This window comes from Anabas testudineus, chromosome 7 (assembly GCF_900324465.2).
Source record: "Anabas testudineus chromosome 7, fAnaTes1.2, whole genome shotgun sequence".
In the NCBI taxonomy this organism is placed as follows: Eukaryota; Metazoa; Chordata; class Actinopteri; order Anabantiformes; family Anabantidae; genus Anabas; species Anabas testudineus.
This window is the reverse complement of record NC_046616.1, coordinates 7,078,385-7,345,839: the sequence shown is the minus strand read 5'-3', so window position 1 is coordinate 7,345,839 and position 267,455 is coordinate 7,078,385. Positions and strand designations below refer to the sequence as shown.

At 39.5% G+C, this 267,455-nt stretch overlaps 12 protein-coding genes across 20 annotated transcripts; 8 read left to right on the top strand and 4 right to left on the bottom strand.

Moving 5' to 3' along the window:
• Positions 1-56,878: 56,878 nt before the first annotated feature.
• On the bottom strand, positions 56,879-60,220 carry LOC113166839 (transmembrane protein 26). The gene is made up of 3 exons (XM_026367016.1): positions 60,027-60,220; positions 58,195-58,339; positions 56,879-57,607 (listed from the first exon to the last, which is right to left on the bottom strand). Exons 1-3 carry the CDS (start codon positions 60,218-60,220, stop codon positions 56,879-56,881), a joined length of 1,068 nt encoding a protein of 355 aa, XP_026222801.1.
• Positions 60,221-63,052: 2,832 nt separating this feature from the next.
• On the bottom strand, positions 63,053-79,376 carry gabrd (gamma-aminobutyric acid type A receptor subunit delta). Its single transcript, XM_026368357.1, has 9 exons — positions 79,025-79,376; positions 70,494-70,609; positions 68,692-68,759; positions 67,799-68,019; positions 66,642-66,724; positions 66,378-66,515; positions 65,809-65,964; positions 64,719-64,930; positions 63,053-64,211 (listed from the first exon to the last, which is right to left on the bottom strand). Exons 1-9 carry the CDS (start codon positions 79,090-79,092, stop codon positions 63,891-63,893), a joined length of 1,383 nt encoding a protein of 460 aa, XP_026224142.1. The 5' UTR covers positions 79,093-79,376; the 3' UTR covers positions 63,053-63,890.
• Positions 79,377-81,379: 2,003 nt separating this feature from the next.
• cfap74 (cilia and flagella associated protein 74) lies at positions 81,380-120,530 on the top strand. Its single transcript, XM_026367008.1, has 39 exons — positions 81,380-81,498; positions 81,738-81,836; positions 81,994-82,069; positions 82,352-82,504; positions 83,222-83,320; positions 83,428-83,532; positions 83,732-83,905; positions 84,313-84,423; positions 84,773-84,875; positions 85,431-85,588; positions 85,786-85,999; positions 86,094-86,246; positions 88,030-88,188; positions 88,392-88,510; positions 94,181-94,247; positions 94,573-94,662; positions 94,897-95,082; positions 95,299-95,416; positions 96,692-96,807; positions 98,403-98,525; positions 98,670-98,791; positions 102,349-102,477; positions 108,134-108,221; positions 110,113-110,286; positions 111,086-111,219; positions 111,391-111,667; positions 112,707-112,841; positions 113,045-113,178; positions 113,602-113,736; positions 114,460-114,563; positions 114,686-114,741; positions 116,514-116,633; positions 116,743-116,898; positions 117,064-117,202; positions 118,233-118,387; positions 118,557-118,689; positions 119,081-119,217; positions 119,617-119,751; positions 120,269-120,530. The coding sequence occupies exons 2-39, from the start codon at positions 81,743-81,745 to the stop codon at positions 120,371-120,373; spliced, it is 4,986 nt and encodes a 1,661-aa protein (XP_026222793.1). The 5' UTR covers positions 81,380-81,498; positions 81,738-81,742; the 3' UTR covers positions 120,374-120,530.
• A 4,991-nt stretch (positions 120,531-125,521) lies between these two features.
• On the top strand, positions 125,522-153,718 carry LOC113167305 (guanine nucleotide-binding protein G(I)/G(S)/G(T) subunit beta-1). Its single transcript, XM_026367807.2, has 11 exons — positions 125,522-125,910; positions 142,233-142,339; positions 142,997-143,035; positions 143,395-143,501; positions 146,189-146,252; positions 146,797-146,959; positions 148,226-148,292; positions 149,793-149,994; positions 150,321-150,537; positions 150,976-151,091; positions 151,511-153,718. Exons 2-10 carry the CDS (start codon positions 142,283-142,285, stop codon positions 151,080-151,082), a joined length of 1,023 nt encoding a protein of 340 aa, XP_026223592.1. The 5' UTR covers positions 125,522-125,910; positions 142,233-142,282; the 3' UTR covers positions 151,083-151,091; positions 151,511-153,718.
• Positions 153,719-156,204: 2,486 nt separating this feature from the next.
• nadka (NAD kinase a) lies at positions 156,205-171,134 on the top strand. 2 transcript variants are annotated; one of them, XM_026367739.1, is made up of 12 exons: positions 156,205-156,353; positions 156,963-157,139; positions 159,266-159,349; positions 165,249-165,378; positions 165,775-165,883; positions 165,979-166,064; positions 166,156-166,258; positions 166,388-166,530; positions 167,151-167,250; positions 167,908-168,065; positions 168,261-168,343; positions 168,799-171,134. In XM_026367739.1, the coding sequence occupies exons 2-12, from the start codon at positions 156,988-156,990 to the stop codon at positions 168,944-168,946; spliced, it is 1,296 nt and encodes a 431-aa protein (XP_026223524.1). In that variant the 5' UTR covers positions 156,205-156,353; positions 156,963-156,987; the 3' UTR covers positions 168,947-171,134. The 2 variants fall into 2 exon arrangements, with proteins under 2 accessions (XP_026223524.1, XP_026223525.1); XM_026367740.1 differs by lacking the exons at positions 156,205-156,353; positions 156,963-157,139; positions 159,266-159,349 and adding an exon at positions 159,379-162,557.
• Positions 171,135-171,429: 295 nt separating this feature from the next.
• Positions 171,430-178,903, bottom strand: LOC113167776. 4 transcript variants are annotated; one of them, XR_003299304.1, is made up of 9 exons: positions 178,752-178,903; positions 176,434-176,530; positions 176,039-176,213; positions 174,926-175,071; positions 173,476-173,652; positions 173,122-173,182; positions 172,910-172,996; positions 172,167-172,314; positions 171,430-171,909 (listed from the first exon to the last, which is right to left on the bottom strand). XR_003299304.1 is itself a non-coding variant. In XM_026368625.1 (9 exons), the coding sequence occupies exons 1-9, from the start codon at positions 178,763-178,765 to the stop codon at positions 171,890-171,892; spliced, it is 981 nt and encodes a 326-aa protein (XP_026224410.1). In that variant the 5' UTR covers positions 178,766-178,903; the 3' UTR covers positions 171,430-171,889. The 4 variants fall into 4 exon arrangements, 3 of the variants coding, with proteins under 3 accessions (XP_026224410.1, XP_026224409.1, XP_026224411.1); XM_026368625.1 differs by having other exon boundaries at positions 173,122-173,238; XM_026368624.1 differs by having other exon boundaries at positions 172,240-172,314; positions 173,122-173,238.
• A 2,255-nt stretch (positions 178,904-181,158) lies between these two features.
• Positions 181,159-189,155, top strand: LOC113167801 (solute carrier family 35 member E2A). Of its 4 annotated transcripts, none has more exons than XM_026368669.1 (9): positions 181,159-181,500; positions 183,164-183,461; positions 184,025-184,160; positions 184,293-184,420; positions 184,912-185,032; positions 185,105-185,158; positions 185,241-185,313; positions 185,461-185,606; positions 186,867-189,155. In XM_026368669.1, the coding sequence occupies exons 2-9, from the start codon at positions 183,194-183,196 to the stop codon at positions 187,093-187,095; spliced, it is 1,155 nt and encodes a 384-aa protein (XP_026224454.1). In that variant the 5' UTR covers positions 181,159-181,500; positions 183,164-183,193; the 3' UTR covers positions 187,096-189,155. The 4 variants fall into 4 exon arrangements, with proteins under 4 accessions (XP_026224454.1, XP_026224453.1, XP_026224451.1 ...); XM_026368668.1 differs by having other exon boundaries at positions 183,021-183,461; XM_026368666.1 differs by having other exon boundaries at positions 183,017-183,461.
• Positions 189,156-189,727: 572 nt separating this feature from the next.
• On the bottom strand, positions 189,728-192,882 carry LOC113167651 (solute carrier family 25 member 45). The gene is made up of 7 exons (XM_026368439.1): positions 192,802-192,882; positions 192,324-192,379; positions 192,175-192,218; positions 192,019-192,090; positions 191,709-191,897; positions 190,616-190,850; positions 189,728-190,435 (listed from the first exon to the last, which is right to left on the bottom strand). Exons 2-7 carry the CDS (start codon positions 192,358-192,360, stop codon positions 190,158-190,160), a joined length of 855 nt encoding a protein of 284 aa, XP_026224224.1. The 5' UTR covers positions 192,361-192,379; positions 192,802-192,882; the 3' UTR covers positions 189,728-190,157.
• A 590-nt stretch (positions 192,883-193,472) lies between these two features.
• mad2l2 (mitotic arrest deficient 2 like 2) lies at positions 193,473-197,546 on the top strand. Its single transcript, XM_026367050.1, has 8 exons — positions 193,473-193,806; positions 194,159-194,277; positions 194,746-194,817; positions 194,914-195,014; positions 195,129-195,223; positions 196,198-196,271; positions 196,424-196,516; positions 196,624-197,546. The coding sequence occupies exons 1-8, from the start codon at positions 193,767-193,769 to the stop codon at positions 196,660-196,662; spliced, it is 633 nt and encodes a 210-aa protein (XP_026222835.1). The 5' UTR covers positions 193,473-193,766; the 3' UTR covers positions 196,663-197,546.
• Positions 197,547-198,677: 1,131 nt separating this feature from the next.
• Positions 198,678-202,385, top strand: tmem82 (transmembrane protein 82). Its single transcript, XM_026366966.1, has 6 exons — positions 198,678-198,936; positions 199,060-199,129; positions 199,297-199,495; positions 199,687-200,101; positions 200,335-200,522; positions 201,001-202,385. Exons 1-6 carry the CDS (start codon positions 198,843-198,845, stop codon positions 201,076-201,078), a joined length of 1,044 nt encoding a protein of 347 aa, XP_026222751.1. The 5' UTR covers positions 198,678-198,842; the 3' UTR covers positions 201,079-202,385.
• A 1,867-nt stretch (positions 202,386-204,252) lies between these two features.
• On the top strand, positions 204,253-229,325 carry spen (spen family transcriptional repressor). 2 transcript variants are annotated; one of them, XM_026369058.1, is made up of 15 exons: positions 204,253-204,612; positions 207,143-207,463; positions 213,862-214,476; positions 216,530-216,687; positions 216,882-217,082; positions 217,165-217,316; positions 217,423-217,548; positions 217,644-217,757; positions 217,843-217,956; positions 218,062-218,162; positions 218,275-226,060; positions 226,198-226,542; positions 226,653-226,847; positions 226,986-227,144; positions 227,267-229,325. In XM_026369058.1, the coding sequence occupies exons 1-15, from the start codon at positions 204,530-204,532 to the stop codon at positions 227,396-227,398; spliced, it is 10,602 nt and encodes a 3,533-aa protein (XP_026224843.1). In that variant the 5' UTR covers positions 204,253-204,529; the 3' UTR covers positions 227,399-229,325. The 2 variants fall into 2 exon arrangements, with proteins under 2 accessions (XP_026224843.1, XP_026224844.1); XM_026369059.1 differs by lacking the exons at positions 204,253-204,612; positions 207,143-207,463 and adding an exon at positions 207,471-209,323.
• Positions 229,326-244,340: 15,015 nt separating this feature from the next.
• epha2b (eph receptor A2 b) lies at positions 244,341-266,895 on the top strand. Its single transcript, XM_026367965.1, has 17 exons — positions 244,341-244,483; positions 245,096-245,175; positions 246,605-247,253; positions 257,922-258,077; positions 258,344-258,691; positions 258,849-258,979; positions 259,068-259,239; positions 259,325-259,424; positions 260,101-260,156; positions 260,249-260,374; positions 261,069-261,254; positions 261,373-261,434; positions 261,633-261,842; positions 261,963-262,112; positions 262,255-262,448; positions 263,546-263,701; positions 265,074-266,895. Exons 1-17 carry the CDS (start codon positions 244,399-244,401, stop codon positions 265,180-265,182), a joined length of 2,970 nt encoding a protein of 989 aa, XP_026223750.1. The 5' UTR covers positions 244,341-244,398; the 3' UTR covers positions 265,183-266,895.
• Positions 266,896-267,455: the final 560 nt, after the last annotated feature.

Genomic DNA, 267,455 nt, shown 5'->3' with positions numbered 1-267,455 from the left:
GTGTATATTATTATTTTTATCATCTCAAAATCCCTATAATACAGCAACTGAGAAAGAAGAACAAACAAGAATAAGAATATGAGACGGAGCTGACAGCAGGGAATTTATCCTGAAATCAGGAATGAATCACGATTTAGCCCAGTGACAGGGACGTGATTGTGTCATGTTGGAGACCTTAAATGAAATGAAAACAGCTGATGATATGAAAGATTTTGGAAATTATCTCATTCTTCCCTGCCAACTCTCTATGAACCTCTGATGAACTAAAGAATAATTTACATAATTAGTCAACACAGCAGACAGGCCGCGCAGTTCAGTAGATCACTGAGAAATATTTCAATGCACAGCACAAAACTATTTGATACTGACTCCCTTTGAATTCAAATAAGGCACAGTTACAGTAGACACTGAATATTTGCAGGAAGTATTTATATTTTAATTGAAATGTACACCTCTGATTAGTTCAATACAGCAATTCTATAACTTTATAACTTTGGGGGGCTATAAATGACTAAATGAGTAAAGTTAGTTTTTAGTGTCCCCCATAAACATTGTCATTTTGTACACTCAGTGATTTTTCTTCACCTGTTTATTGGCAGGAGATTTCTTTATGGTGCTTTCACACCTAACCTGTTTGTTTTGCTTAAAACAAACCTTGGTGTGTTTTCCCTTTCAGTGCTGTTCTTGTGGGCTGGTGTCAACTCTGTCAATCACACTCAGGTGTAGACTAAACAAACTGACTGACTGTGCAAGACACTACTTCACTTGTGGTGTAAGTATGGTGAAGTATCGGATGGTTTCTGTTCTGGTGCAACATGTTTTTTGACTGAATGAAGAGGTACATCCAAGCCGTGCTGTTAGGTTTAGGCAACAAATGCACGTTTGTAAAGAGAAACTACATAATTCTGTCTAAAAGTAAATAAACACATTGTGTTTGAAGTTACTGTGAACTTTTTCCCCATTAATCCAGTCTGCAATCTTTCCCTAACAATTGCTAAGACTCCCAGAACACAACCATTAAAAAGTTTAATGGCACTTCAGTCAGACAAATTGGTCATCATAGGCTTTACACCATTTTGCTTATTTCCTGAGTGTGTGTCAGAGTATTCACAACTACGCACATCAACATATCCTCATTATGTTAACAGAAAACGTAATCCAGCTGCTGTTACGCTCCCTATAAAATGGATTTGCACCTGCAGTTTAGTTACACATAAACATATTTTTTAAGAGACGGAGGTAGTGCCAGTGTTAGAGTGTTGTTTGTGCTAAAACAGGAAGTGAAAGGGAGTTAAATCCAGCATGAATTCCATAATTCACCAGCTCAGTTTGTCATGGTTCGGGTGGATGTGTGCATCTCAAACATTTGCGTCCACCGCCCTGGTGTCCCCACTGTGCATGTACCTCTACCAAGTAATCCAGCATGTTGCAGCAAGCGAATCGGCACTAACATGACAAATATCAATAAGAGTTTTTCTGAATGCCTTTCTAACAAATTGACCTCTGCTCTGTCAACAGCAAACTACAGTTGCCGTTACAGGATGGCAGTAATATTAGCTCTTTGGTTACTTGTTTGCAACATATATATTATAAGACCAACTCTGCACAAAGGCTGATGATGTTAACTCTAGTATTTAACAAGCTAAAGCAGGTCATAGCACACAATGAATAGTTCAGGGGGCCTGAGACTATTTCCAGAAAAAAAATTGCAGAGCCAGGGCCAGGGAGCACAGCTTGTTTAGAAAGTTTTAAATCTTTGTAGTATATGAGGTAATAAAAAACTTCATTAGCAGGCCTTGCAGGAACAGCCACATAAATTATGTCTTTTCTGTGCATGGACCCATTAAAATATTATTAAATACACCTTTCATAATAGTACTGAATTTAGTGGGTTGGTCTTTCTGGTTGTCAGAACTGAAAATCCAGCCTCATTATTCTAATCTATTCTCTAAATGAGGACAAGCACATCTATTACCACTTGCACATTTCTTGCCGTCTACATGACACAGTACTCAATACATTTTCATTCTCTTTTAAATCTGCAGAATGCTTGACGGGTATGGATCACTCTGTGTATGAGTCAATGGCAGTGTTATTTGGTGATATAAGAGTCAGTCTCCCACTTACTGTATATTGTGCCAGGGCTCAGCATAGAGAAAACACACATTTGATTCAGACAGTGATGTTTCACAACAGAATTAGAAGGCTGTCAGTGGCTGCCAAACTTTTGCAATAAGATATGCAAATGCGCTGATGAGCTGAAGAGAGAGCGGTGGAAATTATCTTGAAATACAACACTCTGAAGCAAAAGAAGTGTGAACTGTCACAGTTTGCTCCAAGAGTCCTTGTTCTCATGTTACTCCCATCATTCAAATTGGCCTTGCTTTCCTGCTACTTTTGTGGTGTCTATTTATTGTTGGCTGTTTAATTATTTTACATATCCACCCTCTAGCTTTATTCACTGTTGATTTAAGGTCTAATTAACAGAATTGCATCACATTTGTTTAATGTTCTGTGTATAAATGATACATTTATGTTCACAAGATTGGTGCAAGATCAAACTAGAGATGTTATCTTATAATTATAACCCCTGTGTCTTGTAATGCATATGTAAATATAAAAATAATACAGATTCTGTATTTTAAAAAAGCACCTGGGGGGGTTTATATTGTGGTGAACAGGGGTCAGCACGGACACTGGGCTGCACAGCAAGTTGCACTGTGTGTTCTGACACTTGTCAATCATGAGAGGCCGTGTCGAATGAAAACATGCTGGGCCAGTTTCTCACACTGACATCCATTCACCTCTACATTAAGACCACCAGGCCCTTTTGAAACTTGTGAGTGATTGGCACAGATCTTCCGTTACATTATCTTGCATCAGGTCAGTTTTCTCTTCTACGTGCTGTTGTTTAAGAGGGGACAGTTGTGAGAGTGAAATGAGAGCAGTGTGAATGAGAAGACAGCAAACTCTGTCAACTCAACTGTGTTGGTGATCGATCTCAGAAGATTACTCAAAGGCACAGCGTATCCCGCTTATTACCCAGAACACAGACTGGGGGGGCTGAGTTAACCTTCAAGAATGAGGGGTTACATTTACATAAACCAGCTAATAAAATAAAAAAAATTGTGACTTCTAGCTTTTTAATGTATAAATCTGTATTCACTGTTTGCTGAGCAGCACCAGGCTGTACATTAGCATGACTCATCTCACAGCTTTGTTTCTATATTTTGTGGCTCTGGGGAAGTTGTTGGAGTCATTCTTACAAATACTGATTGGGCATCCAGTGAGCATTAGGATACTGTTAATATGATGCTGTTTACATCAGTTGTGTGTGGTCTACTTAGAGCCTTCCTGCCTCCTCCAAGGCTATGATAACAGCTCATTTAAAAATTTTCATCACGTGTTTTGTGAAAGGCCGAAAGCTGTGATTAAATTCACTCATTACCATCACTCTATGACTGAGTACCACAGCATTATTTTGCACAGGTCAAGCAGCCTGAGAGCAATATTCATAAGAGAATAATGTCTGTGGTGCGCTCATTAACAGGAGGACAGACATCGCCATTTGCCCACTTTTAGAAATGTAAAGACTTTCTTGAGGGGCACAGGATCAAAAGCATATTAAAAAACACTCTGCCAGTGCCAACCTTTAAAGCACAGGCCAAGATTTTTAAAATAAAAGACAGTCGACGGGCTCAGCAAGGTGCATACAGGACTATGACTTTTTTATGGGCGTTTGTTGATTGCATCTCACTGGGTCACGCTGATGCACATGTTTTGCTTTAATTGGAAATGCTTTCTTCCCTACGCCATGAGATGTACACAGAATACTGAAGTGACATTTCCACATTGTCAGCTTTGGATGTGGGTAAAAATGAAGGAGTAGATTATCATCTACAGCTACAACCTGCTTTAATTGTAAATCTGAGACAAGAATGTCTTTAGGGGATCGATTACCTGGACTACATGATAAAAGAAGAGTGTGTTTATTTCAGTTGATAATTAATGTACACATCAAGTAGAGTGGGGGGGGCAGACAACACTTGGTACCAAGAGGCATGATGTTGTTAAATAAAAAAATGCCTTTGTGGTGTTGCACCTGGTTGACCACTACTTCTCTTGCATCAGTGCTTCAAGCCCGTTGCTGGAAGACACTGCTCTTAATTCCTGCAGAGGCAGTGTGCATGACTAGGATGTAGGTGAGTGGAGCAGGGAAAGGAAGGGTGGGAGGAGCAGGCAGAGTGGTCGTTCATGTAGTAGCATGCAGAGTTATTATGAACTACTAAAATTACTACAAACTGAGAGCCAGGTATTAAAGAAATGCAATTAGTCTCTCTTGTACTTGATTACACATTATTTTGTTGATCCTCTGACCTTTTATTGAGTGACCCCATCTACTTCAAATGCTGCTTTCTCAAGAGAGCCCACAGAGCATCATTGTCTGTCTTAATCCATTAAATTTCTTCTGTCCACCCATTCGTCTTCAGGTGTCATATCAAAGTGTAAATCACTTTCATTTTTACCACAAACACCAGGATCTATTTCACCACTGCTTTGCAGATCTCTGTGCAATACTGATGGCAGTAAATGAGCAAACCTGGCTCACAGATATATCAGCACCGTGACCTTGTGGTCGCCGCAAATCATGGACGTGAACGGTGGACAGACGACCAGATATTGAGGTCACGAGATTTACGTATCATTTGAACCTTGTCCTAGAGGGTAACCCGACCTAACCTGAGCTCACTAAATCCTGCACATCCCCTCACCCTTTTAACTTTATCTCTGAACCGCCCTGCACCACAGCTCTGCCAGTCGCTCTGTAAACGTATCTCTGCTAACATGTGCTCTTAAACATGAGCTGTGTTTATACTTAAACTAATCATTACTCACATTTCATACATATGTTTAATCTGCTCACATGTTAAACTTATTTCCTACATTAATTAATTAATTAATATGCTTAACTTGCTCATATTTTGCCTATTAAGTGATTAATGTACTTGAATCTTTAATTTCAGATACAATCTTTGCTGATTCCCTATGTAGATGGTTTCGGGGCTCGTATTCAACTCATTTCCCCTTCAATCGATATCTCTATTTAACTCTGTCTTGCATTGTCACTTCTCTGTTGACACTGAGGTAAAACCCATCAGCAGGAAACGTACGACCTATTGTGGAGTGAGGTATGTGGCATGAGCTTGATAATCAATCTTCTGTGTGATTGGAGTAAGAGTTGCATTGGTCTCTGGTGGAATTAGTTGCTGCACTCGCTCGTTTGCTGGCAGTATAAACTAGTGTGCTACGGAGCTCAACGTCTTGGAAGAAAAAGTTCAGCCCCACTAGAATAACAGGTTTCTGGTGAGAGCAGGTAAATATTCCCACATGTTGAGGAACTGTTGGTTAGTCAGTCAGCACCAATTTCCCCCTAACGCCTCTAATCTTTGATTGATTTGATGATTACCTATTAAAATATTTTCTCAATCCATAAACGGCTTTTTTGGTCATTTGTCTTTCAAGTGCTGTTGTGCACTTTGGGCCCAAACTAAACAAGGCTTTACTATAAAATCAAGCCTCATTGCATGGTGAATTTCCTGTCTGAGATTTTAGTCTAAATAATATAATTGACTTCCTAGCACTTTTACACATCTGGAATATTCAGATAAGCTTTACCATTCATTTGGAGTTGTGTTCGTTTCAGGATACAGTACAGTAAGTCCAGTCTTCACTTTTCTTTTATTTCTCCTTTTGTATTTACCAGTTCTTGACAGACATATTGTATCTGACTCCTCAGCTGCTTATGATCCACTACGTTAACAATCTAATTACAAAAGGATGAAACATAAAGTTGATTTTTATGGGCGGGTTTCAGTAGAAACAGTGGCCCTCTGTGTCTGGAATCTAAGCTGTGTGGGCCAGAATACCACAATAATGAGATAAAAGATGTTAAAATGCCCTGCAGAGATGAGGGGAACGGCAGAGCTGGGTGTTAATTGCTAGTATAAAAATATTGATCATAGCAGCTTTAAGGCTAATGTTCACTTTAATTACTTCACATGACTGTGTTTAAAATATTTAGATTGACACATCGATCGAGGTGTCACTAAATCTAGTTTATAGTGCCATTTCAGTGCACTCTGTTGTGCAGGTGTCCTTTTGCTATCAGTTGATATTTTCTGATGAGTGCTCATACGCTTTCTTATTATTGTTTCTTCCAGTAGCCTTTAGCTTTGTGCTCAGATGTTTACATGTGCTAGAATCAACAAAAGGCAGCAATTTAATCAGATTTTCTTCAGAACTCTCTCAGTCTGAAGTGTTTTCAGCTTATTTTATTACTATGAAAAGACGACGATGAATTTAGAACGTGAAAGCACTTTTACCATATATTGTCGATATCCTTCACTGACAGAAAAATTGCAGCAGCTCTTTCTGAAGCTATATTTCTGTCTTTGTCTCCTTTGTTCCGGAGTGACTGATGCTGTGTGTAATCTTTGCAGAGAGTCTGGCTGATGAGAACAGTCAGATCTGAAGGAAGATAGCTTGAAAACCTCCACCTAACCTTGTTGGAATATTCATGAGGGTGAAGATAATTCTTTCTGCAATGTAGGCATGTAATATTAATACTCACCTAATGGGCTGAAATAGAGTGAAAGCTAAACAAAACCACTATGTAAAACACCCCTAAGTAGCCTGTGTGTAACAGTTGTATGAGGTTCAGTGTAGAGCAGCTTGTCTGTATGTCTGTGAAGATTGTCAGTCATCCAGGTCATGCTTATCCCAAAATTGCTTCAGTGTTGCTCTAGCCTGTCTTTTTGGACTTTGTGTGTGGTAGTTAACATTAAATTCGGCAGGTGATCCACAGCATTTTACTAGGAAGGACACGCATACACGGGACCAAGCTGGCTGTTCAGTCTGCTGTACCTCCTGAGCCATAGTCGTCATTTACTCAGGTGGTCCAGAAAACATGTCAAATCAGAGCAAGTATCGAGCGTCAGCATCACCTGAATGCCCTTTTAGAACTTGTGTTTCATCTAATGGGACTTTTTGTGGACCAGTGCTCTCATAATTGTACTTCAGCATTTGTCTGTTGTTCCAAGTTTTTAATGCAATGCTTCACTCCCTGTTGAAAACATTTTTCTGTTTTGCTCTCAAAACATATCACATAGCTCGCGCAAGAGTAATTCCACCAACTTATCGATGTTGCCCCTTCTGTCCACATTGATTTTGCCCTGTTTTCACATCACAAAGATAAATTATTTTACTTGTTCAACAATGACAGAAGCAGGGCCTGAGGTGTTTTAATGGACACCTTCATCCGCAGCTTTGTCAATAGTGCACACATTCAGACAACGAGCGCTGTGTACACTCTGTTTCTCCTGCCAGCTGAGCACTGAAAACAGACCAAACAGAAGGTCATGATAATATACCTCAAGTCTTATCCCTCATTTTCTGCTGACTTGATACCCTTTGTTGTTTGCAGCGCCGTCTAAGGCAAGTCGGCTTGTTGACAGGCCCTGAAATTACTTTTGTCAAGTTTGTAGTTGCTTTCTGCTTCTTTAGATGATTTCTCTTTTGTTATCACCCAAAACAGGAATCAGTGAAAGAATGTCTGCAAGCAATTTCACAGGAGCGAGAGGACACCCTGTACATGTGCTAACAACTTCCTCATATTTTAGAGGTGAGGGGGGGGGGAAATCTAATTAGCCAATACAAATCCACAGCAAGTGCACTCGATGTAGAGGAGCTACCTGCTTCTAAGAGAACAAGAGTGATCAAACAAAGACAGCTACAGCACGCTGAAGCCCACATTTCTTGTCTGGTTAATTAGGGAAATGTCTTTTCTGTTCAAATAATCTCAGCTACAGCAAGATCAGTTGACACAGTCATACTGACAGGCGAAAACTTTAGACAGAGATTGTGCTACAACATTAATTGGCGATTGCAAATAGGGGTTTATTTCATCTTTAAGTTCATGGAAATGTTTGTTTATAAAGATTCTGATAACCTTGTTGATGGAGAGAAAGTTAAAAGTTTGTCTGGTCTTTAATTTATTCTTATTGCAGCACCACTGGATAATTAGTTCACAATAGTTTTAGATAAAATGTGCCATTTCACATCTGAGGGCAACAATAAATTTCCACAAGGGTTATTGACCTTTTGATAAAGTGAAATTAAAAGTTGCTGCAGTATTATGTCTTCACATTATCAGCAAATTTTACATTATGATTATTTTTGCTGTATCAGTCATCTGCATATGTGATTTAAAAAAAAAAAAAGGTAACAACCCTACTGTGAGCCAGAGGATGTACAAAGTGATTCAGATGCAAGACCATTTGCAACTGCTGCCTGACTTCTGTAAGTGAGAAAACTGCTAATCCATCTGATGAGTTGATTATATAAATGGAACCAGGATAATATATTGCTAGTACATGAGATTGCAGTGCATTATAAGCTGACAAGAGGTAAGCAACAAGTAATGCCGCAAGGGCACTTCTTCTTTCTGAGTGCGTAAACGATGTTCTTTGCATATTTGCAGCATAAACATCTCTACCAAGCTTATATGGAAACTGCATGGGGCCAAGAACCGGTCCAGTTACATCTGTAATTTCTTATTTAGCAATTTTCTCCAGAGTTTTCATTACTGATGATGTTAATGACATGCACTCATTGAACTTTTTAGGTTTACCTCTCTTCAGAATTGGAATACATTAGTTTGTCTGCACAGCATCTTAACGTCCTTCAACTTTATTCCCTTTCATCTCTTTAAAATATTTAGCGACACAGTGGATAGAAACATGTAGTGACAGAGTCTCTGATAGATCCAGAAGATGATTCTCTATAGGAGCTGATTTAGGGCCTACACTGATGTATGATTTCTCTCCGAGTCGTACTGGTGTTCCGAAAGCCTTCTGTTCAGCTACATCTCTGTGAAGGCCACAATAACCACATTATCTTGCAGGCTGTAGACATTTGCATATCTCTAACAGTATATTCTGTTCTGTAAATGTCTGCACTTAATGGAGCCACCGTGCCTGCATGGTTTGTATGCATATTTTTAATTTTGAAAGGATCTACGCACTACTGACCACTGATTTTCTGTGTTTTCATGGTTTGTTTGCTTTCTGATATTTGATTTAGTTTAAATCAGGAGCCATGTGTGTGCTCTTTTCCTGCATCCTGAAACAGTTATGTTGTGTGTATGCCCATCAAATAGACACCATGAGGTTTACACCAGCAACAAGGGACACATGTTTGAAAACTATGCATTTAATAATGAGCAAATAAACCATTGTGACAGTGGAATACAAATACCCTTATTAGCTGAAGATTATCTTCAAGTAGACAACATTCAAATAGTTTCCCAGACTGTGTTCAAAGTGATGCAACAACAACCACAGGCAAGCTATTAAAACACTGATACACTTTTTAGCTGCTCGGATGCTGCCAGGCGAGGGACACAGGAAATTCATTTTCTTGTTATTGCAAAATTATTCAAATGAGAAAACCATCAATAATAAGATTCCCACAGAGAAATTCCCGGGTAACAGGTCCAATGGGATGTGAGATTTGATAAGAGGCTATGTCCCGCTGGCACGAAATAATAAAAGGATTTTTGGAGCCCAACTGGCTCAGTGTCATACAGTAGACGTCTGAGTTCATGGCACTGTGGATGCAAAGGAGCAAACACTTCTTCCCATGCACATCCATGTTGTTTTAATGATGGTTTTAATGATGACACGGGTCCAATGAGGTGATTCACTAACCTGTGCTAGTTTTTGCCTCACCTCTTCAGGCCACAGTGACAACCCAATTTCCATTAAATATAATCTGGCAGTTTAACACTTGCTATAAAAACCAATGGGGCAGAGACAGGTATTATGCGGGTTTTAATTATCTCACCGATAGCCTTCAACAGCTGCTGTGTGTTTATGTCTCTTCACACTCTGCTCTCTATTCTCCTGAAACCTCCCCCTCCTCAATCTGTTTTCCCTATAGACACCCTGCTGTCATGTAGTGTGGATTTTCTTAATACCATTCCTTCCCATTTTGTTACTTTATCCTGTGGAAAAAAAAATCAACAGAGCCATTATGATCATTATGTTCAGCTAGCGACTGACCTCATTGTATCACATCGTCAGAGCTGCGGGCAGGATTGAAGGGGTGTGCAATACCGGATTGCAGATTCTGTTGTTGCAGTTTTTAATTGGTGTGAAATTACTTTTTTGGTGGAGGCATAAGTATCTGACTTCACTGGGAATAATTGAGTTTGATATGGTTGACAGAAACCCTCATGAAAGTTGTGCACAGTTTGATTGCGGCGTCTGCTTGACACAAACAAAGAAATGTCAGTGGATTCCAGCAGAGGCAACATGAGGAAACAAGGAGGATGTTGCTCAATCAGATGAGCCTAGTGCGTAAGAGGCCAGACTGGACAGCCTGTCAGCGCAGTCAATACTTGATTGCATGTTTGCTTTTCGTGCACAACTGCATGTCTGTCAGCTGGGTGAGAATAGAGAGGGTGCTTTCATACATTTATAAGTCTTGTAGAAGTTGTCAGCTTTCTGCTAGTGATTAATACAAGAGTGAACGGCCATACTGTATACTGACCTTCACTGCACATGTACTGAGATGAACATGAGCCCAATTTGACTTCAGTAGCTGCTTTAGCACACGTCCTCTCATTTTCTCTGGATTATGGGAGGTGCTTGACATACAGTACTGAATCAGCCTGAGCGCTTCTTTGACAGATCACTGTCAGACTGTGTTCTCAGAGAATACAAAATCCCTCCTGCTGGGAGTTTGAAGGTTTAGTGGAAAAATTCACTCAACAGCCATAATAAAAGAGGGGTGAAATGCTTAGGGGAAAGTATACTCAAAGTATAGTGAATCGTGTCTTGAGTAGACGTAAGATGTGTACATCAAAAAAAAAAATTACGGCAAGGTGTTGAGATTTCTGGCTTTCAGTGCTCTGCAAGCTCAGATCTTTGTTGACATTTTTGGAATTTAAAACGTAGCCGTGTAAAATTCTTCTTCAGAGGAAAGAAAAGCCACGGGAAGGATATGTTTCATGCTCAAAATAGTGTGTAAGTGAAGCTCATGTTTTAAATTTAGTTTTAAACTGAGATGGTGTTGTCACATTAGATAGTGAAAGTGCAGTGGTGGATCCTCATTATAGCACAAACATACAGTGGCAAGAAAAAGTATGTAAATGTTTTGGAATTTCATGGTTTTCTGCATTAATTTGTCATAGAATGTCGTCTTACTGAAGGTTATTAACAAATATAATGTGCCTGAAATAATAACACAAAAAGAAATTCTGTTTTATGTTTATTGAGAAACATAAAAAACTTCAGACACTTTGGGACTGTGGCTACTCTACCGAGAAGTGGGCGGCCAGTCAAAATGACCCCAAGAGCACAACAAACACTTATTAATGAGGTAAAGAAACAACTCAGAGTGAGAGCCAAAAGATTTGAAGGCATCATTGGAACTGGCTAAAATCTGTGTTCATGAGTCTACAGTATGTAAAACATTGAACAAGCAGGGTGTCTATGGCAGGACACCACAGAGGAAGTTGCTGCTTACTAAAATTAACATATCTGCACGCCTAAAGTTTGTGAAAGAGCATATTGACCCTGCACAGCAAAATGTTTCGTGGACTGATGAATGTAAGATTGAAGTATTTGCAAAGAACACACAGCACAACATTTGGTCTATAAAGGGCACTGCATATCATCATGAAAACATCATCCCAACTGTAAAGTATGGTGGAGGAAACATCATTATTTGGGCCTGCTTTGCTGCATCAGGGCCTGGCCATCTTTTAGTGATTGGGGGGAAAATGAATTCCCTAGTGTATCAAAAATTCTTAAGGATAATGTGAGAATGTCTGTATGTCAGCTGAAACATCAGCTCTGTAGAAGGTGGGTGACGTAACAGGACATACAGGACATACTTTTTTTTTTCAAAGATCAAAATTTCTTTGTGTTATTTTTTTAGGCACATTATATTTGTTAATACTCGTGAGGTTCACATACTTTTTCTTGCCGCTGTAGATTTTTACTGTCATAAAATTGATGTAGCCTGTGGAGGCGGAAATAGAGTGAGGCATCGAGGGAAGCCACCTGGAGGCTAGTATGAAGAGAAACACTGCTGCACACCAGAAAACAACACGCCGCTAATCAAACACCCAGTCCAGGTGGCCAAATGTAGGTTACATTTACAATCCTGTACTGTCTTTAATGCCTGTAAATAGCACTGGGTATAGTAAGGTGTATATATAACATTGGAGTAAATCTTCATGGGGTTTTTCTTGATGTATTTCTTTCACAATGTTTTTTCTTTTATACTACGGCCTTTCCTATTGAGACATACAACAAAAATTCCAATAGTGTCCCCGCAAGCTGAAATATTAATCACAGCACACACTACCAGTGTTAGAATAAGCAACCAAAGAATAAGCAATATTATTTTAACAATCCCAGGGATTAAGTGTTGTTCTGGGGTTTACAGTTAAAGTGTGAAAAAAAAATTTTTTTAAATTCCAATACTTCAAATCAAAGTCAAATTATATTTCTTAGTTGATGTTTCTTATGCTAATTGGGGCTAAAGACAAGTTTAAAAAAACTTGGGCATGTGACATTAGAAAGATGTGAGTTTTTGTTGAAATCAGCCTATTTGTACATTTTCCTCTTAAACTGTTTTTATTTTTAAAAGCCTCAAGGTAGATATTATGGATTCCCATGGTGTTTTAGGCTTCATTGTCTATATGCCCTATTTTACAGTTTGGTTCTAATGTACTGTGTACAACCATGTCAGCGGTTCTGTAGTGTTCTTTGTGCAGATAGTATTATAAGTGATCTAAACGTGTTGAGGAGGTCAAATAAAACTACTGCTTTAAATGTCATTCTGCACAACAGTAGGACAGACTGATTAGGTAGAACTAATTAGAACATTGTGTATGTGTGTCTGGCCAACAAAACTGTTGAATTGAAGTTAAAAGTACTATACCACTGCTTGATCTACAGTTTGTTTTAGATTTAACTATTAAGCAGGCAAGTGCTATGTCTTTCTGGACACCTTGCACAATTCAATTTTACCTAAAATATCTCCATAAAAAGTCATTAAACATATGAGGCAGTGGGGCTTTAGTTTAATCTGTCCTTTGGGATTATGCTCCCAAGCTTTTACCTCGATGCCCTATGAGCTCTTTTTTAAATGACGGTGTTTAGTGAACTATGTTAAATAGGTTTATAATATTTACACATTTATCATCAACAGGACTGGACTACTAGATAATGTCCTGCTGTAATTTTAATCCAGTGTTGATACCATTGAACCACTAGCTATGGTGCGGAACAGACCTGGCACATATCCATTTAGCAAAGCCTTTTATCTGTGTCCAATCAAAAATAATTGCCTCCTCCTTCCAGATCAAGCCACCTATATAGAGAGAAGAGCCTTAAAACACCCCAGCAGTTGGAAGCACATATCTGAATATGAATATATCAATGTTAAATAGCTTCCAGAGATTAAACACAAAGCACACACACACACATAAACAAAGAGGTCCACCTCCTCACGCCCACTGCTGCATGGATTCCTTTATAAACAACATGAGTCAGTCAGGTTGGCTTTTTATTGCCGCTGTAGCTCTCCACATCCCCGTCCTTGGACCAGACTCAGCCAATCACGCCTGCAGGAGGGAGGAAGACAGAAGCAAGCTGCAGTCATCAACAGCTGACCAGAAATGGGCTGAAGACAGCCTGACCAGGAGCTGTGTTTCTCTCTGGTAATTGGCTCACTTTTAGAACTTAATACATTCAACAGATGTTTGCCTGAGCCCTGAGCCATGGAACAGCCAACTGTGGAGGAATTTGCCCTCTGTGCTGTTGCGTCCTTGTTTTCAGCTGCTCTGGCGTTTGCCTTTCTGCTTGACTTCACTGCAGCATACATTATTGGTTATACATCACAGTCTAATTCAGGTGCATGTAAGTTGGAACAAAATAAACATTTTGGCAACATGCACGCTCAACAAATACTGATTGCTGCCAAAGTGGGGTTCTGGGACCAGAGTCTCCTCTTGCAAAATATTTTTTCTCATAAGGAGTTAATTTAGTGGTAATAATGTAAGTTTGAGTATTCACAGCCAGTAGTACCTTTTGGTTTTACAGTGGAATGATGCAAGTATAATATAGTGTAATATTAGTAAATTGGGTCAACAGGTCTTACTACTTACCTTATTAACCAGTATTAAAGCAACTTTGCACCATCAAATACCCCTGTAATCTTAAAAGGTGACTACGAAACATTTGCAGCATGTGCTTTCTTGGAAAATATCATCTGTTGTCAGCTTGGATTCACATCAGTTACACTGGATTACAATGGCGAAGCCCTGTGGCTGCTAGGAAAAGTGGAAACATTACAGTCCCTAGTCCGTACATTCATGTGTTGTTAAGCATTACATTTACGTTTAGTCATTTGGCAGACACTTGTATCCAAAGAGACTTACAGTACATGTGATGTGTACACACACACACACACACCAAGAACAACTTGGTTGATTCAGTTTCTTGCCTAAAGGAGAAGAACTAGGGATTGAACTGCTTAACCTATGATTAGTGGACAGAGCCACAGCTCCCCATTATTCTTCCTATTGTGTTTCACCAATGAATAGTCAAATATAACAGTGCTGGCAAAGCTTCAGAGCTACACTATAAAGCTATGTAATATAAGTATGTACAAATATATACTAAAATCTTCATCGACATGTGGCTAACATTCAGAAATGCTCGTGGCTGTGAATAATTCTGTTGTTTTTCCTGGGAAGGGAGTCAAAAACATAGCCTACAGATTAACTGTGTAGATGTGGATTAGGCTGCAGGAGTTGTTTGGAGAACTCCTGTGGACATTTTTGACACTGTTGTGCGTCATTGTTATAACACATCTTTCTGACATGAGTCAGATCCAAGCTGATGGCAGGTGCCATCCTCTGCAAAAGAGCAAGCTGAATATGCACAGGCAGCAAAGACTATGTACTTTGAGTGATCTTTTATAAATATTTTAAGACATCCATAAGGACATTTAACATATTTATTGTAAGTGTTCATTATATAATTGCTGTCCAATAGTCCAGTACTATAATTTAAGCATCCTTGAGGATCTTTCTCTATGTGAAATATGGCTGGGTATAAAGTGACAATCTCTAGATACAGGAAGCTGCTGTTAAAAGTGTGACTCTTTCAAAGCACCATAAACACTCTTTTACAAACAAAAGACACCGTTGTTTTGTAGCTTTTTTCAGCATGGCCTTCTCAGCTGTGGGTGGTAATTAATTCTTCATGAACACCACACATTTTTATCAGTGCCATAAAATCCATTACACAGGGCCACACAAATGCAGTTCAGTTATCAACAGTGTTTGCTTATTTCTTGGCTATAATGCGTATTTTAATGACAAGCAATTATTTTGCCCTCCCTGCACAGGGACTCACCTTGATAATCTTTGATTCCTTTGAAGTCCACTTGGTACATTCTCCTTTTATTATCTCCTCGGGGTTCTGCCTAATGTTCTTTCATAACCTTGAAAACGTAGTTTCCATCATATCAGCATATTCCACATCTCCTTATCGCATTATGATGCTTAGGTATGACCATTGCAATTGTGTTCGCTTATAATTGCTTCAAGAACGTTAACCTCTTCTATTAATGGTGACTCCATTTTTACTAGGCAACCCTCCGAGGGTCAGTTTTATTGAATTGTCTCTTTGAATCTCTGTCTGCTCTGAATGAAAATGCATTCAGCTTATTTCATTTATCATAAGCCTATAGTCTCTGGCAGTCTCTGCTTTCCCTCCCATCGCTCATAAAGAATTAAACAAATCATTTTATCCACAGTGGATGGCTATGTTAGCTGCCAAAGGAGTGAACTGCAGTTTTACTCCATTATTTAACACACAATTAAATTTTTTAAATTTGAATGCACAATGTATATACTGGTCAAAAATCGAAGGTAAACTTAATTATCAAAGTATAACACCAAGTGAGTTAAACTTCAGAGATATCAATCTCTTTTAAGTCATAGCCAATGGTCCCTGGCTGCTGTGAGGTACCGCCATGTAATTCTCAAAGTGATTTTCAGACCTTATTCTGGTGCAGTGGGCCCTGGGTTCCTCCTGGTTCAGGAAAGTGCCAATAATTTTGAGTTCAATCATTTTGTTCTAAACAAATTATACAGTGTATCTTAGAAAATATTTTCAACTTTAATAATTTGTTCAGGATCCAGTGTGATTAAATTATTCCCTTCATTTTTTTCAGCTTTGTTAAAACACAACATGACCCTTTTAATGTCTGTATAGGTTGTTTGCTCCAACTCTCTCATATGACCAAAATCACCTTTTGTATTTTGTTGACTTGCACCCCTTCTGATGATTGTTTTCACCTGGGCCCTGCTCTCTCCTTTATAACCACCATCTCATCCCTAGTGTCCAGATTGTCAGCTTCCTCTCTACTTTCCAGCCCTATGACTCGTACCTTGCCCTTTGTGTTTTGACTTCTCTTTGGATCTGGACCTCACCAGCCAGTCACCAATTCACCCAAACCTCCTCCTGGCAAACTAAGGGTATCAACAGTTAGTGATAATGTGATAAGACACGTGTTTTTTTCCTGCTGTTACAAATGGCCTACAACTTTGTATGTCACAGAAGAAGAATGCTTATGTCTAGGGGTCTAACGTTTTGTGACCACAAGAGCTGCACAAATGTGCACACAGTAAATGCCTTGTTTAGTGATTTCAACTAATAATGGTGTGCAGTCAAAAAGCTTTCATTCATTAAATGTTGAAATTGCTGTTTTTGGAGGCAAAGCTAAACTTTTCATATTATTCACTGCATACTGAAACAAAACTCCTTCATGTTTTTGTGTTGGAAATTCATTTCTTCCTCCAATGGAGGCCCCTAAGGCTGTAGCACAAGTGAAATGAAACTGAGAGTGTCCCCTATTCTCCCAATTTAGATGTTGTAGATTTCTGTTCATTATGATGTTATTAAATATGGTAACTGCAGGGGATTTTTCTTGGCTCTGAGGAAGCCATGAATTGAAACTTCAGTGGAAAAATCCAAAAGAGACTTCAGTGCTTAAAGGAAATGTTAACACCTCCATTACACCAGCCAACAACAAGACTTGAGATCTGAGTGCATAGTTCACTTTCTATGCACGGAGGTCACAGTACTAAACAAACATTTTAAACTCATGATTGCACTAAATGAAAAATCATGGGGGTCATGAATGTGTGTTCATAGTTTAGTAGCCATCCATCTAACAGTTATCAATATATTTAGACAGCAAATTTCAGTCTACAAAGTCATAATGTTTTATTGTTTGGGAGGGAATATCTGTTCCAAAATAAGCTAGAAGTGCAGCATGGTTTAGGTTTTGTAGAAACATCCGAGCACAGGGTTCATTACACCCAACAATGTGACAGTGTTGCACTGAACAAATAATATCAACTGACCTGTTTTTAAAATCCTACCAAAGTTAATTATGTCAGGTTTGACCTCCAGATGGACCCAGAAACAACACAGAGGAATTATTATAATCCAACCCTGTCCCGTAAAAAATGCTGCACATTCCTATCCAACTAAACTGCCAAAGGAAATGTTTTGGTAGGAAATCAAATCTGTTGCATGGTTTGTTGCATCAGATTTCATGAATGAATGAATGAATCACTGCAAATAATAATAGAGATTGAGCTATAAAAATGTTGAGGGGGTGAATTGAGTTCATATAATGAGCACGACTGTCACATCGGACACCTGAGGTTGACTCCACTTACTGTGTAAGCTTAACCACCCCACAATATTTATTTAGCATTACATACACTAAATGCTGTAAGTGCCTAAACCCAACTTAAAGACCACCAAACTGGACATTTTATGCATCCAATTTTGGCAGAACTGATAATTTGATGTTATACTGTAGTACAGATCATTTATAAAGGTGATGCGTTGCAGTTTGTCATTTATTGTTAATATATCCTTAATTTGTTAACAGAAAAAAAACTGGTTCCAATTAAATTTCCTCCAAAAGCTTATTTGTCATTGCAGTTCAGTTTACAGATCAGATTTCAAAATGTGTTTCCAATGTTTGTTCCGATGGTAATTACAGGAAATATCATGCATGGCCCAAAACTGAAAATCGTCTAGTAAGTATAAGTTTGCTAATTAAGTTTATTGTGTTTTCTTTAAAGATTATGAATGTGCCAACAAGTGGCTTAATAAAGTAATTGTCATTTTCTGTGGAGTATATATATCCATGTGTGGAAATTGGGCCTCTGGCTTTAAAGTTTCTCTACCTTAGACCAAAATCTTGGTTTAGGAAAACCTTTAAGTCAGCTAGTGGGGCTAAATGAAAGGTCACAATAATTCTGTGGTTGACATGACAATGCATGCCAATTTGTAAGAGTCTGAGCAACAGATGTCATGATGTGAATGTGAGTATTGGACAAATGCACAGACTGACATTCCCATCTGTTGACCCTGACACCGGCTGAGCAAAAAGGATAAAAGGCACCTCCATTAGGACTAAAAAGGGAGAGAGCATATCAGTACTGTGAATGTGTACAGCAAACCCGAAAAAAAGGATCTCTTATTCATGTTGCAGTCTGATCAGTGGGATAAAAGAATCCGGCAGACTATGTGATCTCTTTTATAGCAAATCAATCTTCCCCACTTAGTTCCAGGTTGCATAGAGGTGAAAGTTTCCCAGCTGAATTGTGGCCCGGGATTTATCACAGTACCTCTATAATCTGTACTTAACAATCCATTCCTCACTGTGACCATAATGGCATTAAGATCAGAGAATGACTCTGCAAACCCCTTCACAAGAATGAATCTTTGACATTATTAAAGAGCAGAGCTATTCAGCCATGATTTTGTGGAACTTCTAATGGTATCAAAACTTCTCCTGAGACCGATTTTCATGTTACTTTTAAGGTCTTTGAAATCATTAAGTGATTCATTGTCGAGTTTTAAGTCCTATCTCAAATATTACCCAGGGGCGTGTAATCAGTGTTTCTGAATGTAGTAAAAATGATAAATTTGAAAACTTTCCACATCTGGCTTTAACTTTATCTTTGATTATATCAATCTGTCCAATATTTATTAGTGTTATATTTTATTAGAATTGAAACATTGAAAAGTACAATTATTATTAGTATGATTATGGATGGCAGACATGAAAAGGAATGTGTGTTTTCAAACTGGAAATTAAATCAATCACAATCAGAAACATGTTTTTCTGAGGAATGTAATTGCAACGCAGTTACATTTTCTGTTAACACAATGATATATATATATATATATGTTCACAATTAGTGTACAAGACACGACAAGTTGCAAATACATTGATACTTAAAGTGCCTTTATTTTGCCGTTTTGCGGCTTAAAACACAGGTGCTTGAAGTCTTCAAAATGTGCCTGAACACTGCCACGCTGGAAAAACTGTGTAGATTATAGTGAGCGGCAAGTCTGAACATGTGCATTGTTGTGTTTTCTGCAAAAATATCTGATCTTGCAAAACACAACATCTGTTTTGTTACTCTAACACTATTAAAATTTTTAATGGTTGGGTTTAGGCACTCACAGCATTGGGTTAAGGTCAGGGAAAGATTGTCTACAGGCATAATAAGGACAAAATCAACAGTCACTCAACACACAAACCTATCATCACACAGATGTGTAGAATCAAACTTAGGTCTGCGGCTTGTCAATCCTGCACATTAAATGCCCTCCACCTACTCCAGCCACATTCCTGCAACAAGTTTTTCACTAATAAATGTAGCAAGTCATTCATCCAAAAATATGTTGCATCAAAACATAATGATTACATTCACTACACATATTTAATTGAGTTTGCAGTTTTGTTGCACAGGAATGCCATTATCAGGAGACAGGGTTGAGTTAAATACATAATGTTGATAACAGCAGCTCAGCTGAAAGGAAGGAAACAGCCTTGTGACTCAACTCCACAGTTGGAGGACATGAAAACATAAATTGCAAAACATGCTACTCTGCCAGTACTTGGTTTAATTAATGTTCAACCTTTAGGGGTCAAGTCCAGCAGTCTTGGTTCAAGCTTGTCGTGTTGTTTCTGTGTAGGCGTTTGGTAATGTATTGGTTGTCTGAGGGCCGAGAGACAGGGTCATCTTAAACATATGGTGTAAAAGTTACTAGTTTTATTAAGATCAGTTTTAAGTTGGTGCTCTTGTTACTGAAAGTGTTGGTCAGTAACAAATTATATTATTATTACTATTATATTATTAATAATTAAGCTGAATTAGTCAACCACCAACTGACTGAACTTCTAGTCACAGTGCTAAATAAATACCTATCAATAACTCCATGTTATCTTTAATTAGAAGTCCTTAGCAAGCTACTTAGCATCTGATAAATGTCTATAATTGCTAAAAATAACAGGAGCAACCTGCAAGCCAATGGGAAGACAGACATGATGTGCATAATGATTAGCAAAAGAGCGTTTCTTTTATTTAGTAAGAAAATACAATACTTTTTACTTAAAATGCAGGTAGTGTGAGCTAGAGAGCAAGCATTTAGCGTTACAAAAACATGTTAAAGAGAAAAAACACAGTAGCACATAATGATCATGGTATGGTTATTGCATTTCAATAAAAAAAAAATCACCATGTGAAGTAACAGCTTTTTATCTGCTCATTAAAGGCGCTAAAGGTAAATGTGTCTTACAACAACAGCCAGGTGCCCATATAAACAGAGTTGGAGATTACTAAAGAAGTGGGTGTCTTCTGAAGTTGAGAGTGAAAGAATTACACCAACAAGAGAGACTTGTGTACTAGAAAGGCTACAGTTTTGTAAAACTGTAGATTTGCCCACTATCACTTACAAAAGAAGCATCTCTAGTCCAGTATGGACAACAGGACTGATGACATCAAGTAAAACCTGTTTCAGTGTTGATCTAATCGGCCGACCATTACATAAGACAGGCTTTAGATAACTAATAATAGTCAGTTTGTGGGTGTTCCCTCACTTCAGCTGCTGTTTGCAGCTAATGTCAAAACATATAAAATGTTGTTTTTTTATGGTTTCAGTATTCAGTATTTTTATTCGCATTGCTAAAATAAAACTGCTAATAATGGTGAATGGTGGAAAAAAGCTCAGGTTTCCCATTGAAGCTCTCAGTACTCAGTCATCTAAAAGTTTTTTTGGCCAGAAATCACAGTGGCATGTGTCAGGAAAATATATTTTCATCAAGTAATTATCTTCTTACAAGGAGACAGGGGAGATAGTTTCGTCTACTGGTTCTATCTGGTTCACACATTCACGGACACAAGAGTGAGCGGAGACAACAACTCATGTCAAACTGTTAACCTCACAGACGAGAAGAGCTGGCACCTACGCACACTGAAATCTTATAATTCAGTACATCTTATATGTCATCATGCACTAATTACATAAATCACATTTGACAACAATAATTACCTGTGATCTTAGTGGTGGGTGACGGGGAGGAAAAATCTGAATCAGAATTCTTCTAAGTCTAAGTCGAGCTTCAAGATGAGATGAGTGAGATATGAAGACATCATGCAGTTAATTTAGCTGCTTAAATCTGATCATGCTTACTGGACTAATGTCGTTTACAATAAAGTAAGCTATTGCATTTGTCACATTGTGTTACATATCATTATGGCTGAGATGCTTTCATCACACGTTGCAGTGCACACCACTCTGCCGAATGGTCGGACTTCCAGACTCAGAAACCCAGAATGTCTACTGAATTTCTTGGACTCTTCTTTTCGGCACTTTTTGCCTGTGTCCTTCGGGACATCTTCTTCAGTAATATTGTTGCTCGAGTTTCTTTTAACATTTTCTCTTTTCTCACTTCGACTCCTGACGTACTGGCGTCCATGGCGGCAGAACATCAAACATTAGCATGTGAGCTGTTACCAGATGATAATAGACTCTGTGCCATGTGCGTCAACTTAACCTGTCTTTTCTAGCCACATGATTGGTTCACATACCGGGATTTTGACGTAGCTGTCAAAACATAGATGGAATGACTTCTAACAATGTTATATTGACAATGTCTCGAGCTTATTTGTGTCAGTGTTTCTAAGTCTTTTATTACAATATTACTTCATGTTTATTCACTTTTTATCAATAACATCTAGTAGAAGTAAATTATATATATGCACATTTTAACAGGAGATATCTTAGGATAAAGATAATTATTTGAATGTGCATGTTGACTAAATATTTATGGTCTACCTCAAATAAAAATGGATACACTATCAACCCCACACTCCACTCGTAATGAGAAAAACTCTATACCAAGGGACTCTGTGTAATATCTCTCCAGCTGAGCATTATGTAATGGCAGGTGTTGTTTGAGTAAAGCAGCTGATGTCTGAGTGGCACTGTTTCCCTACAATATTTAGTTAGATTTCACCATCGGTACTTTGCTGAATCCTAATCTGCATCTGGAAGCTTTGGATGGAGGATTGATTGTGTTCATCTGTTGCATTACCAGAAGGAAACTACCGTAATGCACATTATGAAACAATTTCATGCAAAATTAATTATGGCTCCTCACAATTTCACCACAAATTGTTGAATTTTGGTTGAAGGTTGCTATGTACCCTTGTGCTTGATATGCGTGGGTCTTATCCTTTTCAGTGTGTGGGCGGGTGGGAATTAAATGAGGGGAATAAATAATATCACTGCCACTGCTACAACTAAAGCCGGAACAAGAGGAGCTCCAGCAGATGCAAAAAGCCACTCTGCTGGTGCTCTTACTATCCCTCAAGTGACAAGTGACAGAGTCTTCATTTACATGAGCTTTACATATTAATAAAGCTGCTCTGGAGAGGAACATGCGTTCTCCATCAGCGTATTTGGCCTCAACTCAAGGTTTCATCAAACAATTGTTTTTTTTTTCTCTCGCTCACTCCATTCTAAATATTTCTAATCTATTATTGATGAGAAAGAATAGTGGGCAAACTTGAGAAAGTGTGTAAATCTTATCAGCTGTTAAGTGCTGCAGAGATGAAATGGAACAGGAATCGCAAATGAGACACTTCTGTCTGCAGCTAGACATCACACAAAGACAGGGTTTTATCTTGTTTGCAGTGTGCAACCTGTTTCTGCATCATCGGTGTTAACTGAGCTGTGTTGATTTATTGAATTTATTTTGGTTGTTGTTAAACCAAATAGAATGTATTCTATAGAGGTAACTCATCCAACTGAAATAAAAATTGACCTATGGCTCCAGTGGATGTCCAGAGGTCAGTGTAATCAATGTTTCACCTTTCACTATATCTGTGATTTTGTAATTGCATCTGTTACATCTATAAATTCAATATTCAGCTACAGAGACCCTGCTGGTATCATGTCTTTGATCTTTGATTTGAACAGGAGCATTTTGAATATACGGACGAATGCATGATTTGACTGAATAAAAAACTATTCCCTTTCGTATCTCCCTGACCACTTAACAAAGTCAACCACTCCTGTATGAACACAACAAGCTCTCATCAATAAGTGGATGTTGAGACCATTCATTCCAAAATAAGTTTGTTTTACAAGGCCAACCAGCAATAACCCATTAAGTTATGAGTCATTGGGATTGATTGCCCCTACATAGTAATTAATGACTGGTAGACTTTCAATATGCAGGTTCACTGAACATCATTCCACCACTAACAGAAACTTGAAAGAGAAACTTGAAGGATGGCAGAATAAGCTAATTGCTTAGGAAGCTCGCCGCTAACATTTAATTATGAATATTTGATTCAGAAAAGCAGATCAAATCTATGAATAATGGATCAGTCCAGTCCACATTTTAATATACTGTAAACGTCTTTAGTGTCTTTCCCAGAGTCATGTAAGATCAGGATTAGTTTAGGGCAAAGACAGGAAGTAAGCAGCCCACCTGAGTCAAAGGCTAAAACTTCGAAAAAATAATTCTACCCAGTTATAAACGATATATCAGAGCATCCAAGCCCATTAATCCTCTGCATAATTTTTAGCTGTTCATGTTCATGCATGTTTTATTCTTAAAAAAACAATGTGAGTCAACACGAAATAAATCAGAGTTACGTTTGAAATCGCATTCAATTGGTGCAATTATACAAAGCGCTTCATCAGATATTTTTTTACTCTTTGTTTTTATCTTTTTGTGATAATTAAGTGTTTAAAAAATCCACACCATCTGCCTCTGGCTGCAGATTTGTTGTGTGTTTAAATCGTGCTGCTCTGCACCAGCCAGACAACAACATGATTTCCTGTAGTGGCCAATTCTTCATCTGTTGAGCTGTTGGCATAATTTGTCATTTAGCCCTTTTGCACTTTGTAGCACTGCACATTCATGAACCAAAATAGCAGGTGTCCTTTAGAGATGTGTGTGTACCTGATGCTTTGTGCTTGTCATTGTAATTATGCAGTTAAGTCCACAAAGTCAAAAGACCAGACTAGTAGGAGTCACTCTTACTGTAAAAATGTCATTTTCCCCCAGTAACAACTTATAACATTTCCACCCCACACTCCCTGACTGACTAACCCTATCTGCTGTCTGTGATGACACAACATTTAGTGACACAGGATTTTGGGCTAAGCTGCTATCCAGCAGCTATCCGGTGGAACTGAACCACACATTGCACCTCAGACAAGAGAGGAGCAGCAACACATTTTGGCCTCATCTCTATATTTGTTTGTGAAGAAACATTTTGGATCAGAGCCTATACTTAAAATAACTATGTGCATACTGTACCTACATTCTTTAGTCATTGGCAGTACAAAAGGAAGCAGAGGTATGCAAGTGAACAAAATCAAAGGTGTATGACATACTGGTGAAAACAGACCAGCTCCAGAACAATCGATCCTCTGTCTAAAGAGCTGTGAAGTCTGGGAGCTACTTATGCAGAATTTTTAATTATGAACCATATAAAATCTCAGTTCACTGAAAACACAATTCCATATAAATAATACAGAGCACGCACCCTTGTGTCCTCAGTGGTAGCTTTAGCTCTGCTCGCATGTGCTCAGTGTTTCACAGTACACACATAATCACTGTTTGGGCTGTATTTGCTGTGTTTGTGATAGACATCATTACCTATCTCTGCATGGCAGGATGACGTGACTGATCTAAATTAAATCTCTAATTGTAAATTAGACATGATTGATTGATGATTGATTTTAATTTTACATGTACAGCATAGTCCCCTCCAAAAGTAGTGAAATGCAGGACATTGGTGCATTTTTGTGAACGGTCAGTCTCTTTTCATATTTACAAATTTGTTTAGCGTGTTTCTATATTTAGTGCGGTGAGTGAGAGGGATGTCAGGCTCCCAGGACTAAAAATAAACAATATATTTTCACATTTTAACTGCTCAATTACAGTTACACTATTACCAATATCTCACATTTAGTAAAAAAAAAAAAAGTAAAAAGGTCAAATACCTATTTAACAAACAAATATTCAGATAGCCAGATATTTAGGTTCAGCTCTAGTGGGTAACGCAGTTGTCCACAATAATGTATTAATGTATGTATTTCTGATGATAAAAGTGCATTTAGTGAGCTTCAGCAGACGTTTTTGTATTCATGAGATACATCAATGAGACAGCGTTTTTGAGCAATGCGACTTTTGTCAAAGCAACGTGAAGTAGCTATCACATGCCGAAACACAAAGCGCAGAAACTTGTCTTGACTGCGTGTTCTTAGGTCAAACTTTTATCAGTATGAACTTGAATGGTCTCAGAAGTGGAATAAGAAAGCAAAGCAGCTGGGCATTAAAGCTACCGGCAGTGAGAATAAACAGTGCACAGAGTCGGACGTTTACTGCAACAGCCCCTCCAGGCCCACACAGTCTACACAGGAAGGACGGCACTCAAGCAAAAAGCCATTTTATCTGTTAAACACACCCTCTGGATTATTTATCACTGTTGTACACGGCACCCATCTGCTGGAATCTCCGTGTCCTCCCAGCTGCCTGCTCCGCTCAGGTAAATCAAAGTGACTGTTTTGCTGAATGAGGAATGTAAAAGCATTAGGGCAAATTGCAGGAACCAATAGGGCCTGCTGCTTCACCACAATCTGCTGAGAAGCTGTGGGCGTTGTGTATCACTAGAGACGCTTTTGAGGTTGCTTGTCACATATACGGTTTTATATTTAAGTGAGAATTCTCAAGAGAAGCCTGACTAATGGCTCTATATCTATTCACATCCACATGCCTTGTCTCGCTGACCTTTGGTGTTAATGTTGTACGCCATGGCTGCTGGAGCATCATGCATACGTAACAGTGGATATTAAAGCCTCATGGGCAGTTGTTCACTGTGGGGGGGGGGGTCTGAAAGAGGTGTACAAATGGGTCAGTGCATCAGTGTCTTACATTACACTGGCTGCTTAATTAGCAACACATGTACATCCTATTCAATCTAATCCTGCAGCTCAGCCTTGAGTTCTTTATTTACGTTTTATATAATTTCTCAGTTTTTGTTAGAACTGTCATAAAGCTGATAACTCTTCTGTATGTTCATTATTATGGTCATATTCTGGAGTGCATTACATTGAGAGGTGTTTCTAATGTTTTTACCCTCCTGATTTATGTAAACAGCGTAGCTAAAGTATAAGAAACATCTTTTGATTTACACTTCAGTAAGACTCCACCACATCAATATTAGGCCTAGATTATACACCAAAGAAGTGGTTAAAGAAGCAGAACGCTGCAGATAACATGCTATCTTGTGGATCAATACAATATGTGATTGCTGATTATTACATTATCTAGTGAATTTCTCTTTTTTGCAGTCTGTCCACTAATAACCTTAGACTCCATTTTGACATCCTATCAGCAGAGTTGTCATTAGATCTTAAAGAGATTCACTTCTGGCCTCCCTTTGGCTCTCCTTTCATCCTCTCTGTCTGTGTTGAGCAATGCAAACCTTGCTCTGACAGACAGTGTGGCTCTGTCCTATAAACGACCTCTCCTTTGGGATTTTTGTCTTCCTTGCACGGCAGCCGATCTGCCCCTGTAAGAACTTACCGATCCGGGCACGTTAGTGTTTTATATTGTAAAAAGCCAACTGTGATGTTGGCATTCACTCCCCTGTTTGTTTTTAACCAACTGTCCTAGGTAACACAATTGAAAAGTTTAAATATTAACACATGGTGTTTATTTCAGTCATGTCTCCAAGTGTCTGGCCCTAATTTCTTGCTTTATTCTTAGTTGAGGCTAATTTTGTCTAAACAGAAGAAGTAGGTTAATGACTAAGTCATCAATAATTTAGCTGTGAGTTTCTTTTTGCTTGCTTGTCATACCTCTTGAAAAAAACAGCAAAAGATAAAACATAAGCTTTTTTTTGTTACTTACATACAGTGGCAAGTTTTTTTGCATTAATTTGTCATAAAATGTGATCTGATCTTCATTTAAGTCAAGAGTAATAACAAATATAATGTGCCTAAAATAAAAACACAAAAAGAGTTCTGATCTTTTACGTCCTTATTGAGAACAACAAGAAAAAACTCATGGTCATTGTGGAAAAAGTATGTGAACCCTTGGAATGAATTATTGTTCGCCCACTTCTTGGAGAGTAGCTGCTTGCCCAAAGTGTCTCCATTTGTAGATTGTTTGTCTAACTGTAGACCGGTGATCTTCTAAAGTCTTTGACATCACTTTTAACCCTTTTTCAGGTTCATGTAAATCCACATTTCTTGATCTTAGATCCTCTGAAAGCTCCTTTTGGCGAGATTTGGCTCACATAAGCGTATTCTTATTGTGCGAAGCCAACTCAAAAGGTTTGAGCATTGTTTGTCGAAGTATCTCTAGTCCACACCTCCTAACTAATTTCTTCAACTTATGTTAACACCTGACTCCAATTAGCTTTTTTGAGATAATTATTCACATATTTTCACTTGCCACTGTATGTTTAATGGAGCGGCCACATTTAATTTACCTGACTGTTACCTAGCTTCAATTTGATTTTGAGGGTTGGAGTAAATGGAAATAAACAAGATGCATCAAACTGGAACTGTTCCTATTACTTGTCTTTCTGGTTGGTTGTGCTTCACATGCAATACCGTGTACGCAAGAGAGGGAGGGGGTGGGAAGCTTGGACAGGCAGGGGTTTTCATGTCAGTAATTTCACTGTTGTGTCTTTGTTGCATTTCTGCTTTTTTTGGTTTGGTTTTGTTTTGTTTTTGTTTTTTTCATGGCTACCTGTCACATCCACTTAGACTGAGACGAGGTGGGGTGCTTTTTGAACCAAAGTGCCCTTCAGTCTGCTCGGGCAAGTACTCCCTGGGAATAAAACCAAAACCACAGGCTTCCACTCCATGAAACAATTCTCTCTGCCACTCCTCAGAGATCTGCCACTACAATCTATTGAATTTCAAAACAGACTGGCAGGGAGACAAAAGCTCAGGCCCTGATGCAATGTGTTTATTCTGGGTAATGAAAACTAGATTGTGGCGAATTCTTTGGCCATTTAATCAATCCCCTGAGTAATCTTCTATGAAGCTGTCCGCACATTTAGGTTCACTTCACAGGGGTTTAGTCCCAGAAAGGCTCCTGACAGTTGAAGGGAATGAGAGTAGTCACAAGATGCCTTTTGGGCATTTAGGGGCTTTAGGCCTTCTCACGCTGATGGAGAGCACACTTCTTGCATTGGTAAGCTCAAAGTAAAGAGGTAGAGCATTCACACACACAGAGAAATATGCAGGAAAATGTGATGTAATCATCTGCAAAATCCAATTGAACAACGAGATAAATTGGATCTAATGACCTTACATTTCCAGCTCCCTTGAAAGGAGACCTGTTAGCTCAGATATTATGTTGTGACAAAGCATTAGCATGTAGCACAAGGTCATTCCTGTTCTCGACATACTGTACAATTCCCATGCATCTCAGATCAGGCTAATGCACAAGTACGAATGAGACATGGAGTTCTCTAATGAACATGGTGTGCGCCGGCGGGCTGCACCAAATCCGACTAGAGGAGATGATGGGGTGAATCTACACTGTGGTTCTTCTGAGCGCTGCACTGTGTCTCTGACTGCCTAATGAAGCCTTATTAATTCAGATCAGGGTGAATGATTACCTCATCATTCCCATTCTCAAGAGAGCTCTCTCTCCCTCTATGCTCAGTCCAGTAAATTTACAGCAGGGTAATTCAGAAAGTATGCCACATTTGGGCCTGGGGCGTTGAATGGTGCAAGCCGGGCTGGACCTCTAATATGAACTAGTCATACATGTTTTTGGGGGATTCAGCAATTAGGCTGGTTTTAAGTCTGCACAAATGATTGGTATCTGTTTTATCTATTTTTTATCTATTCTCTTTAGGAAAGGCTGTACTCCCACTAGTAGCATATCTCTGACAGTAAACACAGAACACCCTCCCCATCTCTGTGCAGAGACTAGTTGCCTAGCAATGAAGTCTCTGATTTTATGGTCTTCGAGGCTTACATATGCAAGAAAAGGAAAAAATCCATCAGGATTAGATTTAGAGTACTGTAACAGCCAGGCTCTCACTCTGTTTTTACATGCTTATGTGGACAAAATCAGGCCGCTGGTCTTTGGATATATTGACAACAAATAGAACATAGCAAACAAAACCACATGACCAAAGTGGATGCTCAATCCTCAGCCAGTGACACGTGGCTCATTGATCCGGCTTCATGGGTGATAGTGCCCTCACCATCTTTTGAGAGTGTTAATAAAATATTAAACAAAACCTAATCTCCAAGGCCAACACAGGGTGTGTTGATAATCAGATTCAGAGTGATTGAATTCAAAGCTTCAGTGAGAGGAAAAGGAAAGCACAGCTCTGTTTATTATTTCACCACCAGGATTTCATTTCCCACACCATCTCAGTGGATGTTAAAATTTTCATGGTGCTAGTTGTTGGCAATATAATGGCCGCGTATGTGAATAGTTGATTTACATGATTTTCAACTTTTTACAAAGGAAACAATAATCGGAGTCTGCACGGCAGTCCCACACAGTATAAAACTGCAGTATTCATGTGTTTAAAAGCTTAAAATGATGCTTACAATTGCAAATTGTATCTCAGAGGCAATAGCAGGTGCAACAGAGCATCTGTCAGCTTTTGTTCCCAGTGTTTGGTCACTCTCAGAAAATCGTCATATGGATTGCTTTGAGAGGGAAGTTACTGAGAGATACAGACTTCCACACGCACAGCCAAGCATATGCAAGCAAAAAATAAAAAAATGATCCATCCTGGGGTAAAACAGTAGGAAGTAGGTCAATGAGGGCCAAATTTCGAATAGCTTTGTATAATAGGGCTATATAAAACCAGACATTTACCTTCTTCTACTTGTATTACCATGTGGACTGGGAGATCTGGGAACAAATCACTGACCTTGCTAATAGTGGACAACCTCCTGACTGTAATGATTCACCAATCAATATTTCTTTTATTAACAATAAATCAAACAACAGTGTGTAATGTGACATTAGTCATTACAATAACAAACTTACAGGATGATTATTAGCTGATTTTAGCTCTTTCTTTTGCCGTCACAGCTTATAGTGCTCTCATCAATGTTATTTCCAGCAGAAGCAGGTTGATGTTTTCAGTTCTAATAAAATGAATAATCCTAAACACACACTACCTGTTGAAGGTCTGACATTCAGCAGCTAAAGCTAACATTTTTCTCATGAGTTGACAGAGGCCAAAAAGGTCTGAAACTACGGCAGTACTGAATTGAGTGGACATAAACATGACTTCTAAGGCTCATCTTTAACTGTGGGTGTCTACAGATAGTCACCAGCTTGTTCTTGCAGTGATCAAAAATTATTTAGCTTGAAAAATGTGCACGTCCCCAGCAAAACAGTAGTTACAGGGTCTTAAGTATGTCGCAACTGGCCCCTGAGCTAACGAAAAGGGCCCTAAGTGAAGGAAAACTCATTTTTTACCACATATTTGATTTGAAGTGGCCACAGACAACATTACTATTGTAAAACTACTGTAGAGACAATTTCTCTGTCTCTTTAAGCCTTGAAATAGATCACAGATAAAATGTTTGCAGAGTGGGCATTGTAAATGCAGAGGGCATTGTAAATGCAGATTTATTTTTGAGTGCATAAGGTTATTTTTAGATCTAGATTATATTCCTGGAACACAAGATAAATACCATGGGAGTGAGAGAAGTCAAGATCACAAGTCAATAGAGAGTCAAAGTCATGGGAGAGGTTATTTCTCAGGAGCTCAATTTAAGACGTTTAAGAAAAAAATAGATAAAAGCTTAGACTGATGTTAAAAGAAGCTCAGTGAATTCTCCATTCCTCTGGGTGATGATTGAGTAATCCACGTTGGCGCTCAGAGCTCACCAGAGGGCTACCATAAAGTGGCTGTCCTACAAAAAAAAACTACTCAGTGGAAGTTTGGGAGATGCTCATTATCTCCTCGCTCCATCGTCAGAGAGAAACGGACGACAGCAAATGTGGTCAGCTTGTAACACCAAATGAGAACAGCAGTGATGTATTTGAAAATGCACTTTATATGACACATACCAGAAGAGAGCGCCTGCTCTCAGCAAAGAGTGTGCTGATGTTCTCCTGCATTTTTAATTAATTTCATCCTTACAATTCACCCCCGCTGCATCTCCCAGTTGCCAAAGCTCTTTAGCAAGAGAACCACTGGGAGAGATAGTCCACATCACATGGCTCCTGAAAAAGCTGCAATATGACACAGCCCTTTTAACTGGAACCATATATAGTCAGTGGTGTGTGTGTGTGTGTGTGTGTGGATGTGTTTGTAGTATATATGCGTGTGGGCGTCTGTGTGTGTGGGTGTTCTTGTACTTTCTTGTTTTCTCTTTTAGGGGCCACAATGTTTGGATCTTACTTTAAAAAGAAGTAGTGAAAAATTATGTAAAAAATAAAACAAGGCACAAGGTGAAATGAATTTTCCTTCATCAAAACACTGCACAGAGGATATTTAATTTTTACAAGGAATGGGTGGTTTTAAACATAACCGTGACAAAATCCTTGGACAACCATTACCTAGGCTTTTGTGTGTTTTAGCCCATTAACTACAAAATGTGAATATGTTCCATTGCTTCTGACCACTTTCCAAAGCCCTGAAAGGCACAGTGTTTGCTCCGTAGAAAACAGAGCTGTGTTTATTTAATAGTCAAGCGTTAGAAACACACTTGTCTACAGAGCAAACTTAGTACCTCTTTTTGGTGACAGCATATCTGTTTGAGCACAGACTTTTTGGATCATTTGCCAAAAACCTACTATAAGTTTTTAGATTGATTTCTTACCTTCCAGGTAATCCCATGTGAAACCTCAGCACTGCGTACGTTACTCTGTGAATTTGTAGCGCTGCCTCTGCCAACCTTGAGGCAATATCTTTTTTTTTTCTTTTTATCCAATACCAGTCATCTTCAAAGGTGTGTCGATGCAGTTCAGCTGGAATGATAAAATGTTTACCTGTGTCGAAGTAAATGTCCAATATTTTCACAGTTTGGGCTGAGGTTTATCATGATATTACAAAATATTTAACTCCACTTTCAAGTACGTGCTCGATGACCCAACCATTGCCCCAGCCTATGTGTCACAGACACTTGGCCACAAAACATAGTCCAGCATCTGTTTATATTGGGTTTCAAGTTGATTTCAATTCATTTTCAAAACATTTGATCATCTCAAAAGAAGATAAGATGTGATATTACAGACTTCTGAAGATGTTTAAACTCTGGAAAATAGTGAAACATAAAGTTTTAAAGGTTGATATATGCATCACTGTGCAGCTGAATTACAGAGTAACATGCAAAGAGCTGAAATGCAGTGAATGCATCTCACCTCATTTCACACTGTCCATGTCTAATTTGAACAAAAGAGTTAATGGAGAAAGTAACATTAATTATAATAATATAAAATCTTATAACAGTCAGATATTATTATTTTATAGAATTTTTCTGCATTGAGTACATCTAGTTGAATACATTAGGAATATTCTTGTAATACTTGAGTAAAGGATGTGATTACTTCCACCGCCACCGGTTTAATAATAATGACAGTATAATACCATATACAATGAAGCTGTGATATTTTTTTGAGATGGTTATCATACGGTGAAATTCTCATTCTGTTGTAACCCTACCCACAGCTTCGTTGTCTGGAGAAAGAATTGGATGTTCAGTCAACTTTCAGAGTCCATGACCTTCTCACAAAATGTTATAAGACTCTATGTTACAATTACAGTTGGAAAATAGATCGGGTGACGTGGTAATAGTGAGTGAAGGCCTGCATTTCAAATGAAGGTCTTCAGCAGTATCACAATACAAGGTCAACTTTATATTGTGCAAGTGTGTGTGTGTGTGTGTGTGTGCTATGTCATGTTGTGTGAGAGTGAGAGGGCGCGTATCTGTTCTTCACACTGCAGTAGATCCTCAAGTGAAGAAAGAATCTCATTTCCTCTCGGCCAAAAGGCTCGGGGTGAACTGATGCGCAGAGCTCACAGTCCGTGTAAAATTGACCATGAAAGTCGCTCAATTCAGATCAAAGTCAATACAGCCCCTCTTGCCTGTTCAATGGCTTCAGTGCATTAGAGGTTGCAAGAAGGCTTAGACAGTTCGCTCCCCTCTTCCAACTACATCGAGTGACCAGCGAGGCTGAGATGAGAGCTCCTGCGTTAGATAGATGAGGTGATGGATGGCAGACAGATGGCCGCTTGTACATACTTATTCTGTTTATACGATATTGACTGTACAGTTCACGAGCAGACATTTCCATCCATTTGCTGAATTAATATTTCTCACGAAACTCACTGAGATGTGTCACGTCAGGTCTTCCAGGACAGGGTTGCATCAACAGAGCCACATGTTTTCCGCCTTTAAACACAGAAGGATTCAGAGAGGATTCATGGGCAGCACTGTCAGCGTCCTTTACCAAGGATTTGTTTTGATCTTTTTCCTGCTACTCTCCCTAAATAGATTGTTTTTCAGTACCACACTATGTTTTCGCTGTCATTCAAAGCTAACAACACCATCCATTTACTCATTGCATCCACTGGAACCACTGACCTGAAACAGTAGTTTACTTTCTCTGTGCTAGTCTACTCACATTTATTGTCATCTGAACAGCATGGAGTGTTTGTTTAAATGTGCAGAAAGAAAATCAATGATGGAAACTCTGGGATTTTTTAACTGTGAATGTATCAACATGTATTAACATTTGTTGCCACCACATCATTCTTGTTATATCAAACTTATTCACGTTAATTGTCAATATATTATAATTACAAAGAGGCATTTCATTTTTCTATTTTGAGGGTTCCTAACAAAGAACCTAAGATAAACAAAGAGTTTGATACACAAGGCTTTGTCTGATTTAATAAAAAATCCAAGTTTTAAAACTTAATTTGATATAATGCCACCTACAGTGATCATGAATGTCAACTGGCACAACTCCCTATGGTGAAATAAAATGAACGCTTGATGAAGAATGAATAATTTAAAGTGAAAAATATTGATATACAAATCTACAAAGGAGTTCAGCTTTTAATTGAAACACGAGGAGCTGTAGATCCTTTTTTTAGTCATCTGGATTTAAAAAAAAGTTTTATTGCAATGGACTAAAAACCACAAAATATCCCTCTGGGTAATAGAATCACTTTAGAAAATGACATGAAAGCTGTTCAATTCCTGAATGTCTCAAACACTCGGTGAGACTAAAGGGGTGTCATTTGAAAACAGAAAATGGCATGTTGAGCTCAGTATACCGCACCGTGCCAAATCTAAAGTTGTCATAATATATTTGAGAGACTGCTAAGGTCTTTCTGTTTTCTTTATTGAACTGGAACCTCTCCAGGTTTTTGCAGCCAACTGTATTTGCCTTCTTTCCATATGATGAATCGAGACTTCTCCCAACTTTTCTCAAGCAATTAAAACACAGAGCAATATAAAGTATGTGCCCTCAGTTGCCTGAATCATTTTCGTTTGAGGGTAACACTTTAAATAGGAGGAAATATTTAAATTGCATTCAACTTGCTAATTAACTTGAATGTTTAAAATTCCCCTTTATGTTGATAGTGTGTTGATGCAACAAACTATGCCTGACTTCAGGAAACCTTAGAGAATGTTCCACAAAAGCACATCTGCAATGGCTGAGTGGTTTTCATGCAGATTTTCTGTCCATCACACAAACTTTATTTCTGCACCACTGAGTCAATCAGCATTTCGTTTGTTTCCACTGTCCAGAACATTAAACAGAAGGCCAGATTGATTAATGGCATTTCATTTTTCCCAGCATGCAGTGTAAGAAACCCTAGAGTGTTCTGATATATGTCCTCTAATTAGAGCGAGTCGGCTAATGAGCCTCGTTTGGGCTCGGAAAACTAATAAAGGAAATCTAACGCAGAGGTGATGCCCTGTGGCAATTAGATAAGTTACCAGACAAGCAGTATTTTTCCAAGCGCTTCTTGGGGTGCTTCCACGTCAGAGAAACATTGTTAAGTGTCTTTATTACGTGAGATGAATTTGTCCGTTACAGTCCTCAATTTATCAAGATTGATCGAGGGGAAGACAGTATGACTGCCTCATTAGGAGTCTTGTTAAAGAGTAAAACAATGACTAAAATGTGCTCCTTGACTTAAAGTTTTGTTACTTGGCTGAATTTTGATCTAATTACAAATTCTAGGTTGAATTCTATTGTTCAACTCGTTCCTGCATGTAAAGGTAAAATGTAACCTGTATTACACATTGACACTTAATTAGCATAGATTTTATAGTTTTATATTTGTCTCCTTCACTTTTAAGTACACAGATGTCGGAACATACCAGCAATTATACCAACATTAATAGCTAATAGTTGTACTTTAGCATATAAAGATTCACCTCATGTTCCAAATAAATTGTGAGTTTTGTTTCATTATTTAATCTGAAGTTTTTGATACTGGGTTATTTTACCCTAACCTGGGACACTCATCAATTTATTGTTGCTCACCAGTTTCTCTCTGTATCTAAATTGCTGAAAACATGACACAACCGTGCAATTACCTGTGTTGATTTTGATTTCTTACTTATATGGGTTTTCGTAGCCTTTTCCACATAAAACATCTTGACAATACAGATATACTGTAAGTAGTAAAACTCAAGTTGGCTTAACAACAGTAATCTGCTTCAATGTCAGATCCTGATATCGACCTTCCTGGTTCATTGTCACACTGTGTAACAGAGTCACTGTCAGCTTTACCTCACTGTAGCTACTGTTTTATATGTTCACATTATGAAAATGTGGTACATTTTGTACATCACACTGAATTTTTCTTTCTGTCGTTCACCATTTTGAGTGAATTTACCCTTTAACGGTGCACTTAGGGATGCACCAACATTGAAAAATTGAAACATAGCTGCTAAGAGAGATTGCATTCATGAGCTTTTTTGTCTGAAAGGCAAACCTTGAGGACAAACAATGTGTGCTCTTCCACATTCAATGTAGCATAAGTCTGTGAGAATTCTGCTTAATAAACAAACTCCTCTTCATATCTTCTGTTTTTTCTGCTGCAGCTAGATTACACACAGATTTCAAATAAGGCTTGTTATTGCAACATGCAGAGATAGTTCCCAAAAGGTGTTCTCAAGTACAGTTTTTAGGTATTTCCACTTTATTTTGTACTTCTACAGCTCTATATTTCAGAGGGACATTTAGTACTTTCTGTTATAATATATATTTACTTGACAGCTCAGCAGATTGAAGGTTTACATAAAGATACATACAATAATCGTAAGCTCCTGTTATTGTTCGGGAGAAAAGAGGGTGGGGATAAAAGGACAGGAGCAGTTAGAACAGAGAACAAATGACAAACAAAATGTGGATGTGTGGCAGGAAAGCTAAGTTCTGCTGTAGGGGAATTGTTTGCAAGTTATTGTTTTCTCTGTTAAGTGAGTTAGGTGTAAAAAGAGCCTAATGCAAGCAAGCAATGAAAACATGGCCAACAGTGCAACAGTGCATTTACCTGATACAGGTAAATACAGAGCTGGTATAGTGAACCTCAGACAGAATTCATTTTTGTTGTTACTTGTAGTACAAATACTTTGGTATAGGCTGTAAAACGTAAGACAGTAAGGACAGGGTAGGACGCAGCTTAGCATTTTATATTTTAGTATATATGGCCTGAAATCCCTTTTTATGAGCCAAACAATAGGTTAAAACATCATTTAACATGTACTGACCTTCCACAGAAGTGCTCACCCATTCTTTGGCACATTTAATTGTGTATTGTTGGCGATAACACCAGCTCTACACCCTGTACTCCTCCCTAATACTTGGTCGCGCCAGCATTTAGTGGCAATATCAATTAGTTCCAGTTAAATCACCTCAGGTTATCACCATTGCACCCTTTTCAATCTTTTGACAGTGCTGACCTTATAGTGTCAGAGAATCCAAAATGAGGGTAGATGTTGTAGCCAATTAGCTTTGTTGCACTTATCCCACCCTGTTGTGAACCACTCCACAAAAGAGCATTCGTTTGTCAACATTTAAGAAAAAAGAAGCCGTCAGCTTAATAGAAATAGAAGATGAGTGCGTGTAGAAAGATTTTTACTTGTTTAAAGGTACCAGATGAAGCTGGCATGACTAATATAAAGTAACAGGTAACAGTAACATGCATCCGATTCTCAAAAAGTAATAGTAAGGAGTAAGTGTACCGGGCGTTACTTGTCCACCTCTGGGTGTGACACACCTACTGTAAGGCCTTTAAGGATTACAATCAGCACAGACAGGTCTGATGTCTATGAATGTGAACTGATTGCTCCAGGGCTCTGCTGCTCAGCCCATGGCAGCGAGGGACAACATAATCCTCTCAGTGTTGAATGGCTCAGTACATTCCTCTAAATGCGTTTGGATCATAAAAAGTAATGGATACAGTGTACATGCTTCTGTGTTTCTTTCGCTCTAGGGCACAATATGCTAGAGAAACGCTGACTTCTCCCTGTACTTCATCCTCAGAGCAATCACAGTGGTTCCATAATTTCTCCACATCTGTTCCTTGTGCTACAAAACAACATGAAGAAGCTTGGGAGTGGAATCACTGGGGTGTGGAGTTTTAGAGGATATGATAACTCATAGAAGGTTATTATGACACAGGAATGGGGCCTAACATAGCAGGCATCCTCGAGGCAGGCAAATTAACCTATTACTTTGTCCACAAGAATAATTATTTCTCTGATATAGTCAGGGGAAACCCTGATTTCTCTAAATCTACATACAGGTCACTTGAACTGCTGAAGACAATTTGAAATTAAGTGGATTTTAAAGAATAGAGTTTACCAGATGCCTGTAGCTCTAGTTGTCATGATCCTGGCTCCATTCCCTGTTCCTTGCTCTCATTTAGGTCTCCTTCCTGTTCCTCACTGTGTCTTCTGTCTTCAGCGTTACTAGTCTACTTGATTGTTTTCACCTGTGCAACAACAGCACTTCCCTGTTCACCTTATCCTCTGCTAGATTATTAAATTTCATTCTACTCTCCAGCCTTGTTGATTCTGCCTCAAACCATTGTCTGTGGATGACCTGAACCTCCTTGACCTGGAAATCAGATTTAGACCTTGAATTTTTTTTGTTGTTATCTTTCTGGGGGTCATCACGCCTTTGTGTTTTCCCCTTTTGTATCAAGCTCGATGTTTCTTATTTTACTTTGTTACATGCCTTGTGTGCACCAGCTGTCTTGCCACGCGGAACTACAATTCCCAGAAAGCACCACTCCACCCACAGTAACCCCATCTCACTACTCTCATTCACCACATCACAGTTGCCAACTGCCCAAACAGAACATTTCCAGACCACAACGTCATCCCTTATCATTTTTCAACTGTACAATTAAGATCTATTCTTACTCTAATTACTGCGTCTGGCACTTTATTCGGGCCCATCATATTAGTAATCATTACAGTAGTAGATATTTTAAGCTTTTTGGCTACTAGTGGGGAAGAAAACTGTCAAAACAATCTGACAGAAACCAGGGCACAAGCATATCCCGAGGATTTCATGTTATTATGGGTTACATCATCACAATTAATTGTTTGGTACTTCACCTTGCAGGAGAAATAATAGCAACAATATAATTTGTCATAATTATGTTTGCATACAAATCTAAGTTGATCTCCACCACCATCAGCAAACTTAAACCGTTTGGGGTTCTCAAATGTCGTGTAGGATCTTATAAGTAAGCGGTGTCTAATCCTGCATTTACAGCTTCTGATTGGATAAACACACCTGATGCGGATTAAACAGTATTATACAGTAATATTTCTACTATTTCAACACAGTTTTATTAATACTACTATATTTTGTCCATGTGTGTTTAAATCAACTCATTTTTAAAACATGGATTTAATTACATACAGTAAAAGTTGACATATTGGCTCAAGTGCTGCAGCAACTGAATTTGTGAATTTACGACTTGCAATTAAACATGTGGCTATCAGTGCACCTTATGTTCACATCATATCATATCTTATGCTAAGACTTAAGTATTGAATATTTCTAAATACACAACTAATTTACACACACAAACACAACACACGACACAAAATGTGAGTGACTACTCAAATGAGACAATTAATGTAACATTGGATATGGCTCTAAGCTGTCTTAAGAACACATTAATGAATTAACAGTACTGTGCAGCAGATGAAATAAACGGCATGTAATGTGTTCCTGTTTAACTAATAAGGACTCCTGTCATAATTTAATAATGATGGTATTACAGTGATTAAACATTATTACCATTAAAAGTAATCACTAAGGGTCTGATGAATTCCACTGTAATTATCTGTCCGTGATGTAGCCACATCCTGTAGCAGTGTAAACAACTCTCAATATTATAGATCAGCTGTTCCCCAGACACTCATACCACAACATGGCATGTGCGTTTTGTTAAAAGTACACGAATAAAGCAGATTACAATTTCACATCAGTACAAAAAAACCTCCATAAACTGCACTTAGTATTTTTGTTTCGTTGTTGCCAAGCAACGGTGGAAAAGGTGACGATCCCCTGTCACTCACACGGCCAGGTGTTGTTTATTGTGCTGGGTCGGTGTGATTTGGCTACACAAGTATAAAATAGAGGAACGGTTACAAAACCGTCCTCATCCCCCAGAAGGCCAATCTCTGCATTAATAGAACTGGGAAAAGGAAAAACAAAAACAATGAAGTGAATCTGTTTCAGTTCAGGGCGCTCAAGGCACTCAGGCACAAATGCAAGGTGCAGCACAGCCAGGAGCAAACACAGTGTTTATGGCGCTTATGGCAAATATATATGCATCTCTTCTTATTCTCTGTTGTCACCCATCACTTTACATTTCACACCTACTTTGATTACAGGTTTCCACTAAGCTCTGCTGTGTTACAGATGTTCAACAAGTTATCTTGTGTTTCATCTGTAAGAAAAGAAACATTCAAACTTAAGACACTAAAGGCATCTCCCCACTGTCAGTAAATGCAGCTGATCAGGTGTTTCTTATTTACCTTTAGGTTTCTTTCACTTAAAATGCTTATTGGGCGAGAGTATAAGTGCACTTTGCAACCATGCTGATCATTACAGAGGAAGAAAGAGTTGCTATAATCATCATTATCATCATCATCAATAGCAACTCATCCTGTTCCTGCAGCAGATTGTTCTTCAGCAGCACCATCATTTAGAAATTTAAAAAGAAATTAAGCAGCTTCTTGATTTCATGCATATCTTGGCCCCTCTATCACTCATAGCCATGTGGTCCATGCGTCTTTTAGTAGGTCAATTGTTAGGTCTCCCAAACCATATCTATAACAGCTATGCTTTTATAACCATATCTACTGGCTGGATTGATATTAACTGTGAGATAAGTATTTGGTCGCTGGAGATTGCTTGTTGTGAATTCAGTAACCATTTAATTTGATCAGTGCAGGGAGCACAGCATAGCTAAAACCAAATAATATTTCTAATCAAATGCACTAATGAAAGGATCATGTGTATGGGTGGGTCACTCTGACTCTGCAGTTCAGATCGATGGAGCACACATGTCACTTTAAGCTCATTGTTTTGATTGTAATGGCCCATCATGTTATTTTTTTAGTTTGCTCTCACTGCTATTATTAACTCATCTTCAAATAGTTGCCTTGTCTTGAATAAAACAAGCTTATCACCCACAAACTGGCGGAAAAGATGTTGCATTTAGGATGTTCTGTAAGTCAGAACTTATCTTGTAGAAAAGTAATGTATTCCACCGTGTCAGAGCGAGCTCAAAATTATCATGATGAGTGAAGCGACCAAGCTGCTGAAACGGTATTACTACACCGTAGGAGTTGTTTGCTCTCTCAAATTGTCCTCCGTTTTACTCTGTTTTATGCCCAGGTTGTCAGCAGAAAAGTGCTGGAATATACTGTATCTGCTTTAGATCTAGTCAAATGAATAATTAAAATCCAAGCTTCACACGTCAAGAGAGGGTGATGTGTACATCGCTCTGAACAAGGTGCGGAGAAAATGAATAAATACATAAATTGTGTCGGTGTGAGTGTATTTGCACAGCATGCAAGCATGGAAGCCACTGAATTGAAATTGCACGAAAATGAAAGCGAGAGGTAATTTTAACATAAAGCTCGAACTGTCAGAAAAGCTTTTTAACTCTTCAACGCTGAGCCCTGTTTGGGCAGATCATTTGTGAAATGGGAGATTCGGCCTATCTTAACTGAGAGCACCACAAACAAACTCCTGAATTCAGTGGGTTGCTTTGACAGCTTCAAAAATTGCATTTGATTGCGTGTTAAGACCCATATTAGGAGTAATGTCAAAGATGATACACATAAACAGCAGTATATTGAAACATGATTGAATCAGTGACAACAAGGAAATAGTTTTTTTATACAAAACCAGTATCAGAATTCATGGTGTACACCGTATTTTAGTGATTGAATGAGTTCAGTCACTAGTGTTACATTCAGTTTTAAGAAATCTCTATAAAAAAATAATCTGAACATAACATACACAAAAATGAAGACTGAAAAAGAAGATCAAGGTAATGAGTTTCTGTTTCATACAGATCTGTGTGTGTGTGTGTGTGTGTGTGTGTGTGTGTGTGTGTGTGTGTGTGTGTGTGTGTGTGTGTGTGTGTGTGTGTGTGTGTGTGTGTGTGTGTGTGTAAATACACGACCATGTCAGTGTATGTGCATTGATGCGTTCTGTTGCAATCGTTTAGCTCAACAGCAGCTCTGTGTTTACTTCTTTATGGCAACTTTCTCTCTCTAATTGGTTGCAGTTCAACTTTGTTGTAGGAAGCAGTCTGTTCTGTCTGTGTATAGGTCAAACTTTCCTCTGTAACAATAAATTTAAAGATTCATTTTTTCAGCGTGGGATCAAATTGTATCGTGATAACTTTCCCTTTGAGGTTCCGTACACACATAAATCAAACATAATGCAGAATCCAGACAGCAGAGGAAGGACCTATTCTCAATAATCCCATGATCAATAACAACTGCATTTCCTCCAATATTAATATGAAGCTGTAAGAAGACTAAGAGTCTTTTGAGGCTATACTGTGATCTAAATAATAACATCATTATGCTAACTCAGTGACTGTAGCAAGGCTAACATATGCTATTGATATATGAATGTCAATGGTTTTGCAGATGTTGACACATACTGGATAAATATTCAAGGAAAGGACAGAGGATTGACAAAGAGAGAAAGTAATTTAAACTCGAGGACACAACAAAAATGCCGTTATAAACCACTGGTGCTAGAAGATAAGTATGAGTTCATCATTAGGATTTATCCTGTGGGGACCATGGAGATGGACATGGAGATTTATAATTACAGTCTTATAATTGGTAAGACATCACCCAAAAGAAATGTGAAGGGGTTAAAACCTGCTGGTCAGCGATGCCACAGTGTTCCCAGATCCCACATCTCAGTCAAGTAACTGACTTTGTGATAGGGTTGTAAGAAAATATCAATACACTTGAGTTTTGTGATGAGTGCATTGATTCTCAAAATTACTATATAGATTTTTAATTATCACCTTACATGCGAAGATGGTGGCAGACAGAGGTTCATGTTGTGTTGTGTTTAAACCCCTGAGCACTAAACCAGTCTGCATTTTTGTTTAAATATATGTTCTTTATGCTGTGATAAGGTCTTTCTAAAATTAGAATAAAAAAAATCACAATCTATCATTTTGATTTCTGTATTGCAGTGTGTTCTTTTGGGACGCTTTTATCCAAGGCAACTTACAGGGTGCTGTACACGACGAGCAAACAGCCTAAGTCAAGGTAAAAACTGTGCTGTAGGAAGAAATGTTTTCATTTTATAAATTTCATAATAAATCTAAATTATCATTTGAGTTTACTAGCGGTGTTCTATTGATTAAAATAGGAAGTTGCAGTTAAAAATGTAATGTATAATAATATTGTTTTCTTGACGTATAATACTTCCCTCTCAGCAGAACAGAGGATTGCATGCTTCACAGTTTTTTATAATACAACAACAGCTCTCTGTAGATGTATTTAATTCAACCTACTCTTTAACCCACTTTTAAAGAGTTTAGTGCTCAGAACAAAAGAAGGGCAACATGACACCTCATATAAAGGAACTTAACTAAGAAGCTGTTACTTGTGATTTTGATTCTTCTAATTCTACCTTGTTGGAGCAGGCACCTGCTGTACAACAAAGTCAAGGCCAGGGGACTGTCTCTAACAATGTAGTAGGCCTGTCAGTCACTCTGTGCATCTGTGTGGTTCCTAGTACCCAAGGGTCCACCTCCTTCCATTAGGCTGAATAAATGAGGTGCCAATCACGCAGTTGAGGGTTTGACTCCACACAGAGCACAATAAGTGCTTCTGTTTGCTATCTGGCTATGGTGAAATCTTGTTGGAGGCAGGAAAGGGGATTCACTTCACACTTCAAGTATTGTGGGAGCAGCAAACAGAGGCACTCTCGGTTGTTACAGACAGGGATTTAGGTGTCTTTGGTTATTTTCAGGGTGATAGGGCTGCAAAACTGAGTGAGGCACATACAAAAAGAGAAAAAATACTACTAAGAAAATAGCTGCTATATGCACCACACAAAGGATGCAATCTTCTACTATTAAAGGTAAATGTGTCAGATATTCTCTAAAATGTTGTTCAAATCCAACAATGATGTCTGACATACAGTATGTTGGTTGATGAGAAGACTACACACACCAGCAAAAGTATGTCACATACCACAGCAGTATATAATTATATATTATTTGAGTGACATGTCAAAACCCTGCTGGTGTGTGGACCTCCTAAAAAAACAATGTGTGAAAGTTTATTTGACATGTGACATAAGCTACAGATGACGAAAAGCCAGGAAGTCCTTGAACAACAAAAACAGGTAATATCTTTAATTGAGGCTTGGTTAAGTTTAGGAAAATAAACTTGTCATTAGACTAAGACAAGACAGTGGGAGGAGATGAAATGTAAATTGCATTGTGAAGTATCTTTAATAATAGTAATGATAAGACAACCTGATGTCAGACAGCGAGGTCAAACTTAATAGCAAGGCAGACAGTGGGTCGGTGACAGAGGGAACTCATGCAAGGCAGTGGGACATGCTATTGACTAGCTACTAGTCTTCCTGGGTCTTAATTCATGAAAAACCATGCTGAGCTCTTCCCTTCCACAAGTGGCTGAGGCGGCTCCCTGAGCGCACAAGAGCAACAATGATTAATGTGGTTATAAAACCAGTCGGTCGACTTTTAAGTGTTACACTAGATCATCTTCTCAGGGAGCTCCACCGTGTGCGCTGGAGCGACACGATACTGGGAGCTGTGAGAAGTGCATCGGAAACAAATCTATCATCAAACTTTGATGTACTCCCGCTTGACAAGAAAAACTCCTCTGTCACCTGACCCGGCTCTGAATTGCCTCTGAAGTTTTGAGGTAGTATTTGTTGTCCATCATAGACTGAAACTGAACTTCTGCTGACTTCACATTAGAGGTTTAATTGATATTTTAATTTTAAAAGGTCAGTAAGTAAGAATTTTCCCATCCTGTGAAACAAAATGGTCATAATATATTTGTTGTGGGTTGATAGGGTTGTAAATCGCTCACTCCCAATAGCTTAGGGATTATTTTTCTAGGAGCTGAGACCAGTAGCTTTAAAACTCACTTTCCTGGAGCAAGAATGCTAACCTTTAACAACTCATTATGAGCAGTAACCTTTTTGAGGTATGGAGGCTAAAACAGCAAAGAACTCAACAAAGTTAATACATAAGCTGTAAAAACAGATACTTAAAGTAAACAGACTGGTACCACTGGTATTTTTCTTTTTAAAACTCAGTTTGTGCACTCTCCTGTATTTTGATGGGCTATCAACCATCAGCTTCCACCACAGTGACCACATGAGACTCATCTTAAAGCAGTGACAACTGCTGATGTTGTTGCTTTATATTTTTTAGCCTTGATGGTGTAAAGATCCTCTGCACAGGTCTCCGTGGGTTTTCCCTGCAGGAACTTAGAGGAACGTGTCAGGTGGTCTTAGAGACATGACTCACCTGAGTATGAGCCAACCTTGCTCTGTGCGTCTTCCACCCTTTTGTCTTTGTAGTATTTGTTTTAATTTTAGTTTAATCTCTCTTTTACCTAAACAGGAGAAACCATTTCTATTCTTGTGTGGGCTCCTCTTGTTCATCCAGCTTTGAGCCGAGTGCTGATAAAGATGATATTGCATATCCTGTTGATGAGAGCACTGGTTGTTCCTGTCCTCAAAAATTAATGCCTTGTGTCTGCAAAATGCAAATAGGTTTACAAGTTGTAGGGGCAGTAAAATTCTGTAACAATGGAACAAAGCTTTGCAAACGAATTAAAAGAGGTTGGCTACTATCTCCTATATTAACATGATGAGATACTGTATACTGCTCAGCTTACATTAGTATTTATCTAATGTAAAAACAATGTGTCAAACAACAATGTGAAAGATGTCGTTCATTAACCTGCAGAGTATTGTCTTATCTCAGTCTACCACTCTCATTGGCGTCGCCAGTCTTCATAGCAAGGTTTGTGTTCTAAGTCTGATCTTTTGCGCTTCACTCTCAACGCTCTTCCGTTGTTGTTTTTGACTTTGGCAGCACACTACCTGCTCATAAAAAATAACATTCATCCGCTAAAGAGCCAAATATTTCCCTCAGGAGCTGGTAAAAACTGGAAAGAGAGCTAAAAGAAAAGGGAATATTGGACGAATTACGCCAAATGAATGATAACATTTCTCTGGGGACCACTGAATATGTAAATAAACACATTTGAAGTTGATTTGTTGGAAACAGGAAAAATGAGCAGTAAATGAGTAAGAATCTAAGCTGCTTTGACAAGGACTAAACTATGATGGCTGGACGACTGGGACTGAGCAGCTCTATAACAGCACATCTTGTGGGGTTTCCCAGAAAGTGGTTCAAGGAAGGACAACCACACTGCTGACAGGATCATGGTCAGGTCACCCAGGGCTCATCAATCTGCCTGGGGAGCCAACAGTAGCCCATCTGGTACAGAATACCTGAAAGTCATACCAAATGTGTAGCTCTTCAGATCATCTTCACAGAAACCTCACTATATTGGTTTTAAGCTGGTTCTTCTTTAACACGCCTCTGCCTATTCACACAGAGCTACAAAAAGCTGACCTAAAGGTTCTCCAGTATTAACAGCCTGGTGTATACATTTAAATTTAGTCATTTGGCAAGTGCCATCAGAAGAAGTGTTTGAGAGGGAGGAAGTTTCTTTGTTGTTAGTTTTTGAATATTAGGAGAGCGGCTGCTGAGCGAGCAGAGCTGGGCCACCCCAGTATTAGCAGCATGGTAATCTCAGTGTGTATATTTATTGCGTTAAAAACAATGATGAGGGATGAACCATGAAGTGCTTTTACTGGTTTTGCCCATTTAAAGCTTGTCTCAGACTTGAACAGCATTGTCCATTGAGTCCAAGATGATCACTAATTCAATATCCTGCAAGCAACATGTGAGTAATAAACTGTTGAAGGAGAAACAGAGAAGATGTCAAGGACCATTAAAATGTTGTACCCAGTTTATGCACAACCGTATTCGTCTCAAACTTCAGACCCCTTTTCCCCTAACCCCCATAACACGTTTTATTTTACGGCGTCATGGACTATATAGGAAAAAGAGTTCTGCAGAATAATAAAAATATGTCATTATAACTTCCTCATAAAAACCAACACTAATACGTGGTACGAGGATTCAGGCTTTGAAATTGGATCCAGGCAAAAAAGTAGAACAGAGGAAAAGACTTTTTTTTTTTTAATTCCAGAAATTGTCCGCACTGAGATGTTTTCAATAATATGAGATTTCCTGCTAATATCCAGATGTTGCTTCAGGATAGTCATTTCCACAGAGGTCTGGTGTGTTATATCATAATTTGAACGTGTTTACATCCACATATGATGAAGCACATAGATGTTATCGGCTTTTTTTTAAATGAGTCCTCAAGGTCAGTACTTTAACCTCAAAGTCATTGTTTCATTTCACAATCAGTGTGCTGAGCCCAAACAATTACATACTTCATCACTCTCCTAATACTTACAGACTGCACTATAGATATTGAATTTCTTTGTTGTCAGTTGGGTTTCATATTACTCGAGGTTCAGTGGAGTTCCTGATTAGAACAACATTCAATTAAGGAAAATGTTAACTCTAATCCCTGCTCGTTTCTTTTGTCTGCATATCCTCCTGTGTCTGGAAAAAAACTAGAAATGCTGATGATTTAGTGATTGCTTTTTATAGTTGCAATTATATTGATGTGGCTGCCCCTCTTCTCCATCTTCCTCTCTTCCTTCCATCCCTGAGGCGTTAGGTAGGCAAATACAATTATTTGTTCAAAAACAAAGCATCAGCAAAAAAGAAACTATTCTATTTTGGATTAAGCAATCTTTCGGTTCGCTGTGGGGCACATATCACAGCATGTTCTATAAGGAAACAATTTACTTTTTAGGTAAAGCTTAGATGCTGTTTTTTGAATGAATGTGCTGTGCAGATTTATTCCTGGTACAAAACAGCATTGACACTTTCATATACACATGCACTGTGAGCCTCTTTGCTTGTTATCCAATGCCAAATAATCTGTTTGAGCAAAGTCTCTCATTGCTGTACATATTGGATTCATGTGGGTTAGTATTGACAGTGACATATGAGGCCTGCTTTTTTTTTTTTTTTCTTGTGGAGAGCCACAGCCAGAGCAGGGATAGATGGGAGGTGAGCCACATTAATGAGTCTCTACTGTAGCTATACCACTCCCTGTCTCTGTGTTCCTGCTCTCTCTTCCTGCCAAACACACTGGGGGAATGTTGGAGAATCTGCCTTCAAAGGACTTTTTTTAGTACCTGCACATCGGCACATCAAAGTGAGTCCATCAGTTATAATTTAAGTAACACTTATTAATACGCATAAACCAGTTCACAATACTAGAACCATGGGATTTGTGTATAGCTGCATGCGAAGTCATGTTAAAGAAATCTGACTGGGGAGCACAACCCCCTCAAATCCATTAGTTCTTTAAATTGTTTTTGACAAGCTTTGATTTTTTCCCTCGTGTTGTATCCACACCCGACACTTTGTAAGAGTCAGGTGTCGGCCATTATCTTGCGATGGAAAACGAAATCAGGTCGTAGTCCACAGTCCAAATGCACGGGATGCTCTTAAAAAAGTGCTACACTTTGTCAATTCACAGTAAGTGGGTTTCAAGGACAAGTCCAATAATACTTAAGTGGCACATTAAGAATGCTGTGGCTGGATTAATGCGGGCAGATTATGTGGATTTTACGTCACAAAGACTTTTTAGTTCACTTTGGCAGCTTCATTAAACTATACTGCAGGTGTTTTTTACTTCAATATAAGGAGTGAGTGCAGTGAGAGTAGGTCAACATCGTGGGTAATATAATTGATTTTAGTCTAGAGTGGAATAAAAAGATCTCAAAAGTGCTGTTTGTAGACAATTGGACTTGCTTAAAGTTCTTGAAGAAATTCTGTCTCTCATCCAAAAGACTCATGGGAAGTCCCACGCTTCGAACCTCTGTGGAGTCATTAACACATTCACGGTCAGGGTACACTTGACTCGTGTCTAACTACCCTCAACACTTCCCATTCTATAAGCCAAAGAATACTAAATATATACTGTATATTGCTTATTGCTCAGAAAACATTGCAGTTTGATATTAATTACAATATTTGTAACATGCTTTGTCTTTACTTCTTGACCACGCTTCCAGGCGTACCTGTTTTGGAAAAGAGAAGTCTATTACTTTCCCGTGTTTAAGTTTGAGAGATGTGTTTTTGTTTTTTATGCCTGCTGTGTAATATTTCTACTTACTGCCTTAACCATGACTTGTTCTAACAACTGCAAGCAGTAGTTGTGAATTTTTTTTATACAACTACTGTATTTATGTATTGTTTGTTTCTATTTTTATATCCTTTGAAGAGTATCTGACTCCATATATTAATCAAATCCAAAAGATGGAGGCAGTGTTGATAGAAACTAGTTAATCTCCACATGGTCTTGAGCACAATGTACAAACATATACATTACAGCACTAAACACACAGTGCAGCCAGTGTAATGCTCTTATCCATTCTGGGCCGTGCCTGATATGGTTTATCTCACCATCTACAGAATCACAGACACCAGGGGCTCCATGGTGCAATAACAAATATCCTAATGTGTAAAATGTGTTTATTCTCTGAATCAAGTCTCTTCCCCTCGCCACTAACCCACTTCCTGAAATAGATCTGCTCCATTCACTCTCTGAAGTGTTCCAAAGAGAAAAAGAGCTTCTGGCTGCCCGTGTCCTACATAATGTAATTATGTAAACCAAACCAAGAGAAAGAACCCACACAATCTACCACGCAATCAATAGCAGATAATCATTGAGAGAGCTATAAATGCACAGAAATGTATTGAAGTATGCCTCTGAGTGTGGTGATGCTGTTCTTATCCTGAGGATACACGAGTATTGTCTGTGTGAGTGTTCTGTTATTATTGATTAAGGGTGCTGAGAATCCTCTACTGCATCTACTTGGACTGCTGATTGCGTTGTTGAGATCAAAAATGACAACTGCACTTTTCTGTCCATTCTTCAAACCCATTCGGTGTTTCAATCCTCACGAATTGCCCCTTTCAAAGCCTTGCTTTCCATTCAGCAATGGGTCTGTGCCTTAATATTCTCATATGCACACTCTTAAATAGAGACATAGATCACACTCATGTTGTGTGTGTTGCAGAATGAACAATAACATTATCACATAAAGTGATAGAATACTTATTTGAAAATCGGTTTTATGTGGTGAAGCTCTAACTGTGGAAGTTAGAGGAACTGAGAAGAACGGAGCTTAAGAAGATAGAGACATAATAGTGTTTTTGTGCAGAAGAACAGCTTTGCATGTCTTGTCTGTATTGCAGCATGCCTGTAACACAGCTCATTGGTCGAGCCATTAAAAGGAAGTGGCTTTTCTCTTTCACATCTGTGATGCCTCCATTGATTATACTGACTCACTTGGGGACCACTTGTGCCATTACAGAGTGGTTTAATCTGCGAGCGAGTGGGTACCGCACTCATTTACCTTCCCCTTTATTTTATTTTTTTTGTGCTAGGTTACACAGACGCACAAACATGCACACACACCTACAACCCTACACCACAGCCATTAAAGCCACAGCCTCAGCTCATCCTGTCAGGTCAATGTCGACATTGACCTGACAGGTCAATGAAGTGAAAGCATTTTCTCAGTATTGAGCCCTTTTTTTTTATTTATTTGACACATAACATGTTCACAGAACAGATCATGTCCAAGCCTCATCTCATTTGGAGCTGTGCCAACTCCTGTTTGGCACTTTTTTGCAAACTATCAACACTTTTGAATGAGAAAAGGATGCAAATTATAAAGCCTGCAGAATGTTTTCCTTTTCTATAAATTTTATACCAAACACCTCAGAGGTGTTTGGTATAAAATAGTCTCTTGAGCATTCACGCTAGTTTCTCTAATGGCCGCTCGACTTTGGCTTCAGGAAAACTCTGACGTCATTGAAGCTTCAGGGAAAACATGTCAGTTCTCAGTAGATAAGATATTAAAGTCAGTGTTTGATGGTTTGCTAGGAAAAGCAACTTTAACAAAACTTGTTTAGTTTTTCGTCAAATAAAAATCTCATATATTTTATATGAAATGGCCATAATTAGACCTTTGTTATTCAAAACATCCAATCCACCCATAATCACAAAACATGTGCATGTGAGAGCTTTAATGCTTGAAGTCGATTGTGTTTGTAATGTTGTGGGAAAACATTCAAACTATTTGTACTTTTGCCTAATAAATAAAAAATAAATGAAGTAAGACCGATTTTAGTTCCCGTCCTAAAGTCCCAACTTCTCTGGAAAAGTTATTTTTGTATTTTGTTCATCATTTTAAAAAATGTTTAAACTACTACACAGAAAAATAGTAGCGACTGTGAACTTGTTTCTTTTATCTCCCTCTCTGTTATTTTATTGTCAGTCCAACTTACACTATTGCTTTATATCACACACTTTGCATTTGGCTCTCAAAGTATTTTACATGAAGGTACCACTCTTTAAACCAAAAAGGTCTAGTGGGACGCGTTGATAAAATGTAGTGCAAATGAGTCAGGAGTAGCCAGTCCCCTTTAGTAGCGGACAGAATTAGGACACGAACATCACACCGAGGGGATATCACAAGGCATATGGCTCAAACAACACTTGAGCTAAATTCAAAAATGTGTTTGCTCATCGAGTGCACTCAACTGTCCTAATTATGCCGTCCAGTCAAAGAGTCGAGTGTATTTCCTCATTAGAACTGGTGTCCCAACGTGGCCTTGGCCTCTATGACCAGAGGCCATGTTGTGGATTGGAACTGGGTAAAGTGGCAGCTCTCCCAGCTCAGAGGAACTGGGGATGGCAAAGGAAGCGACCAATTAATATTTCAACAATACATCCTCTGTGGCAGGAGATCGACTGACTAAAATGCTAGCTGTCGGAGCAGTTTTCTTCAATACTGCCATGTGGGTAGAAATTCTGAATGCGTCGTTTAAAAAGAGATTTCATATTCATTGCTCACAGAACTTCTGCATAAAATTTGTTACAGAGGCAATTAACACTGGATAAAAATTAAATGAATGTAAATGCTGGATAAAAATTTAATGAATATAAATAAAGCTGAGAGACAAGTGGAAATGATCAGAAACCTGAGAAGCTAATGGTCTGTTTCAACTTTGATTTGTTCTGGAAGTTAAACCAAGCTTATTATTATAACTTAGGCTATAAACACAGGGCAAATACTATTCTAAATAAATAAGCTAGAAAAACAGTCATGGCTGCGTCTTTTTCGTTCAAAGAAATTGTTTCCAAATCCCCACAAAGCTGTTTCTACTCTAGACGACTATATATAAAGTTTAAAGTCACAGTTACAGATTTTTGGGCTTGTTTCTGAAAGTGTAGTTGCTTAGTTGGGCTTTATTTCCACTATAACTATCTAATAAAGTTAAATTGCCCCTTCCATTCAAATTACAACACATCAAAATTGCCCAGTTAATGATGATGGAGTTTCTTTAGCTCGTTCCATATGGGAGTTTCATTCTTGACTAGTCCTCTGTGAAATACTGGAAAAATTAATATAACAAGAGAGAAAACGAGAGAAAGAGACTGATTTGACATCCACTAGAATCGGCGCAAAGACTGTGCGTGTAAAAAGCGTGCACATCATGTAGATTGTGTTCACTCAGCAGCAGTGATGAACATAAAAGAACTGCAGCATCATTCTTGTGTATGAATTACCTTCAGGTCGTTACATGCAGCTTCTCTAAATTCACTGTAATGATAAAATGTGTAGTTACCTACAGACTGTGGAACAATAACAGCAGTCCGTAAAGGTGGGACTGATTTCACCCACCTTATGTAGCATGGATCATTTCTCATCATTCCCAACTTGCAAAAATTGCCGAGTAACTACTGCTGTGAAATAAATGTGGTAAAAGGTAAAAGGTTTCTGCAACCAACCAACTCTCCTGATACGCAACAAGGAGTGTCTGTTCAGTTGCATAAAATCTAAATCCTAATTAGCTAAAAAGAATCTTAAATGAAATCCGTTAAAAATGAAGTGACTCTGGGGACAGGAGCAGCAGGTGAGGACACAAAGCACCTATTTTGTCATTTAGCTGGGTGCACCTGATGGAACAATCACACCAGCTAGGTTTCTTTCAGAAAGGTGTTTTTCCATTTTCTGAGAACGAGTTTCCATTTGCAAGGTGCCCAGATCTACCACCCTGACGCGTATTGATTCGACCCCTACCTTTGGCCTTGTGGTAGCAACCCACAGCACTTACTTTGTGACATAATGTCAATACACAGGTCTAGACCGTATGTGGCTTAAAAACTCCAAAGTAATACATTCGGAGACTGGAAGAAGTTCTAGTCTCTGTGGACCCTAAGCTCTCCTCAGTGTGACACAGTTGGCGTAAAGTAACAGTGCTGTCAAACAAGTAGGTTATCGAATTTGAAAGTTACACCGTGATTTGCCTCAGATTAGGCGTTAATAGCATCTCTACAGCACATCACACAGTTGATTCTATTTCAAACTGGATACTGTGTGAAAACAAGACAACCGTACTGTAGCATCAGTGAAGTAAAGCTCATTATTTTGCCATTCGTGGTGTAACATGAGGCCGTGTGAGCTGGATCCTCAGCCACCTGTCAGACAGTTGTATGGTTCATTTGAAGTTTGCCTTTGTTTTCACTCTTCTCCTCGTGCTGTAACATTTCTGTGGCATGTTGATGGGTTTATCTGTGGGCTCGGAGGCTGATGAGGCGCGCCTCGGCATGTTTGGACTTCCTGATTAGTTGACACAAAATAGAAAAATTGTGGCATGTGATGAAAACGCCCCATGCTGCTGTGGGAAATGCACCTGCTCAGGTCGAGTGAATCCGACTCAGGCTTTATCTCTCTCTGCCTCTCTTTCTCTCTCTCATTTCATTTAAGCTTCTGCAGCCTTCAGCCTTTGCTGGAAATACTGATACTAGATTTACCTGACGTGAAAAAACATAATTAAGTGGTACATGTGTCTAAAATTGACAAGAAATCATTTTCCACAACTATTTTCTTAGTTATTACTGTTGTGTATTATTGAATAGGTGTAGACTGGCATTAGATACTGCATTGTTTGGCATCACACCACATGTTTGAATATATCAAAGTTGCATGTTTGATCCTCTTCATTCTGCTTCTGCAAAATCATTAATACGGAAGGTTACAGGGTACATATGCAATTAAAAGAGGGAGAGGAACCAGGTGAGTAAGAGTCCATGTCTCACTGTGACCTAGTGCCTGCTTGTGGATTATGAAATTATAAAATATAAAAAGATTTTTCCTCATCTACTGTATAGCAGGGTGCGACACCACAGGTCTAAACGTAGATTTTAATGTAATAGCAATAACCAAAATCTGTTCAATCGCCATAGTGTAATTAAAATGTAAGTGCTGTTGGTGGAGTACACGTTGTGTGACTAATACTCTCCCATCACTCCCAACAAATTATATGTTGTGGGTGATCAATCTTTTCACTTTGTCCTCAGAAACATGATCACAGAAGTTTGAAAGATTTATGGTTATTGATAGATTTTCTGCGGGGATAAATGGATGGATCTGATCACATACGCACATGTAGGAGTTTTTAAGGAGCACCTGAATGCATCATCACTTTTGCTTTTTTTTTTTTTTTTTTTTTTTGGATCCATGTGCAGTGAAGTTGCAGGCTTAGAGTTTCCACGCTCTCTTTCTCTCTTTCTATCTATGTAGGGCAGTCCGTGGATCAGCTGACGTTTCCCATCCTCCCACATGCCCACACAATCTTGTTAAAGCATGCAGTTAATCTGAAGAGGAAGGACTCTCTTCACAAGCAAGCGCTTCTTTCATCACTCTATTGTATTGCCCACATCACGTTGTCACACGAATATTGGATTCTCCCAACACTCAGGTGCTTAGGAGAAGCTGCGCCCTCGTGTCGGCTCTGAGTGATGTCATTTGCCTGGGAGTGACTTGGTAAATTGGGCATTATCCAGCTCTCTAGGTGCAAATATGCAGCGTTACGTTGCTAGAAGAATTAACATTTCAATGGGGGCTTTCCCTTATTATTTCACATATTTAAAAGTTGGCTCCACCATCAATTTGGCCCAAAGTGCAGCCACAAAGATGAAACAGAGAAAGTACAGTAGCACTGTGCAGCTTATCCTCTGGCTCTATGCAGCCTACAGTCATTGATTTAGGAAATCTTGCTTATATTCTACACATATTCATATTCAAGCACATACAACAGAGAGAGGAAGACACAGATGCTCTCTTTATCTCTTCTATGGATTATCTTCTGTGTCTCCAGCTTTCTTTCATTGAGAGCTTATTGAAAACATAGAGTCCTAACTCGTTCAGCACTTCAGCTCCTATCATCATCACGCAGGCTCGTTGAAGTTCAGCAATTTGATGGACACAGATACAGGGCAGTGCTAAAAAGGGCTTGAATTGCCAACGCTGTTGCTGCTCTTCTGTCGTTCCACACACTTAACAGACATGGAGTTAAAGGATAATCTAAAAACACAAGACAGCTGCATCCCACCCATCATTTGACAGGAGAGCTATTGTGTGAACTGAGGGGAGGGGGAATTGAGCTTCAGCTATTTGTCCCCACCGTGAAGTGGCTTGAAACCTTGAGACCCTGAGCTTGGGCTCAAACATTTCTCTCTCCTAATAGGCTCTCAAACAGTCTCTCGCTTTTAAGGGCTGTGGAGAAATATCTGAAAAAGCAACTTCCATCTCTCAAAAGAGGGAAAGCGAGAGCAAATCATGTCGAACTCCCACATAATCACGAGTGTGCTTTTTCAGACATAATAAAAATGCACCGAGCTCTCAAGCAGGCTTCTATGGGCTGATTGTGCTCAAGAGGAAAATGAACCTTGACAAATGAAGCAAACCTCTCCAGTCTCCTCCTACTTGTTATACAGCGTGAGGTGTCTCTACATTGACTACATCGGACTATTAATTACATAGCTGCAGCCTGACGGTATATCTGTCTTACAAAGACACAGAAGGCAATAAACAACACAAACTCATGTTCAGCACTGTGCCAGGGTGTTGCTCTGTCTCTCTTTTTGTTTTTCTGTGTTACTGACATTCACGTTTCAGTTAAGTAAACACTGCGCTTGTGCACGCTCTAGTTGACTTGGCAACACTGCCATCTCATGGCGGTCAGAGTAAAAAGTCAGCACTGGGATTTTCTCAAGCATCTTTATTAGAAAATGTTTATTAAGCAAGACATGTGATCAACATTTTAAACTGCCATCATGATTCAGTTGATATATCCTGTTAAAGCCATTATCTTCAGTATGATTTTATTAGAAATGCATTTGCACAACTTAATGAAATCAAATTTACACATGATGTTGCTGATTAAAACATGTTTGTTGAACTGTAAAGCACAAAGCTACATTAATTTGGGTTCAGCTACCTTGCTCAAGAGATTGACAGCTCATGTTAAACTCGTTGAAGTGATTTTCTTCAGCCAAGGAACCTCCTCTGACTGAAACACCACTTTTTTTCTGAAGGTTTTATCAAAGGGAGTTGTATAAATTCACCTCTGATCATTTCAGGGGGGACTTATTCTCTTCTCTTGTGGTCTACTTCTAGTCACTGAACCTCCAGAGAGACAAAACTGTCTCTGAATGAGGCTTAGATGCAAGAGATGGCAGATGGGTTCGACTTTTCTCTTGGTGTGTGAAAGCCATTCCCTCCCCGAGGGCCAAAGTCATGCCTCGCAGCATTTTGAGGCTTTCTATACCTGGACATATCTCTGATCTTCCTCCCTCTCAGTTCCTCTCTCTGTGTCTGTATGACAGCTCTCCTTGCTCCCTGTTTCCTCGTGTTTCTCCTCCTCCTTCACCTCTCCGCCCCTCTGGGTTTGACACCGGAGCACTAGAGCGGCACATCGCTCAAACGCTGACTCTCCTGCCTGCTGCTCACACTGAACCACGTAGATTCGGTAAAGCTCCAACAGGACAATGAGGATGTTCTTGCAGGTGAAGAAAATCATGAGCTGGTTGAGTACTTTCTCTTGAACCATAAGGTAGAGCCTGTAAACCAGAAAAGGGCCGTCTTGGAGTCCAACTGTGAGCAGCAGGCTCCACACTTCACTGGAGCAGCAGGAGGTGAACGAGGGTGGAGTTCCAGGGCAGCAGGAGAGAGCACCCCTGCTCCTCTGAGAAGATTCGCCCTTGGGGGGTCGTGTCTGCGTGAGCACCAGAGGAAACTGCATGAGAGCCCAAGAAAAGAGAGCCAGACCTACGATGACGACCACTCTGTTGGTTTTGACTTCAGGCTCCTTGAAGGTGTCGAAGATGTCCAGGATGTCTGCGCCCAGTCCCACATTGACCATGAGGAGCTGGGACAGCTGGTCACGGGACATGTCCCCCTTGGGCATCAGCCAGCGGCCCAGAACCAACACTATGAGCATAGTCTGCTCGAGGCCAGCAACCCAGTTCTCTGGGTCCAGTTCCACAATGCCCTGGGTGAAGCAAACAGCAACTTCTGGTTACCTTAAAAAATTGTTGTCAAATTACACAAAGAATTTCTCACTGTCAGTGTTACACAACAGAGGAGTCCCTTTATTTTAAAGTTACACAATGTTACACCTGGAAATACGTAATCACTGGTAATCATCTGTACAGCACTGCATCTCCTCTGGTGTCAATACGATTGTGGTGACTTGTGCATCGGCTCCTCATTGTGTCAAGGTTCATTGAGTTTATCTTGACAGCAACACCCTAACAATTCACGACACACCTGAAACACTACGTATTCAAGCTGTAAAAGCTGCCACCCAGCCTCGAGCTCAGCCAAGGGGCAAAAAAGCTCCCAAATCCTACATGAAAGAAACTGCTCTAAAACCATCCCGGAAGGGGAGAGATCTGAGAGTTTTGCAAGCAGGAGCCTATCTGGACCTCATCTCAATGTGTCTATTACACATTTCCTGCAACTAATAGTTTATCCACCCCCCATGCTAGATTTAAATCTTATCTGATATCAGGTGTTCCTTTAATGTGGCTGCATGGAGCGTGAGGCAGGGAGGGCAGTTTGTGGTGGGATGCCTACCGCTGTGATCGGGATGTGAGCCAGCAAATGAAACTCGGGGCCTGAGGAATTGTTGACGGGCAGCTTGGACTGCAGCAGGCTCAGCTCCAGAAACCAAATGGATGGAATGACAGTACTGAGGTAGAGGAAAACCATCGGGGAGAACCTAAAAGAGGACCGCCAAAGGAAAGGGATGAAGGGGGGAAAGGTGGGAGTAGGTTATTTTTAGTGACATGCTTTTCTTTTTTTTATGTTTTTGCTACTCAGTATAGAAGAAAGAGTCCTCCACTTTTTTTTCCAAAAGGAGCATCACATTTCAGACAGCCAATTATTCTCATCATATATGCAAATCCCACTTGACAGTGCAGAGCCTTCTCCATGAGGAGGGAACTTCAAAGTAAGACTCAGCGAGGAAAAAGAGAGGCCTGAAGAAAGCTTGTGTCTGAAGATGTTCGCTGAATATGTTCTGGAAAGGTGCGACTTTTAAATGAGACTTAGCTTGGTGCTGAATACACTAAGTACGTAAATCCTTTTGAGGCTCATATAATAGAGGTTCAAGCTGATTTTTTGTTTACTCAAGCCATTTTTTAAAGGCTCACTGGTCAGAAATTACTCTCCGCACAAGAGGCTTTGAAAGAAGGCTCAGAACATCGGCTCAGTGAAAGACAAAGCAATAACACAGCACAGGATATATTTGTTTTTGATGGACAGTGAAACAGTAAAGGAGCTGCAGAGGATTTAGTGGCAGAGAATATTACAGGCCTCAGACAACCTAAGTCTCACCCACTCTGGGCAGATGGGTTGTAAAGTGTTCCCACTGTTAAAAGTTATTTACTCCCCACACAAACAACAAGTCTCTCAGCTTAAACGATCAGAGGGTGTTTCCAACCTCTGATAAGATTCACTTACTGCAACACCTCAATCCTCCAACCACTCCATTAAAAAGAGAAAAAAGGCTGTTGGACAAGCTCTGGTTACGTGTTACTTTGGCACAGAAACACATTTGTAGTGAAAGCGGAAGGGGAAAGCTTTTCACATTCAATTAAATAAATCAGTTATTGTTTGATATTTAATCATCACTCGTTCTCATGCAGTATTCAGTGCATAATGCCAAAGCACCACTTTAATACAGCTGCTAATTAGCCATGGTCAGAGTGAATGAAAGCATGTTAGTTTGTTGGTCTGTTAGTCCTCCACTTGTCAATTGCCATAATATTTAGTACAGATGTTTATGGCCCAGAGAGGATGAAGATAATCCCATGAGCTTCAGTTGTACTTTGTGTTTAGTGTTAATGTGTGTTAGCATGCTTTACTGAGATGGTGACCATGGTCAACATTATACCTGTTAACATTATTATGTTTGCATTGTCACTGTGCACATACTAGTGTGCAAAGATTAGAATACATGTCAAAGCCCCACTGTCGCCTGATACTGCTTCAGACTTTTAATGGGGTAGAAGTGCTATTTACAACTTTATCATAATCATATTACTACCGCTTTTGTGAAATAGTGGCATTTCAGCCAATTATGACATTTTTCATTCAAGTCAAACAAACCTGGTGTTGGTTTAGCAACACATCAACATAACTGTGTATTTATCACTGTTCAGTTCATAAATAATTGGAATGGACACACATATTATTATTATGTAGTAGTATAATACAGTATGTGTACTGTATTGTGTAATCTGATTCTTACACCATCTTAGAGTCTCTATTGCAGGGTGCTACGGCGTCTTGTGATGTGATGTGGAATAAAAGTCCAATATCAGCTCCAACTATTTAGATGTTAAAACTTTGTATTGTTTTGACCGTGGACGGGTTTTTGCTTGCATGCACGACCTAGACGTTACCATTTCCACTCTGCGTTACGGGTGCACTTGAGAGTGACAGCCATTTCCACTCCAAGCAGAGCCACGCCCGTCAGCAGCAGCCAATAGAGTGGCTCCCCTGTGACAGCCACAACGCGCCACACCGTCACCACCCCGTGGACAGCAAAGAGGAAGCGGCTCAGCAAAGCCAGCAGGATGTTCAGGAGACGGCACATCATGCACCACAAAAAAACAAAAAAACCTGTACAGAGGATATATGTTTAAGATGAATCCTTGTTCTGTGCTATTCTAGGACTCCTATCTGTGTGTAGCATTTGTTTTACCAATGTTTGAGGGTGAATCTCAATTTTAGCCAGTCAATATAAAGTTGTGTCAACACGTTTAAATAAATGACAGAATATTTATAAGCATGAGCTTTGAAATTTATGTTTACAATGTCTCAAAGGTACAGTGCTTGGTGATGTTTTGAAGCTAATAATGTTTTGCTGTTGTATTTTCGCAGTAAACTTTATGTCCAACAGTAAAGACTTTTGCAGAGTAAACAATGGCAAATTGCCAAAGGCCACTTCACTTTAATTGCATTTTGCACTAAATGTAAGAAATACACTCAGTGAATATCAGAGTCAAGACTGTTAAAAATCAAAATGAACCTTTAAAACGAGTAAACATTTCCATAACTGCCTGTATCACAGCACATAAAAGTCCCGGTTTAGCTTTCATTTTCAATAACTGTTGCATGATGTCAGTGTGTAAACAGTGTTAGCTGTCAATTAGTCAGCAGGATAAAAGCTTCTGAGCGTTGGGGGAATTCAAGGCAAGAACTGATTAGTAAGCAAGAGTCAGACAAACTGATCTGCAGTCAATATTTAAAGGACTTCAAGAGGCTTTGTAAGAGTTTGCTTAAATTCTATTTAGACCATGTACTTTCAAAATGGTAATAATATACTTTTGACGGACTGCAGCAAAATGTTAATACAATAAGTCATTATCACATGTTTCTGTCTTCTTATTAAATGTGAGTAAGGCATCAGTAATAGCAAATGTTATTAAGCCATCAAAAAATGCTCTAATTAAAAGGCTATAACTGTTCAATTTAATGCTTTAAAAAGTGCATGGTGTTAGAAATTCGTACTGAAATGTTCTATTTTGCACTGAAAGCTTCAGCCTTTTTTTTCTGCTGACAGAAATAACTTTTCTGACATGAATTCAGCTCAGGTTTCTTTATAACTGTTATCTTCTGTGTCAAAGTGTTGTTTGCTGATATCATGAATGCCAATGTGCCTTGAACAGGATTCATGCAATATGTATGGTGCAGATGCATGCAGTACAAACCTACAGTGTCAGTTGGACTTCTCGTTTGGTTTCTCCAGTATGTTTCCAAAAAAGTTCTGTTGCTGTGCAGTAGATAATGAGAATAACACAACAGCCGCACACGGTGACCTGGTCTGTTTGTGTCTGATTTTGCCTTTTAAATGACCACCTCTGGATGAATAGGCATGTTCGTGTGTGCGTTCAATGGGGAGTGACTACTGAAGTAGTATAGGCGAGCAGTGATGTGTTCCATAAGTGTCTATGTGTGTCTCCGTCCCCTTGGTGCCACTGTAGGAGATAACGCTTCCTGCCCTCTGCGCCCACATCTTCATCACCATCCGTCATGATGTCATCTCTCCTGGCCCAGAACAAAGTTATCTCCCTGGGAGAAGCCGGCCTGCCGCGCTCCCGGTTCGGAGAGCACCCAGCCCTGCCCTGCTCCCACCCATGCTTGCTCTGCCTCTGCACTGCTGGCCCTGATAAGAGCCTCGCTCCTCGCCCTCCGCACACACAAAAAACATGGAGCAACAAGAGGGAAAGGAGATGCTGATGGTCTCCTGAGCAATCACAACAGAGGTGTGTGGGTATGTTACTGCTATTGCATCAGAATAAGGATGATCCACAGATCAATGCTGTCCTAGAATGTTGATCCATCACTGAAGTGAATCAAAGGCGCGTACTGACAAGATGTTTTTATTATTTTGTTAGTGTGTAAATAAATAAAATAATATTAGAACCAAACCAAAACCAAAGCATATAACTGATAAATGCCATAAAGACCAATGGAGTTCTTAGAGATGTGTTTGTCTTTAATATACTATCAATATGAAAGTATGAATTATTGTATCTTCAGATTTTCCAAAGCTGAAGGACTGTACTGTATATGAATTAAATGCTAATGCACACCTAGCTTCCTCTAGTTACCCTCAAATTAAAACTGTGACAGCTGGACATTTATTCCTGTTCTGAGACTTGATGAATACATTTATATAGAAACTAGACAAAAAGGAAAGTTTGAAAATTCCCCAAATTCTCTCATGTCCACGTACAAAGAAGAATAATGTGTCCTCTTTGCACCTTAACCACATCCCATCACACAGAACAATAATTCAGGATTCTGCTAAATGATCCAGTCTTAATGTTGTAGTGAGCCTTTACTTTCTCGATAGTGTCCACATGTGGTTAAGATTTGCCCTTGCCTGATGTTTTGACCCGTACTAAGTTATTCTGTCTTTTCAGCAGGTCTCAGTGAAATCTTATTATGGATAATGGTCCCAAGACAACTGCCATTAAGCAAAAGCATCTTCTCACACACTACATATATCACAGTAGGCTGACTGCTTTGCACTTTACCTTCATGGTGTTGAGAGAATGACACCTTTAAATTTTGGGTGCTTCCTCTGGACAAACTTTGGACAAACATCTTGTTTCAGATGCTTTATGTAATGCAGTAACAGAATTTGATTTTGATAACTTTGAAAGAAATAAGACTTGAGATGTGTGATTCTCACAGAGGCTGAGCTGTGTTTTTAACTAGGAAATAGTGCTTTCTCATTAAATATTTTCATTAAACCAATTTCTTAGGTCAGACAAAGGACAAACATGAGTCTGAAATAAATAATAAAGCACTTTATTTGACCGCTTTCTGCTGGACAGCTCAATTATTCATAATCCCTCAAATTAGAAACTTTTAACATTCACTGCAGTTAATATTTTTGTTTTAGGAGATCATGCATTCATAAAGTTGCATCTGCCAGAAGGAATTTCAGCATTTTTTTAATTGGTTTCACACAGGATTTTGGGTTCAAGTGACCATTTGAAGTCAAGAGACACACACACACACACACACACACACACAGGTAGTGAAGGAAATCCTTTAATGGTGAGGAAACAGACAGAACTGGCAGAGGGAGATAAGACACTCCAGACGGTGCCCTAAACAAAAATGAATTGAAAAAAAAAAATGGGTGGAGGCAGAGAGGGGGTTGCAATGTGGGGATAGAGGGTGAGTGAGTTATCAGCCATGCAGAATAGTAGTACACCGCATCTTGTTATCCTCTTGTTTGGGTGGCGCTTTTGCTTCTTAAGATAACAAGCGGTTCGCTCCAGATTTATGTGGCTTTGAGTTAGTTAAGTTAAGCGATTTGGTTTTGAACATGTGACATTACGGTTAATACTGCAGGTGAACAAGCAGGATGGTTTGGTGCAGTGTCCTGTGCTGAGTTAGTTCCTAACAGGATGACATGGAAGTCTGGATTGTTGGTTAAATTGCATTCACTGAATCTCCAAGAGGCAACACAGTCCATAGTCTTTATACAACACATCTCTGTATTTGTATTTTAAAGATATGAATTCCTTTTTAGACTCATAACTGTTTCATTAATTACCATATTTCCATATTCACAGGTTGTAACACAGTTTTTTTTTTGTTTTGTTGTTGTCGTTGTTTTTCACTGAGGCCTGCAGTATAGTGCAGCTGCAACCAGTCTGCCAGCATTGAAGTGGCACAGCTCCAGCAGTTTCTTATATACAGTCCTGGGTGGCGGCCATTTGCACAGACCTGCTGCCTACTCCTCACATGGTGTATGCCACCCAGTAGATCACGTTCACCACAGCGAAAGTGAAAGGGAACACGGCCCTGGCGTAGATGTCGATGGTGTCAGCATCGATGGGCTTGCAGACGCACTTGGAACAGCATTTCTTCTCCTCGGTCTCCTCCGCCTGCCTGGATCTTCTCCTCCTGGGCTCGGCCTCCTCGGTACAGCCCTCCCCGGGTATTTCGCTGCTGGAGCGCTGACTTCGGCCTTGACGGCTGGAAATCACCACGCCTTGGTTCATGCCAGTAACCGACAGGGAGAACAGAACCATAGCTTGTTTGCCGTTCTTTACTATGGACTGTAGGGAAACACAGAGATAGGAATGGTTTCTTTTTATGTTTAATTATTTTCTATCTTGCGATGTTATGGTGACATGAGCAGATTATTAAAGTCACTGAGGTTTTACTCACATCAACAATGCACCGCCACACACTTCATGTAATAATTAATTTCACTCTCTTCATTTTTTATGTCTCTGTTCTCACTTTTCTTGTGTTGTCAGCATGTAAACGGCTTTTATTCATCTTCAGAAATGTTTAATTTTACCAAAAATATTATCAAGACAGATTTTATCCCCTGAGTACAGCAAAAGAAACTGACAGTACAATGAGAATCACTATTAGTGCCTATAGGGAAATGTTCATTGTCTTACTGAAGGTCAGTGGGATGAATTGTTGTCAACAGCGGAGCTTGAAGCTCGGCTCAGGTCTACGTTTGAAAGGCATGCTCATTACTCACAACACCCCCCTGCAGCCAAGCATTGTTGTCTGCTGATGGGAGTACATGATGGGAATGATTGCCTCACCTCAGAGCTGAGCTTGTTGGCCTTCACCTTGGCCTTCTCTTTGAGTCGATAGTCAGCATTGTAGTGAGCGAAGGCGTACTCAATGAGCGCGGCAAACACAAACACGTAACAGATCCAGAAGTACACGTCCAACGCCTTGATGGCTGATGCTCGTGGCAGGGATGAGCGGGCACTCACCATCAGTGTGGTCATGGTGAGAACGGTTGTGATCCCTGTGGAAAAATACACAGCCGCAAATGGCAGATTAGGGTTTATTAGGTCTTTAGTTATGATAGTGGCACAGTTCATTCACTCAGTGTGACACTTTGATTCAGACTGAAATAGTACTGGGAGGTGCACTAGTTCATCTGGTATGCCAGTTGTAATTTCCCATGCAGCATGAATTTTTTATTACTGCCCTACCTTCGTAGCTGAACCAAAGGCTTGAACAATTCAGGAAGCAAGACAGGGAGCGGCGAGTTTACAGTCAATTCACAAAACAGAAAAACAGAGATAGGGGGATGAAGAAAGATCTTGTGCCCGAGAGAGGAGCTGTGTCTGCAGTTTGGGAGTGTTTTGGTTTGTTTTTTTGTTTTGTTTTTTGGGGGGATCATAGAACAAAATCTTGCAAAGTTTGTCAAGCTGCTGTTGTTGCCACAGTTAACTTCCATTATCGCAGCAAAAAACATGCTGGAATACTACAACTGGGTGACGTTAGTGGAGCTTATGCACTGACATGATTGTGATACAGTATGTTTTACAAGGACAAAAAAAAAAAACATAATCCAAACTTGTGTTTCATACAGTTGAACAGTTCGGCTTGGAGGATAAAATATTGTGCATCAATGTTAAACCTGTTTTTATGTGCAATAGAACATAAATCTTCTGAATACTCTCCGCCATTTATATTCTGTGTACTCCTAACAGTAGCATAAGCCAAAACCTATATAAAGATTCATGCATAAAAACTTTTTGATTTTGATCTGCCTTGGCTGTAGTATCTGAATCTGAATGAACCAATTTTAATAAATAAAAAAACACACACCAGAAAAACATTTGTTATATTGTTAGATCTAAGTTCCTCCCTTAAAACTTTCAAACTCATACCAACCTAGTGTTACACGAGCAGGGACTGCTGATTGGCTAATCCAAAAGGAGACCCAGGACATGGCGACCAGTAATATCGAAGGCATGTATGACTGGATGATGTAGACGCCTCGATTACGTCTCAGCTGGAAGCGAAGACTAAGCCTTGGAAATCTTCCCGCTGTGGAGCAGAAAACAAACAGTGTTTAACTCTTGACTGAAGGAGTTAATTATCCATCCTGAAAATGTCCAATTGTACAGAAACTATCATGGACCGTCTGTCTGCTCGCTTGTGCCCCTAGTGGGAAAGATTCAACATGTGCAATCTAAAGTTGTGTTGCAGACTGAGTCGTCCCAGGAGACGTTCCTATCATCTCCTCAACCTCCTGCCTGGCTCAGCAGCGAGCCGGACTTCATCCATTCCTTCTATGCATAGAATATAACTCACTTCAAAAAGAATCTGAAGAGGTTTCCAATGCAGGAGGCAAGTTAAGTCCAAAAACTCAAAATTTCATGCAATGGATAAAACACTCGAGGAACATGTAAGGAGCTTTCAAGCTGAAGAAAAACAAAGAAAACAAGATGGATGCTCACCAGATTTGAAGTTCATAATCTCTGTGACAAACCGATAGTCTGTGATGGTGAACTGGGAGAGCTCCAGTTTGTCCAGGCCATGGATGTGTCTCTGACTCTCTGACCAGTGATACACAATATCCTCTGAGGAGTAACCATCTGATGTGACATTACAGATTGTATCAGTCCAAGGAATAAAGATATGAAACGTGGGCATGTCACATTTTTATTCATGTTTTCCTGCAGCATACATAGAGGAATATTTAGGATAAATCCCCAACTTACAGCTTTCCAGATCCAGCATACACTCCTGCTCATCCATGGGATACTTGGTCAGGTCCATGTCACACGCCACCGTTGAAGTGATTCTAGTAACAAAACGAGTCAGTCATCAAAACCTAATTTGGTCTAATGTGGGTATCTCTTATTATTTTTCTATGAAACCTCAGCTGACAAACAAGATTTTAAAACCTCCTGGTTCACACTCACATAATGAAACTAGAATCCTGTATAGATGACAAATAGTTTAGTAGCTTTAAGTGACAGAGAGGAAAGATGCACAAACTGCAAAACCTACATTGGACCTACACTGATTTTAGAGCTTTGTTTGGGCAGTGGAGTTCATTTGTAAAAACACATGGTGTTATCACCCTGCGAAGTTAATTAGTGAACTTCTAATCCAGCAGATAGAGAACGGCCGTTACGATTTAGCTTTGGTTCCTTTTAGCTTTGTTTTGGTTTCTATCAACATCCAAGAAAAATGTGTGATTCTCCAGCTGCTAACTGTTCGATTATTTTCATCAGTTTTCACTACCTTTCTCTGTCTACTCTTTGGTGTTGTACATGTAGCAGACTATGCATCTATCAATGTGTTTTTGTTAATAACACCTGTTAAAATAAACCTGAACAGAGTTTGTGTGCTAAGACCAAATTAATGAATTCTCTTTCAATTTGTCATTTAAAAAACATAAAAACAACCAGTGTGCTACTGTTTCTACTGGTGAATTCTTTTCGCATCCTGCCGTTCACTGGGAGCCAACACAGAAAATCCTCATGAATCCCACACAGGTCTTTTAAATGGGAAAAACAACTGATTTAGCCCAGATAAATCAGGTAAACCATCAACTTCACCTTTATTCCTCCACTTGCATCAGCTGTGTACAAGCACATCAGACCATATGACTGATTTTTTTAAGTTTAAGAACTGCTTATTCTCAGCTCATGGTATGGATCATGAGGGATTTTGATGTTTGAAGAAAGCAAATAAGAGATGTCTGTGCTCTTCAATTTCTGAGACATCTGATGGCATAAGTAAAAAACAAATAGAAAATCTGAAGCTAGCAAGAACTTGCTCCTGTACTGTAGAAGAAAAGGGTCAACATCATGGCACAACAGTCCCAGAGTCTAACTGGCTGCCTTATGAATCATCCTTTTCCTCGTACCGGCTGCTGTATAGAATGACTCCGTTGGGCTGCAGGCGGATCAGCTTGTTCTCCACTGTCACGTCGTGAAACCAAGCAGATTTGGCATTGACAATGAAGGTGTCGGGAAGCCACAGCTTGTCCACGAAGCGACTGTCCAACCCCAGTGTCTTGTTGGTGTGATTGTAGGACAGGCGGTCATCGTGCCAGCTCTGCCGCAGGAACACAGTCATGGTGTATTCCTGCCAGGAGCAACACAAACACACAAAGACAACACATAATGGCTGAGTCATGGGCAGGGCAAGTAGAAAAATACAGTATTGAAAGAAAGTGAAGTGTTTTTGTTTATAGAGGCAGTCCAAATCTATAACTTTAGGTAAACTCCACTTCAAACATAAAGGTAGTTTTTAAACATGTCTTCTATTGCTTTAGACGAGTTTTGTCAATGTATTGAAAATTTGCCTTTTTTTAATGTCTGCCACAAATTGGATACTCCTTGAGTGGAGTATCATTACCTAGTTTCACATTTTTATAGTTGATTCTGATGTGAATTATTTCCTTTATTTGTATTACACATCATACTCACACACAAATTGTCCCTGATTTTCAACTTTGGATTTTATTTTTTAAATGTTAGACTAAGACCAAATATGTTAGACCAACATATTAGTCTGGAATAGAATGAAAACCACATACATAACTTGACTCGCCCAACTAGATTTGGTTCTTACTGCACGAAATCCATGAAAGTATCATATTATCTAACTACTCAGCCAATGTGTCACACATGTTCACACTGAGTACTTTCAAACCCTCAAGTGGGATAAAACAGGATTATGCAAATGGCAAATCTTTGATCGTCGCTGCAGTATATGACGTGGAGGGATGATGAAAAAAAGCCACTGTGCACGTACCATGTTGGCCTCAGAGATGTGGTCAATGCTGGCCACTTCAATAGCCATGGCCACATTCACTGGCGGACCTGCAGGGGGAAGAAGTGAGAAAAGAACGCAAACCTTCCCCCTCCCCAATTCAAACACACACCTCCTCTGCTCATTATGAATCCATTAGTCCATCCGCACACCTTCACCCATCCGTTTCCCTCCCACATTTCAAACACTCCTACAGTGCACACAGATTAGGCATCATCCAGTTTAACCAGGCTAAGTGGCACATCACGCTGTGGGTATTCATAAACAACACTGGGCTTTCAGAGTGGGTTTCTGTCAACGCACATGCACACTGTAGCGTTTCTACTCGAGAGTTTGCCATGTGATTAGCATGGTGGGTGCCTCTGTAATCAGAAACTACTGGGGAAGCTCACTGCTGCAGAGCAGAAGGGGCATTCATACTGAACATTAAGGAATCATACATTCTCCTTCATTCAACAGCTTCACATAACCATTTCTCACAGATCAGACTCGATTGACAGTACACTGGATGTACAGCGTGAGGTGAATAGTATATTTACTGTGTGTTAGTGTCAGAAAAAGCGGGTTAGATGATCATTGTCATTCAGCTGATGTTACAAGTATCTCACATAGCATCAAGTCGAGGTGCACAGATCATTAATAATACATCAAAATACTGTAAATACACTATTCACCAACCCATACTTATTTATTTATTATACTATACTATATATGCTATGACTGCAGTGCAATTTCAGTGGTAATGGTTATGGTGTTATTCATTTTACTTACTAAAATGTCAAATACATAACATATAAAATAAAATTCACAAACACAATAACTTTGCATTTGCACAAAACATCTAGAAATATGTTTTACAGTCTGGAACTTATGCTGACACTTGCGTATGGGGCGGCTAAAAGATGTTGAATAAAAAAGATTTTTGTGCTATTGAAGTTGAACACAAAGCATCTGCCAAGTGGATGTAATGTAAAGATGTTTTTCAAGATGCATCCAAAGACAACTTTGGATATTTATTGTAAAATAAACAAATAAAACAGTATGTTTTAGGGCTTTGACACTTGAGTTGAATGAAGGGAATGATCCCGAACAACAGACATGATTCCTCATTGTTCATCACTGCCCTTTGGTCCAGCTTTTATTTTCAGTGCATCCAAAATAACATTATATCTTTATGAATGTAGTGACCACATCATGCTGGTGTTTTTTACGATGGTTGTGTAAGCATGTAAAGCAAAGGACAGTGTGTGTGTGTGCTAATAACTGTGCTCCTGCTCCACATTTTCACCTCTATCTGCTGAGTTAAGCTGTGAGACTGAGAAATCTATAGCTGTGGTCATTGGATGTTTCACATCTTGCAGCCATTCTTAGCAAAGTCTCCAGAGCGGTGCACATTGTTTGCACCACCCATTTCCTTCTTGTCCTTGAAGGAAATCGTCCTCGATAATCCCTTTAATAAAGCTTTTTCTGTGTGTGTGTGTGTGTGTGTGTGTGTGTGTGTGTGTGTGTGTGTGTGTGTGTGTGTGTGTGTGTGTGTGTGCCTCTCACAAACAAGTCACCTTACTGAGAAGTCAAGCAGGTATTTAAAAAAGGTAAATCCCGGTTTGTTCCAGTGTTGTACAAGAAAACACAAAAATAAAGACACTGCTTAGGATAATGGAATTTGGAAATGAAATGTAAGCGATTATGTTGGTGTACCTTGGGTTGGGTTATGCTAAGGATGGCTGTAAATGTGAGGGGGTGAAGTGCAACCCAATGCCACAAGCAACAGATCTCATACTCACCTCCTATCCCAGGGCGAAAATTTCTGGCATAGCCCTTCATTAAATCATCCAGATTAGGTAACCAGGATATTTCAATGTCTGTACCTACATAGTCCCCAATGTCACTCAGCATGGCCCTAAAAGAAACAAACAGCAAACACAGCAGCCTTCAGCGGTCATTCAGCCACAGGGAAACCTTAGAGATCAACACAAAGCTTTAAATAAAAGGTGATTTTAATCTTTAATACACATTAACATTATACAACATTAGAAGTCATTGTTGACCAGCATCATCCAATGAATACACATTTTTTAAATTTCCTTCAAGGTAATCATTAGAGAAATGTGAAATCTCATTGAAGCGTATAAGAAGACATATAATCGTGTAAGTAATCTGCTCCAAATCGTATTTTAAAAGGAGCTTTTTAACTTCTCTATTCTTACATTTATGCTTTAATTCATTTAACAAATGACACAAATTCCCATGTGATATCCATAATGAAAAATGCTGTCAACAATTCATTATTTGTTGGAGATGGAGATGAGATTCAAATGATCAAAGACACTGAGCCATGAGATTTAAAAGCCATTCAAAGAGCTCTATTTGTATTAGCATTAAAAAAAATCAGTTGTGTCTTCACAAAGGAGGCTGACAGCAGATCCACATCTATCATATTTCTCACAGCTCAGTTTAAACACCGTGCCTCACTGCACAAAATCATATTTTTTTTTAATAAAAAGATTCACATTACTCTACTGAGCCCTGTTTAATAAATTTAATTATGAACAAGTTCCCACCTTTTTACAATGCAGTCTCTAGTGTGAGAGAGTGACACCTTAATTTAAATCTTATACTATTTAAATTCTTACAACTCTCCAGCAGCAGAATAACAGTGAAATGTAAAACTATTTCCTGGTATAAAGGAACTCTCCCGAGGCCGCAGGAACAGCTGAGGGCCCAGAGTCCACACTGACAACCACAGTTTGAGTGTAGGATTTAAGAGCAGCACAGCTCAGATACCACCAGGTGGCAGTTTTGCATTTTAGAACTGCAAACCTGTAAACAGATATCTGTGTATGTAAGTGTGGATCTTTATGCATTTGAGCTGGTGTCAGGAAAGCCAATGTTATATGCATCTGTATCATGTATTAACTGCTATTTTCATACTCCGTGGTATAAAAGGGAGGGAAAAGACTGACTGCTGTGTAACAAATACATAGATTATAATTGAAGGTTTCAAAAAAGAACCACACGGGGGCTTGATCGAACATGTTATTATTGATCAACAATGAAAAGCCATTCAGCGACCTTTGAAATAAGACTGACATTTGAGAAAAGTCAACATCCTAAAGAGCAAAACAGAAAACCGCAGCAGCAGGAAAAAGTGGCCCCCACAGCACAACAATGTGTCACACGAAATATCACCACATCTACACAAATTCTGCGACGTCATTAATATTTCCTGAGTGGATCCATTTTGTAGTGGCAGATGTATTTTTAGACTGGCAATCACTGTCACGTCTGAAAGAAATGGGAGCACTGAGTGAATTAATTAATCACTATGTGACTCCTGGATTCCTTCACTAATTGGTAGTTTCTAAATTTGGAATTAAAGCGCTTTTACTTCACAAAATCCGTTAACACACCCAAGGTCAAACAGGCCTTTACGTGCTGAGAGAGAAGACAGTGAGAGGAAGCCTGCGAACATTTTTACTAGTTTAAATTAATTATAGTATCTTTCATACTTAGTACAACATCTTTTTTTCTTTCTTTCATTTATTTGTTAATGGAATGATGTATAATCTTCTGTTTATATCTTGGTGCCTATGTCTATTTATTTTTTCCATCATTCATTTGTGTCCATGATTTTTTTATACTAATCATAATAATAGCTACATAAGATCGAAATGCACATTTATTGAAAATGTTCCATTTCCTGTTTGGATTTTTAAGACCAAACAAAGCCAAACAGAACGCTCACATGCAGTTCTCTGAGGAGAAAAGAAATACCCCTCCATCCATGAAACAACTGAGAGTCTCCTCTTATTTTATTTTCATCAAATGTCTCTCCTGAGGCTTGGATCTGGGCCCGTCTGTTTATGAGCTGACATTAAACAGATGGGAAAAGAAGACAGACAAGAGGAAAGACAAAAATCAGCAGCCTCGCTCAAATTTATGGCGTCTTTTTGTGACTGTTATGTGCAGCAAACGCTGTTTTATTGACTAACGCCAGTAGGTACCTGAATGCAAGCAGGGTGTCAGGTCCATGATCCTCTGAGACTTACTGTTTAATTTGTTTTTTTGGCATCAGTATGAGATGAGCACTGCTGCAATACAACTAGATAATCATCATAAAACATAAATAAGTACTGCATATAAAGAAACAGCTGCTCTATATTTATGACTATGTGTGTGTGTGTGTGTGTGTGTGTGTGTGTGTGTGTGTGTGTGTGTGTGTGTGTGTGTGTGTGTTTGCACTGCAGCTTACAGGGATAATAAAGGGTCTGTGCTGCTTGTCATTCAGCATCCAGATCTTTATTCACCATATTACAACTCTAATAATGTTAGACACTTAAATATGGAATCTCAGGAGTGACTAGACGCATGAATACAATGTGTACTTGTGGGTCTGCTGTTCTTTCCTGAGTCTCTGGGGTAATCAAACTAATCAAACATTTATAAGAGGGGCTGTATGTCTGTATTTACACTAATCAGCCACAACATTACCACCACCCTTCTGGTGATTTAAACACCACGACGAAATGTAATGCTGGCCTCGATCAGCAGGTGACATAACATAACACAGTGCATAGCTGCCTGCTGCATAATGGGCTGCTGACCCCAATCCACCACAACATTAAAACCACCAGGTGATTTTATTTTATTGTTTTGGCTGATTTGTGTTAACCTGCAGATATCTACCTGTGGTCTGCTGCCCCCTGGTGGCCAATGAGGCATTGCACGGGCTCCCTGACCATTAAAGCTCATCATTAACCAGTTTCACTGTAGAAGTCAATGTTTGATTTTTTTAATATTTTTTTGCAAGTATATAAAACTTAGAAAAGCCAAGACCAGTTTCAGGATCAAAACCGTGTGAATCTGGTCTGTCTGTGGTAGAAAGCGTCGCTAATGTCACCTGTGTTTACGCACAAAGCATTTGTCATGTTTTGCAAAGAATAGTCCAGAAACAAATAAGAAAAAAATCCTAATCTCAACACATTTCTTCACAGCGTACAACAGTGGTCCTCATATACGTACATATACAACATACTCAGCTGCCCTCACAGTAAAAATTATTCCAGTTGAAATATAGAGACAAACAACATAATAAGTCAAGCAAACCTTATGTGAGATGAACTAGAATCAGCTGAGATAATGTAGTGAATTCCTGTACTGTAAAAGTACATTTCACAGCAAAGATGATGTTCAAAATGAATAATGTTTGTGCTGGGAAACATTTTTCCCAACTTTTATTGTAATGTAATGTAATTCTCTGCTTTTACAATAACTTACTACTTTGCTGTCATAACACGATGAATCAAGTACAGTTTATCCCCATGGAGGCTTAAAGCAGTTTCTGTTCTCTTCTGTCAGACCCCAAGAAGAGAACTTAAGGAAAGCATAGGAAATCTGTTCATTTAGCACAATGATAAAATGCTACGTGTTGTATAATCCCTAGTACCCCGTTGAGAATGTTGCATAATCTCTGATACCCCAGCACCATCCGCGCTTCAGCGAGGTTATAGGTCAGCTAGAGAACAAGCGGAGGGGAATTGGTATCCTGCTGAAGGACAAATTAGCAGTGTGGGAGTCTGGTGTCCTTTCTTCTACTGTAGTTAGAGGATGACGTCTACAAACACAAGAGCTCTGTCCTGTCCTGGTAAATACAGGACGGAGAGTTTTGGTTGTGCCCTCCACACACTGCTGGACACAAATAAGCAGCACTGTGGTTATAGAACAAACTACAGAGCACGTTTTGATGTTCAACTTGAAGCACTACAGCACTAGTAGATGATATTTAATGAATGACTTTCTTCTTGTTCAGTACCAGAGGACATGACAGCTCCTGTAGCTGTACTGTTAGTTAGGTTTAGTTTTAATAATCCCAGGGTTTTATGTTAAAGAGAATAACTTGTGATATGCTATTGAATCATTTATGACAAGTCATCTCTGGCGAAAACTGCTTACATCGTCAGATGATCAGTGGACAGAACATGAATCAGTAAGAATTTTGGAAATCAATTAGTTGTTTATGTTCAGTTAAACCAAGAAACTGGCACTAGCATATTCACATTTCCATAACAACTGAAGATATTTTATGTTTCTTTGGCTGTAAGATAAAATAATTGATTTGATCCTGGGTAAATAATATTGATATTTACATTTTTTATAATGTAAAAGGAATGTTACATCAAAACTAAAGGGACCGTAGCCAGTTTTGAGGACATGCAGTAAAAGTGTACTTTATTGTTGGGCTAAAACTTGAATTTTAATACATTTAATGTAGATTAACATAGAATCAGCGTACATCTTAAATGGCGATCCTACTCCCACAACACAGAACACATGAGAAGTCATGAGAGTTCTGAACAAACTGATGTTAATCTAGTTGTGCGATTTTATGTGTGATTCTAATTTCTTAATAAACAGATTAATCTCTTTTAGGTCAACAAAATTTGACTGTGAACATAGTTCAAACGGACTGAAAGGGCCAGATTCTTTTTGCTGTGTACATGCAGCATGTGGTGCATCTGCTAAAATTGTGTAGGAGGCTTTTAGTGGAAGCACTGAAGTGTCCCTGCACCACCTCTCCCTGCAGCCGGAGCAGAGTCAGGCTTAAGAGGCAGTTCATGCAGCACGAGGAACATGATCAAATCACTGTGTTATTGGGAAATGTACTCTCTGGACACTACGAGGGATTTGTCCGCTGACTCAGCCTATCACACAGATTAGTCAGGAGAACTGTGCCACCTGAGAACAGGTTTAAGGACAAGTGTGACAGACCAGGAAGATCATAAAACGCTGGGGACACATCATCATCATCTTGCTGCCACAATAGCTTAACTATAATCTGTCCGTGTTTGAACGTGTCTCGTGTATCCAGGAAAACAAAACTGAACTGTTGTCTCTTACCATCCACTGCATGACTGGGCAGTAAAATATGATGTAAATATGATGAAATGTGCAGCATTTAGGAACCGTACCTCCCATGCAGGACCTGATTTACCCACCAGAAGACCCCCAGGGAAAAAATGAACAGTGGGAGGAAATGTGTGGAACCACTCTTTTCACTCTCTCTGCACACTCTGCATGCATCCTGAATCCTAGCCACAGGAGACTATTTACATTTCCTGTATAATTTTTGGTATTTCTGCAGAGAGCCCCAGAACCACGAGTACTCTTGTCGCAGCTGACACAGTGATAACTTCACCATTTAAGTGAGCTTGCAGTGACTTAATTTAAAATATAATATTATTACCATGTGAGTATAATATTGTCTTAAATAATAAAAGTCTCACATTTTAAAGAAGGTTTTTGGATATACATTATAGACATCATTAATCAGTTTAAATTACTAGTTAAAATTATGTAATTGTTTGGGCCTCATTCATATTATTCACTGACCTTTGAGTCACCTACTGTCGTGAACTGTAATATCTCTTTTACACTTTCTGTCAGCTTGTGAAAAGCACACTGACTAACACTAAAAGCTCTCCTTAGAAGGTCACATCCTCACAGTCCTCGTCGTCAACAAAGTGTGTGGTGAAGTGATGTTTAACTCGGTCACACTGGCAACAAGAAAGTATGTGTCATTATTTCTATAACAGCACCTGGATATTGTTGGAGTCTGCTGTTGCCTGGAGTTTTGATTCGTGTTTCTCCTTTTACATGTGGCAACCTCACTGTTGACTAGTCTGCTTAAGACTGCAGACTCAACGCTTTGCAGTGACTTCCCAATAAAAGCTCAACCTTGGTAAATGACCTTTTATTGTTGAGCAGCTACAGGACGTGCTCACAGTTTGTAGTCAACAAGGTTAAAAATAATTCAACGAAAACCCTAATTAAAGGATCAGGAGACCAAAACCAACAATTTCTGTCCCTCAGTACGTCCTAACTTCTCAAATCTGTTGTTTTTCCTGCCTATTGTTTTCTAATAAAGATGTAAATCTTACAGAAATACTTATAGTTTTGTTTTAAAAAAACTAAAACAATAGTATTCAATAGTAAATGCATGGTCGCATTGTGGGATAAAGGGCTCCAATACCCCTCCTCTATATGACCAGATGACAAAACAAGAGGCCCTCACATCCTTATTTGGGTGTTTTGTGGTGGCTCTTTTTACCTTAGGGGTCATTTTAAGATTATTTCAAAAATGTTTGCGATCATTTTGTGTCTATTAATAGTTGTCACCTGTTTCAACTGTTAGTTAGATAATTGTCTCTATTGGCGCAGCTTGTCAACATTTTGTGTTGGTGATTTTTCAACTGTCTATTTATGATTGTCGTGTGTCTCTTGTTTGTGATTGTATTTCTCTTTGTGCTCATTTTGCATAAAACACGACATGTTAACACTCGTGCCATGCAGAGACCCCGAGTCCCAACAGGTCTGGGCACTCATGTCCCAATAGGCCTGTTAAGTAATCCATCAATAAATAAATAGCGCATTTGCTAATGATTATTTTCAGCCTTGTATTGATACACACTGGGTTAGTGGAGATGAACCATTTCATTGCTGAATAGCTGTTTAATGGGATTTGTTGACAGTTAGAAGAATACTGTATGTTTTCATTTAGGCCAAACGATGTTACTAAAATCGAATCCAATCCGTGTTAGTGTTTCTTACACTTCATTCTCTGTCAGGTCCTGTTACCTTCTCCTTAGCTACAGCCTTTTATAGCTCAGCGCAGAAAATATTATAACATGAATTGGATGCAGATTGTGTTGGTGAAGTGAAGGGTAAGTGACACTTCAGCTGGAAAGAAAAGCTGTGAAATTCATATTGCACCAAAGGTGGCAAGGCATAGCTTAACTAAGCAACTTTTGTGAAATAGATAAATGAAGAGCTAAAAAAAAAAAAAAGAAGAAGAACCAGTGTAATATTGTTCTGAGGAAGCAGTTTGCAACTTTCAGCCACCAAATGCAAAACAGCAGTGTGTATGTGTGTGCAGGATTACGTGTGTGTTGTGTTAGAGAGAGAGAGAGCGAGAGCTGACACATAATGAGGTGCAAGAAAAAGCCTACACTCTGCATTGTACTGAGAACAAAATAATAATAACAGCAGCGACTAGAGGCGAGAAAATCCAATTACAATAGCTATTACTCCCTCTACTGGTGAACAGCCAAGAGGGACAATAGAAACAATTCACCCAAATTCACCCAAAGCTTAAGTAGCTTCACCCTTTACCCTTTTCTGCAGCCAGCATACGGGCTCTGCAGAAGCCGGAGCCCCATAGTGGATGCTGGTTAGTACTGGTTGTTTGTGAAAGCTGGTGGACATGACCTGATATTTTATCTACACACAGATGAATGTATTGAATGTAGGCCTCTAATGGAAACATAAATGTACAGCATGTCAAAGCTGGCCTTGGTTTAGCCAGCTGACAAAAGCATACTGTCGTGTATCTCAGAGATCTGTGTAAAGAGGTCATTTCTAATCCAGAGAACACTGACAATCAGAGGTCACGGTTGGATTATGTTTGAAAACTCTAAATGGAACTGAGTTTAGGGTTTTATTAACATAAGATGGTCAGTGATCACGTATGATCAAGTCATTTTCAAAAAGTAATATTAGTAAAATGTTCAAAACAGGAGGGGCTGTCAGTTTAACTCAGCACCTACAATCCTCCCATTTCTCAAACTCTCCAAAACTGAGCAACTACAGCTCCTGTAAATGCAGAAACACAGAGGACTCATCCACCCTGTGATGCCACCATCTGATATCTGACCCCTGTGCAATAGGCCTGTAGATGGGTGACATTATCTGCCACACAGAAACACACCCTCTCACCTCATCTAGCCTGCATATGTGCAAAAAACAATCACCTCTTTTATGCATATGCATTATGCAAATAGTGCCATCAAGACCATGTGCCCGGAGGAAAAGAAGAGCAGAACGCAGACTTCAGGTTGTGGGTGTGAGGAAGTAGTTTTTACATAATCATGAAGAGAGTAGAGCCACGTACATTCAGTTTATACTTAACACTGTATATTAATATTAATAAGGTAAAGTCGTGGGAGGCGATTTACAGCAAGGAGAAACTGCACATTTAAGCATAAAGTCTAAGAACCCATTTTTATTTTTCATAGCATTTTGATTACTGTGTTGCTTATTGATTATTATTAAATAACAGCCATTCACTCAGATAGAGATGGTGTAGAGATTAATATGATGCGTTTCCTATTATATAACCCCAATCTCCTCAGTTCTCTGTATGATCGGGCTTTGAATTTCTGCCAAATAAAACTTTTTATTCTGCATATTATGGGGCGATTAAAGAGGCGACACGGGGAGAACACACCTACAGGAAGGAAAAAAGCAAGGTTCATCTCACCTGGTGAAAATATCCCCTCCGACAAAAAGCAGGGCAAGGCTCGACAGCAAGAAAGTTGGGATCTCCATTCCACACGCTTTATGATTTATAATATGTTTTGTTGAAGAAAAGTTTCCCGTTGATGGAAAATCGACGTCAAAGCCACAGTTTTATTTTAGAGCGCTCTCCTCGTGATCCGGCGCTGCGGAGGAGAAAGTAAAGTGCAGAGCTGAAGATGCTGAAGATGCTGAAGATGGTCGTGATGATGACCCCATGATCAGTCCCCCCCAGTTCCTCCGCGTCCAGGAGCGCACAAGACGGGAGCGCACCTGAGGATGAGAAGGAGCTCCCGGTCCGAACGCAACGACCAGCCGAGCCACTGCCGCCGCCGCCGCTTGTTCTCCAGCTAGAGAGGAGTGGAGAGAAAGAGAGAGAGGGAGTGGGTGAGAGATGGAGGAGAGAGAGATGGAGAGAGAGAGAAAGAGATGGAGAGAGAGAGAGTCACTAATCTGTCGTTCCTTTCGCTTCTTGGCCTCTAAACGTCAGATTCAATCTGGACACGGAGGGAAGGCGGGGCTGCAGAAAGGCAACATAGGACCTCATTAGATTATGTAACGTTTGACACGTCTGAATCATCTCCATTAGGTAATTAGCGTCTCAAATAAAGTCATATTCCTCCCTGATGGAACAAGCAGCAACAGCAGAAGCTGTCACAGAGAGGGACTCGGTGAGGCCCAGAGAGGCAGGAGGACTTTCCTCCAACATCAGCAGAGTTGGAGGAGTTTTAGCAAAATTAAGCAATTTCTTATGGGATTCTGAAACAGCTGGCTACTGGAGGATGACATGGGCATTTGGTCAGCAGAATAATGTCACTAGATGTCAAACTACTCTGATCAGAGGTTCTACTGTTGCCTCCACACCTCCACTATAGTCGGTTATAAATATAGGTCTGTAATATAATTTGGTTACCAACCTGTTAAAAGCAGCTTCTAGCACAGACTACTGTAGAACAGAAGGTATCAAACACTTGAATGTCAAGGACCACAACTCCTCATTTAAAAAGATTTAGTCTCCACAAAAATGCATTGGAAATTACATAAAATACCAGAGAACCGATACAAAAGTTAGGATATGTTTAAGAATGTGATGAGGTTAAATATAAACTCTGTCCTGTAACGCTACAGAGACGCCACTCCACTGATCTGTGTGGCCCTGCTATCAATTATCAATCACAGCTTTAAAGAAAATGGTCAAAATCCACGTGAGACTGAACATTTATTCCCTATATAGCTTAAAAACCACAAATGCTGAATACTACAGATCCCACAATGCAACTTAGCAGTGCACCATCCCTTGTTTCTGCTGCTTCACTCTGGGGTAAAGAGACAGACCTGGGGTCAGTGGCCATGGACTCAAACCACTGACTCTGTTCACCAGACCTTCCAAGTGGATTTGCACTTCATACGAATGTGCTTATTATATTCTCCGTCTATCAAAGACAAACTATTTCCTACGCTGTTTATTCACCTCATCCTCATGTATTCTCATTCTCAGTCTCTGTCTGCTCTACTCTGCTTTCCTCCTGTTGATCTATTCTTCATGTCAGCTTGAGGCTTTGTTTCCCTCACAGGACTTTGCTCTGTCTCTCTCTCTCGCACACAAATCCAAACTCACACTGTTTATTTATTCAATCTCTCATGATGATACGAATTATCACAAGATTTCAAGAAAGCACCCCTCTCTCCTCCCTCCACTGAATACCTCTTCAACATTATGATGAGCCGAATGAAAGCAGTGTGTCAAATCAAAAAGAATCTTTCCAGTAAAAAGCCCCATCCATTGTGCCGTACTGCAATACTGATCAACTAGAAATTTGTGCCGTTTCTCAGAGCAAATCAGCTGTACAATCTTGCATGCTTGACAAAAGATTTTGCATAACACACAGATTTATTATTAGTTATTTCTGAGCCAGCGAGACATTTTCTACTGTGTGTGGCTTGACTGATATCAGTCCAAAGAAATAACCAGTGACTGTGAAGGGAATTATAGAAACACTGTTGAAATGCAACAACATTCAAAAGATCTTAAAAGACCAGTTAGAATGAAAGAAAGAACGAAAGAAAGCATTAAGTATTAGAAAACCATTTTCCTGTACTATTAGACAAAAACATTGGCACACGGCCTTGCGCATGCGCGGTAGACTACATCAGATCTAGACCTACCTTCCCTTTTAAATATATATTTTTTTATTAACCTTAATAAATAATAAAGAGTTGTTTATTATTTTTAGGTACAAGTTTATCACCAGCAGTTTATATAACCTTTATTTGCTTTATTTAGTTGCTAAACGCATCAGCTGACGTTCAGACCTCGCCCCTTGCGTCCCGTTACCTTGGAAACACTAACAAACATGGCGGACAAACGTTTGCTGTGAGAAAAAAGTAAATTTTCAGAAGATATCGTCTCAAGAAAAGAAAAGTCTGGAAAAGAGAGCGGTAAAGTTGGTATAAAATATAAAATGTGATACCGTCTAAATGTAGCATTAACGACAACTGTGTAGACGCTAGCTAACGTTAGCTGGCTATCTATTTTATCTGGCAAATGACACCGCGAATTCAATTCGGAAATGTTTCGTCTTTGTTAAGCCCTCAGCTCATTTTTTGATAATATCTTGTAGTTGTAGTGTTGTAGTATGTTGGGCTCATAATATGTGTCTGTGCTGTGGAAAAATAAGGTGAAATGGACCAAGAACACAGAGGAAGTCCATCTGCTGTGGTGTCAGACAGTTGTGGATTACTGGGTGTCCACCTCAGCACTGATGAGGACAGTGAGGGTGAGTGACAGGTTCTGTTGTGGCTGTGTTGTTTAAAATACAGGTCCAAGTCATACTTTGCTCCACTATTTACACGATTCCCACAGTGTAGCATTACATATTCCTGTCTGTTTACCTTAGTTTTAAGAGCATGCATTAATCTAGATGTATATTTCAGATAAGGATCCAACGCAGGAAACAGACGAGGAACCTGCTCTTCCACATGATTTGGAGTGGTTAGAAGAATTGTATAAGTGGGTATTCATTTTTTATAAATCATAACCTTTCTAAACAATTAAATATATATATTTAGGTGTTAATCCTTTGATCTGTGTCTGTATCTACTGTAGCTCATCATGTCAGTGTAATCATTTTTTGAAAAGTGGTTAATAGTGTTTTATTCTCTATGTTTTAAAATCTTGGTAAACATCTCCAGACACAATAGGAGTATCATTTTATATGTCCTCAAAATGTATAGTGAGATTTTACATTAGTCGTGCAACATTCGATAAACGCCATTGTGCATCCATCCCAAGAGAGGACGATGGTGAGGGCGACCTTGAGGTTGCAGTGGATAATGGTAAGAAGAGGAGTTATAGTGAGACATCACGGATGTTCAAGCTGAGACGAAACCTGGACCAGCTGGACAGCTTTTACCGACAGAAGGAACATGACATGCTGAAAGCCAGGTTTGGACCTGACAAAACAACAGATCTTTGGCTGGATCTTTCTCACTTTAAACTAGATAGAGATCCTGTGCCTCTGTAGACTCTGCTGAAACCTGTACACATAATAGAAAAAGTTTTTTGTGAGGCACAATCCTTTACATTACATTTTCCAGTATTATTTTACATCCTCTCTTGTACTGGGCTTTCAAGGTACTGGTCATCATTTCTGTGCCAATTGATTCAGCAATTTGCAGGAAATCATTTCAGTTGAAGAGAGAACATTTTCCATAATGTATTCTCTCCCTGCTTTTCTTCTCTCTTTTTATTTGTCTGCACTTCGAGCCATTAAGCACCCAATGAACTGTGTTGCAGTGCCTGGCAAAAATGACTGTCATTTTCCTTTTAGCACAACACATCACAGGTTGGTGTGGAGCTGTACTGCGCTCTGATTAAACGTAAATTTAATGGAACGTAAGCACACCTGGCTTTTAACCAGTCTCCAGCTTTTACTGTGCCATGTGCTATGATTTTCTTTTTATGAGTCTTTTTCACCAGTCAGAGATTGTTGTGTTGCACACCATTAGTCTGCAAAAAGAACATTGTGCCATTTAAAACTGGTGTCTGTGTTCACGCTCAGCTTTCAGTATCTTCATTACATTGCCTTGTTAGTTACATTGCTGTAGTTGCAGTTGCCAGAGGGAAATCAACACATTGAACTTCTAACACTAACTTTTGTAGAGATGAGCTGAATCTCTGTCATCAAAATATTGAACAATTGATAGAAAAGAGGGATGACCTGGAGAAAGAGATAGAGCGACAGAAAGCAGCAGACGACAGGTGAGTTAAAAATGAGCATAAATGTGATTTGGTCTGTAATTCATATTTTTTATGGGATGTTTCTGGCGTTTTACAGCTACGCTTTCCACTCTTTAATCTTTCTGCAGTGTGGCTGTTTTTCGTTTACGAACCCAGCATAGGCATCTCTGTCAAAAACTGCAGAGAGAAGAGGAGCTGGAAGGCCACATCACCACTGAGCTGAAGCAACGAGAGTAAGTCCAAGATAAAAAGAGTTTTATAAGGTCCTGTTCTGACAGCCATTAGTACTGTAGTAAATGAACAAAACTAAATGTGTATGCCATGTATATATTTAGCTTCATACCTATTCTACAAGTGCACGATATACACTCATGCATCAGTCAGCAACTCTAGCTTCATAAATCCACTAAATTCTTTGTCTTGGCTTCTCAGGTTGGAGCTGAGTGAGGTGGAGGTGGAGATTGGCAAGTTCTCCTCACTCCGGCAGGAGGTGGAGGAGGAGGAACGGGTCTTTCAGGTCCTTAAAGCCCAGAAGGCAGCGACAAGGTTGCAACAGGAGAAAGGAACCAGCCTGAAACTGCAGCTCAAAATGCAGCATCTGAAGGAGTAGGAAAAATTACAGTATTCTCCAACTGCTTTTTATGCATTATTTATCAAGAATAGACATCAGTCTATAAAAAGATTAAAAAGTAAAAAATGTGACATCTAATTAAGTGACATACTCATGTGCATGGTAAAAGATTATAAATAATCAATTTGTGCAGTGAATTGCCTTAAAATGTGTTTTAAACAATCACTTTTATATACAAATATATTTACAGTGTAATAATTGTTTCATATGTATTTATAATTTTTTTTGTTATTGTTGTTGTTGTTGTTATTATAATAAAGTTCATAAACATAAATAGGAAATAATAGGCAATGTATATATATATATATATATATATATATATATATATATATATATATATATATATAAAAGTCGTGCTGATAAGTCTCTTATGTTCTGATAGCAAACAGGCCGCCATGATGAAAAAAGAGGAGTCTGAACATCAGAGGAAAATTGCAGAGGGCCGGGCAAACCGCAAGATAGCTGCCAAATACTTGAAAGAGACCATTAAAAGGTAATCCACCTTTAATCCGATAAACAGGACTCAGGATAGGATGAGATAGATGAGAATATGAAGAATCTTAGATGCTAAATACATTACAAAACAGGACAGACAAGATAAGAGTTGAAAGAGCTCACATTCATATAAAGTCTGTTGTTTTCTGTTGTGATTGTTTGTTGTGTTTATCTCTTTAAAGAATAAAGGTTATGAGTATAGGGAAGAATGCATCTCTCTAAGTTATGATAATTAACAGCATTCTTCAGTTCTTAGAAGTTTCGAGCAAGCACTATTAGGATTTGTTTTTCACTCTGTACTGTAGTTGAGCATTCACATGTTTTGTGAATGTCCCTGTTTCATTCAGAATGCAACAGAAAGAGGCTGAGAAAGAGCAGCAAAACAGGGAGTTACTGGAAAAGAGGATGAAGGCTGTCAAGTCACTGAAGTCTAACATAGCAGCCACACAGGTAAGTAACAGGACCTTCCCAAGCTGATACTGCAGCGCAGTGGTTGTTGATTTAGGAGTGATGCACATACACAATATACTACACATACTACCATACATACGGTGCAGTTTAACATAATTTATAAGTACGTGAGTGAATAAGCTTATGAACCAGCTTAAAATGTAGTAATCTTTATCTAAAATTTAAATTTAAATTCTTAAATTAAGTTCTTATAGAGACAACACTAATGCATTAGTAGACTACCCAGCAAACAACGTATGACAGTTCTCCACAGACTGCTCTTTTCTGTAGTTTGAAGAACTGCACTTCAGGTAGGATTGTCATAAAGCAGAGACCACATTTTTATTTGTGTTAAAAAGAGATCATTTCTGGACTAGGTATGCTATTTTTGATTGTACCAATCTTTTTGTTATTAGGGTTTTGCAGTGTTCATCAAGCTTAATATTGTATTTTAAAATTCAACATTCAACAGGTATATTTCATAGTGTAGTAGGAAATACAATAAATATACAAATATAACAAATATAACTGTAATAATCTGGCATGTTTGTTTAGGAGAGTTTACGGGTCCAACAAACCAGAGCCAAAGTAAACGCCCAGAAGAAAGAGCAGCAACAGATTCAACTGAGAGAATCCTTGCAGGCCCAAGGCATCAACAGTATAAAGCATATGTACCAACAGAAACAACTAGAGAAGCTAAAACAACAACAGGCGTATGTCCTCTCCTCTCCTCTCCTCTCCTCTCCTCTCCTCTCCTCTCCTCTCCTCTCCTCTCCTCTCCTCTCCCACGTGCATGTCCTCCACTCCCACTCTATGCAGCAGTGTGTGGGTGTTTTTTTTCTAGCTGTGTGCTGAGGAATACATGACCCCATTTCAGTAAAATGCAGTGCTGTTGATTTGCCCTTCTCAGGGAATTCGAGGAGAGGCAGAAGTCAAAGAGGGTGGCGATTGTGGCAAAAATCCTTCAGGAGGAGCAGCTGGTAAAGAGCAGAAAGAGGCACCAGGTACTGCTGCCTAAACCCCCAATCACTGACAAGTTTCCATCTTTGGAGAGGGCAAAAGAGAAGCTTCAGTACTACCTGGATCTCAGCCCCACATCAGCCACAGAGAAGAGAACCCCAACTGTGAGTGGTTCATAACATCTACATGGCAGCTGTGAAATGAATGTACAGTAAAGAGATCTGAGCAATTATAAATGTGTGTGTATTTGTGCAGCAGTTGAGAGAGTTTAGTGACTACAGCGACTCATCATCAGCTTCCTCTGACACAGAGGACCTGGAGGAATCCATACTCCAGGAAGTGGACCAACAGAGCCTCCCTGACAGCCTTGCTGAGCCTGAATTTTCTGGTCTATGGGAAAAGAACTACAAGGTGCACTACAATAACAGCCACTGCCAACCGCAAGCAAATCCCTGCAAGCTGCTAAAATTAAACACTCATAAATCATGTCCCATTCACAGCAGGCACGTCATTTTTCTGAGGATGTGCTTATTGCGTCTTTGTTAGCAGATGAATTCCCCACCTGCAGACTAAAGCCTGTTGTATAAATAATTCCACTAAAGGCCAGCATTGCATTCATTCAGAATAGTTGCTTACCAGGTGTGATGTAAACAGCAAAGCTGATTCAAGTGATTTTTTGCTCACTGCTTTAAATGTTGCGATTTAAGGTTGTATGTTATGGACAGGGAAAAACACAGTCACCTCCCAGTAGCTGCATCTCCGGCTTCTTACTGTGTCCCAATAAACATAACTGTCAGTGTTTGCAGATGGGTCTCCACTGGAGACTTCTAGTTGGTGGGGGGTACATGCATGTAGGGTGGCTGTGTTCTGAAGGGGTTGTATCATGAACTCCGTACATGTTTCAAGACACCACATGCCACAGAGGTCTTAAGGTGTTTGGATCCAAACGAAGAACATACAGTACAGATTTCAAATGCAGATCAAACTAAAAGATGATAGATGCCTGTCAGTGAAGGATACAGATGGAAACCAGATAATCCCTTGACTTTGTTTTTTTGCTTGTCTTGTACCTCACCTGTAAGTAGCTTTGGATAAAAATACCAAGTGACTAAACGTAAATAAAAATATTATCCAACAATTTTTACGGTTAATAAATAATGACCACATCAAATCAAAATGTCCAAAGTAGAATTTGGTTACAGAGCTACAAAGACTTTTTGTTCATCTGAAGTCCCACACATTTACTGTATTTGTGTCTTGAGTAGTATTAGGTCTTTAACATGAAGCACACTGAATGCCTGTAAGCAAACCAGCACTGACTCACTGCAGTTTGAGAACACTGGAGACTTTCAGTTTGTCATTTTTCAGTTTTCCACTCACACTTGAGTATTGATTGGTTTACTAAACTGTATAGTGTTAGGTAATAATCCCCATCGTGCTGATCACATCAGAGTAGGACTACAGTAATAGCACCACTTCTGCCTTTTCTTGAGTATAAGAATAAAGTGCTCACTCAATGGCTGCTTCTGCCTTGTTGACAGAAGCAGGGGTTCCTCTAATTCACTATCAGGGTGAGTTGGCTCTTTGTCTCATCGAGACCTCTCCGCAATCGAAATGTGCGGTGACAGGCATCACTTCTTATTGTGCTGCTGCCTTTGAGGCCTCCGAATGAGTGTGATATTACAGCTCAAAGCTCTGAGCAAGTAACAAGTGGAGTGGAAGCGGTCGCGCCTCCTGACATACAAATCAGATGATGCCCTCATCATAGGCTACTTCTCAACCCAGTGGCTAGTGCAATAGAGGAGCACAGCAATGTACCAAAGTTAATACAATGATTCATGAAGGGGGAAACAAAGAATAAATCTTTGAGCTTTAAACCCACAGTTAATGTAATCTTTTGTTTCTCCTTAAGTAACTTTAATATAAAACTTTTTGGATCCTGGCTGACTGCACAGCATATGTTGTATTACCTTGTTCCATTCACAACTGAGTGGTAAGCTGTTTTTATTACTGTGTAATGTGACATTATAATCTAATGCAAAAGTTGTCAAGCACCTTTTGTCTGTACTGTGTGATCAGTTGAGTAACTGGAGTACATAACATCTTTATTTAATCTGTCTGACATTTCATCTTACAATTCCACAGTTTCATATAAAGTAGTGATTGTTGCTGTTACTTCATTGTGTGGCTCCAGAAGCTCCTGACTGAGAAGAATACATTAATGCAGACAGACGTAAATCAGGAAGAACCTGCAATACCCAGCGGAAAACCCGACAAGCCTGCTAAAAAAGTTCATGGAAAAGAGTTGAAAGGGCCTCCATTCATCAGTAAACCCGATATCATCAAGTTTAAGGTGCCACGCTGCTGTTTTTACAAATATCACATCTCATATCATTTTATGTCTTTTAGAACTAATGCTAATAAACTTCTAATTTGCAGGTTTTCCCTTTCAAGCACTGTGACTTTATGTAACAATTGTTTTCTTTATTATTCAGCTTTTGTTGACATATGTCAATAGAATCCAAATCATTTCAAACACTTTCAATTCTGTTTCAGGACTTTGAAGTGGGGAAAATTTATAAGAAGAAAATCATCCTGACTAACATCAGCTACATGACTAACCACTGCAAGTTTCTTGGGGTGTCTGCACAGCTAAAGGATTTCATTTCTATCAAGTAAGATTTATAATGCAAATAGGCTAGAAATCAGCAACACATACAGCTTGCACTACATGTACCATACTGCTACAGTACATAAAAAAATATTAGAACAAATACAAGTTGTCTTATCTGAGGAAGACCACTGTTAACTATATATAATATATATATATATATATATAATATATGTCATATTTTATTAAAGCAAAGAATATCATAGCCTTAATCCCAAGTAATCAAAAACAACTAGTCTAACTGCTAACTAACTGCTATAGCAGAATGACTAGTGGACCAGTGTCATCTGTACAACCTTGTCTGACAGCCTACTTATCCTCTATATGAATTGCATTCAAGTTCATTGGAAAAATTCTGTTAGTTTGAACTTTTGGGAAAAATTGACTACAAATTAAAAAGAAATGTTCCCCACGTTGTTCCTTTGAAGTGTCAGTCTGTGATCTTGATTATGATACTGAGGTTGATAATACATATTGCAAATTTACAGTCTACAACAACAACTTCTGTTTTAGCACCAGGCAGTGCAATAGAACCTAAAATGAATCTTGTCTCAGGAAAACAGAGATAAAAGAGACATCCAAAAAAAATACTAAATTAAGAACAGTTGTTGTTTAGTGGCAGTGCTTCATGGTTTTTCTAATGGCTTAGTGTTGTAGTTATTTGGATATACAATCTAATGTGTTAAAATTTAGGTTCAAAGTTCCTCTGTTGTGACAACACTAGAGGTAAATGTGTAAATGTGTTAACAGCAACACATGTTAAAATTCCTATGAAATTGCTATAGGTTGAACTGCTTTAATTATCACATGGAAACATCTGCTCATGTATCACCACTCAGGAATTTAACACAACCACTTCTTGTCATTTTAAAAGACGATGGAGTGGACGTGAAAGCAAAGCCTGTCCTCCCACATATGGACACCAGCTTAGATCACCACGCTCACAGCTCCTCTTATGAGACTCAGCTGAGTGAGTCAGTCTCTGTCTCTGCTATCTCGACTCTCTCAGCCTGCCAACAGCCCACAGGCCAAGCAGAGATACATTGTTCTCCAGGTCACTCACTGCGTACCACTTTCCTCTGCTCCCCCGTGACTTGATGTGGTTTCTTCGTCTCTCCTTTTTGCCTGATGGACTGAAGAGTCTCACAGGGCACAGCAGGGTCAGCTACAAACTACTGGTGCCGTTTCTGAGCCTTCATGCTGGACAACTTGTCTGAACATATCACTCTGTAACAAACACACACTCTTACCAAATGTACTGTATACTATACAATATAGCTACACGTGGGTGTCCCTTCCATGTCCAAAATACAGAACAGCCCTTTTCCTACAAGTTAAAAAGTTTAAATGTCTATAAAACACGCTCTTACTCCCTTAAGTTCATCCAGGGTTTTTCATAACTGAACCTTAAATGTTCAGGTATGACCAGTACCTTACGATGGCAGTGCTTGAAAACTAGGGCTTTTCAGTCAGTCTACAGTACGGTTCATTGAATGACATGAGGTGCATGCCAACTAGAAAAGAAAAATGCATTTAAGACAATCAGTATTTTCTTTTACTAAATTCAATTTCAACATTTACATGTAAATTTAAAGATTGTACAGTTGGTCTTGGTGTTGACAGTATGATGTTAAGGTTAATCTTTTAGGGTTTCTGTGATTAATCTTAAAAGTATGTCAGTTCTCCAATTGTATCTGCCTGGTGATGGCAAAACATGATCCAAATGTCCAGGTTGTGCGAGATCCAGAACTGTAATATGAAAGTCCTGAATCAGTGACTAATGTTGTCTTCTTCCAGCAGTCAAAAAGACAGCAGAGGCTGTTAAATTGGCTTGATTTTTGTCACAATTCTAGTGTTTGGAGAACCCAATTATAATGCCAGACACGATTAGATGAATAGAAAGAAGTTTTATTGTCAGGATGATAGAGGAACCAGCGAGGGAAGCATTGAACTCTGGGAGTTAAAGTCTAGGTTTATAAAATGGCAGGTGTCTTTTTGGCATTCACTGTCTGGCAGGATGCTGGGTACAAAAACACGGTGGCAAAGGAAGTAACAACAAAATACAAAAACAGCAGTGAGCTCAGCACAAACTAAGAACAAGAACGAAGACACACAGTATCAAACCAATACTCAAAAGTCAATAACATGAACAAAAGGAAATAAAGAGTTATCGGAGACACAACAACAAAAATAACCGGCAAGCAGGCAAAATTCACAATCTAGGGTCCAAAATCCAAAAGCACTATCCAGGTGAGGGGCCCAGGGTCTATGAGCCAGATAAACAGGAGATAGAAACAAGAGTCCAAGAACAAGAAGCAAAACTCACAGAAAACAAGGGCTGAGGATAGGGCAAGGGCAAGGTCAAGATCCAGATCTTAACATGGTCAAAAATCACACACAGGGCAAGGGGAGTGGCGGTGTGAGAACTGACAGTTTGGTGAGGGACATGATAACCAGGGTGGTTCTTCTAAAGGGGAACAACTAGACACAGGTGAAGTAGGTGACAAGGCACATGATGGGGAACAGGAAGGAGACCAAAATAAAAGCACGGGACAGGAAGGCACAGGGCAGGATCATGAAAATTACTCCCAACATATTTGATCCATTTGTTACAGTGGAATGTACAATATATGTACAGTATATCCCACTGATTCTGCACACAGTATTTGAGCCAGTGGTGAATGCTTTTGAGACTCAACAAACAGCAAAACCAACAAAGCTTGTCTTAAACAACCATATTTTTCTCACACCTTCCATCAAATAGTTATAATATAATTATTCATATACAACTTTAAGTGCATCCACTACCATAAAAGAAACATTTGAATTATGCTTGTACTGTACATTCTGACAAATTCACCTGTATCTGCCATTATAGCTGTTATACACCCTCTTCTTCAACTGACTGTTGTGTGTGAAACCTGCTGGTTATTCACACGTTAAAACCTACAATATTGAGATCAGTCATGACAACTGCAAAGCCTTTATGGCTCACAGCTAAAAACATTAGCACAACAGGAGAGAGAAACATGAACCAGGAACACATTGGGCTTTTTCACACCAACCCATGATTCCCTGTACGCCCACTGAATGTCTAAAAATTGCTTCTCATCTTGCTGCACCCCCCGCCCAGTGTAGGTGCATTTATGCCAGAATGGATTCTGCTGTATCTTTTCACTACTGGGACAAAAACCTCAACAGCCGAAGCTTGCCAGACTTGGTAAAAAGCCATTGTTTAGATTCTGTTTTTTTGCAATTAGTGTCACTTCCTAATATTGCAATGACTAGCTGAGAGGAAGACACCCCTCTGTGGTCTGTATGTTGTGAGAGAAAGACTAAGACTGTAGTAAAATTGTGGTACTCAACCAAACCTAAGGGTGCGATCACACCTACAATTTGTTTAATTTGGGTCCAAATCTTGCCAGGACGAGACACATTATTTTGTTTTGCATCCCGCCTGTGGAATTTGAGGAATGACAGAACTCGAGGAGCTTATAAATTGAAAAGTAACCTCCAAGTTAAGCTTAAATGTTTTAATCTGCTACAGCAGATCAGGGACCCATCTTCTAAGTAAAGTGGACTACTAGTCCACTTAGTGATTTGTCTAAAAGATAGAACCTCTACAGCCACATAATTGTGGTTGTGTCCTACTAGCTAAAAAACAGTTGACAAGTGCCTTTTCATATTCTTAAGTGCTTGAAATCTGTCAAAGAAATGTTTCTTTTAGAGAGTGACACACTGCACTTGATTAAACCTGTTGTTTTATTAATCTTCTCTTATACTCCAACTAATGCTCGATAAAGGAATAATTTATTGTGAGCAGCATTCAGCAGCAGTTGGGCTTTGTATCCTGTGACAGCAACTTATTTGTGGTTAAAATTAATCAATTTCAACACATTTGAAGGGAATTGCATTGTGAGCTTTTGGTAGACTGAATATAATCATTTACACCTTTCCAAAAAAAAAACAAAGTAAAGAAAAACGATCTCTAAGGTTTGATTAAATGATTTTACTGTAAATGTGTTCCAAGTGGCCTTGGAAATGTCTTAAAAATACCCTTCATATGGTTCCTAAACTTACAAACAGAAAGATGAATTATATTGTAGAAAGAAGAAGATTTGACTTCTGTGTTGTAAATACGACAGCAAGATTATAGAAGTAATATTCACAAACCTAGTCAGAGTTTTGATGCTCCACTGTACAGTAGAGGGCTTTCACAAGTACTTATGACTGTGAGGGGGTTTTAGCTCTGTTGAACTGAATAATGAACGGAGAATAGTTATTGATTTACTGTAGGAGAAGCCAGAGGGGAGCGGCCAGAATGCAAAGCTTCATCACTTCAGTGTACTGCAATGGATATACTGTACACGATGGCCTTGTTTGCACCACTTTATATAGGACTTCAAACACTGCCTCACTCAGCATTTAATCCCAAGGGAGCTGCTCTATTTTTTTTTTCACGTGTCTTTTAATACCACCTATTTTGAAGCTAGGGAAGAAGAATGGTACCAATAGGAACTTTAGCCAAAAAGCCAACTAGGTGAAATCCTTTTATGCACTTCCAGGGCACAGTGGTGAACTGGATGGGAGCTCCAGGTTCTTCACAGCTCGAACTACAACTTCAAACAACTGGCTTAAACCCATCTAATTTTCTCATGTCCCTGTTTGATTTGAGAGCCAGCGTTGCTAGGAGATGGGCTGTCAGTTTTCATTGTGCACAACGGACTGGAGTACATCATATTCCTGTGTTACCTACAGCTGTTTATTCAAGATGTGTCTGAACAAATGAAGAGGCATTGTGCTGTTAAGTTTTTTAAGTCTGACTCAGAAAGTGGAAGCTAACATTAGCACCATTTCCCAAAAAAGCTTTTGGTTCGTCTAATCTTAACATATGCTGAGTTGTTGGCATCTCTCATATACTTGCATTAGCTGTCTCTTTTTACTGGATGCCTCCAGTCTCCAGTTATTAACAGATGAAAAACTATAGTTTGAAAAGTTACATAAAAAAGCCTGAGAAGGACACTCGGTTTCCATCTTGTACCATCAGAAGATATCTCATTATCAACACATGAACCCTAGCATGAATGCACAGATTTAATTTTCTTAACTGGATAACATTATAAATAATAACAGAATTGTTTGACATCTGTGATATTCTGGAACTATAGTTGCTTTTAAATTATGCGTATAGTTTATAGCTTTGGTTTATCTACTGAATTTTGAGACTCTTCTCCACGTCTCTGGCTGGCTGCCTGCTATATTCATATTGATCGGTGCTGTTCTTGAGGCTCTGGAAGGGCGGCAAGTTGTCAAGCTCCTCAGGGCAACATTAGGGTTGGCGTAAACATGTGCGGTGAAATACACACTTTGAAATAGCTCACGTTGTTCATGTTTATTTTCTTATCTGAAAATACATTTTTTGTTTTCTGGTAAGTTTTGCAGTATGACATACTGTAAAAGATTTAGCAGTGAAACATTTAGCACACTGCTAGTGTTTTCATATGGATCGTATGTTTGTTTCTTCTGACCTGGTTATGTCTTTTAAGCATTTCATCTGAAGCTGCTGATCTTTCTTTGAGTCTGTTTAATCTAATTTAACATAACCTTGTATCAAACTTGTATCTAGTTTAATAACCATTATTTGATTCATAACACATTCTGGTTTGCGTTTCAGCTTTGAGCCCCCTGGTTCTTTATCTGCTGGGATGTCCTGTGATGTGCAGGCTGTTTTCCAGCCTATGGTTAGTTGCATCACTCCCATAACACATATAATACAGACCAAAATAAAAAAGACCCATAGACTCAAATTTGTAACTTTTTGTTGGTTTTAATCAATTTTGTGTATATAGGAATGTGAAATTTGTTTCTTCATATCAGCATTTTGTATTATTGGAATAAATCTGATCAGTCATTAAATAAAGTACACACTGATAATCAAATCTCCTCCTTAATTGTCTTAAAGAAAACTTAATAAAAAATTCTTAATGTCAAACCTTGATTCTGAAATTAATTGTGTGTTAACTGTTATAAAGCAACACACCATTCATCATTTATCTGTTCTTGCAGATCAATGAAGACCTGGAAGGAGAGGTCCAGTTTTCTTCACCAGTGGGTCCCTTCTCTGTGCCCATCAGATGCACCATAAAGAAATGTGATGTGAGGACATTACAAATAATTACTATCCATGTGATTTCCCTGTCTTGCTATTTTCTTACATCATTTTTTGTGCCTTAAAAGTTTTACTCACTAAATACTATACAAGCTACTGATTTTGCCCAACATACAGTAGTTGTACAGCAGTCCACTTATGTAATAATATATGTAAAACTCAAGCTGGTAGTTCTTCACTGTTGATGCTAATAACTATATGTGATTATATCCTATGTCTAGTTGGAGGTTGACAGCCAGTTCATTGACTTTGGGTCACACGTGGTGGGCCAGACAATTTCACGGACTATCACACTGACCAACAAAGGCGCTCTGGCCACTCTCTTCAGTCTGGACACCTCCACAGATCTCAGTCCAGAAACTAGCCATGTCCATATTCCATCCCAGATTTCTGCTAACACATGCCAGGTCAGACTGTCAAGCTGGACCTTGAGAGTTTTCTTCATGTAATGTCATTACAGCTACAAATTAAATGTTAATGTTAGAAGCTGTACAGTGGGACATGGGATGAGCAGAATGTTTAGTCTTACATTATTTACATTACCAGGTCAAACGACATGAGTCATATCAAAACCTCTGACATATATAGAACCAGATGAATGTTTATGTGTTATTGATTCACAGGAAGCAAGCAGTCAAAACACAGTATCTGACAACCAAAAGAGCTCTGCATCCATAAACACTGGAGAAATCCAACCAGAGCAACTGAATCTCTCTGAGGCATTGCAGCAAGAGCAACCAGGTAAAGCCATTTTACATATGCACAATAGTCACTTACAATGCCTTGCAAAAGTATTCATACACGTCACACTTTTAAGATATTTATTTATGAAAAACTTTAAAAACAATTTATCATTTTCTTTCCACTTCATTGTGTTCCACTTTGTGTTGTTCTATCACATAAAATCCCAGTAAAATACATTTACGTTTTTGGATGTAATGTGACAAAATGTGGAAATGTTCACTGTTGCAAGGCACTGTATATTATGCATTTCATGGTTTGATGTTATAACTGTATATTTCATTGCATGTATGTTGTATGTTGTATAATCTTGTATTAATAGAGACCCAGATTAATATATAAACTTTAAATTAAATATGGCCACTTTACCCTCAGCCCCACTCTGCTTAACTAAAGCCTCACTGAGTCACTAGCGTGGCTGTAGACTCTGTTGATTTACAGTATTATTAAAAGATCTAGTGCTGTCTGAAAGCCAGTATAGTAAGTGCAGAATATTTGAATTTGAGCATAATTTATAGGTCATATTGTTTCCTAAAACAGCGAAAAACAGAAATACAGGAAATGAGGACTGACAAAACTCTTTTTTGTCATTGATTTCCCTCATTTTTCTGTCCCTGTTAGGACGTTTGGTTCTTGTAAGAACAATAGAAAAAGAACACACACACAGAGTTCACCTTGCTCTCACAGCTGGTGACAAGGAGGCTTATTCTCTTTTATGTTCTTCATCACTGCACTCAGCACTTTCCTCTGCTGATGGTTTGATAAGCTGCTCAGTCTTTTGCCTCTGCTCTGCTACCTTTGGAAAAACAGTGTTAAAGTGTCTCTGTCGCTCTTTTTTATTTGCTGCTATTGAGAAAATTTTTGTGATCTTGGACACATTTCCAGGCAGTTTATGTTTTTTCTTTTTGTTTTAACTGTTTTAACTTAACATTCAACCCAATGCTGCTATCAAATCCTTTATTTTTCAAGTCCAAATTGTTAGGTTTCTTATGTCCATCCCACTATCATACAACTATCAACTTTCAATCTAAAGTGCATAATAACACTACTAATATCAAGAAGACCACTATTATGGTGACCTCAAGCTTCCACTTAGTTTTACCATGAAGCCTTATTTTTTTTTATATTATAAATCTGTTGTTTTCTTTGCTCAGTACAGTGTTCACAGTGTTTTCTTTGTGTTGTGTTTGATGGGTTGGTAGTTCCATGGGGCAGATTGACCAAACAATCACAAAAAACAACCTATGATCAGGTTTTGCTCTGTGTGTGTGGCAATGTCAGAGGCTTCAGTTGCAGATCCAGAAGCTATTCCTGATGGTTGTGTGGTCACTAATGTGGAAACCCAAGTAGACGAGAGCTCCTCAGACTCCAATGACATAAGTCTGGGAAATGTAAGTATTAGATGATGCTGCAAAATCTCAGTTATGTCTTACTTCAATTTTAAGATTTTAGGATTTAAAGATGCATATTATATAAGTATATGTGAGCAAATTAATCTAAACTATTCAAGTAAATGACTGTCAGGTTTTTCTTGTTACCCTGAAGTAGACTGTGAGATCGATTTTAGTCTGAAAATTACATTTGTTGTTGAAAATGAACATCAAAACTAGAGAGCTACAAGGCAGGGTTGAAAGTATCACAATACACCATTTGAAGAACTGAAGAAAGGTATAGAGATGAGCCACACATTTTCCAGAACATACAGAACTTTTATGTGCTGATGAGACCACCAGAGTAAGGGAGGAGGAAATGATCTGCTCATGATCCACACCATCAACTGTAGGCTCAGTTGTGAAGCATGGTTAAGGTAGCACCATGGCTTGGCCTTGCATAGCTGCTTGTGGTTAAGACTCACTAATCTTTATTGATGCAAAAACCCATGATGATAACAGCAGGATGAATTCAGAGGTGTGCAGATACATAGTATCTTCTAATTTACAGAGAAACTGTTTGGGAGGAACTTCGTTATGCAGAAGGTCAAAACACGCTGCCTACTAAAAAACAATTGAAGGTTTTAGACAGAGTAATTCAATCACCAGACCTTAACCCAACTGAACACGTACCTCACATCCTGAAGAGAAGATTGAAGGGAATAGCCCACTAGAACAAGCTACAACTAAAGGAGGCTGCATTATAAACCTCGAAAAGCATTTCAGCCTCTCATAACCTACACAATTAATACAATTAGTATTCATCCTCTAGGAACCATAAATATCTAAACCAAATTACAAGGAGGGCATTTATCTAGATATCTTTGATATCTGTGTTTTATAATTAGGTGTTGATCAACAACTGATTGATTCATACTGGTTGGTATGAAGAGTCGTGTTTGATCATATTGGCTATCTAACTAACTGCTAGCTTTAATAGATCTGGCTCACAAATATCAGCCTGTGTCACTGGACTAGCAGAGAGACACCTGCTCTGTCTCTGAGGAGACAGACTATTAACTCTGTCTGTAGAAGATTATGCCTCCGTGTTTTTTTAGCAGTGACGCTATGTGTGCCTTGTGGACCGTGTGAGGTTCTAGATTTGTTCAGGGTTCATTACTTCTCTCTGGCAGGGGGCTAATGGTGCATCACCTCTCCCTCTGTGCTTGTTGTGTTAGTGTCTATTGCATGTGCCCCGACTCGATCATTGTCATTTTGACTCATGGTACAGCATTGTATGGTTGAAGGCTGGTAAATGGCTGATTATCCATCAAGCTATCATAGTCCCACAATACGGAGTTGGCTGCTGCATAAATGGCTTATTCCTCTCTTTTTCTCATTTTTATTACTCCTCTCACCACTTGTAAGAGTAGACAACACACATCACCTTTCACTTTAGTGTGGTAACATGCCATTTGAAGTTGTATGCAGAGGTTATAGTCTGATTTAGTTTTACCTTTGGTATTGCCTGATGTTCATTACTAAGGTTAGCATAGAATGCTTGTAGGATATGTCATAGGGGTAAAATCTAATGTTGTTCATGTACCCACCCACAGGTTAGAGAGGGAGAAATTGGACCTTTTCAGAGCATCAGACTGGAGGTTTTTTTCACTCCGACCATTCCAGGAGAGGCCAAACTAGACTTCTACATCAAGTTCTCCAACTTATCCAGCAAACCAGTAAGACACACACATATAACCTGGGAATTTAATAGGTAGAAAAAAGAATTTGGTCTTTTTTACAGTTTATCGAGCCCTTAAATGTTGTTGGTTTTGTTCAAATCATTGTTATTTTATGTAAACATGACATGTTAATTTAAACAGATACCTATCAAAGTGAGGGGTGTTGCGGTCAGCATTCCTGTGTGGGTAGTTCAGCCCAATATTGACTTGAAGATCTGCATGTTTGACCACCTCTATCAAGACAGTATCATGGTCCAAAGCAGGTGAGACCTACAACCTGAAACAACTTTTCTAATCTTAGAGTAAATTAGGATACAAAAGATGCAAGCAAATCTTGTTACCTTGTTTAACTGTCTACCTAATGTTCTATCAACCTGAACACCAACAAGTAAATATGTACTGGAACTAGATATTTGAACAATGTCTCCCATCCCCCTAATTTAATAAAATGACCTCTTACTTATGTATACGTATCGACAGTATCTTGTTCCACTAAGCAGCTGCCTTGTTTAAACATGAAACACTCAAATTAAGGAGAGTGAGCTTTCATTTCATACCACATCACTGTCTCTTGAAGAAATCAACTGCAGCAGTTAAAAAACAATTGTGCAAGGACATAAATAGAGTGCCAAGGCGCTGTTTACAGCTTTATTTGAACTATGTTTGTCTTCAAGTTGATGTGATGTGTGGTACGTGTAATTTAACACCTTCTGTATACTGAAACATACTGTGCAGTCACATCTAAAAGTATTGGAGTGTCAAGACAGTTTAGTTTGTGTTTGCTGTACACTGAAAACATTCGGGTTTAAAATCAAAAGATAGAATAATCTGATATTTAAATTATACACTTTTTCTTTTCCAGCTTATATAAATGAATTGGCCTTGTCATTCCAATCATTTTAGATGGGGCTGTATGTTCTACTATAACAATATTATATGGAAGAAAAGGTCTCACTCTGTAGTACATGTTTAAAGTCTTGTTGAATCCTACCTTCACTGAAGCAAAGAGTGGATACTAGAAATATTAAAATGATTACTGTTAAGAATTTATTAGACTAACTTCAGCCCAATTAGATCACTGCAGAAATGAGTGGTGCATGTTATATTCCATCTTATTTGTTGTCATGCTTAGAAACATCCTTGGAATAGAGTTTGGAAAGAGGCATGGACTGCTGATGTAGCATGCTGGCTTATCTACTGAATGCAATACTAAAACGCCCTCACATACTCGGTCTCTGCCAAAGCAGGCATTTTCATAGAAAAACAGCTCATGGAAATCCCTTAAAATGGACAAGACCAGCTTACTTTTCAGCCAGCCCAGCCTCTCCACCTAACCATGTTTAGACTTAACATAGCCGTATTGAGATATTGAACAAACGTACAGACATTCTCATTAAAATGGAGATGTATGAATGATAAATGTTCCCAAACGATGGATGATGTTGCGCTAAACTCACATCTCCACAATCCTCTTTGTTTCATACTATAGTAAAGAACGAAAGTAAAGCCTTTATGATTATGGAAGCATGGAAGAATTAAAATGCACACATAAGGTTAAGAATACACCTGGGGCAGTAACATTTACTGGTCCACCACCTAGTCATTGTGTCACATCATACAGTGGAGGGAGTGGATGTGTGTGTGGGTGTGGGGGATTTGTGACAACTGCCATCTGGTGCGCTGGCACACCAGCACTTGTGACAACATGACGATGACAGCATCAGTGTGAATGGCAGCTTTTAAAGTAAAAAAAAGACCAAAGCTTGCACCAGTAAACTATGCAATATGTCACTCTGCCTCCAAGACAGTAATTTAAACATAGAATAGCTTGGCAGGCTTTTAGGGGAAACAATAAGAAAGCTGATGCTTTCATCATACAATTTGTCACTTTTTCCTTTGAGTAGATGAGTAGATATCCCACAAGTCCTCCTTAGTTTGTGACAGATTTTTTAAGAGAACAGCACAATGCATAATTGAATATGTCTCACTCGTTTGTGAGACAGTAATTTGAATATTGCTCCTACTAATTGAAAGACTTTTTAAGGGCTTTAAAATGTGCATGTTGGCTTTTGCTTGTGAGCCAATGATTTGAATATTCTGAGAACAGTTGGCAGAGTTTTTGTTTTTGGGGAACAGTGTTTCTTTTCAGCCTGGACTTTTAAACCCTCCTCCACTGGCACCTGCTGGGGAGTTGAGTATTTCTTCCTAAAGTCAGGCCACAAAAAACATAATGAACCAGCTTCACAAAGTCCGCTGTTAACAGTATTTGTACTGTGCCTTCCCTACCTTGTCGTAGTTCAACCTGTGTTCTGTGTTTTTTCTGAGGAATAGAAACATGTAGAGTAAGCAAGCAAAGCAATCTGGCATTTGCATTATTTGCAAATAAGTTTGGTTTAAATCATTAAACTGGTCAGAATAAACTGAAAGAAACTGGTCGCTGGCAACCAGTAAAAAAGACAACATCACCTAAATGCCCCTGGTAATTAAAATGCCTAATTACCCTAAATGATTATGCATCTATGAATATTCCTTCCAGAGTGATTTGAAGGTTATCATTTGGCTGGAATAAAGATAGCGACTTAATATCTCCCAAATGTCCCTGAGAGTCCTTGCCTCAGGGAAACAACCATCTGTTTGACCTCACTCTTTAAAGTGGGACATTTCATTTGAGAGGGGAATCGAAATATTTCATGGGTGCCTCACTCTATTTGGTCACAGATTGCTCATCACTTACCTTTGTAGCTTTGAGAGTGAAATCAGCCATAACAAAACATTTTTATTGTATATGCCTATTACCTCCAGCAAACAGTGTTTCAGCATGTTTGTACTGTCATCATTTTATGAAAGGTGTGTACTGCAAGTGTGGGACGTGGTTAAATGTGTTGGAGAATTCCCAAGGTGAAGAGCCATTTATATCACAGGCCTGAGCTATAACTGAAGCTTGTAGCCGAAGGCACAACCATCTGTTGGAGCTCCTCGAAAATGGGTCAACTAAATGATATGGACTTGGGGTACATCACTTTGTACAAGGCAATTTCTTAAAGTGTCACTCAAACAAAAGTCTTTTCTCTGTCCTTGCTAAGGCCTCATGGGAGAAGAGGTTTCCCTGGCATGTCTACTGGGCAAAGTACCTTTAAAATTATTTATTTTTTTGTTGTTGTTTCAAGCTGCCTGAAAAACTGTGTCAATGTCAGTAGTTCTGCCGTCAATATGTTACTCTCTGGTATCACAGCGCTAAGGAGAGGTTTTTCACAGATTATACAGGACTCTTGCTGTGACATCTCATGGTGTCACTATGCGCTGGAAGGAATTGGGATAGGCATAGGAAAGACTAGAGTAACTTTGAACTCCCCCCACACCACTCCATTACACCACAAAATGTGATATATCTGTCCTGTTAACTTTAGCAGTTGCAAGAAGCACTCACTTTCTTTTTCAATTGAAGAAATATGTTCATTTGTGACTTTGAAAACACCTTTACTTGACACTTATTTCAATTTAAGCTAATTAATACCATCACTCACCCGATAGATCACTATAGATCACTTCTATACACAATAATGAAAAGGATCATTAGTTGTAACCTAAAAAAAAGTTTTTCTTTCTATACTTTTGTAGTAATGTAATCTTTGGCAAGTCTAGCTTGTCACCATGGCATACATTTGAAACGTTAAAGGTTTTTACAATTTTTCTGTGTATTACTACCTGTGGATTACTTATGATAATTGTATACATCATCTTTTACTACATCTTACATCTTTGATGAATGCACTGGCTATGTTATGTTATGCTAATGAAAATCATATCTCTTGCTTGACAGAGCCAGCACAGCCTTGAGGCTGACATTTGAGGTGTGTCCAGAAATGAGGAAACACATGGAGATCCTACCAAAGACTGGTTTCATACAAGCTCAGTCCAGCTTTAATGCCCAACTCAAGTTCCTGCCAAGGTAAAGAAGGGCACACAGAGGATGCGATGATAATGGAATCACTGAAGCATTCATAATCTTATTTTAGACTGTAAGCTTGTTAAGATTCTATCAACCTCCTATGAAAATTGTTCACTCCAAAGGAGACTTATCATATTTATATTGGCAGACTTTCAGTTTTGTGACTTCCCATTCTCTGCTCTTTCAAGCACAAGGCACATTATGAAAATCATTTGAAGGAGTAATAATATCATTGTATTTAATTAGTTACAGTAATTGCTAGTATAAAAGTGGAATGCTGAGGAATGCTGACCTGTGGAAGTGGTAACACCAGTAAAAGGAAAAAGACACCGTCACAGGAAACGCAAGCAGTCAGAGAATCAGACACCTTTTCCATTTGAAAGACAAAACAAAAGTGAACTGTGAAGTGATTACAATACAAGTGTCTGTTGTTACCATCTATGACAGTCGACAACTTTCAGCTCTGACCTACCATTTTTTACACTGCTGTGCAAACAGCTGTGCGCGCAATAAAAGTACAAATCTATAAAGGGAACATATACAGTAGTTACAAAAACACTGACTTTTCCTTTAAGGAACAGGATCACGCTACACATTAGCTAAAGGAGGTAACTTGCTGGCTACTGAAGCATGAAGGTGCATCTTCCTTATGAGTGATTAATTATCAAATTTTGAAGAGAAGAAGAGATCTGTTATGAAATAAGATACAAAATATTACAGTCCTCATTTGACAGTTTCCTGTTTGTCTTATAGAGTTTCAACTTAGCTAATGTGTTTCTAAACAGTCAACAGCCGAAGGGTAAAAGGATCTGCTTCAACATACCTGCTGTCTGAGCACCGGGGCTTTGGAGGCTTCTGATAATGATTTCTAATGACTTTGAAGGACGTGGTAATTCTTTTGACAATAATACAGCCTCTATATTTAGATGGAGAGGCAGGAGTTGAACTGCTGTTTGAATGCCAGAAGAGCGGACTGGGGACCCCCAGGGCAAATCTGAGAGGCGTGTAGTATGTGAAAACTCAGCGTGGGTGCTAGGATTCTTGTGCCCATCCTCCTTTTTTCCCTTCAGAGTTCAGCAGCGTTGTGTGTTAATAGCTGACATAATATTGATGGAAGAAAAATAATGACAGAACAGAAGAACATGTTTCACGCATGACAAAGTTAGGAGCATAACTGTTTTATGGTTCAACGGGGGGCAAGCCTTCGGGTGAAAAGTGGGAAAATGGCTGTAATCTGCCTTAGTGAATCAGGAGAGGTTTTAATGCGAGGATTAGAGTTACAGCATTACTTGTGCTGCTGCTGAGATAGTGCAGCGTTCAAGAGCACTAACACAGTTGCAGCTTCCACCCCCTCCTGCTCTATCGCACTTTTTCTCTCTGTTTCTCTCTTTCACTTCAGTGCTGTCTTCTCCCACTCTTTCACACATACTTCTCTTTTTCTTGGCCTCTCACCTCTGTGCTTAACAATATTTCTCTCTCTTTGGTTTGCTCAGTCTCTGCAGTCCTCTATCTCTTTGCTCTTTAACATCCCTTCTAACTACATCTATTCTGCCTCTCTCTGTTATTCTCAAATTCCTCTCATCACACTTTGCATCCACCATCTACCGATGCTTATATGCTGGCCCTGATTCTGCTTACATAACCTAAGACACCAGCTCCAGTTCCCTGTTCTCTCATTGACAATCCTTTTTTGTGTGGGTTTGGATTATTCCTGTTTATTACAATTTAGATCTTATTGTGTAGTCATTGAACTGATAATATAACAAAATAACAGGTGACATTGATTATGGCAACTTTGAACTCCTTTGTTGGCTCAGTTGCCTTTTATTATGACAATTAAAGAAATATGCCAGTTTAGGAATTGTTACGTACAGTATGTAACACGTAATACAACCTTGGGATGTGATGATCTTATCCATCACACTGATACCTAAATCCCTAAAAAAAATCTGTTTTGGTTGAAAAAATATTCATCAGTTGCACAGTAAAAGATATAAACAAATATAACTAATAACTAATAATGATAATAAAAAATGTAGTTGCAATTTGAGAAATGGGCAATCACAATCACTTATTGCAAGAAGGGTGGAATATATCTGTAATAAATTGATAAGGATTGTTAAAATACCTTCTCATTAAAATGAATAGACTTGATTGCTAAAGCTAAATTGTCCAAACGTCCCTAGAGTGTCCTCCACTTGCGCCAGAAATTTATACAAATCATAATAGGAATCGAAAATAACTGTTTCCAGCATGTCAGCAAGCTGTGTTCATGCATGTGTCATCTCTGTCATGGTTGGATCTCGCCCTCCAATCTGTTGAATTTTAGTAGGTTTCCTTTTGTTTTATTGCAGTAGTGGTATGTCATTTATATTGGCGCTACCGAGTCTTCCTAGCAAGAGCCTATGATTGAATTTCCAAATCCTCATTAGCAGTACTGCTTTCACTCACTACCTCATTTACACGCTCACACACACATGCACACACGCTTACACACACACACACGCACACGCACACACACACACACATACTCATACACTGTTAAATCTGGATTCTAAAATGACTCATAGCTTTCATTCTTTGCACAAGTGTTTGCTTCTTGCCTTCCTTTCTGAGAGAGAGGGTGAGCACATTCTTTCTTCCTGCTCTGGAGGATTGCATTCAACCTGCCCACATCCTTAACTGTCTTTCCTTTGCTTCATCCCTCTCTGCCTGTCTTCCTCCACTTTTATTTGTCACCATCCAGCCCACACTTTTCCTTCACATAGCAACAGCATTGTCCCATACACTACATACTGTAATCTCACAGTTCAGTTAACAGGAATGCTTCTGAATTATATTGCAATGGGCATTTAGAGCCTAATAATCTAACAGAATCTAACATAGACCACTATGGCTCCTGTTTGGCATGCTATCCCTGGTGGTTGAAGTATTTTCTCAAGTGGATGTTCACATATTAAATAAAGAACGTTATACTTTTAAAGTCCGCTTGAGTGCATAAAATTGGATTTTTATGCTACATCCTACAAATGGATGTGGGCACATTTTTTGTAAATGTGATATTTTCCCCTTCAAAAGCACCAGTGGTTGTAAGACAGGCCAGAAGCTCTCCTGTTTTTATTCTTTTTTATTGAAGAAATATGTCTAGTGAAGAGTTGAAATTTCTGTTCAACTTACAACAACCACTTGTAAAGACATTTTCTATCACTTTATTCATAGATGTAGCCAGTCAGCTATGTATAAAGATGATTCTCCATCCTTAATCCCACCTACATATCTCTGACTGGTCAATTAGTTCTTCAAAACAGGCTATACCAGACCTATTTACTGGTTCTGCTCAACAAATAGTAGATATTTCAAATCACCACTGTTAGTTTTTGAAATTATAATAAGAAAGAATGCTCCCAAACAGGCTAATCTGAAATTCTCTAATTAGTTAGAAGGTCAAGCCTTGTCCACAGTCTTTTAGAAGTGAATGTTTCTGCAGCACTTGCAGTGCTATTTAATGAGTCTGGGTCACAAGGTTTAAACTGCACGTCTTCATCCTTAGATCGGTTTTGGAGCATATTTTTATTAAAGTATTTGAAAAAAGTTAGATTGTACATACTACTGTAGATACTGTATCTTACCTAGCCATGTAACCTTCTTGCTATGATGGCTTCAGTAACTGGGGTTAAGGCTAAACTAAAACTTTCTGCATGTAGAGAATTTGAATTGAACATATTTTAAAAAGATTTTTGCTGTGTAATTCTGTGATGACCAGATCATTAGATTAGGCTTGCTTGAATGAGCGGTTTTAGATGTAATCTGTAGAGAGTGAGGCAGCGTGTCCTACCCTGCAGTTCCGGCTGATAAAAGGGAGATTACAAGGATGATTTACTAAAGATTACACTGAACAGCTCCACCACTACTGTCACTAATGGTTCACCATTCACACCAGTATGTCACAATTACAAGAAAAACAAAATACCTGTTTCTTAACTAGATTTTTTCCTTTTATTTATTCAATTTTTTTACCAATGCACTTACCTATAGTGGAAAAAATCTCTAAGCCTCTTAATCTATTTTGTAATCCTTTTCATAATCACTTTTTTAATGGAGAATTGAAATTGACTGTTCCATAATGAAGTGGAATATACTGTATATATTTTAGGTGCTGCAGCTTTTTTTGCTCCAGTGATGTAAAAGGAAACACTAACACACTTTTAGCAAATACATGTTGTGTTTTTGGAGCCTTAATCTTTTAGGTGATCCTGATGATTATTGATTTGTTTCTTTATTGTTTTAAAGATGGAAAAGAAATGTTATTATTCCTGGTAAAAATCCTCAGGTTCTACAGCCCTCTTAATAGTACCCTTACGTTTGGACAACTATTTCGGTTTTACTGTATGTCCTCTACTAATCTCAGAAGTGTCATTAAAGGAGAATTACTTTTGGATGAGGCTGTGGATAATCTGGCTACAGAGAAGAAGAGTGCACAAGCAAATCTGTGCAGGACAGTGACAAGTCTAAAACCCTGTCCATCTGCAAAATTCTCCTGAGCATATGGGCCTGGCGATGTCCCACCAGTCTTTTCCACTGTGCCCTGCCAAGCTAATTCAAGAGTGTCTCTCCAGCAGCGATTCTATTAGCAGGCAGAACAAGAGTGCTTCCTTAAATACACCCTTTGAGCTCATTGGTCAAGCTATGGAGGGAAAAAATTGTTTCTCCATTTCCCCTCTTTGTAAATGCAGAGATTTAATTTTGATGTGAGAGGAAGTGAGCTATCAAGCTCTGAATCACAGAGGATGTCATGGTAAAACTGCAGCAGTGAAGCCTGGGAAATGTAAAACACAAACCTGTCCTCGAACCCAAAGCTGACAGATTTGTTAAAGCCAAGGCTTGGTTGTAGTGCTTTGAAAAAAAAAAAAACATGCTGACATCTGAAGAGCCTTAAAACCACTGACATTTACAGCATTAGCTCTCAAGCCTTCAACCAGCATTAAGAGTGTAAAGAGGAAAAGACAGAGAAGACAGTTGATAGGAGCGTCAAATAGAAAAAAAGAGAAGGATATTTGGCGGAGAGAATACTCAGAAGTAGGAGTGGATATGAACCATAAATTGCAGTTGACCAGTGTTCATATGATAGTAAAACATACTCAATGCATATATATATATATATATATATATATATACATACATACATATATACACACACTGTGTGTGTGTTAGTATGTTATCACGAGAACAGCTCTTGACACTGGAGGATGTTGAGGGACTGGAGTTTTACATAAGCCTGTGCATGACTACTGGGCCTCTTTGAATCATAACTTACGTCTCCTATCACCATGGCTACAACCTACAGTAGTGTGGAGGCGCACTACATCTTTCTCCTGCTTTCCCTGGCGAGTCGATCCTACAGTCGTGGGTTAAAGTAAAGTAATGGGTCTTCAGGGTCTGAATCTTTATTTTTCTTTGAAAACCTCAGCAGTGGCTCGTGGCTTTTGACTGTTGGAGTCTGAAAAACATTTGTAACCTTCAAAATCACTGCTACATTTATGTGTTTGTATTCAGCATCTAATTAGTGTCTTCACTCCTCTGTGCTCAGGATGAAAAGATGAAGCTGTTTTGTGAGAAACTGCCACTTTGCACAATTTTGTGTTTTGCCCTCTTTCAGACGCTCTTTATCTAAAGATGCCAAGAAGTTTTTTGACAGTGATACAAGAGTCCTGGAGGTTCCAGTGGCAGTGCAAGTAGCAGGCCAGGTTTGTATCATACACTTTATTTTAAAGTAAACCTCGCTGCAATCCTGAAAGTAGTAGACTCATTGTGTGATGCAGGGTTTGTCCTACTTTATTCGTAAGAGAAGTAGAGCCATGAAGGTTGTAACCTATTTTGCTAAAATTATCTTCCACCCTCAAGGCCCACTTTCTCCATTGTTGCTAATAAGCTGAGCATAAAAGTTAATCTACACTTGTTTCTCTGAAGATGCCTCAGAATGGAAAAGCAGCCAAATATGTGTTTACATGTGTTCTTTTCATTTTCATTAAGTATATATATTTTGTAATAATATGTATTTTTAATGTGTCATACTATTACTGTTATTACACCTACTAATTGTTTTATTTAATGAAAATTAAATGAATTATGGAGCTTATAAGCTCTTGGTGAATGAAGGAAGCTGGTTAATAGAAGTTAAGCATACAATTCAGTGCTGTTCTTGTCAGAGGGTAGAAATATACATACATAGGATGAAAGTAAATGAAAGTTGGAAATAACATACTTAGAGAAGCTGAATTCCTTCAAGCAGCCTTTATTAAAAAACAGAGCAGCTGCTTAAACATTCGTGTTGCATAGATGCCAGTCCTCTTTCTCAGTAAATCTAAATCTGGTCCATCTTCTTGCCAAATTGTCACCTTCCTCTTCCTCCCCAACCAGCCCCTATTCCCTGCTTCTACCAGGGCATGGAGAGTAGGGAATTGTGTGGAGGAGCTCTGACAAGGAGCCAAATACAGGGCCAGGATGCTCCTGTGGAGCACCAAAGCTGTTGCCCTCAGCCTCAGGCCCTGAGCTCCTGGCATTAAACCATGCACGCGCAACACGGTATGGTCACCAGACTCCACAGCAGCCAGGAAATCAATGATGTAGAGACCGATAAACAAGGTCATCTGCTGATCACTGGCATAATGCAGGGTGACGTCATCTTGAGAAAAAAAAACACTTGTAACAAAGCAAACAATTATTTATAAATCTGGTAACAGTATACTGTAATTTTTATCCCATATAAAGCATCTTAAATTATGAAATATTCGGTAGAGCATAAAATGTGTATTAATCCACTGCTTAAAATAGCCCCCAATACATCTATCGTTTATTCCAGTTTAGACCATTTTTGTTAAAAACTATTGTCCAGCTGTTTTAGGAAAATACTGATTTTTTTTTTAAATAAAGCAATATTTGTGACTCATTTTAAAAATGTTTGTCTTCTGAAGGAACGCAGAGAGAAAAGGGAAAGTATAGAGACATCATCAACATCACTCCCCGTTAGCTCATTCCTATAGAAATGATATGTCACTGGAAAACATTTAAGAAAGATTTTATTTTCTACTTACTTTTAGGCTTCACTCTGTATTGGATTATACAAACACACACGCACAGTATATCTTGCAACTCAGCTGCTCAGTGATGAAGGGTGTCTACATACATAAAGGCATTGCTCCATTTCACATTGGAGGACTGAAGTGGTCTCATGTGAACTTAATTTTCAATTTAATTTATTAAATACTTCAAATGCATATATTCATATTAGAATCTCACAGACCTAAGAAGGCTTGTTTTTAATGTAAAAGAACCATCAGTTCATGGTCCATGGTCGTGTCACTGCTGCCTTTGTTCTGGGTTTTTTATTTATTCAATCGGAATTTTAAAAATATGTTTTCAGAGCAATCATGAAGACTAGTTTGTAATATATATATATATATATATAAAACAGATGATTTACACACACTGAATAAGGGAAGAGAATCTAGATCACATATAATTTTCTGACAATTAAAAAAACAGCAAACTAATTTTTCTTCATTCATTGATTGATAAAATGATCCACAAGAAAATTGTTAAAAGGTTTTTAAAGATTCTTCATGGTTGTCTGTTCAGGTGCAGCCTGTACATTTCACAGTCCATGCAGTTGTGACTACCTCAGATCTGCAGTTTGACCGGACTGACGTGGATTTTGGCTACTGTTCCCTTTACCAGTCTGTCAAGAGCACTGTTCGTCTTACCAACCTGTCCCTACTACCTCAGGACTTTGGCTTTGTGAGCGTTCCGGAGGTACTGCATAATTAACAGTATGCTTGATTTATCCTTGATAAAAACCTTATATTGGGTTAAATCTTACTGTATTAGTGAAGATCCAGAGACGAGCAGTAACTAAGGATGAAAACAATATTTTTATCTTAATGTAGATGTCAGGTTTGTAGGCAACTCATACACTGCCCATCCAAAAAAAGCACACACTCTAATATTTTGTTGGACCAGCTTTAGCCTCTATTAAGGTATGCATTTACCTTGGCTTAGTTTTAATAAGCTTCTGCAATGGCTGCATTTATTCCCTTCCAGAGTTACCCGCCCATTAATTTTTCACCAAGATCTTGTTCTGATGATGGGAGAGTCAGACTAATGAAAAAAGTCTTCTCCAGCATCTCCCAAAGATTCTCAATGGGGTTAAGGTCTGAACTCTGTGGTGGCTGATCCATGTGTGAAAATGATGTGTCATGCTCCCTAATTTGACCCTTCTGAAACAGATTAACATCTTTTCCACGACCACAGGATGTGTCTTCAGACATGGTTGTTTAAGAAATGAGAAGCTACACACTGCATCAGTTAGGGTTAAATAACTTGTTGCCAGCTGAAAAGTAATCATCCATGCAGTAATTATCTAATGGGAGGTTCTTACCTATTTGCTTTGTTAAATCCAGGTGGTGACTTTTTTTTTGGACGGGCAGTTTATTCAGTAATCAAGATTGAACTTTCACCCATATTTAGGATGTGTTACACACATCCATACATACACTATCATTTAAATCAAGAAATTAAAACATTTGTGTTGTTATACTCTCTCACACTACAGTTTATTGAAGTCCAGCCTAATGATGGTTTTGGTACTCTGCTCCCACATGAGACACTGGAGATTGACCTGATCTTCAGTGCCAACAAGGCCAAAGAGTACAGCTTCCAACTCAGCTGCAAGTCTGGAATAAACAGGTAGGTGTGATCTTCATTTGTGTGTAAATGAAGTGTCATGTATGTGGATTTGTTGTTGGACTTGTAGGACCTCATGGTGTTTGAGAATTTCTGAAATTATAGATATAATTCAGTTCATTTGATATCATCCCATGTTTATTTATTGATGACGTAATAATATATTTTCATCAGAGATTTCCTGCTGTCTTGCCGAGCAATGGGCGTCCGCCCACCACTGGAGCTTTCTCATTCTCTGGTCCAGTTTGGGGCCACAGCAGTAGGTGACCACTCCACTGCTACACTTTACCTGATCAACCAACACATTGACCAGAACCAATCCAAACAATCAGTCCATCCAGTGGTGAAGGACACCATGAATCCTGTGGCACCCAGGCTGTTCTCCTTCATCCCACCAGAGGATTCAGATATCAGCATTGCTCCTGTCGCTGGACGCCTCTTACCTGGAGAGGTAGAGTACAACATCTCTTATGTTTACTCTGACGTTACAGCAGCACTCCACTGATGTTACACAAAAAGAGCAGATTGCTAGTCCTGAGGAGTGACACTAGCTGCGTTATGTCTTCTGTGGCTGCAACAAGCTTTGACAAGTGTGAAGAAGTGATAGGGTTATTTCATCTTGTAGACCTTACATTTGTAACAGATGTTTTTTATTTCAGTAAGTATTTGACAAAAAAATCTTGATTCACTATCGTATTCCAGAGCTTTTAACCAAGTCCAAACCTTTGTCTGTTTACATTTCTCTTGTATTTCAGCATACTACACTAAGGTAGTACAGTATTAAATTCCTGGAGTGTCCTAGTGCAGAGGAAAATCTTGCAACTTCAGTTCAGCTCAGTGTTATAATACAGAATTACTGTAAAACATATAGCCATCATAGCTGCCATTGTCTCACAGCAGAATCTTTTATAGTGTGATGACGCACTCTACTGGATACCTGATGAAAATGATCAGTTTGCACTTTATTTGTATTATGTTTAGTTCTCACTGATACTGCAGCTTAGACAGTTTTCATCTTAATCTGTATTTTGTATTCACTGGGTGCACTATTATTTCAAAGTACAAATATTTTGAACATCATTGTAGTTATTGGATGTGGATTGTGGCAGTGGAACGTTTACTTCCATACTCACATTGTGTTTATAGCAAAATTTAATCTGTTGTATTCATTATTTTCAACTAGATAACAGACGCCCGTTGGGAGAAATCCAGTAAATAGTCTGCAAATGGAAAACAGAGATTTTCGTCATTGGTCCACTTGGTCCAATTTAAAGAAATCCAAGACGAGGAGACTGCCCATAACTAATTGAAATGTTCATTTTGAAATATGTATTAGAGGATTAAATTAAAAATCACCAGGGTGCAAGACTACTACAGGATGAATGTTATTAAAAAGTAGAACACACAATGTTACTAACTTTACTGCTGTATCCCAAAAAACTGTTTTTAAATGAGTCTTTACTGACAAGTTACAATTTCTTCTGTGCTAGAGATGTGTGGTTCAGGTGATGTTCAGACCTAGACTGTTGGAGCAGGAGATCAAAGAAGAGGCACTGCGTCTCCTCCACAGAGCCAAGTTGCTCTGTGAGAAGGAATTGGAGAGGAATACAGGCACTGAACAGGAGGTACAGCTGCACACCCTCCTACTCCAGTCACCTCCTGCTAGTGTGAGGGTCAGTCTGTGCTGCCACAGGGGAATTAAATGTGAAGACTGTAAAGCTGTGAAATCTCCAGCAGATTATAACCATGCTGATATTTATACAGAATGTAGCAGCTACATTTGTCTTACCTTCTTGTGAACTCATCAGTCATGTTTATGTGTTGTAAGACTAAAAAGGAGATTCCAGTGGAACCCAGCAAAGGAAAAAAGGCATCTGTGCATCCAAAGTGTGGCAAAGTGTCAGATGACACACAGACAGACAAACTCTCTGAATCACCAAATCCTGCTGACATACAGCCAGGGTAGGTGGAGGTTATTTTTGTTTTCTTATTCTTCTCTTTGTATCACTCGTAAATAAATATTCATTAGTAAATATTCTATAGCCAAAGGCATTTGCTGTAAAAACACAATCAATTATTCTTTAGGAAGTATATTTTACATCTTCCTGGAAAGCCTTTAAATGTAAGCAAGTTGGGAAATGGAGAACTGTGAAATCCAGCAGTACTGAAATATAAATTACTTGCAAAACTTTTACTTGTACATTCTCTTTTTCCAAAGCTGACGTGCTTTCTACATCGTTCCTATTTGTTTTAATGTTCTCTGCATACATACAGACATAGTGTGATCTCAACAGAGCTAGAAAACCTTGATGAAAGTGTTTTATTGTCCTAAATGTAAGGAGAAGTTAATGATATGTTTTAATGTGTGAAGTCTTTTCTTTAAAGGTCAGACTTGTATGAGGAGGCCAAAGCCTCTCTGCTGTACTCCTTCACCCAACGCTACAGGGAATACATCATTCCCTGCTTCATATCAGATGGAGACCCTCCAGAGGAAGACAGACAAGCACAGCCGTCGTGGAGGTAACACTGAGACAATAGACTGCTGTCATTTGTGCTCCTTATACAATTTGCAGATTTTGCAGCTCTTTTATAGTCTTAAACGTTGAAGAAACTAAAAAGATGAGAATTAAAGAGAGTGTAAAACAACTGTGGTCCAGTTTTATACATTAAAGTGTGGGAACTTTCTTAACTTGGTTTCTGTTGACAATAATACATCAGAGACTAAACTTCTTGGTTTCTCCCTCCCATTTTTTATATGCATTATGTTTGGTTTTACCCAGTGGCTCTAAAAATTTGACAAAATGCCTTCAGGTAGAAGACAGAAAAACACTGACTTTAGATCTTAATGGTTCCAACCAAGTACAATTTGGGGTTCAGCAGGGTCAGTGGCTAATCCCCAGCTCCTCTCAGTGCCACATGTCAAGGTGTCCTTTAGCAACATGCTAAATAAGTGCAGTCCATTTATAATTTCTGAAGCTATTCAAGACTAGCTGACATTTTTAAATTGGTAGTTATTCAGTATGTTGTGATCTCTGCATATAATTTACAATTAATTTCTTTAAAATGTCTATTTTATTTACATATTTTTTGTATGGTGTGTTGCAATTAGTTTTTGTTTAAACTATGAGTCTAATTTATGTCCCAAATAATTATAATATTGACTCAAATTACTTTAATGAGAAAGATGTGAGTTTTCACTCAGATTTCTTATTTCATAGCTTGTCATATCCATCATCTTTACAGTCCCTTCAATACTCTCCATTTGAAGCTGCAGTGCCTTGCTGTACAGCCTCCTCTAGTGGTGACATCCGGACACAATATCATAGACTTCCATCAGGTGGCTGTGGGTGAGACATTTTCCAAATGCTAATAGAACTTCACATACTGTGTGCAGTTCACCTACTGTTTCCTTTTTCTACTTACATTCACTGTTTTGTGTATATGTAATGTTTTATTTGTCTATTCTCAGGAGAGAAAGTGATCAAAAGAAGCACAGTTCAGAACAATTCAAAGGAAACTTTGGATGTATCCTTACTAAATATTTATCTGCTAAACTTCTGATTTCTTTTCTTTCTGTGTGCATATCATACTAAACTGTTAACATAAAAAGGCAAACACTAAATACAAATTTGAAATGATAATTGTTTTTTTTAAGCATAATGTTTATGCAATACCTAATTCACTAATGTGAAAAAGTAATTATCTCCTGAATATCAAGCAGGTCTGGTCCAGACTTTAACTACTTATTTTATAAGTTTAGTAGTTATTTTATAACTACTAAATTTTATAATATTTGTTCAGCCTGTGCTTAAGATCATTCTCTTGCTGAATGACACAGTTGTGCTTGAATACAACTGACCATACAACATGACCTCAGATTCACCTATAGGATTCTTTGCTAGAGTGCTATTCACCAATTGTGGCAAGTCGCTCTGACCCTCAAGCAGCAGAACATGCCCACAATCCAACAGTATGCCCCCTCCATGCTTGACCATAGGTATGCATGTCTCGTTTACACCAGATATAATGATACCTTTGTCTTCAAACAGAACCTTGTTGTTATTCTGGGTTAGCAGGGGTTCTCACCTCATAACTCTCCCACATTCAATTCAATTCAAATAAATCTTATTTGTATAGCACCAAATCACAACAGAAGTCATCTCAAGACACTTTAAGGTTTAAGACCTTACAAAATATACTGTATAGGGAATTTTATAGAAAATCCAACAACCCCACTGAGCCGCACTTGGAGACAGTGGAGAGGAAAAACTCCCTATAGAGGAAGAAACCTCCAGACAGAACCAGACAGGGTGGGCGGCCATCTGCTCCGACCGGTTGGGGTGACTGGAAAGAGAAGAGAGAAAAGCAGGCAACAAAAAACAACATCAAGCAGCAAAAACACTGGGCAGGTCAGTAGAACCAGTAACTGCACTGGAGATATAGAGCTCTAAGGCCGAGGATACCTGCAGAGGAGAATAGAGGGAGGGAGACAGGGAGGAGGAAGGAGAGAGAAAGGACAAAGTAAATGACATGCCAAGGTAGTATTTAAATATTTAGAGGTGGGAATAGGAGGGGAGGGGAGTCGAGAGGAGAAGAGGAGCTCAGTGTATCAGTAGAGGTCCCCCACCAGACTAACCTATAGCAGAATAACTAAGAGATGGTCCAGAGTCACCTGATCCATCTCTAACTATAAGCTTTATAAAAAAGGAAAGTTTTAAACCTAGTCTTAAATGTAGAGAGGGTGTCTCCCACCTGAACCTGAACTGGGAGCTGGTTCCACAGGAGAGGAGCTTGATAGCTAAAGGCTCTGGAAACTCTAGGAACCACAAGTAGACCTGCAGTCTGAGAACGGAGAGTTCTGCTGGGAAAATATGGAACTATTAGGTCTTTAAGATATAATGGAGAGAGCATCTCCACACAATGGATCTGTGGAGTCCCAGTACCTTAGATAGGGCTTTGTAACCCTCCCCAGACTGATCAATGCAGTTTGATAACTTTTTAATCTTGTGTCTGTATACTTTTTCCTGCATTAAATCAAGTCACTTAAAAATACAATAACAATTTAAAACTTATCGGTATGTTTCTTATGCTCCTGTGTTTGCATTTATTATCAGGTAGACACAAAATGAATAAACCAAGGGTTTATCCAGCCATAGTTCATCATCAGATTTGCTTATATCTATATCTAAAACTAAACCACATTAAGTCAGAATTGTAACATACTACTGCTACAAATAACAGTGATAATAATAATAATAATTACCTTTTAGTACAGCTTTTCTTTGACCTTTTCCAAGCTGAGGTCTTCAGTGCTGGATATAAATGGTCCCTTTTCACTTCTTAATGCACTCAGATGCATAAGACCTGGAGAAAAACACACTCTGGTGCTGGCCTTCAGTCCAACTCAGGAAAAAAAGGTGGGTGTACAATCACCAGTGAATTGCAGGAAATAAACACACAGTATCACTAACAAATCGCATGTTAATACACAGATTAATCATTGTACCTCTCTCTACTGCTCTTTAGTACTGTGAGATTCTGGAGGTGCGTAACAAGAAAATTAACCTAGAGATGACTCTGTGTGGGGAGGGTGTGGTACCTGCTGTCACCTTGTCACACCCTGGAGGCCTTCTTGACTTTGGCTATGTGTTGGAAAATGAGAGCACCTCACAGGTCCTTAAGGTAAAGTAATGTATGCAAAGTAATGCATCAAAAGCGCATGTAGATTATATGTTTCTGGTTTTGAAGAAACAGAGAACAATTAAATTCAAAAATGTGCATGTGTCGATTGTTTATATGCAGTGATTACAGCCTATGAAATGACATTAAATCCTGTTTTACCTACAGCTGCACAACAGTTCAGTGGTTTCAGTGGGGTTTAAGGTACTGTTGGCCAGCCTCTCTCCCTCCAGACCTCAGGATGGAGCTGACATGGTAGCCCTCCTGCTAGGCAGCTACACAGACTCTCAGAACCAGCCTATTGTGGGTAAGCTATAATTAACACTGGAGCATTTACCAAGGAACAAGACATCATTGACTGCAAGAGATCTAAAGGATAGAGCACAACTTGTCCCTGCAATAGCTACTAATACTATTGATACTAATACTTAGGAAAATGATCCAGTATTACATATTTGTGAGTGGCAAAAGGATGTAAAGCACTAGTCTTATCATGTCATTTGAAGGGAAAAATAGACTCAGGTGTTTCAGTCTGTGGAATGACGATCAGGAGTGAGTCTGGAAGGCCTTATTTAAAGAACCGAAATCTGGGTCTTTACTATAAATGTCTGATCTTGACAACACAGGTATGTAGAAATGTGCCATTGCTTGAACAAAGAAGATTTTAGTAGGCCTTGAAAGAAGAATAGCTGATGCTCACCAGACTGGAAAGGTTGACATAAGAATGTCTAGCATCTGAATTACTCCAGTTGACTGTCAGACAGGTTGTGTACAAATATCTGCATTCAACCACTGTTACCCTCCTTAGGTATAGTCGGTCAACATAGCTCACTGCAAGAGCAAGGCGGTAATAGTGTGTGAGGTCAAAAGGAACCCCAAGGTAACATCTAGGTAACGAACTGCCTCTAACTGAAATATTGGAAGAATGTTCTGTGGACGATGAGAGAGTAGAACATTTTGATTTGAATTGAGAAGCATAATGTTTGGTGGAGACCAAACACTGCATCCAGCATAAGAACCTTATTCCATCTGTGAAATGCGATGGTTATTACAACCACAGCATCACCAGCTTTCACAGAAAACATGACAGGGTGGTCCAAAGTGCTTTCCCTAATATAACATATATATACTGTATAACATATGTAATATAGTAATGAATTACCACATCTCTGAAAGAGCACAACTGTGTCATGTAACATGACTGACACTAAAGTTACAGAGTCACAAATATTATGGCCACAGACTATGTTTCATCATGTTTAGAAGCTGTACTATTAGCAGACATAGCAATATCAGGAATAGTAGTAATACTAGTCTGTGTTTTGTATCCTGTACAGGAACCCAGAACTACAGTGGGTTGAGTGTGTTCAGTGTGGTGCCAATAGAGGGCAGCATTGCTCCAGGACAGAGCCAAGACATCACTGTCACCTTTCAGCCTGACCACCCGTCAGTCAATTATTCAGACAAACTCACAATAGAGCTGATGAATAAGGTCAGAACATGAAACACACATTTGGCCTAAATCACTAGCTGTAGATGTAATCACACTGTCCTAGTAAAGTGCTGTCGTCTCTATACGTTTTTGCTGTCCTCTATGTCCTCAGGTCACTTTGATTTTCATGATATAACAAACCTGAACTTGTGCCTTTTCTGTCTTCCAGAATAAAGTGTGTGTGATGGATCTGAAGGGTGCAGCCTCTTCTCACAACATGTATCTGTATGGAGGAGACATGCTGACAGTGCCCATTGAATCCCTGCTCCCTCCACTGATAACCAGTCAACCTCAGCTCACAGGTATCAAAGCCGTTGCCCTCATAACTCGTGATAGGAATATGTTGTCAGCACAGAACAGATCAATGCTACACAGTTAATATATATATATATATAATACAAATTACCCATGCAAATAGATTTGCATTGAGGGCTACTCTCTAGGATACTGAAGGCTCTAGCAAGACGGTAAGCTCAAACGCTGACACTATACTGATGACTAATAACTTCATAGTCATAGTTCATTATATATGCAAGCAAAGAGAGCATATGTGACATAGTAATTTATGCTGATCGTAGCATGTTGAGAGCACGTGTGCTTGTCGCCAGCACTCTGATCATAATTCACAAAAAGCAAAGTAAAAGGAGGCATGACTTATATAGTAAAACCTCTGGTATGTTTCTTTCTATTTAGCTGAATCAGAGATTATGGAGAGGTCCAGCATCCCTGTACTTGTGACCCTGCGGGCTAGTTACAGTGGAGGTGCCATCAGACCTGCAGTGAGGGAGCTGCATGTGGGCTGCATTCGCACGACACAGGCCAGCAAGAAGGTACTGTGTTGTCTTTAGAAACTGAAGTCCAAACAGTCTGAGCAACAAAGGCAGGTTTACTCAGATATGTATCTGACTACTGCCCACTGTGTTACATCCTGACACAAACATTATAAAACCGAATTTTATCATAATACTGTTTATTATACTGTGTATGCACTCACTCAAGAACAGTCTAACTCCTCTAGCTGTGCCTTTTTCTCTAAAATATAGGGCCAATAAAGGTTCAAGAAGCTATTGCCATGTCTTCTCCTTTTGCCAGTGAAACCTATAAGTATAAAGATGTAAATGTGCAGATGAAACACTTAACAGCAATGTAGACACCAGACTACAGTATTTGTCAAAGTGAGGACCTGGTGGATGTAAGCAGAAACTGTCAAATGTGTCTGATCTTCCCAGAGTGGTGATTTTTGCTGGGATTGTGGGGCGTCTCTACAGCAACTTGGCTTCAGTGTGGAGCCCATCAAAGGCAGCGTGGAGGCGGGTGAGAAATGCACCATAACTATCACATGGACCCCCCAGATTGGATACAAGGTGAGGAAGAGATGATTTTAACTGCTGGGAAAGCATCCTTTACAGAGTGCATAAAGAAAGGTTTGCATGAATTACTAATAACTTAGGCCAGTGTCAGTGGTTATTCTTATATTGTAAAATATAAAGACTAATAGTCAAATGATCTTGATAATTAGTTGAACTAATTATTGAAAAAATCATAACATATTTAGGTAAAAATTTAATTACAGGAAAACAATGAAACACAAAAAACGGAAACCACGATGAACGCCATTGTTACATCACATGTCCATTTAAAAACATGAAAAAATTGAGCATTTTACAGCCCCAGTGGAAACACTGAGTTCTACAAATCTTTCAATAGAAAGAAATAGAAAATTATTTAAAAAACAACATAAGCATTAGCAATATAATCAAGCTGTCAGTTCAGATTTTCAACTTTATTGCACTTCAGCAATTTAACTACACTGTCTTATTATATATATTAATATATTTATGTGTGTATGTGTGTGTGTGTGTGCGCGTGCACATGATTTAGCCTTATGAGGTGGTGCAGACATGTGTGCCTCTAACCTTGAAGGGAGACGAGATGAATGTTTACAGAGTTACCTTGATGGCTTTGGTCTCCACCACCGCTGACTAATCTCTACAGTGCCTGGATGCCGGCCAGTGGGAAATCTACACACACAAACCCTGATGCAGTACACAAAGCCATGCAATATACAGTATTGTATATGTGTATCCAACACTAAGAAATGAACTAATCATTTATGAATTTACTCTTATTATTAAAAGACCCATTATACCATGCATCGACTAAATGGTTTTTATGAAGTGGATATACTGAAGGCTGAGCATCTGAACAACACATCGAATAACAAGAATTTTAACCACAGTTAAATATATTATATATTTTATATGTAAAATTGTTATTTTATTGTTTTCACACATGCAGATGCACATGCATTCCACACACATCATATTGGTCATAACAACATTCATAACATACAGGCATGAAGCATTGTGCATTATGTTTATTTCATGTTATACATGTACTGTATGTTCACCATTGAATGTGGGTTTTAAAACCATGTTCAAAGCGATATGCAGAATTTATTACAAGATAGAGGAAACATGCAACTTACACAAAAATATTTGAGATGATGAAAAAAAATATTCTAACCTACTAAATAATAAAACCTTAGTGGTGATCATCTTGTGTTTTCTAATCAGTTTGTAGTTTTAGTAGCATTTTTTTCAAAAGTAAGTAAGTAAGTAAGAGAAAACCTGACCTATTAAACCCACAACATAGCCTTTCACTGAGGACCATTTGTAATTTAAAGACTTGACAGCATGAACTTAATTCCACCACCAGGGGGTGTGTGTAATAACCAGTAGGCAGCTGTGTTATCTCACACAGTTAAGGGTGTGTCAGCTGATGTATAAAGTACATAAATGCACTGCTCATAGTGTATAATTGGAGACAGAGTTCACACTGAGTTCACACTGAGGTCAAACACTGTGCAGTCTGTGAAATATGACCCAGAATGTGAACAGATAAATGTAGATTATGGGGGGATATTAAAGCCTCTGAAATTATAACCATTGATCTAAAATAGATTGGCAGATTGTTTTTTTAATGTTAGAAGCATTGAAGCTGTAACCCTAATCGATGAAACAGCAACAGCGGTGATATTAATTATAGTGAATGTAGCAGCCTAATGATTCATAATATCCATATGACAGATATATTTGTATTTATATCTATTGAACGAGTCAGTTTATCATTTAAAAATGTTGTTGCCAGTGTCACCTTAGAAAACAAAGGTCAGTGGTTTATTAGTCATGAAATACATATTTGCAAAGTTAATTTAACACCTCATGACCAATTATTGGGGCATGTCTTGTGCAGAAAGCTTAAATAATGGAGAAAGAAAGAGCTTCTCGTGTTGTCCCAGAGTTTGACATTGATATCAGAGAAAAGGCAGCAGAAGAGCTTTTAGACCATTGTACAAATGTCAATTTGAAGACTAATGAAACTATTTCATGTGGGTTAGCGGCTTTATTGAAACTGACACTGCATAGTAAAAATCTTTGCTGGGATATCTCCTTATTGATGATTTCTTTTTGGCTGATTTCAACACATTTAGAACATTATAGAGGGCACATTGGTCTGTCCTAATCACTCCCTTCAGGAAGATATAATACTACATGACTGCACTTACAAGTACTTGCCACTAATGTCCCCACTGGTCTTCCAGTGGTTATGGAATCCCTGAAATATCATTGAATTTAAAGTGGTGCGGTGTATTTCAGATAGTCAACACTAGGGAGTTTGAGTTATTATCTGTGAAAGTCCAGAATTGTTTATATAAGATTGGTCAAGTTTACACTATCCATTATTTTTAGCTACAGTAACTACTTCAACTGTTCATCCACTGATTTCAGCTAATAGTTCCAACTGTTTGTCCAATAATTACTTTGAATGTTTATTCAGTACTTAGCTCCTACTACTACTCTTCTTCTCTCTTCTTCTTCTACTCTTTACTAACTTACTTTTCCTCCCAAACATTTATTTACAGTAGCTTTGTGCTCTTGTATCATCAAATCATGTGATCAAACACTGACCCTACTTAGTTAAGGAGTGAAACACAAATGTAATCACTTTACACACACAGATCTCTTAACAATATCAAAAAAATGTAGAGGTATTATCATAAACTTTAAAACTAGATTAAATCATTAGGCTCCTGTTTGTCCTGTAGCCAACCTGATAGGTATTTCAGTAACCTGAAATGTAAGTTACATTTTCCTAGAGTTCCCTTACAGTACCTCCTCTGAAATATACTGTAACAGCAGCTCATCCAGACTTCTCATCTTGATTTATTTCCATAATTATTCCTTAAAGTATTATTGTTAAATTCTCCGTACTTGTTATAGTAGGCCCTGTGTACTTGAACAGCAGATGTCAGTAATGCCTAAAAACGGACCAATAGGATCTGACCTCTGTCTGAGATACATGCTGTAAGCATTTATCAGAGATTGTAGGAGATTATTCCAAATCAGATTACTGTACCCCAACCTGCCTATAAAAAGCAAGGTCATTATCAGCTTATCCTCATGTAATGTCACTCGTTTTATGAGATGCATGAGATCATATTAGGCAATATTTGTGTTGCCATTTTGCCTCTTTTTCTAATCTGATTTCTCCACTGATCTCCTGCTAATACCGTGAGATAGTGCTACTTACGGTCCCCGCTCTGCTGATAAATATTTTTGTCTGTCTGTCTGTCTGTATGTGAACAGTTAGTGACTTTATTTAATTAATCCAGCAGAGTGTAAATTATTATGAAAGTCAGGTTTTTATGCAGATCATACCTATGAATTTAAGTAAACAGTATTTTAAAATATGACAGAAGTTATTTGCAAACACATAAAGAGGTATGCAGTCACTTTATTAGAAAGATATATGAAGTTATAGTGATCATATATTAAGCTATTAAAGTTGTAAAAGAATGAAATAACGCTTAGGGATCATTGCGCATATCATCACTATCATACCGTTGCTTCTTTTTATTTCTAATAACTAAATCAGATCTTACAGAAAGCATCAGAGTATAGACTGTTCTCGTTCTCCTCTCCTCATCAAAAGGCTAAAATGCAGACAATAAGCTTTCTCCCCCGGGTGGTCTGATGCTTTTCTAAAGACACTTCACAACACGTGTATGCAGACAGGCAGGGGGGTATCCACGGGCAACAAAATCTCAGCAGTATTAACCTGGGCAGATGAGTCCCTTTGGAAACCCACACCTAGAAAACTGGCTGATACACAAGCAGTCACACAGGGGCAGTGTTTTCAGCTGGCTGTCTAATCCATGAAGATAAGCTACCACCAACAACTGCTTCTTTATGTGCACTTAACACTGTGCGTCTGAGTCAGTTTATACTTTCTCACATGTATGTACTTTATGTGTGCATATATCCCTCAATACAGCACAGTTACAATGGGGAAATGCTGTTGTGGTAGGTGCACTAATGTGTGTTTAGCCACAGCAGAGGTTTTTTCGTAGAGGACAGCAGACCAGTGTAGTCCTACATGTTTGAGATTGAAAGAACTGACAAAACACACTAATAGATGGAAATCCTAATTACTGAGGTAGAAAATATATAAAGGATATATTTACTAGGTTGTCATATATGATTATGTGTGAATGTATTTAAAGATATGATACAATGTGACTGCTACTCATCTATTGAAAGTAAGCCTCGACAATGACTACGTGAATGTAAAGAGACAGCAAAGAGGCAGCAAAACAGATCTGGCACAAACATTACATCCCCAAATAGTTGGCTACAGTAGACAGAACATAGATCTCTCAAGAGCATTCTTTATCCAAACCAAAGCTGATGATGTTGTTGACTTCCCCCATCGGAGCCAGGCCGTGCACACTTTCATGTCCTCCGAGACAACAAAGTGTTCCATGTCTCCAAGTAACGCCTTAACCCGCTGAGCATTAACCCCTCCTCTGAGCACTCTACCTAGACTACTGGTGATAATGATCAAGTCATCTCTGTCCTGCGGTGATGGTCCACCCACAAACACCCCACACAGGAAGTAAATCCCCACTGACTTCTTATCTTGAACACAGGGACATCAGTTCATAAACTATAAAGTATAGCAAAGTTAATATCCTGAGAATAATTCTTGTCAACAAAACCCTCATTTCTAGTAGGAGAGGCAGTGATTGATGACTGTCAAGGGATTACTAATGGATCAGGATAAATTATTCAACATTGTCAAACTATGAGTGAAAGGGAAAATGATCTGGAAAGTTTTACTGACGGGATTTTGTTAGTGTATCAGAAATTATATGATTACACGTGTATGTTTCACTTTTTTTTATTCAGTGTGTTCTGGTTTCAAAATAATGAGTAAATGCTATTTAAGTCAACACTATTTATTCCAATTTAGTTATCATTTTAAGTTAGAAAAACATGCCAGCATACTAGCATGGAGTACAGTTGTGTTTTGGATTCAGCCATGCTGGCAGGGACATACTGTAGTTAAATTTGTGGCTTAGTCGGGTTTGAATTGCAAATGAGACAGCGGTACTGGTTTGGAGTAGTGTAAAACATTCAGTGAGCTTAAGAAAATGTTTTTAGATGTGGTGAATAAGTAGGCTACAAGAATGTGGTTTTAGATGTCTTACTATTATAAATAGTCTAAAGCTTTTACTAATACAATGAGTATCCATTTAAGTGTAATGAATAAAGGAAAGAGAGAAACAAATATGGAATAATTAAAGTCACATTTTCCTGGAGTTCTCAAATGTGTTCATATCACAGACACGTTCGCTTTAATCATACTGTATATTAATGTTAGTAAGATCCCATGGACAAATTTAGTTTAATAGGGATTTAAGCATAGCTGCCAGTGTTGGTAAAATCTAGAGTCATTCCTAAATATTTAAATGAATTATTCTTATTAAAATATACTGAAAGAGCACCCAGAACACGTTCAACTGTGTGCCCTGATTGTTGAACCATTGGCATGAGCAAGAACTGGTGTGTATGAAGGTTGTTGTTGTTCAGATGTATCACGGAATAGGCTCATGCTCTGATGGAACTATTGAAATGATCAACGTTGTGGGATAAAAGCAGCGTTGAAGCAGGTAAATGCGTGTCTAGGTGTTTGGGTGTTACCAAAGATGGCAGTGTTTCCTGATCTATCGAGCGCTCCCCTGCCCCGTGCCGTGCGTTGTGACGCTGCCGTAAACGTGGGGTTTCCCAGACCTGAGTGCAGGGTTACCGCGCCCATCTCTGCTGTTTGATGGCCGGAGGAAGAACCGACTGAGATCCTGGCGTGAAGGAAGAAAAAAAGAGGGACGACGACGGTGGGAACGACAGGACGGGATTTCTTTTGGCACCGTGTTGGGATTTGCGTTAAAACAGAAGAACGCTCAAACGGGACTCTGACACGTCTGTCTGGGTGAAACGCCGCCTTGTCTCTGTGCCGGTGTGTCTCCCCCCCTCGGCGGGTGAAAAACTGGGTTCGGGGAGTGCCGCTCCTCGGTAGCTAAACTAGCTAAATCTGAGCGCTGCGGTGGAGAGAGGAGAGACAATATTTAGCTGTTTCCAGTCAATGTGATATAAACAACGGATACCATCGACTGAAAGCGGGTAAGGATGTGAATACATATTTGAAATAATGCTTCAGGAAATGCATTAAGTGCCTGTGCAGTTTGCTAGCCTGTCGACAAGGGAAGATGAACGACAGGGGTTAAACTGTGTTGAGCGGCTCCTCCGTTAGTTAGCCGCCGTTAGCCTGCTGTTAGCTAGCGTTAGTCGTTGCTGCCAAGAGAGTGGGTGGGGGTCCCTGCTGGAGAAACTTAGCCCACTGCGTTAACCCAGTGTCCCTTTAACCACAGCAACATTTCCCCGCTTGTGTATTCGGTGATTATGTCTGCGAAGTTGGTAATTAATGGCCAGTGTTGATGTTAATTAGCAGGTTAGTTGGTGACAGCTTGGTAGGTTAACGTTAGCCAGCACCCCTCCAACGTCCGGGTATCTTTCTCCCTCTCTTTAGCAAAAACTCTGTCTGGCCTAAACTGGACCATTTTCAATTTAATAGCACATTCATCCGAGCACTGTTTCGATTTCGAGGTTCAATCGATACTTAATATTTATCCTAATTATTACCAACTTTTTCTCTCTGAATGTCGGCCCGCATTTTAACATCTTTGCCCTGGAGTTGCAAGTGATCACCATGTAAGCTAATTAGTCTTACATTTACTGCTCTCGGCTTATTAATGACTAACCGCAGGCCAGCCGAGATCTCACAATTGCAACTTCTTACACTTGCATCGCCCAAACATGAGCACAGTTTGCATTTAGTTACTTCCACTCATGTTGAAAAATTGTGGCATCATGCAATTGACAACGAATGGAGTCTAAAAATGGCTACTTGAACAGAATCATCACCACCCCCACTGTTCTGTAGCCAGTCCGCACAAGTTAGCCAGCAGTGGCCACAGCCTACGTTTGGAGCCTGGTATGGCTGATCTGGGTGTGTATATCCCGAACATGGCAGCTGGAATAATTTGCGTGTATTCTCACTAAAGAGAAACTGTGCTGTTGAGTGCCACTTTATCTAAAAGTCATGTATTGGCCCTAATAAAATTATTTACGTAATGCAGAATATCCCAACCGTGGGCACTTATTTACCCAGCACCATTTAAACGGGTTAGTCGAGCTAACAGTGTTTAATTCACTAAATCGAAACGAAACCATTATGGATTACAGTGGCTGTATGTTACAGCTAACGCTTTGTTAACATACTTGTGTATAGTCTGCAGAGTCAGCCATGCAGGCATTCGTTGAAGAAAAGGAAAATGTAAATTTATTATCGCGATTCTTCCTTGGACTGTGAAATTGCAGAGAAATAATGACAATACGCGCCGCTGTGGACCCGATAGGGGCAATAGCCATTTTAGTTTCAAGAGTGTTAAACCACCGTCAGTTTGCAAACAGACAGTTAGGTCCTAATTTGAATGTCTTCCTTTAATGATGTATAAACGAGATTGTAAAAATCCAATTAGACAGTCTGTTTATCTCGATCACGGGTATGTTGCAGGGCAACTTGTTAGCAGCTAGAGAAACCGTGCCCCACCGGGCCGCGCTGCTCCATAGTGTTTCAAGCTTTAGACCGGAAAACGGACACGTTTTATCCACAATAAAGCATCAAATTAGAGTTACCACTCCAGCATGTGGTGTTAAACCAGAAGAGAGCGGTTTATACAGTGGTATTTAGTGGTAAATATATCGAAAGACGGTTTAGAAACGAGCCAGACGTGCTGTCGCAGGAAGCCGAGCTGAGCGCCTCCTCCAGCACCGAGGAGTAGCCTACCGCTTTGGCGAAGTTGAAGACTCGCAGTGTTAAGATATGGCATGTAAAGAATCTATTCCTGAAAATAACATATTTCTAGTCGTTCCAGGAAATTTTCGGCGTTTCCTAAAGGAGCTATTTGTATTTACTGGTTCACATAGATGAATTCATTTTGCCTGTGTCCCCCCCCTCCCTCCCTCCCTCCGCCTCCTCGAATGAATGGGTTCCTGTATTCAGGGCCCAAGCAGCTGCAATGAACAAGATGGCGTTCAAAGCCTTTTTCATCACCGCTTTTTCTCAGACTGAGAGAGACAGCTGCCGAGCATCGGATGGGTTCAGGCTTGGCTGGCTAGATTTCTTTGATTTTCCCTTACCGTAAAAATATATGCGATGTATTTGTATTAAAACGTTTTAATTCCTGGTGAGATGAATCCAATATGTACACCTTAGATACAGAGCAACATGGTGGGGAAGGGGTGTTGTACATCTTGACTATGAACCTGAATACCAGGGAACATGGTGAATATAAAAATAGTTATGTGATAATATGATTTCTAATAAATACATATCAGATTTACATGTTTTTATATAAAATGTACTACTGTGATTTGAATCACATTTAACCACACCTCAGGGGAAATGGGACATATTTATTCTCAATCCAATGATGAAACCACAGGTAAATAGTAGTCACAAGATTATAAAATTATCATATAGATTATAATCAAGGTTCATGTTTTGAGAGCATTGTTTTCCCACATTTGTTTTCTTTTTGCCATAACACATTGAACAAATGTGAATTTATTCAACTTTATTTCAGAAAAGTACATTTTTTTCAGTCACATATCATTGTGAGAGAATATGTATATTTAAAACAAGAAGTTTTATTTATAGCTGTATAGCTGGAGAGTTGCTAGGGTTCAGCTTGAGCAAATTTCCAACAGTGATGCATTTCCTTGTTAAATTTACCTTTACAAATTCACATCAGGCATCGGCTCAAAACTCCCACTAAAGGTCTTTTCCTTTTTCCTGTCCTTGTCACTCACTGGATGGTACTGTAACGACTGCCTCAATTAAAAATTTATGGCTTTACATCGATTTGTCAGTTTATTTCTCAAGTTATTTCCTTGTCAAAGAACTAGTCCAGCACCTAAAGCTTTTAGTCTACCTGCTTGCTTCTTAAAAAGATTACTGTTGTCAAAGTACATGCATGGGAGTAGACTAAGCATAGTAGGATGTCTATAAGTAATAGTTTTGTTTGAGAACATGTGTGCCCATACAAGAGGATCCATTTAATATAAAACATTGTTTCATTTAATGTTAATCAGATTTTATTATCTGGATATGAGCCACACTATAGTGACACCCAGAATGAATTAGACACCATGCAGTGGCCCTGGTGGACACTGCTGACATAATCTGTGGGCATTTGTGAAAATCTGTGTTGATGCCTATGCAATGATAGAAGTAGAGTATGACAAGCCTGTCTGAAAGACTCTATGGCAGGAAAGTGTATCTGAAGGACATTTGTCTCTGCGTTTGTACACAGCGGAACTGGTCAGTAGGATGAGTGTCACCACCAGCTAATAGCCATGTGTTTCAAACCTGAATCATTAGTGTTTTGCACATGGGTGCATTTTTATCCCTCGTGTGTGTGTGTGTTGTTTTGTTGTTGTTTTTTCCATTTTAATCTGCAAGTGTAGGATATGAATGGGATTAAATTCTTAGTCTTTGGATTTAGCTTTTTAGGATTATGTGACTTTGGTCAGTGATAGTGCTGATTTTTCTACGTATCTGGTGTCATCCTGCCTTTAACTTTAACTGTGTCCACTAGGTGTCTTTGAAAGGCATAAAAGTGCTTTTGTGGAAAAAATACAAGCAGCAGAACCAATTATTTTGTCATTTAAAAAAAAAAAAAAAAGGGGACTAAGTTCTTGACCTTGTGGCTAAACATGCTGTAATTAACTGAAGTACCTTCACATCACTGACATATTGTTACCCTGGTTTACAGTTACGGTTGACAGACTTTTTTTTTTTTTTCTCAATTTGTCATTTTAGGTAATGTCTCTTAAAAGTTTCTCTGGTTAGTCTAATGTTTCAACACTATATTTTATGACAGAGGTAAACATGGCTTTAGCGTTTATTGGCTTTATTGTTTGTGTGGCCTGTTAGAAATTCTGTAGAAACAAAATACTGGAAAGACATAATAGTTCAACCTAATTTAGTTAGATAAGTTTCATTAGGTTTGTGTACTGTAGTTGTTTTCCATATACCAACATATTTTACCAGTCATCCAGAAGTGCTAGCATCTTTGAGTGGCCTAGTGACTAGCATGTAGAGTCAAAGGTGGTGGCAGGTACTTCTATGTGTCATGTGTTGTTTGTCTTGTCATATCTTGCATCTTTTTAGTGCAAGAGTTGGAAAGAGCAGTCAGGATAGCATGCCCGCTAATAAACAGACCTAGGCTTATTTGTTGTTCTGTGCTCTTAAATGTAGATTTCTCTTCAACTGTGAGGTTGTCTTCATTTGGTCAGTAATATTCATCATCTAGCTTGTTCTTGTCTTTATTTAAGTTGAGTATTAGTAGTGGTCATTATGGCTTCCATGATTACAACTGGCATATTGTGATTGAGCAATTTAAATAATTGTCTTTGTCCTCTAAGCTTCCTTCTGTTGGGTGTTCCACCCAACTGTGAGGATTAATGTGGGCCTTAAGATGGTGTAATTGTGGCTCTCTGTTACTAACATGTTTTTAACAATACCCTGGTGACAAGCTGTCTTGTGTATCTTGTGTGGTGTTGACCATTAATATATTTACATTTAGTCATTTGGCGTAAGGACCCATACTGGACAGCCGGGATTCGAACCCCGGTCTACCACATTGAGGGCAGTGATTTTACCACTACACCTGTTGCGGATGTAATTATATGCAATATTTTATTTCACTTGGGATTCCAATGTAATATTCTCAAAATCAAATTGGTACTGGGTGCAATTTACAGTACACCTGCAACAACAGGAAGTCTTTCTACATTGGAGCAGGTTGGAGTTTCTAGGCTGCAGTGAAAGTGAAGACACTGGAAACAATCTCAATTATGAAATATAAACAGACAACACAAGCTTTGTCTGCACTGAAAGTTATGTCTAATAATTCAGAAGAAGATACTATTCTTTTTTCTGTCACAGAAACATTTCCGGGAACCATCTAACCTTTTAAGGAACTTAGGACTTTAGTTGCATCTCATCTTGAGCCTATGTCTAAATTTAGTATCTGAGTTACTGTTCCTTCCTAACAAAAAGTCCCTACTACAGAGGTAATACTTTCTGATGCCCATTATGTTGCATTGAGTGTTGCTAATTGCTCAAACACCAACCCAGATCCTTTTAAAACATTTGAAAAAATTATCAAGTAACAAAATTAGATTGGTGTAATTTATTTTATCTTATAAGGAATCTCCTTTAAATGCTATGTACTGGAAACTTCTGCATTTTAAATCTCAGGATTCTGTGTATGCTATGTACTGGCCAGGTCAGCAGGTTTATCTATGTAAAGTATCTCTTCATCACAGGCATAGCTGTAGTTAATCTGGCCAATATACATTGTCCTTACATGTTTACTCAAAAGATGGAACAATGTACATGACTTCCTAATGAATATGAGATTGAGGAATTGTGGCATATTTGTCATCCATGGGATCTCAGGTGGGATGTCCTTTGTATTTATTCATCTTGTCACAATCAATTGACTGCTGGCCAATTTTAGAAAACCTCACCAGATGATCATCATAAACATGTACGAATGTCCAAATAATCAAGTGATATGTTAACCAGTTGGAGTTGAGCAATAATTTCTAACTGGAAGTCTGAGACAGTTGTGGCAACTAAAGCCCAAACCGGGATATTTTGGAGGTCAAATGGCACTGATCTAATTGGATCATCCCAGACATCCTTTACCAGTTGTCCCAGCTAGGGTTTAAGGGAGGTGTGACTCAGGTTTACTGTGGTATTAATTGGATTATTGGCACAACTTGCCATCTAGTAACCCAACTGTGACACCACTTCAGATTTGGCAAACAAATGTGTATTAATCTAATGATACTTTACTCATAAAGTAAATGATTCTTCAAAGAGAGAGAAGCAGAAAATGAGCATGTGTGGCCAGGTGATGGTGAGAGGATGTGCATATATGGACGAGGACAGAAGTGAAACTGAAAAGTAACTTATTTGGTAATTCTTTAAGTGCTTAAGAGTTCTCTGCAGATGGCCAGAAATCAACATGTCACCACAAAACATTTATTTGGAAATTATTTGAATTTCTAATGCTGGATAAACAGCAAGTCATTGACCTGTGCCAAAAAACACAGGGAAACATGACAAACTTTTTCCATCACTGAAAAGGTAACTTTTCCATACCAGTATACAGATGTGCTCCCAAACTGCAGGACCTAACATGAGTTTATATCTAGCAGCAGTGGCTCATGTCCGCCTTTTCAATTATTACATGATATGAGTTAAAATAGAATCATATTGTATTATATTTTAAAGACATAATCCCAAAATAGAAGGGGTTGACTCTAGTTATAGTTCATAGGATGGACACATCTTTTAAAAACTGCTTTGATTTAGCTTTATGCAGAATGCATGGCAAAAGTGGAAGAGCAGCTAAACAAGTTAAAACAAGCTTTGAAACAGTATGTCCAGTGCTACTCATTGTGACACATAATATCCCTGGGGTCAGTGTGTTTCCTTCTTTGTTAATGGTATTGAATGTACAGATCAAATTGTAGATATTGATCACTATAAACGGTATATTTTGATATTAAATTTTGATCATATCACACAGCTATAGTCTCCTCCCCTAATATGAAATCTGAATTGTCTGTAAACTATTGACAATATCTGACATGCGCAAGCTGCAACAGTTGGGAACCATCACACATTAAAGTAGCCATGTATTATGAAAATAACTTCAACCTGCACATACAGTGCGTTTGTAAAGTAACACGGTGAACATTTATGTTAATAAATCTCTAAGCATGTTTTCCTGTTTGATACCCTGTGTGTGTGTGTAGTTGGACTGCAGGGACTGTTATGCATACATAGCTTGTCACCACTGTCCAAAGGAGCTTGGCCAATGTTTTGAATAGTCAAAATAAGTGGCACCAGGCCCGCTTATTGACCCACACCCTAACCTGTCACCACTTGGACGCTGTATAACGCTGGCAAAAGGCCATCACAAGCTCTAGCAGTGCTTTGCATGATCACCTTAGCGCATGCTCTGCTTTGAATAGACACAGTCTCTTTGTATTTACATTCTAACCCTTATATTTGACTGACACAGAGAAAATGTGCCCAAACCTGAATCCTGACATGACAAGGACTGCCAGCATTAGTGAGATTTCTTCCTCTTTTGAAGCAAGAAAGACCATAGTCACTTGATCAAAATAGTGGGCTAGCAGTCGTGTGACTCTTCACACAGACACACACACACACACACACACTTGTTCCTCTCTTGGAAGCTTGGAGAGAAAGCATGGGGGGATGGGAATGATTATTAATGCAATCAAAGGAGTGTATTTTATTTTTTAAATAAAGTCATGCTTTTTGCTTTGGGCTAGCCTGAGCTTCTTTTCCTTTTTTCTTTCCTTTTTAATCTAACTCATTCATTCCTCTGTATAAAAAAGCTGTTTGTGCAGCTGTCCAAAAGCACAAAACATACCTTTGTGAATGTATGTGGCCTTTTTTTGCCAATGTTACTGCTAGGCTGTGGAATCTGTTTGACTAGGGTCTTTTGCTCTCAGCTGTTTTTTATGTTTTTCATTTCTCTGTTGTGATGATCAGAAAGGTTGTGTTACAGACCAGCTTATAGTGAATCATATTGTTGGACTGTTATTGTTTTCATTTAGCTAGTTCCATCTGCTTGTTAGGAGTTACTTATTCTACAGTAGCTGATGTCTGCTGTTCCTGTCAACAACTAGTACTCTGCATCATGGAATGTTTTACTAATCAATCAATTAAATTGTATTGTCAAGTCGCATTGATGTCATGTTCCCCATCACCAGACATTATCCACAGCGGGCAGCAACACTGTGGGACCACACATAAAATAATGCCAAGTTAAAGGGTCAGTTCCATATACTCTCACTGGGCACTTTATTAGGTACACCTGTACAATCTAATTCAATCCAAAACAGAGCTGATTAAATTCTACTTCTACAAGGTTATAATTTCTCAGTTTTTATTGGAAGTGTTAGAAAGTGGTGACTCAGCTAAATGTTTATTAATGAGGTCTACATGAGTAGCAGCGTCATAACATTAAGAGGTGTTTATAATGTTTTGCCCACTGTTTCCTGTTTACATAAAAAATATTAAAATACATGTCAATTTGCATACTATACATACAATACGGCACAGCTTCAGTTAGCAGGAAGATTTAAGGAAGTCATGGGCAATACCACTGTAAGTCTTTCAGCACCTCCATTTTTTCAGAGCTGTGGGTTGTGGGATCTGAGAGCAATACTTAGCAATACCTTTTTAAAGAAATCGTGACCTAAATTATTGGTGAAACATTTTTTGTTTTTTTCATTAGAAGCTTCATGTAAAGGTTTTATTTATTTATTCATTTATATATATATATATATATATATATATATATATATATATATATATATATATATATATATATATATATATATATATATATATATATATATATATATATATATATATATATATATTTTACATAATAATAATAATAATTGCATCCAATTCAACCTTCAAGTCTGTTTTACCACTGCAGTGATTTGCATACTTTCTGTAAAAAGTAAGGTAAAGACATTGTGTCATAGACAGTACATTGGTTTCTTTTTAGTAGTTAGACTGTTGTCCAGGAAATGTAAGAGTTATACCATACACTTAGTGCCCCTGGCTCTATGTCCACTGATGTAGAAAGGTTTTGTGTCGTGTGTACTGCTCTAGTGCGTCATGCTAAATGTTTTTTTGTAAAGCCAGCCCCTCACTGTTCACTGGACTTCACACATATATTGAAAGCCTATAACGAGGTGTGTCAGATGTTTTGTTAATTTGTCACTGTTATGGGCTCATGTTTGCGTGGTATGTATGCTACAGAGCTCAAAAGTTGACTTGATAACATTTTGTCTCTTGGTGGGATTATTCGAATCAGTTTACATCAGAAAAGAAGGTACCACAAAGTTAATCTGGGAATAAGTAGCTTTTTCATCTTAGAAAATTGCTGTACTTTGTTGTTTCATTTTTCTGTCAGCTAAACTGAGTGGAACGTCGTGATGTAGAACTGTGTCACCCTAAGCATACTCATTTGTAGCCCCAGGATTGTGCTCTACTTTCAGTGGAGCAAAATGGGTTATGGGGCCTGCGGCTGTTCATTTTAGTTCAGCCATTCTTCTTAAAACCCATAAGGATTTGAAATCCACCTACATCTCAGACGGTGATTAAATAAATAATCTGCAGTTCTGCAGTTTTTGTTCATTGCCTACTATGTATTATTAGGAGGAGTGACCAGTGCATACTACTGTGCTCATCATCATACTTGCTAGGGCAGCCTCTCAAATTGGATAGCTGCACAGACATGAAAACTATAGACTTAACCACTAGGGGAAAAGCTGGTGTTTGTGGTTGTTCTGTTTGTAACCATTTAAGTATTCCTGCCATAACTATGTACTGCCATGACTCAGAAATGGAAGTGTTTTTATTGATCCTTAAAAATTGTGTTGCATGGCAGAGGATGACTAAAACTCAGAATTATTATGATGCATTCTAGCGAACTGAACATTTGGGACTATTTGTTGGAGCAAATCAAGACATTAAATCAAAATTACCCCACATAGTACCCTGTGGCACTGTTTTATAATGTTTTATTTACCGGTCAATAATGTAAGTTATTGTTAGTTGCACTTACTCAGTTTACATGTAAATTATGATTAAGTATGTGGATTGTAATAATTAAAACAGTAGTTGTGAGAAATGTTTTAGAGTTCTGACATAATTTCATTGTTTCTAATGTGCCTTTAAAATTTTAATGTAATTTCAAAGGCACATTTAGATATTCTTTAATGCTCTACTATATATATACTATTTACTCCATCCCGCACGATACATCAAAGCCGTTAACTCTTAACTCATATGTTGTTATATCTTTTTGTCTTTTTTGGGGGCGGCAATTGTATCATGTGGTAGAGCAGTCGTCTATAAACCCCAGGGTTACTGGTTCCATTCCTGGTTCCTCCTGGCTATACGTTGAGTTGTCCTTGGGGATCAATAAAGTATGTTATTGTTGTTGTTGTTATTATTATAGTTCATCTGTATGAACAGTGATAAATTTGAGTCTGGCATATTTGAGCTTTTAGCAAATGTCCAGGAGCAATCCCTTTCTGTCCTCTCTTACTGCTACATCAACCCTGTTGTTCCTGCCTTCTTTATGACCTGGTTGTATTTCTACAGCTACATTTACCATGCATCACTTGCCCTCAGCAGTTAGACGGACACTCTGCCCTCACCCACCAGCCAGACCAAAAATAAACTAAAAGAACACATTCATGCACAGTATTACATGACCTCTGTTTATCACTAGTAAAATTGTTAAATTTAGGCTTCTTTAAAAATGGGAAAACTAAAACAGACATAAGTTAGTGAAATGTTCTGATTCTGGTTATTACTTCAGATTGCAATCAGGAGTCATTTTGTACTGCCAGTTTCAAATGATGTTATTTTTATACTGCATCATCCAGCTCTGTTTACCTAAAGTAGGGCAAAGTGATGCAAGTTAGCAAGGTGATGTGTTGTTATGATCTGGACAGTACATGGGCATTATCTTTTCATCCTCAGCATGATGCTTCAGTGCCCTTCTTGTTTTTTTTGTTTTTTTTTTAACCACCAACTGAAATTTACAGGTGTGGTCCTGACCATGCATTCTGACAAAACGTCTTCTTTGAGTCTTTCTTGAGTCTATGCATCATACACATTTTAACTCCTTGCTGTTATTTTTGACATTACTCTGGGTGGTTATATTCTTTGATAATTAAAGCTAATCATTGTTTAGGTTGTCACTACTGGTTAAACTGTAGGTGCTGAACACAGTCAAATTTGTGCAAGTCAGAGTGAAACGGCACAGTGGTGGGAAAATGCTTTTAAATATTGCAGTAGAGTTTTCTTCCAATGGAGGCATGGATGGAGAGGAGAAATAAAGTGACTTTACAGACAGAGTGCTTTTCTAAAAGCCATTCCAGTTGCATCAAGATCTTAAAGTGCAATCGCACTCTAAGCTAAGAATGGAGACTTTGAAGCCATCTCTACCATTCTGACATTGACCTAAGTTCAGTGTGACTTGTTTAAGTCAGAGTGGGATCCAGTTACCCTCCTTGAGACTTTTCTCTTCCTTGAACTGATGATGTGCATCTTCACATCATTAGTTAAGGGCTACATTTGTTTCACTTTCAGATTTAAATTTGTGTCATGCATACATCTTGTGCAAACCGTATGCAGCATTTATCTCGACATGCACATATACAGTGTTGCAGAGCTAAGGTCATGCATTGTCAATTTCCCTATAGTGTGACAAACTAATGCTGGACCAAACTAACCTCTGTAATGTATGGAGCTGGACAAAAAACACATACTCATATCTACTTAGGCCAGATACAGCAGCCATATTCTAAAAAGCATAGGTCTAAATCTCAACTTAAACTACATACAGAAGTTAATAGTAATAACCCTGTTGCATAATTTATTTTTGGTTGCGTAAATTACATTACATTACTACAAGTAGAGTGTATTTCTTAGCTTATGCACATATCCAAAAGTAGCCTCTTTCAGACATTGAATACCACATTAAACATAATCATAATCAGCACTGCAATTTACCAATATTCACCTGTGGTAAAAAAACATTTCTTTACATAATGTAGTAATATTGAGGTTATCATACAGTAATGTATCAGGTTAATTTTGCATACTATTTTCAGTAATGTCAGCAGTGTACTTTTATTAGCTCAGCACTAGTGACTAGTCTCATAGTATCAGTCTTGATTATTTGTTTACCACTACAGGCTAGGCCTAATGTCAGACTGATCTAAATTTATGCGAAGTGCATACCTCCCCACTGTCTCTTTGTTTTGTTTTTTTCTTATCCTTAACTTTGTAAACATAAGCCTGCCTGTCAAGATATCCTGTGTAATGACACTGATGGCATAGCCCGGTTCAGAGCATGGATGGACACTGGCAACTGCAATAGTAGTAGCAGAAACCACAGAGCAAATGTATTTGTGAAGTGTGTGTGTGTGTGCTGTCGCCACATCCGCTAAATGTTTTGACAAAGGGAAGAGAAAGACAAGCACAGCTAGGGAAACACCCTTAAAAAGGAAACGCCTGCTTAGAGAGGCGCTCACGTTAAGGTGGAGGCAGCATGCCGACACAGATGATCAGTACCCAACGCACTGGACTGACTTGCTACATCATCCATATCCTGTCATACCTCATACTACACACTTTGAGGAGCAGCAAATGAATACAATGGCACACAACACTACGTTATGCTTAGCTTCACAGCTGGGTAGTATGTAAAACAATTAGTAATCATGATCATTGAAACTGGAAATATTGTAAAAGATTATGTTCTGCCGCACATTTTCAACTTATGTGCAACAGCCTTCATTCACAACAAGTATTTCCCATATCTATATTTCCTCGTTTTTTTTGTTTTAAGAACCTTTTTGCATTTGTCACATCAACATAAACATTTTGTATTGAAAGTGTACTATTAGTTGATGTGCTCTTTAGTTTGGACCTGTATTTTCCTCCTTTTAGTCTGATAGGGACCTTAAATTTGACTTTACAGTAGCTGTGTAACTACAGTAAAATGCTGATGAGTACTGCATCACTCACAGTTGTTGATTTGGTTTGCTGGGCTTGTCAGTCACATCACTTAGATAATAGTTAATATATTGCAGACTAGTGAGGAATTTCTTTTTTTGGGCCTCTTGCATACAGAATGATAATGAAAAGTGTATTACCTTATACAGAGTCATTGCGTGAATTGCATCATGTTGTGTAGTTTTTTGTAACTGCTCTTGTACATGTCCATACTTTGTACTTTATATGTACTTTTGTTTAGTGTGTAAACAATTTTAAAGCTATATTTTGGGATGGACAAGTAGATGTAGACCTCCACCATTCAGTCTTTAAAGCTGGGAAGCTTACCAGGCTTGCTCCCTTTTCCCAAGGGGTTAATTAGCAGTTCCCCTCCCAACTGTCCTCTGCTTGTTCACTCTCATTAGTTTAATCTGGCTCTGTCCTCCACTTTGCCTCCCTTGCCTCTATCCTCTTGTGCACCAGAACATCTCTCTGCCTACCCCACCCCTTATGTCATCAGGGTGGAGTCTCTTGTCTCTTGCAAAAATCTATTGCCCAACCCCACTAGACCATCTACACCTGATGCCTAAAAGCTTTTGTTTTCCTCCAGTCTTTCTAATGTTTAACAGAGGTTCACTTAGAATTATTTGTACACAGTTTTGATGCCCTTTTCCCTAACAGTGCACATTTTGTAGTTTCAAAATTTTAATCTTACAATTGGCTTTCTGTTGTCCAAACGCTGTTTCCTTTATCAATCTTCTCTTTAACAATGTATTTCAAAAAAGACTCCATTCAGATTAATTCCTCATCCTGTGCTCCATATAACGAAACACTCACAGACATGTTGTGTTATTAAGAAGCTCATTTTGCCTAGTCTTCAAAGTGTGAAAATGAATGGTGCATGTGTGATTTATTGCCGTATGGGAAGAAGAAATACCAGTGAAGTGTGTGTGTGTGTGTGTGTGGAGTCGAATTACACTTCCTCTCTCCTTGTCACTGTGTTGTGCTCAAGATGTCAGAGCTGATAGGAGTGGCTGGAAAATGTGAAGTCTGCTTCCCTCCTCCTCTTTCTCCTCCTACTCCCCCACCACCTCTCTAAAAATAGCTGGTAGAAAGAGAAGGCAGCAAAAGTCGAGGCTCTATCTTTTGGGCTGCCAGTGGTTTCAACACTCCCACCACCAGCACTAGCGGAGAAGAGTCCTCTGAATTATACCTCTTAATGGTAATCACTAGAAAAGAGTGCTGCCTTATGCTGTTTTTAACAAAAATCCTTCTATATTCATTGGCTTGAAATTGACCTGATGTTCAAATTTTGGAATTTTGGCCACCAGGTTATTTTTGAGCACAGAGGCCAAAAAGTACAACAGATATTCAGAACTGATTAATACAAAGCATTCTGAAAAGCACTAGTGTTGAATAATGTTCCTGACTGGCTTAATTCAGCATGTTTCATTTAAGCCAAAAGTGAAGAACAATCCCTGTAATAAGTAATGATGGCTGAACTCCATGCAGTACATCCTTTAAATGCCTTGAAATTTAGCATTAGCGTTAGGTTTCTGTTACTGCATTATGTGAAGACTTGGGCTAAAAGGCTAAAAGTCATTGCTTTCACTTGCCTGGAAAAAAAGTACCTTGTCCCTTTTGCCCTTTTAGATTAAACAGGGGTTCCTGAAAAATCACTTCTTTTTTTTTTTTCTTTTCTTCAACAACTACTTGCTAGTTCTGGACTGGTTCTGCTGCTGGTTCACAGTTGGTTTAATCCAGAAACCTTTTAAGAACGCTTTGCTTTTCCTTGTGCTGTAGACCCATCATTACGTCATGATATGTCTGCATACGTCTCTGCCTACATCTGAATTCTTACTTTTACTTCACAAATGCATTTCTCTGTCTTCCACTCCTTCATGTTTTTCCCATAAGAACGGAGTAGTGATTACTGCCCATTTACTGATGATATATAACCAATCCAAAAATGCTTCAGGTGGGACATTGAGCCAAATTACAAGTAGTAACTGTCAAAAAGAATCACTTTCATCTGAGAAAAAGTATCATATTAATTTATTTAATCTGCAATCACATCAGACAAAATAACAGTTCAAATTAGTGGAAAAATTATAAAGAATTGCTGGACGGTTTATTATAGTTCGTACATGATGGACAGAGTTGTGAACAGTGTTGCTGAGTTATTTATACACTGCAGTGTATGAATCACCCTAACCTAGTCTTTATCAACCAATGGAATCATATCCTTGACCCAGTACACCTTTTCCAACTGTTCAGATTGTCCAGTGTGGTACTTGCTTTGTACAATCTGCCGAAAAGGTCCACAAATAGGTTTGACCTCTTACACATAGGGATATTGCAGAGATATCAACTACGAGGTGTTTTTATCATTAAGATTAGGTGGTTAAAGCGCCTTGCTTGGGTGCAGACCCATTTAGTAACACTGGCCAATCAGGTGACAGGTAGCTGTGAAGATGTCAGATGCTTGAAGGATAAGGTATTCATTCAGAAGGTCTCCGCACACCTTAGGACAAAGGACCTGTATCAAATCCCAGAGGAACAGGGAGGTAAGGTTTGTTAGCAGTACAAATTATACCGTACTTAGTTTGTATTTAAGGATGGGCAGTGAGTATTTTTTCTAACTTTCTTAAATTTTATTAAAATGTCAGAGTTATTGTTCCTCGAATGAGTAAGAAGACAGCATCAACAGAAAACCATTTAATTGACTAGATGTGGTCACTAAACCTCTCGGGGGCAAACTGTTTTGGAAAGTATTGTCTGATATGGTCACTTGAAGTTGTAATGATGTTCCATCAATGTCAGAATTTATCATTTGTACAGAATTTTAATTTTAGTAAAAATTGTCTTCTTTCTATGGACAGTAAAGGTGTCAGTGCTATAAGCGTCAATCGGAGGATTGGGGTCAGCAGAATAGTCACTGCTTTTAGGATCATCAGCAGGTTTTGTCTTAACCGGATTTGGCTGGAGGAGCTGAATCAACTGTGTCCCAGGATTACAGGAATGACATTGGAGGATAGTCCAGAGGCCAGAACATTGACAGCTTCGACAGACGCTGTCCATCAAACAAGTTCCTTGGGGCTCCAGTAGTGTAACGATAACCAGGGTGGTCTTTTGGTCTGCCTCTCTGCTCTCCATAGTTTTCACCGTTGGTAGGGGGTACGTTTTAGTCCCTCACAGCCACGTGGATTTTTAAAATATTTATCTTCTGCTTTGGCTGTCGGAGATATTTTTCTTTTTTTTCTTTTTTTTCTTTTTTTTTTTTTTTTTAGCTGCTTAGTGTGTCCAGATGTTTGCCCAAGGGTTTTCTATTGTTTGGGATGCGAGTAACAACTAATTTAACATCATCCTCAAAATTGTTATCTTAAGCCTAAAGTAGCTCCCTGATGCTTGTTGCTAGGTAACAGTTACCAGCTGGTAAGAACAAGTCTAGAGCTGTTTAGAAAGTTTTGGTCTGGTGCGATTCCCGGTGACTTTGTCTGGGCCTTGCAGTTTGGATTTAAGAGACATGGAGTCCATAAAGTCATTACAAAAGACATAGCAAAGTGTTTTTTACACTTTGACCAATATCTTTCTTATAAATGTGGGTGCTAGAGTGCAAAGTAAAATATCAGGAATATAAGCTACCTATTTGTACGTTTTGTCTAGTACAATGAACATTAAATGAACAGCATGTGGTATGTTTGTTGAGTCTCTCATTTCTTGTCTCCTGTAGATCAGCAAGAGTCTAGGCGGCGGAGCGAAGCACACCATTAGCAGAGGAAAATGAGTGAACTGGATCAGCTACGCCAGGAGGCTGAGCAGCTCAAGAACCAGATCAGAGTAAGTCCTTCATTGTCATCAAGTTTTCTTTTCTTTTTTGTGTGTGTGTGTTCCTTTGTTCAGGTAGTTTACAAACACAGATTCCTTATAGTTGTTTGGAGAAGGCCAGTTTCATAGGCAATACGTTAGCAGATAAGTGCATATTATCCTATGTTTAAATAATTATGTTGGCTGACACCATTGCCTGAATGTGAGCCACCAAAGGCAGTCGTGGGATTCCATCATGAGACATTGTACTGCATTTCAGAGATTACCTTACGCTAAAGCTGTTTGTTAAATTCTCTGCAGGGTTTCCATTAATATAACAAGTAGCCTTCAACTGAGTGAGACTCCATCTTAGTTGTTATGCATTTTTATTTACTTTACTAAAATGGTTACTACCATTTCTACAGGACAGTTAAGCTGATATCACAAAATTTATAAAATTCAGTTATTGTAGTGATTCTAGTTAAAAGTGACAGATATAAATTACATAGCAGTCATAGGAGTGAACGAGTCAGCATTAAATATTATACAGGCAGAATTCTCTGTGCCAAAACGATATGTTTCAGTACAGTTTAGACTTAAAACAGTCTGCACTTGTATTGCAGCCCAATTGATTTACTGAGGTGAAGCTAATTGTGTAGAGTCTGATCTAGCTGGGTTATTATGTTTCAGGATGCCAGGAAAGCGTGTGCGGATGCTACCCTGTCTCAGGTAAGAAATGTATTGATATCATGATCTAAATATATCTCTTTTTAATTATATAATTTTGATTTAATGCTGAGGTAGCTGTCAGTAAGTAATAGATCTTTTTTTTTCTTATTAATTACTGTAAAATTGATTAACCATAATTTCAATATTTGATTTCTTGAAGAACATCATACTATTTAAAATACATTGTTTGCCGAGTACTTTTACTCTTGTATTTAGTGGAGTATTGAGTGTATGTACTGTATGTATTATGTATTATAAAAAAACTAAAATCAGGAGACTAAACTACTTTAATCTGTCAACTTCAGAAAAACATGTATTGGACTGAAAGTGACCTGTCCTCTAATCTTAATCTCGTTTAGATCACAGCTAATATCGACCCCGTTGGCCGAATTCAGATGCGCACTAGACGGACACTGAGGGGGCATCTGGCTAAAATCTATGCCATGCACTGGGGCAGTGACTCGAGGTAATGTCATTCAACTCCATTCCATCCATTAACTAAACATTTCATCCCATCAGCCCTGCCTCCCTTGTCTAAATGCAGGAAATGGATATAAAAGCGCGTTTGACTGTCTTTGTGCTAGTCACTTCTCCTCAGGGTCCTTGTCAACTCTTGACATTCCACAGTATGTCATTCTTGCATCAAAAGATTTACATATACACTGTGTATACTCTACAGGAGGATATTTGTGCACATGCATTCACGGTTATAATTGCTATTAGTATTTTTGTCAAATGTATATTGGCCATACATTAGGCACTCAATCTTTCAGTGTGTCCAATGTGTTTTGTGTATCTGTGTCTGCTGTGTTTGTGTGCATTGGGGGTGGGGTATGTGGGTAGGAAAAATACTCAAAATGGAGTCAGCCTTTGTTAGAGCTCTGCTGAGGCTGATAGCTGAGACATATGAAGCAACACTCCTCATTTCACATAAAGCCTTTTTCCCTAGAGTTGTAGACACCCCTCACCTCAGCAACCAACAAGTTAATGACTGTGGTGCTGGTGTGCGTCAGTCCACAGAGAGGCCTTTGCAAACTATGCTATGTCACCTCATCATCCTCGCAGTCCTATTCCTAAGAAAAAGTATAGCAGTGTGTTTACCCACTGTCAGCTCTTCCTGTTTGTTTGTTTCATCTGTTAATGTTTCACCTCCCAGAGGAGTTGGGGTATTTATTAGACTACCTGCTGAGATTCAACCACCCAGAAAGAAGGTCACATGAAGATGTTCTGACCCAGTGTCTAGCCTAAGTCTGCTATTTTTAGCCCAATGGAGACAGTACTTGGATTCAGACTGGGGTGTGATTCCAGCAGTTTAATGAAAAAAAAACAACTTTTTTTTACATTTCAGTTAAATTATTTTGTTTGGGAACCAGTAATGTATGCAGTAAAATGTTTAGATTATTGAACCCTTTGGACCCAAAAACCACATAAATATGTGTCTCATAAAACATAAGATGCATCATACAACTGCAAAGCTGTGTATTTGTAGTATACTTAACTTTTGTACTTAGTTCTATCTAAGAGTTTGTTTCAATCGGAATTTATTTTTAGTGTACATGAGAAATTAGGCATTTAGTTCTCCAATTGTTTTTATGTATTTATTTATTTTACTAAGACTTTGTATTGGCATCAACAGAATGAGCTTAAATGCATAACTAAATAACCTCCAACCTAATAAAATCAGTGAGTCATAACTTATGTCCCACATGAAAGGATTTCATCATTAACATTCTTGACCCAACAGTTGTTTTGTTTTTTATGTATGTATGTATGTTATTTTTTTATGCCTCAATTGATACATGTTTTTATGTGATTCCAGGGTTTGGAATTATAAATTCTTGTAAATTGAGGCTTGATTTATTTTATTTCATATAATTGTTGCAGCAGTCACATATTAGCTTATGTGAAAAATGTTTACATTAGGTCATTAAGTATTGTTTTTCACATAAGTTGTACTTATGCCTGGGTACCTGCATTTGGTTCAGCACGGAAGCTGTTTACATTAGCTGTGGTTCATAATAAGAATACCAGATGTTAAAAGGAAAAAAGTGTGGCTACTTTGTATGTGTTCTTTTTCTGCCTTTCACTTTGGCTAAACAAAACTACTGCCAAACACGGTGTGATCCTTACACTTGGCTGTGGCAGCCACACAAACGGACTTGGTCAATGATGAGCAACACAATTAAATTGTGAACTCCAAATTGGGTCGTGTTCATTTTTGTAATGATTGGGGAACAAAACTAAACAATGAAACTAAGTACAATGAATCCAAGAAACATAGTTTTATCTGTTTATCTTTAAAATCACTGGGTGTCTATTCCCAACCCTATTAATGTCAGACTGTATGACTGGAAAGTGACCACATCAGGCACTGCATCATACATAAGCATTGCATGTTGGAGTTTAATGGTAAATTTTTAAGCCTGAGTTGTGATTCTTTATTTTCTTATAACCTAGAATTCCCAGTACAAACGATTCTGTCCCTAGCTTATTATCTGTTGCAGTGTGCACATGTAAGCGTGTTCCTGACAGCCTGGTAGTTAAGATTTGCATAGTCCCAGCAGGCCTTGGTGTGTTCACTCCTTTTCCTCTTCCTATGTGCATTGGGACCATCACTGTGGTTACTTTTGCTGGGTTCGCCCAGATAGCAGAGCCACAGGTACCTGAGAGTCATCTCTAATCTAATCTAAGGAAAAAAACAGGGTTTGTTACAGTTCCTGTTGGAAAGAACTGTGCTCATCATGTTTGTGTTTTGGAGGAACATAAAATATTGAAAGTAAATAAATTATTTTGAAACTAATACATACAGTGTTAAAATTATACAAATCATATTTGTATTCCCCAATAAACCACAGCATTTATCTTCCAGGATGGACCTAACCTGCCTCTGTCCGTACCCACATATAGACGGCAAATTGAATCACCTGACCTGAATCAGTTGCCATCTGTTGTTACAGTGTCCTGCTTGTTTTTCTCCAACATTATAATTACTCATACCGTCAGAAATCAATAAAACAAAGTACATTCACCTACTACAAACTCTGTAACCCCCAGCAGTTGTAGCTTTATACGTGTTCAAACTTTTATTCTTCTGATATGACCTTTCCTTAGGTTTGACAGAAGTAGTTTAAGTTGTCTTATCTTTTTCATCAGGCTTTTGGTCAGTGCTTCCCAGGATGGCAAACTCATTATTTGGGACAGCTATACCACAAACAAGGTAATAACCCCATACACCTCTTGTCTTGACCTAAAAAATATTACAAACAGTTAGTTGTTTTAGTTTTTTGTTTGATTAGTGAACAGTAATAATATTTAGCTATTTAAATGATAAAAGAATGGGACATGGAATGTCACAGTGTTTATGTTTTTCATTTTCAAAACTGAAAAATAAAAGCGGTCAGAATGAGTTAAGTCTAAAAATGAAAGTATGTGTATACTTTCACTGTATACTTTGCATACTTTAACCAATTTTCTAATGTCTTTGTTTGATAAATGGTTCTCTTGTGACCTATTTTCATACCAATTCATGGAAAGCTTCCAAAATTCTGGCAGCTAGTTTTATTTAAATTGATAAAATACTGAGTACATTATAAAACAATTTACAAGTGTTTCAGAGTGCCAAGTAGTGCTATTTATAGTAGGTCTTATGCTCTTGAAGGGTTAAGTTAATATTACGGGCAGACTTTGTCACATGCCCTCTTCTCTCCCTTCCATCTGTCACTACATACTATCTAATATTAAATCTTCCTCCTCTCTTCCAGGTCCATGCCATCCCGTTGCGCTCCTCCTGGGTGATGACGTGCGCCTATGCTCCTTCTGGGAACTACGTTGCCTGTGGAGGCCTGGACAACATCTGCTCCATCTACAACCTGAAGACCCGTGAGGGAAATGTTCGTGTCAGCCGTGAGCTAGCCGGGCACACAGGTAGGCTAGAAACATCTATTGACATGAACCCATTTATCATTTCACCAGAACTTTTTTGAAGGTCAGATTTACCTGTCAACATCTTATATTGTACTGATAGTTAGATAGTTTTGTTTTATTTATGCCTCAGCAGAGCTCTCTATCAGTTATGCCTAAACAGCACTAAATTAATAACCAGATTAGCTTTAAACCTGTGTCACTACCTGCCCAAGTCTCCTATAATAAGAATGTATTTTGGCATCAAGTGTGATAAAGTAATTTAACTTTGGGCTAACTGTAGAGTTGGCATAGTCAGATTTCTTGATTGACAGAGATGGAGGAGTAAGGGTAAGACAGAATTCAACAGTTTGCACACCATTCAATAACCATTCATCAGCCAGGGCTGATTTAAAATGTTATTCTCAGAAATCAGAAATGTCCCTTTGTTCCCATTGGAACATTGGAAATTGTTTTTTTCTTTTCATTATTATTAATCCTAACATCTATATATTAGCTTTCTCAAATAGCAGTGAGACGTAATTGGAAAATTAAAACATTAATAGACAATATTTAGCATGTTTACACAGCCTGTGTGTACTGTAAGGTATTCCTTTGAACAATAACTTACCTACAGGATAAGAGACATACAAAATGACATTACAAAACACTCTACAGTTTTCGTTTCATATTTACATTTTATACTAAAGTGTTTCTGTATGTGAATTTTGCTTCTTCAAGATCCAGATAGATTAGAATATTTTACACATATTTTAAATCCTTATATATAAAAATACTTTGTTTGCTATGTATAAGTGGTGGAATTATTTTTACATCTATAATTGCTCAGCGTATATTTAAAACTGTAACTGGCCAGGCTATATCCCAGCTCAAACTGATGAAAGTGTTGAGCTTTTAGGCAAGGAGCATTCATCTGATCAGTGTCACATGATGCAGGAAGTGTGTCAGCATTTTAGTTCTAGTTCACTCGCTACTGGGAGGGGTACATAAACTCTGCAGGCTAGTAAAGGATGAACTGGGGAAACAATTCCTGAACCAGGGGTCCTTTATGGTTTTGTTTCTGGAGGTGAATTAGGTAACCAATTTCCCAAACATCCAGCAAACGGAGAACTTTCAGAGCATGTGATGATGATTTGGAATTAGAATTGTAATGATTTTGAATAAGATTTTTTCCGGTGCGCAGACAGTAAGGATGTGAAGCCTGTATCACCTAACATTACAGTTCCATCATGGATGGATTATTTAATCAGCGCATTTGATTTCTTTCAGGTTACTTGTCCTGCTGTCGCTTCCTGGATGACAACCAGATTGTCACCAGTTCTGGAGACACCACCTGGTGAGTTGCGATACTGCACCCAGTGCAATCCAATGCAAGACCACCAAAAATTTTGTTTACTGTAAATTTATTAAATATTGTATTAAGACCCATTTGGAGGGGATTTATTTCTCTAAATGGAGTTGATTTAATATTAGTATTAGTTCCCTGTTCAGTGATGTTACACTCTGAAGTGTGCGTGCTTTTTATGCCGTTCCCTTTTAATAATTACAGCCACAATTACTAATGCCAAATTATCTATTAAAAGTTCCTATATACAGTCACGAGAAAAAGTAACCATATAAAAATATGGAGTGATGGTGAAAAAGTAAAAGTAATAGCAACACTAGGCTTCTACTGTCACTAAATGTCAACTGGAGTCAGGTGTTGGGAAACCTGGAGGTTACTTGGAGGTATGGTTTAAAGCCACCTTGACTTATAGAAACACTCTGTCAGCCATTCACAGCCAGCATCAGCTGATGTGAGCCACCCCTCACAAAAAAGAAAACTCAGAAGACCTACGATCAAGAATTGTTTATTTGCATGCAGCTAGGAAGGGTTAATGGTTAGTAATCTCAAGGAGTTTAGACATTCATCACTCCACAGTTAGACATATTGTCTATAAATGGACAATTTGGTACTGTGGCTACTCTCCACAGAAGTGGTCACCCAGGCAAGATCACTCCAAAGGAAACAGAGAAATCTCAGCGATGTGGAAAGAATCCTACAGTAGAGCAGCAGCTAAAGACTTGAAGGATTCATTCTAGAAGCCATTGCTCTTCAAACAAAACATTGCAGGATTTCTGAAGTTTGCCACAGACCACCTGGACACCGGACAACAGGACAGATTAAATGAACATACAGTTGTTTTTGAATAACACAATACACTAGGTATGTTGTGAAAGTTGAACAGTGTTCATCTGAAAACATCATACAAAATGCTGTTGGATGACGCACAGTCAGCTGTCCTAAGAATGTGGATGAGCTGCAAAAGTTCTGTAAGGAAAAATTCATCCTGGATGTGCAGGTCTAAACTACAGGAACAGGAAGTTCTTGCTTCAGGTTATCGTTGCCAAAGGTCGTTGAACCAGTTGTTAAAACACTGTTTCGCTTACTTTTTCCACCATCACTCTATATGTTTAATGGCTGATTGTGACTTTTTGTGTTTCTTAGAAATATTTTTAATCAATATTTGTTTAAGAACCAAACAAGCACCATTACCTTTTCTTGATTACTGTGATTCTAAAGAAAAATGTGATTATTCTCAGGTAAATTCTGAAATATGTTTCTATGATTTCTGATTCCTAATTCTTTTAGTTAATAATGGACAAATGATAATGACGATAATGGACACTGAATGACAATAATACACACTTACTGGCTACCTAAAGCACACCTGTACAATCTAATGCAGTCCAATACAGTAGCTCTGTCGTGAATTACAATGCACTCCAACATGCTTGAGATAATGTTTGTATATTGCAGCTGTGATTTGACCATATTGGTTCTGCTTTCTTGCAGCGCTCTGTGGGACATTGAGACTGGTCAGCAAACAACTACATTTGCTGGTCACACCGGTGATGTCATGAGTCTCTCCCTGGCGCCTGATACCAGGCTGTTTGTGTCTGGGGCTTGCGATGCCTCAGCCAAGCTCTGGGACATCAGAGAAGGAATGTGCCGGCAGACCTTTACTGGCCACGAGTCAGACATCAATGCCATCTGTGTACGAGCTGCACACACACTCTGAAATGTCGTACACTAATCATATCAGGGTGTTAAGTCCCTAGCCATTCAAGATGAAGTCAAAGTCAAGTTTTGAAAAGAAATTGCTCGAATAGTGATACACCATACTCGTTCAGAAATGACTACAAGGTCTTTAAAATAACAAATTAAATCATTTGGTTCTACGTGTTTTACACAAGTGACGAACAACCCAGAAAAAGATAGGACTATTTTCTGTTACACAACCTCAAACAAATGTGTATATATTGCATAAATGTATCAATACTGAAAAATACAATACTGAAAAATCTCTCTTGACTGTTGCAGTTCTTCCCCAATGGCAACGCCTTTGCCACTGGCTCAGACGACGCTACCTGCCGGCTGTTTGACCTGCGTGCCGACCAGGAGCTGATGGTTTACTCACATGACAACATCATCTGCGGTATCACCTCCGTGGCATTCTCCAAGAGTGGCCGCTTATTGCTGGCTGGCTATGACGATTTCAACTGCAACGTCTGGGACACTTTGAAGGCTGACCGTGCAGGTAAGCCACCGTTCAGTAGAAAATTATGTATGGTTCAGTGTATAGGTGCTTTTTGATGTCACATATGTAGTATTGTAGGAGCATTAGTGGTTTCATGCAGTTACCTGAAGAAGTAGTACTTGAAGTATATACAGATGATACTGTGTACAGTACAGTACTGGAGGGTAAATGAGGGCTTCACACAGCAATTCAACAACTCCTTCTAGTTTGGTTCGATCGATATTTGTCTGAGTAACAAATATATTAATCCACATCTAGAGGAGCAGCAGATGTCATCTGCTCCAAATTCTCCCCAACATTTTTCCTGATGTGTTTCTAAATTATGAATCTGCTGATGTCTAGTAATACTGTCTGGTTAGAGCCAAGTCTAATGTTCATATGGTATCCATCAGACAGAGCAGGTCTGTTGCTGTGTCTCAGCCTTTGTTGTCACCGTAGGTGTCCTGGCTGGTCATGACAACCGAGTGAGCTGCTTGGGTGTGACCGACGATGGCATGGCAGTGGCAACAGGGTCCTGGGACAGCTTCCTTAAGATCTGGAACTAGATTCTGAAGGTAAATGAGACACTCAGCTGTGGGTTAGTAACATATTCGCTTACATGTAACCTCGTCTAGGATTTGTATTCACTGCCATCTGGAGGTTGTGAATGAAAGGGCAAAATGAAACAGCAAGTAAAACCAAAAATCAAACATGTTTGATCATCTACATATAGTGTTAAATATCACTGGATTTAAGTGTTTTTCATGTAGTTGGTTCATTTTTACTGCTTCATGGTCACTTAATCTGTTTCTGGTATCTGAAATGTCTGTATTAAGACTAAGATTAGTTTGTAGGTCTACAACATGACACTGCAGTATCCAGATTTTTCTAATTGCTAATCACACCTGGACAAACTGAACATTGCTTGACAACTTGGTTGTTTCATCGAATAATGATAATAAGCAAATGTGTTTTTCTTTTTGTTTGATTCCAGTTGGCATCCGGACTCCAAAATTGAGTGGAAGACCATTCCAACATCACAATGTTCAATTTTATTGCATATCCAATCTTTTAAAAAAACACCATGATACTGACTCCAAACACCCCCCCCCACCCCCCCCCCACCCCCACAAAAAAAACTATCAAGGGCAAAAATTCTCTCTCTCTCCTTCTCATTTAAAAGAGCACAATTGTCTGTCACTCATTCAGCTACAAAAATGAAAAAAGAGCAAAAAAAAAAATGCTTGAGGAATTTAGTCGTTTCAAAATGAAACGGAGGGAAAAATTGTGCATTCCTCCCATGACCATGGTCTGGTATTGTAGTAAATGAAAATACAAGCAAACGTGTTCAGCATCCTCATACAAGTCTGAGTGAAGGTTATTACATGACAGTGATCTGACTTAAAAGCTTTCTGGCCATGTTTATTTTTGTTTCTCTGTTGTTTTCATTGTTATTTTTTGTTTAAGAAAAGTAGATCAGCGAACTGTCAGTTAATGTTAAAATGAGGATCAAAGCTTTGTTTTATTTCCTAGTCTAGACAATGTTTTAAATCGAATGCTAAAAGAACCCCCAGATCATGTCATTTTTAAATCCAGTTTTATCCCACTGGAGAACAAATGAGAGAATTGAGCTTCAACAGGGAGTCCTCAAGCCGCTTCTGGCCCTTCTGTATATTTAGCCCCATGATACCTTTACTTTCTTTTTTCCAGTGTAGTCCACAAATCTTTGTTTGCACAAAAATTAAACTTTGCATATATAGAATAATGTCTAAGGAAAAAAGTTAACTAACCAAGCACATGCTGTTTATGATAATGAATGCTCGTTTTTAAAACGAAAAACAACAAAAAAAATAACATTTTAACCATTCTTACACCTTTTCATCTGGCAACAGTGTAGAATAATTAAATGAAGATTAACCCATCGGATCATAATCCACCCCGCCCCTTTTTTATTCTTTTTGTTTTTGTTTTTTTCTTTTCTTTTAGTTTTATTTTCTCTGGTTTCTGTTGCCCGTGGTTGGGACCGGTGATGTGATTCGGTCGGGTAGGGAGTACCTCCACTTTAGCCCGGTTACAATCCGGACGTTTCTCTTTTAACAGAGGTGCCCATTCCGTGCTTGGAAATGCAGTTACTACTCTGTGAATGACATGTTGTATAAATCAATGTTTGAAAATAATGATATTGAAACTTTTTAAGTTAAAAACGAAAAAAAAAAGATTTTGGTTGTCTGCCATGGGTGGGTTATCTCTTAGAATCGCATGCTGTAGAATTGCTTAAAAAGGTGCATATGGAATTAAGTCCTTTGATGTTTTTCTTTAAGAAAATAACCTGTTGAATATATCAATACAATGGTATTTATATTTTTCTTTTCTTTGTTTTCTTTTTTGTTTTTGGCTACTCTGTGCATACATGATTCAACTAAAATGTCAAAGCTATGCACTTGAGAAGCAAACCCTGCAACATTAACGGTTACTTGGTCCATACCTGGGAGGGATTCCACAAATTCAGAAGTAAAGTAAATGTTTAAATTGTACACACATACATACGTACATTCATTCACCTAAACATACACAATCTCAAATGGAACAAATAGATTTTCATTCCTTCTGTAGCAAACAAAATTCCACTTACAAAGAAAAACATTTTATAACAGGTTTTTTTCTGTCCTTTAATAAAAAAAAAATGAAAAAAAAATCTTGCAGCATCTGAATGGCAGAATTTTCTGTTGTTCCCTTCTCCTTGTAAACAGACGCTCTTTCTTTAGCAGTAGTGACATTTTTTCCATTCTGTTTTTTCTCTGCGACATTCTGTACAAAACGATGTGCTGTAATTGTGCGTTAGGCCTGGAGTTGGCAAAAAATAAAATGAAATAAAAAATATTAAAAATTAATTAAAATCCCTTTCCTTTTCTCTCTTTCTCCATCAAATAACTGTAGAGCTCTGCACCCCCACTGTTCCCTTTTCACCTTTTGTATTTAATTTTAAAGTCAGTCAGTGTACAACCGAAAGCTGGATGCAAGATAGAAACTATATTAAAATGTACTGTTATTTAAGATGTAATAAAAAGCAGTTTGAGATGACCTACTGTGTTGAGTGTGATTCACTTAGAGCGGTTCCCACTGAAGCTAGAATGTTGCAGACTGTTTGGTTTTCTTGTAATTATGTTCAAGTCAAATAAACAATTTCTTATCCACTGTTGAATCAGCCTGGCTCCTCTGTACAATCATTTACACGATTACCATGGTCTTTGTGTTAAGGTAGGTAGCCACATGGATGCTATAAAGCCTTTGTATAGGTAATTATTGAGTTTAAAAAAAAGAACTAGACTATTATTGATATTAGTATCAACTTTTGATGCGTCTATGTGAAAAAAACTATTTGAAGAGTTTGCTCTGCAGAGATATCAACACTTCTGCATCTGCCAGGAGTCAAATACTTTTTAAGATAAGAAAACAAGCTGCTGCCTTTTCCTGCCCTCTGCTGGTCATAGGGACATACAGTGGCAAGAAAAATAATTTCATGGTTTTCTGCATTAATTTGTCATAAAATGTGATCTGATCTTCATCAAGTCAAGAGTATTAACAAATAATGACACAAAATTGTGATCTTTGATGTCTTCATTTAAAACGGCCATAAAAACCTCACAGTGCGAGTGGAATAACTATGTGAACCCTTGGAATAATAACCTCAAAAACTAACTGTCAAGTGTAAACATAAGTTAAGAAAATTAGTTTGGAGTGTGTGGACTAGACCTACTTCAACTGACAAAAAATGAGATTTAAAGGTATCATTGGAACTGGCTAATATCCGTATCCATAAGCGCCTATGGCAGGACTCCACAAAGGAAGCTGCTGCTTACTAAAAAGAACATTGCTGCATGCCTGAAGTTTGCCAAAGAGCACAATTAACTAGCTGTATTAAAGATTTCAAATTAATGCAGAAAACCATGAAATTCCAAAAGGCTCACATACTTTTTATTGGTACTGTATGTAGTAATTGAGTTCCTGAAGCCAGAGCTGGAGGTCTATGGAAAATATTACTACTTGGATAATATAGGCTAACAAATGTACCTCAATCTTTCATTGCTATACAGTAAAACTAGTAGTACAGAAAAAGATTATTATCACGATACAAAGGAGCATACAATACTACCTTGTAAAATCAGTCAGCAGTGTCTGCTCACCAAAGAGTTCCTCTTTTGATTATTGTGTACTCATGATGTTAGACATACACTAGTAGTCAAAACACCCCAATTTTTCTATTTTTTTATTGAAGATTTTGCAGCTTAATGACATATTATACTCTGAAATGAAAGTATAGAACAAATAAAGTTAAATAAAATAATGGAATCAATTTGTAAACCAAAACGTATTCAAAATTTTTGACTCAAAGCAGTAGCCACCTTGTGTGTAGCTGAACACACTTATGGCATTTAATGGAACTCAAATATTCTTCAGGAAGTTCCCATAAATGTGTGGAACTTGTGGGTAGCTTCGCCTTCACTCTTCTGTCCAGTTCATCCCAGACCATCTCGATGGGGTCCGGATCTGGAGACTGTGCAGGCCACCTCATGCTTTCGAGCTTACCATCTTGTTCTTCTTTTAAGGTACAGTCGTTCTGACACAGCTTGTGCTTATGTTTTGAATCATTATCTTGCTGTAGGATAAACCTCTGACCAACTAGGCTCATTAAGTCTCAGTAAGTATCAAGAAAGGTTGGGACACCTGTAGGAAAGAACCAACTTTCAAGGATTGATCAACAGCCATTGCTGCAGAACAGCTGTAAGTTAACCCACTTCTTGTTCCCTGAAAAAGAGCTTTTTGTATAATTCTGAAATATTTTTCAGCTTTGGTTTCAGTTTTAACCTCTGGCAGTTACCTTTGTGTCATTTCAAGCTATTCATTGAACCTGAACTGCTTGAATTTCAACAGATAACTGGAAATTGGGGTGTTCTAAAACTTTACCAGTAGTGTACATCCATTCATCAGTAAGTGGATGTATGTTTTTATTCTAACAGCGATACTATGTTAAATTATTACATCACAAACTGATTTAATCATAATGTACTGTGAGTATTCCAGCACATAGCCCAGCGTTTACAAGCCGACGTTAGAATTTAAAGAGAAAATAAAATATGAGAAACAAAACTATAGTGATTACCATCACTTGTCCTAAGATAGAGTAGTTTACTGTGCATGACTGACACATTGAGCACCAAGTGGTTTGTATTATTTCAGATGGTGTCACATTTGGGATGACTTGTAAGAGTAACAGATCTATCATGTATATACAGAGTTTGAATGTGTAATGAGCAAAATGCATATGACTATAAAGGTATACATTGTTGTGTTTTTGAAAAATTAGCCTCTAGTACATTATCAAACATAAATGTATTAGAAAAAAATCTAAGAAATTAATATAAACACTCCAACTGTTAACATCAATAATAGATTTTCTTTTTTTATTTATTAAATCCATTCAAGTAAATTTTGTTTATTTTTTAAATATTCAGTTGGCATTAAATTAAATATTAAATATAAATATTGATTTATGTTTTCTCACAGTCCAAATGTCTTGTTTACCTATTTTAATATCCACCTTTCTGGGGACACAGGCCCCGAACACCAACACCGCACCAGAAGTCGTCCAACATGACGTCGCCGCCTCTGATTGGTCGGTCGGCGCCCGGAAGTGGTGAGCTGACTGTTGACAGCTCTGTTGTGAAGTAAGATGGTGCAACGTTATTTTCCAATGAATTGAATGGTGATGCTCTGATTTTGCGGCAGTCTGCTGTGCTTCAGACTTGCGTCGTCCCCTGTAACGTTGTGGGTAAAAGGTAACGTTGGAAGTGAACAATATTATGCTTTATGCTAAACATTACCAACTACTAGCTTGTGTTGCTAACTCGTTAGCCTAAAACTATTCGTTAGTTAGCTCAGTGTAAATGTTCCACCATCTGGATCTGTCACCGTCTTACTGTAGCAAACGTTTAATAATTAGACACTAGAGAAATGTATTATTTGACAAATATTGCTAGCTTAGTTAACGCTAGCTTACCTGTAACATAAATATTCAACTGTAGCTTAGCTGGGGTTACAGCTAGTTATTTATCCAGATGGCTGTCAACACTAGCCTCACGTGATGCGACTTAAAATAATTCTTCCGACAGTATAAACTCCGCTAATGCGCTGCTTTACATGTCATTTAAATAAAAGACTTTTAATAAATGTATGCTATGGCACAATGTCAAATAATGTTCTTATTTCATCTGTTTTAGTGAAATGTCAATTAAATTGCTATTTTTTTCAATGAGGTTTGGAACAGTTTTACTCCATGCGAATGAGATAGTGTCATGGGTGCTTATTTGTGTAACTAAGTTGATTAGGGATTGTTGGTCTGGTCACATATGACTTGAGCATCATGACTTATTAATGTGTCCTGTTAGTTTACTTGCAGCCTTGCTGTCTGAGATGGATGGTGGAGAGGAGGTTCGAATGGATGCTGCCCCGTACTGCTGTTCCAGCTGTGATGGAGGGGAGGTTGCCGGTCGCAGCATGGCTCGACGCAACAGGAAGACCCGCAGCCTGAGCACTTCCTCAGCCAGTAGCTCTTTTGAGTACAGGTATGTGTGGAGTAAGGGACACTCAAGGAACATTTCTTACTACAGCTGTCAACTCTTGTCTCCCACTGTCAAAAACCCTACAGACATTTACTGATCAGACTTGCAAACCTTGTACTAACTAATGTTCTAAAGAAAACATGTCAGGATTTCTATTTAAGTGTACTGCTGTTATTGACCATTCCAGTTCAATTAAATTCAATTCAGTTTTATTTGTATAGCACCAATTCACAACAGAAGTTATCTCAAGCCACAGTTTGTTATATCAGTTTTACAATGTGTGCTGCACCAACATCTGTTCAGTTCTTCATCTGAAATCTAAATATGCCCGGTTCAGGCAGATAAATACTTTTATTTACTAGAGCACAACACACAAAAACCAGAGTTCCTGCTGTTTGGTTTTTTTGGAACAGCTGTTGTTGCTCTAGGTTGCCAAAGAAATGTTTTTTAATTTGACCTTTTGAAATTTGTCCCTTTGCATTACTTAAGACATTTGTGAAATGTTCAGTTCCCCTAGTCGCACAGAAATCTATTCGGGTAAACAGAACATTTTAGGCTTTCAGTGTAGGTGTTGCAAGGGTTTGTTTGTATGTTTCAGCGGTGAGGTTTCTCACAAGGAGAAGTGAAAAGGCAGAGACCTATCTTAACGTGTCTTTAAAGCATCTGGACTGCCCATAATTGACCAGGAAATGAGGAAATTAGCACTCATGCAAAGATTACACATGTCCAAGTTGTTGAAACACCCTCCCACACACGTGTGGCAGTTTTTCCTGATTTGTCAGTGACACTTCTTCTTTTTTGTGACATTTGACAGAAAATGTAGATAAATAAAAACTGTTTAGATGTTTGCTAGTGTGTGACTCATGGAGGAAGTGGGTTTCCTTTTCTGAAAGGATTGACCAGATTGACCATCTGGAATAATGTCACAGGTTAAAACAAGATGATTGCAGTTCAAACATGCATTCATAGTGAATCTGTAAATCTGGTATTTATAGATCCATCCTCCATGCAACGGTTTTTAACACCTTAGTAAAATCTTGCAGGTGAGGATTGTAACAGTGCATTTTTGTCCACTAGAGGACAGAAGAATCTCAATGCAAGCCTACAGCATTATCATCCCATTATATTTATATTTTCATCCTCCTTACAGATACCAAAAATCAAAGACTAAAAACGCTATAAGGCTGCAGAATGGGTGGGAAGAATGGATAATTTAATGTTGGTTTGTCACTATGAGCAGCATGAGTCACATTGTATGTGTTTATTTAGTTCAGTGTTAAAATAAAAAACTTGATTAATGCAGCTTTAAGAAACAGTGAACAGCAGATGGTGAATTCACAGAATCAGACGGTTAAGAGGATTTGTTAGCTCAGTGATGTGACACAGCTCAAAGGCTTCTGCAGTAGGAGCCAGACGTCTTGTTTTGCTCCAGAGCTCAGTGTCACTGACCTTTCAACCCAATATAATCACATTGTTTTAGCCAAGGCTTGCACAGACAGAGAGTGCCAGGAATTTTCCACTGTTCCGAAAAGAGCTGCATTTGTGGTCCAACCAGAAAAAGCTTTGTTCATGTTAATGGTTATTAAAACTGTTGGGCTTTATTTCATCATTTACTGATACAGTATTTGCACTGGATATTGAATAGACAGAAGATAGATAGAAGTGTTTGTTTTTCAGATGTTTCACAATGAATTATTACCACTTGCCAAAACTTGGGAAATGTCTAAATACAGATAAGTAGAGTCTATGGTATCAGACCTATTTCTCAGCATGAAAGCTTAGTGTTTTAATTTGATGACTGCTGGTTTGTCAGATGTGGAGAAACACCCAAAAGACACTATAGTGTTTGATGGTAATTTAACTGTGAAAATGTTTCATTCACTTCTCTTTACTTTCTTAAAAGCTGAAAAATTACATTTATTTGATCAGAAATGCACTTAGAAAGATGCATTTAGTAATATAGGAACTTTAGAGAGGTCTATATATAATGACAATTTGAATAGTATGAGTGTCTGAAACTTAATAAAACTTTCACTTCTTTTTTACTCCTTAAAAACAGCTTGCATTTTAAAGAATTTGCATACTTGCCTGGTTTCTTCTGTAATTATAAATTTGAATGTCTCTTTCAGGAGAACTCAGTCACTTCATGGACCAAGCCCTGTGACTACATTTGGCCCAAAGGCATGCATGCTTCAGAATCCACATGCAGTAATGTAAGTGAAACAGAGACAACATATATTCTTTGTACTGGTTGTAGCATTGTTTTTGTGTTATGGTAATTAGTCAGTGTACAGATTTATATAGTTTAGTTTGTGCAACACCAAAAACTAAAAGCCATGAAACCCATTTGCGTTGATGCCCGGTCTTTAATATCTGAGAACAGAATGCTGGATCTTAGCAAGTATGAGCACATGGTCTTGGTCTAATAAAGTTTAGATCTCATGATAATTTACTGTTTTGCATTTTGTTAACCAGTGGGCTCAGTTGTAACACGGCAAATATTTAACATTTCTTTGCTAAATCTGCAGAGAATTGCATGGTGCTGTTTAAGGTCTCTAAGGTTTTTCATGCTGTTCGGCAAGTATGGGGAAAATCCTGACAAGTTTCAAAACAGAGAAAGAGAAATTTTTACTGACAGCTATCTCTGTCAATGATTGATGAGTGTTATTAAAACAGGGAAATAAATTTAATCCACACCAATTCCAGCCAGTCATTTGAACCCATTTCTTGTTATTTCTCTGGTGTAGTTTCTCGGTGTGCTAAAAATTAACAGTATGTTCTCCCTTTTCAGGTTTATTAGACCAGATCTAACTGACTGCAACACCTGAGCAAACCTAAATATCCTGTAATTTAGTAAATGTAACTGAATGTCACCACTAACTTGTTTCTGATGGCAGTAAAATAGGTCAGACACACCATTTTCTATGTGGTCCACTTTTCCTAAACTGTCTGTTAAAACTCATCTAACTTCATGAGACGAGTCTTTAATTTCCTAACATCCTCTTTTTCTTCTTGTTTCATTGCTTTAAGGGAAATGTTGAAACCAGGGGAGTGTTTTATGGCGTTGTTGTCTTTTATTGACATTTTCCGTTTTCAGCATCATGAACGTGGCATCTGTCCAAAAGTTTGTTGCTAGGTTTGCACGATTGGTTGTAATTATATATGCTAACAAAGAAGTTATGTTCAAACATGTTCAAACTTGGTATGACTCAGTCAGCTGAATTACTAGCTTTTCTTTTCACAAATGGGCCAACTGCACCTGTCCCACTTTTCATATGATGTTGTGTAGTTTTGATTATACTTCGTGTTTACACAGTATTTAATATTACAGGTGGAAACCAAACCAAGTCCTCGAAACCAGCAAGGCATGATGGTGTGTTTAGTACATTACCTAATTAGTCCCCTAAAACTGGGCAACTGAAGGTCTACAGTCCCAGTACTGTTAATGCGATGTGGATGTAAGGTGTTTAACCTTATAGTCACTGCTGTGCTCTAGTACTGAACCAAAACACTGTCACTGTTCACTTTCAGACTGGCTTATACTTTTAGCTCAAATAGAGTCATAGATTACTCATAGAGTAATCCGGCACACCAACCCTGCAGTATACATTACTTTAAATAAGTTGAGTTTTATTGAGTCTGAAGATGCAGTGTCCTGCATTACAATATGGTTTCAAAATAAAATGCAGTCCAACATGGCCTCAAATCAATACAGACTTTTATCAGCACCATTGTGATACATTATCAGCACTGGCTGAACACTTCACAAAGGTTTATGGGTATTTAATTACTTAAGAGCAATTGGGTTGAGTTATAGGTAAGAGTTCATGTTACTGTAATGTGTCCACCTGCTGAAACCGATCCACATAATGGATCGGTAAGCAGAGTTGTGAAAGACTCTGGATGTGTTCCTATCAAAGCCTGGTCAGGCTGTTGGCCTTTTGACTCCCGTAGTCACATACTGTAAGTGCCTCCCAGCACTGTTTGTTTTTAGGCAGCAGTAATTGATGGATTAGCTTCCTCAAAGCTGCCAGACAGGTTAAAATCAGGTTTTCTTTAGTACAAAATAAAGGTTTGTCTCTGGTAATTTCAGGAAAATCAAGTTCTACTGAGAAATACAGTGTTGGTGTTGTTTTCAGATGAGGCATTGTACTTTTGTGAAAAAGTGATTTAGCACGAGAGCATTTGTTACTCTCGAGTTTCCACTCATCACAATGGCCCCTGACGCTGTAACAGACCCTGACATGAAACACAACAATGATCCAAGGTGTTGTTTTTAAAGCCAAGTCATGCTGTCAAGCGGGACCAGCCTACATAAATACCGCATGTACTGTAACAATGTATTGTGGTATAGCGCTGATGTCATTGTGATGACTCCAGTGCATGTACCTGTTTGTCCTAAAATCAATAAGAGTAAAGTTTTAACATCTGTTGTCTTCTGTCAGTTAATGAAGCTTTTAGCTTGTCCCTGGAACATTTAGTGATTAGAAAAACCCCACATTTATGCATATTCAGTTATGGCTTAGAAGTGAGTACATTTGATAAACAGAACTGGTTATGTTTATTTGCAGTGATTGTGCTGGGGCATCAGGAAGCTTAATTACATTTTGTTTCCCTGTTACCCTTAAACACAGTTGCATCACTTACCCACATTGGTCCATTGATATTAATTCACCCTGGACTTCCCCCACCTGCAGGTTAACAGACCGCATTGTCTTTTCCTGAAAAAGGGCCATAAAATAAATATTGTGACTAACAAATATTGCACATATAATAGTTTATTCATTCATTGACATTGTTATGTAAGTGGGAGGTATCGATTTTAAACACAACAGACTGTGGAACAATACAGTTAATACCTGTCATGTCAGTTCTAGTGCTAGTTTTAGAAATGGCAGTGTCAATGTTTTCCTGAAACGCACCTGTCCAGTGAGGAAAGCCCTTCCCTGAAATGGGAGGGATCAGCACAGTAGAGGAGGCGGGGACTGTGATGAAGTCAACTTAAGACTAGTGAGAGCTTTAATTCAGCATCAGAATGCACCAGGATGGTTCAGCACTAAGTCCTCAGTAGGACAAATATAGTGTCAGTGAATCCAGCTTGAGGGGTTGTTAGGCGATCCCAGAGCCCGACCACAGCACATGGGGAGACTCTCAGCCTCTCAGACGGCCAGTGGCTGACTCACAGCTCGACCACGACAAGCAAACTGACTTAAATGCTCCAGCAGCTCGACAATGTGTTGCATTCGAGGAAGTTGTTAAGGGCAGAATGAATTGTTTTGTCAGAGCGGGTCGCCTGGACAGAGTCCCGTTCTCCTGCTGAGTCAGCCTGAAGCAGCATCCTTATTACATGTGTACAGCCATGAAGTTCAACGAGTGCGTACTGCAGGACACACCTGGGGATCACAACAAAGTGTGGAAGTGGTGAGAGGAATTTCTAGCATATTGTCTGTTTTTTTTTTCTCAGTAGTTAGAACTTGTCTGACTTGATGAATGAAATATTAACTAGTGTGCAATTCATGGATTCCTGCCAAACAGATGTTCACTGCAGTGAGCAAATAGTAAAACTTCACTGATGTCAAGGCAGGCGTTTAAGTTAGTTATTTTTCCTTTAGGGTGGGTGTATTTTAGTTTAGTTTAGTTTTGTTCTTTATAGAAAGGAGAAGACTTTTAACAGAAAGTATCCACATTGTTGGACTGATGTGAAATCAAAGTTTAATTGCTTTGCTGAAGGAGTCAGTGTTTGTCTGTTATCATTGTTGTATCAGCACAGCCCTGTGGTTTGGATAGAGCAAGGTTGGTGAATGAAAGTGGAAGGTCAGGGGGTGGATGTCTGGAGGGGGACACAGGAAGAAAAAAAGTGTTCATGAATAGATCACAGCCCGTTGCCGTTTCATATGCTAATTAAGTTTTGCTTTGTGTTCTGTATTTGTAGTTGAAACCTGGTCTCTGCAGTTTCAGTTTTTTGTTCGTGTGTGTCCATCTTTGGGCCAATCAGGTGCACTTAATTTAAAAATGATTCACTGCTGTATATTGGGGTGTTTTCCTCCTATATTGCACATGTCACAACAACCTTTATATAGAATAGATGTAATTACTTCCATTGTAAATCACATGGCATTACATCATAGTTGATGCTTTTTATACTTGAGTGGGCAAAGAAACAGGAACAGGATATGTCATAATTATACTGCTATGTTAAGTCATTTGGTTGTTGGGACTTTGTGGTGTTTATTTGAATCACTGGTCACAGGCTATTTTCAGTATCGTAGCTTTTTAAAGAATTTACAAGGGTCCTCTCTCAGCAGGTCACAGCAAGAAGATGTGTTACAGGCCACAAAAAAGCTTGCTAACCATCTGATGGAGCAGTAGGAGTAGGAGTAGGAGCTCGTATCTGCAGATAAACTCACATGACGTGACATGAATGGAGCATTGATTCTCCATAGCATATTGGTTGTCAAACCGTGGGGTGACAGTGTGTTGATGCCTCACATGACCAGAGGGAACAAAAACCTTTCTTTTAAGCTCAGCTAACAAGGTTATCAGGATTTATTCAGAAAGCATAACAGATTTCTGACAGACAAGAGAAAAAAACCAATCATCAAGCTAAGAAATTAAGTTTTCTTACCTAGGATGATTTGTTTTGTGTGGACAGCCTCTGGTAGTTGGGACAAAGTTTAACCTACATTTTTGTATTTGTACAAGAGTGAATACTAATAAGGTGAAAGGGGACATGTGCCGCGTCTTTGAAAACATATTAAAAACATACTAGTTTACATCAGGTCATTTTTCTACTTTTAAATTGGAGGACTTGGTTACCCACCGCTGCAGTAATGGATGCACACATTCCCCTGAACTGTTGCTACGTGTTGTGTGACAACTCTCATCATTACTGAGAAGATGATTTATTAATAAATAACTCGGCGTGTCAATTAGGTTGTGTGAACAGTTGATGCCCACAGAGAATCAAAAGACATTATTAATTCCAACAAGGAAAACAATTTCCCTCTGTGAATAATTTTGTTTTTTTGAATCTTCTTCAACTCTGTGGGCATCAACTGTTCACACAACCTAATTGACAAGCCGAGTTATTTATTAATGAATCATCTTCTCATGAAGTTTCAGTGACGTCCACTAATTCATACTGACTGATTGACGTCTGCTGATTGAGCAGGTTTTAACCTGAAGCTGCCAAATGTGATTAACATCAGGGTTCCAGGGAGATACTGATGCAAATTCACACCATATTTACAGCAGATAGAGCTGCTGTTTGGTCATGTGGGTGGCTTGTGTTGCAGTAGTCATGTCGGACAGATGATGTATTGATGAATCTGGCTCCATTTAATCCCTGAATATTTGTTACTTACTGTAAAAGTTTTCAGTTTCCCTTTTTTCTTCTTCTTTAGATTTAAGAAAAACTAATGAGACATCTCCATGTAGTACATTAAGAAACTCTGGAAGATTTTCACCACTGTCACACAGTATTTTAAAATCCACAACTGATATTCAAGTGGTCGAGACAAAGGCGTGTTAGCGGTAGCTTGTTATTTATTTGGATTTCTTAATCAAATTAGTGAGGACAGTTTCATCTAATGACTTTTTTCTTTACATCTTCTCTCCTGTTGTCTGGTCTGTTATTCTGTGACACAGATGTGGTAGCTCTCCTTGTTAATGAGAAATGTTGATGTTTCATCTGCATTTTTTGAAAATAACTGTTTCAAAGCTTTATTTTCTAAGTAATCCCAGCATGTTGATCACTTATCAACTTCCTAAAATAACTAACTCAGATCAACAGACAGTAATGTTGTTAATAAGAGCTATTTCCATTTGAACTTGTATTTATTTTCTTGTATCTTGCCTTATTCACTGACGTATCTTCCCATAGTCACCGTCAGGTTAAGGGGGACAGTGCGTTATGTGGCAATTATCGGCTATCAGTTATCGGCTATATTTTAAGCCGATCTGGCTAATTGGATAGGTATTAAGAAGGTACTTGCTTATGACTAACAATAATTCTTTAGTTAATTTACAAATCTTACATGAGTAAAATGTGATCAGGTACCAGCTGATGTAAGGCAGTATTGTGAGTGCTGAGTCTTGTCTCTGTGTGTTCAGGCACATTCAGGACCCTGCCAGCCAGAGACTGACGTGGAACAAGCCACCAAAAAGTGTCCTTGTCATCAAGAAGATCCGAGATGCCACTTTGCTTCAGCCTTTCAAAGAGCTCTGCATATTTCTCACAGAGGTATGACCTGTGTATTCACGACTGCACGCATGCTGGGAGTGTTTGTGGGTGGGAAGCTGGTGAGGGATCAACCTTATTAACCCTAAGCAAAACATTCTGTTTTAAAAAAATAAAACACATCTCCTGAACGCTTAGTCATCCCGAAACACTGTTATCTCTTTCCATGAGACTGAGTCTTGGTTCAGGAACCTGTGAATATAGCTTAGATGAAACGAGGGTCAGGCTGCACTTGAGCAACTTTTATAGAAATGTTATGTCGTATACCTAGAACACTGTTAACTAGGAAAGTGATATAGTGAAGAGGAGACCATACCGTTGGCATCAATGTTGTCTGTATAAATATTGAAATGTAAAAAAATGTTTCCGCTTATCCTGTGTCGTTTTGTGTTGCTATAGGTGAAAAACATGATTGTTTACGTGGAAAAGAAGGTTCTGGAGGACCCAGCTATTTCAGGAGATGAAAACTTTGGGGCCATTACCAAGAAATTCTGTACTTTCAGAGAAGGTATGGAAGCCATCCAGTTATCATCGTCTTTGTTGTGGTTGTGGACACAATATGTCTATTATTTTTTAATCTGGTTTAATCTTTATTTTGCTCAGATCTTGATGACATCTCCAACCGTGTGGACTTCATCATCTGTCTTGGTGGAGATGGAACTCTGTTGTATGCATCTTCGCTCTTCCAGGTATTTAACAGTTGTTGCTCTAAAAACAATCCAGGTGTAGTGGAGCACTTACTGGTATGATGCTCACGTCATCTTCTTTTGTTGTTTGTAGGAGAGCGTTCCACCAGTTATGGCCTTTCACCTGGGCTCCTTGGGCTTCTTGACGCCTTTCAAATTTGACACCTACCAGTCTCAGGTCACACAAATAATTGAAGGTATTGAATGTTCTTTAACCCGTCTGTCAGTGTGTCTCTCAACAGCATAAATAATTTTGCTGTTCGAAATCATATTGTTGTGCTCCGGTATTTGCTTACAGAACATACGTATATGTGTGTTCATCATAGGTAATGCTGCCATTGTGCTTCGAAGTCGCTTGAAAGTCCGGGTGCTGAAAGAGAACTGGGAGAAGAAAGCCAGAGTAGATGAGAAGGGTATCATCCTGACCAATGGGGACATCGAAAATAGCCGCAAAGTCGTGCAATATCAGGTAGCATCTGCAACTGAAACCATTACTTTATTATCTGTAGGTAACGACAATGACATTTTTTTGCAAAGATAAGCTCAGGAGTGTTAATGTCTGTTCACTTTGCTACAAAATGAAAAAGATTGATTTATTCATCCCTTCATACTGAGTGTTGTACACAGCAGCCCTGGTACATAACTAGAACTGGGTCTCCCAGAACTTTAGCAAATATTTTTGCTGGCCAGAGGGACAGGGTCAGGGAGCTGCAGCACTAGAAATTCATTAATGACAATAAAAATATATGAACATCTGCTGAGAGTGCGATGGCGCAGAGAAAACAGGGGCGGCAAAAGACCCTAAGGTAATTGCAGTAGGCTCTCGCCTGCAAGTAGGTCAACACCGCTCAACACAGCTCACACAGTTGACGTCATCACCTTCATTGACTCTGCTGTCTTCACCCTAATGCCTTTAGGCTCCAACCTGTCATTCAGGGCCCACATGAGCAAAAAATGTCATCATGTTTTCAGTCATGGCTGAGTGCACCCTAAAGCACATAGTGTCAGTGTAATCCTGTAGTAGTGTAGACATAACCAGTGCAAACTGGAAATCACCAAGGTTGACATGTCAGTGTTTGTGTGTTTCAGGTGCTCAATGAGGTGGTGGTGGACAGAGGACCCTCCTCCTATCTCTCCAATGTTGACCTCTTTCTGGACGGACACCTCATTACTACAGTGCAGGGAGATGGTGAGTGGGCAGAGAATCTGGGATAAAAAAAGAAAATTTTAACACTTACACATTTTTCAAAACAGTGTCAGAGTGCTGACACATAAATTGGATCAGTTTTGGGTGTGATCAGAGCTGCCAGGCGTGCACTTTCACTTCCTGGACTGGCAGCCCCAACAAAACAGTCTGTGCACAGGGCAAAGTTTAGTCTCTGCACCTTTGGCTGGCCTTCATCTCACAGAAAGCAGCATACTTTGTACAGACATTACTGCCATGTTAAAGGGGTCATTCATTAAATAAATATAACTTTTATCCAAAAAATATTTAGCTTGATATTTTTGCAATTCTTTTAAAGAATGCAGATGATTCCCATTAATAAAGCAGTCATTAGTAGAGTAGTAGAGAATATGACTTTAAAATACTGCATTAGTTCACGTGGCCAGTTCAGTAATATCAAAGTCCTGTTATAAATATAACATATCATGTTATAAAAAAAACATTGAAGTCGGGCATGAACTGTGCAGTAACTCTTAAAGTTAGCTGACATTTTCTATAATAAATATATCATTAGCATTATTATCATAGCATTTAACGGCTATGCTGTTATGTACTAAGGTGATTGTGACTTTGACATGATTTTGTGCCTTAATATCATCGTTTGCATGTTTCCTCCCTCAGGTGTTATAGTATCTACACCTACAGGCAGCACAGCGTACGCCGTGGCAGCAGGAGCTTCTATGATCCATCCCAACGTCCCAGCCATCATGATCACCCCCATCTGCCCACACTCGCTCTCCTTCAGGCCCATTGTGGTGCCTGCTGGAGTGGAGCTCAAGGTATTTTAAGAAAGTGATTTCTTTGGCACAGATTTTCTTCCCTATTATCTTTCTTTATTATGAGTTTCAGTAAATGTTTCTGATTTTAACGTTTTCAATTGAACATTGTAGGCAAACAACACCTTTTCTGTCAATAGTAAAAACAAACCTTGTTCTTTTTGTGGCAGTTCTACATTCTTGCTTATTGTTTTTCAGATTATGCTGTCACGTGACGCTAGAAACACAGCCTGGGTGTCGTTTGATGGAAGAAAGAGACAAGAGATCTGCCATGGAGACAGGTTAGTCCACATACTGAGCTGAACTACACACACACTCTAAACAAGAGGCAATAAGGATGAGGATGAGATAAAGTGAATGAAGTAAAACAAAAACCTGCAGACACGGTAATGGATTGTAACTGTAAATCCCCCACCAGCTGTCTCAACACTAACGGGCTTTGTTACTTAACCTTATCAACTTGCTTAATGGGCTTGAGGCCAGGAGTGTCCCTGTGCTAGATCCAGCGTCTTCTATTATGTAACTCATCCACAGATAATCACCTACTTCGAAATGAGTGCCTGTCTTTTGAGTTATTGAATGGCATTAGGTTGCTTCAGAAGGAAGTTGGGTTTCTGCATCTGATGTCAAAACCACCTTTTTTTTTGTTTTAATTGGAAATACTGGACTTTTTTCTCATTTGGCCTTCAGCTTTTGTAACACAAAACCGTTTCTTTTTCCTCATTCTTCCTTTCAGTATTACCATCACTACTTCCTGCTTCCCCGTTCCCTCCATCTGTTTCCGGGACCCGGTGAACGACTGGTTCGAGAGCCTGGCCCAGTGTTTACACTGGAACGTGAGGAAGAAGCAGAACTACCTCAGCTCGGAGGACGAGGAGTTCTGAGACCATTTTTATGATCTTCATAGTCTTCTCCGAGGTCTCCAGGACTCTAAAGTCTTGGTTTTAACTTGACCGTGCTCTGTGCTGTCTTTTAAGGGGTAAAAAGTCTCACCAAACTCAATTCAGAAAAGTCTGCCACAATAATATTGCTGTGGTTAATTGAAGTCAAACAGGACTTTTGTTGCTGTCCTCCCTGTTGTATTTTGGTAAAATAAGTGTGGTAATAAGAGCTAAACTTCAAAGTGTTAAATTAAAATAAGGAATGGAAATTAAAAATGACAAATCTGCAAAAAGTATATAAACAATACATTTTGATTATGTAATTACACAAAATGAAAGAATTATTACAAAGTTCCTTTTTCAAAAATGGGTTAAATTTGCAAAATGACAAGTTTTCTTTTTTAAAAGATCACTTTTTGCAGCAGTTGTCACAGCCCCCACACCCTTTTCGATGTACTTAAGTCTTCTAAAAGGTTGGAGGCAGCTAAGACGTGAGGACACTGTTTTGAAAAGTGACATTTTGAAATGTGTCTAAATAATCGCTAAGTAAAATAGTGATATAACAAAAACAAATTAGTATAAATATGTAAAAAAAAATGAAAATAATGAGAATTAAAAAGGTAATTGAGGAGGAACAACACTCAAACTCACCCATGCTACCAAGAACCAGGGTCTATAAATATGTCTTTATTTAATGTTTAAGCACACTAAAATGGTAGATTTTTCAATAGAGTTTGGCCCCACTATTTGTCCAGGATCAGCTGAGCATTTAAGTAGTAATCACAAAGAACTGCAAGGCTAGGGATGATCTTGGACTAAAATGCAGCTGTGTATTTCAGTTCTTACCATACTCTTGATGGATTTTATCAGGTCTGTTTGGCACGTTTTAATCTCCAAGACTCATGATTAAGCAGGCACAGACGCATCGACTTTATAAACAACTAAAATTAGTTCTCTATGTAAAGGTGAAGGGCAAGTTGAACTTGTTAAATAAAACTTTTCCAAATTCTGTTAATCGAATCAGGAAAAACTGATGTAATGCCATCAATGAATGACACAGCGTTAGATTATATTTATAGTACACTTACTTGGCTATAGTGGTCCAACTGTAGAGACTGTGCCTTATACACTGGTATCATTAATGTATAGAAATATTATTTTTAAAAGTTTACATCCTGGTAATTTTTTAAATCACACACTTGCACAAATCTGTGAAATCTGTGTCCATTTTCAGTGTAAACTCATGTTGTCTGCCGTACATGACACCTAACTAATTTAATTATGTAGTATGTTAGTTATGTCACTTCAAGTGAATACGTTGAACGACATCTCACGTGATATTCATTGCAGACAGACTACAGCTCAGATGTCACCAGCGTCTTTTTAATGTCTATTTTTTCAAAAATATCCTTTAAGCCATAGTTGAACTAGTTTTTTTCAATAGACCAGTATCTGTGGTCTGTGTATGTCGAAGGATTGAGTTATTACAGACTTCGGTGCATCTTTTCATATCAGTTTGTCATCGGTCTGCCACTGTGCAGCCTTTGCGGAAAACTTTGGTGGCCTATCTTACATATCTGTCCAGATATTTTGCCTAGATTGTAATATATACATTTTGAATTGGATTAAGAAATGGAGAAGCTGAAAAGATGAGCAGTCAACTCAAGAGGACCAATGAGCTCTAAAAGGCAATCATTCCTTTAACTCCGAGTATGTATATATGCACACGATGCTTGAATAAATGTCTTTTGTAAGGTCTATATGTTTATTAACCAGTTTACAACGTATCATTGCTGAAAATAAATCTATTTGGTACTTTTCTTTTTTTTTTAAACATTAATCACATGTCAATTCTTTTTGTTGAAGGGTCTGTTGAAGCAGTTAAGCTAAAATCTTTCAACAGTTTGTAACTGACCAGAAGTACATTCAAGTAAAGCCAAAGTTAGTCTAATACTCTTATTGAGATGAAGGTCTTTAACTGATCTAGTTTGGTTCGGCTGTTGTTCTGCGTCATTCAGTCCCAGTAAACCCCAGCACTACAGAAAGCCCAGGCTTTGCCATGTTTGCTATGAATCCTTGTAAACTCTTCACTCAAAGTGCTTTTCCACTTTTGTAACCCTTTCTAATATCTTTCTAATATGAATTCTGCTATTTTTTTCCAGAGCACTTTAATAAACAGAGAAATTTTAAACGTGTGTTGATCAGTTTGTTGACACTATTCACTATATTTGCATGTAACTATTTGTCTGTGGCGATGTGCATAGTGAAACTGAAACTGGAGTGACATATAGAACTTCTGTTACTTTTTTTGGAACAAACCAAAAACAGCGGTTTCATTTTGATATTTTATTAAGAACCTCGAATGAAAAAACACTTAAGTGCTGTAAGGTACATCAGAGAGTTTAGTAAAATAATAAAAAATAAAAGAATCAGCTGATAAAAATATTCCAGTGTTGTCCAAAGGCATAATAATGTTAACTACAAAGACTAAATTACATCGATTTATAACTGATTTAAAAAGCAAACTAAATTCAGTCAACAATTTACAGGAAAAAAGTTCAAATGTGAATGTTATGTTGTAAAATAAGAGCTATGTTGACCACTGACTAAATTGTTTTAGAAGCTTTGGATTTAGACATTTAGGAATTATGAAGCTACCAAGGCATTTGATGCAACTGCATACATAAATGTTTGATTGTTGAATTGTGCTTTTACTTCCTGTAGATACAGTAGGCACACAGACAAAATAAGAGTTAGTTAAAACATTATGCTAAAAAAAAAAACAAAACAAACAAACATAAGATTAGAAAACATCTCAGCTGACTCATCCTTTTGGTGGCCTGACACTAAATAATCTTGAACTTTAACACCACTGAGATAAAGCTTCTTAATGTCAGACCCTCAGCGTGCAGCTGTGTCCTTGCTCCGCGACCGCTGGATGTTTTATCACTTGCTGGGTGCAAACACTGCAAAAAATAATGTAAAGTTGATGGCAACGTTTTGGTATTGTGCCGCTTTCTAGCCAACATAAACTTACTCAAGGTCTGCGTCCCATAGTTTATCAGACTATGGGACACATTTAAGACAACATACGAGGGGAAGTAGTTCAGGATATTTAGAAATGTACAATATTCCTCTGGTGCAGTGTTTGGTCTGAAGAAGTTTTGAAGCACTGAAACCAAGTAAATTAAAGCTAGATGTTAAACAGCAGTACAGTACTCACTTCTCTCCCTCAGGCCTTGGCCGAAGCTGTGAACCAGTCTGATGAGACCCCAGAATAAAACGAGTTTAATTACCAGTGAAACCACAGCTCCAGTGACAGCAGCTGCCTCCAGGGTGTATATGCCATCCTGAAACCATTTCTCCGCCAACTGCAATTAAAAGCAAACCAGCATTTTTAGCAGAAATCCATGTATACATGTACAGCCCATCACACTTTGTACACAGATGATGACATGCACATATCACAGAGACAGATACAGAGAGTAATGCTAAAAAAAAAAAAGAGATGACTGATCTATGCTATGTAAATATGTCTAGTTTAAGTTAGCCCTCAGCACAAAACCTGCCTCTGCTGAAAAACCTGTTATACTAATACTAATCGTATTACAGGCAGCTACTGTCTCTGTCTCCACAGTCTGATCTGTCTGTGTTTTGGGGAAGGTCGAACATGCACCAGTGTGAAAATTCAATTCCGTTTATTTATATAGAACTAAATCGCAACAACTTCAGTGGTTAAGGTCTAAGACCTTAAAAATATAACTGTACAGAATTATATAGAAAACCCCAGTTGAGCAGCACTAGGCGACAGTGGAGAGGAAAAACTTTAGAGGAAGAAACCTCCAGCAGAACCAGGCTCAGGGTGGGCGGCCATCTGCCAAAATCAGTCCTCTCCATAAAGCACACAGTACATATTCAGATTCAGAGCAATTTAAATATGTTGAGGAAAACTCACTGCCAACCTACCATGTACACTACGTAACCAAAGAAGGCTAACTGAGGGAGGTTCTGCGCCATGAAGACCCAAACCAAGACCTTGGCTTCCTTTAAAACCTGTAAAACAAAGACAGAAACTGACTGCTGTTGAATTTTGAAGTGCCATTTTAAAATAATGTTATATAATATTTGTAACTAGTCAGTTTATGTTCTCATTGTGTGAACAGATGAAAAGCACTCACTGCAACGGCGCCTACAGCGGCGGTCAGGAAGGCCCAGGCCACGCCGACACCGAGGATGATTCTGTTGAGATTAGACATGGCCGAGTCCGACGTCGTGATCAGGATGCACAGACACAACTGAAGCACACCAACAACATATGAATCAATGAAGCCGGTCAGCAGTTCGCTTACATACTCTAATATACCCGTGTTTATTTATGTTCTCTTTCTCTAAACCTTCGTGTTGGTCGTGCCATGTTGGGCCAACAAGTGGGCATCCCACTTGACCAGAAAAACCTGCTCTCTTGCAGTTATTGCCAATGTTTCTACATGCAACGTCAAAGCGCATTTTTCTACAGAGGAATGATCACATACCTGAGCCTGCAGGTCAAAGGTCACCATGGAGAAACACAGGTTAAGCAAGAAGTATTGCAACTGCAGACTCTCCAAGGCGCCGCCGACACGGAACGCCATCATGTTGGGCCTCCGGAAGAGCAGCAAGGTACAGACGACGTGCACCCCGCCCAGACACATGATGCACACAAAACGAACCTGCGACAAAAACAGACCACAGCTCATTAATCCGTTTTCATTGTTTTGACGTCACGCAAGGATGGAAGAGATGTCAGCCCTCCAAAAAAAAAAAATACAATCTGAAAACACTTACACTTACGCAAAAGGTGTCGAAGTGATGCAACATCTAGTTTTACACCTTATGGTGCTTTTTTAGGTTTAAGGTTACTTTTATCAACTCTGACATTGCTCTGGACCAATGGAAGAGGCCTGCTGAGTAACAACCAGGGGAGTAGTTTCCCTGCCATCTGAACCAGACCCCAAATGCAAGCTTTAAATCTAAGACTCTAGAGCTGCTATATTCAAGATTTTAAGTCTGAAAAACTATCAATAAGGATGCTTAGATATTCATATGAGGTGACCTGTCTCATATAATTTCATAGTGAGAACTATGGTCTCTAATTACCCTAGGATCTATCACCTTTTCCTAAGTTTCTCGCTCCAAGCCACAAACGCAAACCTCTGTAACTAGACAAGTAACAGCTTGTGCTCGGGTGTTTTAATGAGGACGTCCTGAGGCACACGAGTACTTCGAGCTAAATGTTAATGTCAGCATGCTAACATACAATGACAATGTTAACATAGAGATGCTGAACAGGTAAAAGATCAACTGTCAACAACTTGTGTTAGCGCGCCAACAACTGCTTATTAACACAAAACACAATGTACACCTGACCAGAGCATCATTAGGTTTCCAAGTATTTAGTCATAAACACATGGACTGGACCATCATGACAGGGATGATCATGTGAATGCATATAACATCTGTCAGGATGGTAAATCACGCTTAGAGATTAGATTTCACTAGATATGTGAAAACTTGTTATTAGAGTCATTAAGGTTCATTCACGTCTGTACAAAATGTGGAAATCTATTAGAGCATTAACCATGTTAGGGCTTTGTTTTCTTCTCACACTCCTGCATCAGCATCTACGTCACACAACGTACACTTTTAGACGCTACCCTTCACCATATTCATACAAATCACACGTGTAGATGATTTGGCGTCTGAGATATAGAGATTAACTTGTAGTGTGTTTTCAGTCTCCACTCCAACCCCAGTCAAACGCAAGCATACGACTAGACGTGCGTGAGAGTGACAACAGTGACACCAAGTGGTGATTTTGTTCAACAGGTAAAAAGGAAACATCCTGTCATTAATAACTAGACGCTAGTCTGACCCAACCCGTCACTGAGGTCTCAGTGCCAAAAAAATACTTAATCCCCATCAACATTTGATAATAAGACCTACCAGCAGCTCCTGCTTGCCCTTTGACCCCAGCACAGAGAAGTTGACCACTGATCGAACAATGAGCACCAACACAGTGAGCACAAACGCCATCAGCTCCTGTCTGTTCTCCTGCAGCACACCACGACTGATGTAGTAAAAACAGAACACTGTGGGAGAGAAGAGCAGATGACGTTCACATACAACAGGAGGCATGTGAACGATACTCCTTCATAGGTACTGATTCCCATATTACCACGTTCAGAGTATTTACGTTTCAAATCCAGTGGAAACTCATGTTTAGAGGGTGATGAGCAACATTATTAGAACCAAAAGCGGACGACTTAACATCACAAGGATGTAACTCTGACAAAGACAATTACTTTGTCATTATTACTTGTAACTTGGAGTCAGAATTCAGACTGATGACTTTGTTTCCTCTTGAAGATGCATCTAAAGTGAAAAACTGAAAGCTAGAACCTGCCACCAGGCCTCTTTGCTCTTATATTTATGTCTGTTGTCAAACATTTCATGGAAAACTTTATATATAGTTGCATAATGTGTTGTGAAATATACATTTCGTAATTAAAAAATTAGTTAATCAATTGACAGAAAACGTGTCTAAATACTTTTTACTGTATTATTTAAACTACTTTAAGTCAAAATGGAAAGAAATACTCAAGTTGCAGCTTCTTAAATGTGAAAACACAGACAGAAAACAGTCAGACATTATGGTGATTCAAATGGAAAATGACTTAGTTATCCATACTTTTATTTTTACAGGAGGTGGCTATGAAAAGGTTCAACTGTACAATGCTTAAAATAAAAAAACAGCAGCAAAAAAGTAAAAACGTAAAAAGTCACAGAAGCTTTTGTTCATTTTTCACTCAGGAAAAAGGGCAGTGAAGCCATCATGGGGAAATAATCACCTGTAACACCTACTGCATGTCCCACAGGACGATGTCATCTGATGTATGCAATGATTAAGCCACAGCTTTCATGTCCTCCCCAGTTTTCACCATATGACTACTGCAGGAAACTTCATCAGCTGGTAAATGGGTGTGGTGTGAAACCAACTTCCTGAAGATACTGACAGTAAACTGCTATTTCCCTGCTTGATAGAGTGATGGTACTTACATATTCCCACCAGCTGGATAAGTGACACGGTGAAGTTGTCCTCATCGGTCACCTCCGTGGTCATGCGCTGCTTGTAGATGCTGGTCAGGGTGAGGCCGAGCAGCACCAGCAGAGACGCTACGGTGAAGCAGAAGTAGAGCTTCAGCAGACATGACAGCTCTGACCAGCGTTTTATCTGCAAGAGGGTGGAGATGGAGAAGTTCTAGGGCATCTGCAAGTCTGAACAAGTTGAACATCAACTGTGTGTACATTTTATTTATTTTGGTGTAGAGAACATTTCACACATACTGGATTCAGCTTTCCTTTGTGTCATTCCACTGTACAAATAAAACTGAGCTTGGTTTCTTTAGTCACATACTTGTACTGATACTGGGATAAAGGGAAAAGCCCCTCACCGGTCCACACGGCGTTGGGATCAGTTCCTGGTGTCTGGGCCTCAGGTTTGGTGACAGAAGGTCTGGGCTCTCCTGTGGCTGGTTGCCCAACAAGGGACTGTGGTGTTAAAACATTTAAATAGCCTTCATTAATCGACTGCATAAGAGACAGATGGTCTTTACTAAATTATCATGAATGGAAAACCTTGTGGGCGACACTACATTTACAGTTTTATGTTGCTTTGCATGTCACCGAGCAGTTGTTTCATCTGCTCACACAGCTTTCCAGTGACACAGCTATTTTCCACTGGATCAGTCTATTCTCTGCCCGTCTCTCCAACAACCTCAACTCAGTCTTTCCAAGCCTGAAGCTCTGATCTTCCCTGTCAGACCTTCCATACGACACAGCACCAGTGTCAGCTTAGGATCTTCAGTCACTGCCCCTAAACTTGCCACATATCTCGGGGTCATCACTGATGATGAATTAGACTTCACTAAGCGCATCACCTCCGTCCATCAGGCTTCAGAAAGTTCAGACCCCACTTTTCTAAATATGCTCCCCAACTCTTTGTGCAGGCACTCGTCATATCTCGTCTCGACTTCTGCAATATCGTACTAACAGGATCACCAGCATGTGCTGCCCGGGTAATCCAATATGTGGCAACATCTCCTTTTTGATTAAGCAAAACTTGCTTACTGGCACCTTTTGCGTTCAGTTTCTGCTCAGAATGACTCACTGCAACAACAAATGATATTATTGGATTATAATTTCACATGTGTTAATTCTTTATCAGCTGGGTATAAAGCTTATTTTAACATCTTGAGCTATGTTTTGATGATTGTGTATTTTCTAAAATGTTTGTCACCATCTCACACTCATGTCTTCACTCACTTCTATACAAAGTCCCTTTGGATAAAAGCATCTGCCAAAGGATCCAATCTAAAAGGTGATTATATTTATCAAAGTGACCCTATAAAACATGATCATAAATTTTAATATGACAATGTCTCTTTTCAAAAAACTCCTGTAAGGAAAGAGGTATAAAAATAAAAACGATCATAGATTGAAAGAAACAGACTACGCTTCTCAGACAACAGTGCTACAGCCTGTAAACGCTGTTCCGCACTGGAATGTCTGTTTCTGTTTGGACCTGTATCATCAGACAGAGTGTGTGTCTTTTCACAGAAGAGTTCACAGAGTTTGTTTTCAGGATAACAAGGCTTATAGCCAACCATGCATCTCATTCATGCAACCTCATTGCTACATGGCAACAATTTAGTCACATTTACAGAGGTCAGAAGACGTCTGTCCACCGTCCTCGTTTCCAGAACGGCTGATTTGCAGACTTTTGAGTTACCTTTCGATTTCTTCTGATAACTCTTCCCGTTAGACCACGTTTATGCATCAACCTCACTCCTCTGTCGGCTACACTTTCTTGCAAATTCTTTCATCTCCCTCCAGCGGACGTGCTCGTGTTTGTCTTCGTTTTCCACATCCTCTCTTCACCTCTACAGTTTTCATTTCAGACAGTGGAAAGTACAAACTAGATGTGCTTTGTTTCTTTTGATAACCTCTCCTGTTTGTTTACTAGTTTTCTAAATTTTTCACATTTATGAAATAATTAGAATAAAAAAAAGGAAAAGTGAAACCTGTAAGAATCAAGACAGCAGAACTAGGTCTGGGCTACTCAGTCTGACTTTTGCAACCCACTGTATGTAATCTGAGCCATTTATTTGTGCAGCAAGTACAAACCTGTTCACGGTTAGACACGTTTTTTTTTCCTTTTCCTTAGGAGAAATCAAGTAAGACACACTGTAGGCGCTTCAATTAAAACACATGAGGATGAATCATTAACTCTGGACTTCCCCAAAATGTCCAATTGCGAGGGAAGGCGAGTTAACCTGCTGTAGGTGCTTGAATAAGATAAATATGAACACGCACCTCAGGGAAATCATGAGGTGTAATTAATAGAAAAATAATGTCAAATGCATTCTTGTGCATTTTAGTTTTTGCTGTTAATTTTTGCAGCCATTTCCCCGTTTATGACTTTCTGCTTAAGTAAACTGGACATCTTGTGGTGGGTCAAAAGAAGGAAGTCCAACACGGTCAGTACATTAACAAACCCGTTATTTACAGCCGATTGCATTAACTCACTTTGACAGTTTGAGTTTCATTAAAATAACCTGCTGTTTCACATTTTATGGAGTGAGACGAGTGGTCGTATAAAAAAATCTGAGAAACATCTGCCAGAGTTCTGAACAGGTATTTTCTGTCTGGCTTTAGCGACGCAAATGACGAAATATCATAAAAGCACACGTCTTTAAATTAAACTGCCAACCTGATCTCGTCCATTTCCTTGAGGACAACCCTGTGGGGAGCCGGAGGTTACATTCCTGCTACCCTCTGCAGCCTTTCTCCGGGAACATCCTCCGCCTGCCGAAACTTCAGCTGCACATTTCACAACACAACAGGAACTGGAGCTGCTGCTTCTTCTTCTTCTTCTGCTGCTGCTGCTCGCTGGCTGCGCTGCGCTGCTGCCCCCTGGAGGACGAGCGAGGCCTCGGTGTCCAGCCGGCGTCACATGTTTGGTTTCTCGTTTCACCTCCAGTCAAGCAGTGAAGCTGCAGCATGTGGCCTTTTGGTGTTTAGTACACTGGGAGTGCTTTTACATTATCCAGCCATGAACGTATGTGCGGGTCTGAAAAGGTAGTTTCAGTTTTAGCAATAGCCAGGAGCTCATTTGAAGGCCGAGACAGGTTTTGCTTCTTGAATACTGCTGCACTCCTTCCTCTTGTCATCAGGCTGTGAGTAGAGAGATCAGGATGTTTCCCAAACAACGTAGGCGAAGTGATGGTAGACTTTTTTTTACAGCACTGAATCGTGGTTTTTAAATGTCTTTTTCTTTTTACACTTACCAATAGAAAAAAAAAATACTTCTGTGCCGATGTGAAAACTGATCTCCAAGTAATAAATACATTGAAATATAAAACAGTGACTGCATAAGTATTCAAGGTACCACCTTCAAAGTGACTCACCTAGCTCATTATGACTGATAAATGACTGATCCAGGTGTGTTCAGTCAATCAGGAGCTGGAAGATACCAATTCACTCAACCCTCATCTGAAATGGTCTCTTCCAGCTTCTGATTCACTGAGCACACCTGAGAGGAGTCGTGGGTACAGCAGGGTTACAAAGCAGAAAACAACCAGAACAGGATTGAGAATCCTGGTCTTAGCATAGGCCACTAATCCATCTGTGACTCCTGTGATTTACAAATGTTCACTGTGATTAGAGAGACTGTACATGCAGAAATTTAGCTTACTGACCACCAGACTAGATATTTAGATATCTTTTCTGTAACCCGTTCACATCATTGCAAACACGCCCTCCCCAGCATGAAACATGATGGTGACAGCATCATAATGTGTGGAGCAGCCTGAGATGTATGAGGATACAGGGTAAAATGAATGCAGCAAGATATAGGGAAGAAAAACCTAATGCGGTCTGTAAGAGAACTACAACTTGATTTTCCAGTAAGACAATGACCCCAAACATTCAGCAAAAGCTACACACAGTTTAAAAACAGCTGATTCAGAGCCCAGACCTCAATCCAACTGAGAATTAGTGGCTGGACTTGTAAAGAGCCGCCACCCACCATTCTTACACAGCTGTTCTGCAAAGAAGAATAAGACTAAATTACAGAGTCCAGACATGCAAAGCTTGGCTCAATGCTGTAATTATCAAAGGTGTATGCAAAATACCAACTTCAGAAGGTTGAATACTCACACAAATATGTATTTTTTATGGTTTTAACAAATGTAGATGACTTTATAGAGATCTGTTTTCATTACATACTACACAAGTCCTTTTTTTTTGTTCATCTGTGTAAAAAAAAAAAGCCAAATTAAACCAACCGTGATCTAATATTGTAAAACAATAAAAGAGCCAACCAAGAGAGATGAACAGGCCCTGTAAAAGTTTATCTATAGAAAATAAACTTTGACCTTCCAAACTCACATTATTCACCTCAACTAACAGAGAAACGCAGAGAGAGAATTTCATAGTAGAAAGTATTTAACACTGGTAAATATCTAAAATATCTGCTTACACAGTTGACTAAAGTGTATTTGTGGATCACAACTGTGGATCTTGTCCCCATTAATAAGATAAGATAAAGACTTTATTGTTGCCGCACTGGGGACCTCCACTTGCCACAGCAGCACTAGTGACTGTTTGCAGTGAATGAATGGAAAATGCTCAACATGAAGCGGAGGGTGATTTAGTACATTTAGATTTCACCAATTAGAATAAGTATTAATTCTACTTTTCTTTCCTGCACATCTATTCCACCTGTAATACTAATGGGTTGTATACTTAAATTAATTAAGAATTTTATCATATTCTGTTGATAAGTGGACAATAAAAATAAATGTTCAGATGATTTTAACATCATATTTGCAGTTACAGCTAAAATAAATTCAATTATTTAAATGTATTAACTGTATGGCATTATTCCATTTAGAATTTTAAAGCGTATTTAGTTGCATTTGGTTTAAATTACACTCCTTTCAGTGTGAACTTGTGGAACATAACATATTAAATGAGAATTTAGTCATTCTCAACAGATATTATTCGCATTTTCAGTCCTCCAAGAATTAGCATGTCCCAGCTTCCGCCGGCAGGTGGCGACGTTGCGTCATGACGTTGTTCGCCGCGCACTTGGACGCATGAAGAAGAAGAAGAAGACGCCGAGCCGTGTTGTGGTTTCGCGTTAGCTTGACGCTCACAGCCCTTTTTGTTTTTTTTTAGTTAGCAGCCACGTCTCCACGGCAGGTGCACAGCAATGAGCAGCCCGGAGACATAAACGTTTGCGTGCACAGGGTGTTGTCTCGTTAAAACACTCCCTCATGTTGTGGACTATGGCGGACTGCACCGCGGGATATTTAGCTTTCTTGCATCGCAGGTTGCCGCAAACAAATAGCGGCTAGTCAATGTGCAACTTCCTCCTTCAGTCACAGTCGCCGTCTCAGTGGCCAGGTGGTTTCTTTATTACCCTTTTAAACTGAAGCGTCCAGATTTAAACACAGGTAAGTGCCTTTTTTTTTTTGTTTGTTTGTTTTTTTTTTACATGGTTGAATTTGACTTTTCTTGCTGTTAATCCTGACACATTGTGTTCGTACCAGAAGAAGCTGACTAATGTATTTAAACACTGTACTCTCAAAGTGGTTAAAGGTAATTTACTGATATACTACTTTTACTCCTGTACAGTTAATCTGGAAATGTACCTTTTACTTCACTACATTGATTAGTAACTAGTTTTAGTTACTGGCTACTTAAACATACTTACATTTTGATAAATCTCTCCTAGATTGAAATTCTGTTTCTTGAGTTTTAAATCATATTTTTCACTTTTTAAAGTGTTTTCAACAAATCTGAACAAAGTAGTTGTGCATGTATGTTATCTACTGCATACAATTCAATAAATACACTTTAAAATACTTTGTTTTAGTGGAGTTTTATAGCATGGACCTGCTGCAGTGGAGTATTTACTTTTAAGTGTTGTGCATATTTCTTAAGTATTGGGTGTGTTTACTTAGACCACACTTTACCGTGCCACACATACACTGTACTGTAGCATCATGATAGTGGCCGTGCATTTTATACTTTACCACTCATTTCCATGCAAATACTGTGATAAATAAGAAATGGATCACATTATGTATGCATACCTTCCTAGAACTTATGTACTGTTCTAGGAAGGTATGCATTAAATAAAATAATGGACTAAAGTATATAGGTCAAATTTAATTTTGAATTGCTAACATTAACACACAAAACACACTAACCTTTAATTGTCCTTAACTGGTTTAGATATTTCTTCAGAAATAGAAGATGTATTTAGTCCAGTACATTTATGGAGCAACTACAGTTTCACATATTGATAGAAATATACTATCAAGTGTATATATATTTTTTATATTATTATCATATATATTTCTTTCCCTATGTGCTGTGATTTATCAGAGTGTGAAATGTTTAACATGAGTTGTGAAAGTGAGTTGTGGCAACTGGACTTCCTTTGGTTGGTTTGAGGCGTAACCGCACCTAGCGATCCACTATTCAGGCCACGTGTGAAATGAAGCCGAGCTGGAGGATAAATTAGGGCTCTTCAACCAACTGACCTGTGCCTTTATTGAACACACCCATTATTAAGCAGTCAAAGTGCTAGTGGGAAAGTAAGTGATCCTCTGGATTTAGTTACTGACCTGTAGGAGGAATCGTCCTGTCTCACACCACGCCCCTATCTTCTAAATCACACTTTCATCCATGTAGAAAAACAGGTCATTGCAAAGGGTTCACATTCCTTTTCTTGCTTCTGCGTATGAAGCAACATGGGTTGAAGAAAAACATCCATTTTGCAGTTGTGACTGTATGTAAAATATCAGACCAGCAGGAGACAGCACACTATTTTCAAAAGCTGTTACAAGTAGATGAACTCTTACTTGCTGCTATACAAAGGAGATAATTGGTTTTCCTTCTTTTCAGCCTCTTTTATCTCACCTGACAGAAGCTGATTTCGATTTTTTTTTAAATCTGCTATAGAAAGAGAAAGGCAGTAAAGCTTAAAGCATTCCTGCAAGACTGCTGCAAGACAAAGAGACTGATCAGTTTTTGGACCAATCAGAAGATGGACTAACTATTAAAACTCTCACAGACTCCTCATCTCTCCTCTGATCACCAACCCCTCAGACTGCTGGAGGCCCTCAGGCAGCAGCAGAGATGCCAGGTGGCAGGCACAGCGGCAGGTACCCGCTGTGGTGCCTCCGGACCCGCCAAGAGCGAGTGGTGCTGGCCCGCAGTGAGAGCCTGCCGGGGGAGCAGGTGCTGAAGATCACAGTCACAGAGACCACATTGATCGAGGCAGAGTCAGGAGTGAGGAACTGGCGCTCCCTAACCTACCTGGGCCTCTGGTACTTCTTCAGCTTCTGCACCCTGTTCCTCAACAAGTACATCCTGACGCTGCTGGAGGGGGAGCCCAGCATGCTGGGTAAGGATAAATAATAAACATATGTCACCACTAAGATAAATAAATTCATGATATTTCTGTGTTTTGTAACTTTACTGTATGTAGTCTATACAGTACATGTACTTTGTGTTACTGCTCAAACATGCTGAACATAAATGTACTGTATATCGGGGCGACACTTAGCCCAAACTCTCCAAGGGGATCAATAATGTATGTCATTGTCGTTATAACTGGTTATGCCTAGAGAGCGTTCTGAAAACTCAGATCCTCCTGCCAGATACGAAACACTCTAAAGCAAGAAAAACAAGTTATCTCAATGCTTTCACAGTGGTCACACTGTTGATTGTTTTTCTTTGGATTATGACTTTTCCAACAACATAGTTTTCATTGAAGGAGTATTTTTTTATTAGTCACACCAAGAGTTACAGCAAATGCAACAAAATATTTACTATGATATGCTGAATAACCCAGTCATTTCTAAGTCAATGTACATGTAAGAAAAATGGAAACCAATAATTGAGTTTAAAACACGTACAATCTATACTGCTCCAGGTCACTAAGATGAGCTCTAATTTTATTCCCAGGTGCTGTTCAGATGCTGTCTACCACAGTTATTGGCTGCCTAAAAATGTTCATCCCCTGTTGCCTGTACAAGCACAAATCCAGAACCGAGTATCCTCCGAATTTCATCATGATCATGTTGTTTGTTGGACTCATGAGGTGGGTTTCATCAATGCGGAACTGCTTATTAATTATTATTTAATATTTTAGTCAATTAGAAAGTTGTTCAAATAATTAATTGGCTTAGAGATGCAGCATTTCTAAATGTGCATTTTTCATCATCTTTGTTAGATTCACCACAGTGGTCTTGGGCTTGGTGAGTCTGAAGAACGTGGCAGTGTCATTTGCAGAGACGGTGAAGAGCTCGGCTCCCATCTTTACTGTCATCATGTCCAGGCTGATCCTCGGGGAGTACACAGGTAAGGGCACATTTTGTGGCCTTTAGGAGAGACTGGATAGTCAAACATTGTTTTTTATTCTGATCAGTGGAAATGTTAACATTAAAGACAAATTAAATTACACCAGCTCTATTCTTTGTTTTCTTGTTATTTAGGCAGCATTGCAATGGGTTACTTAACTCACATAACTTTACTTACTGCAAGTATCCGAACAGGTGTAATAAAAATGGCACCTGTTTGATACCTGTCAGATCAAATAGGAGCCCCAAGGCTGTAAAGGTTATAATTTCTTACTCATAAAACAAAGTATATTTATTTAGTAAACTCTAATTAGTAGATAATGGGAGAGTGCCTTATTTGTTTCAGGTCAGCTCACAGCTCCTATTTCACCACAACTCTATCAGTCTTTTCAGCTCATAGAAGTAGGTCTTTGACTTAGAAATCAGTACCTGAGTTTTGTGATGATGAATGTAATGTCATGTCTCATTGTGTTGGGCTGTTTGTTTATGCAGGGGTGTGGGTGAACCTGTCCCTGTTCCCAGTCATGGCTGGGCTGGCGCTTTGCACAGCCACAGAGATCAGTTTCAACACACTTGGTTTCTCCGCTGCTCTCTCCACCAACATCATGGACTGGTACTGCAGCACTTAACACAGGTGTTTCGTAGCAATGTGATGCTTTATTTAACCCTTTATCTCTGATCTCAGTTTGCAGAACGTGTTCTCCAAAAAACTGCTAAGTGGAGACACATACAGATTCAGGTAAAAGAATGTCATTGTTCAAAGTCGTTAATGTAAAATAACACATTTCTGTACTGACTCTAATTCAGCCAATTTATTTCAGCCCCCCAGAGCTGCAGTTCTATACCAGTGCAGCAGCAGTCATCATGCTTATACCTGCCTGGATGTTCCTCCTGGTAGGTCAACACACAATTATTGCTGCAGTTGCTGCTGTATATAATCACATCTAGAGCAGTGTATGTAATATTCTTGAAGTCTGATGAGCGGAAACAGTATGACACAAAGACAGAATGAGTTACCTCATTCTGTCTTTGTGTTTTCAGGACCTTCCAGTGATTGGGAAGAGTGGACGGAGCTTCATCTTCAGTCACGACATTATCCTGTTGCTGCTTTTCGATGGCGGCCTGTTCCACTTGCAGAGTGTCACTGCCTATGCCCTCATGGGACGAATTTCCCCTGTTACCTTCAGGTAGGAGTCAAGTCCATCTATAAGAGAGATCTGAATGGGAACCTGATTACTTGTGTTCCTGCTCCTTGTGCCCCAACTGTTTATACCAGCTGCAGGTTTTGCTTCCTGATAAAGTTGATGGTGAAGATAATTATACACACAAGTGGCCATTTTGTTGGGCACGCCTGCCTTATCCTGAGAGTGACCCATTTTATCTCCACCACCACAGAGTGCTTGATAAAGTTTATCAACATGCTGCACATAATCTCTGCTTAATAAACAATATGCACCCTCCACAAAATTTCCAGCCATAAGTTCATACTGCAAATCCTCAGTTTCACCTTCTCTTAAAGTGGAATAGCACAAATTTCACATGTCGGAGTTTACAAAGTTTGAGGAGAGGTTTTAGTTTTAGTTTAAATCCTTTCATTTATATTACGTTGTAGAAAACTATTCTCACTTTAGCATTAAAGATTTTTGCCAAAAAGTCTAAATAAATTGACCAGGATTCAATCTTAGGTGAAAACATCAAAGAGGGATTGTGTGTGTGTGTGTGTATAAACCCTACTATGGCTTCAGTGGGAGTTGCATGAAGTCTGCATTTGAAGCGTGGTGTAGAAACCTGCTGAAGCTGCTACCAGCATAACATACCGAAGTTACAGCTCCACCAAAGTATCAACAGTAGAGGTGGGATGTGGGTAATGTAGGCATGTGGGGAAAAATAAAGTATGGATGATATTAGTGGTTGGACCACACTGATACTGATCCTGAACATAACTATATTATCTAACAATGTTTAAAATGTTTGTTAAAAATGCAAAGCCTGTGCACATGAAAGGATGCATAACAAAAACCGTTATACATGTTGTGATATTTAACTGATGCAACATCATTTTGTGCACATCTACATTTTGTATGTTCCTACCTGTGCTGTGCAACAGGAACTGCTAATTGCTGATCATCATAATTTCACAGTGTCAACAAATGAACAGTGTAAGCTAAGAACACCTCCCATGAATTGAATGCAAATTGTAGCACTTATGATGCCATTAGACATTCACTATGTCCAAAGTGAAGTAAGAAGTGTGCTATTAACCTCTCTGATAGGGGGGTTGGCTAATCTTTAGTAAAACTATACCTCTGGCTGCATGGTTATTGTGTTGAATACCAATCATATTATTGGTTATTTTGGAGCTGGGAACTGGGAAACATGTAATGTGCACCACATGGCAGGTGATTTGATGCCAAATCTTACAGTAACAACCCTCATTTCTTTCTCAGTGTTGCCAGTACTGTCAAGCATGCCCTGTCGGTGTGGCTCAGCGTCATCGTGTTCAGTAACCAGATCACCATCCTCAGCGCCACTGGCACTGTCTTCGTGTTCATTGGTGTGTTCTTGTACAACAAGGCTAGGCAGATTCAGAGGGAAACCTTAAAGGCAATGGCTGCTGAGCAAAACCACAAACTGCTACTGCAGAGCCAGGACTTCCAAGCCTCTCAGCCTCACTGAGAACTAAGCACTAAAGACTAACATCCTATTTGAAATGAGATTAGGGTGTTGTTTGCTTACTGTACCTGTGGCTGTCCTGATGAGATGACTGATTTATGATCTACCATGCATGCATCCTAGTTAAGGAGGGCCCACTTATTTTTTCTATTCAGTGTCATTGCCATGTCTTAGAGCTTCAGTAGACTTTGGTGACTGGTTTGGTAAAGGTCAGTGTCTTTTTGACCAAGCCATCACTTGTCCTGTGGAACAAAATGGCCTTTTTTTTGTCCCTGACCAAATGACAGATTTACATGTTAATCATCTTTGATCCTACGGTGATCAGTGCAGGGGGAAGCTCAGGGTCTCTTTCAGCTGTCTGAAGGAAGTGACTTCTGTAAGCGTTTTTTCTTACGTTTGCATTCCAGAGATTGTTGATTTATCTCTCACCTGTGGTACATCAGCTGCTCAGTTTCTGCTGCTCAGTAGAACATTAAAGCTGGAGGATTTTTAATGTTTGTGATGGTGCAGCCTACACTGCATCATAGGATGTAAATTTATTCTTCAGTGCATTCGAGTAAAACGTGTGAACAGGGCGAAAGTGCCTGACATCGGAGGCCTTTTGGAAGCTTGTCTAGCCAGAGATGGACTGGCCATGTGACACATATGTAAACAATGTGTTACAGCATCTGAAGGCTCAATACTGCATTCTAGGAATGCTGATCATCTATCCTGAACTGTTGTGGGTGTGTGTTTGGATTTATGTACTTGTGTATTTTTAAAGCTGACTCACTCCCAGTTCATGCAGCAGCAAAGGGAGCTTAGCATGGAGGCAAAAAGATGAAGCTCCCACTAGGTTTTCAGATTCTTATCTTTAAGAAGAAAGCCTTATAAAACACATTTTGTTTTTGCATCTCGGCTCACTGGCTCCAGTTGGTTATACCCAACGGTCAGACATCAAAACCCCAACTGTAAATCCATACAAAACTGCCTTTTGTAGACATACTGTATATCGGTTTATAAACCCACCTCCTGGCTCACTTTTACCAACTGATTGCACTTACCCCTCTGTGCAATGAGGGATTATGTGTTTTATGACAAATGTACTTGATTTTGGTTTTATCCCCAAATAAAGTGGTAAATTATGTTTGTTTACAAGTGGTCTCATTGATTGCCCTCTTGCTGTTTAGTAATGTTGCTGTGCCTCATGATCTCTGGTCATTGCTGCTGTGTTATCATATCAGAAACAGTGGTATAAACAGTGTTTTAATTAAACCACTTTTTCAAAAAAAAAGAGGGCTTTGTGGCACATGTGTTGAAATAGTTATGAGCCCTCAGTTTATACTAGTAAATATTAATGTAAAACCTGTGTGACTGGTGCAGTATCATCACTGTGGATCATTTTACGGCTACTTTAAAACAAACGCATCCATTGTTCATGAAAAAGTTCTATACAACTTGCACGTGTTGCCATTGCTTTCCTCTCTGTCGTCGCTGAATTTCATTTCAGCTTCTGTAGTGAGAGTAAAGCTAGAAACAAATGACTACCACACTAACATCTTGGAAAAACGACTGCATGGTGAGGTATAGTTCTGAATCCATCTCCTACTCTGCTCATGTCCATGTTTTGCACTGCAGAACGAAGCCCATCAGATTTCATGTGGGACAAATCTGTGTTAATCATTGTCAGTTTAAGTTTTTTTCTTTTTCTGTGCCTCATAAAACAGGTTAATTATGTGTCATGTAGGCAACTGCGTAAGTATTATCAGACTTGAATATGTCATTTTTAAATTTCCGTTCATGTGTTTATGTCCTGTGAGTGTTTTGATCATTTGTTTCTTGCTGAAGTGCTTTTATAAAAAAAAACAGACGTGTGGCTTTGATTTTAATAATGCTACAACCCAGCTCCCATTTTAAGTCTTAAGTTTTGAAGTGCTGCTTCAAGAGGGAAGTTACAAACATGTTTTTCTGTTTATCTGTATCATTAAAGCTTCTCAAGTGGAATATGTTGAGGTGGGAAAGATGAATTATAAACTGTATCTGTGGGAATGTTAAAATAAAAGTATATTCTCTTTGGCATCTTGCATGAGTGTATGTTAGCCAGTATTGACATTGATCTCATATGGTAAGCAGCTTATATATCGGGCTTATTATACATGTATGTATGTATATGTGTGTGTGTGTGTGTGTATGTATGTGTATATATGTATGTATGTATATATATATATATATATATATATATATATATATATATATATATATATATACACACATTCCATTAGTTGAACATGTGAGCACATTTGTTGAATTTAAATGTTCATTCTTAGTGATAATTGTCACTTTGCTTCTTGTTCTGTTTTTGTACAACTGTATATCTTTTGCTACTCAACTATTTATCAGCTAGATCTGACACGTAGATGGTGTATATTCAGTTTTATCTGAGCTGTTTTGCTGAGAACAGCAGCCTTGTGCAACAATGATGAGAGAAGTAAGAAATAACAAATGAGCTAAAAAATGCTAATAGTTCAGTAGTACTATGTGCTGCAGTGGGGAAATCATTTTCTCTAAGCCTGTTTCAGATTTCACCTCTTCTTATACAGTTTATGTATACAGCTTTGGACCAGTCATGACGTTTCTTTATTAGTAAAAAAAAAAAAAAAAGTGTGCATATTCAGTAAAATAATTGATATGTTTTGAAATAAGGAATAAACAGAGTGAAAAACATAAAAAATGTAGCTGTCAAGTCACAAATTTGTCTTAAAGTTATATGACAAAGCATGGATTTGGTTTCCTGTAAACATAAGCAGCAATGACCTGATATGAACATCGTTCAAGTCACAGGACACTTCCCAGAAAGTTAACACAACAGGTTTCTGACAATAGCCAGGTGAGGTCTGACCTGTCGTGCGACACAGATTATAGCATCTAAAATGTCATTACTCCCGATTTGATTACTCCTAAAAAAAATAGTCTGAAACTGAGACTGTTTGGAAATTTCTGGGGATTTCAGAACAACAATCATGTGGTATATTAAAATCACAGTTAATTTGAAAAGCAAGACGTGTCAGTAACATTCGAGAGCGACGTCATCTCAGTGGACAGAAGATCTGCATCAGACTCTCGTAGCTGAGGAAGGTGACGGCGTTGACAGGAAATGCCCTCAGGCTGTTCAGCAGGAGGCCTTTAAAGAAGACCCTCCCTCCCTCCTCTCTGATGCTCACTCTGATGCAGTGGAGGACGCCCCTGTACTCCCGCCCACCGGCCCCCGACATCTGCAGTCGGGCTTTCACCACATCCATGGGATTGGCGAAGGCCCAGGTCACCACGCCTGCTACTCCACCTGCTATCAATATTGCAAAGGTGCCTAAAGACAGAAAATGCATGTTTGATTGAGTTGATTGAATATTTATCATTACCACCATTTCATTATTGTTTTTGATGACATACAGGAGCTTCCACGCCTCACAGATGATTCCAGTTGCATAAAGTATTTATCGAGAGCTGGTACTCCTGCCCTGCTGTACAGTCATGCTCTGTAACTAACCTGGCTGTTTGCCACTCTCTGTCAGAGCCTTTCGAGTGACTTCATAAGGCAAAAAGTAGAGGCCATAACAAGGTATGTCCCTCAGGGCGAGGGCCAGTCCTCCTCTGAACAGGCCCCTGGGTCCTTCCTCCCTCAGGATGACAGCCACACAGTGAATCGGTCCGCGGTATCTGTCAGCAGTGGTCTGCCCCTGCAGACGCACCTTCACCAGGTCAATGGGTACACTGCAAAGCACCTGTGAGAAGATCTCTTTAAAGAGTCAGTCCACCTAAATTATCATATGCTTTAATTTAAAAACTTTTATTACAATAAAACATACGAAACATATCACTTTAATAAACAAGCCTGGGGATATGTGAGCTTCTTCTTATCCAACAATTTTAAAAAGGCTAAAACCAAGTTGCTTCGTAGCCACAAACACGTCAGAGTGCCCATGCTGACCCCCAATTACTGAGGCAATGTTTGCTTTTTATATCTTTTACATTATAATTAGAATGGTTTCATGGAACCACTGATGAACCACAACATCATAGCTACAGCCCCCTTTCTATTCATGAACTCTCTATTTCTTACTAAGAGCTGCCATCAGAAGCACTGTGATTCTTGGAGGCTGCCTGGTGGTCAGATATAATACTGCAAATACAGTCATTACATTTTTATGATACTGTATATTCATGAATCACTGAGGATAATTCATATTAGACAACCTCTAAGGGCCATTTACACTTTAAGACGTGGTGAACCCACAGGCTGTAATTCACTATCAGACTCGGTTGGTTTGCAAGTTGCAGAAGAAAGTTTAGCTTTTGGCCATTTTGAGTCTGTAATCAAACGTTCGGTTCAGGGGTGTCCAATTCTGCTCATCGAGGGCCACTGGCCTGGTGGTTTTCCAACCATCCCTACACTTACAGCTTTTGATTGGCTGAACCCACCGGATCCAGGTGATCAGCAGTACATAGGGCAGGGAGAGTTGGAAAACAAACAGGACAGTGCCCCACAAGGACCAGGATTGGACTAGATTCCTCTAACGTCTGAACAGTAGTGTGCAGCTTCTGCAATCATTTCAGATGAAACCGGTGTCACATGTTCGTACCTGCACCAGCCCCGAGAAGCAGCCGGCAGTGAAGACGTGTGCAGCTGAGGCCGGTTTGCCTTCACTGCGGTCACTGTGCCGAGACTGAGTGAGGTAATCTAAGGCATTACTGTAGGAGCCAAAGACAACGGAGTTGATGATGCCAGTAGTCAGCACTGGAAAAGCCATGCCCCTGAAGAATCCACGGACCTGATGTAATAAAGGCATCATAAACAGATAAATGTGCTTGCATCAGTTCCTTCTGTCTGGATTTGTTTTTGGTGGAAGCGGGGACGTCTTACTCAAAGACATTTAGTGAAATGATACCTACCCCTTCATTTGAGTATGTTTTAGCCACACAGTGAAAGATCCCTTTATATTCAGACTGAGCCTGCAGACGCACCTACAAATGAAATGTGAGGTGTGAGAAAAAAATAGTTTTGCAGTAGTTAATTGAGTTAATTAATGTTGCACTGTGTGAGGCAACCTTCACAGTGTCTAAGGGATGGCCAACTGCCAGGCCCACTGCTCCTACAATACAATAAAAGAAGTGTTATTTCTCCACACGCTTGGTTTACAAATAATCTAATATCTGCTGTCTTTTATTAAGGTTGTCTTTTCTATATCTACATTTACCTGAAATGCTTCCAGCTATGAATTCCAGAAAAGGCATGACTTTAACAAAAAGCACCCTGCAAAAAAGTCCACACGTGTTTCACATGTTAGAGTTAATAATTGAGGATGCAGTTTTAAAGCTGCCATAAAGTGGACTGACAGCCAGGGATAGTTAATCTGTGACCTAAAGTCTAAAGTTTACAGCAAATTAACAATCAATTCACAATCAAAGAAACGATCATGCTGCTGAACTGTGATCAACTTTCTCACATAAGTACTCATAATATTACCGGGCCTCATTTGACTGCTGAAATTTGATTTTCGGTGGATCCTCCACAACTTTTCATTTGACTTTTTACTCAAATGAAGTTTGTGTTCATCAATACTAGATCTAAACATGCTCGTCGCGTCCCGTTACACAATAAGGATGTTATCATACTGCAATATTGTATTGTATCGTGCAAAAAAAAGGGGGGATGTTAGATTATAGCAGGCTTACCTTTTCGTAAAATCACCTCATCATCACGTTAACTGGATCACTCGTTTTCCTGGTTTCCTCTGCTGAACCTGGCTCATGGGAATTTTCCGCTCCACTGAAAAGACTGTGTAGGACGTTCAGCCACATTCAAGCTGACCATGAACAAAACATATAACAATAACAAGCTAGAATGACTGTTAACGCCAACTTTAACTTTTTAATGTACTCTAAAATTGTCTTATAAATGTAATAAATGTAATTTATTTACGATCCTGTTCAGATCATTGTTTTTATTATTACCCCTAAACATGGAAGGAAATGTTTTTAAAAGTCTAATTACAACCTGGGGTTATTTTCTGTTATTCTACCTGCTCAGAATGAAGTCTCAATAATGTGGTGTGATATAGATAATTTGTCCACAATGGTAAATTGGTATATAATAAAAAGGTCGATTTAATCATAGTAATCATAGTTTTTGTTGTCAACAACATTTTTTGTCGTTGTTGTATACTGTCATGTTCACGTCATACGTATTTCTTAAAATCAAAATAACATAATAATCGATTTAATCCCAAACTATAAAATATTATAATTGTAATAAAACTATTAACTAAAAGTATTCGGAAACGCCCCACTGTACGTCACCACTAGTGGACAGTAAACAGTGACGTCAATGTTATGCGCGACGAATCTGTGTAGTTAGGGTAACAGAGAAAAAGCCGCTTTTCAGGGTGTGAAATTAATTATATTTTCAGTCCATTTTAAGTGTGATTTTTCTATTTTTGCAACATCTTTATGAAATCTGAGATTTGCGCACCAGTTCTCATTGGTTGACATCGTCAGGCCAGGTAGCGACAAAGGGATATCGAAGAAATAAAAACAACTTCGGAAGAGTTCAACGAATGTTTGACAGGCTGCAGCTTTGCTAACGTTAGCTATTATTAAATTAGCTGTTTATTTAATTTGACAGTTCTAAATAGTGAGATATGACAACTATAACAAGGCAAGACCTCAATTTTGGACAAGGTAAGACAACGAAATGGTCTGAAATGATCAAGTCGATGTGGTTATCAGTTATTTCAGTAACGCTAATGCCAAATGACGTTGACGTTGGTTAGTGTTAGATTCTGGATATGTCAGGTAAATAAATCAGATATTTCCCTGGTGGAAATAACTGACATAGAAATGACACTAGGCATTAACTGAGGTGTATTTCTAAAATCAACTTCACTTGTTGTTACATACATTGTATGTAAGATAGGTAAACAAACAAATGCCTCGTATTTGCGTTGAGTTTGGTTTAACTTGGTTTCTTAGTATAAAACCAAATAGAAAGCATCAGACATATTTTAAACTATTTTAAATTTCTCTGTTCTAGTGGTTGCTGACATCCTGTGTGAGTTCCTGGAGGTCGCTATTCATCTCATCCTGTATGTCCGTGAAGTTTATCCCTCTGGAATATTTCAGAAGAGAAAGAAATACAACGTGCCAGTGCAGGTATAGATACCAATACAGTGGCAAGAAGAAGTATGTGAACCTTCTGGAATTTCATGGTCTTTTATATTCATTTGTCATAAAACGTGATGTGATCTTTATCCTAGTCAAGAGTATTAAGGAAAACTTACACCATCACATAACAATCCTACACAAACATATACACGCATTCGCCAATATATACAGCTGCAAAATTGCACTAACCGCTATCTCTTACCATGTCAGATTTCCACAAGGAACTAGTACTGTTACTTTTTCCTTTACCCTGCTATTGCACAGTACCTCACACATGCACTTTTTAAACTGTCCTTCTGTGCAGTGTTTGGGTTTGTTAGTTGGGCTGGGTGTAGTTAAACATTTTTTCAAATGTTGTTTTGGTTTTATTGTGTACTTCACTGACTGTACATGGTTAAAGTGAAAATAAAGCTTCTTGAACCTTGAATAATAGTCCTCTTTCTTTTTTTTGTCCAGATGTCATGTCACCCAGAGCTGAACCAGTATATCCAAGATACACTACACTGTATAAAGCCACTTATTGAGAAGGTAAGACATGGCCTTAAGGTGCAGGAGCATTGTATTGTATTTATTTCTTATCATCTACCTGTATACATTACTGAAACCTTTCATTTTTTTTCCAAGAATGATGCAGAGAAGGTAGTAGTGGTCATCATGGACAAAGAGCATCATCCAGTAGAAAGATTTGTGTTTGAGATTTCTCAACCTCCACTGCTGTCCATCAGGTTTTTCTTTCATTGAATATAAAAATATAATTCAGTATATTCTTCAAATATTGATGTTCGCATAACATGTTTGTGAGGATAATCATGTTCATTAACTGTGGTTTCGTTTTACAGCTCTGATGCATTACTTTCACATGTGGAGCAGCTGCTGAGAGCATTTATACTGAAGATCAGTGTGTGTGATGCTGTTTTAAATAACAACCCACCAGGTATTGTTCCAGATGATTACTTTATAAGTACAGTACAAACACCTAGTACTTTATTTTATACAAATAAAGGTAACAAATTCTAATACATATTAAGTTATTATTGAATCAAATACTAGTAACTTGTATCTAATATTTTCTAAAATATTTTATGCATAAATGTATTACATCAACTGGTAAAATATGAGAAACAAATGAAGTTTTGTGTTTCTCGTGTGCATTTATCTGCCACACAAATGTCATATGCAAGTTTTACCGTGAACAAACTAGCACACATTTTGCACAAAAGCTGGCTTTGACCTATTGCCAGTGACATTTTTATTTTTAGGCTGAAACAGTATGTGGAACTTTTGGTTTCTTCCATGTCTAAAGTTTACATTCTCTACAAATCTTAATAATCTGATAGTTTATAGTCAGTTTCTTTGTTGCTCCCAAATAATTCAGATTCATACTTTTCACAGGATGTAAAAAGTATGTATGTTTTCATGTAATAGCAGGAAAAGCACAGGTGGATGTAAGAACAGCAACAATTGGTTCAATTCCAGCAACTACTGAAATCATTAAATTATTGCTGTTATTAGTTACAATAGTGTATTACAGGCCATATCTCCCATTTATTAGTATACAGTCGTGCAGTGTACAAATGAATCTTGCACATAAATTACACCACTTTCCACTGGAAAGACTTTGTTAATCACCTTTTGCACACAAACAAGGAAGTGGTGGTTGTTATCAAGGTTAAAACTGGCTGAAATTAATGTCTGCCAATCTCAACAAAGGATGCAGGATTTGAGTGTAACCTGAATATACAGTTCTACTGGGTCCTGTACATGTCACTGATATAAACTCTTTAAACGTGGTAGGCTTATGGAACAACAAATACACAAGGTGGTAAATTACCTTAAGCTATTTAACCTGAAAGATTGTGTAGTGCATTAGAGGAAACGGATACAAACTTTTTTTTTTCTTTGTCACAGGATGCTCATTTACAGTCCTGGTACATACTAGAGATGCTGCCACACGCAACATGGAGAAAGTTCAAGTCATCAAGGTGAGAGTTTTTAAATTACTGTACTAAACTGACAAATTATAACCCTGTAAAAGCAGAATTCATGGCAGAGCTGTTGTATTGGATTGCATCACACTGTACAAGTGTACCTAATAAAGTGGTCTTGTGCCACATTTTTGTGTTTCCTTCTTCAGGATTTTCCATGGATTGTTGCTGATGAGCAGGAGGTCCACATGCAGGAGCCTCGACTCATCCCACTGAAGACTATGACATCAGACATAGTAAAAGTGAGCAGAAACATCTCTCTCATTAATCAAGGTTTAAAGGTAAAAACACAGCAACATGAAGTCTAGGTTTAATTCTATTTTTATTTTTATTTTTTTGTCTCTAACAGATGCAGCTGTACGTTGAAGAGAGAGCCCAGAAAACATAGGTCCTCAGTTCTGCAGAAATCAGGGGCACTGCTGCATAAGACATTCTGTGACAACACTGAATCATGAGCACATATTGCTCAGTACATAATGCAGCCTACCAGAGGAAGAACAGTGTGAAGGAACATGAATGTTTGTTGAACACAGGATTATCTAGAGTGATATTTTCCTTAGTGGAATTTAATTGGTAGGTCTGTACATCGTGCTGCTCATTGTTGTTCGGGTGAACTGTTACTTTTGGCTGATATTATGGGACAAAATTCAAATAGCTCCACGCACCGTTGTCTAGGTGTGATGTAAACACACCCCATGCAAATATGAACAAATGTGATTCTATTTTATGCCACAAATTGTGTTTTGATCACATATGGTTCTGTTTGATATAATAAATTGTTTTTTATTGTTTTAAATGAATGTGTTTACAACACCGTGATCATGAAAATTAAAATATAGTTGTAGAACTGTGAAAATAAAGTGCCAGGGGAAAATTAATTCATTGGAAAATAGGTAAATTGTTTTGCTACTGCTCCCTGAGAGGAAGTAGTCTTGTCTTAACCACAGGGAGTTAAGAAGTTAAATGATCTTGTTCTGTTTGAAGGATGGGTTCTCGCCCTTCTGCACTGTTGTGAGTCATAGCTGCTCCGTGTATGAGGTCCACACCAGCATCAGGATTGCTGTGTCATTACTGCAGTGTGAACGTTTTGGGCGGTTGCTATGAATAAATTGGTCCCAGTTTTCTTATTCATTGCAATCATTGTTAATGTTACCTTAAATAACTTTATGTGACAGATGCAATTAATTTTTTTTTACTGCTGACAGTTTGATTTAATATATGAAATTTATATGAAATGTTTAAACCTTTTTACAGCAGCATAAGAGAAATCACTGTTATTGTCATGTAGCCAATGCTCTTCGGTAATAAGCTGAGTTCATTCATCTGTATGGAAAACCATGGTTAAATGACTTCACTGGCACCACAGTATTACTACTATTACCTGAAATAAGGAGATGTTCTCACATTAGATTATTTAGTTTCTACATACTGTCTCAGGCCAGACCAATCCTCATCAGATCATTTGAAACTGCTTTAGACTAAACACACCAGGTAACAAAAGTTAACACTGACTCCAGGGACACGGCAATTCTTCAACGTTCTCTCCATTTCACAGCTGTGTTATTTTTGCTGCCCGTTCATTGTGTAGAAGCTTGTTTGTTAACTTGTGTAGGAGGCCTGTTACTAAACACCGGCTAAACCTGTCACGCCTTCCCTTTGCTTCTTAGATAAACTGTCATACATTGAAAGGGCCTTATACTTATTATGAAACATCTGTTTCCTGGTGACTGTATCTAGGAATACAGGATGCTGTATTGTACACATTACAAGCCTTGACTTGATATTGCACAAAATACACTGCCCGTCCAAAAGAAAACGTCACCACCTGGATTTAAGTAAGCAAATAGATAAGAGCCTCCCACTGGATAACTACTGCATAGATGATTATGTTTCAGCTGGCAACAAGTTATTTAACCCTAACTGATGCAGCGAGTAGCTTCTTATTTCTTAAACAACCATGTCTGAACATCATTTTCACACATGGATTGACCACCACAGAGTCCAGACCTTAACCCCATTGAGAATCTTTGGCATGTGCTGGAGAAGACTTTGTGCAGCAGTCCGACTCTCCCATCATCAAAACAAGATCTTGGCAATAAATTAATGCAACTCTGAACAGGAATAAATGTTGTGCCATTGCAGAAGCTTATTGAAATGATGCTGTAATCACAGTTAAAGGAGATCTAACGAAATATTAGCTTGTGCGACTTTTTTTGAAAGTCAGAACAATTTTTGCACTGTAGCTTTCAGATAATTTTACATGCATTTCCCATGGTGCAATAACCTCCATTATCTTGTTATGACTCACAATGAGGGCCTCTGCTCCACCGACGCTCAGTTGACCTTTGGTACTGGACACAGAACAGGCTTCTGTGTGAGCAAAGCTCAGTGTTGAGCCAGAAATAAACAGAAGAACAAGGCTGATGAACCACATTATTAGAACTCGATCTGGAATAACCACGATATATGGTTCCCGAGTGTGTGATTTCTGAAATTACATTTACCTATGCATGTTTGTAAAACTGGTGATCTTTATAAACTTGGAACTTTTAAGTCAAAGGTAGTACGATGTTTTCTTTTGTTACACGGTTCATTCCAACTTCCTACTTCCTACCAGGATGGTTGACTCTAGAAACAAATCCACTGAATAGTTTACTTCAAGGTGAGCTCCTCATCCATTCATTTTCTCTGACGTCAACGTTGCTACAAGCTGTTGTTAAACTGTTCATATTGCTGCTGTGTTTTATTGTTTGTAATGCAAAATCTGTTTTTCGGTGACCTGCAGGACTGGTGTGTGCATGTGGGGTTTCTGTGTTATCCTCCATGGTGAGAGTGCATTTATTTTTAGAGGAGAGGTGAGAAAACTGTCTTTTACAACATCTATGCATGACAAATGAATTTGTGAATTGCATAGCCTGACTAGTAAGCAGACTTTCTGGCTTGTGTTGCAAGATATTTTTATTCTAGTGCTGGCTCAGACTGTTGAGCTTTAATTTCTCGTGTTCTTCCACACATTCTACAGTTGGAGTGATAAAAATGATAAAGACACATCAAGTCAGAGTGCAGTCAGTCATCAGCAGAGGACTAATACTGGACTTGGTGGGAAGCTCCAGTTTTTGTTGGTGGCTGCAACACTGGCTGTCGTGGGCTCCCGTGTGGCCTCCCTGGTGGTACTAGAATTTTGTCTACGAACTGTCTCTGGATGGGTTACAGCTGGACCAGTAAGAAACCAACTATGCAAAAAAAAAAAAAAAGCCTACTATTCTATGTGCCCATACAACTGTAGTAATAGTAGTACTTCTTCCAATGCTCAGTTTCTAGGTTTTGTTTCATGATGACTCACAATGTTTGTTTTAACAATCCTCTGTTTTGATTCATCTATCAGATTTTTCTTTTCTTTTTGTTCCCCCAGGAGTCCAGTAAATTTCTGCAGCAACTGTTCGTTCAGAGCCAGTTCTCTCTGGGCTGTGCCCTAAGCTGCAGTTTGTACTTTCTACACGAAGGGGCGCCGCAGCGCTGGCTATGTTTGCTGCTGGCAGCGATGCTCAGCTGGTTCCTGGCTAGCCAGGCCACACGCCTGCTGAACCATGTCATGGTTCTGTATAAACTCCACAGCTCACAGCGCTACTGCGGCATTTGCATCAGCCTCCTCACATCAGGCCGCTTCCTGATGCCCATGCTGTGCAGGACTATGATCATTACCTTCTCTGTGGCTGTGTTTGCCGCCATATCAATTATTAATCAACAGTTCCTCTCTGCTACTGAGGCCCTCAGGTTTTGGACGCCACTGACTATCTGCTACACACTGTTGGTGGTGTACATGCAGGGTGAGAAACACATGAGACTGATGCCTGGGCAGGAGCTTCTCTAAAGCCCAGTCTTAGTGTAATAATATGGATCCATCTCGTGAAATCTGTGATAAATTATATGTTTGCAGCTTATCTTGTGTGATCACTAATACATCTGACATTAACTCAAGCATAGGTTTTAACTACAGTAAAGACCCATCCCACATTTTCAACAAATATTTGTGTCTTCTCCTGCTCTTTTGGTTCTGCAGAGGAGCAGCACAGTCAGCCCAACAGCCAGGTCGTCCTGAACACAGTGGTGGTGCGTCTCGGGGGGTTGACGGTCCTGATGCTGACTGTTGGACACTGGGCCGATGTGCTCCACATCCTAATGTGTTTCCTGGGTGAAGCCAGCTGTCTAATCCCCAACAGGGATCTGCTGGATGTAGCATCCTCACAGGTCAGTGTGAAGCAGCACGCTGGGCCAAAAGCACGTTCTGTCCATCGAGACCAAAAAACTAGGGCGGAATATCAATGTGTTCATTAGACTGGGTCCCAAGATGAGACTGAGCTTCTCAACTTGTATCCCAGGTGGAGAAAGTTTAAGACCCCCCAAGACAGATTCAGGTCAGGCGCTCTGTGACTCATAATACTAAGCCTACTTTTCCTTTAACCGAACAAGCCTGATTAATGATGGAAAGTTTCAAATAAAGCACACAAAGTTGATGCAGAACAACGTAAACAGTTGATTTTAAGATAAAAGAAAGTCAGAACACGTTAATAATAATATTGTTTTAATGTAATATTTGGTGTTTTTTCTGTTATTTTAAAATATTAGACCACACAGAAGCAGTGTCAGTGGACAGCAGATTAGTTGTATGCTGTTATCTTACTGATTTTAATGTATTTCCTCTGTCGTATTTGTTGTGTGCATAAAGGAAGAAGAGGAGTGCACAGACTACGTAAAAAGGCAACATCACAGAAGACCACAAGTACAGCAGAAGAAGGACAGATAGTGATTTCAAAAACCTTCTTTTAATGTGGTTATTTAGTCTTAGTCCTGTTGGGGCAACATCAACGATGAAATATTTTTATACCTGTAGAATTGAGTTTTTATTTTCAATAAATTTCAAAGTCAGTCTTGTGAATCTTGTGTTTGATATGATGTATGTGGGATAGAACCAGGACTCTGGCTGCGTTCACCGTGGTGCTTTAACACAAACCCAGGCAGCTGTGTCCCTCTCCTGGATGTTAGTCTGGGAGTCTGTCTGACCTTTTGGTTGATATATAATCATTTTTCAATGGCTACTCCTGTTCCAGATTTTCTTTGTGGGGGCCTGAGGGTGGTTCCTCTCACGTCCAGTCAGCTGATTCCTTTAGTTTTAGGTCGTGTGGGGAAAAAAAAACCTCACAGCTAAACACTGCATTTTATTATTAACAAAGGAAAAAAACTGTGCAGTCGATAAAAACAAATAGGGGTTAAAATCCATCGTGTTCTTTACAGTACATCACAGAAATAAGCAGTGGGTGTGCTTGTTCTTCTTTATTACACTGTCCTCAGCTTATGCGCTCTTAAAAATCATAAGTATCTTAAATATCGTTGCGTTTTCGCGTCGTGTCTCTCCACAGACTCGTCTGCTTAAAAAAAGTAAAGGCAAAATGGCTGACGACGACAGCGTTAGTGCAGAAAAGTCACACAAAATGGCGTTAGACAAAGAAAAGGCTCGGTTACTTGGTTTTATTCTGGACTTTGCTCCGTCGATTTTTTAATGCAAACTATGTTTTAAAGTCGATGACCCGCATTAATGGACCCTTTGGCGCACTAGACTTTTTAATAAGGGATGTTCATGTGTTACCTCTTTTGCTTTCGACTCTTGCAACATTGTCACAATAACGTGACAGACTACAAGTGACACCCAAATCCAATTCAAGACAAATTGGACGCCGACATTTTGCCCATTAGATGTGTCTTTATTGAAACATATATTCCATGAGAGGGGTTTTTGTTACACCAGTCCCGTCATCCCGTGACCAAAAAGGAAAGAGGCTTGTGAAATGACAGTGGGCACTGGCGGTCCAGTTTCCAAGATAATCCACGTCTGAAAATCACTGAAGAGCAAATTTAGATTTGGTGTCTAGTCGATCCACCAAAATAGGAAATTGTACTCCCATGGGTTTATTGAATTTTAACTGAACAGAATAGAAAATCCCACATCAGGACGCATTCAGTAGACACAGGGAGGACGAGCTCCACCAGCACCCGAGATTGGTGAAATGTCCTCTAACATGACTGAGCTGTGGTTTTTCAACCTCCTCTGGAGATTTCCAGACTTTTCTGTTTTCAGCTGATAGGCACGCTACGCGCATGCGCCGAAGCGCAGCTTCGTGTGCCCACGGTTACCGCATTTTTACGCACGCGCACTTCTGCCTTTAATCGCCTGCCTGCAAGCTTAATATAGCAACAAAAGCAGAATAGTGCTGTGGTGTAGTAACAGAGCTCTTCTGGATTAAACATTAAGTCAGAAATCAGGCTTTGCATGCAGCGCCAGCATTTTATGGCCAAAATAAACCGAGGAATACATTTACTAAAACCCACATCACCCGGATGTTTATCATTGTGTTGACATATTTTTTAGTAGTACCCACCTTGAGCAAGCATGATAAAAAGAGGGATACTCTTTCAAGAAAACACATAAAAAGTGCAGTTTTTATGTGTCATCGGTGCTTATCACCACCTCTTTGACCTTTGGACATGCATCCAATTATCTCATGTTACTTATTAGCTTAAAACAAAGCTTAGATCAGGTCAAAGTTCCTGCCATTGCCTTTTCGCTTCATCATTTTGCATCCCACTATTGGTAGAACAGGTAAATTAGCCTTGCGCCTCCTGGCAGACCACTGTATATAATTATATGACAAGTTATAGTTTTATGAAACATGTTTGTTGTCATGTCAGTCAGTGTGTTAAACTGTGACAGCTGTCAGTCAGTGAACTAAACCCACCAACCTTTAAGTAACACTGCATGTTAGACCCTTTACTTTTATCACGAGTACTACGTCTACTACGTTGTGCTTCTTATTTGCATCAATGGGTGCATTAGCTGTGGTGACACAAGTTACAAACTAGGATTTCCCCCAACTCTCCAAGAGTCCTTTGGTTTACAGGGTAATGGACACACAGGTGACAGAAGTGTAAAACATTTGTAAGGAACTTCTCTTTAACTCTACACTCTAAGATGTAATTAGGATTTCCACAATCACAATGCTGTCCTCAATCTCAGGGAAATAATCAGTAGAACATAATTGAGAGAGTGGCATTTAATGCGCTCTATGCGGATTTGAACTTATGTTACGGTGTGTTGCTGCCGTTAAATTTATCACAGGCTCATATATTTTAATCAACATTCAGAGTTGCCTACCACAGGCTCTTAGTTTCCTGTTTCCTGCAGGCTTAGTTTCCGGTTTATGTGTCAAAATCTTCAACACTCTGTATAAAAAGAGGGTGGTCATCTTACCAGAGCCTTGCATCAGCATATCTCAGCATGGAAATAGTGTTTAAATGCTTGGAACTGTTCACCTGTAGGTTCAGAAGATAAATAAAGCAATTAGCGATGACTATTATGCTGTCAGTAATTCATCCAACTATCCATTTTTTTTATGGGTTATTCTGTTCTGGAGATACAAGAGGCTGCAGCCCATTCCACCACACCCTATAATTATTAGTATTTATCGTAAGAGCAACTAATGATTGACATAAATCAACAATCAGCCTGGAGGGAGCAATCTTTAATACTCCTCTGTTGTTATTTTCAAATGTGTGCTCACTTAATCATAATGGGATGAGGACCTTTTCATTGATAAATTTTATGTAACCTATACCTCCACTAATAATAATATTATTATTAATAATAATAAAAGTTAACCCGGGTTCTGTTGGTTTTGCTGTGTGCAAAGGTCCTCACCTCACAAACCCATCTGATGGGATCCTCCTGTGAGTCAAAGCTTCTCACATGTCAAAGCACCAGCATTCAACCAGGGGTTTTCTCACGCATGCGCACGGCCGGAACACTATCTCATCGGGGAGAAAAAAGAAGTTCACACACAAAGCCACGCCTGCGCGGTGTGCCTCTCATTACCAGCGAACTTGCTGCATCTTTTTAGGAAGCTGCATGCTTTCTTTCGACACCCAAAGGTCGCGTGGTGTCAGGGACGCGCCTAGTCACGGGAACAGTCGAGAGCGCGTTCGTGAGGAGGCGCAAGATCGCGCTTTTAACAGTGAAGAGTATCAAACAGCGTGCGGGGATCCAACCTAATGGTTTACATAGGGTCACAACGACTCATCAATGATTTGCGCCGAGTGTTTTTTCCTCTCGTACGGCGTTTATTTTGCAAAGCTTTTCTATTTTGCACGGGAACAAACTGACATAGTAAACTCATCTGTATGATCGGGGAGCAGGAGCACACAGTATGGTCCGGGAAACCAGACATTTATGGGTGGGAAATTTACCCGAAAATGTACGAGAAGAGAAAATAATTGAGCACTTCAAGCGGTGAGTAGCAACACTAATGAGCGGTGTGTGTGTGTGTGTGTGTGTGTTTTATATTGTAACGACGAGTGCACGGCTAGCATCTCTCTGTTGTGTCACATTTTTAGTGAAGTCGGGATGAAGCAGGAGGTTCCCCTGAAGCAAAGTCCCATTTGGCAACTGTGCTGTCAGCTCCTCACAAGCAACAACACCGCATTTGAGCTGATTTATAAAAGAATAAAGAGATAGAACAACGTTTGAGCCACTTGTGCAGTGAAACATATGGTTCATACTTGTGAGCTGGGAGATAACTTTACCTGGCTTTTCATGTGTGGCTGTGCATTCCCACCAGGTGACCATTTGACTTTTACGCAGCCATTTCCACTTCGGGGGTGGAGGGGGGAAACGTATAGAAACACGTTTTCTCCAAAGCCAGGACGCTGATATCTCACAGGCAGTGTAAACAAACTTCAGCCGAGCTGCCAGCGCTGAGCCAGCCGTGCTCTCAGCTTTGTGCATCTCCGGCATGAAAGCGTATCGGCGTGTGTGTTAGTGGTGCCCGAGCAAAACGGGATCCTGTGTTTCACTTGGCTCTGCGCGATTCTCAGGTCGCTACCTCCAAGCAAACGTGTGCACGGTGTAGGGTTCATTAGCATATCTGTGGATAATAAGAGTGCAACCGCAGCTGGCGACAGGTTTCATCCAAAATCTAACGCAGGTCGGTGAAACCTCGAAGGTGACGCGACATCACGCCGCCGTCCACGCTGCAACATTGTTGCTGTGATTGAACCGGGTTCTGTGTGTGTTCACTGATATGCAGCATTGTAACACTGCTCCTGGTGTTTACTCTGTGCGCGTATGGACACAGAAAATGGTTCATTGGAACCTCGTTGTCCCCCCCCCAGCACCAGCACCGCAGCAGCAGCAGCAGCTGCTGACTCGCACAGCCTGCAGCGTGATCTGATTTAAGGGGAATAATGCAACATATCGATATTTTAATTACGATATTAAAAACTGAGCTCCATCTGTGCCTTTTGTTTGGGCTGTTGGAGCAGACCAGACCAGACCCATGCACCAGTTTAGGGGCTTTTAGCTCTTTGTTGTCTTGCGTGGACGGAGAAAGAAAATGTAAATATGACTTTTTGTGTGTCTACCACGGCTCTGCGCGCTCCGGACTGTCAAGGAAATAGCAGCCCGCCTCTCCGTGCATATGTGCTGGAGAGCTGACGGCTGAAAAACAGCTTCCAGTACATATATATGAGCAACGTTGCGTTTTTTCTACAGTGTAGGCGTCGCCATATCGGACGAAAGCTGCTTAATTACCAACATAAATCATACATGTCTGTTTAACTGTAACCAAAGGCGCGTTTGTTCCCCAGCAAACCCCCCAACATACGACTATGTGAAATATAGAAACCAGTGACAATTAATGTGGCGTTTTGCGCTCTTTGGATCTTATTATCCACGGGAGACGGATGCAGTGGTGCAACTACAAACACGATTCATGTCTGATTCATGCAGCCTTGCAGAAATCGCAATAATAATGCAATTTTATTTACATTAGTCCGTGCTGTGCCGTGATGTGCGTAACGTTGTGTTTGGGGGATGGTGAAGTGTGTCGGCCAGTGCCTTTTAGCCTGCTGCTCAGCTCCAGCTCTAACCCAGAGGTAGTCACAGTATGCAGGTGCATGACAGCTCGATGTGTGATAGAAGTCAATGAAGATGGGGGGCGGCAGAATGAGTAAGCAGTGTGAACAGCTTTTCTAAAATGGCGTCGGAGGCAGCTCAATGTTGGGAACTGGCATGCCAATAAATTTATGGGTACCCTGCCGTCTCTGTCGGACAGAGAAAACACACCCGAAGAGTCTCCGAGAGGAAACTCAACGCATTTTATAGAAAGCTCTGTAGTCCTACACTGATACTGGAGCTTCTTTATTTATTTTCAATCGGGTATATTAAGAAAACCTAATATGTATTGTGTATTAAACAACCTAATTATATTTTGATCAGTTGTAATTCAGGAGATTACAAAATAGTAAATGATGCCACATTAAAAAAACAAACAAACAAAAAGTGATAAGAAAACTGCACCAGGAGTGAGCTGCTGCTAGTGAAAGAGAAACATATTCATTCATGTTGCTTTTGGATGAGAGGAAATGTCTAAATACTAACTAGACCTCACCTGTGCTCTTTGCAGTAGCAACAAACGGAGCCGAGCACCCTCCTCCTAGAAAACATGCTAATGTAGGAAAATGTATGCATTTATTAACGTGCAACGTGCCCAGGTTTCAAGTCCAGTTGCTGGGTTACTGTTGCCTTGTAAGAAAGCACCACAGAGAAGAAAACTGGAGTGGCAGCCCACCTTTACCACCCCACCCCTCCTCACACACACAAACACTGAGTTAACTGAATTCAGCCTCATGCAATGTCCTGATTTTGCATAATTAAAATCAAAAAAATAAAAACCCCGTTTGCAAACGAATACATTCAGATGCAGCAGTGTTGCAGTTTAAAACCCAGTCATCACCTTGTTTTTCCTCTGTATTCTCTCTAGATATGGACGTGTGGAGAGTGTCAAGGTGTTGCCCAAGCGGGGTTCAGAAGGTGGAGTTGCTGCCTTTGTGGATTTTGTGGACATTAAAAGTGCTCAGAAGGCTCATAATGCTATCAACAAGATGGGGGACAGAGACCTGCGCACTGATTATAATGAACCAGGCACAATTCCTAGTGCTGCAAGAGGGCTGGATGATAGTCTGTCCTTAGGCTCTCGTGGCCGGGATGTATCAGGGTTCACAAGGGCAGCAGGGGGGGTCGTGTATGGGCCCCCCACGTCTCTCCACAGCAGAGATGGACGCTATGAACGCAGACTAGACGGGTAAGTGGACAAAGTTTCTCTGAAGGCAGTGGGGACCGTGATATCTGGTAAACACTTTACCTCCAAGCATCTTTCCATCATCTATTCATTTACTTATTTGGGGGTTAAAGAGGAGAAAGAGAGTTCATGCTCTAGATTTTAATCTTATAGGGCTCCGCTGCTGGATTCATACGTGCAGGTAATCACCGGCATATGCTTTAATTGAAAGCGCTCTTGTACACAAACGTATCTGTAGCTTAAATGAATAGTCACTAGTTTAAATGGCTGTTGGGGATTATCTTGTGAGCTTAAACATCTCTGTGAGGTGGATATATCATTTGCGGAAAACACGGGGCACAGATTGGATATCGTAAAATTTCCCAGGATTATTGGAGATTGCTGGAGAGAGAGAAAATAGAGAGAGTGGGAGAGAGAGAAAAAGAGGGAGTGGGAGAGAGAGAGAGAGAAAAAGAGAGAGTGGTCCAGCGGTCATCCCTGGGATTCCCCTAATCTGGAGTTACGTGCCCTGCTCGGTGGATTAATGTCACCTTTTTTTCCCTCATGTAACAAAACAACCAAGAGCACACATATGTATAAGACACCGTTGTTTGGATTAGTCTAATTTCAAATTGTGTACACCTCTCGCGTGGGCTGGAGTCATGTGGATAACCATCACAGGATATTTGTTCCCCATTGTTGGATTAACACTGACCAGGCACCTAAAGGATACTCTATCATGCTACAGGTATGGGTTGCTTTCTTGGTTCTTTGTTTTTTCTTTGTTGTTTTATTTGGGATTATATCTGAGATCAGGGCATTACAAATTGAGTGCTGGGAGACCTCTACTGGTGAAGCAAGTCAGTAGAGACAACAAAACGTGAGCAAATGACTCTCTCATTTTTTTTCCTGCCATATTTTTGTGGAGATTATTTTTTTATTTTTCAACAAGTGAGACTCAGAGGTTCACTGAGGACCAACATGGACAATGTTTGGATTGTACAATTCAAAGAAGCATGCTGGAAACTGTGACTGGAAAGCTGTGCCATCCTTCCTGTTGGAGATGTATCTCGTGTCTGTGGATTACTTCTTCTCTCTTCAATGTGGAACTATAACTAAACCTTGGATACAATCGCATAGAGATTCAACAAACTGTTGCACCCCTGAACTGCATTTCCCATGAACTCATGTCAGGTTTTCACTGCCAAAGAGTCTGCAAGTCTTCTGCTTGTAAAGGATAAACAAAGGACAATTAGCATCAATGAATTTCAAACTGAACGTTCTCTGACCTGGGAATGAATACAGCGCTGCTACACAAGCGTCTGGATTATCACTAAGAGACATCTTCTTTGTTGCTATTCTGTTATGGTTGTGTCATTTCCCTCCCTCTACCAAAGGAGTTTGGCTACTTTACTGCTGTGCACAGTGCGAACAAAGTGGAATGCGCTGGACTTCACATATAAAGATGCAAGACTTTGTTTTTACATCGCTTCCATCGTTGCTGTGGGGAATCAACAGTGCAAAACAGGCTCCTGGATATCATGTATTTTTTTACAGGACTGAAGTGCAACATTTAATTTTTCCCTCTAGCATTTCTGGATGGATATATAGACTCAAATTGACATTTTCCAGCATACAAAACGTCCAAACCTGGATTCATGCAAGTTTGTTTTCATCATTTTAATCCAAACCGACAGACTCCAGCTCATCTATGCACACGAAGTCTCCCGCCCTGAAGACGTGGATTACATTTTCTAATGTGAACAATCTTACTTCAGTTTTTTTCCCTCCACTCAACATTTTTGCTCATTTTTTCTGCTCACAAAGTTCTATCTCCCTAGATTGTATTTGGAATAATAGGTCAAGTTACCACTCTCTCAAAAGGTTGGTATGTCCTGCCCTGTGTATTTTAGCTGTCCTCTCTAACCCCCTAGTTTGAACCCCTGTCTCTCTCCATTTTCCCCACTAACCGAAGTAGCTGGTACTTAGACTATTATTACTGCCTGTGTCTAAATGCAGAAATCTGCACCTTACCTTGTATTGTTTTCCTTTCTCTTCCTTTCACCCGACCCCACTTTTCTGCTCCTATTCCTTCTCTCCTTATTATGAATTTATCCTTATTTGCAGCTGTTGAGTGATGAAAGTAAAATATTTCCCTTTTAGCATTTAACACCAGGATTGTGCCGTGGAAAGAAACAAACATGCAAAAGATTGAGAGACTTGTCACATACTCATATTTACAATATGTGCAGTGAAAAGCGGGGGATGGTTTGCTCTAGAGAATGCACTAAAAGACTATTAAAAGCCAAAAACACGTATAATGCTACTACTATTACTATAATACTGCTGTTAACAACAACAAGAACAAAAGATTCAAAAAAAAGGAAAAATAAGAGAGAAGATATTGTGAATTAGTAATGCCTATTTAACTTGGTGCTTATTAAACGCTAATGAGACGGACTTGGATAATAATAAAATAAATCTCAAGCATTTTTCTGAACTGTTAGACAAAAAATAGGGTCCCAGAAAAACAGGAAAAAAAATTTGGTACTCGATTATCTGTTAATTAAAAAAAATAATTTGAATATATGTTAATAATGAAAATAATCACTAGTTTCAGTTTGGTATTTCTAAAATTCCCTCAGCTTTCTTTTTTTTATTCGAGGACCTAGAATGTCAATAGAATTACAGAATGCAATTGTGAGGAAAAATTTAATTAATTAAACTTATTTAATATTATTTTTGTAGCATTTTGTGAAATGGTTCACCATAGAAGAGGACAGTAGGTATATGTAGGGAGATATGTATGTATCATTCTTTCACCAAGAAATGATGGAAATCTGTCAATTGTCAGATTTTTGTTTTAAAACCATTTAACTGGTGTGGCTTTCTCTTCAGTGTCAGGTTGTCTCAGACTGTTGCAGTCAGCAGGGTAAAGAACCAGACTGAGTTTATACATAAATGTGATAAATTCACATTACAATGTTTTTGATTGAGTTTAGTACTGTGCCACAGCCTGTTAATATTTATAATATATCTATAATATCTAAAATGACATACGCTGCGATAGAAGATTGAGTTTATGTTGCCCAAATCTAGCTTCGTAGTTAGTTTAAATCTGAAAGCACAGCAGAGTGCTGCACAGTTAACCTTAGCATATTTAACAATAGACTGCTTATAATGCTTTTTGAAATTCTGAATCAACTTGATACACGTTTATTGCTCCCAGATGACTTTGCCTCCATGCAAGACTGCTGCTGGAATGCATCCTTATAATTATGCAGTTCACGTAATCTCAAAACGGTTGATGTGCTTAGCATGCACCAGAGCAAGAGAATAATCACACACTGATGGAAATTCTGCAAAAAAAAAAAAAAAGTCTAACTGAATTATTTTTACACTCCATGAATAATGTAGAACCTGTTTTGTGTAAAGTGAAATTGAAGGCTATCTATTGAGCAGTGAGCCTGCACCACCAAATTAGCATTTTCGAGAGCATCAAGGGGTCAAGGTAATCCATCAATTTCACAGCAGACATTGTTATACCATAGATGTTATTCATGAGTCCTGCACACACATGATTAAATAAAAAAAAAAAAGGCTAAAACTGAATTTGTCCCTGACCTGCTGTACCTTTTATGTAAAGTGCAGTGAAATACAGACATACTGCTAGTTGATTTATCCTCCACATCTAGGAAAGTATGTGCATCCTATGTGGTCTTAACATGAAATACTTCAACTGATGATCTAAAATAATGTTAGTATCTACAGGTTGTATTTATGCGAAATGTTTAACAGTGATGATAGCACAGTGTAATTGCACAATGAGTAACAGTTGAACCCATAAATCCAGTCAGTAATTGTGGATTTTAGTGAAGATCAGAATGTTTTCTTCGATAGAAGTTATAATTTTGTAATTCTGTATCCTTGTAAGGGATAAAATTAAAATGCCTTTTTGGGAAATTCTTATAAGGTTTATTATTATTATTATTTGGTACAGAGGATTATTTGTATGGGAAATATTCTCAAGCATGGACTAAAATATAAGTGTAACACATATTTTGTTAGGTGTAAAGGTCGGGTTGGGCATTCAAAGACTCTCATCTTATGGGTCATTTAGCAAATCGCGTTTCAGGAAATCACAGAGCATCAGTGCTGCAGAGGAAGACGCTTGTGTCGTCTTCAGATAAATGGGAGCAGCCTCCTCTTAGCACCACCCTATGTTGGTTTCTAAAGCTCAGTCTGGAATTCAGGTATCTTAATTGATTAACTAATTTTGTTGACAAGCAGTTGACAAGTCTCCAACTACTAATGGATAATGTCTAGTGGGAGCACAGCACTCTACACAAGAAAGTTACAAAATCATAAAACTAGAACATTATGAAAGGGATCTCATAAAAGGTTCAGTGTGCTGCAGAAGGAACTAATTACAAACATTTGCTGGAGATTCTCAACAAATGCATCATGCCCTCATTTGTACCACTATTCAGAAAATACTAACCAAAGGCTGCTGCCAGATTCTCTTTAATTAGATAAACAGTTTCAGAAGTGTTTATTGCAAATGCCTTAGATTTGTACTCACTGATCTCTGTTAGCATAGACGAAGCAGGGAAGCCAAGCAATTAAAATTTTGTATGGACATAGAAGTAATCGAAACATCTCTGATCACCCAAATCCGTCACAGATCCAAAAGACTTAGACGCCTCTGTCAGTTATCAGCAAGGGAAACACGTGAATCGTGTCCAAAGGAATAAGGTGGGATTATTTTACATGGATTTTATTATGACATCAGTCTGAAAGGAGACACACAAATAACTAGAAAACAGAAGAAACTCATTAAATCTTGGTCTTCCTTTAATACAGCTTGTGCCTGCTTTTGTTAGGTGCAGAGTAGATGCTGGACATTTCCAAAAAAGAGGTAGTGAGGGCCTGAAAACATACCAGGAATTTATCTTCCTGGTATGTTATATGCTCACTGTGAAACCAAGTCTGTGGCAAATAGAAAAGGGCACTTGTCTAATAGGACATCAGGCAGATTGGTTCTTTTTTTTTTTTTTCATCTTAGATTATTCCAGGTTTGAACACTAAATTGCATCTAGGGTGTAGCAAGCCTGGATATCTATGATTATATGTTTTTATAAAATCTGCAACATCTTTTAAATCGTTTTCATTCTTGAACTGGATTGCCCCCAATGAAACCTGACCTACATCCAAGACACTACGTATATAGCAGCCACATATATTTGTACATATATTCCCAAATGTATGTGAACTCAGTCATACACAAGTAATTCATTCACATATCTAAATTTCACATTAGTGCTGCAAAGGTTTTTACTATTTTGACATTTCAGGCTTGTTTGCAATTAACCTTTAGACAAGAATTAAACACAATCTCTTATTTTAATTATGAAGATAGTGAAGGTTTGCAACTGCTGTTATATAAAACTATATTCCGCCCTGTGTTGGAACATCATGGCTAATTTGCTCATTATAATTTGATCTGAATTCAAACGGTGGTAATTGCTGTCCTGTCCTGCTCATTACAGGGAGTTTGGTAATATGACTGTGGTAATGACACAGCAGTCGTATTACCAAATTAAATTCTGATTGCTTTATTCAGGAGCAGTGTGTTCAGGTCTGAACAGAATGTTCCTATATGCTCTGTTTCTAATGAGCGTCTTCATCAAAGATGCTTTGAAGACCCTTTTTTGCAGGAGAATCAAGTCGTGTCAAATTGTGTAACGTTGTAAACAAAAGGCTTGTCATAAGTGACCTTCACCAAAGCTTCTCAGATGAATGAAAAACCTAGCAAAGAATGGCTTTTGTCTCTCTCGTTTAATTCCTTTTAAATCTTTCTGTAAATCTGTTAGATCCTGCAGAAAGCTGCAGGTTTCTGTCCTATTAAACACTAAATGCATGGCTTTTGCTAAAACAAAATCCACTAAGCGATCCATGTTGACTGTATTTCCAATATAATGCATAAAATATACTAAGAATATACTTCATTGATGCTTTTCAACTCGGAACTAGTGAATGAAAACAAAGCTGCATTCAAAGAAAAGCTCGAAGCTTGTGTTAATAACTCAGAATTGATATGCATGATAGATACCCATCAACATTGCTGGTGTTTTGCTATAGTGACAACAAGATCAGATATATTTCACAAGGCTGAGGAAAAACATGAAACCTTTTGTCTCCATCATTTAAAACCACTTTTAGCTCTGTTTGAACACTCATAATGAATTCTTCTTTTTTATTATTAAAAACCATCTTTCTTGAAACACTTTAGTGCGTCTTCCCATGTGTTTAATTAAGATAAACCCACCAGAGACATGTTATAACTTCTGTCTACTTGCAGCTTTCTTAAACATTTTAAATGTAACTGAAATGCGATGTTGTTCTGTCTTCCTGTTTGTTAGGACTGCTGAGAGCCGGGAGCGGGCGTATGATCACAGTGCCTACGGACATCACGAGCGTCCTGGTAGCAGTTTCGACCGCCAGCGGCACTATGAGACAGACTATTATCGTGACGCAAGAGAGAGGACTCTAAGCACAGCTGGGAGTGGGTCTGGTAGCTCAAGTGGAAGCGGTACAACAGTGTCATCAGGAGTTGGTGGAACTATCGTTAACGCTGTTGCTGGCAACACGGGAACAAGTGGATCAGCGGGGGCCACAACGGGAGGAAGCGGGGGATCTACATCCGGCGGGGTTGGTTTCTACCGCTCTCACAGCAGGAGCCCTTGTCGCTTTGAGACACCAGAGCCTCGTTATGAGTCTCGTACCAGGGAGCCCTTTACTTTGGCCAGCGTGGTTCACAGGGACCTTTACCGGGAGGACAGGGGTCGACGTGGGGAGAGGTCTTACCGCCACAGTCGTAGCCGGTCTCCGCACTCAACGCACTCACGAAATCCCTCTCCTCAGAGACTGGCAAGCCAAGCGTCCCGTCCTGCACGTTCCCACAGTGGGTCAGGCTCTCGCAGCCGCTCTTCCAGTTCAGACTCAGTCAGCAGTACCAGCAGCAGTACGAGTGGCAGGTGAGTGAAGCTAATCTTGCATGACTGTTGTTTACCTTTGTGCATTCCAGTCTTAAACAAGAGCTGGACAGAGTAGGCTGAGCAGTCTGCAAATAACTGCTGCTTGATTCCTGTACAGAAACATAATCTGTCTTCATAAGCATAATGCAATGTCGTCTATATATGTGTGTGATTTTAAGTCAAAACACCAATATTACCAACAAGGTAAGACTTGTGTGCATTTCATATTTGTCACTGTTTAAAAGGGGACTCCCATTAAGAATACCGTGTTGCTCAACATCCCTAAATGCAGAAGCCGTGGTTTATAAATAACTGTTTCAAGACATCATAACTCCATTATGTGTTTCTTCGGCAGATACAGTGTCATTTTCATTCAAGTATGATCAAAACATTTAAAGGAATACTTTATTTAAGGTACCAGGGATACCAAGGATTTAAGGCACATATTGCAAGGCTGCAGATAGTTAATCATCACAACCTCTCCTTTGTGGAAGTAGTCAAAGTTAACGTAAAGAAACAGCATTTCCAACAATATTGCACAAGGTCACTCTCAACGTAACAGCTGCAACGACAGGCTTGCTTTTTCAGTTTCCAACATTTGAACATGACTTCTTGCTCCACCCTGCATTTGACATAAATTGCATGCAAGTATCTGCATGTTAATAAAGTCATTGTAAAGACGCATCATGTTCCCCATTATGTGGATTTCTAGCAGCTAATGTTGACAATAACACGTTTTTTGTATAATCGTGAATTCGTTTCACATGAATTCAGATGGCAAATGTCTTTCACACGGTCATTGGTTGAGTCGTTTTTCATGCATGTAACTGTTGCTGATGTTTTGTTCTGAATGGATTTATTTTATATTTTTTTGTTCAGAAATATAAGAAAATTTCATATACTCAGTTATAGGTAAACAGTAAGGTGTCACACAACTTAAGTGATTCTACCAAAGGTTAGGTTAAGTACAACAGATGTTAACATGTTAATAGTTGACTTGGGAATATGCAGCTAAGATGTTTTCACTGCGAGTGTAATTTTAATTCTTCTATTACAACCAAATGTGTATTTATGTCTGTCAGTCTGGTCTGAGCTCTGTTTTGAAACAGACATGCTGTTTTTGTGCATTGTTGCTTTTGTAAATTGATTTCTTTCTATTACGTCACTAGTTTGGGTGAATGTATACCTAAATACCTAAATAACAAAATGTTATCATGATGAAATGCAAAGTGAGGTGTGCAGGTTTAAAAACACAAACATGGCTGTTCGTGGCATTTGCGCCACCTCACCCTTGTCCAATTGTTTATTTTTCCTTTAACTGCACCACCTTTGCACGCAGCTTTGACCGGCACGTAGCGACACGTGTGGTTTGACGAGGTAGTGCTATAGGGGGAATTTCAGGAGACGGCTGGTATATTTTTCTCACTGCCTACCTCTGTGTACGGGTAGTGGCTGCCCCCCCTCCGTGAGATCCAGTTGGAACTGGAAATTTCTGGCCAGTGCTGGCTGCCTGCCCACTCCCACAGGCCAGGCTCCGTCAGCAGCACTTCCGGGAGTGTCTGAGCACGGGAGGAGAAAGTGAGAAGGAAACAAACAGCAGAGGGCCTAGAAAGCTGAGACAGGCATGGGAAAGGTTTGAGAAAAAAGGTGCATGAGGCAGCCATGAATTTGAAGCTGACAGATCCATCCATGAATATGAATTAGGGGGAGAGAGACATAGTAGAAATACACAATTATTCTAATGCATCGCTATACATATTAAATCTAATGATGTGCATAAAGCTCGTGCTCAACACAGGACATATACGGATCCTTCTCGGTTTCCTGCAGTTTGGACGCACTTATATTTGATCACTGTTTTGAGTCATTGTTTATAAAAATCCCCGTTTTAACTGCAATCTTTGACATTGGCTGTGCAGTGTTGCACTGCAAATAAACAAACCAGTTTCAGCTGTTCAGTACTTTCAGTTTCTTAAAATAATCAAATCAATATGTGATCGTAATGACATAACAAAAATTCGAATGACTATACTCTGTTCCTCTTTTGTCTCAGTGATTCTAGCAGTAGTTCAAGCGATGACTCCCCGGCACGTTCTGTGCAGTCTGCTGCTGTTCCTGCACCCACAGCACTTCCTTTATCCTCCCTTGATAAGGATGAACCGCGTAAAAGCTTTGGCATCAAGGTCCAAAACCTTCCTGTGCGATCTACAGGTTAGTTATAAGACACTTCTATTGCATGCAAGGACACAGAGCTTTTGTTATGCAGAAATAGTGTTTTGTATTTATGTATATCCCACAAATATTAATGGATTTTCTTAATTGATTAATACAAATAGCATATTTTTGAATAAAATGTACAAATTTTGCACACCTAATTAAAAAAACATTTGATCTTTGCACTACAGATACAAGCCTAAAGGATGGTTTGTTCCATGAGTTTAAGAAACACGGAAAGGTCACGTCTGTACAAATACATGGTGCATCAGAGGAGCGCTATGGGCTTGTGTTTTTTCGACAGCAAGAGGACCAAGAAAAAGCACTTGGAGCATCAAAGGGGAAGCTGTTTTTTGGCATGCAAATTGATGTCACAGCCTGGAATGGCCCCGGTAAGTTCTGATCTACAACTGTTTTGCAGAAGAAACTTGATTATTGGCAAAACGCAGAAGTTTAAAAAATAAAAATTTTCAGAAACAGAAAGTGAGAACGAGTTTCGGCCCTTGGATGAGAGGATAGACGAGTTTCATCCAAAGGCCACCCGGACTTTATTCATTGGAAATCTGGAGAAGACCACCACTTACCATGATCTGCTTAACATCTTTCAACGTTTTGGAGAAATAGTTGTAAGTTAATCTTGTGAAGTTGCTGAGAAATCAAGAAATATGCACAGTGCAGTTTGAAATGACCATATTTAGTGACATTTTATTTTTGTTTTCGCTATCCCAAAAGGATATTGACATTAAGAAGGTGAATGGAGCTCCACAGTATGCCTTTCTACAATACTGCGACATTGCCAGTGTCTGCAAGGCAATAAAGAAGATGGATGGGGAGTACCTTGGTAACAATAGACTAAAGGTTAATTTAATTTTACATCTCGTCTTTCACTACGATACTTGGCATGATAAATTAAGCTGTAAAATAACTGCGGTATTTATCCTTCTGTTTTTAAGCTGGGCTTTGGAAAGAGTATGCCTACGACATGTGTTTGGTTGGATGGATTAGCATCAAATACAACTGAGCAGTTTCTTACTCGTCATTTCTGCCGCTATGGACATGTTGTCAAGGTAAGTCTGTTTATTTTCTCCCTTATGGTTGCCCATTGTTTATTTCCTGGCACATTGGGACTCCATTTTTCTCTGTCTTCCGCAGGTTGTATTTGACAGAATGAAAGGAATGGCCCTTATCCTGTATAACAACATTGAATATGCACAAGCTGCTGTTAAAGACACAAAGGGGTGGAAGATAGGGGGCAGTAAAATCAAGGCAAGTGAAACAGTTTTGCTCTAAAATTGTGTTCTGTAATCTCAAGTATTCTCAAACCCCAAAAGGCTGTAAAAATGGTAATTTACCGTGCTTTTTTTCTTTTAGGTGGATTTTGCAAATCAGGAAAGTCAGATGGCTTTCTATCGTTCAATGCAGGCGTCTGGCCAGGATATTAGAGACTTTTATGACATTCTCTCTGAAAGAAGGTTTGTGGATTGAAATAAATCATCTCAGTACTTTCTATTGTTAATACTAAATGATTGATTCCAAAGTAAGATGAAAGGATACCTTGCTCATTTGGATTTATTTTCTTGGCAGGGACGATCGACGAACTCAGTATGAATTTCAAGCAGAAAGACAATATTATGAAAATGTGCGAACACCAGGAGCATATAGTGAAGATCCACGTCGCAAGTACTCTGCTAGAAGTCGAGAGTTCTACACTGAATGGGACCCATATCAGGGAGATTACTATGATCCACAATACTTTGAAGACCCGCGGGAATATCGGGAATACAGAGCAGATCCTTATGAGCAAGACATTCGCAAATACAGCTATTTGCAACGGGAACGTGAAAGAGAGAGGGAGCGCTTTGAAACAGATCGTGGACGTGATCATGGGAGGAGGACCATTGAGCGTAGCCAAAGCCCATCTCACATTGCCAATCGTCGTCCTGCTAGCCCCACCGCATCTCCTTCGCTCTCTGAGAGGATACCAAGTGACTCAGACCGCCGCATTTGTTGTCGATCATCTGACAGAAGTGGTAGCTGCAGTTCTGTCTCTCCACCTAGATTTGAAAAGCTTGAAAAGTCACGCTCTGAACGGTATAATAAAACTGACAAACTTGAAAAAGATCGAGTTTTTGAAGTTGAAAGAAGCAGTCTTGTTGAAAAGGAGAAGAGGGCTGGACGTAAAGATCGAGGGGACAAGGACAAAAGTGAGAAACAGAGGCTCAAGAAGCTCAAAGTTGCTTCACCTATTACCCAAGCATGTGAGACTGAACCTGAGATCGAAAGAGATCTTAGCCCCGAATCTGTCATCCGAAGTAAAACCAGTAAAGTTTCAAAGGAAAGCTTAAGCAAGGGAAGGTTGGACCTTCTCCCTTGTGTTGTACAGTTAACACGTGTTAAAGAAAAAGAAGGAAAATTGATTGGTCAGACTGGACAAGAAAAACAAATACAGAGGGGTGGGAGTGACAGTCCTAGATTGGCGTCACCCTCAGCTGACCAGAGGAGCCCTCTATTCCGCACAGAACCCTCCAAAGGTGATATTTCTAAGCATGGAAAGGTGCCCAGAGACAAAAATATGCACAGTTTAGTGGAAATTATTGACAAGGAAACTAAAATCAAATCCAAAAAACATGGAAAATCTGAAATGGTATTTGACAGTGGTATTTCTGTTGATATTGACCGTTTAGCTGCGAGGAAAAGGCGTTTTGAAGACTCAGGAAAAACTGATCGACAAAAGCGATCTAGTGAGGAGGACCTTGGTAGACCTGGACTTCATAAACCTTGGAACAATACTAAAGAGACAGATTTGGATAAGAACCCTTTGATAAAGGGGATCCATAAAAAGGAGCACCACAAGGATAAAGGTGTCCGAGTGGTCTCAGTTAATAGTCCTCAAGATGGTCGAGATGGTGAGAGGAACACTTTAGGCCTTTCTCTGGAGCGGCAGTCACGACTGGGGGAGCTGCCTGAAGATTCTACAGATCAATTAGACTCTGCCTATCTTAAAATGGATTTAGAGTGCTCAAAAAGTGAAAACAGCTCCAGTCTCACAAAGATGTCAGGTGACAGTAGCCTTGATTTGGATGAACAACAAAAACAGGTACTGTCTGAAAATGAACAAGGGAGAGTAAAATGCAGGGATTCTAATGATGGGGATGAACACTTTGTGCACATTGACCAGACTAATATTTGCACAAAACAAATTGAACAGAATCGATGGCTTCGGCCCAAGCTTAGCGAGCCTGATAAGTTAATCAAATATGAAAACCCACCAAGTGATGAGACTCTGGACTTTGAAAAGGATTATATCATGCACGATGTTGGAAAACCAATTCAGGATATGGGTAATGATGACTTCTCCTGTAAACGAAAGAAACTGGAGAATTTTGACTTTGAAATAGTCACTGCAAAAAGTGGGCACACTTTTGGAAGTTCACAGAAATTAAACGAGGACATTTATCAAAATGTAACACCCTCCGTAGGAACTAGCCATTTTTCTACAAATGACGAAGATGAAACAGCCCAGATTTCTGTGTCAGTTATAAACAAAGAAAGAAAATCCTCTCCAACTGATGACAAATTTTCCCACACTGAGTCAATTAAAAACAATTTAGGGTTGACAGCAAGACCTTTTCAGTCTTCTGACACTGAATTCCCTAGATTTAAGACAACCTTGCTTGGATGTGATGAGGAGTTAATGCAACACTGGGAAAGAAGGATCAAATCGGACTCACTTAAAATGGAAATGACATTCCCCAGTGCTGTTGCAAAACGGGAAAGCATCCGCAAGCGCCTTGGCCAGGATTTGGAACCTGGGGAAGTGCAGTCAGATTCAGAAGATGATGAAGATGGAGAAAACAAACACATCTCTCCCAAGTCAAATAGTTCTCTATCTTACATCCTTAGGGAACACGATGAGAGAATCATAGACCTCAAACATTCAGGCTCCTTGGAAAAGAATAAGTTTTATTCTTTTGCATTAGATAAAACTATAACTCCTGATACAAAAGCACTTCTTGAGAGAGCCAAAACCCTGTATTCCTCCAGGGAAGATAATTGGTCATTTCTTCCCTCACGCTTTCCAACCTCCCACAGCTGTTCCGATAAGGACAAGGTAGAGCTTGCACCTCGACCTATTCCTTCTTGGTATATGAAAAAGAAAAAGATTCGCACTGATTCTGAAGAAAAGCTACATGATAAAAAGGAGGAACTTAAGCCCCAGGACCAAGAGCGCCAGGAATTGTTTGCCTCTCGCTTCCTGCATAGCTCAATTTTTGAACAGGATTCTCGGCGTTTGCAGCATCTTGAACGCAAAGACCAAGATTTAGAAACCGCAATTGGAAGGCCTTTTTCTAAGTCAGGCGCTACTGAGGGACAGCCTGATTCTGGAGGTGGTGATATCCCACAGGAGCCTATAGTGCTTTTCCATAGTAGATTTTTGGAACTCCAACAACAGAAGGACAAGGACCATCCCCTACCTGATAGTGAGAATGATTTGGTAGTGACAGAGATTAAAGAAGATGAAGTGCAGAATTCTGATAATGTGCTCTCTGAGCAATTACTGAAGGTTGATTGCAAATCAGCCAGTACCCCACTGGTGTTGTCTGTTTTGCCATTTGTTTCTTCACCTAAAGAAATGTCACCTGAAAAGAAAGAAGTTTTAACTCCATCTATGGATCAACTGGTTTCATTTGTCAAAGAAGAAAAAGTGGAGCCAGTTGTTGAGATGTCCCCATCTCATTCTCTTCCTATGGAAGACTTGAAACCAGTTGTTCCTAAGTTAACCATAACCCCTCCTGCTACCCTTTCAGAGCCAGAAAATGACATGGAAATAAAAGTAGAGTTAAATGAACCCAAAGTGAAAATTAGTGATGGAAAATTGGCAGTGGAACATATTCCACCTGTGGAAGATAAGCCACCCACTCCTGGTGGATCCCTGAGTGGGCTTGAAAGAGAGACAGCAGAATTGTCTTATTCTGACTACCCGAAGATGGAAGAGAAATCAGAGATTATAAACGCAGAACCTAAAATAGAAAGTCAGGACCCAAAACTCTTTGAGGAGTCACAGAAAATTGAGACAGATAGTGAAGCATATATGCCAGAGTTAGAGACTGAAATAAAACCATTACCAAACCGCAGACAGCCCAAGAGTAAAAGGGCAAAACCACTATCAGTGTTGCGCACGTCACAGCCTTCCCAAAATGTTTCCACTGAGAAACCTGCAACAAGAAAAAGTGAACGGATTGACAAAGAGAAACTTAAAAGGGCGTCATCTCCTCGAGCAGAAGCACCAAAAACATCTTTTGAGTCTAAAACCACATCCAAGTCACCAAGTCATGCATCCGATTCTGAACAAAACCTTGAGTCAAGTTTGATCCATGGGAGAACACGTCGCAGGAATGTTAGGTCGGTTTATGCCACTCTACATGAAGATGACCAAGCTAGTAAAGAGGTTGTTGAGTCATCACGTTCTATGCGCAAACGTGGTGCTGATAAAGAACCTGTACAACAAGATGTTCAAATTCCATCTACCAATGCAAGGCGAGGACGTCCACCTAAGAGAGGCATCAAACGTGGGGAGGATGCATCACCAGTAAAAGGGGATCAGCAGAAAATAATAGAAGATGACATAGAGGTCAAAGAGATCTCAAGTGTAGAGACTGTGAAAGCATCTGAGGGATGGCGTTCACCCCGCACCCAGAAAGTACAACAAACACAGCTGACCTTATCTATTCCAGTTAACAAGAAAGGAAGTAGACTAGACAAACAGTCTGGGGGCACTACAGCACTAGCGGAACAAGCTGATCTTGCAAGTCAGGATGAGTCAGAGCTTAAACCTAAAGCTGATTCAGAACTGTTTGGGAAGTTATCTGAAAGAGCAGAAAACTCAAGCTCACCAGTGCACAAAAAGGAAAAAGATTTAAAAGATTGTGTTGTGAAATCTGCTGAAAGTGAAAAGATGGACATCAATTGTTCTGAGAAGACACAACAGCCTGAAAAAATTGTTAAAATGAAAACACCAAGGTTGAAAAGAAATACCAGGCACATTGCAGAAGAGAAATCGCACAGCTTAAAAAATCTTGAGATCCGTGTAAGCGTTGATGACGTAAAAGGTTTACTTCGTTCAGAGGACGATGAAGCTGAGTCAGTTGAACCTCCTATTATTACAAAAAATAAGACAGTAGTTCAGGAAAATGAGGAAGCGAATATAGTATGCCTTCCAAATGAGTCAAAAGATCTTGGAAATGAAAAGGAAGAGACTTTATCAGAACCTGAACTTCCTGCTGATCCAGCTGCTGCTCTTTTAGCTCGACAGATGGAACTAGAGCAGGCTGTTGAAAATATTGCCAAACTTACAGTAGAGCATCCTCCACGGCCATTTAAGGAACCGCCCTCTGTGCAACCTACCACATTGCCTCCTGTCACAGTAGAGCCAGAAGTTGAGGGTGAGGTTGAGGAGGAAAAGCGTGCAAATCCTGCTAGTGAAACTGAACTTGCAGCTGCTATTGATTCCATTACAGCTGAAGAAACATGTGCAGATACAGATGGGTTCACAGCTACTCCTACTTACACTGCTCTTGTTCCTACTCCTGAATCATTGGTATCCTCCTCATCTAATGAGATTATGGAGCCTGAAACACATATGGTGATCAATAATATTCTTGCAGCAGACTCGGATGATAGTCCTCTAACACCTAGTCCAAAGGGGCCAGTGGCAGAGTCTAAGGCAGGTCACTATACCTCTGTACTTGAAACGCCCAAGAAAACAAGTAAAGTTAGAGCAAAAACCCCAAAGAAGTCAAGAAACCGTAAAGGTACACTTAACAAGAAAGGGGATTCTGAAGAGGTATCACAACCAGAGCCCTCCCCAGTCAAGTTACCCGAATCAATCCCAGAAGACCCAGAAACCATTAATTTAAAAGCAGTTACAGTTACAGCTGGGGCAACTGCAGCGGCTTCTGTGGTCACTGCTGTTGCAACTTGTAGGCGTGATGTTACAAGTGCTATAACTGTAGACACACCCAAAGAGGCAGAACAGCCCGAAGTTGAACAACCTGTACCCAAAGAATCAGCCTTTCATTCAGGCACAAGCAACATCTCCAGTTGTAAAAATCATCCACAAGTAGTAGAACAATCTACCCCTATTCTAGCCTCTGCTCCTGCTCGCCCACAAGCTGTATCCCAGTTTAGTCTGTTGCGGCCTGCCAAAATGCCAATTTCACCTGACTGGCCTCAGAGATCAGAAGAAAGTAGAATTTATGTTGCTCCTTCATGTCACGTCACAGTGGTAACACCTTCTGTACCAGCATCAACTGCTCTTGGAGCCCCTTCATCGAACCCCCCAATGCCCCCTGACACAAAGGCCTCTGATATTGACCCTAGTTCTAGCACTTTAAGAAAAATCCTAATGGAACCTAAATATGTGTCTGCATCAAACAGCAATTCAATCCCAACCACTATGGTGACATCTGCACTGTCGGATCCATCACGAATGTCAGAGAATGAAAATCCCTGTCACATAGTGAGTTCAAGACAGTTGCATCCTGAAGACAGACCACCTTTACTTCCACAGCCCGTACATCACAAACCATCTCCACTGACGGAGTCCCAGCAGAACTGTGGAGAAAAGACACAGCATACAGTAATTTCTCCTGCTACCTCAGTAATAAGTCGAATTCCAATGCCTTATGATACAGAGGAAACACCACGCATATCCCTAAGCAACAGAAACATTGGCCTAACTATACCCAAGCAGAAATTTAGATCAAATTCCAATGAGAATAACCGCTATCATGGCTTAGATATGGTAGAAGATGGGACTAGAGGGCACTCAGTTGTTGAGACCACTACTTACAGTACAGGCTCCAGTCCTGGTCTAAGGGTGAATACATCGGAGGGTGTTGTTGTTCTAAGTTATTCTGGTCAGAAAACTGAAGGACCTCACAGGATGAGAGCCAAGATTAGTCAAATTCCTCAAGCCAGTGCTGGCGATATAGAGTTTCAGCAATCTGTGTCAAAATCTCAGATAAAACAAGACCCACTCATGTTATCATCCCACTCGCCTACCCCGAAAATAGGCCCAACTCCTACACCTTACGGGCACACAGGGGTTCTTTTGACTGGTCAGTCCTACAATTCTCAGCCTGTCATTTCCAGTACCAAGCAGGAGAGTCTTGTGTGTGACAAATCTGAAGCTCCATATCACACAGTAAAGATGTTCCAGCAACCAGTTAGTTCTCCGCAAGTGTTGATGTACAACACAGCTGTGATACAGCAGCAGCACAGCAAGAGAGAACCTCTACCAAAGAAGAAGGACATTGTCAAAGCTGTTCAGCACTCTAACCTCAGCCCAGTCATGAGTCCACACCATCCATCTCTATCTGGAACCCGAATGAGCCCCAGCCCTGGCATCTCAACTGATCGTTCTGCTTTACACCTCAAGCAAGAGCCCCAGTCTCCACGGAAAGCTGTTTCCTCACCTTCACCCTATATCAAATCCTGTCCTCCAAGCAGTTCTCCCTTAGGAACTTCTGTTGTTCTGGGTCAGGGAATTCCATCAGTGTCTACATATCATTCTAGTATGCATCATCCACATTCAGAACAGTCTTCTGTTATAATGCAACCTCACAGTGTCACCCAGTCAGTGGCTCATGAATCCAGAATAAATACGCCACCAGTGTCTGGAATAAACTATGGAAGGCGAGGTGATTCCCTGTCATCTTCCCATCCAGGGCCTCCACAGCGTTCCAATACACCACAATCCAATGTCATCCGAGATATGGTACTGCAATCTCACTCAAGTCCTCAGTCAGTTTCAAGTGGTAGTGGCAGCAGTGTAAATGAAGAAGACCCCAGACACTTTAACCAGGCCCTTAGTAGACCATCGGGGCCCCAGCTCCAGTCGGATGTAATGATGATTCACAGTGATCACAGAGTGCTCCACCCAAGCATACGCATGGACCAGTACAGAGACATGCACCAGCGCATCCTTATGCACCAGCAACTGGGAGAACAAAGTGTTGTTGAAGCAAGACAGTCACGCGCCTCAGAGACTGGAACATCTTCAAGCAACATTTCCGGACCTTCAAAGAGTCCTATAGCAGCGAAGGGACTTGAACTATCCACAAAAGAATCTATGAAACCACTAGAAGGAAAGTTGATACATCCACCTGCCAATGAAAGTAGAATCAGAGGAGTCCATGCATCAAGTCCAGTAATGGTGTCCCCTCACCCTCATGGGGTTCAGCTCATGCATCCAGGAGGTGCTGGCACCTTTCCAGTATACCGGGACATGCGGGGCTTCCCATCCCAGTTTCCAGGACATCCTACATCAGGACACAGCCTTGCTAACCAAGGGATAGCATCTTCACAGGTCATTTGATATGCTTTACTACTGTGGCTACACAAATATTTTGAAAGTAGTATGATGAAACATTTATAATTACATTTTCGAATAATGGATCATAAATATTTATACATATTCATTTGGTATGTGTTTTTCCTAATCAGGTCCCTGCTGACTCTGAGCTGAGTCACCGGAGTAAAGTGTCTCAGTCACATGGAGGAGGAAGTGATTCCAAACCGGAGACTTCCCATCTTCGCCATGCCTCGTCTACGGACCTCTCTCACATTTCCCGAATGCCAGGGGATACAATCTCACCCTCATATCAGTCACCTATGACGTCCCCTATGAGTCTTACTCACAAGCCAGATTTATCACTACAGAAAGGCCCTCCAGCCTTCCTGTCAACACCTCCACCAGCAGTACCCCAATCGAGTTCACTGCAGCCGCGGCCTGATGCTAAGCTGGAACATTCAGGACATCGATCCATTGACATGGTGCAGCTTTTGACGGTAGGAAGACAGATGGACCAGTACTGTTGTCATACGTGAAATACAATGTCAGCAGAATTTGAAAGAGGGGAAATATGTTGTCAAAACCCGTTTATGTTTTCTTTATACAGAAATATCCTATTGTATGGCAAGGCTTGTTGGCACTGAAGAACGACCAGGCTGCTGTCCAGTTGCACTTTGTTTCTGGCAACACCATACTGGCACAGCGCTCACTGCCGCCCCCAGAGGGAGGTGCACTTCTTCGTATTGTCCAGAGGATGAGGCTCGAGGCTTCCCAGTTGGACAGTGTGGCACGTAGAATGACTGTGAGAGTTTTGTTTTTATATTACCTTTGATTAAAAATATATGGGATCTACTCAGTAACCTGATAATCATTAAAAATAATGTATTCATCTATGTTTTAGGGGTGTGTTATATGCTTCTAATGATAAGATTTATGTCAGGTGGAGAATGACTACTGTTTACTACTGGCTCTACCCTGTGGTCGTGACCAAGAAGATGTCCTCGGTCAAACCCAAGCCTTGAAAAGTGGCTTCATCACCTACCTGCAAGCCAAACAGGCAGCTGGAATCATCAATGTGCCCAACCCTGGCTCTAATCAGGTCCGTGGTCAACTTTACTGTTTTACCCATACTTTTAACTTCTACCTGTGTTTCATAATGAAGTACTGTACAATGAAGATGTTCCCTCTCTAATCAAATTATTTTTATCTTTGGATCCACAGCCAGCCTATGTGGTGCAGATTTTCCCACCATGTGAATTCTCTGAGAGCCACCTTTCGCGTCTGGCCCCGGACCTTCTCAACAGCATCTCCAGCATTTCCCCTCACCTTATGATTGTCATCGCCTCCGTTTAATTACCTCCATTTGTTTTCCCTGAACAAAGCCAACACCAGCCCTTTTTGGACTCATTCAGTTTTGTAAACTGGAATTGCCTCATATTTTTATGAGTTTAACTTTTTAAAAAATCTAATTTAGCACGCACTCACCTTTTCTCCTTCACTTCACCGAGTCCTTAAGTCACCCAATGACGTTGAAGTCCAAAAATGATACCTTTACGGATCCGATGTGGAATGCCGAACTGGGATTTTTGATGATCATCTCTGATTATTCATTTCATTTTTGCCATTTGTGGAGGTGTTGTGGATAGCCTTTTCTAATTCATAGCATTCAAGGAAGCTATGGATTGAGACCTTCCTATGGGATATTTTTTACCTTCATAAAAGTGATTGTGATTTTCTTTTTTTTTCTTTTTTTTTTTAAAGAAAAACGATGTGAGAAGTCATTGCACTATGTTAAGGAAAATTGTGAACTCTGTACAGATTTGAGTATAATATGATACATGTTATGGAATTATTCTCATGATCAGACATACTTGTGCAAGCTAAAAGAAAAATCATTGCCTGGAGAATGATCAAGGATCATTTCGGCCTGATCAATCATACTGCTTTTGTTCCTTCACCATCAGCCAACTTCTACTTCATTTCCGGACTCAGCTCTCCCCGAAGTGTTCCCTGCCCCAGGAACTCATGAAGGGACGTTTAGAGTTGTACAGTTTACACTCAATGCCTCAACAGGGGACTTTATAAAGAATATTTAATTTGTTTATTTTTGTTTCCTTAAGCCTAAGGGTATTGTGGACAATTGTGAAACTGTAAATAGTATAAATATTTAAAGACTGAAGCAAAGTGGAGAGACCAAGTGAATTATTTTACAAGACAGATCATCAAATGTTCTTTCTTTCATTCTTTCTCTTTCTTTTGGCAGGGGCATGAAGGGGAATGGTGGGACGGATCTGTATAAGATCCAGGAGTGATATTCGAAAAAACAAAAAAGAAAAAAAAAGAAAAACAAATTCTGTGCCAAATTGTCTTTTTTGCAAATGCTCAACACACACTGTATCTAAAACGAAATTTGATCAAAACCTATTTTCATATGTGACTTTGTATTTTGCCAGACTTGATTATTTTGTTCTTTTGTTTTTTATTTGTATCGTTCATCAACACAAATCTGTTACTACAGTGCTTTTACATTTTGAAATTGTATCCTCATTTTGAAGGAACCTTTGTATTGTAATGTAGGGGTTGCATTTTTGTTTGTATTCCTCTTTTCCTTTAAACCGATGTGGTCCTCTACTACCCCCTGCTGTCTGAAAATCACTCTTTCACATATTAAGAGCCGCTTCCTGAGGTCATTTAAGCCATGACTTCTCATGACAGATGTGCTATAGCATGCTTTATTTTCTAATCTTAAAGGGTAAAGTAAATCATTAATGAAAAGAATGTGACTTGAACTTGACATCATGCCGCTAATGGATGTGTTCATCTGTCTCCATCCCTTTCCTTAAATGTCTCCTTGAGCCAAGCTGTAAATACTAATGTCCTTAATCTGTGCTCGTGTATTTTTCCCCTTTATAATTGTCTTTCTTCAGGGTCCTTATTTTTTGTTTTGTGCAACAAAACAAAGCAGTCTGAAAGAGACAGGAGATGAGGTGTGTGAAACCGATGCTGAAAGTAAAACCATGCTTGTCAGTTTTGTGGTGTAAATATTTCTATGACTGCAAGCTGAATACTCTCATGGTTATGTTGAAGGCACTTATAATTTTTGATAAACAAACAAGAAGAAAAAAAAAACAACTTAAAACAGTGATTAATAGGAAAACTGTCTTTTGATCAATCTTCATTTTGAGTGTATTTTGCTGTTCCTCCATGAGGACATTTTAAAATGTAAAATAAATGGTTGTTTAACTTACTTCTGAAGATCATTAAATGGTCATTCGCTTTGCTTTTGTGTTCTTTTGGGTGTAAACTTGTTTTTTTTTTTTTAATGCAAACTGTTGAAGGATTGTTTAGGATGTTGATGGCAGGTTTAGAGAAGGACCTACGTGCTGCAACCTACCATCTGTGAGCTACAGCTTCTGGAGACTTCAGGTTTTACGCCTCTGCAACATTTTGCAATACTTTCTTAGAACTGCATTGGATTAAATTGTGAAAAGTCTTTATGTAAACCAACATTGCTTTAGTCCGTCACAGCTGCAGTCCATGTATCAGTCAGAAGGTGTCAGTGTCTGACTGAACTGCACGACTGTGATACATGTGTAAATGTTTAACTGTTTCCAGAGAAGTCAATAGACATTTCAGTTCATCCTGTGACATGTTGGAGTTACCTTTAAACGACTGTGGACTCCTGGGATGATAACACAGTTAGTGTTTTTCTACATCTTTGTAATTTGACTATATTCTAGGAAATTGTACGCCATAGGAAACGGAACCTTTTGCTAAGACTTTAAAAAAATCCAACCACACAATTAAGACCTGTTGTCTTTGATTTATATTATTTTTTTAGTTGCAACCAGCAAATCCTGGATTTTATTCTGCTCTTCCAGCGAAGTAATTGTGTAATTTTGACTCATAGGTTACCTCACTCTATCATAATGCATATCAGGAATGTGTTATCGTCCCTCTTCTCTTGTTATATAAGTGATTAAATCTAGATTTTTTAAGCATACATAATTATAAAAGGTGTGCAGAATCGAAGCACTAGCCACACACACAGAATCATTGTGTCAAATGTGTGAAATGACAAAACATAAATGTCCGTGACAGATTTTAAAAATATTTTTCTGGCTCACTTTTTAGAACTGTGTTAAAATAGCTGTGGAGGAAGACAAATGAGCACCATGGCTGTCAAGGCTACAGTTATAGACTCATCTCTCAGGCAAATAACTCCATGGTTTCAGGAATTTTAAGACTGTGGCTTGAACATTAAGGTTTCCGGCTGCACCCGTCAAATTCAAGAGTACACGAGCTGGCAGCGTCTCCAGAGGGAGGCCCATGGGGTTTGGTTGTGATTGGAATTTACTTTGGGAACGTTTGGTGGTCATGGAAGCAGCATCTTTCATTATTTATTATTTTTAAGTACTCCGTAGAGTGCAATTAATTATAATCAAATACAAACTGCCTGTGAAGAGACACCACATTAGTTATCTGACTTCTAGTTTATAGTTAACGTCTTAACTATGAAGTCATGATGTAGTTTATGTTACATAAATAATATCCGCCTGCGGTGCGGTATGGATTGTTATTTTTCGTCTATAGTCTGAGCAGGTCAAGGCTTCCCATAAAAATAAAAATGACACTGAAGAACACCAGCTGCAACTGTGAAAGCTGGTGATTGAGCACACAGAGGAGGCTACAGAGGGTCATACTCATGCTATACACATATTCTCTCCCCTCATGTGCCTACAATTTAAGCATAGGAGTATGGCCATGCATAAGAGGTGAGGCATGGATGATTTATAGCGGCCTGACAGAACAAGGCTTGGAACTGACGCCCTTTTCACAGCGTGAGAAGAAGCAGATCAGATTGGGGACAAATTCAAGATACTTCCCTTCACGTTGTTTCCCCCTCCTCCTCCAGATTCGTAGTTCTTCTAAGATTACAGACGCTGCCTTTGAGCGGTGAAGCGAAGTCAAGGAGGAGCCTTTGCCCTTGTCCTTACAGTAGACCTTGTTCATTTCTGCGAGCTTGAATTCTTTGCCACAAGATGACATTTTGAAGGCCCGGTTTTAGCTAAAAAATGAGAAGAATGTTGACAATTCAGAGGTTGGTTTTTCAGACACTGATAACTACTTGTTTTCTTGTTTGTGTCCTTTTGGCGTTTAGCTTTCTACATTCCTTGCTGCTGCTTGGACAGAATGTCCTTAAATGAGAGCGCTGAATAAACCAACTAAATGGATGCTTGTGAAAAAAGAAATCACTTGTTCTGAAGTGTTTGAAGTTGTCCATATATTTGAACCTGTGCTCAACTCATTGTGATTGATTCTAGTCAGTACAAAGAGCAACAGGATTAGTGCCTATATTACTGCTCAGTGAACTTCACTGCAAGATGACAAGAGCTTTGGGAAAATCTTTTTTGACAAGCATATGCATGCTTTAAGGCTTCAAACCATCAAACTGGTGATCAGGAAATGTACAGAAGAAGCTGTTGAGACTAATGCAAAGGTAGCTCGGAGGGTTTTGGGTGAACTTCTGCTCAACAGATGGTGGTCTGGCTGCTCTTTTCTTGTCAGAAACCTAACAGGAAGCAGTAAAGTCACCTTTAAAAAAAGTCCTGAGGTGCTTCACCAGCCTCTCTTCTGCTGAGTAGAGACCCCAAAGCTTGATTTGTGCTTCAAATACTTTAGCTCACCTCTGCTTGCAGCTGCACGGGGCAACGTTGATACAGACATTTGGAAGCTTTTGTGTTGACCCTTTGTGGTTAGTGACTCCCTCAGGTGATGTTAATGCTAGGGTTTGGGTTGTTGATTGCATTTGATACCTGTTGGAAATGTACAAAAGGCTTTAGTGGATTTTATTGGTTTTCTTCTGTGAACTCTTGTTTTAAAAACTTACAATATTCTGTATCTGGTTCACTTTTCATACATCAGACATTTCTTTATCAGCTCATTGGTTGCAGGAACAGTGTGAATAGATTTTAGCCCAATTTAAATGACTCAAAATAACTCAGTTGAGCTTTTACCACGACTTAACTAAATGCATGTTACATGTTTTATAACAATAATAAAAACATTGTATTTTAGAGCTGGTAGTTCTAATAGTTGAAGTGAATAAACTAGCAACTCATCAGAATATCTACTAAAATGCATAAGATAAAAAACCTTGCATGAAAATATATCTGACTGGGTTCAGAGGCATATCTAAATTATCTAAATGCAAATGTAAGATTATAAAATAAAATAATGATGAATGGTAATGCTTGGAAAAAGGTTTTATTTGATTTATCATAGCGGAAATACATTTACATATTACTTATCTTATCTTGACATAGACATTAAAGAACATATTTCATCAGTGTACGTTATATAAGAATGATGTCAAGTGATCAAGAGATCAAGAGCAGTCTGTCAGCATGACGGCAACCAATAAGAGTTTGTGGGAAATATTGTTTCCAAAGGCTGCTAAACAGGAATATCAAATAGACAATGAAATTACATGTACATCACATGCACTGAGTAGTAACATACATCATATGACATAGCATTGAGCATGATTTGCTTTATCTACAGTGGCTTTATGTGCCTAAAAAATTCAGATCTTTCATGTTTTAATTCAGAACAACCATAAAAACCTCATAGTGCTAGTGGAAAAAGTATGTGAACCCTTGGAATTAATTACTAGTTGTAGTTTTGCTGCTGTCGAGTATCAATGTGCTCTTTGGCAAACTTCAGGCGTGCAGCAATGTTCTTTTAAATAAGCAGCAGCTTCCTTCATGGTGTCCTGCCATAGACACCCTGCTAGTTCAATGTTTTACATACTGTAGACTCATGAACACAGATCTTCACCAGTTCCAATGATGCCTTCAAATCTTTGGCTGTCACACTGAGTGTTTGTTGTGCTCTTGAGGTCATTTTGACTGGAAGCCCACTTCTTGGTAGAGTAGTCACAGTCCTATAGTGTCTCCATTTGTAGATTGTTTTCCTAACTGCAGACTGGTGAATTTCTAAAGTCTTCATTATCATATATCCTCTGAAAGCTCCTTTTGGTGAGGTATGGCTCACATAAGTGTATTCGTCTTGTGCGGAGCAAACTCAAAAATTTTGAGTGGTTGTTGTCCGTCAAAGTAGCTCTGCATTATTACAAATGTTCCTGTTGTGTTGAATTTTCTGAGACAGAATTTTGAAGTTGTGGTCTCCTTTAGTCTCTCCATTGTCTAACTTTCTGTATGCAAAACCCTGAGCATAAATATTTCATGAGGAAGCATGCTTTATTCTGGAGGCACTAAGGTTGTTTTACTGGTGGTCCTTTACACATACTGAGCAAGAATACCAGCAGACCAAACTGCTCAGATTTCATGTTCCACAACAAAGTGCTGTAACACAGAATGTGGTATTTGTTTATAGTGCTCACATTACTGTTTGCTAATCGTAAAAGAAATGATCAGGGGAATGTTTGGAAGACAAACATTGGCTGGAGCCTGAGTGTAAATGCTTTAATCTAAGAGATTTAATATGAATACAGGCTTTAGAAGGCATGTAATGAGTTAGATAAGATGCTGTTTTAATAGGCCAAACAGCACATTAGAGCCAGGAAGAACAAGAGAACAAAGGTCATGGAGATAAATACAAACACATGCTCCATCAGGTTATTTAGAAAATGTCCACAAGCTAATCTATCTGCAGAAATTACACTGATTTATGAATTGTTAAACATTCCCTAATGCACTTTCAGGATTTCCAATCCATCATGGAACCCTGTAAACAAGTTATCATGGAAACAATATGACATTATAACACCTGGCAATGTAACGTGAAAATGTTTCTTCAGGCCGAATACGAAAAGTCAGTGTGAGGAAGACCAAACTGAATGAAATGCAATGATGTGATTGCTCCACTTTACAACGGGCAACAAAAATAGATCAAATGACTGATGGGGTCACAGTACACATAAACCGTGGACAGGCAGTGCTACAGTTAAACGGCCTCACCCATGTGAGTCAAGCGTCTGAGTGTAACACTTTCCTGTGACACCGTGGTGTCCTAGTTGCAGCCTGATATCTCCAATTTAATGCATGCTTCTCACTTGCTTCATTTGGTTTCATAAACATATGATAGAGTCATAAATGACTACATTTTTCAAATCTGTTTTGCATTTTGATGCATGTAAATTGGATTCTGTTTATTGTGCAAAGAAAACAATTAGTCAGGTGGTTAAAATTCAGTTTCTTTAAAATATTTCTTACATGAGCTTTCACTAAAGAGGCCAAATGAGGCTTTTAGCACATTAACACACTTGACTTCACTGCGGCTAGACACTGTAAAAGTCCATCCCAAATCTGAGAGCTTTAGAAAACATCTGCTTTTAACAATAAAGTGCAGTAAACATATTTTACAACAGAGTCATTAACTGCAATAAAACTCTGAGACTTAACTCAAATGACATTAATTTGACTTTTAATTAACTATTTTAATGTGGGTGTTTATTGGTTAGGACATTTGTACCTGGGAACTGGGAACATTGCATGGTAACAGGACAACAAACATTAGCAGTCATGTGATAAACAGGTTGTAAACACGTCAACAGCTCAACTAGAATATCTGTGATGGAGTTTGGTAGTGTCCAGTTGCAGAGAAATGCACAACACTAATTTGCTAATAGCTTGTGTTTTTATTTAATTCATTTGAGTAGTTTGGTAAAAAGATTCTGTGGCTGAAACCGAAACTGGAAACAGACAAAATGTCTACACACCAATGATGGAAGTGTGCTAGTTCAAAGGCTGTGCTGTAAAATGTGATGGTTATTTACAGCACCAATTTTTTTTTGCACAACAGTTTTACTGTCTGGTTAATTTGCTTAACCAGATAAGAGGGCTTGATGCATCCTGTCTGATTGTGTATTTGGTTTCGTCTTCCGTCAGCTTTCTTTTTGAAGATGTTCCCATCTCTCAAGAAAAGTTTTTCAGTTTTCATGACAATAAAATTTCATGTTGCTTACAAAGACACAGTGTGTATCCTGAGCCTCTTTGCTCATTATCACTACCACATGTTGATCAGTGGAACAGCACGAACCCAGCATCAGAAATGTGTATCCTGTCACCTGCATGCATTATGTCCTACATACAGACAAACAGGGCCACTTCTATAAACAGCATAACTTGAGGTCAGAGACTTCAAGGTATCTTTAAACTGGGTGTAGAAATGTTAATACCTATACTATTATGATGCTTACTGGACTCTGCCCAAATGCATCAGTGCAGGCTGCTCCTTATATGCACATTTTATAAAACAACTGAGTACATAGCTCCAGTAGGCATAAAATATGTTAAATCAACACTGGCTTGTGTTGCATTCAAATAAGCAGTGGTTGAATATAGCTCTATGCTCCATATATCACAGTGCGACTATGTGTGTGTGTGTCTTGTTCCATTCCTTTCTCCATGGACCCATGGGGTTTGGATCGTGATCTGGCTCGAGGGAGATGTGAAGTTGATTTGCGGTTCTTTCACTTTTCAGGGAAAATAAAAGGCTTGTGTGTTGTTGTCTTTTTTTTTCCACCCTCCATCTATTCTGGATTTAACCACTCTCCGCCTCCAGAACCCAATCTGTCAACCAGTGTGAATAAGTGTGAGAGACTTGAGTTTGTGCCTCGGGTGCTTGGGTGGCAGAAAACTAGACTCAGGTCACTTGAGGTGGGTGTAGGTTTGAAAACACGTGCATGTGCCTGACTCATTCTGAAAAGGTTTTCCAGTGGTGGGGTGGGGGAGGACAAAGAGCTATTATGCCAGTCAGGATGTGTTGATTGTTCGGCATGCTCTGCCCAGTCAGAATTATAGGGCTGGGATTTTTTAAATACTGGAAAACACTACAGTGGAATTAAGGAAGAGATAAAACACAAAGAAGGCCATTTAACACGGACAGTCAAGACTCCACAGCTCTGTTCTTTCCTGTGTGTGTGTTTGCATTTGTTCGACAGCTAATTGTTCTTTTTCTGCACTGCTGGTTTCTGATTTCCTCTGCTAAGCATCCAAGGCACTAACAAGCTATAAGCTGTTTACAAGAATATCACTGCTGCCCTCAAACTTTAACCATGTTATGATTTATGGAAAGCTGTGGTCTCACCAAAGATTTAGGCAATTACCAAAGTCTAGCTTCACATAGATTTATGTCATGGTGAGAAATCATGGAGCCTTTTAAGTTGTGTAAACTGGAACACTGTGCCTCTCACAATGGTAATATTTGGCCATTTTGCGTTCTTAGAAGAGTTTGATTCAAGCTTTTCTTCATCTCTAGATGGAAAAATGTTCCCACTTAAGTGATTTTAAACTTCCACCTCGAGGATATGTATTTTTGAGTAGATAAACTAAACCTGCCATTTGTGAAAAGAGTGCTGTTCGATTTCATTCCACTTTTTTCAGACAAATAAGCACCCCTCTGTGTCTTTAAGTCAAAAAGAACTATGTGAAGTTGGATTTCCTGTGAGCTTTGATTTTTAAATAGACCAGTTATCAGTTGCTAGCAATCTCGGTCGTTATAAAAGCTGGCACCACAAGTTGACTAACGTCAATGCTGCAAAATGCTGCAAGGTGACATTAAACTGCACACAGCACTTACAGTTACCAACCTAGCCACTCGCTGATGTATTATGCAACAAAATGTCTCCAGAGGAGTCAAAAACCCATCATGTCTGACACCACAATTACATCTGGGCCAATCGAGCGACTGCCACCATGGCCAAAAGCTGAAGTCAGGGCAAAGCTGCTTTTAAGTGTAGTGCCACCCGTGGTTTGCAGATGCTGACTCCAGAAAATCTGCCACTATTGAAATCTAGAATATTTAAAAAGAAATGTCAGAATTGCTTTTCAGATAAACTCACATTTAACTGACTCTGTGTTCTAGAGATATAGGTAGGGTGACATGTTCATTACTAAAGGTAACTATTCAAATCATGATTATAAAGAATGTTTGTTTTTTTGTATTTGTGCAACTCAATCTGAAAAATCTTTCAGGCGCCTATTTTGAGTCTAGAATTGCCGGCGGCATCGTGTGGCAAGCTGTGCTGTATTGGTCAATCCCATACATGCAAGTGCTTGTGTAACATGAATGTCACATTTGTACTGTGTACCTCCTGATCATAATGACAGAAGATAAATAAACCTGTTAGTAAGACTGGACAGTTCCACTCAGGAACATGCATGGGCTGGATGGAGCTGCAGAGAACACAAATATGCACCTCAAAAATTCAGTGTCATTACAAAGCTTATTTTGTCTTTTATTCCCATCTCACACCCACATGCTAGCAGGCAGAACTCATCAGCCTCACAGGTGCAGAGAAAGACTTGCTGTGGTATTTGGTGTTGTTGAAAGAGATCAACAAGCAGGAACAGGCTCTCAGCAAAGCAGTCCTGACAGCTATTCCACCAACAGCTGTCGCAAAGATCGCTCTGCTGAACCACCTTCACCACAATCACCATCACCGGTGGCTTCCTTAGCGCTCGTGTCCAGTGACTGTGGTAGAGAAGCAGGCAGGTACATGAATGCACCCTCCTGTACTGTACGTGCTCCCACACGCACACATACATATGCAAGCACGCACCCACACCCTGCCTTCCCACACTCGAAACTGTGGATGTAACAGCTGCAAGCAGGCTGTCTAAACACCACGAGGCAACAGCCTCTACTGACAGTGCTAAAAGTGAAAATGAACATGTGTGTGTTTATAGTAATTTACCATCTGGAGGGTCATTTTAGGTGCATTTATGGTGGACAATACTTAAAAGACTCAAACAGCAGTTGCACAGCTCCATGAAATTAGTTCCTCAATAAACAAGGAAGTAAAGTGATAGCATCTCTTATGCTCGCATTCAGATCTGCCCACACACATACACGCCTGCCTTGTCTTGTAAAATCACCTGATTTGCAACCTCAACTTTTGATCTTTTTATTTTTTGTCAGTGTTGTCATTCTCAACCGTGGCAGTTTTGTGCGATTTTGATTATTTCAACAATATAAGTACAGTGATCTTGAGTTCATGAGAATGTTAATTTGCTTTTTAAAATGTGGTCCCGCCGGGGGGTAATTAAATGCCTGTCCAAGATGTTTCCTCCGACTAGGAGACTGGGCTATCACAGCTGCAGCTGGTTGTTGTTTAGCAGCAGGATTGATTAGTGTGGTGAAATGTAACTAGATTAGTAAAGTTGCAAAGCTGACAGGTAAAAACAGAGCTAAAGATTACTGAAATGGTCAGTAGAGCTGAGAACTGTGGAGTTAGGGTGTGTTACTCAGGGTCATGACACATGGTATCATGGTAAAATAAGGATTAGTGAGACTTTAATGTATATAACAATGCATTAAATGTTATAAACTGATCAAATGTCCCTTAGTGTTGGGTTGACAATTATGACCAATCATTTCTACATAGTTTTAAATTATATCAACACAATATTTTGCCTTCATTTGTAGTAACGATTACTGGATCTTAAAATAAACATTGAAGTGATTAAGTCTCTCTCTCACTCTCTAACACACACACACACACACACACACACACACACACACACACACACACACACACACACACACAGCTGTCCCAACACTTTCACTGGCACAACAGCCCTTCGTCACTTGGAGTCACAGTCAGACATGCCTGGCGTGCCTACCTCAGCAGACCACAAACCACTGTGGGGAGGTGGACTCTAACCACCAGGACAGGTGCTGCTGAGGTGACATCACTGCCTATTGTGGGTGGGGGTGCTGCCAAAAAAGCTCTCACATATCCAGGACCAAGCAGCGATGACAACTGTGAGAAAATGGAGATATAATAATGAATGAAGCTCTCTTTGTTAGAAATCAGCTTGGTTTAAAAAAAAAAAAAAAATCAAATTTCATTGAAACCTCAAACAACCAACAACCACCCTGAGACTGCAAGCTAAAAAAGTTAAAGTTCCTGTGGTGTCACAAGTTGTAATTTTGTGTGAACTCAGCAAAAGTAATTCCCATGTTGTGTGAACATCAATAAGTCGTTTAATATGTCAGAATCTTGGCACAGTCGACAGTCCTCCGCTTGCATTCAAATTAAGCTGTGCAGCTTGGGTATTTGACCAAGTACACTGAAGCATGAAAGCTGAGTTCTGTGTTGTCAATCACCTGCTAATTGCTGCTGGCAGGGTGGAAAAAAGGAGGAAGGGGGACGGAAACTGTAAGTGTTTATCTTACTGTTGATCTTTAAACTTACCCACCGCCGCGTCAGCATTTGGGGCACTGTTTTAATCGCGCTGCCTGCCGATCATATCGTATTTAGTCAGCTGGACTGAGAAGAGCAATTTCAGATTTGCACTGGTGTGACTGTAGACTTAGGCCTGTTCAGTTTTGTTTAATTTCATGCAGGTATGTTATTTATTTATTTATTGCCTCTAAGTTAGACTAGCAGAATGGAGGATGCAGACTCAAAAACATGGTATGTTTAGATAAACTTTGAAGTTCATTTTCACACACTCCTTGTCCAAACACACCTCTTCATCCTTTCCTCCCACTCTCCATTCCATCTTGATATCAGTCATCCCATAGGGTCGTCTGGTACTGAATCAACAGGTGTTGTTCTATGGAGGCTCTCAGCAGACCAGAGGCGCCCAGTTGGAGCCTGGAGAACATCCCTCCTCCTCGGCCCCTCCTGGAATCCATCTCAACTTTATTCTAAGTGCTGTCTCCCTTTGTGCTTTCCTCTGTGCTTCCTTAAATGTCCACAATGGCCTTTAGATTGGCCGTCACTCGATATGGAAGGAGGGGAAGAAGGAGCAGGTCATTCTACTTGGGTGAGCAAATAAGAACATCTGCCACTCCAGTTTGACCCACGTCTCCAATAAAAAACACGGGAGGCGTCGACTGAGAATATGAGTACGTTCCAGCTCAGGGCATCGGTATGCTGAGATAATGTTGTGATAAGCTGAATGAATGGTACGGTGCGTCTACACTGCCTTTTCCCCTGCAGGGTAGTTCAGTACTTTCCAAGGACAGTTACCTCTAACGGGGGGAGAAGGAGAAGGAGAATGAGGCTGGAAAAGCAGCCTCATTCTCCTTAACAACTCTCTGATTTGGTTTGTTTTTTCACAGGTTAGCAGTGAATTAGCATTTTAGATACACATAGACATTACACTTAATTTTTAACTTGGAAAAGTAAAGTTTTTCCGTAAAGACTGACAGAGGGCTGATGTTATCTTCATTTAAGTCAAGATTATTAACCCCTATAATGTGTCTTTATTAAGAACAACCATAAAAACCTCATTGTGCTAGTGGAAAAAGCATGGGAATAATAACCTCAAAGCCTCAAAAAAGCCAATTGGAGTCAGTTATAGGTGTGGGCTAGAGCTACTTTGACTGACAAAAACCACTCTAACATTTTGAGTTTGCTTCACAGAAGAAGAAAGTGCTCATGTGAGTCATGCATCACCAAAAGAAGCTTTCAGAGAATCAACGATCAAGAAAATCCTGCTTTGCTGCATCAGGGCCCGGCCAGCTTGCAGTGATTGAAGGGAATATGTGTATCAAAAATTCTTCAGCATAATATGAGAATGTCTGTACGTCAGTTGAAGCTCTGTAGACGTTGGGTGATGCAACAGGACAATGACCAAAACACAAAACAGGATGTATATAATGTCATTGTCTATTTGATATTCCTGTTCGGCAGCCTTTGGAAACATCATTTCCCACGAACTCTTATTGGTTACCGTCATGCTGACAGACTGTTCTTGATCTTTTGATCACTTGACATTAAACCCTAGCCCAAAATCCTCCTTTTGGAGTGGCCAAGTCAAAGCCCAGGCCTCAACCCATTAGAGATGCTATGGAACGACTTTAAAGAGTCACACACACGAGAGGTTTAAAGAAAATGACAGAGTTAAAGCAGCTGTGCAGGAAGAATGGACTAAAATCCCTCCTGAACAATGTGCAGGTCTGATCCACAGCTACAGGAAGTGCCTGGTTAAAGTTATTGCTGCCAAGGGAGGGTCAACCAATAATTAATTCAATTAGATGTAAAGGCTTTTGCAGCCACGTGTTTTTAGAAAATGAGAGATACTAGTTACCAGATTCAGTTTTTCAGTTAAATAATGGACTCAGCACAACAAGAAGGTGCTTCTGGATCAACTAGACCCATACTACACACTTCTGCTTCCACTTTCCAATTTTAATTTACTTCAACATGATGTGTGGATGTGTGTGTGAAAGTTAGGAGTTAAAGTGACTGACGGGACATATACAGCTCACAGACGATGAACTAAATGTAAAAAGCATCATGACAGAAACCACATGTAAACTTTGAAAGCAGTGGAGATTAGCCTCAGCGTCAGCTGTCACTGAATGTTTCCCTTCAGCACCGGCCTCTTGCTCGGTGTTTGAAACACAAATGACCACACTGAAGCCCACCACACATGCTTGGTTTACATTACAACTCAACACGCAGGTCACACATGCCCTCAGGCGTCCCAGCCTCTCACCTCGATACACACACCAGAGCCACATTACCACCAACGTTTGTCCGTTACCGCAAACACAGATTTGACTGCACAATGTATACAACTTACAGATGTCTCCTGTGTTTGTTGATTTGTGAAAATCCAGCTGCCATGTTTGTAGCTTCTAGGGCGACTGATGAAAACTATTAGCACTGTGTGGTTTAATGATGTTAACAGTTGTTCAAGCACAAATATAAAGTCATAGAAATCATTATCTTTGAATTGAATCAACTGCTTGTGCTTTCTGGTTATTTGAAAATCTTCCAGCCTGATGGATGAACCTTGATCCTGCGTCTTGATTCCCCCTCTTTATCACCCTTATCAGGTGGCAGTAAATCTGACAAGAAACATGGTACTACTTTCTCTGGCCAGGTCCTAAACATAACTGGATCAGCAGGATCAGGTGCTGGTTTAATGGGATTCAGGAGATGGAAGCACACGGCTATGTAGCTAATCAGACTAACAGATGAGCCTATATCCTGTTCTCGCACATGCACGCCTGGGACACACTTGTTGCGATATGTGTTTGTGTGTGTGTGTGTGTGTGTGTGAAAACAATGGTCTTGCTGTTTGCCCTTCCGCCACTGTTGCCCTACACCTGTGCTTGGCAGTCCTCCCAGCTCCCAGCTCTTCCCCCCAAAAACACACATAACCCCAATCTATCCACCACCCCCCAGCCCTCACAACCACACACCCCAATCCACTTTAGTTCTCAGTTTACATCCTACATTAGCTTTTAGTGCCTCACTACAAAGAACAATGCATATTCAACAGGCTTACCAGCTCGGATAATGCACATGTGGCCCCTCAGGCACGCATTATCGTTTCATATCAACGTGGAGAAGGGGGGTATCAAAGGTTTCTTCACTCGCCTGCTCTATTCCCAACTCGTCCTATCATTACCTGAACCCATAACTCAGTAGCTCTCCCCTTCCTCTTCTTCCTCCTCCTCCAACTGAGGATGAGGAGTGGAGGTGAAGGGAGCGTGAGTGCGGCGGCGGAGACGAGAGGGGGGCCGTGTGAGTGGTTGGATTTTCGGGGTTCAAAAGCTCACAGAGAGCCACAGCGTTGTTCTGCGGTTTGAAGGGGCCTTTGTGAAACTGGAGCACCCAGAAGGCACAGGGCAGGGTGAGAAGGAAGGGGGAGGAAGGGAGGGTAGAGGGTGGAGAAGCCCACCTCCTTTCCCGCAGTGTCAGTGTCACAGGTGTGTGTGAACGACAATGCATGTGTGTGTTTGAGACACCGACCCGTGGCCAATCAATGACACACTGTATTGTAATCATCTATTGTGGGAAGAGGCTGGTGCTTGAAGGTAAACACAACTGGGAACACACTCTCATAGGGACCAGGTACACAGCTCTGCCTATATAGTGCTGCATTCAGCGGTTTACAGGAGGATTGGGAAGCAGGCTGCAATGCACAGCGGCTCCTTATCGTTTCCATAGCTGTTGCTCAACATTTTGCCATAGTAACACCGGGCAACAAACAATGAATAGAGAGATAAAGCCTGACAGTAAATACCTCTCTGCACCAGTTGCTAGGTAGAGGACTTTTCTTAATTCCTCATATTCATACTGGACTCCCCCATTTGCACTCCTACACACCCTCCTGAGACTGAAAAGCCAGATTATCATTTTTATTTTCTTCATAACTTGTCTACTGTCTATCTGCAGGGTTGGCAGGGGGTAACATTTTTGGGATATTTCCCATAAATTATGATGGGCTATCAGTAGGCCAGCTGTACAGTTGCATTCTGGTATTCAGAGTTGCTATTATGTTGATATGAATACATCTCTCTCCGCTTGTCACAATAGTTCTACCTCTGTATGTGGGGATGCTCAGAACAAAGAGACGTCAAGTAAAGCGGCTCCTGCTCCGTTTCCCTCCTCAGACCCATTCAACGTGTCAAACAATCGTACATAAATACCTCCATGCAAATGATTCTTGTGCCTTGCAGGCTGTTTGATAGGCAGGTAGGCAGAGCTGTTATCAGCTGGTGCCTTCAAGTGCAGCTCGTAAACTCTGCTTCTCTGGAGTGTCAGTGTTCAAAGTTAGTGGACAGAACAGAAGAAGATACTTTAGTGAAGTTTCTCCTAAGATCACATATTTAAAATACTTTTTCTTTTTAGTTTCAGTGGGATTAAACAATATAAAAATGGCAAATCGTCTTATTTCAGACAGTAGAACTAACGCATGTTTGAAATTTTACCTTGAAGCATTACTGCCTTATTCACAACTTTATTTAATATTTGCAGTTGATGCAGTATTTTAGTATTTTTTTAGTATGTAAGCCTAAAATTAGTTAGTTGGGCAATGACAAAATGCATACAGTTAGTGAATGCATCATCTAAAAACAGAAAATCAACATAAATAGTGAAAATGTTAACTAGCCGATGATTTAATGTTTATCTTACTGTGCGTGTTGTTTAAATAATATCTGAAGCCTGTTTTAAACCTTGTTTCATTTTGATGTTGATGACCTTTAGGCACCGGGGAGGCTGAACCTGGAGTTCCAACTGTTTCAACTTGTTCCCAATGAGCCTGAAACTGTGAAATTCCGACGATCCCTAAAGGGTGCAAAAGTTTCTCATGCTCCTCCACCCCCGCCCCTGAACACACACACACACACACACACACACACACACACACACACACACACACACACACACACACACACACACACACACACACACACACACACACACACACATTCCAGTAAGCAGGCGGAGTCCGTGACGCGCTGGCTCGTTTGTGAATGAGCTGCAGCGCAGCTCTCACCTCAGAGTCGAGTCCCAGCCAAGCCCAGGAGCGCAGAGTCAGAGAGAGAGAGAGAGACCAGGAAAAGTTTGCCAAATGGATTTCATTTGTGGAGTCAGACATTTATTATTTTCATATTTTCTCATTAACGGTATACTAATTACAATACAGACCAAAGAAGGTGAGTGTCTTTTTAAAATATAATATTTTAAAAGTTTTACATTTTCTTGCAAACGCTGTTGAAGCGCAGCGAGCATGCCATGTGGAAACCTCCTGTAGGGGAACTTTAAAAGCAGCAAACTTACTTTCTTACTCTTGTCACAGCCATAAAAAATGCCAAAGTCTAATTTTGTGAATTTAATCAATTTTATTAATTGTATTAGTTGTTTCTCGCTGCAGCTGCATTTCTATTTATTCACGAACAGTAGACTTCATGTGCGCTGCTCTAAACTTTGAAACACCAGCAGGTGAATTCTTAGGGAAGGTTTGTGAGTTAAACACATCTGTGAAAGTTTTTCACCACAATGTTTAATCTAATTAATTACATTAAAAGAATGAAAATGGATATACCCACAGGATCTGAACAGAAACGTGGCTCTAACTCTAAGACGACATGTGGTATAGAAATGTAATAATGCATCCAGAGTTTTGTACAGGATTACTACCAAACTGTAGATATTTACATCATGTCAGATTTGGGGTCATGCTGCAAACTTAACTGTCATTTGTTAACGTTCTGTCTTTTCTGGTGGGTTTATTCTCATGTACTGACAGTGTCCTCATATCTCCACAGAGGTTATTTTGGATATGAAGGCAGCAGGAGGTGAACTGGGCTGGCTGACATGGCCTTTAGATCAGGGAGAAAGATCGGGGGTGAGTATCGCTCTGGCTTCTCCTTCATCTCCCACATTTTCACTTTCCTCTAGAAGAAATCTGCATAAATAAAATGCACACGAAGGAGCTGAACTGAGACCCTGCAGTGTAAAAAATGTGACTGTTTCACATGTGTGGTTAGCTGTTCGATGGTCTTCATGCGTTTACATGTCAGGTTTCCACAAAATCTGGCACTTGGAGCCTAATGGTTGCATGGTTATGAATATGAGAAGGAGTTGTAGTATCCTAACAGAAGTTGCCTGTAGAGCATGTCTGGGCTTCAACGAAGCTTAGGCACACAGAATAGCTGTTTGCTCTGAGCTGGGAATACTTGTGGCTTTGTGTGGTTTGAAGACTTCAGCTCTAGAATTGTATGTTAGAGAGCAATTAACTTTTAAAGATTGCAGCATGTGGTACCTCTTTTTTAAGAGAGGAGGGGTTTTAGATTTAGAAACCAAAGGACACTGTTGCTGTTTAGAGATGCATCTACAAATACTCCTGAACACTGTGGTTATCTCTGTGCCACTGCAGAAGCCGTGTGTGTGCCTTCTTCCACGTTGTAGTTTCAGTGTAGCTGACCAGTGAGGCTCATGCATATTCACTGTAAATAGCCTCATTTCATGTGCTGATGACTCAAAGGCATGTGCAGACGTGATGTTCACAGTGGCTCAGCCAACTTTCTCAAAGAGGTTTCACTAGTTAAATGACCCCTTAAGTTTCACTTTTTGTGAAAATAATAAGAATCAGGTGTTTTTGAATTTTTAAGGATGTTGGAAACATTTTTTTTACTGTGCAGATTTTCCCATGTTACTGCCATTGTTCATTATGCTTATTATTTTAAGTTTCCTTATAAAAACATTCATCACCTGTTTAATAGATGTGTTAGTTTTGCTGTGGTGTATCAAGTTTATATGCAGAGCCACACACTCGGCCAACAAAGCACATTCCCCTAATTAATAGCACAGTGGCTACATGCAGAGAGCAAACCACAGACTCTGTCCCTGTGGGGGCCAGTTGTTCTGCAAGAGCCAAGATTACATTAAAACATGCTGTCACTTTTTCAGGAATATTTGTGGCAGCATTTTTTATGCAAGCAGCAACACTATTTGGGCAACATGTGGACAGAAATATGTGAATGAATGTTACAAATGCTTTCTCACACAAGGTCCTCGAGATTTGTGCATTGTTTTGCTGTAAAGTCACATAAAGCTGAGGTATCAGTGTTGCAGAAATGTGTGACTCCATTGAAGGATTGTTTAAATATTCAGGGGGTGCCATCTCTGTCCCTGCACACAGGCTGTTTTCAGGTTACAATTGCTGAACCTATATGTGAGGTGTTACCTCTCTGTTTCAGCAAAGCATGTCTAGGGGCCCCCAGGGGTCAGTGTTTATATCTCTAATGTTGTTGGTTTCTGTGGTTTTGTTTCAGTGGGAGGTTGTCCAGAGGACCCTGAATGGTTCTCAGTTTTATAGCTACTCTGTCTGCAATGTTGGTGAACGTGAGCAGGACAACTGGCTGCGCACCACCTTCATCCAGCGGCGTCCAGCAGCCTCACGGGTTTTTGTTGAAATCCAGTTTATCGTACGCGATTGTAACTCTTTCGATGGCGCCTCATTGACCTGCAAGGAAACCTTCAACCTATACACGTCTGAATCGGATGCAGATGTAGGGACCACCTTCCGCAAGGGCCAGTTTAAGAAAGTGACCACCATTGCTCCTGATGAAATCACCAGCAAAAACGATCTACGAATTAACACAGAGACACGAGTGGTGGAGAACCTTTCACGAAAAGGCTTCTACTTGGCCTTTCAAGACATCGGAGCCTGTATCGCTATTCTCTCCGTCAGGGTCTACTACAAAACTTGCCCAGCGACGGTGAAGAGCCTAGCATCATTCCCCGAGACTGTGGCGGGAGGTGAAAACCAGGCTCTTAAGGAAGTGAACGGGGTGTGTACGGATAACGCCATCAGCGAGAACCTGCCTCGCATCTACTGCACGGTGGATGGGGAGTGGGTGGTACCTGTTGGACAGTGCCAGTGCAAACCAGGCTATGAAGAAGTCGAAGACACATGTCAAGGTAAGAGTTAAGAAGGTAAAGAAAGACTAGTTCCCGCACAGAGTGACCTATGCTCTGCATAAGTCCTTGATGGTTTTGATGCAAATTTTTAAAACCTTTGTTTTTTTATGATATATAAAACAAAGGTGAATGTTTCCCCGACTAGACAACAATAGACCAAGTCCAACTTACAAACCCCTATGTTTAAAGCTGTTCATGATTAACGAGTAGACTCCAGTAACTGTTTAAAACACAGTGTCAGATCTGTTAAACATTTATTCTAGTTGAGAAAACACAAAAAGGGTGATTTCACTATACTCTTTTTTCAGAGTAGCCCACATTGGACAAGAGCTAGATCACAAACTACTACATTTAAAGTAGACTTGTCCAATGTGGACTAGATTATTGCAAAGAATCTAAAAAAAAGTTTTTATATTTAGCACTGGTCATTTCACCCTGTGTGGATGTGAACACCAACTGCAGTTAACATGAAAGGCCGTTTGGCACAAGTCGTGATTTGGATCTGGATTATAATTGCTATAGGTTGTAAAACAAGCCTGTGAATGCATATCATAGGTGTTATTATCATTGTTGTGTGGAATTCTCCCCTCGGCTATCACGGCTCCTCTGCAATGGAAAGAATGCTCGGGCCTACTTGTACATGTCCTGGCATCATCCCTGACCTTGAATCGATACCTATAAAATTAAGAAGTGCACTTTTGAGTTTCAGCTATGATCCTGAGATCTACTCAGACTTAATCGGTTCTTTGGAAAAGTTTGTTCAAGTGCAATTTGCTTGTGCTGTAAAATGCTACACCCTTTGTGTCATCAAAGGCTCAACTACAGAGAGAAGATCCTGAGCTCCCGTTCAGATTGTACTTTTTGGTTTTCAAACCTAAATTAATATGTTAATGTTTTGCTTAGCTTTGAAAAAATCCTCTGTAAAGCTCATTTTGGTGCATAAAACATGTAAATCTTCTTTGTAGTGCTTCATTTTGGCCATTTAACTCCTCATAGTTCATCGCTTACAGAGGATTGCATCAGGTGATTTCCTTCTCTCTCATTATCATCTGTTCTCTTATCTTGATATGGGTGTGCTGCGTAGTCCAACCATAACTTGACTTTGTAGTTACTTAATGGTGTAGTTGTGTTTTAACTCCTGCAGAGAGGGCTTTTATTGTTGTGGGAAGGGCTGTCAGGGTGATTGAAAGTGATCAAAGAAGCCGTGGGGCTACTGTACTGTGATGGATTTGAATCTTGAAAGGTGGGTGGGGAGAGAGAAGGAGGCAGGAGGAAGCGTCTGAGCCTTGATCAAGCAGAGGCCCTCCTCGTATGTTCCCCTCTGTCTCTGCATCCATCTCCCCCCCCTCTCTCTGTTGTCATGCATTCGTTGAGCCTCTGCTTTGGGGTGTGCTGTGTGACTCCAGCAGTGAACATACAACACTGGCTGGCATGCAAGGGCTTGTTGAGATCCGTTTCATTACAGTACACCTAAAGACTCCCATCAGCCCAAAGTACTCCTCCTCTTCTACAACTTCTTGTTTGCAGACACACACATACACAATTGCCTGACTTGCAACACACTTACACAGGTATGAATCTTCTTAATCACGCTCACACCTTGGACTCCAGTTGTAAATCTCTAACTAACCTGCTATAATAGATTTGATTTCCCACTTAGCTTTCCTCCCATTGGCATCAGACCGATAAAAGTGATGAACTTTTCTGTCAGTACATCATTTTTAGTTGCTGGAAAGTGGCGGGTATGGTGATTAAGGAGGCTGAAGGGGAGTAGAAGGAGAGGCAGGAAGGAATGAGAGAAAAGTCATACAGATGAGATGGAGAGGCTGTGTTTAGTGGAGGGGTGTGATTTTAATACAGAGAGAGGTGAGGAATGGAACGTAAAGGTAGGAGAACAATGAAGAGCTGTGTTTCCCTGCAAGGCCGGAGGAGCCCACCTCCACCTCCACCTCCTCTCTCGCTTGGTTGGTACATACTGATCAGTTTGCTGAGGAGGAGCCTTCCAGCATTACTCCAGACCTGTGGAATTCCCATGGGAGGAAGAGCAACTCCAGGCCAAGCCCTCACATAAAAATGACTTAACAAAGACCCCCCCCACACACACACTCACACACACACACACACACACTCAAAAGAAAAAACACTACCAAGACGAAGTCTAATGAGAGGTCAGAAGGGCCGCCGCAGATGAAGGTGGACATGAATCACAGGTTTGAGGCGCAGGGCCGACATGAATGATACAAAAAGCTTTAAGTGGAATCTCATACAGACACACAGTTAATCATTCTCCCCACTTGTGTCCTGCACTGAAACGTCCACAAAACTTCAACTGTGGTGTTTTTTTTCTTAGTTGGGTTGAAAGTTTCCATGTTAAGTGATGTGATCATTCAGTTTTATGGCCCCTCGGTCCCACGGGACCTGTTAAAGTAAAAATCTGTGACTTTATCTGGTTTCTGTCTCCGTCTCTTCATCAGTGCAGCAGTGGACTGTGGTGTTTTTGGCTTAAAAACCACTCATCTGTCAAAACTGTTTTTTTACTTTTGTAGATTTGTTGTAGAGGTATCTGTTGGTGGCATGTGGATCTTTGTTCTCGGTGGCCTCACGCCGCCTTCTGACAAACAAAACCTAAAGATAAAACACATCACTTCCTGTGCTGCAGAAACCTGCTCAGTGTGTAGTGTGGCAAATGTAAAAGCTTTTATGAACTGGTTGTAAATCGTATCATTCAGCAGTGGCGAGGCACAAAGCAGGCCTTTGTTTGGCATTACAGACTAATAAACTGTAGAGGAAAATAATTTTGGCTCTTAAAATATATACACACCGACTCTAAAAGCAAGAATGTTAAAATCTGCTCTCAGCTTTTAATAACACATTAAATTCTGATGAAAATTATAATAATAATCAGTCATCTTCGGTGAAATAACTCTTTTAACATGTATACTAATAAAGAGTAAAATTCGTTTAGCTGACTTTACAGAAGGTAATTATCACCAAATTATATTTCAGGCACCAAAACAAATCATTGTGCCCAGTAGCTCCTATTTGAGCTGGTCTATTATTACTGATGAAGTCATATATTGCCCAGTGTTTTTGCTGCTTGTTGTTGTTCCCTGCTGTTCTTTTCTCTCTTCTCTTTCCACTCACCCCAACCGGTCGTGGCAGATGGCCGCCCACCCTGAGCCTGGTTCTGCTGGAGTTTTCTTAATTTAAAGGGGGTTTTTCCTCTCCACTGTGTCCTAGTGCTGCTCAAGTGGGGTTGTTGAGCTGTATGTAGTTGTGTATACAGTGCCTTGAGGTTACTTGATTGATTTGGCGCTATACAAATAAAATGTAATTAAATTGAACTGAAAATATTTCATAATGGGTATTTTAATGCAGTGTCTACTTGAGGTGAAAATAATTGTATATACTCATAATCTAATCCACACCAGTGCATCTTATTTCTACAATTTGGATGTAAAAACCTTAATCTGAATTGTGGCTGTGTTGAATTTAATACGTAAAAATGTTATCCTTAAAATCTCTGAATTATTCTAGGCACAGTACAATGTAGAAGCACTTATCTTGAATGTCATTTGGCACTTGCTTTAGATGAGGATGTTGTGCTTCTAATATCCTCTGTGAGACAATAAATAATCTTTTTTTAAATTCAAAAAAAAATTGTTTTTTTGCAATTAAGCGGTTGACTTTTACCCTCTGACAGCAGCGCTGTGGGTTTCTACTTGTGACTCACTGTTTGACTCTGACAGTTTTCTCCACTGCCTATCACGCCCTTCCTTACCCATAATCCTCACTGGCACAATAGAATAGCATACTGTGTGTCACCCCACAAAGGACCACAGGCTGCCCGGCTGGTCCTCAGGATTGCCTTTTACTGTCTAGGTCCACACCTCGCCAGCCGCTGTAAAGCCTCAACAAATAGGGCTTAATCCCACATTATGGTTTCCTGAAGGCTGTATTTATAAAGGATACACAATGTGGAATATTTGTACTGCTGAGGGCAGTTTTGGAGTCTCGGAAAATATGGCGTATTGGTAGAACAACTGTCCACTGAGTTCCAGTAAGGTTATTACTGCCCTCGCCAGTGAGGTTCCAGTAAACAATTTTCTGTCTCCCTCTCCTTTCCTCTTTGTCTGTGTCTCCAGACTCATCCTCAGCTGATGTAACAAACAGTTGGTGACTAAGTTGTAGTTGTGTGACTGCACGCTGCGGTGAGTGATTTGTATGGGTAGTAATTGACTTGGGTGTGTTTGTGCTCTTCAAGTGAAGTAACTACTGGTTCTGCTGCTTTTTTGCTTTTGTGAAATTTCTTTTGCTGTCCTCTACATCCTCCCCGTCCCTGAAGAGGCTTTCTATTTTAGCCTCAATTTTCCACCTCATATTTTGTATTTATTTGATAGTGTCTTATCTCAACATATAATTCCCATGACCTTTTTACAGTTCTTAATGTAATTTACTCAAGAGATGAGAACTGTTGTGCAAGCTGTCCTAAATAGTAAAACAAACCGACAGGCGGATGAAAAATTTTTTCTTCGTGCGTTGTGTTCTTGTTGACCGTGAAATCACAGAGTGACTGATATTTTTGGCCAGATTTTTGATGCAGGTCATGGATATGACACCAATGGAGTTTAAACATCCCGTTTCACATGGCTCTGGTGGGACTATTTAGACTGTGTGCAGTTTTCCTCTGTGCTCTCCGATAAATACATTTCTCCACGACTGACTTATAAAGATAAATAGAGGCTAAATCTGAACAATGCCAATCAGAGGGCTTCGAGAAGAAAAACTGGCTTTGTTCACATAGCGGTTTAAGCATAAACATTTAGTGAAGGTGAAATGTAAACGTATGCTGTCAGCCTTTGTTTTCATTGCTGACTTCTGTGATGGAAGTGAGGATATGGATTGCTAGTTGTTCTCCAGGAAAGGCATCCTACAAAAAACATAAGAGAAATCATGTGTCTCATAGCAAAAAGTGCCCATACCTGGTTTATCATAATCTCCCAGAACCTTTCAAGACCAAGGTCTTGTGCAATTTCAGCTTATCTGATGGGGAGTATACAAAGAGACTTGAACACAGCACACACATCAGGATTTCAGGGATTTGAGTTAGTTGGCTTATGGTGGATTTCAGATAATGAAATCGTTTTGCTCCTGAAAGATAATCCCTGCACTGAAATTTTCTGCTCTACTGATTTCTCTTGTCTCCTGATCCCTGTTTTTAGTCTCAGAAATTAAGGAGTAGTAGTAGTAGTGTATGTCACTGGTAAAAAATTGTAAGTTGTTGGACAGCCCTGCTCTTTTAGATGCACACACTGGATTTACAGTAATTTCTCTTTTTCTTCCTTGGTGCTCAAAAAGCCACCGTGATTACTTTCAATCTGTGGGTTCCTCAGATCTCATGCCAAGGTAACGTCTGCCTAGCGGGCAGAACTTGAGGGAGTTGGTTAGATAATGGGGGAACTCTGAAGGCACTTTGAAGTGGTATCATGCACCGTCTTGTAGGGCCACTTCTGTAGTGAACAGAAAGCTGACAATTACTGCAAAATAGATGACAGGAAATGTATTTATGAAAAGATCTGGTGGCTCCTTCAACTCTTTAATGTGGATTTGTGCTAATTGTGCTGTTGTAGTTTAAAAAGTGTGACTAGTGTAATAGTTGAGCTGTTCAGGTGTCAGAATATGTAGAACCAAACGACTTGGTATCTACTATTATGTCAAATATGTTAAATTTTAATGCACTTTTAGCACTAAAGAAGTTTCACAACATCTCCCATTGAACTTATTAGCACAGTTTTATGCCTAATATTAATTTGTCTTTCATTAGAGCTTTGACCTCCACATAACAGTTTTCAAAAAACTGAATAAGACGAGGCAAAGAAATTATATATATAAGCAATTTCCTGTTAGGTTTATCACTACATACGTGATATAATGTTCATAACAGTATGAATCAGTGCAGCTTTAATCTGCAGTTATCTGTGGAGTAACTCAGCCTCAGCAAGTCTTGGCTGTTCAGTGTGTGTTTTGATTGTGGTGGAGGTGGAGGTCGGGACATATTTCCTCTTGGTGACATTCCTGAGCCTGAAGGCTGTGTGTATCTATGTGTGTGTGTGTTATGGTGGGGGAGACCAGAGCAATGTGAAGAGCATTGTATTGTACTGTTGTTGTGTGAGGTCAGCACTTTCCTTCCACCATATCAGTCAGCCATTCTCCCCCCAGCATAACGCACCAGCCACCCACCCACCCACCCTTCACTGCTAACAGGACGAGCCCGCAGCGGAAACCGGAGGTCACCTAATCCCTCAGTAACTCCCCGATCCGTTGGCTCAGGGCTTTGCATTGTCGCTCTGTTCTGAGCAGCCTCGCTCAGCCACTTTCAATTTTGTTGTCCTGCCTGATAAGTCATTTTGTTTATGGGCGCATTTGGTCTCATTTTAGACCCGTTCCCAGACCAGGAAGCAGACGGTTGTCGGCATCCAGTGTGACCTGTTGGCTTGGTGTAGTAAAATGGTGTTGTGTTAGCCACCTGGTTGTCTGGATTTGACCAGCAACACGGAGAAACACCACATGACCATGACTGTGGTCCATCTTAAGCCTCTGGAAGCTGTTTGTTCCTTTCAAGTCAGCTCGGATTGGTTTCTGCTTTACTTTAAAACGTGTTGAGCACATTTTCTACTACCTTTACTTCACCTTTCACTCTCCCTGTCCCTCCTCCTGTGGTGGGAGTGAGAGGAGAAATGGCATCAGGGAATTTATTGTGTTTGTTAACAGCCTTAGATGAAAGCCTGAGTGCAATTGTAAAACAGATGTAATGCCCTTACAGCTGCTCCATTGGTCAGCTAATCCTTTTCACTAATTCCCCCCACCTTCCCTCTTCCACAGGCACACTCTTCCATCAGCCTCTACACCTTTACTGCCCCTGCTCCCCCCATCCCTTCCTCTACCTCAGTGACCCCTGGCTCATGTTACCGGTTCACCTCCCCCTCATCAGAGACCCTCATTGTTCCACCACAACCCGACTCCCCTAGAATGCTAATGACATGTTGTCACCCTGCATACAAACAAAATGACATGACATATTGCAATTATGGGTCTGACCAGCTCAGGAATGAAAATAGGGGGATGGGAAGGAGAGGTGAGGTACACGAGACTACGAAGACAAAGCAAGGACTCACTTGCCTGGAGATCTGTTTGGGGAGCTGCCCTGATAGTGATCTAGACATGTATTTATTTCTTATGGATTTATTTTTCCAAGATGTTTTGTGTTCACTGGCCTTACTTCTGAATTTAACCTTCTTCCTCATGAGACAAGCCACCGGCTGCTGCTGCAACTCTTTTGCCCGCCTCCTCCTTACTGAGAGCATGTGTTTGTTTTACTTGGCCACTGACTCCCTGTAAGCCATGCACAGTTTAACTCACAACTACCCTGAGGCAGACATGACCTTTCTGCCTTTTAAAAGCGCAGTGCCAGACTCAATTGTGGGGGCCCCCCTACCACTTATTCCTGCAGTCCTGAGGGTGATTTCTGTTGTCAAGCCACCATGTTACCCATTCATCCATCTATCCGACCGTGCATTCATCATTGTCGCCATCTCATCCATCTTAACTTGTGCCGACAAACCGGGAGGCCCTCGGGGGAACCCACTCCAGAGCCACTCGGGCTCCTAGAATGTAACAGGCTCCTGAGCTCATTCTCAATAAACAAACACAGAACCACTCAAGGCGCACAGGGCCTCTCAAATGACAAACAGTTCCTTGCTTTGTAGCAACAGGGAAGGAAGAAATAGCAGGTCTAGGTTTGTCAGATGTTTCGGCTCATAAGAGGCTAAAAGACTTTTGTTTATGAGAGGGAAAGCGTTTATCTCAGGAGTCCCCTCCACCCACCCGGACTTCATTTTAGTGCCCTTGTTCATGTTGGGTGAACACGTTTCGGCTTCCCTTTCGTTTATTATTCTGTCTCAGGACTCTAGCAGTCTCACTGCTGGTTCTTGTCTTGGTCACGCTCCCCTGTGTTTCCATGCTTTGATTGCCTCCTTTAGGAAGGAAGGCTGCGTCATCATCACACTTCCTGCTTCCTGTTGTGTCAAGCAACAATTCAAAATCCCCTTCCAGCTTCTCCGTGCAACCAGGAAGTTTCCTTTTACCGGACTTTGCTCTTTTGTCGAGGAATCCTCTTGTTAAATACTTCAGCCCAAGAGGTCATCTAGTTTCATTTACTGTCATTATGACTCAAATGTTCAACATACACAAACTCATTCACCTTCATAATGGAGAACTGCACTGAAACCGAAGCTGCAATGAAGGCACTCAGCTACAGGCCTCCTGTTGGGTGGTGTGCACTGGAATGCATCTTGATTATAGAGGCAGCTTACAGTGTAAGGCCATCATCTCCACAGGCCTGACCACGATGCATTGCAGCCGGCACTGTAGCGCCAAAAAGAGGCTAGTCCTCCTCTATTCAGTTGCCATGTGGCATTTCGGCTATTCCCATCTGCAATGCTTGTGTGTGTATGTTTTCTCTTTCAGCACTTGAATGGCATGGCATTCTCCTTGCCTGCTGGTCAGTGGTGAATAGCAATGTTAATGGGTTAGCTGGGAGCCTTTTTAGTGAGGAACGGGGAGGAGAGAAAGGAGGGGAGGAAGGAATTTGGGGATTACGAGGAGGAGAGGTAGGCGTATGAATCGGGGTTTGAGGCAGCAGCTGTTCCCCCTTCTCAATGCAAGAGTTCACCCTGGCCTGGTCTCTTTTCTTTCTCCCGTCTTTTCTTCAGTCCTCAGTAGGATACAGTATTCCTCTCTTTTTTTTTCTTGAACCTTTTGTTCCTTCACACAACCTCTCTTCTGCCTCAACCGTGCTCTGCCTCGTCTACGTTAATGAGTAGCAGTAGCTGTTAGTGGAACAGCTGGTCAGAGAGGAGATGCTGTCTTCAGGGGAGGATTGAGTAACATGCAAGCTTACAAATTCTTCTCATTCTGTGTATTTTTTTTCCCACATCATTGTTATGCTCTTTAGTTAATACACAACTCTTCACAGCAGCAGCTCGGTGAACCACAATTATAGAAAAAAATAAAAAACTCAAAGTGAACCTTGCGGTCAGTGCAGTAAATCCCCTTGATATGACTTAAATGGAGCAGGAGCCATGTTCTTTCAGTCTTGCGTGTGGTCACTTGTGGCTTCCAAATGAACGTCATTCAACTCAACCACAGTGAAACGCAGCCATACACAGGATCTTTGAGTGAATCTGATATTGTCCCTGTCCTTGGCTTTGCCTTTCAGTTTGTTGGAATCTGACATTGAAGCTGTGTTTCTGAATTAATGTTTCATCGCTTCTCCCTGGTCATAAGAACTTCTTTTTCTTGCCATGCATGCGTCATTTCCTTTGGATATTATGTCCTCTTACTCTTTCTGTTCTGACGTGATCTCCTCATTTACATTCCTTTGTTTTATTCTCACGTTCCTCTTTATCTACTGTTGTCCTTTGGCCTACATGTTGACTGTTATTGGCACTGTTAACATCTTATGACATCTGTCATGAGCTATTTAAACCCTTCAGGCAAATGTCTTGCAGGAAAGGAAGGAAACGTTTTTGTATACTGTGCATACGTGTGTGAGTGTGTGTGTGTGTGTGCATGTGTGTGTGAGTCCATGTGTATGGCTGAACTGAGCAGAGAGACATGAACAGGTGACATGCAATGGACATAATCCCCCTTCTGATGTCAGCTTTACCCTTGTGTCTGCGTCTGTGCTTTGCATACATGTATGTGTATTTTGTGGAGACTTATGGGCTGTCGGTGCATGTGTGCAGCGTGTGTGTCTGTGCATGAATGTGTGATGGTGTGAGGACATGAGCAGCAGTCACAGGAACGCTCTTGCAGTTATGAGGGGGCCGTCTCACTTTCCCTCTCCTTTATGGCGCACTCTGAAAAATTTCACACTGTATTAAGTTCATATTTCACCACTGCCATGCACAGCTGGAGTTTCTACCTGCATTTCTTTATTCTGAGTTGGATGTGTGAAATTAGTTGTCATCTTATCCAGGCGATACAGTTTCAGAAGTCTGCATGTGGTTCTCTGAAGAAATAATATAATACACAGTAAAGAGAGTGCAAACGGATGCCCTGCTTCATGCTGCCTCACTTTTAATTACTGGCACTTTCCAGACTTTTGTTGCCTTTATTTTTGTTGCATCGGAGCATTAAAGACTGACTTACTTTTGTGGAATGTGGGATGACTGGTTGTGTTTGTTGGAAGAGAGACAGCAAGAAAGCAACACCGGGGGGGGGATGGAGATTGGTGGTTGAAAAAGTAAAGAGTAGGAGTGCCGGCTAGGCAGGGAGTCTGCATTTTTGTTTCAGGGCTGGGTTCATGTGAGCAGTGTCTTAGCTGGAATGGACAGTGTTTTTATGGGTAAACATTGTGCAGAGCCATGTTTCTGTTTTCTCTTCCGTATCTCTTTCATTTGTCCAGATTTGACCTTTAGCCTTTACATAATAGCATGTCCACTCAACCTTGTGGAGGTGAAAAGTTCACAGCAATACTGATCTTTCAGAGAGTGGAGTTGAATGATCTGGAGGAACTGGCTCTGCATTGGATCATATCGGATGTTTGCCTGGAGACACTTTTGTCCTCGTTCACCTGCTCATGCAAATATATTTTTGTGTTTGCAGAATGTCAGCAAGGCTTCTTCAAAGCTGCAGCATCTGGTGACAAGTGTGAGCCATGTCCTGCCAACACTCAGAGTCTGAAGTCTGGTGCTTTATCATGTCCCTGTATGGATGGCTTCTACCGGGCACCCAATGATCCCCCTAATGGACCCTGCTCAGGTAACAATCTCAATCTCCTATTAGAAACTCACATTAAGTAAATGTAAATATTAGCTGTCAACAAGGTAACAGCTGACTTTCCTACTGTGAACTCAGAAGGTGAAGCAGAAAGAAACTTTTGCTTGAATTCACCTTTGATTCTTTAGTAAATGTGAACTCCTAATAATTAAAAACAAGGCTTGTCAAAAATAATAAAAGTGTAGGGAAGTCTCACATTTGCTTTCTGTTGTCCCCTCTAAGTAATTCTTTCCCAATCTATTGATCAGGCCTCCCCTCTGCCCCAAAAGACCTTGTGGCCACCACCACCCAGCTCTCTGCAGGAAAACTTGTCCTCTCCTGGAGCCCACCTGCCGACACTGGAGGTCGAAATGACATCACCTACAGTGTTGACTGCCAGCGATGTGAGAGCAACGTGTGCCAGGCCTGCGGAGAGAAAATCCGCTATGAGCCGGCCAGTACCGGCCTGACTGATACCAAAGTTTTAGTGAGCGAGCTGGACGCACATCTCAACTACACCTTCACCGTGGAGGCACATAGTGGAGTGTCCTTGTTGGCATTGCCACGCTCTAAGCCACCATCTACCAGTGCTCTAACTACATCTCTACACTACACAGGTGAGTGCTGCTGATATGAACCACCCTTTCTGTGCTGTGGTAATGACAGATGTAATCTGTGAGACAGTGGCAGCTCTGTCGAATCCTGCTGCAGGAGTGAGATGAACTCTCACATTTCACATCCCAAATACATTGATTCTCTTCCCTCTCTCCTCAGATCCACCCAAGATTACCAGTATGCGACTGGTTGAAAGGACCCCCACAAGCTTGTCTCTTTCCTGGGATGTATCTCCCCGACCACGCGCCCTATCCCCACCCATTCGCTATGAACTTAACTACCGCAAGAAGGTGCGTCACACCTGTTATTCTTCTGCTGCTGTCTGTGTTGATGTTTTATTCTATAAATGTAAATGACCGCCCTTCCTCTGTCTTCCAGGATGATAACCTGGGTATGACTACCTATACTGTGCTCAAACTTGAGAAGAACTTGGTGCAAGTAAATGAACTGAACCCGGGCACAGCCTACTTGTTCAGGGTGCAGGCCTTCACCGGTGATGGCGGTGCAGGAGGCTCCAGCATGGAGGAACAGTTTGAGACCCTTCCTGAAGGTACAGTCGAGAACCACTGACAAAAAGTTTCTCTAGCTTTGTTCAAAGAATAAGATTTCACTGATCTACTTTTACTGTTTTTTAGGACATCTGCCTCAAAACAACACAGCAGTCATCTTCGGTGCAGCAGTTGGTGGAGCAGTCATGTTATTCATAGTGGCCGTGGTGCTGTTTCTTCGCAGACGGTCAGTAAATGCCCCTTCTGCTGCCCTCCCTGTCGTTTTTCCTGTTAATCAGTAAGAATACAGCCTTCTTCACTGGTTTCCTGTCTCATTCATCTACTCTTCCTTTGTGGGGCCTCCAAATGGCCTTTACATTCAATCTGTCCTCACCTCTCTCTTTCTCTCTTCCTTTAGCCAACTTTCTCTTTTTCTTTATCTGGATCTGTGTCCTTGTGCTCACTAGGGTAGAATTTGCGTTGAATGTGCCGTGTCATTCTGAATGGTTACATTCTGGTGATTGTTGGGGCCTTTCAAAGGAAATTGGTCCAGAGTGGTACATTGTTGGTGATAAGAGGAGCTTGGTTCTTTCTGGACCAGACCACAGGCACTTTGTAGAGGTGACCTGGGCCTGTACTGTAGCAGACTGTGGCCCCTCCCTACCACCTGCTTGTCTGTCTTTCAGTCTCTAAATCGCGTTGGCAAACACAGTCTATCGTCAGCCTTTATCAAAGAGCCGCTTTTCTCTGAATGGATGCATTGCACCAGTGTTGGAACCCCTTTGAGAGCTTTAGCACGTCTGAAAAAAATGGTTAAAAAGGTTGCTATGTGCTATTGATATTAAAGCAGCCAGATATAAAAGTCCATTTGTTGTTTGAAAGTGCAATATTCATTTACATATGCATTTCTTTTTTTAACTCAGGAAGAGAAACTCTCACACCAGGCAGGGACCAGAGGACACCTACTTTTCCAGCTCAGGTAGATAAAAACATCTTTCTTACTTTTCTGTCTCACCTAACTGAATTTATCTGTTTGTTAGCAACTAACAACTTCCTATCTTTTATTCACAGAGCAATTGAAGCCTCTGAAGACCTACGTTGATCCACATACATATGAAGACCCCAATGTAGCTGTCCTGAAGTTTGCCACTGAAATTCACCCCAGCCACGTAACCAAGCAGAAAGTCATAGGAGCTGGTGAGTGACAGTCCTGCTGAGACAACCTCCTGCAGGGATTATCACCAAGATGTTGAAAGATTTTTCCAATCCCCCAAATTCACTGTTTATATTGTACATTTTCCAGCTTAAGAGACTGACTGACGGTGCTTACTTTAGTGAGATTAACATCTATCTTGCTGAGTTCTCTCACAACAAGTTGAGACATTTTGTTGTGTGGCAACTCTTAGCTGCAGGAGCTATGTGTAGTTGGCACAACTTCATATGAGCAATTACATAAAATAAAGTGTTGCAAAAAAAGTATTTTGGAAGGGTATCAGTCAGTGTATCTTCCCAGGCTGTGCCAAAATCTTCTGTATATGATACATTTACTCAAGTGTGACCACCTTTACCCTTTGAACTGTTTTTTTTTCAACATTGAACCCTCCTCCCCAGTTCCCACGATTATGCCCCCTTTTCTCCTCATGTGACAGCCGATTCCCATGCTCCTTCACCACAGTCCATCCAATAATACAACATAGGCTGTCTCTCTCAATACCCAGCCAGAACACACCTCTGTGAGAGAGCCCCAGGCAAAACGTCCTGATTTTCATTCTGTTGCAGAGCAAAGCCCTGCAGCTAGAAACCTAGGAAGACAAATCAAACACATATTGGTCTGATATCTCTTTTCTAAATCAACTGCCTCATTGATCCCATTCATGTTGTTTTTCTGCAGGAGAGTTTGGTGAAGTGTACCGAGGTATTCTGAAGGCGCCAGGCAGAAAGGAGGTGGCAGTGGCAATCAAGACGCTGAAGCCAGGCTACACGGAGAAACAGAGGCAGGATTTTCTAAGCGAGGCCTCCATCATGGGACAGTTTGCTCACCAGAACATAATTCGTCTGGAGGGAGTGGTCACTAAATGTAAGGAATTCTTTGTTTTTCTCACACCTCTTTTATTTTGTCACATGTTGGGTGCCAGTTTGGGCGCCTAATTAATTGTTTTGTTTTTATTTAATCATTTATTTGCATGTGTGTGCAGTTAAACATGCAATGATTGTGACTGAATACATGGAAAATGGAGCACTGGACCGGTACCTTAAGGTAAGTCACTCCACATATGACTTTTCTATTGGAAATGTGTGTTCAATAACTATTGTTACACAGTATTTGCATACTTAAAACAGCATATGTAGATTTAGTTCTGGGCTGTGGCATCTATTTCATCATTTTGTTTTGTACTTTCATGTCTGCATTTCTTTTTGCTCTGATCAAAAACTGAAATGAGTTTTCTCCCATCAGGACCACGATGGCGAGTTTTCCTCCTTCCAGCTGGTGGGGATGCTCCGCGGCATTGCTGCAGGTATGAAGTATCTCTCTGACATGAGTTATGTCCACCGTGACCTAGCTGCCCGCAACATCCTTGTCAACAACACCCTGGAGTGTAAAGTGTCGGATTTTGGTCTGTCTCGAGTGCTGGAGGATGATCCTGAGGGGACATACACCACAAGTGTAAGTTTGTGAATTTTCCTGTTAGCTCTAAGCAAACATCTTAAAGCAAGGTGCAGCATTGTGCTAGAAGCAGAAGCAATAATTTTTATATTCTTGATTCTTCTTTGTTTTCATGAACAGGGTGGTAAGATTCCCATTCGCTGGACGGCTCCAGAGGCAATCGCATACAGAAAGTTCACCTCAGCTAGCGATGTGTGGAGCTTTGGCATCGTAATGTGGGAGGTTATGGCTTTTGGTGAACGACCATACTGGGACATGAGTAACCATGAGGTGAGTTTGCACTTCTCTCTTACTTCTTGCTGTCAAAACCAACCTTCAACTTCACATTCTTACTATAAGAGATAGTTTGAGGAATGTCAACACTTATCTTTTTCCAATAGCTCTAAATTGACAACTGACAAACTGCTTGCAGGTGATGAAAGCTATCAATGAGGCTTTCAGGCTGCCGGCGCCTATGGACTGCCCCTCGGCTGTTTACCAGCTGATGCTGCAGTGCTGGCTTCAGGATCGCTCCAAGAGGCCACGTTTTGGAGACATCGTCAGCCTGTTAGACAAGCTACTGCGGAGCCCAGACTCCCTGAAGACTATTGCAGACTTTGACCCACGGTAAGATTTATTTACATACCACACTAAGGGCTTGAATGCATATTTTTCCAGTGCTCACTAAATAGTAGCTGCCATTATAAGCAACCAGTTCTTGGAGACAGCTCCTGCAACCAAAATTGTGCAATCGACTAATATAGATGCCATTTTAGTCTCTTCTGTACTTTCAGTTTTCCCTCTGGTTCATGTTCTATATTTGTGTAGCCTAAAAAACACAGTTATTAATAAGCACCCAAAGTCCTGAGTCCTGTAGAATTGGAACTTTTCTCAGCATTAGAAGGAGCCAAAAATGAACAGCAAGCATCTTAATGGTGACCACAGCTATGTCCAGATACTTTAGTGTTCTATCTTTCTAAAGCCATGATTTGACAAGATAAATATTCATTGAAAAGTCCTGGGAAAAAAAGCAAATAATACAGTATCAACATGTGTTTTTTTATACACACACTTAATATTTTATTGTTAGGACTGTGCATCAAATAGACTTGGTCTGAGATACTGTAAAACAAAGTTATTAAGAGAGAGAATCGTGTTGCATGAAGGCTGAAATGAAATTGGGTCCATTTCAGTAATCTGCTATCTAAGACTTGACTTTTGTTTCCCCTGACTTTACTCCAGGTCAAGTCTCAAGTCTGTTAAGACCTGAGACCTGACCTGGACTTTCTTCAAAGGCCTTAAAAACAGCTCTGGCAGCACCTCTCCATTTACAAAAGCACAGGGTGTGTTTAGAGCAGTTTGTGGGGGAAACGGGAATAGCTTTAAGATGGTCTACTTAAACCATTAAAAAGACATACTGACACCCTGCCTGCCAGGCTAATGAAAAAAATATGTGTGCACTCCTGGAGGAACACTATTTTCTGTGCGATTGTACGCGTGAATGCCTATTTTCCCTTTGTGAAGAAGCATTAAAACCAGATACAGTGAGAAAGGACAAAACACTGTCGTGTTCAGGTCTCAATCAGCTCTCACCCTCAGTGCCCCAACTGGTTTTTTTCACCAACTGGTTTCCTGCACAGTAATTACAGTGCTCAGTCATCTGCCTTTGTTGTGGGAAAGCCTGTTGATCATTATCATTTGGATCGACTTTTCTTTGCTTGCAGTGTATCCATCCGTCTGCCCAGCACCAGCGGCTCAGACGGTTCCCCCTTCAGGTCTGTGTCTGAGTGGCTTGAGTCCATCAAGATGAGCCAGTACAGTGAGAACTTCACCTGCGCTGGGATCGTCACCATGGACCAGGTCCTGCAGATGAAGAATGAGTGAGTGGGACATGATTTCACCACATTAAAACAGTTTGAATTTATTTCAGTCATTAAGTTGTTAAGTATGTTTTTGGCAAAGCAGAGCAATATTTGGTTGCCAAGAATCAAAAACCAGCATATTGCACATGTTTCTCCCCCCAAAATGAAGTCTGTTATGGACTTCCAACTGGCAGTTTATGTATTTGTTTTCCTAAAATTGTTGCTTTTTAACAGCCAGCAGAATAGTTTGTGCACAATATAAACTCCAACCTCAGTTACAACTTGAGAAATGTTAGAGATGGAAAAAGTCAAGGAGGGAAGGAGAAGGAGTGGGCTCATTTGTGGGAGTCTGGTGGTGGTGGCTTGTGGTCGCTGCTGTCCTTATTCTTCTTTCCTCTCCTCATTCTTTCTCTCATCCCTCCCTTCACCCACACATACTAGCTGCCCTGGGCAGCACTTTTGCTTGAGCCCTGAAAACCACCAGTTTTGCCCGCCCAGGGCAAAGGTCTTCTGTGGCTTCTTGAACATTAAAGGAGAGAAGGAAGAGGAGAGAAAAAGCCTGTGGTGCAGGAGCAACTAGAGGAGATTAAGGCACTGTAATAGATGGGGGAGACTTGAAGCCCTGTAGTCGGCATGTTTGTACTTCTAGAAAGATTGAAGAGGTGCACCCAGAGTGTACTCACTGAACTTATCACAGGGTAGTTTAATGCAACTGGATCTTCGTAGATGTCTAAAAGGGGACAATCTAATAAAATGCGCTCAGCCTTTAACAAAAAATAAATAAAATGCTTGGTGAAGCACATGATTTCCTTCTCTGCCATGGTGTCTGTATCTCAGCTGGCGCTGGTCGTGATTTGGTAAAGCAGACGACAAAGCCTTTTGAAGTATTTGTCGTACAGAATGGTGTGATTTCATGGCCCCATGTTTCCATCTCAGGGCATCTGGTAGCACTCTTGGAAAACCAGTAGTTATTTACGACCCACTCTCTGCTTGCCAGACAAGTGATTCATGGTCAAGAGGGAGAATCCTCGTTAAGTAATTAAGGCTGTAATTAAGGCTTTGAATTTAGACGGCTGTGTTGCAGGGCTTTTGCAGGTTTGCATCATGTGCTCAAGAAGAGCACCCCTAGTATTATCATTTATTGCCAAAGATGAATTGAATCCTTGGCAGAATACCAACCAAGAACACTCCTCACCTCGCTGAACTGGTTCGGCGATCAAGCTAGACATGAATGGAGTGAGCTTGAGGCTTAAATTTCATCCCGTTGTAAACGTCATTGATTATTGTAAGACTTGAGAAGAAGCATGTGCGTGTAAAGTGTTGGAGCAAGCCCAAACTGTAAATCCTTGTGCAGCTCCTCTTAATATTCTGTCATTTCTTTGATTAACAGGGATATTAAGAACATTGGGGTGAGGCTGCCTGGACACTTGAAAAGAATTGCCTACAGCATCTTGGGCTTAAAGGACCAGACCAGCACCCTGAGTGTGTTTGCAGTGTGACTCTGACAATGAAGGGAATTAAAATTGGGCACTGAAGCAGGCAGCCCTTCGAACTCTAAGCTGAGCTGGAGCGAAACTGCAGGGACGGCTATGGATCGGCACAACCAAGAGAAACGTCACGCCATCCTCTGGGGCCGACTGAATCAGACTGACTCACTGTACATTTTTGATTTCTTCAACTTACCTACACGGGAAAACATACAGAAATAGTTAGACTCTCTATATTTAGATATCTATTTATATTATCCATGTCTTCTGTACAGATACAATTCATTGCTCATGCATTTATTACTTTATCTTCATTTCACATTCCTGCTTCATAAACAAAAAATCAACAATCACGCCAGTTCAGGGAACGGCTTTAAGATTAACATAAATTGCACCGGAGCTTGTTGAATCCAGTGTCAAACAAACGAGAGAAGCACAGTAAGTGTTATAATGTGGGAGTAGTGGAATGCAGCACCGGCTCAGTTTGTGGTTGGTGCTGGTGTCTCTGTGTCTCCCTTTAATCGGCACTTTGGTCCATTTCCTATAAGACCAATGAGAGCAGAGCGTCGAGAAGGCTGAAAGTAGCTTGAGCTGGCCCAAAGTTAAAGACATGTTGTCGCTTAGGTGTATAAACACAGACTGAGTTGGTGTTGCTACTGGCCTTTTACTGGCTCCATGCATGAATTAAGCTATAAACATACAATGATGTTATATGGAAAAAAGCAAGAGAACATATTTGAGGTACTGGTCGTGTACAGACTCTCTTGTTTTACTTTGTGTTTGGGCAATTACCAAAAACATTTGTAATATTAGATAATGTAGCACTTGAAATAAGAATCACATGATGTTAGTTTGTCTTAAAGTTGCAGGAAAAAAGGGCGGTTACGCAAAATGTAAATGAAACACGTTTTATTCAGAATGCAGCACATCTGTTTGTAAAGTGCCAATAATGAAGAGGGTGCAGGCGAAGTTTGCTAAAATGCACATAGCCTGAAAAAACAAACAAACAAACAAACAAAAAAATTTAATGATAAGTCTTATTATGGTTGAAATGATTTCATACTTAACAATGGTTTGGTTTGCAATTTCAAAGTTTCATTTAGATTTAAACAAGATATTCATTCTTCTTTCTGTTGGTTGGATGCGACTCGTTCTGGACATTTAACTTTAAAACGCTTGTTTGTGGGGGCAGGAGTTCGCTTCTGTCAGTTTTAATGAAGCAGTTCGCGTAGATTAGTGGGAAGTGTGTAGCGGACAGTTTCCACCCGTGCTCTTAATTGATGACTGCAAATTACTGTGTTACTGATGTGTACCTTCTTTTACTTGAATATTAACTGTATTTTCAGATGCATCTCTGATTCTCTTGTAGCGGATAGACCCATCTATGGAAAAGGGATTTTTTTTTTTTGTTATAACTCTGGTATACTGGTTGCGATTGCATTTTGTACATTTTGTATGATTTCATTATTTACCATATTACCAAACTGATTATTTTTTTAAATTCCCTTACTGTAACTTTCCTCCTTAAATATGTCTCCTACCTTTCCAAACATTTTGAGAGTTTCTTCATCAAACAGCAAACTTCTTCCCTTTGTCTCCTGTTTTATACTGTATTTAATAGTCTATTTATTTTTTACTTGTATTTATTTATCCTGATAAACACTGAGCTGGGGTAATAATTGAAGGTTGCTCTCTCATTTTGAATAAAAAACAAACAAACTGTAATGTCTCTGTTTTATTGCTGAATTATTCAAACTGGAGTTTGCCTAGCCTGCATTTGTGGAGCAATAAAGTCTTAAACCGAATTTGGCAACGTCTGCTGAATGATTGACACATAACAGAGCAGAGGAACGCTGTTTGTTTTAAGCAGTGCCAGGATGTTTATACTTCCACTTGGAAATCCTTATAATGCTGCAACGTGGTTTAATTCCACAGTTGGAACCTGTAATAAACATGTGAGTGCTTACAGGGGGGAACCTAATGTCCAGACACACACACACAACCACTCATTTGATTAGATTTGTACTGTCTAAATCAAATCATTCAGATTTTAAACTGTAAGATAAAAGTAAACGTGCAAATGTCAAACTTAGCTCTGATGTTTGATGATTTGATCTGATTACTCTTAATAAGGTCAGAATCTCTCTCTCCTGTCTGGATGTATACAGTGGAATAGCCCTTTACACTGGAACTCGTGAGTCGAAAACAAAAGATAAAAAACATTTTCAGAGACATTACTTCATTACGGTGTCTATAGTGTCACTACTCATGCAATTCACCTACCC

Excerpts from the sequence above, each read along its gene's own strand:
- LOC113166839 (XM_026367016.1), bottom strand. The coding sequence starts at position 60,220 with ATGTGCCGTCTCCTGAACATCCTGCTGGCTTTGCTGAGCCGCTTCCTC. Across the intron at positions 58,340-60,026 it reads CGTAACGCAGAGTGGAAATG|GTTCTCCCCGATGGTTTTCC; the intron begins GTAACGTCTAGG and ends GTCCTCTTTTAG. Across the intron at positions 57,608-58,194 it reads CTCACATCCCGATCACAGCG|GGCATTGTGGAACTGGACCC; the intron begins GTAGGCATCCCA and ends TGCTTCACCCAG.
- gabrd (XM_026368357.1), bottom strand. The coding sequence starts at position 79,092 with ATGGAGATCCCAACTTTCTTGCTGTCGAGCCTTGCCCTGCTTTTTGTC. Across the intron at positions 68,760-70,493 it reads TTTTCGCCCTGGGATAGGAG|GTCCGCCAGTGAATGTGGCC; the intron begins GTGAGTATGAGA and ends TTCCCCCTGCAG. Across the intron at positions 64,212-64,718 it reads CCAACAAGCTCAGCTCTGAG|TCCATAGTAAAGAACGGCAA; the intron begins GTGAGGCAATCA and ends GTTTCCCTACAG.
- cfap74 (XM_026367008.1), top strand. The coding sequence starts at position 81,743 with ATGGACCAAGAACACAGAGGAAGTCCATCTGCTGTGGTGTCAGACAGT. Across the intron at positions 116,899-117,063 it reads GCACCTCACAGGTCCTTAAG|CTGCACAACAGTTCAGTGGT; the intron begins GTAAAGTAATGT and ends TTTTACCTACAG. Across the intron at positions 118,690-119,080 it reads CAGTCAACCTCAGCTCACAG|CTGAATCAGAGATTATGGAG; the intron begins GTATCAAAGCCG and ends CTTTCTATTTAG.
- LOC113167305 (XM_026367807.2), top strand. The coding sequence starts at position 142,283 with ATGAGTGAACTGGATCAGCTACGCCAGGAGGCTGAGCAGCTCAAGAAC. Across the intron at positions 148,293-149,792 it reads AGTTCTGGAGACACCACCTG|CGCTCTGTGGGACATTGAGA; the intron begins GTGAGTTGCGAT and ends GCTTTCTTGCAG. Across the intron at positions 150,538-150,975 it reads TTTGAAGGCTGACCGTGCAG|GTGTCCTGGCTGGTCATGAC; the intron begins GTAAGCCACCGT and ends TTGTCACCGTAG.
- nadka (XM_026367739.1), top strand. The coding sequence starts at position 156,988 with ATGGATGGTGGAGAGGAGGTTCGAATGGATGCTGCCCCGTACTGCTGT. Across the intron at positions 157,140-159,265 it reads AGTAGCTCTTTTGAGTACAG|GAGAACTCAGTCACTTCATG; the intron begins GTATGTGTGGAG and ends TGTCTCTTTCAG. Across the intron at positions 166,259-166,387 it reads GGTCACACAAATAATTGAAG|GTAATGCTGCCATTGTGCTT; the intron begins GTATTGAATGTT and ends TGTTCATCATAG.
- LOC113167776 (XM_026368624.1), bottom strand. Across the intron at positions 175,072-176,038 it reads TATCCAGCTGGTGGGAATAT|TGTTCTGTTTTTACTACATC; the intron begins GTAAGTACCATC and ends TCTCTCCCACAG. Across the intron at positions 173,239-173,475 it reads CCTTTGACCTGCAGGCTCAG|TTGTGTCTGTGCATCCTGAT; the intron begins GTATGTGATCAT and ends GGTGTGCTTCAG.
- LOC113167801 (XM_026368669.1), top strand. The coding sequence starts at position 183,194 with ATGCCAGGTGGCAGGCACAGCGGCAGGTACCCGCTGTGGTGCCTCCGG. Across the intron at positions 184,161-184,292 it reads TTGTTTGTTGGACTCATGAG|ATTCACCACAGTGGTCTTGG; the intron begins GTGGGTTTCATC and ends CATCTTTGTTAG. Across the intron at positions 185,607-186,866 it reads ATTTCCCCTGTTACCTTCAG|TGTTGCCAGTACTGTCAAGC; the intron begins GTAGGAGTCAAG and ends TTTCTTTCTCAG.
- LOC113167651 (XM_026368439.1), bottom strand. The coding sequence starts at position 192,360 with ATGCCTTTTCTGGAATTCATAGCTGGAAGCATTTCAG. Across the intron at positions 192,091-192,174 it reads ATCCCTTAGACACTGTGAAG|GTGCGTCTGCAGGCTCAGTC; the intron begins GTTGCCTCACAC and ends TTTCATTTGTAG. Across the intron at positions 191,898-192,018 it reads AAACATACTCAAATGAAGGG|GTCCGTGGATTCTTCAGGGG; the intron begins GTAGGTATCATT and ends TTATTACATCAG.
- mad2l2 (XM_026367050.1), top strand. The coding sequence starts at position 193,767 with ATGACAACTATAACAAGGCAAGACCTCAATTTTGGACAAG. Across the intron at positions 194,818-194,913 it reads TAAAGCCACTTATTGAGAAG|AATGATGCAGAGAAGGTAGT; the intron begins GTAAGACATGGC and ends TTTTTTTCCAAG. Across the intron at positions 196,272-196,423 it reads AGAAAGTTCAAGTCATCAAG|GATTTTCCATGGATTGTTGC; the intron begins GTGAGAGTTTTT and ends TTCCTTCTTCAG.
- tmem82 (XM_026366966.1), top strand. The coding sequence starts at position 198,843 with ATGTTTTCTTTTGTTACACGGTTCATTCCAACTTCCTACTTCCTACCA. Across the intron at positions 200,102-200,334 it reads GTTGGTGGTGTACATGCAGG|AGGAGCAGCACAGTCAGCCC; the intron begins GTGAGAAACACA and ends TTGGTTCTGCAG. Across the intron at positions 200,523-201,000 it reads TGGATGTAGCATCCTCACAG|GAAGAAGAGGAGTGCACAGA; the intron begins GTCAGTGTGAAG and ends GTGTGCATAAAG.
- spen (XM_026369058.1), top strand. The coding sequence starts at position 204,530 with ATGGTCCGGGAAACCAGACATTTATGGGTGGGAAATTTACCCGAAAAT. Across the intron at positions 217,549-217,643 it reads TTGGTAACAATAGACTAAAG|CTGGGCTTTGGAAAGAGTAT; the intron begins GTTAATTTAATT and ends TCTGTTTTTAAG. Across the intron at positions 218,163-218,274 it reads GACATTCTCTCTGAAAGAAG|GGACGATCGACGAACTCAGT; the intron begins GTTTGTGGATTG and ends TTTTCTTGGCAG.
- epha2b (XM_026367965.1), top strand. The coding sequence starts at position 244,399 with ATGGATTTCATTTGTGGAGTCAGACATTTATTATTTTCATATTTTCTC. Across the intron at positions 261,843-261,962 it reads AGGGGACATACACCACAAGT|GGTGGTAAGATTCCCATTCG; the intron begins GTAAGTTTGTGA and ends TTTCATGAACAG. Across the intron at positions 263,702-265,073 it reads GTCCTGCAGATGAAGAATGA|GGATATTAAGAACATTGGGG; the intron begins GTGAGTGGGACA and ends TTTGATTAACAG.